The sequence below is a fragment of the Eutrigla gurnardus genome, assembly GCF_963514095.1.
Source record: "Eutrigla gurnardus genome assembly, chromosome: 23".
Classification (NCBI taxonomy): Eukaryota; Metazoa; Chordata; class Actinopteri; order Perciformes; family Triglidae; genus Eutrigla; species Eutrigla gurnardus.
Genome location: NC_139934.1, coordinates 8,645,088 through 8,861,991, shown reverse-complemented (window position 1 = coordinate 8,861,991; position 216,904 = coordinate 8,645,088). Strand labels below are relative to the sequence as shown.

The 216,904-nt window shown below is 43.2% G+C and overlaps 1 protein-coding gene across 6 annotated transcripts; it reads right to left on the bottom strand.

Annotated features, from left to right (window-relative positions):
- Positions 1 to 25,667: 25,667 nt before the first annotated feature.
- LOC311008763 (adhesion G protein-coupled receptor L3) lies at positions 25,668 to 205,063 on the bottom strand. 6 transcript variants are annotated; one of them, XM_084002625.1, is made up of 26 exons: positions 204,591 to 205,061; positions 184,406 to 184,489; positions 154,129 to 154,357; positions 135,188 to 135,401; positions 109,873 to 109,982; positions 98,918 to 98,932; positions 95,606 to 96,406; positions 84,019 to 84,375; positions 81,251 to 81,354; positions 78,038 to 78,223; positions 76,108 to 76,146; positions 68,825 to 69,008; positions 65,014 to 65,136; positions 63,890 to 64,095; positions 61,677 to 61,853; positions 53,410 to 53,619; positions 50,926 to 51,146; positions 44,670 to 44,736; positions 42,989 to 43,080; positions 37,972 to 37,998; positions 36,787 to 36,955; positions 36,562 to 36,687; positions 34,890 to 34,986; positions 30,964 to 31,089; positions 29,635 to 29,652; positions 25,668 to 28,422 (listed from the first exon to the last, which is right to left on the bottom strand). In XM_084002625.1, the coding sequence occupies exons 3-26, from the start codon at positions 154,181 to 154,183 to the stop codon at positions 27,473 to 27,475; spliced, it is 4,674 nt and encodes a 1,557-aa protein (XP_083858751.1). In that variant the 5' UTR covers positions 154,184 to 154,357; positions 184,406 to 184,489; positions 204,591 to 205,061; the 3' UTR covers positions 25,668 to 27,472. The 6 variants fall into 6 exon arrangements, with proteins under 6 accessions (XP_083858751.1, XP_083858752.1, XP_083858753.1 ...); XM_084002626.1 differs by lacking the exon at positions 37,972 to 37,998 and having other exon boundaries at positions 95,606 to 96,416; positions 98,919 to 98,932; positions 204,591 to 204,844; XM_084002627.1 differs by lacking the exons at positions 37,972 to 37,998; positions 98,918 to 98,932 and having other exon boundaries at positions 204,591 to 204,844.
- Positions 205,064 to 216,904: the final 11,841 nt, after the last annotated feature.

Here is a 216,904-nt window from a genome sequence, read left to right as displayed (position 1 = left end):
ACTAATGCTCGCTGTGATCTCCAGGAGTAAAAATATTCCTTGCCACACAAGCTAGTAACAAGCTCCTTTGCAACCCTCGCTGATTTTATTGCTTGCTCAGGGGAACTCAAGTACAGCAAAGTTCACTGACTGACTTATTTATGTGGATGAAAGTTCAATCTGGCACCATTACTTGGTAGACCCTTGTGTGCTCGCATTTCAATCAACTTGGAGAAAAAAAAACAAAATAAGAAAAAAGTATTCACGGATGAATACCCGTGTAAGGATAGTCAATATCCAGGGCTGCTCTCTGCCAACAGGAACATCACAGAGATCTCTGAGAGGCTAGCTTGCGAGCTGGTGTTGATTCTGACCTCACTTTCAACAATTTCTCCCTGCCTGTTGATGAGGTGAGAAATAAACACACAGGTGCTTGTTAACCATGGTCATCCGGACAGCTGATGGACACTGGCCAGAGAATAAACATTCATCAGCACTATAGGGTCACAGCTGGCATTTGGAGGTTTCTTTTTCTTCATTTCCGTGTTATTTCTACCTCTTAGCAGGTTTGAGTTGTTCTGGGGAAAAGAAACCCCGAAAAGTTGAGGAAAACAAATAACAGCCTTCCTCCACAGATGCCGTAGCCTCTCCCTGACTGCCGGCCATGGGTACAATTGTGTTTGTTTTCACTTCAGCCAGCAAAGCCCACACAGAAACACTTTTTTCTTGTTTAAACTTATGTGGTCTATTGTGACATCGCCGTTGTATACACTGCAGCATACACTGTGAGAAAAACAGCACTTTGGAATTTGGACTCACGGGGCCATTCGATTTAAGCAGAAAAACTGTTCAATGACCTTTCTATAAGATTTCACATATATTCCTTGTAGACGTGTTAAAAACAAATATTTTATTGAGTTACAGATTCAACATCTTTTTTAGTCAACCTCTTATTCAATAATCTTAAATAAGATAATCATAAATCATAAGGCTAGGCAGCTTTGTCAAGCCGATATTTAAAAGTATCCCGATAATGGAAATTCACCGTGATCAACTTATTGTTATTGTTTTTTTTATCGTGATCTGTGATAAAAAAATTGAATAACATCCCACCCCTAGCTTCCACCAAGTAGCCGGGAGCTACCAGTTTGTTTTACACTTGTTTTTATTGAAGAATAGCTGCTAACAATTCAGCTCATGGATCGTGTGCAAAGCTCCGCTCGGCGTGAAATACAGGGATCAAAGGAGAGAAACTAGCACACAAGTAAATGACAGCAAAACTCAGTGAAGACTCATACCGATGATGGGCAATGCAATGAGGGGGGGGAAACACTGACTTGAAAAAGCAAGGGCCATTCAAATTGACGTATCCGACAGTCGGTTGTATGTGGACGTTGAATTCTGGCAACAAATTGACGTTGTTGTGTTCCTCCGCTGCCTCATTTGACAGCTGATATTAGATTTATTATGGGAACATTACTGTAAGGTAGATGCATTCAGCAAAGGGGCCTTACCATTTTCCATCTAGGGGTGTCAAATCCAAAATGCTTCCACATTGCTTCTCCGACAGCTCAGTGTCATGATTATCCATTCATCACAGCACGCTGGTTTACTCCATTTTGCATTGATGTAACAAACAGCAATAGCCTAGTTTACTGAGGGAAACAGGGCATGCAGTAGATCAGTAGTAACGGTGCAAATGCTCCACACAGGCCACTGGATTTGAGCATGGAAGTTCATTCACTGTTACACAGGAAAAAAGCTAATAAGTGGACCAGTGACTGTTTTTTGTGTGCATTTTAAATTCTAATCATTACAGAATATTTCCTCCCCCACCACACATTCAAATTGTAGTTCAAATTTTCAGTTATAATTGACATCCCTACAAGCGATAGACACTTGGACTTATTTCAAAGCAAGATTTGTCAGATCCAAATCTCCAGGACTTCAAAGGATATTCCAGTAGTCTGTGGACATGTTGTAAAAGGTTGACGTTAATATTACACAGGCTTTTGGACAGAATCGGTGCACATCGCTTTCCTGTAGCCTCCGGCGTTACATTAACACTCGAGTTTTACATTTTTTATTAGGATGGTAAATTCTCATTGTTACACGTCATCCCTTCAAATGGGAGTGACCATGGCAAATTCCTCATACAATGATTTCATTTGCATACCCTCTATAGCTAACGACTGTGGTGGGAAATGGGGAGGGATTACATCCAACTACTGGCTGACACCTGAAACCAATCAGCTGGTGACCCCACGCCTCCATGCCTCCACCCTCCCCTGGGCCAACAGTGGGTGTTAGGGGCGACACGGAATGCACTGTTATGGAAACGGGCCCTACCAAATTAGAAAAGGTAGAAAATATGATTTTTCTCCTTTGCGCGTGTCAACAGCCCATGAAAAATGGGCTTATAGCCCGCCAGGCCACACCTGCTGCCATGCTGGCACACAGCACCATGGAAAGAATAGTGCCAACACAGCTATTTGCCAGGATATTGATGGGGCCAAAGTCAGCAATGGTATCATCTGCAGTGCTCCATCAGCTTGGCTAGCTGGAGCACTCCCTTGTATTAGTGGAGATTTTCATCTGGCTGAAAGGTTAACTAGACTTTGCAGGGTGCAGTTCTGACACAATCTGAGTGTGATATCAGTAGCTGTGTTGGATGTTGTTGACATCTCACACAGATGTCCTTGATGCCTTCCTTCACAAGTCATGTACTGCATGTTTTAGCATTTTATTATGATTAAGCACATTGCATTTGTTCTCATCACCCTAAATTTAAACAAAATGCTCAGTAACCCTACAGTCTGATCCATTTGATGGATCAAATAGGAAGTTAGGTTTTTCCGAGGATGACTGGCATACAAATTATCGAGGGATGAACCATAGGAAAACTCACTCTGACCCGTGTTGAAGTTTATGTGCCTTCAGCTATGATATTGGTCCAAACCTTTAACCGTTAGATAAAATATGTTTCCCAAATGTAACACATCATGCTGTTTCACAGCCTTCGTTTTCAAAGCAGGGAACAGACAGTCCAACGTTTGCAACAAAGATAAAAGCAGCACTAATGAGAATGTCTGCTTTTTCTTTTTTATCTGTATCCCTCATGGAAATATAAATTATGCTTCACTATGAAAATGCATTCCTGTGTTATCTGTAAACACCTAATTTTCAGTCCCGAAAGCTTAAGCAAACAGGTAATTCAACGAGAAGAGCCACGGTACAAAAACAAGGTTACATTTTCATTGCCATCCAAATGACGAGCAGTCGTCATTGTGAGGTTTCAGAGTTGATGAAAACATTGGACAGGGCACATCAAGCTCTTATTTTTACAGGAGTGAAAACTACATGTGGTTGTTACTCCATGTTCCCATACAAATGACAGTCAAAACATCTAAAACAATATTAAGATGTGCATTCTGTATATTGAATGCATATGTGCTGATATAAAATCTATTTCCATTAATATGCCCAGTTTGACCGTTCCACAACTCATTATCTGAGAGAGTGACACAGATTTTGGCATCACCTAGACTGATGGATGGCCCTAGAAATATTTTACTGTAAGTTTAAGACTCAATCTTTTGGAGAGCAACTGCCCAGTGGCCAATTTCTTTTTTCAAATATGCATAACAAAAAAACGAAGTAAATATGTGAACTGAGGAATATCAAGTGACCGGAGCCCTATATTTGCCCCTGCATGCTCGGTTATATTGACTCTGCACCGGCAAAGTGGATGTTTTGTTGGGTGTAAGCAGATTTTTCCTTGCTTGCAACCTTGCAGTACATTCACTCTTGGTTACAAAAAAGTTGGTAAAGAAATGGACCAATTTATATCACATTTGCAAAAAAAAAAAAGACAAAGATAACTTAAAAAAAAAGTAAAAAGTTTGTTCTAATTTTTAAGAAAGTCTGGCATTGAATTGGGATGGATGATTACTTTAAAATGTGATTAATAACTCAAAATACATTTGCAAAAACTTGCTGGACTGAACTAGCTGCAGGGGATGAACAGATCAAAATACGAAGATCCAACGCTTCATCCAAGCTTTGATGTAAGAAAGGTTATTTAGTTCCTGTAACCTAACACCCCCCCACCACCCACCAAAAAAAAAAACAAGTATTTTGGAGATATCACTTAATGATTAAAAAAGATCTGAATTAAAGATGAAAGCCAAGTTCCTGGCTGCTAATTTGAAAATTCTTGCTGGACATGATGTTCCAATATTGTATTGTGGCTGTGTTAGAAAGTTGTCAGTTTAAATCCATGCAATGCTGTAAATCACATCAATGCAGAAGATCATTCAACATCAACCTCCCTAACACTGTTCTATACATTGGGTTCAAAGGGTTCACATGGGTAGCATTTATTGCATAGCTGTTGTATTGTATTGTATTGCCAACAACAAGAAAGTGCTTGCAACTTATTTCTTTACAAAAAAATGATTGCGTATCGATTACTGCCAACTGAGACACTTAGAGGGAGGCATCTTGTCCCAGATCTCTCTGCAATGTATTTGGAACTCGTTGTGACTCGTGGAGATAACCTTAACCTTTTAAAGTGTTTTCTGGATCGTATATATTTGTGAGGAGGATGAGGTCATTGGACGTTTTGCAATTCAGATCCTTATTTAAAGCACGAATGGTGTTAGGCATGCATTGAAGCGTGAAGAAACTGCTGAAAATGTTTTCACATCAGCACATAAAGGCATATTGGTCTGGGGAGGACATTATTTGCAGTGAATGACCATATGTGGCACCAAAAGCTCTCAAATATTGAAATTATTGCACACTGAGAAATAGAAGTATGGAATTTCAGCCTTCAAACGGTTAGGGAAACATCACAAATCGACTCATTCGCAGTTAAGATCTTCTAGTTTTTTTCATCCATTATGTGAGTGCCTTTGTTCAATATCTAATTATGTTCCCAAAACTGATATAAATAGGAGTGCTAGCTTTGAAGATGGGACGCCATGTTGAGGGGAGAAAAGAAAGGATGTTCTGCTTATCGACAGAAAAATACATTTCATTTTTACCGTAATTCAGTAGAAGTAATCTCAAGTGGACAATTCATAGCACAGCAATTTGATAATATGGAATCTGGATGCGTTTTAGGGCTTATTTTTCTACACTGTACACAACTTTGTAATTGACATTATTTATCGTACTGTAAAGCCTTCAAATTGAATTACTGTTTTAATTTGCTGAGTAGTGTGCTGTGCCCACTGTTTATGGTTCCACGTCAAAGAAAATGGCAGAGCGCGAATGGTAGGCCATGTTCCCAGACTAAGCACTCAGACACAAATGGACATGTATTAATGTTAATTAGTACAACCGTCAAATCAGCCGTTAACCTGCTTCTTATTGCCTTTCAGAAGTGAGGCTCCGAACTCCATGCTCATCATTAACCAAATAATTATGTTTTATTTAGTGGCGTCTAAGAAAATAAAATGTTTTTTATAGAAAAAAAGGTTTATTATACTATAATTTGTTGTATCGGATGTTTACACTGACGAGAAGGTGAAAAATGATGTGTGGAAGACTTTAACGTAGAATCAGTCATGTTAAAGATCGACACTTTCAATACTTTAAAACTATTAATGTGTCAACATCAACAACAAATGTATGGACTTGGGGCTAATTTAACATGCCTACAGCATGTGTGCTAATTTGTAAAATAAAAATATAAAAAATAAACACGATAACAGATGCATTGGATAATTTCTTAATAAGTTCTCTGGTGATAAATAAAATGTATTTCTCTATGCACATCCAATGCATATAAAGCAATATTCTCGTCCCATTCACAAGACCTCAGTGTAATAATCTTTGGCATTTAATTACACTTCATTGTGCACAAGGAAAATAACAACTTAGGAAGCATAAATACTGATTGAATAAATTTAAATTTGTAGTAAAAGAGGGAGTTAATCAGATAATGAGATAATAGTCCGTGATTTGTTTTCACACAGGGCACAGCAGCTCAAGTTGTTGTGGGTTTGACTTCATTGGAGGCTGCTTGAGCTATTAACGTTAGCCTTGTTAAAGGTCACATGATAAAGACCATCAATTATGATTATTTTTTTAACATTCGTTTAATTCCTTACCCCAGAATGAACTTGACTATGTGGCAGACAACAAAAAACATTGTGTTAAACATTCAATTTAAGTCCAGAGCCAAGCGGTTTACAAATCCTTTCATTTCCGAGCCTTTTTGGCAACGTCATCGTTACTTTTGTGTGGTTTATGAAAGATTCATTCCTTCATAAATCTCTGAGATAATAATCCCCACCATTTCCCTTGGAAAGTCACGCCCTACATGCTCACTACAAACAATCAAACCCCCAGTCTGTCAGCCAAGTCATCGTACGTGATATATATAGAATAAAAATAAAGCATGTGATTGTCCTTCGAACTAACATTAATGTCATGTAATTTGTGACATGTCGTTGGGCTGCTGAACAATAATTGTCCACTTGCAGCATTATTGTTTTTAGCAGTGCGGCAATTGTGATGGGTAGAAAAAAAGCCGAATCTATTCTGAACATAATATGCCATGTGTGAACAGACATGGAATCTTTCCATACAGGAGTCCTATGTATGAATGCCAAGAAGAAAAAAAACGGTGATCTCCGATATGCGAACCAAGATTTATTCAGGTCCCACCTATTCTTTACATAATAATGCTGGGATAACAACAACCCCAGATGTTATAAATTGATCTCAGTGTGATGTTGCGGCCTTGAGCTCTAGCTGGGAATACAGGAAATTGACTTGTATCTTTTCATGCTGTATATGCTTGAACAAGAGGTTGCTCTGATACACTTCACCGCATGAGGGGAAAGAGTCGATAAAAGGAGGATAAACTGGCTGTAGGACATTTGCACGAGCAGCATCCATCTCTTATTAAAGACCAACAGTGGGGCAGCATCTGCATGCTTGCCATTTCCCCTACATTTCACAGTACAGTACTTTCCCAGTGACTTCAAAAGGTAAAGATAAGTCATTCCCCGACATGTAAATATATGATATATCTGCAATGCACCACAGCTCTGTACTGCACTCTGCAAAAGAAGAGAAAGCATAACAGCATCTAGAAGAGGGGCTTTCCACTGATTCACTTTGGGGAAAAAACAAAATAACTTTTGCTATAGAACAACATCACTATTCATGTCGGTGGTTGCATAACCAAATGCTAAGCTATAAAATAGCATCGGTTGGTAAACTACCATAAAAGTAGAAAGCAAAAAGGTTATCGCTTTTGTTACGAGACATTTTAAAGACATCTTTCTCGGCATATTGTTTATCTCGTCCATAAACTGTTAGGCTCTGGGTGACAATGGATTTCTAAAAGGTTCGACCTTGGATTCACACCTCAAAGTGCAGACAGATTTGGCAGATCCAAAATTGCTCTCTGTTCAAAGTCTGATTGGCATTTAAAAAACAGTCCATCGATTCGCCAAGGTCGTTTTCCTTCACTGCGATGCATTTCTCCAGGCAGTTATCCCAGCAGGAAGTTGACTTGTGGCTTAGTGTAAGAGCAGGCAGCATGGGATGGATATAACCAACATGTTACAAGCCATGGATGAACTCAAAACAGCAGTAGTGGACAGAGCTGCTAAACACTCATGTTCAAGTAGCTTTTCAAAAAGAAGAAAAAGAAAATCAGGAAGTCCCAGGACGTCACATTATTCCATAAATGCAGTGTGCTGAAACTCTTTAGACACCAATGATGCCCAGCCTGTGTATGTTCAGGAATCCCTGACTGATAATATATCTGCTCTGGCAGTATGGCCTTGGTATACACAGGGGTTTCCAACAATGAGTAATGATGCTGTCCAATCTCCCACAGGATACGGACAGTACTTTATCTAAAAAAGTCTGGAATCTTTTTCTACTCAAGATTCCGGGGTGAAATATAACTGGTTACAACTTGGCATGAGTCATTTTGCAACAGTGTGCACATTACATCATACACAACGTATTTTATTGCACCCGCAAAGATAACAGACACCGAAATGCAGCAAAGTTATAGGTGCCCTGTTGAGTTTCTGACAACTAGGAGTAGCGATGCACTGATCCATCTGCTGCCAATCAGTCTCATAGTTTCCAATTTACACACGGTCATTTGCACACGCCTGCCGCCGCCAAATGATGGTCTATGTTGGCACACACACACACACACACACACACAAACACACACACACACACACACACACACACACACACACACACACACACACACACACACACACACACACACACACAGAATCAGAATCAGCAGGTCAGACACTGAAATCGTCAGGAAATGAAAAGAGCTTCCAAATGTGTCCTCCTGCGCCCGCTGACTACTTACAACAAGGACGCGCCAAACAGAAGAGTTTACCTGGAGTTTGAGTTTACCCAGAATGCTGTGTTCAAGCCCGGACCAAAATGAACCCGTCATCCACATCTCTTCACAGTAAAGCCGCTGGCCTGACAAAAATATTTAGCCCTGCCACTCTCTTGATATTGGATATGTCACCCTCCATTGCCCGTACCATGGACCAATGTCAAACTCATTTTGCCTGTGGTACTTTTCTGTACCATGAACACCACAATAGCTTTTCAGGAGATGATGCGGTTCCATGAGAAGAATCTTAAAAAACTACAGAACCCATGGCTAGCTCACAATCTCTGAAAAGTGGCATGTTAACTTACTGTAATCAAAACAGTAATTGCTTTATATACACACAACTAGACAGCTGACGCATCCTCATTGCTGCGTTGAAGACAAGTGAATGCCTTGAACGACACACAGAGGACCCAGACAAGTCATGTTTAAGTAATGGTTCTGCCTAGACCTCTCCACAGGACTGTGTGCTTGAGTGACATCTCCCTTCATTCCTGTTGAGAATGTTCAACTCAAACCATTTACGTCGTTCTTATATTGAGATTTGGTGAAGTCATGTCCAGCATTGCTTCACCCAGCAACTGAAAACACCAGAAAACAAAAGCTATTTTCATCTTTATACAAATGATCTGTCTCTTAACTATTTAGCAAACAGCGTTGCCCAATCATGCCTTTTTCTGTTTATGTTATTATCCTTTCAGCATTACCAGCGCAAAAAAACATCAAGGCCCCTTTAGCCAAGATGGGAAGATACAGGTACTGACAGGCAGGAGGAGGGGGGGATTATACCGCCAACACTGAAAACGAATTTGGCAAAACAACCTCTGCCTGGCTGCAGCAATACGAGATTTTACCAGAGGAAGGGCACTTTACATGAAATGTCAGGGCAAACATCGACAGGCTGACCGTTGAGGTAATCCATTACTGGGTTCTGATAATGGCGCCACACTGCCATTCATGGAGCATCCAGAATCAGTCTGCGAGTCTCGCTCAACGCCCCTCGGGGGGTTTTAGGGGTGGTGGGATGACTGTGAATGATGCGAGTGATGACTGTGAAGATGAATGACTGTTCGCGGAGCCAAGCCGGAGCCTCGGGGATCGCACTGAGACTTAATACACCGCCTTCAAATATGGCTCGCAAGTCCAGCAGGCTGGATCAACCCATCTGCTTCAGTTATTGTGCCATCAGGTGCAGCATTGTTATGAAGGGATGTGGAAATTGACTGTACTGTTAGAATATCATAGTGTCAATACCTGGTTAAATACAGATATATAAAGGGTTGACATCGCTGTCATAAAACGTTCATAGAGTACCGGTTGGATTATTCATGAAGCCAATGTATTTAACTAAATTAAATAAACTGATAGTGGATTTAAATAAGGTATTCTATAGACTATAGCACCAGAAGTATGATGTCACTTCTCTTATCAGTAATTGTCCATACGGAGCGGAATTTTTTCTCCTAGAGCCGGAATACACTTGTGCCCAAATTAATTAATAAATTACTCAATAAAAAAATCTTATAACATTTTTTTGAGCACAGGTTTGCAGATGGACCCAGACCATCACATGCATACAATCGAAAGGCAGCTAGACTGGTTGCAACACCTGAATCCATGATCTTCCAGTGGATAAACAAGTCAATTTCCTTTCCCACAGAGCTAGATGAGCTGTCAAGATGCTCAAACAGTGATCTACATGCCTGCGCCATAGGAGGGCACACACGCATGCAGGTGCTCCTCCTTCTCCTCTCCTTTTAACAAGCTCCATTCAGTCTGTGGATAATACGTGTGAATATGTTAGCACATCCGAGTGAGCAGGCTGCAAGTGCCTTGACTGACAACAAAGAGGGCCGAGGAAGAGAAGAGTCACGGCAAGAGGAGAACGTGTTCAAGTCGAAATGCAAAGTTGCCCACCACTGTGGTATCCGTCATCAGTATTCTGGGTCATTCTGAGATACTTATTTATTTATTTTATTCTGTCTCTCACTTCCCATTCACGATGGTCTGGGGCTTTTTATGTCACCGCGTGATGGAATGTGCCCATTGTTCTCCCCCCCCCCCCCAGAGATTGAACTCAATGAAATGTCAATTTGAAATAAAATGTGAAAAAAAGCGATTCAAACTCCAACCCAAGCACTTGGGAGGTATGGTGGAGTGGTAGAGGGGTTCCAAGATGTCTTCTGATGCCAAGAAAGAAAGAAAGTGCCATTCATTTATTTGACGTATTATTTTAGAACCTGTATTGTCGGCTGTGGTTTGCTTGCTTTTTCTGTCCTGTGTCCTTTAAATGCACAGCTCAGGAGTAGCACTCCTAATTTGGTTGTATTCCATACAATGATAATAAAGGCTTTCTATTCTATTCTATAAAAACAGCCATCTTGGAAGAAATGGGTTTCATTCCTGCACATTTCCTGCTACGGAAGATTGGACTGACCAGCAACCAATGCATCGTAAAAGTGCCACAGGAAGCTTGGGTGAGGAAGGTTAATGAACCCACCTTTTCCATCATTGCAGTGGGCGTTTTTAATGGGAGGAAAAATTAATTACTTGTGACAAATACATCGGTGCTTGGACTGCCATTTGTGCCAGGCAGCCTGTGAACAAAAACATTTTTCCAGTGCGGTTATATTAGGCATGGACTTGCTTAATCAGGGCCCTATGCAGACAATAGTGTCAACACACATAAAAGACATACATCCAAGGTAACATCTCCAAACTCACAAAATATGACATAACAAATGCTGCATAAGCCCTGAGAATGATGGCAGCCGGTTCCAGAATAAAACACTATACACTCTCTGCCATCGTGCCTGCACTCTCAGCAGCTCAACCATCTTCCATCCCTGGCATCCTTACATCGGGAAAACTGCATCCCCTTTTTTATTTCTTTTTTTTTTTTAATGCAGTATAGCAAGATTGCTCGGAAATTGCAATGAAAGAATTAGCTCCCGTCTCTCCCACAAGCATCGCCATGGAAATAAAATGGCATGTTTTAGTATTCCCGTTAGCTGCATATTGACCCCATTAATCACGCTGCTAAACGCCGTTTCCTTTTCTGGATTGGTCAGTTTGATGAACTGCTCATTGGCTTAATGTGTTGGAGTGCCAGTGTCTGAACCAGAATTATTAAGCTAATAAAGAATATAGAGTTTTTAATAATTAACAACATGCCGGCTTATGATTGCATTCATTGTTCGGAGCAGAAACCTTGGAGACATGACAATGCATATAAATGAAGCATTATCTGTATGGCTAAATACATATAAAACACACAATACATGGAAACGGCTACAAACTATGTGGAGTGCTGCCTGCAAAATCAGGTGAACTGCCTCTACTCGATGAGCAGCCCACTGACTATCAATACACTTGTGCTTCAGCATATGCACAAGGCCCAGCCCACCTTAAATCCTTTGAGCTGGCCGATGAGAAGTGTCCCCGAAGGAGAGCATTAATCCTCACATGCCATTCACGCCTTTGTATAATCCTGGGAGAGAAAAACAGGGAGGGGGGGGGGAGATATGAGCCAAGAAAGATAGGTACAAAAAGGTGAAGAATTTAATGTCGATGTCAAATCCAAATAAAGCAGAGGAGGTAATTCAACACGGCTTTAGACACGGCTGTCATTGAGAGCTCTGAAGTATAGCCACAGCAAGACAATTAAATAGCAATCAATTCCCCCTAATGGTCGCATTTGGTGGAGGAATGACAAATTAGAATCCAATGAAGTTTTACTTATTATAGCTGGATGCCTGCATTTTAATGTCTTTGCGGTGCCACTCTGAACTCACAGACAAATTACCCAGAACATCACAGCAATGAATGAATTATGTATCGCATTATACTGGATGATGGACATCTTCATTTGAAACTTCCACGAGAAAAATGTGAAAACTTTGACAATGGAGACTGAACTCAAGGCCTCAATTCTTGCATTTTATTAGGTTGAAACAAAACATGCCCATCCTGAAATCAATACCAAAACTTCGAGGGAAATCTACCATCAGTGAAAACATTAGAATTTTCAGAGGCAGCAAATGAAAGCAGGTCACACACACACTGGTGCGACTTCATTTTCAGCATCACTGCAGCTTCCACACTTGAGAATAAAACACAAAGATATTGTTTTGGGAATCATCATGCAATACGGTGTGGCATAATTGACTGTAAATGTATTTGGCATTAGTCTTCATGGCTGTATAGAAACTGATCTACCACAAATATATGTGCTGACACTGTAAGAAGACATTATCATATAGAAAATAAAGATTTTTCCTTCTTTAACTCTAGAAGGTATCCATCTACCGGAAGGGATGAAAAGAAAAGTAATATAAATGTGCCTATAATTCCACTGACACCGCATAAAACAAACAATGCATTCAAATATCTGTGCAATTCAATCACTCCACTTACTGTCTGGGTGGCCTGTTGGGAACTGCACTTAATTGACACTCTTTGTGCAGAAATACTACATAAGCAGTGGCATAGATTGCCCTTAAAGCTCTCTTAGTGGGACACGCATAATTATGGGAACACAGACACAGATGCTCTGGGTGTTATGATGGCATCAGAAGGCTCACTTAATTTAATGCAGGCACATCATTTGTCCTATGGGAGCTTTATCCTAATACAGGGGCTTATTGCAGATTTAGTTAGATACTAATTTAAGTCATCAGTCACCTGAAGGACACTGCCAGAATTGCTACTATCTAAAATGGATGGGACATTTATACATTTATACGAGTTGTATATTCAATTTGTTGCAAAAAAATGATGGAGGACATGACTTGCCTGAAAAGAAGATAAAGACTGACATTTTATATTTGGTTATATCATATATAACATTCTGATATAATTTATTATAAAAGGTTTATGCACTTTGTAAACAGTTTCACCCCTCATTATATTACAAAAATGTATTTTAAAAAATAGTCAAGGGCAACTATATTATTTAAAACTGTGGGTATTTTATCTAAGAACAAATTGACATATTGGCTCCTTTAAAAAAGCGGTGCAGGGCATACAGTTGTATTTTCCTCTACCATATGATAACAACTAGAAATCAGCTTTCCATCCAGTAGGTCATGTGTTCTTATTGCTCCCGAGACAAGGCCATTCAGCTCACTCGTGTATGATCTATTTGAAATGGTGCATTGTCAAAGGCTGGGGAGACTTGTCTTGGTTAGCTTCTCCAGAGGAAGAGAATAGCACAAGTGTCCACCAGATCAGATATAAATGAATAGGTGCACTTCTGAATAGAAATAGATCTTGGTAAGCGTTGAGGTCATTACTTTAAGTTACATGGAGGAAAAGGGATTTCGACTGAAGCTCATATCTCAAGAGACGATGTAAGGTCATGGTAAGGGCTTGTATTGTCAGATCATGGATCATATGGTGAAGGAGCAGTAGGAGTAGGAGTCAACCTGTCTGAGAGAAATAATCATGCATCCAACTGGACACATTTTAATAACAAACAGGATGTCTGCCAGGGAAAATAACACAAATATTAGAAACTGGGAGTCTGACACACATTGTGCCATTGTTATTCTTTACTGATTGACAACATATCTACAGCCGGGACCACAGTATGACTTCTACCATAAAACAAGGAAACAAAGAAATCTGTCAAGACCCGATCCCAAAAGTTCACTAGCAAACTTTATTAGTACTGTCAAACGGGATCGGTGTGACAAGACAAGCTTACAAATCACAAAAACAGGGAAGCTGTGAGTGTGAATCAGACAGCTGACAATAAAGGGCATGCTTCAATGCAACGGCCTGAATGAATACTTACAGATACAGGCTGAGGGTGAAATATAGTGCAGCAAAACAACCCCTGAAGCAGCAAAATCCTGAGTTTCTACCCACTCCTAAGGATCTATACTTCAGGATCACAGCATTATATTGCATATTTCATATCACCCCCATCGCTTTAAACAGAGATGCAATGTTACTCATGCTTTAGTTTGAGCAGAGCTTGTTCATGTAATGCAAAATCCATTCAAAGAAACAAAGAACTGCAGTTTTCAAATTTAATTACACAATGTCTACACAGCCAACATAGCAAAATCTGCATGTTCGCAGAGGCAGCAACGCCTTTAGGGCTTTGAATGCATCTACAAAAGGATGAGTTCAGGCACAATAATGAGTGTAGGTCATCTGCGTTTTGGCAGCATTTAGAGAAAACGCACGAGCACTGTGGTTACATGTAGAAAACGTAAGGAAATCGAGCCGAAGCGTGAATATACGCTTCGGCTCACTGTTACATCCATATAACACAAGCCTTTAGCAAAACCTGCATCATTCAATTATCAAAAAGTCTTACTGTATTCAGGCTGGACGCTCGACTAACTAAGCATAGGATAAATAACAAACCCCAACAGAAATCTCTACTATGTCAGAAGACACTGATATTTGTATCTGAACTGTTTAACTGGTAGCACGGTTAAACGGTTAATTATTAATGGTTTATTATTAATGCAAACCATGCTCTGTTTGTATTGGGAAAACAAAGTTGAATGTTAAAATATCAGCATTAACAACATTAGAGCACATTTTTTAGAGCCAACATGTCAACGTAAATGGGCATCAGGCCTGGATACAATTCTAGGTGAAATATTAAGAGAGCATTTCTATTTTTAATTCAGCATTCAAGTCAGGGTTCCCTGAATCATCTCGTCATCTATAAACAACATACAACTGCAACTCCAGTCCCAACAATGAATCACCTTCCTAACAGCTTGCCATTTATGAAAAAAGGTAAAGTCTCCCCATCAAATATAGTATTTTATTCAGAATAACTGCAATTAAATGTGACATTTCTACAAGCAGACCCTCAGTGTAACAATCAACTATATTAAAAGCTGTCTTTTTCTCCCTCTCCATCTGTGTGACAGTTCAATTTCCTGTGCAAAGCTTTCATTTGGAGCATCCTCTCTATAATGTATCTAGAATTTAGATCTTACAAGGTCATCCGAGCATAAAGAAGAAAGGGCAATCGCGCAGATAGTCATCTGCAATGTCATTTCTTATTTTACCAATGTGCCACTGCAAACCCAGAGCAGAACAAAGCTTATCTGTAGGGGATCACTTTCATACCTGTTCTCTTAAAACGACCATTGGTCATTTAGATGTGACAGCTGCTGGCCAGAGCTGAACAAGAGAGATTACAAAAAAACTAAAAGAAAAAAACAATAACTTAAAGGCCAATAATCTCATCCTACTAAAATTCTGTCAGTCCCATTGGACAACCTCCAAAGGTGACAGCAATGAAAACTAAAGAGCAACATGTTTTGCAATGCTTATCCAAAAAAAAGAACAACACAAAAAGAAAGGTTAACAAAAGCAACACATCTAAGACAATAAAGTCTGTAGAGTTCCATCAACCAAATAAGCTGGAAAACACACACACACACACACACACACACACACACACACACACACACACACACACACACACACACACACACACACACACACACACACACACACAGAACTAGTGTTTTATTGATTGAAGAATGTGCTTAAAGTAATTGCCTAAGGTCAATCTAGCCAGATAAACTGTTTTCTTGCTTCATTAAAGGAAACCACAACTTCTCCCTCAGTCATTAAATGTGAGTTATTGACTCCCAGTCCCATGACATTTTGATACAAAAGAAAACTCCAACAGATTTTAGATAAACTGATTGCGTTCCCTGCCCTTTGTGTTGTTATAACTCGCATTTGGTTTTGCCACTGAGGGTCTATAAATGAATTTAGTTCCAAAGAGGATGGATGGATATGACTAACTGGCTTGATATACTGGATGTCCTTTAGCCCTGTATTGATTAGCTGCTTAACAGGTATTTGGTTTCATATTGAGCTCCCATTTTATACATTTCAAAATAAAGAATTAATCATGTGTACCTATAGTACAGTATCAATTACTGGCAACAAGTGAGTGCTATTCATTAAATGAAAATCCATTTGGAGACCCGATACTTGCTTGAGTTCGATCTGCACATCATGTCCACATGGTTCTGGTCAAAGTTACACTACTGTTACAGAGAACTGCAGTTAAATGCAGTTTCATTTGAAGAAAACAGCACAACTGCATTAAGAACAATCAAAAAAGGCATGGTGTTCAATGCCACATTGGATAACCAAACTCAAGGAAGGTTCAAGACTGAGGTTGATTTTCTCATGGGTTACATATATTAAAAGGAAATCAATGGCTGCCCTGTAGTTAAGAGCCCATTAAATAATTAAAACCACATTATATGCCATGACAAATGGTCAGCAATTACATAAAGGACACGTCAGTTGTAGAAAATTGGTTAATACATACCAGGATGTGGCAATCATAGGGACTAGGAGTGGTGCAGGCCTACCAAACAATGATAACATAGGCCAGGGTAATACAATGTCTACATAAATAAAAAAAATCACAGTTGCACATAACAGTATTCCTATATTGTCCAGTTCAAAATTACAGCACAGCAGTCTCAAAATGTATAGCACCACTAACATTGTCGCCTCATCTTGGGATCTCTTGATGTGGATTCATTGCATTATAAATGTGTTTACTTCACATTTACTACTTTTGTCAATGAACTGATACCAATTAGGGGCAGTCGAAGCCTCTCCTCTACACATCGACGCTGTGACAGGATCACAAACCAGGATAAATAAATGTTTTCTTATATGGGCTATCAGAATGTTTAATCAAAAATAATCCAGAAAAAATTAAAGGATATCTACTTTTGTTGACCTAATACAGAATATAGGTAAATACTGGCTTGACAGGTATTTGGAGTAAAACTAAAACCCTTTGATGATTTTGTAATATAGAAACAAATGGGCCAAGGATGCAATTACATACTGTTGAATTGTTTCCGTTTTATTCGGTGTGGCGATTTGAGGGTAAAGTAACCACAATGTGCAACTCCAACTGTCAAAGTTAAACTTTAAACTTTTATTTTGCCTTTAAAAAATACCAAGCCAGAAATAAAATGCTTGCGGAAATATGATGCCAATGTTTCATTTCTGCCAAATAATTTAGTTAAGCCATTAAAATGAATGGAAAAAAAAAATGTCCGGCTATAAACAAACCACAACACAGCTGCAAGAGCGCAAGTATACACAACGAGGATGGCTGATGTTTTGCAGGCTCATTCAGTCACTTGTTTGCCTTTTTGAAAAGAGACATCCACAACATAACAGTATGCAGCGTCTTAGTCAACATGCAAACCAATATGAGCTGGTCAACATAAAGTATATGGGGTACGTTTGCAATACCATCCATTTCGAGAACTAACACAATGCACACAGCAGATCTCCATGATCAAAACTCACAACTCAGCTAATGCTTTGCATCCAACATTTACTGTAACTTAAACATTGGATTCAGCTTTTACAGTCGCAAAGTAGGTCTCAGTATTCCAAGCAAAAGTATTGTGTTCTTGGCAAGGCTTAAAGAATATAACAGCTGTTCTGAAAAAACTACATTTAAGTTTACATAAAAACAAAAACTGGAATACATATGCCAGAGAGCTCCATTTTGGCTGCATATCGAACAAAAATCTGTCTAATGCAAAGTTACATTGTTTTCATGTGAAAGCATGCATCAGTTAAGTGTAGCAGTGCAACCAATGTAAAAAAGTTAGATGGGAACCCTGTTGAATCTGCTGTATTACATTAGTCATCTTATAATCAGGAAACTGTATATAGCCCATAGTTTCAGACTTTAATCAATCAATCAATCAAATTTTATTTGTATAGCACTTTACAATAGCCAGACGGTACCCAAAGTGCTTTACATCAAAGCAAAAATAATACATTAAAACAATACATAAGCATACATAAGTGCCACAGTGCTGCAAGAAAACACAGGAAAAGTGCTACTAGTGCTGCAGGGTGTTTGAGGCCCTCTAAAGTGCATTTAAGTAAAAACAGGCAAAATAAGTATGCCTAAGAGCAGGACTACCCTAGTCACAGTTAAATGCCGATCTAAAAAAGTGTGTCTTCAGCTTTGATTTAAAAAGGCTGAGGTCAGTAACTTTACATAATTTATCTTCATATTTTTACACAAAAATGTAATTTGCACGAAACAAACCAGTCTGGAATTGACAGCGTTGGACTCACTGTTGCTTCAGAGAACTATTGACTGAAATTGAGCCAATGAAGAATGTACAAGGAGAGCCAGGCAATTAGTGATTTGAATGCTTTGTTCGAAGCCTGAAATCAAACGACTTAATCATGGCACAAATCCTCAGGCTCTCACAAACGGTCCTCTAACGTGCAGCATGCAATTGCAGATCCCAAAACACCGGTGAGAGCAGTGGAAACCAGAGCCTGTTTGCCACCTTGAACAATTAAGCCCTGGATGTGACAACGTGATACCACTTATCAAAAATAATATTCTGACATGGATTCAAAAGTCAACTGGTCTGACAGCGGGGTATTCAAGGCTTCTGCGTCAAGAGATTTTCTGCAACCAGAGCCTGCAGTCTCAATAGGATCTCCGCTTCTCCGGCAAATCCAGACTCAACACGGCTGCTCAGCGACCCAATTAGAAAACATGGCACTCTACAACTTCATCATTTACATCTAACTGTGTGCCGCTACGTGCTAGCATCCACGATGCAACCCGTGTTGGTATTAGCATCCAGCCATATCCGGCCCCTGTGATGAAAGCAGATGTGTACACATTAGTGAGCGCATCCCTTTAGGATATCTCATTAAATTGCTGGATCACAGCAGTGTCCAATCAACAGTATCCACAGAGAATCCAGAGGATATTTTTTTATTATTATCTTAGCCAAGGCTCCATGTGGAGCTTATTTTTTTGGATTTTACACTCTAAATGTTTAAGTGCTTGTAGAAACAGGCCGATAACAATGGAAAGCCTCATCTCTGGTCTCAAGAGCATATTCTGAAGGAACGCCGATGAAAATCAAGAAAGGAGAAGAGATTGATGGATCAGTGCGCTCATTAGAACCACACGCTGCAATCCTGTGAACTAACATCAATAAACTGCTGTCTTCTTTCACATTCAACCCAAATTGTAACGGAAGGAAAGCAAAACATCTGCAGTTTGGAACATGTGAAGGGAAAAACACAGCCTGTACATTTGAAGGTTTTAAGATGCTGGTGGTGCATCTGGGACCAGCGAAACTACCCTGCCGTGACACTATCGCCAGAGTCATCTACAATATGCTGATTCTATCATAATAAAGAAAATTGGCTCAATCCCCGAGGAGAGGGGCCCTAATAGGAAATAATTCTGCCCTTGAAACACTCTGGGTCTGGCTTTGATTAGATGATGCTATCTTTGTTTAGACTTGAGCATCTGGGGCAGGACCATGTGTTCATATATTTAATTAAAATACCATTGCCTGCACTGACAAAGGGTACTTATCTCATCAAAGTGTTCACCCTGGATTTTTTTTTTGCTCTTAATTCAAAAGATTATCTTTGTTGATTGGCCATGGAGGTGGGATGGATGGGGGCAATGGTATGGAATCTATTGGCTCGTCAGAACACTGGCTCGTCTGTCGTCCGCCTTGAGTGCAAGCCAGACATCACCACCGTGTGCCATCTGGCTCAGGGACAGAACTATTTTACCTTTATCGCCGTATTTTTATCATTCATCTAGAGGTGTGGGGCAGTAATTACTGTGTCATTATGGTTGTCACAACCTTGCAACAACCGAATTTGTATCACTGAGCGGGCAAATGTGACCTTTGTATGCTTCTACAACAAGCCTCAGTTACTACTGGCTCACTTTAGAGTAAGAGTGGAGACAATACAAACTAAGGGACACAAGGGCCAGATATATATTAGTCATATTTTAAGTGGGTGTGCAACTATCAACTTTTATTAGCAGATTAATTTGCCAATAATAATTTTATCTATGTTTTTTCAACATATTGATCTATCAATTCGTCTTAAAACATATCAGAAAATAGTAGATAATGCCTGTTAAAATGTCAAATGTCATGCATTACAGGATCAAGAGTCTAAAGTCACAAAAAAGCATAACATCCTCACATTTGAGAAGCTGGATGAAACAAATTAATGATCAAAATAGTTGCCGCTTGTTTTGTCACTATACTGGAATTTCAAAATGTAATACAATAATATAAAATATTGATATTCAACACCACTTATGATACCACAGGGGGAAATTGACAATATTGAGTCAACTTGCTGTTGAAGAAAAGACAGAGCAGAAAGCACAGCTGGTACCCGTGTATCAATACTGTGGAGATGGAACCCGTTTCAAATATTAATTATTCATGTTTGGATAAACAATCTTTCTTTTCTTTTTTACTACAAACAGATGGTATTTTTGTTATTGCAGAATGTGCAGCAGGCATTTTCTAAAGTCAGGAAAATATATTCAAATTCTATATACCGAAGTAGCGCAAATTTACAAACATGATAGTTATGTTTTTGATCACAACATAACACATATGATGGAAAATCACTATCTAGCAATCCAGTTTCCAAGGTTATGCTGCAACATCTACACTCCATTCTGGCTGCAAACCAGACAACAGATGAAACGACTTCAGAGCTTTCAGGCCGCTGAGACCAAACCGAGAATTAAGTAACAGGTGAACTACATCATGCCACAGTAGTGGTTATGTATACTGCAGCACACTCCATCCTGTGACCCGCAGTAACACAGGAATTCCCTGGACGGCCATTACCGCATTCCCGGGTAGCATGCTCTTTCTCCTGTGGCCTGTGCACTGAAAATTATCCTTGAAATTAACTCACAGAGGATCCTTGTGAATGTCACGTAACCTGTTTGCCCGTGGCATGAAGGGCCTGTTTGCTTCTCCCAGGTGAGTAAGTGTTGTGATTCTGTCAGACATTAAAAGGGATACGAGGAGTTTTGCTGCTAGTCCCCTCTGTCATAAAACGAGACTGTGATAGGACACGATGAAGTGTATTTATGAGGGCGGTGTTACCATTGTGAGTTTTGGACACATCGCAATACATGAGGGGTGTGCAAAAGAATGTAGGATGACATTCAGCTGATTTATACATAACTAAAAGAAAGTGACTTAATTAAACAAACTTTGAAGTAGTGTTAAAACCTCATTTCAGGCAACACACTAATTTCCAACATTTGTCAACTGCAGTTTATATTTTTATGGTGAGCAGTTGATTTACTAACTCGCGACTGCAAGAAAATTAAGCAGAAAAAATGTCTAAAATGAATAAATCATTTAGCTTGTTGTTTACAGCGAAAAAAACAAAAATATATTCTGTTTTCTTTTTATGACAGTGAACTGAATAACTGTTTTGGACCGCTGGTCGAACAAAACAAGGCCCTTAAAATGTAACTATTTTCCAACATTACAGACCAAAATGAAAAGCAATTATTTTTCAAAATGTATTGTGGTTGCAGCTCCAATGATATTCTAGATTAAAATTTGAAACATTATGTTTCAGTTTCATAGCGGCTTTCTTTATCTGCTTAAGTTTTTGAAGGTTTCCTATGGTGGAATTAAAAAAAAAATTACAGTTAATTTGATTGATCCCCTTGTTTGTTATTGTTGTTTTAAGTGCCTCAGGAGTTTTTTTTTTTAAACGTGGCTGCCAATGCTTAAACGTTTTCAAACTAACCCAACAGGGGTATACTAGTACTTTGTCTCGCTTTACTATAAGAAGCATGAAGCTCACCCTTTTGTGTTTCTAGTCCAGGTACCTTTATCGAGCTCCGCTTGTACTTCTGCATTGTGTCTCTACATTTCCACTTCTGGGACCAGATTGTTCTCTTGACCGTTCGCTAGTCTTTTTTCCAGATAGCTATTTTATAACGTGGCATTGTATTTCCACGTATTTCGTCCGACAGACGAACTTGTTCCAAACAAACAAAAAGTCGCGACATGCTTTCCACTTCGGCTTGCGTCATTTTTCGGGCAGCGTTCAGTGATGTCACTTCTGTTGGCTAAACACGCTTGAAGCTAACCGACTCGTGCAGACAGTTTGACCAACGCGAAAACTAGTTAGCAACATTTAGGCTACAAGCTACCCTAATGCAAACAGTTCTTTTAAGCAAGCAACACAGACTAGATAATATATATTGTGAATATTTCATTTTCTCAAGATTATTGACTCAAAATAATCAAAACATTATTGTCCCTCTATCTAACATTGAGCTATGAAGCAATTCCCTATGTGCCCCTTTCTTTTTCTTTTTTGGTCATAACCAGGAGAAACAGAAATTACAAAACTAAATTGCAAAAATGGTGAATGTGTAATTTGTTGCGCATGAACAAGAAAGCAGGAAACACTAACCATGCCAACACAGTCCTGAGAGGATGTCTTATCAACCAAAACAAATACTAAACCCCTGAAAATGTGTTTTCTCATCTATCGCTCTGGACTCTAACATTAGATATTTATTATTGAAGGAGTAACAATCAATTTTAAAGTTGGGAGAAAAATGCATCTTTAGACCTCTGATACAAGCTCACATGGGGAATAACAGAAACGGATCAAACTACATGTTACGTTTACTTAGAAAAAAAAATAAGTTTTCATCTTTCAAATTCACCTGCATAAGATAACCCTGTCATTTATTGATATTTGTGATAATACTGTTCTGTGACCTTCCTTTTTTTAATCAGGAACATTAAGTTGCAGTACTCACCAAGCTTTAATATCTCAAGTACGACCACAGGCCAAAGTCCTGAACACGTTGGTCCCCAAAGTGGCAAACATTGACAAAATCCTTCCCTCTATCTTAAATCAATGTTATCTTGGCTGGAAAAAAAGGGGGGGCATAGAGGTATTTTCTTTTATGCGTTAAGGTTGTCAAGTTGTCCCAATACACAACGCTGGAGATGACATTGATTCACCTTTCATTTTGGAATTCTGCCAGGCATCCGTCCATTGATTTTTCACTGGAGGGCCAGATATAAAAATTGACCATAACACAACACTGTACACTCATTCACTCACATGTGTGGAATCACATCCTCACACACCATATTTAAAACACACACACACACAGTTTCTTACAAACCACACGTGTAGACAAACAAATGGACACCCGTCCTTATCAGCACAGCCACAGTGTCTCCCCCCTTGTGCTGAACTGTTCCAACAGACCGTCCCTGTGTAACTGGATGAGACGATGGTGGCAAATGAAGGTTCCAAAAATGTTTATCCAAACAAAATTGGGTGATTTTGAATGCTATGTGCCATTGTAATATCTGACATTTCTTTTACACTAGATGAGTTTAATACTCAGTTACATTAAAGATGGAATCATATAAACCAGCCATGGATTAAGAGATGTTAGGATTGAAGATTGGTTAAACTGAATTAGGATGAAGAGAAATCGCCCTTACCTGTCAGCAACAAGGATATCACCCGTCACATGGGTTGTGCTTCCTCTCTGGCTTTAAAGCATTATGCTCTATTGTTTACATATTTAAAGTGTGAATAAAGCTACGTTTATTGAATGTTTGTAAGCCTGTTTTGATACATGTGCACCTATCCAATGCTGATAGGATCAGGCGTCGGTGAAAGTCGATCCACTGTTGGGTAACTTTATTAAACTAAAGAACAATTCAGTACATGTATTTAATTGTTTCACATTTTGTTTTACAAGATTAGGAAAGCAACGTGCAAGCCAGGCCTGAAAAATGATCCCAGTGACTTCAACACGGGGCGGGGGGGCACAATTACAATATTGATTTATTTTTTTCTCTCTCCTTAAATGTGCTCGGCTTTAAGAGCATTGAGCGCATGTCAACGGGTACTTTGTGGCTCGGGAGCGAAGCAGACTTTCAGTCAAAAAGTCTGATGACCTAGAAAACAATATACGCTTCTGCTAGTCAGAAAAAGATCTCACTTGAGTAAACAGCATGAATAAAGGATCCTGCTTAGCATTAAAATATCATACACCGAGTGCACTCCGTGTCTTCTTAAGCACCAATAAACATGTGTATGACATTATAAGTTTGCAAAGCTGCAGCGCTGCTTATTCACTGTGGCATTTTGTGCTGAGCAAGCATGTTCCTTGGCGGCGTCGGGGGCCGGTGTGGCTTATGAGCTTGTGTAACAACTCATTAATAAAGTGGATAAGGGGGCCAGAGTCACATCTTCAGCACATTTTATGAACTCGCCCCAGTTTGCAAATGCCATTCAAAATTATTCAGCGGTGACAACCGGAGCTCTTTCTGTCCACTGAAGTCATATCTCTGAGTGAAGAACCATACTTAAAGGGACAATTCACCTAAAAAAAAAAAGATACATATTGTTTTCCTCTCACCTGTAGAGTGCTATTTATCAGTCTCTCTGGAATATAATGGGACTATACGAAAAGAAAGATAAATAACACTCCAAGTAAGATGGGAAATATGTATCCTTGATTTTTTGGGTGAACTGTCCCTTTAAGCACATGGGCCCAAGCAATATCCAGGCTGTAATAAGAGGAGCGAAACATCTCTGGCAATTTGTCACAGTGACTCAGCCATCAATCACAGTACTGGATCTGTGAAAATGGACTGAATTCTTCTTTTCTTCCTGTAATGCGTTACAACATGATATAGTGCAATACAACAAGGCAAACACTGTAGAGGAGAACAGAAGGCCTGCGACTGCTTATCACACGGTATTAGACCTAATTCATTCATCAGAAAGTCTAGGATATTAGCATACAATACAATAAATGTAATATCACTTAAAGCATATAGTTCAAATCATCTGGACCTCGGATTAAGTGTATGTATTCATTCACATTTTTTTAATTCAGTCATTATCTGTTGGAATACTGTTCATCAATTACATTGTTCATTTATTTTTCACAATGTAATGCCACATTCTCCTGCAGGAAATATCAGGCTCTATAGCTGCTAAATGCTCCATTGTGTTGACTGGCTCGTCACTGACTTCATCAACATGTCATTCAGTGCTGGGCAGGTTGCAAACAGCTAACTGATTTGAGAACGCCAACTGCAGTCAGGTGCTAATTTTTCTTTGAGTGCGTGACTACAACCTCCATTGATGCCTGCATGAATATACAAATGTGTATCAGTGCTGCTTTAATGTCAAATAATTAATTGCTGAAGAATGTCAATTAGGTTGTCTTCATAACCACTTCACGTTTCGGTTGCTACGGCTTGAAACAATAAAACACCGTGACTTATAGGAGAGGGCATACTTACCTCTCTTCATATCGTCCATCACGATGACTTTGCCGTCTCCAGCTCAGCTAATCAAACTCATGTAAGACACACAGTATCTGTAAAGAATTCATTGGTTACACCAGCGATGATATTGAAATATTTATTACAGCTTATGAAATCACTGCTTCTATTGTAAAGCAGACCAGAGCATACAGAGCACATCCACTGTTGCTGGGCCAAAATTTATTTGGCACTAAAATGGACAGAGGGCTAATGAGGGGTATTAACTGATAATTAAAAAAAATGAATTGATCGTTCCATCATCTGGAGGTCCTTCGCCGACGTCCATATAAAAGAGTTCCAAGACCCAGACAAAACTTTTGTCGTAGCTAAGTGATAAATCTTATAGTCAGTAATTTATTTGTTGGCAAACATGTTTCACTGTTACAACAAATATTAGTTATGAGGTCATTCAACTTGGAAACCGTTACAAAAAGGAATAAATAAGAAGGCATGATCATCGCCAATAATAAAAACTTATCTGTGCCACTAAACTTAATCCCGTCTCCCATTTTATTACTGTTTATTTAAACAAATAAATAAATATATTTTCTCCTCGAGGAAGAAAAACAAAAACACTTCCAGTTTTTCTCACTCCAAAAGCTCTTTCTTTAATAAGTAAAACAACCATCTTTTTTTTGTACACGTGCCTAGTGCTCATCAATGTTCAATTTGTTCTCTTTCCGAGAAAGCACAAGCGGATACCAATAGAGATGCAGAATGCACGATGAACCTTTCAGAGGGACGTCGCATGATTAACTTGGACTGGTACTGTCTCCTTGACGATCTGTGAAACAAAGTTCTGCTATCTACACAATAAAAAAGGGAGAAGAAATCAAAGAGAAACAGAAAAATTTGACCCGAAAAAAAAGAAGGATGATAATGTAGCACAAAAATGTCAGCACAGTAAGTGTTTTGTTATGATATTTTTGTGTTATTTTGCTTCTATTCAGATGGTCATTTTTTGGAAAGTGATAAAAGAGGAAAACAAACAAACAGAAAAACAGACTGGTACCAGAAAACCAGAAAGGCCAGCACAACAGAACAAAATTGCTCCTCACCACTACATTTACAGAGACAAAGGGTTTGCCCGGAACAAAAAAAGCATACTACTGTGTGCAGTGCTAGTTATCTGTACAATTACATAGAAATATCTCATAATTATCTTATTAGTTTTTTTCTCCCTCATTTAACAACTGTTATTACAGTAAAATGAAACAAAAAAATAACAGCTATGCTTGAAAGCATACGATCAATAATTCCTTCATGGTAATTGTTCAAAATGTGTGTTTGTGGGTTTTGTTTTGTTGTTGTTTTTTTTTGTCTTTTTTTCATTGAAGGGACACTTCAGCAAACAAAATGTGCTGCAACTCACCAAAGAGGAAGAAAATCTGTCAAAAAGTCAATATAGATACAGAAGTATAATAAAATAGTCCTTTTTTTAAATCTCCCATTTATTCTGGTGAAGTCTTTAGTTTGGACTTGTATAGTTGGGGGGGGAGGGGGGGTGGGCTACGCAGTTCAGTCCAACTGTCAGACTATAGCTCTGAGACCTAAAAATCCTGTGTCCTGTGATTAACTGTCTCTTTTCACACTGAGACAAAACACGCCAAACCACACAGGGTTGGAGGGGGGGAACACAACATCAACAGATTCCCGCAATGTTTAACCAAATAAAGTCACATGTCAGCCTCCAGACCTAGCAATTATTATCCTGTCCGTGGTCAGTCACAGCGAGAGTACAGTCATTCGCTCTGCTTCAGTCTTCGGGACACAGAATAAAAAGAAAGGCTACCACTGCCAACGACTGATGGGACAAGGGGGGGGGACACGGGGGAAGAGGACTACGGTAATAGGAGGGACACTGGAGGAAGTGGGAGGGTGTTGGGGCCTATAGGCTGGTGACCAGGTGCGAGGGCTCCGGCTGGGCCTCTTCTGGAGATAGATCCTCTTTGTTTGGGGGCACGATGAAGCCATCGCTGCTGCCCCGCCCTAGCTGGTAGTAGGAGTGCAGCTGATGGAGGTGGTTGCGCGAGCCCAGGTTGGGCATGCTCTTGTAGTAAACGTCGTCCGAGCTGGCCTCCGGACTCTTGGCGTCCCCGCCGTCCTTGGAACTGTCCGCGGATTCGGCGGACACGTCTGGCAGGCCGGGCAGCATGGGCATGCTGGTGTAGAGGGAGTCTCTCTGGTGGTTGTGGCCGGGTGACGAGCCCTCGTCGTCGGTGTGCTCGTTGGTGAGTAAGGGGAAGAAGCTTTCACTGTTCTCCTGGGGGATCCTCCGTCGAGACGAGGAGGACGTGGTGGCGGAGGAGAAGGGGTGGTGGGGCAGAGGGAGGGGTGGCGGCGCCGACTGGTGGAGGTGATTGTTAAGGGTGTCCACCGCCTGCAGTGACGTAAGCGGTCTTTGAGGCAACAGCGGGGCGTTGGACTCCTCGCGGATTAACTCCAGGCCCAGGCCTTCGTCGTGGTGCGGCCCGAAGGTGCAGTGGTCATCCAGGCTTAACGCCACATTCATGCCCATCCCCACCCCCAAGCCCATCCCGTAGCCACTGTCCTTGCCGCCGTTGCTAACGTTATTGACCAGCTTATTCATAAGGTTCCGGTTCTGCTCGGTTGAGCGCTCGTGGGAATTGTTGAGGTAGGAGGGGATATAATTGGAGGTGAGCTCTTTCAGGATCTTCTTTTCCAGGGTGGTCTCCTTGTGGTTGTAACCCCGATCAATGATCTGGACGCAGTCACTCATGTACTCGGCGCTGGCGATGCTGTAGCTGTTGCCATGGTTACCATTCAGTGGTAGAGTATCCATGACACTTGTATCCCGGGCATTGTTCAGGATTCCCTCTGGAATGACAAACATGGGTTGGGTTGGGGGATAGAGTGGGCGAATGAGAAGGGTGAAATCTGATGGGATGTAATTGCCACAGCTAAATGTCAGCCTTTTCTTTTTTTACAAGCACAAATTACACCCATCAAATACTGTAGCACCTTTATTTTGAAATATGTCCTCACCCCCAAGAGCTCTCAGCAACCCACAAATCTATAAAGTGCACTTTGTGGATATAAAGACTCGACAGTATTTGAATTAGGTGAGAAATAAAGCACAATATTTACATTAAAAGTCTATATCCTGCAAATATAAACATCATACCCACTTACCTCTTCCAAAAATAACATTCTCTAAGACTCCAATTTCACTTTTCATTAGGTTTTTCTATGGCAGTGGTGAATACACTGATATATGTGCAACATGGAACAACACAAAGCTTACACACACACACACAGAATCACAAAGCGTTGCACTGAATACAAGGACAAAAATGATAGCCATGCATTTAACACTCAAAGTGAACACAAACCAGAGCTGGAATTTGGACCCCAGCCATATTGTCCCATATGAGCGTTGCAACGTAATACTGGGAAAAAGTGATTTATTCATGTCTGCTTTATCTGTGTGAACATAACTAGCCCTCTTGCTATACATTAATTAGTAAAAGATATCAGACTTTCTGCTCTCTTTACGTGTAGAAGTCATTTAAAAAAAAAAGTTCATCAGTTTGACCAAGTCTTGGCCATCAGCATCAAAGCAAATGTTGACAATAATCCAAACTACATCAGACAAGGCCATCCAGCTTGTTAAAAGTGTCATGCCCACAAGTTTGACCTCAATTCTGAGACCTTCAAAAAGTGAATTGGCTTGATCAAAGTGAATGCTATTCCTCACGATGCTTAATGCAGACTGTATTGGGACTAGCTTTAGTGTGAGGAAAAAAGCAGCAAATGTCTCATGGTTGTGTTTTTTTGTTTTTTATACATCAAGTAGTGCAAAGAACAATAGTCAGCGGAATCCAGGATGTGATTTAAACTGATTGTTGCAGGTCTATTTAAAAATGGTGAGGGGCCTTTGTCATAAAAGAATGCTATAACTTCCAAAGGAAATTACATTTTGTGATCATTACTCCTTTGTCAGCATCGAATGAAATAAAAGGAAAAAAGAAAAAGTAAAAGCCAAAGTCAATTACATTTGATAAGCAATGTTTAGTTTGACTCCCATACTTGTCTCTCTGTAGGGCTCTTTTTTTTGGGACAGCATGAGGGGAAGGAAAGAAGAAAAGAAAACACAATAAGCATAACAGTGACAGGTAGAAGAGAAATGTGCACATACAGTATGCTGATGACGCGTCAAGAAAATGCTTCTGGAATGCAATCGTTTTATGTCATCATGCAAATATTGCCAACAGACGTAAAGAACCATAACATGTCGATTAACAAATATAGAAGAAAAGACGTTAACTGTATCTTTTTGCAGCAGTAATACATGGCAACAGTACTTGAGTGTCAAATGCACCGGTAAATCTTTTGACAGCATTAGCATTTTCATCCTTCCAGATTCATCTTTTACATCTATGGCAGTGTAAGTGAATTATAGCCCTCTGTCACAAGCTGCGGTGCAGTACTTGTATTCCATACATAAATTACACCCTGATCAAAGCTCTTTGTGAGTTTTTAATGTTAGTTTTACACGAGTTTCGCAGTTTTACAGACTCGCAAACTTACAGCGATCTCATATCGACTGCCGAGAGTTGGAAAGAAATAATAACGGCTCTGCACAAGGAAAAACTGTATTTTAAGAGTCAGACTGATCCTGGATTAAAGTGGATTTCTCGTCTGCTGATCAGAGACAACTTCTAATAGAAAGATCTTTCATATTTTTTCGTATTTTCACCAATACACTGAAATATTGGTAATATTTATTTATTTTCTATGAAATAAAAATCAACTGCATTTTTTCATTTAAATATCCAAACCAATGACATTTTATCGTGAACAACAGTGTTGAATAAATGCTCAAACTATGAACAGAGAGACCGAAGACATGGCACACAAGCTTGACTGACAACATTAGAGCACATTTAAAATAAATGACTGGGGATGTATCCGGCTCCCTACCGGCACACTTTGATCATTTTGACGACGTCTCTGTTGGCCAATGAGGCGTGTCCGAATGTGACTTGTGTAACCGAATTGCGCGGCCTCAGCAGAAGCCATGATACACCCCCAATAAAAAAAAAAACCCACAGCGGAAAAAACATGTGGGATTTTTTTTTGGACAAAGTTTGTTCAATGCTAACACAAAACACGTAGAGCAGCGTTTTTTTTTTTTTTCTTCAAATCAAAGCCCTGTAAAAACATTCAAGGTTGAACACTGGCATTTCAATTTGGTGCAAGTACTTTTAACTCCCCAATCATAAAGTTGCTTCCTGGTCCTGGGCAGGAACAATGATGTGCAACCTCACAGTTTCTCCAGACATGAAAAAAAAAAAAAAAAAAAAAAAAAACACTGCCCTAGCAACAATGTTAAAGAATGAAAAGAAGCTAGCACACCTTGTGTGTTGTACATGCCCAGAGGGTTGTTATAGACTGCCGATTCCCCAAGCAATGTATTATAGGGATTGTTAGTGCCATGAGGACGTAGGAGTGCATTAGGTATAAGATGATTAGCCATAGCCCCTGGAGCAGCCAGAAAGAGACAGAGTGAGACAGGAAAAAAACAAAAAAACAGAAGAGAACAAGAGCGTGGAGACAAAAAAAAAAGAAAAGAAAAGAAAAAGTAGGTGGGCAGATTAATTGAGAGAAAGAGAGAGAACATACATATCAGTTGGGCAGATGCAGCTGAGCAATGACAGCCATTAACATCCAAATGATCACATGATCATTAATGTGAGGGGTTTGCTACATGAAAGTGGCAGAGCTGAACTGACATGGCTAATGGGGCCAATGAAAAGTATGTTAATTGTATTGTTAGGGCCGGCCATTAGTGGAAAGCCTGCTTTTTTTTTTGTTGTTTTTTTGTTCTCCACGTTCAGGCAGCATACTCGTGTTAACATAAATTACAAAGAAGCACCGACGTGGCCAACACAACATTACGTTACATTTCTAGACTCAAACACGACAGGAAACAATAATCGCTCAGGACACTTGTTGGTCTTTGGGGCTGAATTAATGAATAATGCAAATTATTTTTTTTTTACTGAAAGCTTGCTAAACACCTCCCCTGAGCAGAGATTAGAATGATTAGCAATGGTAATGTTAACTAAGAACCTGTCAAGCTCTTGATTTCTCCACAGGATGAAACGGTGTGTATGGGGCCCCTCAGCATTTATGCTGACACAACACATTTTCTAACACACATACATTATTTTTTTGTAACCTTTCAAAGACCAACAAGCATTGAAAAAAGGATTTAACTAGCTAGCTTACCTAGCTTACTAAGTACAGTAGTACAAAGGGGGTGACCTGAAAAGTGAAGCCAATGCAGAAGTGCCTTCTAAATGCCAGTGGCAGCCTATTTCTTTGGTGCAGAAAGAAGTCCGATTGTATAGACGTCTATGATAAAATGACCTTTTTCTCCCTTCATTCATTACTTCAGTAAACGTTTAAGACACGAGTTCAATCGCTAGTTTCAAGGCTGCTTTAATACAGTGTGATGTTCATTTTCTAAACTCAGGTCCCATTTAAAATGGAGTAGACGATAACGACGTCCACTCCTTACATGCAGCCTACGGTGTTATTTCCAAGGACAACATTAATGATTAGTGCGAAGATACCGTTTGAAATATAAAAACACGTGAGGGTATGTTAGAAGAAACAGTCAGATATTACATTTTAATATATGTTTTATTTATTCTCATTCAGCTAATGTTAGCTTAATGAGCTAGTTGGCTACAGCTAATAAAAGATAACAGTGACAGGCGGCATTTCAACCTGCAAACCTTTTGGTTGTGTGGTTTTATCTCATCTCGCTTTATTTATTTAGCCTATTTTAATATGTTTCCACATTCCAATCTCACTCTTTCCAATGTCAAATAATAAGTCACTGCGCTTGTAAAGGGGGCACTTGCATTTCATGTTATTATATCATTAAACTAATGGCATAAAATTGTCTTGAACTGCTAATTATGTTGTTTATATAATATATCACCCGACAAAATGCATTATTGTGACAAGCCGAGGGAAACGTCCTCTCTTTGGCCAAGATGGTCATTACTTCCACCTCGCCTCCTTCACGCAAACACAACAGAGGCTCATTTTCTATTTCTGCCACTTGTCGTCTGATACGTGCTGTCAGGATCTCGCGCCAATGACTCATTTTTTCTCTCACACACAGCAAAGCATCCTTCACCCTGTGATTAGCTTAGAATCTTAATCAATGGTGCAGATTCCTCTCCCAAAGACCTATAAGGGCTTTACGTGCTTCCAGTGTGCGCTATGGCAGAATCGGTAAACATCTTTGATCTGATGTATGATTACGCCGCAATTAGATCTTCTGGCAGAGTGCACGGCTCTTTTCTAATGCTCCCAATCTGTCAATTCAACTGAGAATTACTTGTATATTACCTTGTGAATCTCTCCATTAAAGTCTGTCTTTTTTCTTTTTTTTGCTCTTATAGCATGAATATGTTCTGCATTGGAAGGCTACCCATGATGAAATTTGAAAAATAATTACGGTACTGCCGATTTAGACTCATCTTTCAGCATTAATCAAATTTTGTTTGACTGGATTATAATTCCCTGAATTAATACTTAAGTCTTGGAATTCAGAATGTTGTTTTGATTAAAAAACAAACAAACAAAAAAACTGTAATTTGTTGTTGCAGCTTGCCCTAATTGCAGTGTGTTCTAGAAACACCCGTCCCTTTTTGAGTTCTCCCAACGACAGATCCCCCACTTATTGTGTCTCTCTTTGATAAATTGGACAATTTCCAAAACTGCGCTGATTGTGTGGTGCAATAATCCCGAATGCTGGGATAAAATTGAACATGCAACGCTATCGAGATGATTGCATGACTCTCCGCTCTCGAGAAGAGCGCGGCACGAGTGTCAGCTGCGAGCTGGCTCTCAGGTGCCAAAGGGGGGAGGTGGGGGGGAGCCAGGGTGTAGAGAATCTAAAGGACAAATCGGAAAGAAATATTCACTCCTCAACTCGTAATTCCCTAAATCACAGCACAGGAGCAGCTATGGGTAAGTGAATCTATTTGCATTTTATTCCTTATGACACCAGATGATGGCGGAACACACTTCCCAACAGGGTTGTCTCCATCAAATGGTATAAAAACGCATTATGAATTCCTAGCTTAGCCTTTTGCATCCACGGCCTTTGCTCCAAAACCCAAACTTCAGCCCCAAGTCCCGCCCCAATTTAGCCTCTCCACAATGGATGAAGGCTGTGTCTGTTGATGGCGTTAAGCGGAGTGTCTAATTGTTGAGGTCTTGACACTTCCTCCCCGTGTCGAACATTAATCCATCATTGTAACTATGCATTAGTGTCGATGAAAGCGTGGCGCCCAGAGCGAATTTAGAGAGCAAGCAGTGTGGAACTGGAGCCCTCCATCAAGAGATGCAGCGAGTGGGGAGAGTGTTAGGGACGGATGCCAGCCAGGCCCGTGTTTGCCACTTGATGTCAGATGTAGTCTGGTATCTATTTTCTGTAAAACCGGAGACACTTTGAAGTTAACTCTATCTACTACACTGCTGTCAAATGCATTATGGTAATCTACTTTTTATTAATGTGTTTCTGGGAGGGAATTCCGCTGAATTGATTTTTAAGGTTGTTTTTCCGGCACTTTTCTTGAGAGGAAGCCAAGTTTCACTGTCGAGGCCTTTGTAGTCAGACAGGGGAGAAACATAAAGACCCTTGTCAAATAGCCCCCAAACTAGAATTTTCATAAACAATTTGATTTGATTACATTCATTCAATCGTGTGTTTTATTGTTTGGATTAAATTAAATTAAATCCTTTTTTTTTTTTGTAGACGGCTGAAACGGTTTGTTGACACTTCAAAATAAAAGACGGCATAAACAATTTTCTGAAGCAGTATCGCACCAAAGGAGGATATTATCCTTCCAATCTCTGCCGTGTTTTCACAATCACATTCCCTTTCATTCAGGCAGAACGCTTGGCGAACGCAGCCAGCTGTTTGAGTAGTTAGATGGCACTTCTGTTGCATTTCATTTATCATATTTAGGAAATTAGCTTAATATTTGGCGATAATTAACATTTTTTTTTTTACTTGGAATTTTAATCACTTGGAGTATCTGAGGCAAATTATTGTGAAATGACTGATTTACCTTGATTTGTCAAGGGGAAAAAAAGGGATTTGATACTCTAAAGTCTTCTTGTCCCATCAAATGGAAAGAAACTTACCTACAATTTCAGAAAAATAGGGGAGTTTTTGAATATCTTTCATTGGTGATGAAGTCTGAGGCGAAGGAAAGTGTATTGAGGAGACATTCAAACAGATATCCAAATACCTCTGTTGAGTGATGCGGAGCTGTTGATGTCACCGGTCATAAAAGAAGACTCCGACTGTTTTCTGACTGTATCATTCCACATCCGACGGATGCGGCTCTGCAGAGACAAACAACACGTCAGGATATCCACTCCCAAATTCTACTGCTAACTTCATTTCAACACAGTAAATGCTGCGATAGGAAGCCACAAAAGAAGAAAATGCTTTTAAATCTAGTTTTTTTTTGAAGACAGGAGACATGTCAGCTGTGGGGATATGTAACCTCCAATTTAATATGAGCCCTAGGGCTGGGATAGGTGAAGTCAATAATAAAGTCATCAGTCAAGCACTCCCAATCAGTCTCTCAGGTTACAAACGCTCAATCCTGGTTAATTATGATACAGTCCCATGGGCTGCTGCACAAGATAAGGATCTGTCCCACCCACGGAGCCGACGACTTTCTGTCCCGAGCCAGAGGGGCTTGGCAGAGGATTTCAGACGGATACATAACAGATGTCACGTGTGATGAAATGCTTTCCTTCAGATTTCCGCTTCATCACCATCAGCTAAATTGGGAGCCGATCTCACACCTCCTGGAATCCTCCATTTGAGATCCGACATCCCAGACCGTGATCATGTGTTTACTCATAAACGTGTAATTATCGTATCATCAAGGATGTGGGGGGAGAAAAAAAAAAAAAAAAAAGCCCACGCAGATGCGTTATCAATACTTCCTATCAACCCCCACAGCTGACGGGAACATATCCTGACACAGATGATGTCATTATCATATCGCAGGTCTTGTTGTACCCGGAGACACAGATGGGGAAGTGACATTTCCCACTACTTACTTGTTTTTTTGTTGTTTTTCTTTTTTTTTAAGGATGAAACTTGGACCATTCACAGCCAGCGGGGTTCGAATGTACTTTGCTGATTACAGATTCATTTCGAAGCCTTCGGAAGTAAGCAATAAACAAGCACGTCTGTCTGAGTGTTTCCATTCCTGTCTCGCTCGCGTGAAAGCGCCCGAGCGCGAGGTTAGAGCCATCTCGTCAAAGCGCTGTGTATAATTAAACGCTTTGATCCGCGTGCTTGTACCGTGTGGTTGCCACTGCGCCTTTGACTCGGAGGACTATTTATATAACCGATCACTGGAAGGAAATCACAGTTTTCGGGAATATGGATGTGATGTTCAATTACAGTGCGTCGTGGCAATTCATCCTAAACTTTGTGTCAATGTGGGAGGAATCCATTAATGATTCACTTTGCAAGGGAAGGGTGGGGGGGGGGGGGGGGGGGGGGCACATATTTTGGCAGAGTAAGTCAATGAGCATGAAACAAATTCCCCACAAGGCTGGAGTCAATACTTTAGTCAGCGTCGCTGTACCAACGTGCAGCCTGCTCCGGTGAAAATGAATTGCCGCTTGACTTCATGTCCTTAGAAAATGTTTAGCTCAACCAGCAGTACATTTCCCTGCTATTACTTCCAAACAAGGACACATGTGTACGCCCTTGCAATCTATCACGCATACCTCCACAGTCACCTTTAAAACATTTCCTCATTGCTTCTTACTAACGTAGCAGGTTGTGGTAGGGCGACGTGCAGTACGCGGGGATGCGAAATACATCTTGTTTATTGGCCGTGAACATGGGCTGAGTTGGTTTCGCCCTGCGTGTTCAGCATGAAAAATCACCTGTGATCCCGTAGAGTAACGTCCCGGAGCGCGGGAGGCGGTGCCTTTTCCAGAGCCGATGGAGCTGTCCACACTTTTGCCACTGCAGCAGTGAGTACGCAGGCACTTCCCGTACTCCTTACGCACCTGCGTGAAATTTTAAAAAAAGCAGTTACAGCCCATCCATCCATTCAATTACCTCAATGATCAACTGTTTCCCATGCATGTATTATAAGCATCCCATACCTTCTTCTGCAGCACGCAGTGGAAGATGAATATGAACATTCCCTGCAGGGAGTTAAAGATGGTGAACAGGTAGGCCATGACCACTGTGCTCTCGTTGACGTACATCAGGCCAAAGGCCCAGGTGAGACCCAGCAGACATAGCAAGGCAATGGCCCCAATCACCCATGATCTGGAACAGGAAGAAAAACACGTCTCACCATCTATTTCAAATGCAATATTTTGTGAGAATAAATGGAGGTTAAGAAAAGCCACATCTTCAACTAAGGCATTTATACACATACATTGTAATTATTACAATTTTTTCATCATGAGGTGAAGGTTTTCCTATGAGGGAGAAAAGGCATAAAAATGAAGGGAAAGAAACTGATGAGAAATGACATTGGATTTTCATTTTCTGTTCAGCCCTCGTCTTTACTACCTTTGCCTCTCGGAAATAATGACGCCATTGACGATATGAAAAGCGTCAGATTATCATAAAACTACAGATTTGTACACACGATAACGGAGGTCGCTATAAATGGGTAACAAATACAGGATTTCCATTGGATGAGTACTCACACGAGCGCAGTACATGTTGGTTTCTATCACCTGAGGGTGTTGGATAAGCGTCTTGTAAACTCTTACTCAAGCTGAAAGGATGAACTGAGAGGAATGAGAACATGGAGTCTATTACGAATGATCATCACGCAGGGATGTGGCACTATTTTCTTCACCTGGTCCCTTTTGGTGTTTGGGTATGTATGACGATCTTCCCTTTGACTTGATTAGATCCTTCTACGGTCATCAGAAGGAGGGAGTTATGTTACGTCTGGTATTTCAACAAACTATGTCGACCCTTTTTTTACAGATCGGATGCAGATAACGGGAAAAAACCTGACAACTGACGAATGCGAGCGCAGAATCTACATTACAGTGCTAATATATCTATAGACTGCTGAAAGAAGATCCAGGTGCCATTTAAAACCAATCTCACTTGTCACATCTGCAGACTATGTATGTCTAAGTCAGGCCGCTGTGTGCACACTAATGCGGCCTTCAACATGACTGAGCGCTCCAGAATAAATCACGTTAATGATTCAAAGAGGCACCTAGATGGATTTGGGCGCGGATTCGCTCGTATGGAGGAGTAAATGAAAGATGGCATGATGGGGAAAATAGCACTTCCAATTTTGTCCCGACTCTTACTTGATCTCAGGCTCATAATCCTGATAGCTGAGCGATATGACAAGAACGGGGGAAAAAAAGGACAACAAAAGAAAAACAGGCAGATAAATCAACATCACACAACAAAGAGGATGGGGATCCAAACTGTGTGGCCATAAATACGAATGTACGAATTTGGATGTTAAGAGGGGAAACAATACGACATGAAGGAAGGACTTATTTTGGCACACTAACGCTACATTCACATCAACACATCAAGGCCAGACATTCATTCTGGGAAGGGGATTGTTAGTGATTTACAGGTGATAACCGTAATTATCCTGCTTCGTTAAAGTATGCAGCTCCCCTCATAAATGCTGGCAGACCTTCGCATTTAAGCCTTTATAAATGGGCCAGGTGTGCAGCAAAAAATAAATGATTTATGAATTCACCAGGGCAACCATTAAACATAATTTTCCCAGGGCTGTCTTAATGACCTGATGGGAGAGGTACTTCATCAAGGCGACTGCCCCCGGAATGGACACCGAAACACAAGCGGTGGGCACGGAAAGAACTAAATATTGTCCTCTAACTGGTGGCAGTTTTGTTCGGAGGATGGTTTATGATCCAGACACGGGAGGTCAGGAGAAATGCATCCGAGAGGACAGGATATGAAGAGGCTGCGGCTCAAATCGCGCATGGGCTTATCTTTCGTCTGGAGTTATCAGATAGAAAATATGGGGATGAATATGAGAGCTACAGAGAAGGAGCCTTGAGGCAAAACTTCAGAGACTGCGTAACAGTCACTGAAAAGCATAACAGCTCACTTACAAACGAAGAAGCCTTTCCCTGTCAGGACTCTTGCATAGCTGAAAGCTACTAATACAACGGTTAAAAAGACATCTCGGTTCATATTTTACCATCATTAAGCTCAAAATGGTTTGTTAGGTGTAACATCCGGCAAGGCAAATCTAATTATTTGGGATAATTCTAGCTAAATGTGTTTTTTAATCGAGTTTTAGAAAGTTGAATGCAGCATCCAAGCAATATAAGTAGATCAACTTTGCCTGTCGATTCGTCTGAATGGTTGTTTCATCTCTGAGGGTTGCAGCACTTCTTGGCTTTCAAGCCCAAAAAGAGAGAAAATTGTACTAATTGTTGAGGAAGAAACTCCAAAAATGAGTAATTTTAAGCAGAGACCTCCTTCAGACTGTGGCGTCAAATTACCACCAATTTCCTTCAAAATGACTTAATTTGCAGAGGTGCCATTCATTGCAATGTCACAGATCATTTATGCATGAGATTGCAATTGGTCAATTCAACCCGTTTTAAATGTGTATGAAGTCATTTTATGGGCTTTCTCCGGGGGGAGAAGAGGGAATGCTGTGATCAACCTAACAGGCTGTTAATTATTCAACCAAAGGTATGCTTAAAATGCAAATGACCTGAACGTGTTTAAGACATCAATAGGGCAACGTTTTTTTGATGTTGGCACAGAGGTTTCGGATGTTTGAAATCATCCTCGTTAGACTATTTCATTTGAAGCTTCTTATCTGCACAGGGAGGAAGCGATGACAGTCAAAAGGCACGCCCTTCTCCAAAAACCCCACGTACGGTCCATCATCTTCTAAATATGCGGTTTCAGGAAGCATGTTTCGGATCTAAATCACAACAGTGCAAAAGTCATGTTGTAATCCATGAATCAGAGGCAGCCGCTGTCTCCATTATGGGGTGAGGAGGGGAAAACACATCAAACACAATATCACATCTATTCTACATCCTCGACTGAGAAATGCTGCATCTTACCAGTGCCATTCTACAATAACACATCCATCATAATAACGGTAGCTAAAATGGAAGAGGAAAATGGGAAAGAAAAAAAGAAAAATCAATGGGAGATGAAAAACAGAAAGACGTTAAAGATAAACACAGCCTAAGATAAAAAGGCAGGATGTGAGTGCTAATCAAAAGAAGAGAAAGAGGGGAGGGAGGAAGAGATGAAACATTCATATTAAAACAAGGCAGCATGATGAAATCTGAACAGAAAATGTGACATCAAAACCATAAAGAGGAGTCAAATGGCAGAGAGATAACAGAAAAGAAGACACACCTCATTAAACGCAGCTAAATTAGCTTAATTTACCCGCGGTATCATCATCATCAAAACCAGTTCACCTTGATGACTCAGAGGAAAGTTCATAGGGAAAGTAAGACCGCCGCACCAAATTGGTCTCGAAATGTTATTTTAATCCATGTTAAGTGAAATGCTTATTTCTTGCATCACACTCACCTATAACTACTTGTTTATGACGAAACAGAAGCGCCAGTTAAAGGCTATGATGGGATGTGTTCGGCTGAGCAGGAATGCTACAAAAAGAAGGGCTCCTGAGTGTGCAGTCGTGTGTTGAGAAATGGGCCTGGAATTAAACGCCGCTGTGGACGAATGAGGGCTGACGTGCGTTTTTCATCTGAAACGCAAACTTTTTTTGGGAATCGGCGCTTCTCGGGGGTCAAGGGGGGGTCACAATATGGGTGTCGTAAATCACGAGGACTCCAGCAGATATTCTTTCTGCAGAAAAAGCTACGCAATGCATCAAGCGAGGAAGGGTTGATGAAATCCACCTGCTGTTCTGGTCCAGTCATGGTCTGGATCTGTGTGAAAGGGAAGCTAGAGAGCCAATCAAGGGGCTGCAGGTGGTCCGCCTTTACTCCGGCCCGCGTTTGAGCCACGGCTCAAGTGTGTGGCTCATAGATGTTGGCGATCTGGGCCCGGACTGTGTCACATGTGTCTGAGGATCTGTCGCGTTGGATTCCAATACCAGATTAGAATCCACGCTGTGAGCTGAGTGCTAACGGTGCTTCCAACGGCGCTTGTATTTCAACATTTAAAAAGGCGGCCACCAACACCGAAAAACACAGAGATAATTTCACAGTCAAGTCTTGATGGCTGTGTGTCAACACTCTAAGCAGCTGCTTCAAAATCCTCCAGCAGAAACCCAATTTCTATTCTTTCACTGCTACAAAGTGCATATGACTGATCTATATTTTCTTTGTTACACACCTGAATCAGACAGAAACAAAACACGCGGTCTGTTATTTCACAACATCTCGAGAAATCCTTTGGATCACCTTATTATTAACATTGTAGGAAAGTAAAAGACCTTATTTAGGCAGAAACCAGACCAGGAATTGGCGAGATTGGCTATTCCAAAGTGTTTTTTGGGTAAAGTTCTGAGTAACTTCAACAGAAATATAAATCAGCTTTTTATCAAAATGACGGATGGGTCATATATCAGCGAGTTACTGTGCGAAAATTCATTTCTAGCCAAGCAATATTCTGTGGTGCAACCGCTGTTAATTCAGTAACGCAGCAACCTTTTTTTTTTCCACGGTTGCCCTTCTGCTCCATGTTATCTTGAGGTCACTGTGGGGTCATGCTTTGGTCCAGCACTTTAAAAAAAAAAAAAAACATGGCTTCACTCAGCAGCTTCCTGCTGTGAATTCGTGATGGAAAAACAAAGTCCGGCCTGACATGGTGCCAGCTTAAGCATGCTATATCATGCCCTCAGAAGATTGTTTTTATGTGTGTATCACTGTGCTGAGAGCAGCAGGGCAGACAGGGCCACTGTGCTGCTGAGACACAAACAGCGGTGTGATGCCACAGAAACCCCCCCCCCACAAAAAAACAGCCAGGCCATAAAGGAGACTAATGTGTTCGGAGTGCCTCAAAAACAGCCAAAACAGTGCAGGGATCCTTATCCATCATAGCAAACGGGCGGCAAAACAACTTGACACCATCTGTAGGACGAGGTCGCCCTGACAACAGGTAGCCGGAGCCAACGTCAACGACCGCAAATGCTGTGTCATCCTACAGGGCAACTTTTAAAAACTCTTTATTCACACGGAGCCAAACTTCTGGGTTTAACCAGTCGATCGTTTAAACTCTGGAGTTTCATTTAAAGATGGAAGGGCATCGTGCTTTAATCTGCACAAAACAATATCTTTATAGTAACAGCGGATCACATTATTTGAGTGAAATAAATGACAAAAATGCAGAATCCTCGCCTATGAATACTATATGTAAATATGTGTATGTGCAACTGTATGCATGGACTATGGCCCCCTTGTTTCAGGAATACAGCTGCCAATCAAGCTCTTCTGCAATATGATTGGTTGAAGACTTGAAGTGACTTTCCTGTTGTCTTTGGGAATTAGTTGAGCAGCAAAACACATTCAAATGACACACAAACAACCAACATTGTTTCGTAATATATACGCTAAACCATACAAACCACTCACGTGCCTTTTTTTCATTTTAAACAGACTCACGATTCCAGATGTTTTGCCTCCAGTGAATTTTATTCACTAGCTGAAACTTAACTTAGTCAAACTGAAATAAATTCCAGCCGTACGCTAAATGTATAGCAAGGTATTGAAACTTTTACGAGCAAACCTGAAAGTTTGAATCGGAGTCGTGTAATCGTCATCGTCCCTCAAGCTTTCATATTATCTGGAAGCAGCCAGGCGTAGGCAGATAAACAGACTCAAACACGCACATGCACAATATGAATATTCATCGGTGGCATGTTGACACCGAGATAACACCAGGTCAGGTCTGTCAGATTGTCTCTTGGCCTTTTCCCGTGCAGACAACAGTGTTCTTCAGATAATGATGGAGACGCAAATTTAAACCCTGCCTGACACGACCTTTCAGAATAAGAGCGCGAGGGAGGGGGGGTGGGGGGCTTACCTTGGGTCGGGCGTTCAAAAAACCGTAAGTGCTTTGAATGAGGTTTCAAAATATCAAAGGGGAGGCGAGGAACAGACGCCGGCTTGCATACAGAGTAAAACGTTGCTCGCTAAACTGGAGGAAACGGAAGGAGAAGTTGGCCGGAGCCGAGTCGTCGTCGCTACAAAGCGGCTGTGTGCGTTTTTTGGCGAACGCGAGAGCTCGACACACTCGCGCTGAAACATTCTTTCATCTGTAACAAAACGCAGCATACGGAGTGCTATTTCTGGACGGCTTTAATGGATAGCTGGGTGATGTGAGTGCTCTTACTTGATGTTGTCCAGGCAACCGGAGTCTGGTTTCAAGATGGCCGTGTGATGGAACATCTTGTAGAGAGCGATGCCCAGGAAGATCACATTGAGCTGAGGGAGAGAGAGAGGCGGAGAGAGAATGTTTCCTCGTTTCAGTTCCATTCATTTTAAATCAGAGCTTTGTAGCACAGAGCTGGAACGCCGCAGCCAGTACTTGCTTTCCCACTTTACCAAACAGAGCACAAAATCCTATGAAAACCTCGATGGTGGTACAACAGACTAAACAGAGAACGGGGGGGGAAACAAGACAGCTGCATACTTGCATGAGGGAGCCTTTTCATCTGACTTATTCACACTTGTCTCACACTTCGAGACAACCACAGGGAATAACTGCCACCGCTGAAAAGAGTTCCTTTTCTTCAACAGTTTCTACATCGAGAAACACTTTCTATGACGCACGTGTCTATGGTGCCTTTGTGATGCATTTTAAACATACCTGACAGACTCTCTTATTTTTTAACCTAAGTTTCCCCAGACACATTGTTATTATGCTTTATATAAACATAACTTATCTCATTATTTTCTTTCTCTGCGAGTCACTGATCACAAAAATTAGATAATTAGGTCGCAGCATGGGGGTCTCGATTAACTTAGCAATTAGAGCGCTTTCAATTACATTACTGCTGTTTACAGTTGAGTATAAAAGTAGAAATATATGCCGTTTTTAACCGCTGAAAGTGCATGTTTGCCCCCAAAAAAACCTCCCCAAATTCCCAGCGGCACACTTGGATCCGAGCTCTTGCCTTCTTTCCGACGTTGCTATTCTTGTTTGTTAAATCTAAGACAGAAAGGAGTGAGTCATGGAGCATACAGAGATGCATTGTGGATGCTTGCGCCGCATGCATAATGCATGTTTGGACTCAGCATCCAGCTGGGCAGTCAGAGTTGTGTTAAGAGGAGCAAGGGATAATAATGTTGTCACATTTGTAGTTGTTGGGGATATTTATTATATATTGATTTACCGATACCCGGTATTTATTATGATGGCTGACTGGTGTCTTGGAACGTCAGGAGCACATCTCTTGTGGCACGGCAATATTTACAGCTTGACATTTGCTTAAATACTTAGAAGAACATCACTCTGACGGCAGATTTAAAGCAGATGGATCAATAAATGAGATATTTCACGAGGAAAATTGGGTCTGTCCTCGTAGGGAGACACAGAATGAGTGTGTGTGCGTGTGTCCTCCTTGTATAATTCTTGTGTGTTTGCACCTCGAGCTGTCTGTGTGCCTCGGAGGAGGAGATGGGAAAAGGTAGCGAGGAGTTGAAACAGGAAGAAAATCAATCATAATCGCAGTGCGGATTATTCCAACACTGCACAAACTGAGCAGAGTTCACTCTTTTTTTTTTTTATTCTTCCACCCCCCCGCCAAAAAAAACCCGTCTCAGCCAGTGAGTGCAGCAGGGTGACAAACTGCAATATATTTTTCCACAGCCCTCATTCGTTTTCCTGGACGGCTATGTGCCCGGCGGTGGCATGTATGCTCAACAGGGCAGAGAAGAGAGAGAGGACAGGAAGTAGGAAAGGGGATTCTCAGCGGACCATTTAAGCGATGACCCGCAGGCTAAGTAGGGTTAATGAGCAGAAGGGGGGTGGGAATGGGTGTGTGTGTGTGTGTGGGGGGGGACACGCTTACCATAATTATCAAGGTTGCCGGTCCTATGAAACTCCAAATGAAGTAGGTGTCCAGGCGAAGCCAGCAACTGCAATGAAAGAGAGAAGATCGGAGGATATGGAGTGAGAGGGAGGAGTGAGAGATTTGAGGTTATAGCTTTATGCTCCTGCTCAGAGGATATACATCAAGTAGGAGGCTGAAGTGACACGGAGGAATAGGCACTTCAAAACATAGATTGCCACAAGGGGGTTGAAGAATATGGCCATCGGGATGAATCTGGAAGAAAAGGGGGGCTTTGAGTGTCAACGGCGGCTTTAATGATGGGCTTTCATAGCCAAACAGGTGTACTATCAAAGTCAAAGGAAAAAAAGACTTTGGTTTTTCGATTCTGTATCAATTTGTTCCGCACACGCAGGATATTAACATTACAGATGATAATTTATGGACGATTCAATTAGTGCTCAATTGAATCCTGTAGCTGTATCACTCCAAAGGAATTGGATTGACCTTGACCCCGGCCACACTCCTTAAGCACTCAACAAAGTGTCTTTCATGTTCACGTTAACTGCGACGCCTGCTCTCGGACCGCCGTGATTATGTCGAGCATTAAATAACACGCTCCCCTGACCTCACGCTTCATATCAAAATAGTACACATTTTTTTCCTTCCCTAGGTGAAACCAGAAGGGGCCAGTGGAAGGTGGCAGTGTTGCTTTGAAATGGCAAAAAAGAAGGGGAAAAAAACTGATTCATGACCTGTGGTTGAATTATTAATCTTTTAATCTCCGCTGCTGCGGCAGAAAGACGCCTCCATTTTTGGCCACTGGAAAATTACAGTTCTTACAGTCGTGTTGTCATTCAGGCTGACACAAAGGGGGAATTGAAGTGGCAAGGAGCTCTAATTCAATAGCATTTTAAGCGTATGTTTGGGGCACTTAGGGGAACACAGCAAATAAAAAAAAAATAAAAATGTATGTCTCAGAATATGGCAAACAAAATGGGATTTTTCTGATAAAAGGTTGTGTCTGTTCCTCCCACAAGCCGATTCTGATAGCGTAAGATCTATTATATGAGAAAACACTGTATTTACAGCAATACAGTCACTTTTTTTGTCACCAAAGAACTTGCATACAAACTAACGAATACTGTACAATAACTGAAAATAGACGGGCCCTTTGTTTTCCTTGGTCTTGATATGTCTCCCCCTCACTGATATCAATGCATGAAAGGAGGCAACAGGGCAAAACATATGGATGCATAAAGAAAGAAAAGAAGAAGAGATGCACAACAGCCACAGAACTCTGGCAGCTCATGAAAGCGCTCGCTCTCGGTGTCGCGGTTCAAAAATTATGCTGAAGGTTCTATTGTTCGTTTTTTGCCTTCTTCTTCAGATCATACAGAGATTTAAAGACGTGGTGGGCGGCGGGAGCTGCGGGCTGTGATTTTTATTTATTTTTTCCCCCTCCACCTCCCCTTCAACACTTGGTTTCATGGTTTGGCTTTTAGAGCACATCTAGTTTCATCTCCCCTCCTGGTTTGATAGTGAACTATTCCATAAGTATCCATACCAATAAAAAGAAAAACAGAAATGTGTGCCAGTCAAAACACAAGCCACACTCATGCCAATGATATTCTGGCACTCTGCAGTGATGTGAGACAGGCTGTCCTATGAGCCACGGCAGCGTAATGTGCAAAGACACTGAGATAGTCATTTCATTGGCGTGACAGTGAGCTGATGACCAAGTGAGTTAGTGAAATAATTGAGCCGAGGAGAAATTGAGCCGAGATCATCACTGGCAGACTTGTGGTCTTGTCTGAAGTCCTGAAGCCTTAAAATAAAGTCAAGATTAAATGAGAAATGTCTGAAATGAAAGACGACATAGAACTATGGTATCTAGAAACTGTCTATAACACTGCCCTGAATTTATCTACGGTTTTATTATTTCTCAACAATATATTTGAAGTGATTTTAATATGTGCGGACAAGCAAAATATAATATAAATGAAAACGGCACACTGTAGTCAAACCGACAACCCGTGTGGTCTTGAAATAACAGCTAAAAACCAGATTAGTGAAGCATAAAGGTCATTCCATCTCTGGAGTTTACAGGTGGTTTGATGTATTGCTTTCATTAAACCGGATGGATTACCAACCAGGCACCTTCCGTGAGGGTGAAGTGCCTTGCTCAAGGACACATTTATAGTGAGCACTCAGAGTAATTGAATGGAAGGTCCTACTTTACTTCCCCGGGTTTTGGAGAACACGATTCGATCAAAGGCTTTGAACAGTTGACTTCATAAGCCGGCAGACCTTTCAGGCAAAAAATAAAAAATCTGATCACGACAGCCACTTGTTGGGGATATCTGTGCTCAGAAAGTGAGCTCATCCGTGATAGTGTGGCTACGGGACCACGTGCCCTCCCCAACCTTTTGCTATTCACCACGTATCACGCCTCGTCCTTCCCCCTCATCATTCAATGGCAGCGTATAATTGTTCCACCGGTGGCAGGCTTTAATTATTCACGTGATGCCATGGCGATGGCAGCTATCACCTCATCCATCACCAAGAACTATGGTACCAGTTGCAGTGTGTGTGTGTGTGTGCGCCTGTGTGTGTACCACATATGATAAACATCTTGGAAGCAAACTGCTGATGCTGGTCTTCATTATTTTCAGATGGGTCTGAGATTAACGGAGAGGGATGGGGGGCGATGCTCTGCTTGGCATTACGCTGCTTTATGGACCACTTTGTGTTTCGGGGGAAAGGGCTTATGTAGCTTCTGTGGGGAATACAAAAAAAAGGCGGTCTCTGTCGCGGCCCATCTTTTGGTTAATCTCCTGTCTCCTGCTCTCTCTTTCACTCTCCATCTCCCTATTCAGACTCACTCCTCTAAATCTCTCCGTGCCCGCGCCGTATAGCGTGCATCCTAAAACGCAGAGCACATTAATCGCCGATGACCTGGCAATGCTTCATCCTGAAGATGGCAATTTTTCAGTGTCAATTCAGCAGTAGGGGGCAGCTTGAGTGACCGTCCGGCTTTATTAAAAGTTGACGATGAGCAATGGAGAATTGAGCGTCATCTGCCAACTCTCTAAAGCCCCTCAAAGCAACACAAACAGGGATGACAACCTTCATGGTAGGTTAACAAGAATGAAACCGAGTCGTGGTGTTTTAACTTGCCCCAGGTTTGTTTGCTTCTTCACGTTTGTTGCAGGACAGAAGGAGGGAAAATCCACGCCCAAACTTTCATGGTATGTGACCAGCTGGAATTTGGGGGCGTTTGGCTCTCAGATAGGGACGTGAGGAGGGAGGCAAAATGGCGCAGAGGGTTTTTACGTTGCTCACATGCTGTAGTTTGATTACACAACAACTTGGTGTAATCTTCCGTTTGTTCAATGTGGACACCAGTCATGTATTAATGACATCATGGGGATAGTAAGCTGCAGTGCAAGGGGATTAAATCACCCAGTTAAAAGAGGGAATATAACGGCACGCTTGAAGAGCTGATGTCATGTATATTAATATGATATATTTTATTGTACCCCGTAGCGAATATTGTCTCAGAAAAGGTGTCCAAGGTTTGTAATATGTGTCACGCATATTAAGAAATCAGCTAGAGACAAAGTACAGAAGGGACGGGGATCACAAATATAGCACCAGAGCCTGAGGGGGAGCCATTATTGTTAAGGGAATGTGTTGTTTGATCATAAGTGTACAATCAGGGCGGATTTATTATGATATCAGGGAAACGCTATTGTGTCGCTATCACACTGATGAATGTTTATGGTCCAAAACTTCCACGATCCGACAGTTATGAATAGAAACCCACATGTTGGCGACAAATATTATAATGGGAGGGGACAATCACTACATTATGGATGCTTTACTGGATTAATAGCAACAGGCAGTTTAATCTAGCCATGATGAAGTAATGACTAAAGCATAAAAAAGCTTTTTTTTGTTTACATATATGTCAATCAGGGTGCCTGACATTAGATATTGTAGGAATCCATCCATATCCATATCCTGTGTAGTTGGAGAAAACACAGAAATGAGGTTCAGGGAGTTGAATTATCTCTGTGACTCAGCTGGAACGTTCATGTCCTGACACGTTTAATTCTCCCAAAGAGATGAGTACAATACCTATCTGCTCAGGTTAGTAAGCAGATGAAGAGAATTAATAGGAGACACGCCTCAGACAGAGTTGGCCCAACAGCTGAGACAGGCTCAGGTACCGAGAACAAAATGGACATTTATTGACCCGCATGCATATATTACGGAATTCTATTCAAAAAGCGTGTAAGTCGAATGGTAATCATGACACTAATGCAATTAAGCCATCTCTCTCTGGACTGAATCTGCCTCATCTTAACGGTGAAGCGGCGGCACAAAGACATCTCGATTGAAGAGATAATAGAAGCAATTAAAGAATTCCCCAATAATAAAGCACCTGGCGCTGACAGGTTCTTTATAGGATTCTTCAAGCGTTCCTCAGAGGAACTCTCTCCGCTGCTGATGCGAATGCTTAAACATGCTGCATCGAGTGCGTCCAACCGCTTCCTAATGCAAATAGTTCATTCGCTTTTTTGAAAAAGGGCCAGAATGAGCTCATCTTACGGGCCGGACGTCACGGCTCAAGAAAGGAACAAAGTCGATGAGCAAAATTCCAGCCAACTGTTTGAAAGTTTATATCTGGATCAAGTAGGCTTTATTCCCAGAAGACATATTCATTTCAACCTAAGCTTATTTAATAAGCCAAACAATATAGACACAGATGATATGAGCATATATGAGACAGGATGTTGTATCAATCACAAATCATATCTCCCATCAGCTCCTACCATATCATGGCACGATGCATGCAACAACCCAGCTGTTAAACCAGGCTGGCTCCTTAATGCAAGTGTACTTGAACCAGAATAGCTCAACTCTGAACTCTGTGCCCTTTAAGATTGCCAAGGAAAGGTTTAATTACCCGGGGGCGAGTGTTATCAGAAAACCTCAACTGTTACTTGAGGAGAACCGGAAATGAAAAATACTCTCCCTTCGTCACTAGTTGAGACAATGGTGGTTCTACCATGCTTTTTAGAGATCTATCATATACCATACTTGATTATAACCCCCCTGTATTTGGCACTGTGCTTATAGGAGGGAAACATCTGTGTAAAACTAAGAATGAGGCTCTTCGGTCTCCCAGATTGTAGATGTTACCACTGGGCTTCACATTCAAACACTCTTTTCTGGATTAGTTGTAATCTCGGCGAGGGCACGGAGGATAAAACCCCTGGCTTGGCTTTCCGTAGCGAGCTGTCTGTTGCAGCATTGTTAAGACAAAACAAATCTGTATGTGGAGGGAACTTTCTGGTACACAGCTCTTTAAAAATATGGAAAGAGATTAAAAAAAAAAAAAAAAAAACATAATTGGAAGCTGCAAAAAATATACACAGAGAGCCCCAATCTCTGACAAGCATGCTTTTAAAGCATCCAGTGCAGACCCTGTGTTTGCTCACTGGAAAGATAAAGGATGTGTTTGAAAGACAAGGCACTTTATGTCCGTGTTTCTGTCGGCCAATCATAAAAGTTTGCATTGCAACTTGACAAAAAGCCAATTGGATGTTTCCATTGGATTACATTGTAAAAAGTGAAAGTAAACACAATGTAACAATGGAGCAGGAAGCCTCACACACTTTCCTGGACTGCTCCATTAGAGTTTTACTCTAAACCATGAAACAATGGGAGCCTGACAGCCTTATGGCCATTCTGGGGTCTAAAAGCTCTGCTAGTGAGTGGAGGAGTGTGTGTCTAGGTACTGCACTGGCTAGAAAACATATTAGTGATGATGCAAAGTTGAGATGTGGCTGAGAGAGCTGGGCCCCATTTGGAAGATTACATTCAAGAATGCAGGCAGGAGGCGAGGGTTTGATAAAGGCACGGCGGCTAGTGTTGAAATATATAGGAGGTCTGAGAGAGGGGGAAGGTGTGGGATGAATGATCGATAATAATTACTTTTTAATAGTGGTGGCTGAATATATGTGCGACTAATTGTTTTATATTTTGCTCTCTTTTTTATTGTTTCCAAACATACGTCTTGCTTTTTAACTACCTCTCCCCTTGATGTTCGTAAGATCTGCAAAACCATTTTTTATTGTGCATTCTTTTGTATGGCTATAAAGAAAAATGGAAAATAAGGCTGCTACAAATCCACAAATATTTTGTATTTTCATATCATCTTTTGCGTATTACACGCGTAAACACTCCCGGTCTCCTGTGTACTCACACTCGGTCGGTGCCGTAGCTGCGGTAGTCCACTGCGGCGGAAACGGCCACGATGAGCGCAGGCACCCCGTAGCCCACCAGGTAGAAGTAGCGGCGGCGCGAGTGCTCGCTCTCGAACACCTCCACCAGCATGATGTAGAGCTGCACGCCCTCCAGGAACATCCACGTGAACGCCGCCAGGAAGAAGAAGTGGAGCAGCGCGGCGAAGACGGCGCAGGCGATCTGAGAAAGGGGGGGAGGCAGATGTGAGTATTCAGAGTTCAAAAAAACGATTCTAATCAGTTTTTTGCTAGAGGGCATGATATATCTATATGTATAACCGAGCTGACCTCGGCTTGTTTGTGTCTTCCCAACAATTAGCATTGCGAAAGCGCCGTTTCGCTGAAGTGATCGGATGTTCGCCTGCGGTGATTGGCAGGAGGACGCTGCAGCTACTGAGCCCGTGCGGTCTTGTTTGCTGTGGCTGGCACGGATGGAAGAGCGGAATAAAGAAGCAAAGTCAACAGTCCAAGAGCCAATTGGAGCCTTGCGGCGTTTCCAAACAGCGGGCCAGGTGCGAGCACATAACGCCGTCACACGCCTCCCGGAGCTTCTAGAGATGCGCCTGCTACCCACACACTTCCTGACAACATACAGTGCTTACGTGGATTGATCTAATTATGGGCACAGTTGAACATAACTGGCATATTTTGTCACCGAAATGGATGCAATTAAATAACTAAAAGGTTGAGTGGACATTAATTGCAGTCCAGGAGAGTGATCTTAGAGGCGGGCGGTGAATCACACCCATAAAATGTTATGGAAGGGAAAAAAAAGGTGTCGGACCAAAGCATTATCTTTACAGGGGAGTCGCTTTGCGGCTACACCACGGCCTGGTGATATCTGAAAACATAGATGGGATCTGATTTCGTTCCCTGGGAATTCAATTTGAATCTTTTAATCCACCTGCACTTATAACACAGGTGTAGTTTGAGGTAAGCTTTGGGATAATATGCTGAAAACCAAATCAAATTAAACCGAAAAGATAAATACAATAATTCAAAAGACTGAGAGCTTTATTCCAGTGTCTGACCTAATTATAGATTCACAGATACAGAGATCATCTCTGCTCAGACAATCTACTCCAGCACAGCTGACTGCGTCCTCATTAGCAAGCAAAAAAAAATGGCGCGATTGTGAGAATCCGTAGGTGGAGTAAAGCCCTCCTCCGTCCCGTTTACATGTAATGACTCCACGTTCGTCGGCGGCACACCGAGCGTTGAGCACACACACGCGCTCCAAGAGGACTGTGCATGCCTCCACCTGCTACCACAGCTGAGCTCTTACAGGAGAGGTTATTATACTCGAAGGCGGTTTAGTGTATTGAACGGCTTAATCCAGATTAATCTGAAGTGTTTACAAATTGGAAAAACTGCACCGGGAGGTGGTTCGGGGGAGCGAACGCGTGAATCTGTGTCTGCGAGTAAAGCAGAAGAGTGATCTAGGTATGAGGATGTAACAGGGAGCTGGCAGGTGTGCATTGTGACGGAGTATGGGAGAGCCATTTCAAGTATGTTTGCAGGGACCGAGGAGGAGCGCTTGTTGAATAAAAAAAACATCCACTTCTTTCCTTCCGGTGTTTCGTCTTGGTGAGACGGGAAGAATGAAAAGAGTTCAGGGCAGCTGGAACCTTGGGGGAAGGACCACACACAGCAGGACACCAAAGGTTACGTTCCTCTCAAAAAAAAACAAACCCAATGCTTGGCTGTTAAATCTGGAGAAGAAAAGATGGTGAACGCTCCTCAGTGAAGGTTAATACAAAGCTTTCAGGGAGCCTTTCTTGCAGCCCAGAGGGGCTACGGATTTGTGGAACAACAAAAAAAACAAACCAATTTGGACATTTTCCGTGCGTGTCTTCATGTATTTATGTATTTACTTTTCACATTTTAATACCCCCTCACTGACCAGATTTTCAGAATATTGCTACCTGAGTGTCTCCATGGACACCAAGCAATGAAGACATCACATCCACGTCGGCCGAATGTTTTTAGTTTGTGTATGCATCGCTATATTTTTGGCACCTTCAAACAGATCGGATCACCTCATGAAATGAGTCAACATTCGAGACAGATTCATGTGGTTGAACCATCATTGCCTTAATGAATAGCTTGGGGGGGGGAAACTCTTATTCAAATTCTTGGCAAGAGTAAAATGAGAAGCTTGAGATGAATATTACACACTGTGTGCAGCTGGAGCTAGCAGCCAGTTAGCTTACCTTAGCGTAAAGAGTGTATGTGAGAGGGATACATTAGCGTGTTGCAGAGACAATTCTGGGAGACACAGTCGAGACACTTTGCAGGTATGTCGATGGGATCAGAATGAAGGTCAGAGTTCCCATCTTGCCCCGGTTTGACATTTAATCCAATTGCAAGATCGTCTCTAGTTTGATCATCATCTCCTTAAATCATTGAATTCTGAAGTAAGTATCAATCAGCGGCAGTCTCACCGGCTGGTCGCCCCGGTTGATCCCCACCAGGAACAGGGACTCGGCGATGAACAGGCTGATGCAGAGGTTCTTGTGGATGGTGTTGCGATCGCTCTGGAGGCCGCGGAAGAAGCAGAAGGTGAAGAGGCTGATGAGCAGGCAGACCAGCGACAGGAGGATGCCCACCCAAGTGATGACGTCCAGGAGCATGTCGTGAACCGGGTCCGTGTTCTGGAAGAGGTGGCACGAGAGGAAGTGTTATTGTATTTTGTCGAAACAAATTATTAGAATTATTATTAGAAATCAACTCCAATAATGAAAAGCTGCCGTAAAAAATTGCATTACTGTTCTGTCCCTGCAACACTTTTTTTTTTCTTGCCCGGAGTGTAAAGTGCGTCCTTTCAAGCTTCCAATAAACCACCACAGAGTGAGCCACAGGTGGCGGATATGAATCATGAATTAGTCAGAGTGAATCAATCTAAAATGCCCTCCTATTGCTTCATGTTGGTCAGGCAACAAAGTGTAACAAAGTGAGCAGTCCAAAGGGCAGCAGGTGTCTAAGACCAGCACAACAGGAATACAATCAAACCACAACAACGGTCAATAACGTTCGCTGTTGCCTTTTTCATGATTTTTCTATCCTCTCAAATAGTCATTTGCCACCGCAGCCAGTTTGGGGCTCTAAAAAGCCTTTTGCCGACTGTAAATTTGTGGCTTTACGGGAGAGATAAGGATCAACGGTGATTCTAGCACAGCCATGAAAGAGAATTTACATCAGTCCATAAAAAAGCCAAGTGCACATGGGGACACTTGGACAGAAGTGGGCAACACACAGTAAAAAGAGTGGAATCTGGAGGATGCATTTGTGGCCTTGAAAACAATGAAAACAAATACATTAGAAGCAATATTCTGCTGAGAACCTGCCGAGGGTAAAAAACCGGAACGAAGAAAAATTGGAGCTTAATTAGGAATCTTTAATAGGTGGCATCTTGTCACCCATTACACGGAAACGTTGAGGAGTAGCACAACTAATGTGCTGAAATAGAGATTACTGTTTAATTTGGGAAAAAATAACACTTTTTAATTAGAACAGGTAGCTAAACCTAATGCATAAATGGTTGAATTCCCTATAAGTAAGATGTGGAAACAGTTGGAACCGCTAAAATGAGTTGCTGATTGCTAATATAATGGTTATGGTTATAATAAAAGAGTTATTGATACATGGATGACGTATCCAGCTACTGGTTTTCCAAGTGGCTGTAGTTGAAATGCAAATATTGACAGTAAATTGTATAAAAAATATAGCAATAACTACTAATTTAACAATATCCAGTTTAAAATGAAAAGAACCCGTTTGGATGACGACAGGTGGTGTTGATAACGGAGTGCTGGATTCATCCGACACGCCTGCGGGGGATCTGAATCTACCATTCACAGCTGGTATTAGGGGACCGCGCTGTCATCTGACAATTTTGCACGATGCTACCACTAGGGAAAGGGAAGACCTGCCGAGGCAGACACGGAAACGCGACACGGGCGTTAAACAAGTGTCTTCTACGTGTAAAAACGTGGGGATTGGGCATCAGCGAGATAATTACTTCATGCAAGTGCTTTGGTCAGTTTTTAAGGCTTCCTAATTTCCCAAAGGGATCGTCGTCTTTTTCATCCTGCTGGGCTTTGATTTAAAAAAGGGAAAGGGGAAAAAAGAAAGTGGGGCGTGGAGGTGGAATTATTATTTATTTAAATCTGCCAACACGATTCCTGCTGGGACTCAAGTACTATCTGGGTAGAACTTTAGAATTTGGACATGATGATCATGTCTGAATGCTAATGAAGATCCAACAGGTGTTATGTAGCATATAGTTAAAGGAAGACAGCTGATAAGCATTGACAGGCAGTTAAAAAAAATAGCAGAGATGAAAGCTAAGCTGAACTCATTATCACAGACTGACACAACATATTAGCTTCCAGACTTCCAGAGTTCAGTTTGTCTTTCTGATACCAAAGATATGTACGCGGTCTCGGCCTGCAGGGAATGATGTACGACTCCGGGCTGTATAGCGTCGGACGAACCCAAGGAAAAATATTTGCTTACGTTGAGGAATAACGCAGCAAAAGCATACGATACGTCTGATATGTCTCTCAAACAAGCGCCTCTTTAAATCATATTTCGAACACAGTCAGCAGTTTTTTTTCAGCTGGGGCAAGGAGAGACACACTATCAACATCCACGGGTGTTTTTTTTCTTTCTTTCTTTTCTTTCTCCCCCCAAGTTCAAGTGAGAGTGAGAAAACTTGGAGGTATTACACAAAAGCCTTGTTTAGTGGCGGCCGAGCTAACGCTAGCAGAGAGCGGGAACAGATGCTGATCATTAAGGGTCTCTGGTACAATAACAGCCGCAGTGCTCCTTGAGTCTGGGGAGAGCGCTCTTTTGATTTTCCTGCCTGATGAGCCGTTTGTATACGTTGGAGGGGTGGGGGGCTGGCAAGAAGTTATATAGAGCAGGCATCTGTGGTGTGTGTGTGTGTCACTCTGTATGAAATCAAGGCTGATTCCAGCCCCCTTTTTTTTAACCGGGGTCTACAGTATAATATGTCAAAAAGTCACAATGGAGTACTCCGCTCAGTGGGTGGCAACAGATGTCAATGTTTGCGCTCGCATGCTCCGTAGGTGTGTGGTTCACGTGACACATGAGTCTGTTTTCAGTCCACTGCATCACAAAGGTATTGATGTGGTGGGTGGTACGAGCTGCAGCGCATTGTGAGGGGACCCTGAGGTCTCCCGGGCCAGCGAGCTGTGCTGGGGCTCCATCCATCACAATCTCACATTCAATTGGAGAGGAGGGAGGGGTATCTACACCTGGGTGATGGATTTACTGAGGTATGATTTCTTTGTTCTGGGAGGTGTATGATGGCCCGCCACAATGTCTCCGCTGGAAAGTTTCCTTTTCGTGGCGGCTCTACCAAACCCCTCACACCGACGGGCCCAAATGATGGGAATCAGTCTAGGAGTCTGTGAAGTGGGCCGCCGTAATTTGCTCCGAAATTCACTCGCGTTGCAAGGGCGGTCGAGTCATACAGCATCCGCGTTACTTAGCGGGGCGAAGCACATTTGTGCACATTCGATTTGTCTTCCAATCTTTCTCTCCTCCATTTTTCTCGGATTTCTTAAACACACGTATTTTTCCACTTCAGACGGATGCCCGAGGAGATTGGCTTTGCCCCCGATCTGCTCGCACGTAGCACAAAAATCAGGTTCCCGGGCACTCGAGAAGTCTGACAAGGAGGAGCAGACGCTTTTTTTTTTTACGTCCAGCCCGAGCCATCTGAACCTCACGTCACATATCGAGCACCTAATTACCATAACATCCTGTGTCGAAGAGTCAGAATCTCTTGAACTGCTTCTGTGGCAACGCAGAAAGAGGGCAAAGCGGTGAAGAGAGCAGAGCGTCGATCCTTTATACCCCAAAGAAGTGCTCTCAGCATGGGGCCATGAAGCCAATCCAATTAAAATGCATAAATCTCGCTATACGCCCCCAGAGCCGAGCTTTGACTCATGAAATACGGTCAGGCAGGGCAGACGGTTGCGCCGAGGGGTAGTGGCCCCACTGCAGGGAGTCATGTGACAAGTTCACCTACGGTATGACCAAGGATTTATGATCTGCGCGAGGATGAAGAACAGTGGCAGAGAGGGCATATGAATCAGGGGTCCTGGCAAATTCGTCACATTTAAAAGGGCTGGGGGAGAGATTCCAGCTCGCTCGGCGGGAAGTTGACATTCTGCACATGCGGCTAATGTCACACTGTGTTCTAAGCTACAATAACCATGATGAAAAGCCCGAACACGCCTTTCGGTTGCTATGGCAGTTAGCGGCGGTCTCCGTCTTCTCGAAATGTGCCTTAAACAGAGACGGAATTATCCCGAACCCATCTCTAGCCGTGAAATACACGACTAACCTTGACTGTCCTTCCACATCATAGTTACTGTCTGATGGTGCCAGCGTGGAGATGCTCTATAGAGACAGTGATGAATGTTGCCCAAATATCGCCCTCTCCATCATCCGGCGGGATGCGCCGTTGATTTACACTTCCTGGTCTGTCGGGAATAGTGCCACTTACCAGTAGCTCTATGCCTCCCTGGGGGCTACCTCCGCATGCACATCTACTACGTAAATAATGGCCTGGAGGTGGAACCACAGCAGGTCTATATTTCTTCTGTCGGGGCTTATGCTCAAGCCCACATTTAAAACATTTGTTTTAATCTCAATGCCCAGTAGCTGGCTCCACAAAAAGGGTGGACCTAAATTCAAAGCAAAGTAGAGCCTCAGAAGCGCGACCGGGCTTGAACCATTAGGGAATCCTGAAACGTATGCCGAGCGCAATAAAAAAGAAACATAGTGGTCTTTGGCGGCGTGCTTTCACGGCGCTCATCGAGCTACTGCATCTGCCGGAGCAAAGACGGAGTGACCCAGAAACAAAGAGGGGCGATCTGTGCTGACATCGCCACTTCCACGCAACACGGAGGTCAAATGATTTCATTTGAAACCATTCGAGTCCAACACCGCCTTTCAATGCACAGTCAAGTGGAGCGATTTTATTTTTATTTATTTATTCCGTATTCAATACATGTGAAGCATCCTCCTCAATCGCCACAAATGTGTCACGGCTCAGGAACAGGACATCTCGAGGTAAGAATAATGAGCGTTCTCACAGCAAAGTCACATTCAAGTACACCCACTTCCACACGGCTCGCTCCAGAAACCCCCCGTTTTGCAAACATCCTGTAAAGATTCCATGAAGAGAGGTTATAATCTCTGGCATGCAGCTTGCCGTCTGCGAGTAGAGTTAGGATTTGTTTACGTGGCCGACGGCGGTGGAGCAGTCAAAGTCATCGGCTCTCTGGCTAGGAAGCTCAAAACGAGCAAACAAAGGGGGCTCGAGGTATGACACAGGCGGCACTCCACGCCCTTGTGGTCACCTGTTACCCCCCCCTGTATCTGACAGATAGCATCTGAGTGGGCGTGCTTCTGTGAAGTGGTTTAGATATTCCACTTTAATGAGTTCTTGTGCAACTTCAGGACTTTGCATTAGAAAGCACCGAGGCTCTAAACATCCACGGTTACTCAAATATCTACATCATGTGCATTAGAACTTATTCTGAGGAACTAATTGACTTCAAACATAATTAATCCCGATGAGACACACTCTGTAGTTTCTCCACTGCTGAGGCTGTCTAATAATCTCATACACAGTGCATTCTAGTTCAAGGGTGTCTTTATGAATATGAATGAGTGGGCAAAGTTTTCACCTTGCCCACACTCAGTCTGGCTTTAGCTTGATTACAAGGCAGTTATTGTGAAGTATATTCATACACATAGTTCTATAATTAAAGTTTAGTCAGTTAGACCTTGGATAACTTAAAGTATATGGATTGTGGAACATGTCAGGTCAGATTATCTATAAGTGATGCATTTAATCATTATTTTCAGACACTTTGAGAAAGTCAACATCTACAAATCAACTTTTCCACAAAGTCTGAAAGATATAAAAGCCACATTTCTATATTCGGCTCGCTAAACGGTTTAAATCCAGGAGCCCAAAACCAATGCGGCAACTTCTAATCACTGTCAAGGGCAAAACGACACCGGTCACAGCGCCACATGCACACTTCTAATTCAGCGTGAGGTGTGTGGCGCTCTTGAATGCAATCTTAACCCGGTGCTAAAAATGTAACGGTGCGAGCGTGACGCAGACGGCGGCTTATTAAACCGAACATAAAGACCCCCGAATAGAACACTATCATTACTCTCATCTATCTGCATCCATCGGCCAACACGACAAGATGAAAGATGACGGCGATACTGTAGCGAGCATCTGTCCTCTAAAGGAATATTGTAATTACAGCTTGCCTATCTTTTCCCCCCCCCCCTCCCTTTCTGAGATGCCACTGAGAAATAAACAAGGTTAGAATATAATCTGTTGCTCTGAGGGTAATGAGTAATAACAATGCAGAGATCAGCGGTGGTATGTTCTGTTGCCATGGATACAAAAACAGATAGTCTCTTCAATTTATGAAATTTATTTTTCTGCCTCTCACTTTCCCTACGTTCACTGTGTTCTCAGCTTTAACACTGTGACAGTTTGGCAAATAAAAAGCCTCCGAATCTCCCATTCAGCGGCACCTTCCAACAAGCGGCCTTTTATAACATCCAAGTGGAAAAGATAAAGACTAAAAAAATAAAAAATTGTTGTCACTCAGAACTGGGGTGTAACTCCTGTCCACTTTCCTCCCATGAATGCAGTGCCACAAGCAGGCTAGGCTTTCCAAAAATGTTAGGGATAGGCTTGACTGAAAGCCCTCCTTTTATTGCTTCCTCTCTCTTTTTTTTTTTTTTTGTTGCCGCTCTGCTTTCATGGCGTGAAGGATCCCATTCTTCGCGGCTCCCTCTCTATTCCAGACTCGGCTTCGGCCCTGCAGAGAGCTTAGCGGGTCCAAAAGTCACGCTGCTGAGTGACAAACAGTGGCTCTCTCCGGCGAAAAAAAGTAAAAACCACAGCGCCCCGGACCTCCCTGAAGTCATGTGTGCAGCATGCTGAATTCTTGGTGTGTGTGATTGTTTGAGGTGAAGAAAGGTCTAGTGGTTTCATGGACAACAGCCAACTGGGACGGCCCTCAAAGTGTGTCCCCACCCCCCCTAGTGATTCAGAAGAGAGGCTCCGGAGAGCCAGATACCATACCAGATACCGAGAGCGACTCTGCTTTCTCAGCAGCGAGCTTCTCAGACTTCCTGCGACAGAAATAATTAAGCCGTCTGTCAGCTTCTTCCCTGACCAGCGATTCTCCTTCTCCTTCCTTTTCTTTGTCCAAATTGCTCAATTTTTATTTTATTTCCAACACCCTCTTTACCCATCTCCTCTGCTTTTGTGATTTTTTTTCCCACCCCACACGCATCTCGCAGTCAAATTACAATTCTTTTCTTTGAACTTCCATTAGCACCTCCCAATGAATTGCTCTCCAGCACTGCGCATCACACTTCCTGTTCTCGTTTCACTTCTGCAGCTACCCTGAAGGAAAAAACTAAACTGGTGCACGGAGAAGAATCCTGCAATATGGGGATGCAGTGCAAATGTTTTCTTTTCCCCCTCCTCCTTTCTGTCTTTACATTAATACATTAACAAAACAAACACATTCACGCACAAATAAAAAGGAGCAGATGGAAAAGGCTGAGAGTTTTGTTTTAATCCCTTAATAAACATATTTAAGTTTGGCTCTAAGCTGTTTTAAGTTTTTATTTTATATTTAACCAGCTCTGTCCCATTGAGATCAACGTTCTGTTTCACAAGGGGGACCTGACCAAGAATTGCAGCAATAAAGAGTTTCGACAATTAACATATAAACATGTAGAATTGAGCGATATTAAAATGATCAGATAGAAAGTTTGCACTCCGACAACCTGGACTTCTTATTCAGGGTTCTATCTGACTTCAGGAACGACTAAACTCAACAGACTTCATTATTTCCATAAAAATAAACATCGTAAAACTATAGATTCTTCAACAAAAAGCCAATTTACTGCAGAAGAAGATAGATACCACGAAATCTTCTCACCTAAAGTAAGGAAGCAATTCCTTTAAGATTTACTTTCAAAGTCAATTTGTGTCAGGGATTAGATGTTTGCTATGATATAAGCTTTGTACATTGCTAAGCATAAAGCGAGACATGGTGAGATATTGTTGGATTAGGACAAACTATCCCAACAACACGTCGCCACACAAAGACTGGCAGTAACAGAACAGGCATCTCTCTAAAGTACATATTCACAATGCCTGTTCTGATGGACTTTCAAAAAGGTTTAAAAGGCCAAAACAAAATGGGTTTCAAACTAAACGCCCCACACATTCACGTATTCGGGCTGCTTCACACGGCGGACTTTCAAGACTGCGATCAATACAGACGTTCCCCCGGCAGGGCCGCTGGTTAAAGCTATATGAATAGGGGGCTGCGTTTTGGCACTTTAAATGTTAGTCTACAAAGTGCTGTGAAGGTCAGAAAACACTTAATTTATTTTAACCCTCTGAAATATAAAACATATATTGACAAACAGTGCTCTACACTGCCTGAGCCTTACTTTTCTTGTCAACCAATCATCTTGGAATGGACTGGCTGGGTCAGCCATAATAGATCAATGCATTTTCATTTTCGCCCAGCGGCGCTCGGTAAATTGCACATATTTTGAAGATGAAAAAGTCCGTCGGGAAGCAAGTAAAAAGTAAAAAGAGCTGGCTTGCCTTGACGTCCACGTGGGCCATGAGGACGGCGAAATTGGTGAGATGGGTACAGGAGCATGTGGTGTGGGTCCTGTTGGTGCCGAGCAGGCGGCAGTCCTGCGTGGACCAGAAACCGGTCATGGCTCTCTTGGAGTAGCTCCAGAAGGAGCAGTTGGGGTTGAAGTTCTCCTCCGATTGCTGTGAGAGGAAAAACATATTGGAATTAACACAGAATGTCCGAATCACGTCCAAAACATCCCCCCCCACAGCTCCGTCTCCATTCTAAAAGTGGATACCAGTTGTTAATACTGTCATACAGCATCAAGCAGCCCCATGCCTGTGTTTCATTGTCTCTTTTTGACCTTTCTCTTTAACTTCCGCCGCGTAAAAGTGGACTGCCCCACTGTTTAATGGCCGCCGCCGCCGTCTGTGCCGCGGCGACGGCCCTAACGACGAGCACGCCTCCCCGCTATCTCCGCCTGCCGTTTAATAGAAGTCACCCACGACCACCGAGGCTGAGTCACACACGAGCGCAACAAAACAACGGCTGATAAATAGCTACATCAACCGCCCTTTTTTCCCCGTCTCGAGCCCAATTTCTTTCGCAGCTTTTCGGGGGGAAACAAAAAGGAGAGCACAATCGCTTCCCTTTGTGACTCACAGCTTCCAAGGTTAAACGTGTCTGCTGTCCGCGAGGAGCTGTGGTTTTTATTCCATTGTTTCACATCTCGCTGTAGGGTGATTAGTCTAATAAGGTTTATCCTCTCTGAATGTAAATTTGCCGCTGACTGAGTTTACCCTTCACACATCCAACGCACGCGTGTAAAATATGCCACGGCAAGGAGATAGGATGACCCTCCGTCCCATTAATGGATTTAATTGGTCCCATTAAGTGGTACGGCAAGGAGGCAAAAACAATAACTAGAGGACACATCGTCGTCCCGGAAGGCCGGTGATCCAAAACTTAAGCCCCAAAAATCAGGAACACCCCTTTGGTGGTTAAGGTCAAAGTTGAAGTCGACTTAACATAAATCCTGATACCTTTTAATCTGTCTTTAAGCATAAAATATAGACTAAGTCATCTATTGAATCCTTTCACCTCGGGCTACAATTATCACAACAATTTGATTTTGATTCTTAAAGCCGAATATAAACCAAGCTGTATTAATACCACAATAGTGCACAGCAAATAAAAGGTGTTATTTCTCCCCACAGAAAGGAAGAAGGAAATGTTCTCGCCTCCAGACGAATCGGAGCATTCTTCTCACAACACCTTCCGACTGGTTTAGCGGTTTACCAGAGAATAGGGAGCTCTCGAGTCGATGCACCGGAGCAAGCGCTGTGTGCTAAAGGCCAATATCGCATCCAATGGAGTTTAATTAACCGCGCACGTTTGTAATCATTATTACTTTATGATTAATTGTACAGCCCTTGGTGTACACAGACTGCACTCTATATGTAAATGTCTGTATGCTGATGTCACTTTCAGGGGATGAAATGACGATTCGAGTGGACGCTAGCGGAAGAAGCTTCAGTGCTGAAAAGACACTTTTTTTTTTCCAAAAGGGCAGTGTTTTATTGAAACGACTTGATCCGAGCAAGAAAAGGGTATGAAAGCTCCGGTGGCCCGACATTAGACCAACACTTAAATGACTGAATCTACAGTCCAAATTACAAATTACACTTAAGGCAGGTGAGTCACAGCACATAACGGCGCTGACATCGCCCCCTGACATTTTCCCACCATTTAATTCTGACATTCATAAGCTATCGTCCTTTTTACGCTCTCTCCATCCCCCTGTCGTATTTCTTCCCGCCGTTGTTGTTCCCTTCCGGGTTTCCTCCTACATGAGACCCGCCGCTATTCTCTTACGGTCCCCGATCGTCGCTGAGGGCTCCGTTGGAGACAAAAGGGATATTTCGAGGGCAGCAGAGTGTGGCAAAGATAATGGAGTCAAGAGGGAGAAGCCGCAACTCCCCGCGATGACTAAGCAGCCTCCAGTGAGGCTCAATATGACATGATATTTGTTCGAGAGCTCAAGCTGCTATTTGTTCAAACTAATAAAACAACGGTGATGCATCCTAAGCATCACCTTATACTTCACAATGTTTCATACCTCCCTCCACTTCATAGCGACTTCATTTTCTGGGTTTGAGATGGGATTTCCACATTAAGTTGTTTGGAAACATTGTGTGGAAAGGAGGGAAACAAATAGAAACAAAAAGCAAATTACCTGGAGATGTCTGATGGTAAAAATGACGGGGTCAGACAGGTAGACTTTGTTGGAGTCCTTGTTGATGGCGGCCGTGATCACCGGCGAGTTGACGATGACGGAGTAATTGGTCGCCATGGCTTCGCTGCCCAGCTTCATGCTGGCGTTCTCCGTCGAGAGGTAGACCCCGATGTGTTTGTACAGGACGAACGCTATCCGGATCTCACCTGCAACAAGACGGTAGTGGAGACCTGAGCAAAGGATCTATAAGACCATATATACCACCAATAAGCTAGCTATATGGCTTATTAAGCTTTGTGGACACAAGAATCAGAAACTATGGGGGAAAAAAGAGCGAAAATAGCTCCAAGAGGAAAGGAGAAAAATGGAAATATTTCCAACATCATCATCATCAACGGTTATTTTAATTCAGCTTTCAAAAAATGTGGTTACCACTCGTGTATTGCCGCTTGACAAAGGCGAGCATTTTTCTTGTTAATAATGCCTTCCACGCGTTCCTCTCTTTCCCCCCCCCCCGCTGCCTCAATATTCGGCACCGATATGAGAAAAAGTTCCCCCCCTGCTGCGGCGGAGATCACTCACTCGGATGAAAAGAAAACAATTTGGGTGCTGCAGCACTGGATGACAGGGGGAAACATCCGCCACCCTGCTATAATGATCAGCCCGGCCGCGGCTGGACGTGGGCTTCGTCATCCAGCTGAGAGGCTCTCGGCGCAGCTTGATTCTCACTTGCATGGGCTGATAATAAAGTCTACTTGCGGTATTGCTCCTGCAAATAGTTATGTATTGTATCTTACTGTGTTTAGAGGCGGTGATTGAATGCACCGGTTCTACAGCCGGGTCCTGTTTGAAGGCTTAGAACGACCTCAGTGCTTTATATGGAGCCCCACACAAGATTTGGGAGGCAAATTGAAAGTTATTCACATCCATGTGTAGGAAAATTCAGAGAAAAGCACTGCAGCCCCGAAGCAATGTCACAACTTTTTAAATTACAGGAGGATATACAGATTAGTACGGTATTTCTGTTATAGCTATGTCAAAGAAACACAGTCCACAAACTGCATGATTATACTTCACGGCAACAACAGGGGGCCGATAAAAAGCAGATTGAAAAGGTAACTCACCGTTTCTCCCGTGCTGCTTCAGCGTGTTGGCCGACAGGTGGATGGAGTTGCCATGCCCTCCGGTTTGTGGAAACTTCAGATCGGGCAAGTTCCCCTCCGTGCTCATCCTCGCCACCTCCAGCTCTGCACAAATCCAAGCAGGGGCAGCCGTTAGTGATCGATACTTTAGATTTTTTTTGTTTTTTTACGATACACAATAGACATAAAAAGCGCTACGGACTATAAATCGCACAGTGCACAATATTGCAGCTGAGACTTTAAGGGTATTATCGCACATTATGGGCAATATGGTTGCACATACACTGATCGTCAACCATTCTCTTTAGTTTGTGGATGCTTGCAAGTCATAAAGAAAAGGTTTCCATTTTTCCTCCAGCATCACATGAACAAGACATCACCATTTTACATTACAGTCAACAGAAGCTCATGCTGGTACTTGAAGCAGGATCACAACAAAGGTGTGAAACTAACCCAACAATAAAACCATTCATAGACGTGATCACGCCTTGGACCTGACCTCCATGTGGCTTATTTGTTATCACTGCGATGAGGTAAAGATCTAACAACTACAGCAGAGAGCCATCTCCAATGAGCAGTAAATGCAACACGTCCTTTCTTGATTCATGCAGCTTTGAAGACATGCCTCCCTCTCAGCTCTTTGTGTTGCAGAAGAGGTTTCGCTATAGGCCTCTTATCTACAGCACCGTCAAGTGTTTAGGTGTTTGTTTCCTTGTAAGGTTGTCTTTGGCCTTTGAATAAAAACAAATTAAAAACATATCTTCATTTCAAGGAATGTTTTTTTCTCTCAAGAGGAGCGGCGAGAGCAAGAGATACAAGGAGATAAAGACCAGCTCGGGAAGATGAGCTCGCTTCTGCGGAAGCTCAACAGCTGTTGTGTCTGAAGCCAGTTCCTAATTTATGGTTCAAAGACTCCGGCGTCATCCAGCAGAGGGAAATGAGCCGCTGATAGGAGCTGAAATAAAAAAAACCTTATTCCATCAGAGCTACTAGGGTGTGATGCACTTCAGTTTAATAAAGCAGTCCAGAGTCGAACAGAAGCTGCACACATGTCAAATTAAAAACAATAATAAAGGCAATAGGAGGAAATTAAACTAATATTGTATCAGTCTTTGCAGGCAAACATTGTGCAAAACTGATTCATGTTGAAATGCGATGCAAAAAAAAAGACTTTTAAAACGTTTTTTTAAATTGTTGACGCAGTAAATATGCAGCTGGTTAGCTTGCAAAGAGGGAAAAACTACAATATGGCTCAGTCAAAAATATAATATCCACCTATCAGCACCAACAAAACTCCACTTAAATCCCTAACTGTAAAACATATTGGGATATTCCAGTGGATTATCTTTAGGAACTGTATAACCTTCTGACTGAAATGTATTGGAGTGTGTTTTTCCCCCACAAAGGTGATGTCATGACAGTGCAAACATTTCACGGTCACCGACGCTGCTCTCGCTTCTGCGATGCCACTCCTGCATTCTGGCCCAACTCCCACCGGCTGTCACTTCAGTATCGTAGTATCCGAAAGACAACTCCATCAAGTGTGAGGAAGAGAAAACTTCCTTCAGCCGCTGATCTCGTGTCCGTGGACGACGACACCTCTGTCTTTGAAGAAGGTCAGTGCCCACGGAAAACTACAAAGAGTCCACATTTAATCCTGCCTTTGTGTCCGCCCTCGTACCGAGGCTTCCCATACTTTCTCTTAAAAATAACCCTTTGTGTTAACATTCTCTTGTGCTTTGGCGGAGGCCAGGGGGTTTTTGGTGATACATTCCTATTCAACTTAGCTAAGACAATACCCCAGATAGCGCACCATTCCCTGGATTCCAAGCCTGCCTTTGGAATAAAGAAAGCATTTTTCTTCCCCCTCTCCAACTCTCTTTTCCCCCCGCGCGGTTGTGTAAAAGAGCTTACGACGGGGCTTTAGGGAATTCCTTTGATGCCGTAGTCGCCGTCGGACCCAAAGGCTACACCTTCAAAGCCCGTCTAAATAACACGCTAATCGGCAGAAATCTGCTCATAAGATTAGCGTGCCCGAGAGTGAAGCGCACGCTCCCGCGCAGACAAAGCCTCCGACGAGCACATGTAAACACAAACACAGACACAATGGCTGAGGAAACATCCTCCTTCTTTGAAAGTGAAGAGAGAGAGAAATCTCATTATGAGCTTGAACCTAAAATTGGAGCGCTGTTGGAAGATTCACTTTGAGCTACGGCGCACCTGCGTACGCGAAACCCTTCACTTTGGGCGTAATTCATCGTGAGAGATCGATAATTAGCTGCTGAGGTGATTACTGATGTTTTAAATGGAGCCCCCCCCCCCCTCCCTCCCGTCCTCATTTAACTACCCTGCATGGTGTGAGGGATTGTGGGAGCCAACTGGCTGGGAAAAGAAATAAGCCGAGCAAACAGAGAGATAAGGCCTAGTAAACATGTCACCAGCACATAATTAACCAGACTGCCACTACGCGTTATAAAATCTCACTCCAGTTGAGCAGGCGTCGTCTCATTCCCCTCTACAAACGAGCCCAGAATCTCCTTAATACCCCCATGAATTGTGTGCCAGATACAATAAAATCATTTCATTAATTCTCCTTACGCCCGCTTCCTTTTAAGTCGCTAGACCTATATTTTTAGGTTGCCATGGCAGCAGGAACTTCTTCTCCCCTCTTCTGAGGAGGAGAGGGGGCGATACAACATTATATTATTTTATTTCTTAACTCCCCTCGTCCCCACTCGCCACCGTCTGCAAAAAAAAAAAAGGTTATTTCATTCAATTTCATTTTGTAAATGTATAAATGGATTTCCATATAAACTGCCGATTCCATAAATTTTGCTTTTCAGCAAGTGATGAAAAAAAAGCAACAGATGGGACAATATTGATGACAGTTCTCTGTGCTCACTTGGTAGTGTGGACTGAATAATGAGATCCCTGATCTGTAAAACAAGTGGCTAATTCCAGCTAATAATTTACATGAATACATGTACAAACATTTGAGATAATTGTCAATTTACAGCCGTAAGACGTAAGCCGCCCTGCTAAATGTAACCTCCCGCGAGGGGAGGGAGAACTAATCCGGTGACCTTCACTACTTGTTCCGCTGCCAATATGAGAGGACCCCGGATCAATAGCAGTACGGTGAACTTGGTAACCTTCGCCACAAGAACCAGGATGTAATGCTTCAACATGAGGAAGACCAAACCAAACACCCTGCTCTTTAAACCTTAAAGCTTCCAATTTTCTAAATATCATAATTGACAATGCTGAGCCAATAATCTGTTTCTCAGCAGCTTGAGGAGAAATTCATTTAATTCTGTCCAAGATGGTTCACTCGTGCAGACAAAGCCAAATAAAAGGGTAATTTGCTTGCTGGCATAGAGTTTGAATTTATTTATGAACTAAAAGAAATCCAGATATCTTAAGTCCCCCTTTTCCACCAAATGACTTACAGAATTTGATCCATTCTGTCCAACAGTATTTTAGAAGTATAGAAGAGCCGTTCCATGAGATGATGTCATGCTATGTGTGTGTGTGCAAGGAGCCGGAGGAAGTCTTTAACGCATGCTTTCAACTGGCTTCGCCAACAGCTTGAAAAACCTTTTTGCCGTAATTGCCCAGTTAAGAACATCCACAGGAATCAATGGGAACGCCACTTTGGAACACGGTTCCAGCTTTTCATAATGCATGGGAAACAATTCCATGCACGTTACTGGTCTATGCCTTAAAAATGAGTCTGGAGGGGGAAACCAGCAAATCTTTCTGCACACGTGTTTTCCAGCAAATGACAACTCACGGATGTTGTCGGTGTTCTCCTGCACGATGTCCGTCTTCAGCAGGTTATCGGCCAGGACGAAGGCTCCTTGCTCCACGGTGTCCAGCAGCGTGGTGGCGGCCCTCAGCTGCTCGCCGGTGCTCAGCTCCCTCCACGCCGCCTGGGCCTGCGGCTGCAGTAAGTTGTTGACCGTCTCCACCATGGCCTGAGGGGGGGGCAAATCATCGATTTAGTGCAAAGAAGCTAAGCCGGCCTGGGACTGCTGTTCCTTAGACATGGTGATTTGGTAAACGGCGTGAGTGAGGGGAGATAAATGGCGGTTCAGGGCTGGGAAACAAATCACACAAGCATGTGGGGATCGTGCAAAGGAAGAGGCATGGAGTGCTTTTTTTCAACTTTTTCTACTGTGCCGTTTCATAACTCCAAATCCTTTACAAGATGTGGACTGTAACTAGCACCTGTAATGACATTAGATATGTCGTTAAATTGCTTTTGTTGCTGCGTCCTACAAGAAAAATTAATCATGTAAATGAATCAGAACCAGCGCTTACAAGACCAGGGGCCAGTTTTTACAAGACCTGAGGCTACAGCCTTTAATTGCCGTGATTAATGTCCTTCCATGCAGACAATCCCAACACACAAAAGCAGCGCTGAGGCATGGATGGTCATGGTATGTGCTGGTAGCGACTGTTCAGCCCGACAAACCACCTGCATATAAACAGCATCACGCAGCGGTTATGCCTTCTTTCATCTCCTCACGACGATGATGAAGCAAAGGAAGCGAGGAAGAAACGGGAACATTCTCCAGACACGATGAAAAATTAAGAGCCATTAAAGATTTAAAAATGCCAATGGCATGATATATGAATGGAATGCTAATTGGTCAAGCAAATTCATTTATTGGCAGCGCCGCTACAGTGAAGAGCAGTAGGAGTTCTTTCCAAGCCATTACAGCACAGAATTAATAGACACTTTGATATAGACTGTCTATGAAGCCCATGTCTACAATGCATCATAAACATATATATTATAATCTGATTATAAAGCACCTTCTAACTTCATAATAAAATGCATAATTCATAACTTGATTTTGCAAGGATGATACTGCATTTATAAAGTACTATATTTACTTATAATCAAAGTGATTATAATACATTATGAATATATTTTAATGTATGATTTATACTACATTATCAGGCCAGTGTTATTTATTGTTATGACACTATTAAGTATAATTTCAGTGTTAAAAACTGATTTTTTAATGCATTATAGACTATCATAGAGGGAATGTCCTACAGCGATGCTGATAGTTACATTCAGAGGAAATCTTATATTTAAAAAAAAAAAAAAAAAATGTTTTGACTTTTGATTCTCCATTTGCACTTCTTCAAAAGCCGGTTAAGTTGTGACATCCTGAAGGTAGAAGCTATGATGTGCGCTCAAAACAGGGGGGTTGTCACGCCAACAGAGAGCGCCTCTGAACTTCGCTCAGATCCCCCCTTTTTGATCAACGGATTATGAAAGGGAATAAGAGTTTTAGTATGACTGGAAAACAGCATGCGGATAAAGCCAAAGGCGATAAGAGAAATCATGTGCTCGAGTGTATCAAATGAATTCTTGATCAAGAGATAGAAAGAAAGAAAAAAAGAAAACCTTACTTTTTAACCGGCTAGTCGCTAGGCAGAAGTGCGACGCCGGCGTATTACCGCATCATGTCACACTCTTGTGTTTGTTTCACATCACTGTGATAGCGAGAGGAGACGGAGGGCTGATTGTATTCAACTCACTGGCACTGGATGAGAATTTCAAACAGCACCAGCTGGCTTTTCCTCATTCAAAACATACCCCGCTCACATTAAGCAGCCCACACACACACACACACAACCGCACACACACACACACACTGTGAGAGACTGACGCAAGAGTGAACACACACCTCTGCACCTGCTAGTACACAAACACAGAAGACAAACTCCCAGGCACACACACACACACACACACACACACACACACACACACACACACACACACACACACACACACACACACACACACACACACACACACACACACACACACACACCTTTCCTGTAATTATTCATTATCTGCAGCCAATCTCCATCATACCTTTTGACATTCAGCTAGAAGCAGAGGTTGATTCGCTCTCAATTAAGGAGCTCTTTTTCTTCAGGCACTGACATCTTTTTTCCCCCTCCCCTCTGCCTTTGTTTGAACACTGCAAGGTTTTTTTTTTAGCACTTCTTTAAACACTGAAATAATGGTTTCAGGAGAGGGATTGATGGACTTGCAGATGAGGACGTCTACTCCCCCCCCCCCCCATGCAGAGGAGATGCAAAGAAAAGAACAAGGTGGATTAACAGCATCACCCAGAAGATGGAGGGACGGGTCAGATAGATGACGAGGAGGAAATATATGATGGATAATTGATAAACAAGAGCAGGGTATACAGTATGTATCAAACATTCATATTGTAAATGTCAATGTTCTTTCAGCGTGTATATCCAACAAAAGCAATAAAGCTGAATACCAAATCACCGCAACGCATTCATTACGGTTATTAATATGCGTACAGCATGCTGAATCCCCCTCCTTCAAACCGGAGGATTAAATCATGACTTACAGTACTCACTCAGAGGCAATCACCTAAAGTTGAGCATGCAGACATGATGCTACTGATACTCTGCACATCTAACTGACCCATTTCTGTGCTTTTTTCCTGCAAAACGGTCAATTTAGACACATAAAATAACTTCACATCAGTTATTACTTTGTGTCCCTGATGTTCCCCCAAAAAAGCGATATTTTGGGAAATCCTCTTATTTGCTTTATTGCAGATAGTTAGGGGGGAAGCCTGGTTGAAAACCACCAATTCTCCCAAAACGAGAAAGAGCATCATCTGTTAATTAAAATCATGTTTTGAAGGTTCTTTTATTTTAAAAGCCAATACTTTTTACATTCCGGTGTTATTTTTAAATCCTCACCATGGCTCTAAAGCCAAGCACCTGCATATTTACACCAACATAAAGCCATCTGTAGATTTTTTGGCTCTCAAATATGAATATACAGCCAGCTGCCGGTGAGCTTGTGCACCCAAGCGTCACATCACTGCCATCGATGCAGGTGAAGAGTGGAGATGGTGGCTCGCTGCTACTTTACTGCCATTAGGACACCGCCACTCCGTCTGTCACAGTTCTCCTGCAGGAAGCTCCCCTACATCACATCCCGCAACGACATTCCGATTCCTGGTAAACGTGAGGAAATACTGAACGTGAACCGGAAGTTCACCGCCGGAATGTTCCACTTGGAACAGGGGCGATGACTGGCCGTGAAAAGCTGCAGTGCACAGGCCGTTTGTACGGATGCAGACGAGAGGAAGGGAGCGGCGGCGGACATTAGCGTGCGCCTGGCGGGCGTCCAAGTCGAGGCGGTGGTGTGTGTGTGCTTCTATCTGTGTGCTGATTGATGAAATGAACCCGGGGTCTGGGAAATTGATTCTGGCTGAGGCTGATCTCCCGTCTCTTCCCTTCCTGGCGAGCTCGCTGCATGGAGTCCCCCCTCCTCCTCCTCCCTCCATCACCCGTTGGTTCCTCTTACTTGTTTTCTCTCACTGACGTTGAAGGCTGATCTCAATACGGGGGCGGTCCGTCCTCTATCCGACGACATGTCTCTTGGCACAGGTAAAGCATCATTCCTGTATTTCCTTTGCCTGTTTCATTTGACCAGCTAGTCAAATCCACTGTCTTCTGTGAACATCTTCCTGTTTTAATATTTCATGAGACCTTCTCTCTCTTGTAAGTGGGAGGTTGTGTCTCTATATGTGAGTGACTGAGGTGCTTTGTCTACCTCTACTATTGTACGAGTCCCAAACAGCTTTATTTATTTATCGATGGCAGAGTTTCGCTGGTTTCAATTCTCCTTCAATACAAGGTAAATTATCTTCCTGTTTAGAGTGAAATAACTTCAGGGTCCAAAATGCAAGATACCAATTATTTACCAATTCTTTCCAGTTGCTACTATTTATGTATTATCTTGTTCAATGTAAAGATAACTTCACATTTCCGACACATATTCCACCTGAACATTTTAGCTTCTAAACTGAAACATTGTTTCATCTCCCAAATGTTTTAATTTGGATGGATTTGCAACAAAGCTCCCCTTGTGTTGGCTTTTAATTTGAAACGTGCAGGAAGTGTTGAGTTTCATTACCGTAACTTATCAACGCTCAGAAAAAAAAAAGGCTCCGTCGAAGCAAAAGGGAACTAATTAATCGATGTGAACAGTTGGCTGTTTTTTAAACGAATGGGGCCATGTCCCTGTTGTCATGGAGATGGAAATAGTGCTGTGAAAATCAACAGGAAAAGTTAATTTACCATGAGAGGTAATGAGCGCAGGTAATTCCACCCTGGCTCAAAGCGTTTACCCGTTATGTGAGCTTCAGGAATATACAGTACGTATGAATATATATGTTAAATACAAACCAAACAATCTTCTGAAGATGATGTCAAATATGACATAAAGAAATCCTTCCTCTCTCTCCACTATGAGCAGAAACAGCTTGCAGATTATTCAGGCAGAACTCTGCAGGTCTCGCTTTATGAGGATGTGGTTATCTCCATCTTTTTAACAAATGGACTAGCAGGGAAATTGTATCATCTTATTGCATTGCTGAACGAGGAGCCTCCCTCCGTTTCGCCTGCTCTAAGGTCATCCAGCGCTGTGACACTCCCCCCCCCTAGTCATCTGTGCATGCAGAGGTGTCATTTTAATGGGCGGTCAGAGGTTAATATCCTCCCTGTATCCTTAAAATTCACACTCACTTAGCTCCTGCGAAAGAGCGAACGCATGACTCACTGGAAGTCCCGCGTGTTCAAAACGACGCAAATGCCAAAAGGAAGACGCGTTTCAAAGCGTGCTCGACTCCAGCGACAACGTGGAGGAGATAATCACGGTAATTGGCCCATAATGTCACTACCTATAAACAAGCCGCCGTTAGCAGAACCTAAAGGCGACGGAGGCTATGATTTCATCATGTTTGTTGAGAATCGAAGGGAACAACAGAGAAAGGTTCCTGCGGGGGGGAGAGGGAGTTGATCACGATGTGCTTTGTAGCTCAAGGCCAAATCCTGTTGGGTGGAATTTAATTAGCTATGACGCTTTCTTATGAACAATCAAGGAAGGAGTCGTGATCAATGATTGTTTCATCTGCACGGGATCAACAGCGGTGGAATTGCACACGCAACTGAAACGTAGCTGTTTGTATTGAAATCCCCTGATGACCCTAACGAGATGAGACCTCAGCACCGGGTGAATTCAACGCCATCACCTCTCCGTGTTTACCGTGTAAACAAGATGTAAGCCTACAGTCACGTTGGGAATCTTCATCTCACTTAGACGTCCTCCTCCACCACAAACACACCTGCACTCACACAATCGGCCCTTTTTCCCCCCCAAAGTGCTGTGGAAGTGTGCTGTTGGGGGGGCGGCGGAGGCAGGTGCGACTCTCATTTGCTTTGTATTCCTCTGCTAATCCCATTTATGTCAACCACCGGGGCCCGTTGGAGAAAACATTGCCCAATTTCCCTAATCAATGAAAGTCCCTCAAAGGCTGGCAGCGCGTGCAGTCGATGCCTGTGTTTACCTAAGGCCACAGATGTTGCTCCATTATTCCGGTTAGTCAAGTGAAAGGAGGAGGAGGAGGTGCGCATACGGCGATGTACAATACATCCAACTATGAACCACAAGATGCAGGCGCAGAAGCATACAGATGCTTGTAATTTCATATCGATTTGTAGGGCTTTTTCTTCGTAGCGTGGCTTTAGAAAACTGAAGTATTGGTCTGCCAGTCCACTTTAATCCAGACTTAAATATCACAGCAACTATTGGAGTGCCATGACATTTTAACAGACATTCATGGTAGAATGAAGCCCAATGATGATGTTTTTTTTCGTGTGAAATCGCACCTCAGGATTAACTGTAATAACTTTTAGTGCCAATTCCAGTGCATTGGATTTGCTGAATACTTATAAGTATTTTAGCACGTCCACACTCTTCCTCTTATTTATTTTGATTTCCCTGCCATTAGTTATAGTTTGTTTTTACTGCCATACATATTCCATTAAATGACCAATTTTTGGTTGGTGAGACTCAATACTTTGCAAATTCCTCGAGCACATTTTCCTACTGAAGGCGTACATATTTTAAAATGTTTTTTTTTTTTTAGAAGGGCCTAGTCATTTCTGTTGTAGTTGTCAGGAAAAATAGCCCACAGAAATAACTAGTGGAATTGATAGAAACTATTTTGCATGCTGCACTAAAGAGTATATGGCACTGAAGGAACCGAGGGAAACTTAAGTGCTCATGTTTGTTATAATGAAGTAATACATCAGCCAGTGTGCATATATATATAAAATATATACATATTGAGGACACCAGCAGTCTTATCCCATATCATCTCACACTCACGAACCCATCCGCACGCCACATGCACACACTCCGACACGCCTCAGAGGAAAACGCATGTTGCTTGAACACGGACGCTGCGGAGCATGCAACAACATCTGCCTCTAAACGCGCAGCTTTATTGGAGCCGTGTGTACGGCGGACAGGGATGTCAACTCGTCCCAGAAGTTCTCCCGTCAGGATGGAAAATGATTCCGATGACCGTTAAAATGTCACCCCGGGGGATAACAAAAATCACTCAGTAGCCCAGGAAATAGCTGTCGGAAGCGAGAGACACCCCCCCTCCCCTAAATTTAGGACACACATGCATTATGCATCAGGGGGAATCATAACATGTCATGACTTTGGCTGACTTCATACTTAGAAGTTGAGTTGCTGGTATAATGAGGTCACTTCTTTTGGCTCTTAAGCATTTCATGAAGCGTAGGGGTGTGTTCCATCCCTTAGAGTCTTATTTTGACTGATGCTATCCACTTATGTGGGTTATTTCACCGGGAAGCGGCGCTGATGTCATGGTTTAAGATCATTTTCTAAAAAAAAAAAAATGATTTAGAGAGAAACCCACAATGGATAGATTCCACTTAAATGTAGAAATTCTCAGCCTCATGCTCAGGCAAACAGTAAGCAGAATATCACATCAATACCAACATGCATGCAGGGGGCAAAGATGATTCATGCAATGGTGACACTGATGTGGGTTAAGTGTACTCGTTGCCACTTATCTCCATGTCAAACTCCAAACGATATGGTGAAAATGAAAATGCACAATTGGCACAATGAGGGAATGGATAGGAGGTGAGGGGGGGGGAACGTGGTCCAAATACCTGAACATAAAAACGGCAAGACCGCTCTCTTTTCTGCAGCTGCAACCCAAAGGAAATGCAAAAGTTAGCAGAAGGTCAACAACTCAGACAATACCACTTGAATACATTTCCTCCGCTCACTTCGAGAGCGGCGAGACAAGGATAACAAAAGCATTGTAGTCAATCACTTCCATTAACTGTGTGCAAAGTAGTTTACACAGTACATCAATGATGCACTTCCATAGGAAAACATCACGACTCGTGTGTTAATTAGCACTTAAAGGAGACACGCTGGTATCTCGGGGAAAACGCCCGACACTCTTCAATGGGATTTCAAGGTTACTTTATTTAACAAATGCATGTGAGAATTCAGGAAAGCCTTTTTATTTTTTGAACCTCTGCCCAGGATTGGACGAAAGTTAGCGCCGACAACAATTTAGCGTACCTGAGAAATGACAGGAAGCTCGGAGGATCACTATTAGCGCCGCTTGGAGAACGGAGAAGTTTAATTGAGTTCTGACACGAGCCAGGTAGCCAACAGAGCTACTCTGTGGCTTAACGGGCACCGGGTGAAATCCCATGCAGATTAGCTCCAAAGAGTACCATTCCCCCCCCATAAGGGAGCCTCTTGCTCTACATCACAGCCCACTCTCCTGGAAACGCTCCCGTCCACGCCGGTAGCCAGCTAGCCTTTGATCATGCAAACGCCACTGATCTCACAGTTTGCCAACTCAATCCTTTTTCATTGTCTACTGGCAGAGAGCATTGTGCTTCGCTATCAGAAAAAAAAAAGAAGAAAATCTTTAATTCGCTTAGCTCTTTGCAGATTGTGTCAAAATGATTGAACTGGGGAGGTAAACATCAGCCGCTGCCAGAGCGGAGGGGAAGAGGGGCTGTGAGCTCTCACTGGTGAAGGAAGTCGAAACTGAAACGCAAGAATGTGCATCGGATGATAGAGAATTGTAAATCATAAGAACGTCCATGAACTTCTAAATCGTCATGGCTTTAAAAGCGATTTTTCTTTCTTTGCGCCATTTTCTTCCTCTTTACAAGAGAAGCTAAAGACTTCGGCAGCAATCTCGACCGCAGCGGTAGCCTCTCTATCTTGAATGTGCTTTATGGGAAACCATTTTTTTTTCTCTTTCAAGAGCTATTATAAACTGTAGTTGCCCCTCAATGTGGATTTTCCCATCACGATCCCTTCCGAGGCCTTTTGGGCATCTTTACTGCCGCCCCTCTCCATTGGAGAAAACCGGCACTAAAATCTCAATGGGGACATCTGTGTCTGTTGCAGCAATGAAATAAAAAAATGTCCCAAAAAAGTGATCCGAGAACAGGTGTTCATGTTCCTCGACAAGCGATCCAGCAAATTAACGACTGACATTTTGAAATCACCACTGTTTGCTTTTTCTGGTGGCTGCTCGGCAGACGGTGGATGTTTTTGGAGCTCTGCTGTGCGTCGGGCAGTAAATGCATAAGATTCAGGTTCAGGAAAAATGAAAACTCTGAACTCTCACAGCTTAGATCCATCCTAATGATTACCTCGAGCCGGTCCCATTAATACAAATCAAGCGGTGTGAGGTCGGCGCTTTTGACGAGCATGACTTCAGGATAACATCTTTTAAACTACATCAAAGTGGAATGGATAGCGTAATGCATTCGCGTGAGATACACTGAAATTAAAGGTGGGCTTTAAGATTCGCTGGACCACAGGAAAATGGTGGATGTAATTGTATCTGACAGCAATACGCCCAACAGCAGATCATTAAAAGAATACCCACTGTTTAGGTTTGACTGGATTGAAGGTTTGTGGTAGGTAGGCCTCCATTATGAGACATTCAGAAAGGTTTTACAGTCAGATTGGCACTTTTGAGTAAAAAGCTGGAGAGTGGATGACCAAACCGGATGCAAACGTGAACAGAGGATAATAGGCTATTTCTTCTTTCCGTACCTTGTTGAGGCTCCGTGCAGCGCTATCTTTTCCGCCTGGCGTGAGGTTCCTCAGCTGCACGTCGAGGAGGTCCACCAGCTGAACCATGGCCTTCACTGTGAACGTGATGTCTCCTGCCTGGAGATTACGCTTCGTCTGCTCCGCCAACTCCCTGGCAATGACGGCAGCTGTCTCTCCAGCTTTTAGCTGTAAAAAAAAGAAAAAAGTCAAAAAGAAAAAAATCCAAACTAGCCCTTTAACGCTATTTTTCTACCGAGGTCTTTTGTTCAAGCTACGCAGCAGAAAACCACAGAAAAACATGACAAATTGCACCATACAAATGTGAACCCCCGGCAGTTTAGCCTATACATTTTCCCCAAACGACGCTATACAGCACGCAATTAATGTGGCGAGACGGTTCTCAGCTGGGTGTACACACTGGGGCCAATATTGTATCCGTTAGCAATTATGAAATCAACTATTAAGGGAATTCCCCCCCTGATCCTTACACTTTTCTCAAACTAATGGGAAGAGCTGCGGCGTGGGGCTCGTTGTGTGTACGTTGCACTCGGAGGCCACGGCCTCTGGGATATTCACACTTCAAGAGAAACATATCAATGATCAGCATTTTGTTTTTGATGTCGTAATACTTAAAGTGAGCAGTACTTCCAAGGCCAAGAAGCGCGTGTTTAACTTAGTTTGCACATTACGTAAAAAAGACAAATGAAAATACGGATTTTGGGGGATTTGGGGGAGGTTTACACTCCATCTTCATTACCTGAGATAACTTTCTGTTGTCTTAGCCGCATGCATCATGTAGCGTTGCTCCCAATAGAAGGGGAAATGCCCCACGCTACTTTTTCCACAGGAGAAACTTTCTGTTATCTAACTCGCGAGCTACGGAGGCATCTGTTTATTGGCTAATGAGGATCACCGCAAACCCTGAAAGGTTTGCTCGCAAACTTCATCTCGCTTTTTTAAAATTAGAATGTAGATTTCAACCACGCTCTCGCTACCTAATGGTGTGATCAGGTGCCCCTCGGTGTCAACCATTTCCTACTCTTAATTTGTCTCTACGTGCCAGACGAGTAAATAAATAGGCTCTAACAACTTAGGAAAGTAACAGCTAATTATTTTCAGTGCAATGCCATATTTTCAAATAATCCGCGAAATAGACTTGAAAGCAAATGAGACTCACGGTACCTAAACCTTACATATAGTCTGAACATTAAATAACTTAAATGAGCGGCCTTCTGGATGACATACAGAGCGCCCTATTGGTCTGATGTCGGCTTTCAAAGGTCAGTTCCCTTCAAGGTTTTACTAATAGTCGAGGTGCGGTGAGATCTCCCATCGACGCCGTCTATAACGCCCACGCTGATGTCCTGCGGCATCACCTGCCGTCATCGCCCGTGAGTTTATGCGTCAAGCCAATTATGTGTCTCAAATTGGACTTCACAGAGAGGTGTATGCAGGGGGAGAACGTGTCTTTGGAAGATGTTTTTCCTCATCTCCCTCCCTTCTCTTGTCTCTTAATGAGGGGAGCCGGGGATGCAGGGTAAATAGCTCCGTTTCTTTTTCTCGCTCTCTCTCTCTTTCAGCTCATCTGATGTCATTCTTGTCTTTTCATCCTCCGCATTCTCCCTCTCTAATTCCGCCGACGGAACCATCTGGTAATGAGCGGTGCCACATACAGGACAATGGCTCCGGATATAAAATAACGACGTGCCAGATGAGCGTTCCAGATCTCCAGACGCATAGATCTTCATTAAAAGGTTGTCCTGTCTTCACACCGCTGAAGTGTGACTTTAAACAAATAAATAAAGAACAGCTGTAAACACTTGTACTACTCCACTGTCACTTCCCTCTGTGGACTTTAAAAGGCAACATTCTGCATTTCAATCACACGGCTACCGTTGAATCCGCGCAATAACACGGCAAAAGAGCCTCTTTAGCAAATTCAGAAAGAGAGTGCTCTCGTTAATTTCTCCAAACAGCAGCCAGTAATGGAGCTTTACTGCGCCGCTGAAACGGCGCCTCGGCGTACCGAAATGCACCTGATCATTTTTCTCCCTTTCTATTTCGCTCCCCAACAGCCATTCTCCATCCAAATCTGCAAACCGCAGTTTGTTTAATGGGCCGAGCTTTGTGCCTTTGAGTAGATCATAAGTGTTATAACGGGCACGCCTCAGGGCCCTGTGAGTTTAAGGGGGGGAACATTGCCTGTAATTCATAACCTGGAACCCTGATCCCCACTCAGAGTAGCCTCCTCCTCCTCTTCCCATTTGATTCCACCGCACATTTAAACATGCAAAGCTTTATACGAGGCTTTGCATAATAACTCGCCTGTAGAGGAAGAGATACAAATCGTTAGTGCTTCCGAAGTACGGAATGCAAATAGCTACCGATTCGTGTCGGGGGACAGAAAGTGGCCTGGATTAGCCGTTAGCCACGGCCGACCATTAGATTACGGTGCAGTGGTACTGGTTTCCATTCAACCACCCACGCTAAACCCACACACACACGCGAGCATAACCCTTCTATTAAGTGAACCCTCCGGCTAATCCGCGACATTAACTCACTAGTTAGGAAGAGGCAAAGAACAAAAGAGAAGATACACACAAAGTGAAGCAATATATAGAGCGATGATTTGCATTGGGAGTTGTGGTAAATGCTACTCAGAACAGGCTGAAAGGGCACAGTTCTGTTCTAGTGAACAGATGTACACATTGAAATAACAGTTCAGGGCCAAACCCTTCAAGACATATTGTTATTGTTGTATTGTATGTAAGACGGTGTATTAGGGCCACTGTAGGTGGGAGAGAAGGGGCAATAGACCTTGTTAGGTCCTTTGGATGGCTGGATATGCCGATGTTATATTTATATTGGCAAATTTGCCACTTTACACCGGATGTTTGCCATTGCTATGACAACAAGTGAAAGCTACTGTTAGCATCTTAGCCCAACCACCTGATCAACAAACACCCACAAGATGATAATTTAGCCCATACAAATAAAACCAACAATAACCATCAACAGGCGTCGCCCTTAACGAGGCACACTGTGATGTGAAAAATAATAATAATAATAGAAATATAGATATAAAATAGAAAAATAAATGCTTACATTCATGGGAAGTTAGCTAGCATCAATGCCGGTTGTTAGCATCGTAATAAACTCTTTGCCACTTTCTTTCCAAACAAACCAAATGTATTATATCATGCCGCTTGGTACCTTCTGGCTGATGAGATTGACCCAAGGGGAGGTGCAGTTGCTGAAATCGGGTCCCTGTGGGTCCCAGTACCCCTCCGGACCAACGCACATGTATGAGGCCACGCCTAGGGAGAGAAGACACATGGTGGCTTAGTGCGATGAATAACATCACATTCATTATGTCATTAGATGCAACCATGCCAATAAAGACAGTAGGGATGGGACCATAGAAGATTCCATCACACTAGTGACTTGAAAAAACTGTCTAGGTCATAAAAATAGAATCTTTCACTTCAAAATGTTGTTCACTAAAACAATTTGTGAGAAAATACAAATATCTATTTCTTAAAAAAATAAATAAATAAAGAGATGGATTTTAGTAAATTAGTGGACTAATATTGTAGTTATTTTGGTGTATAATTATTGCATTATCCCATGCCTAAAAGAAAGAGAAGCAACAGGGACACGTGTACGGTAACATATCTTTGTGTTTCCAAGAGATCTCCTAGGAGACAATCAAGCTGGCCCACGTTTTCTCATCCTTCTTATTCTTTTTACCCCATTAGAGTGATGGACTACACAATGTGCTCAGTCTCGTCAACTAAAGCCCAATTCTTCGGCGTCTCGAGCACTTTTCTTATTTGCAAACCTTGTCGAAATGAAACGGCGACGTCCCAAAGAACCACAATTCTTAAGTGATTAAATTAATGGATGTAGCAAAATGTAATTGGATGGTTTTATCTTATAGTGACTGAAATGAAGTTGCTTCACTTGAGGCCAGCCGAGCTCGCCCAGACAGCGTCTCTGTTAAATCATTAAAAGTCAGACAGTGTCCGTGTGTGACAGTTCAACTCCGGCATGAGCAAAAAGTACACCAAATTAGGTGCCAATTAAGTTCGCCGCGGCTGAATTCATCAAGAAAGGTCAGCTGAGTTGGTCGGAGGAAACGGTCTCAGGTGACAGATATGTGGTTTGTGAGTATTTAGCGCAAATACACTCCAGATATCCAGCAAAATTAAAAATTTACAATCATATGCTCAGGCTCTCTTACTGTGTTGTATGTTTCCACCTTATTAATAATAATGTATAAATTAAAAACGCTTAATTAAGAGACAGTTTTTGTGGGTCATATTGCAATTATTTGCGATTATTTCGATGTTTTCAAAGACAAAATGTCTTTGACTTGCTCTTCCACGTCCCTCAAATAACTTGCATCTGTATTTTCACAGCTGACATCAGCTGACATCTAATTGCCCTTGCTTTTACTCCGATGGAGGGCGTGTTGGCGGGTGAGACGACCGGCATTAACAGATATAAATTTTGATTGACATATAATTCCCTTCTACCGGTCCACCTTGGACAGCCTTATGTGTGATGGTTTTATATGATACGGGACTCCTCCTATAGCGAGAGGCAGGAGAAATGGAGCGCGAGAGAGGGGAAGGGGTGAGAAAGAGAGAGATTGAGGGGAGTCGGACGGGTGCAGGGGGGAGACGGCGGATGACAGCGAGCGAAGTGAGGTGGATGGAAGGGGGAGCTCGAGGAACTTTCAAAGAGTGGCAGAGGAAGCTCACACAGTCGTGTTCTGCTCGGCGGTGTCGTCTGAAGAGCAATGGCTTTGAAGAATGCGCCGAGAGGAGGTGGGGTATGTGTGCCTCTTATCTTGCCATATGACGGCTGTTAGTGAGGTCTCGACGGGTGCTGGTGTTGCCCATTAATGAAGCCTGTGTGTGTGTGTGTGTGCTGATTGATGATATGAACAGACTTCTTTGGAGCTCGGAGCCAGATTTGAGGGCATCACATCACTCCCCAATCCAGGGGTGACTTGCTCTATAAAACATCATTATAGGGAAGTGTCGAATAATTCCTCAACAAAAGGCACATTTTTCACAATCTGGCATATCTGATTTGCATCAACTCTTCTGCTGGATGGAAAGCGAGCTGTACCCAGCATGCTCAGCGGTCAAAGTGGTCCCTGGCTGCGATCCGGCGATCTGATCCGAGGCCACTCCGGGCAACGCTTGTGATTCCACCAGCAGGTTTCAGAAGCGACTGTCTGCTGCGCTTCGCGAGGGCACATGGCCGATTGAGTTGACTTTTTTTTTTTTAGGAACAATTCAATCATTTGTTAAATGCCCCCCCGATGGGCAAATTCACCGGTGTTTGGCTGGCAGCAGGTGCTTACTTCCCACCGTGACAGCAAGCGATGAGCCAGAGCGAGCCCTGGCATAACAGTTAATACTCCTAATAAATAAGTACTGTAGATTTCAAGAGCTTGCCCTCGATCTTGCACTTTGTCGAGACCTCGGAATGCAACCGTCAACTGTGAAGTCGATTGACTGAAGAGTAGTCAGGAAAAGTACAGACGTACTATTCTAGTTAGACGTAGTAACAGCACTCAGTTGCTGCTTTTACGCCAAAATACTGACAGCAGAAACCCACAACATTACGCTTTCTGGGTTATCCGTCAGTTTACACGCTAATTTACCCTCACGATTCATCTCCCTATTTAAGAACGCAGGGAAAAAAGTCAATGCTCTCATTAAAATATAAACTGCTGCTTGATCAGCACTTATGCAGGTATACGCACTTTTCAGAGGTAAAGCTTTTTAGATCTAAAGCAGCCAACATCGATTTCATCTCGATGCACTCTTGACTTCGCCCTCTCAGTATTGATACAGAGACCGAGTCGGAGCAACATATAGAGAACACAATAGGGGGCAAAAAAAACAGAGATAAGACTTTAAAGACTCCCTTTGAATATTTGGTACCACAAAAATGAGCATTACCTATCGTTCCAGGTGGACAGGGCATCTTGGCCACCACGCCCTGCTTGGTCTTGGGCCAGGAGATGTCCATCATCACCAGGGGATTGCAGTATTCCACCCTGATGTTGGGAAGCTTGGAGGAAGGCGGCGCCCCGTCGCCGTCGGCGTCCGGGAGCAACCCCTCCACCGGCGTCTGGACGGAGGCGGCCGCCGTGGACGTGGTCCGCGGCCACTGGGCCATCGCCGTCGTCGTGGCGGGCGCCTTGGTCGTGCCGGCCCTGGCTGTCGTGGTCGTCACGGTAACGGTGGTCGGCCGAGCGGTGGTCCTCGTCGTCATGGTAGTCGTGTCCATGTACACCATGACGGAGGAGGAGGTTTCTGAGCGAGGGGAGAGAAAGGAAAACGAGAACAAAGTCAAGTGACAGATTCAAGGGAAAATATGGAGTCGGAAAGAACGAAAATTGAGAGTAAATGTCTTTCTCTTTTCCGTCACACTTCATTAGCGTCAGAGGGAACTTTGTTTTGGTGCCGGTAAAAGGAAGAGAGCGTATGCAGGAGGTCTATTCTTCCCTCCTTTCCATTTGTCAGTTTAAGAGGAGATGGTTCAAAGAGGATCAATTGGAACTGGCAGGTGTGACTTGCAATGGGCATGCATGGTGTCTAGTTTTGCCCCCCGCTGGCTGAGCTAACACACACACACACACACACACACACATCCGTGCAGTCTAAAATATGCCATTGAGGAGGGCATATCTCTTCTAGTCAGTAGCTGGGTGTTGGAACCACATGCTATTTCTGGGTCACACGGGACAAACTGAAATACCCATTTCCTGAATGCGAGGCCTTCCTGTGGTTACACACCAGGAGGTGCCTGCTAATGAAGCTGTTTACCTGAGTGTTTGTGGATGAGATATATCATCACACACACCCACACACTGTAGTCACTGGCAGTCCTTCTCCTTCAACTCCCCTTTATATACCCTCCCCTGTGTCACTGATTGGACAAAAGGGTTTATCTACACACTTTTTTATGAATCTGTGGACTTGCTTAAGCCACACAGGGTCAGAGGTCATATTTGTATACCTTATAAATATATCTTTGGAAAGTGGGAAGCAGTCAGGGTTTTTCTTTCTTTCTAAGAAACTATTTATTTAGGAGCATTTCTGTGTTACTCATTTGCATTATATTTTTGCAAGATTTTTCAATATGCAATGCTGACATTTTTATATGTCATGATCTTATTACCGGTTGAAAGAAGGCAGCTTGGTGTGGACAATAAATAAGTGAGGACATTCTCACAGACACATACACAATCTGGGCCTTTGCAAAAAAAAAAAAAAAAAAATGCAATTTTAGGATTTTTTTTTCCTATCCTGCTTAATGCAGAGATACAATCAAAATGACAGAAGTGACAAATGGTCCCAATCTTCGCATGAAAGGGGAGCAAAACAAAATTTAACGAGGGTTGATTTTCAGGGTGACAAGTGTAATGGACAACACGCGTCCTCGAGAGCTAAGATAACAGACATCGCTGCTGCAATCTGGTTCAGCCAGATTCAATATGCAACCGGGCGATTTCTCCGTATGGTGGAATGTGAAAGCAGTGGAATAAGATGGCATAAATTAGTGCCACTATTTGGGGAATCACAGAGGCGCCCGGAGGCTGTAATGACAAAAAAAACAGACCACTATCAGCAGTCAATGTGTTCGACGCTTAACAGCACCGAAAGATAGCCAAGGTTGATTAAATAAGTTGCCACGGCAGCAAGAGTTCCAGGCTGATTGAGTACTTGTTTTCTCTCGTTAATGAAGTACTTTTTTGTGATTTTAAGATCCGCGGGTATCTCGGGCACTCCTGTGGAGGCAGTCCATCACTAACGTGGAACTATAACAAGAATCTGAGAGGCTTCTTTTACTCCACACTCCCTGACAAAGCAGGTCATATCACTTGAAAATGTCTCACTGACGGAGAAATGATAATCTGCAAAGTATACGGCTGTAAATGTTAAGTGGGAAACTTGAAGAAATATGATAATATCATATAATATCGGATGCAAATTGTTGAATAGGCTAGCATTAAAGCAAAGTCGCATTCTCACACAACAACCAGCGTGAGCTGACAGTACCACCCATCGACGGGGCTTCAAAAATAAATAAATAAAAATCACATGAATGCTCAAATAGGTATTTAACATTTCCAGCAGCCACGGAGACATCACCATTTACATCCCCATAACCGCGATTAGACATCATCATCAATCTGCTCGGCGGCAGCCCAGCGGATCCTTTGGCTGCTGCGATGAAAATAAGGGGGTGAAATATCTTCAAGGACACCACCAGCGCATGTATTCGATTATTTATGAAAGAATTTATTTATGCGTCTGTATTTGGGAAGTGATGATAACGGCGTGGCTGTTACGCCAACTCTCGGTGGAGGGAAGTGGCATCAATTTAACGACGATTAGAATCAGCCGCTGGTGCTTAAACCGCATATAGCCAAAAGAGCCCATTAGAGAACCTCATGGAAATCTGATCATGGAAATTCACAGCTCATATTGAGGTCAGTAAAGTTCACCTTGCACAGACTCAGATAAGCTCGTGGCTGAAAAAGATATACAGACTGGTCTGTTAGGGTAAAGAGGATGATTGTGGCGATACAGGAACGTCAAACACAACCTGTTTTATTAAGGCGGTTTGTTTCTTCTGCACAAAACTGCAAACTGATGAAAGTCAGTAAATTGTACGGCGACATGTGATGCAATGAGTCTGATGAAACACAGTAATATCTTTTCATGTTTTGCTAACATAAACCATCACCACCTACTGGACAAACCAGACCAAGTAACAGTGCTTCATTATTATGATATGTCATGTTTTCAGAAAATTAATGTACACAAATGTCATGTCAAATCATACAAAGACAAATATCCAATGACAAGGGAATTATTCAGTTTAAGGATGCTTAAATAATCCTAATAAAAAAGAAATAGCACATCACTTGCTTTAATGCCGGGTAATATGACGGCACGAGGAATCCACCATCACAGCAAGAGGTTAATTCAAAGTCACAAGGAAGCATGTCTGGAATGTAATTCAGACGATCCCGTTGAGCCCAGTGTTGAATTATTTTTCAACGCGCCGCATGATAAATACTCCCACAAAGACACACACGAGAGAGAGAGACGGAGAGCCGCGGTGGAAAAAGGAAGAAAGTGTCCTTGAGAAAACTTGTATATCTTTTCCATGAGATGAGCAAGAAAAAAAGGGGAAAGCCAGCAGCCACAGTCTGCAGGCACCATCGCCTTGGAGACAACACAAGGACATTTTGTTTTGCCAGCTTCCTCCCATTCCTCCAAAGGGATGAAGAGAGGAAAAAAGCAGAAAAAAAAGCTCAAGAGCACCAACGAGGTGAACAAGACTTTGGTATGCTCTGAGGGACTCGTGAGTGACCTTAGAGCAGATTTGAATGTGTGGAGTAGAACTGGATGCTAGTTTCACAAAACAAGTAAACCACAAAGAAGACATGGAAATATGACTCAACCCTTCTCCTGCCCTCACCTAGTACTTAACTACCTATTCGCAGTGTTCTTTAATTGAAATTGTGTCCTAGGATGTGTAGGTATGAGGAGCATAATTCAATAAAATGGTCTCAAACCTCCAGATAATCTATCGTCTGCACATTTAAGATTCCAGCCATCCTCCAAGGTATCACAAAGTTGATTAATAATGAATAATACCAACAGCCAGCTATCAGATATTCATAACTCTTAAGCTAAGAGGCTTAAGGATGTTCCCGCACCTAAACAGGTGACCTTTTTTCCCCCATTCATAAAAAGACGAGAGAACTTCCAGCTTGCTCTCGCCGAAGCACCAACTCGACTCATCCATTACGCGCCACTTCTATTGCAGCAACCCCCCCCCCACCCTTCTCTAAACGCACAGAGTCTGTTTCCACCACACACCGAGCTTTGTGCTTCATTTCAAAGCATTCATTTCAACTAATTAGCCTCTCTCTCTGTATCCCAGGGCTCGTGGCTTTCACAATTAGATAAGCCCGCTCTACGTCGCTACGGGGGGAGAAAAAAAAAACCTGCCACGCTACTATGAAATGAATCCGGTTTATATGACTTGCCATTTCCGCACCGAGAGCGCACTCGTCGGCTCCGAGAAACTTCTGCAGACTTGAGATCAAAAGAGGTCCGAAGGGCTTTCGAGGGTAAAAAAAAAGGAAAAAGAAACCACCATCAGAAAGTAAAGCGACTCTTCCAACCTTGTGTTGAACCCAATTACCTCCTAATTTCAGTATTTGAACCTTTATGCATGGTTACATATTCAGTCGGTACTTTCAGACTGCAGGAAATATTGGACAGTCTTAGTGTGATGTCACCCATTAACTTTCTCCTAGCCTGTTTAAAGCCTCCAAAATGGGATTTCTGGCTGCTGGGACATGTATTTTTTTATTTTTTTTACTAACTGAAGCAGACTTGAAGGCAAAATCCATGATCGCTATTAGTGGAGCTCTCCGAAATATATTACAACCATATTCTTGTTTCATTTGGCTGTTTGATGTGCGATCGCTGCTTCCACCAAATTTACTGTAGTTCCGATATAATTACTTTTTTAAGGTGCAGGCAGCTACAAAAAGAGTGTCATCTTCTAATAATAGTGGACGATACAGTTGGTAACAAATCTGAGAGCAATGTCAAATGGTTTGTCCGAATGTGACCTAAATATTACAGGAAAGCTGTGACAAACGGACTCAAGTCATTCATTTGTTTGTGCGACAATATTTACATCCAAAAAGGGCAGCATCCATTTTTGAACCAGAGCACGCTTCGTAATGGCATAATTCTCTAAGCTCCCAAGCTTATCAATTCCCTCATGTTTATGTTATGCAATTCCAGAGAAATGCTACACGTGTCCTCGTGCGCCGAGGAGAATGGCTGGCAGTGAAATGATAAAAGTCCTGTCATTTAATGGCGCCTTTTGTGGCAGGCCCCGCAAATCCATCAGAGGGTGCAACTGGGATGTGGGTGGTGGGGGGGTGGAAGGATGGTGGTGGTGTGCGGTAAATTATGCAGCCAGACATCCGGTAATGCTCCGATATCATCTGACATGATGAGAACCGTAATTGATGGGAGCTATGCATTGTTTGGCAATTAATTCCTCATTGCGAAGCTCCTCTTCCCGGGACTCGGGAGGGCATCGGCAGAGGTCACGTGGCGGCGCTGGGAGAAGCCAAAGCCCTGGGCTGATAGAAATGCACACATGGTCACGGGGCCCGGAGAGAGGCGCAGTGTTTGAGTCGAATGACAGAGGATGAGTGAGCAAAGCCTGCTTTCATATGTGAGGCACTGTGGGCTGAATTCACAACAGAGATGTGCAGTAAAATTCTAGTTTTTGGTGCATCAACATCCTTTCTAAGCTAAATGTTGGATTCCCTTTTTTTTTTAATTCTAAGAGCCAGAAATGTAGTCCCTACTCTCGAGGCTACGGACAAGGCCAAACATCCGGAAACAAACCATGGGAAAGCAAAGAGAGGAGCACATGAGCAGAGGTTTCAGGCTCATTAAGAGGAAAACGGCAGACTCCTCAAAGGTCTCACCCATTCGCCAAAAACTCTTCAATAGTCTGCAAACCAACAGGAGTGTGGGCCAAATGGAGAGGGGAGAGCCATGTCGGGGAAATCTGGTGATAAAGAGGGTTGGAGATGCTCGGGAGGCTTCCCTTCGCTCGCCAAATAAATATCACTGAGTTGTGTACCACCGAGTCTGTTAAATCTAATGGGGTAACTTTGGAGCTATCAAGAGAAACAGATTAGCACGCACACACACACACACAGTAAAGGGGAGGAAGAGTGGAGAAGATCCGAAGTCGAGTTACACATTTTTTTTAAATCTCTGCCAACTCCCTGTTTAGCCGACACATGCTTAAAAAAAGAAAAAAATGAAATTATGAGGAAACTAGTAATATCAATTTTAACTCTGCACATTGTAAAGAGACAGAAAAACATATGCACCAGTGCCTTATAATCCCCATAAATCCCCAATTTTCACACTTAAAACAAGAGGATTACATCTGTTCTCCCATCTCTGCACACATCGGGGGAGATTGATAGGTTGTTGGCTTTAATTGAGTGATTGCCTGCCGCCCCTTCTCACTACACAGGTGATCGTTGTATGATTTCTGGATCAAGGTAGCGCCGCCAAGGCCCCTGATGGATGGCCAGTAAGCAGGAGGGACATCAGACAAAACCATGTGATAAAAAAACATGGTATATATATATTATATATACCACACGCTGAACTACTTGAAACATGAACTCGCCTGCTTGACAGTTTTGTAAGTAATATGATGAGAATATGCTTTCACATGGTAACAATGATCATAAATATATATATTTTTTTCTTTACAATATATTATAATGTATCCTTACATGAGGAAATATGGCTTGGAAACATTGAAAAAGGCCCTGAAGCACCAACAGAGTGCTCCCTGTCTCCATGGAAATAAATAAATAAAAACAAATCTAAAGCTGCATTACTAACAGAGCCCCATTGTGTCGCAGCATTAAAGGGTTTGCAGGATCGTGCATTTGTGCAGGTGTTTATGTGTGCGTGTGTGTTCGGGGGAAAAGTCATTCGAAATGATAATCCTAAACCTTGCACTCTCCCTCCAAGAAAATTGCCCTCTGCAGGAGGTGCACCAGGCATGTGATAAGTGCGTCGCTCGCAAATAAGCATGTAGCCTACATTCCGAAGCTTTGACATCAAACAGGGCTTCATTGCAGCATGCAAAAGACAGTTTTGTGTGGGAATGGTGACATTTAGTTTGAATTGGGAGGCAAAAATATTTCTTAAAGCTTTGTAATCAAGACAGAAAAGGTCCAGTGGTTATAAATAACTGCAGGGTTTCACTTGAATCGTGTCAAAAAGCAGCATCGCAGGTACTGGAAGGCTAGTGCATAAGCAATGACACCCAAAGGACACCGATTTCTGCCTTTAAGAGCACGCTGAGTCACACTCGGATTATCTCCACCAGACTCTGCCTGTCAGCTTTTGTCCGCTTAGACAATCTTAATCAATTTAGCATGTGTCAGGCACTTCCAAATAGAGCCAAGGCCGGCCTGAGCGTCCAAAACATCGGCTGTTTCGGCATGAAGCTCGGGGCTGGCAGGGCCTGCAGGGCTGGCATCGCGCCCCGGCCAGATGGCAACATGTGGCAAAAAAAATTACAGAAGTGCCAGACGGTGAATGTAGCCGTGACACCGACTGTGGATTCGCTCAAGATGTCATTTCGCTGAAATGTGAGATGAAGGGAAACATCTCAGACACTAAAGTATCAACAGACTAATAGACGCTGATTGCTGTATTCTGTAAATAGTCCTCAACACACTGTGTTTATTCAAATAATCATTGAAAATCTGAACAGATCGACATAAACAGCAAACAGTGGAAGTAGCCATTTGTCTATATGAAGTCTATAAGGTAGAACAAATTGGGACCGAAGCTAAAACACAAGCATGTAGCATTTAAGCTGTTGAAATCCATCAAATTTGAAAACCTGTGAGCGTGCTCCGGTCCTGTGAATTGTGTCCCGAGATCAATTTTGTTATGATATGAGGCTAGAAATAAAAATGGAATTGAAGCAGCAGGGATTGTATTAGTGCTGGAACAGCAGGTGTGTGAGAATGAGGGTGATTTTCTCATGCGACTGCCCTCGTCTTTGCAGCGAGTCCTGAGTGCAGCCGGCGCCTCGTGCTCACTGTGGCAGACAGCTGGGAGGTGATTCTGGTAAAAGCCGAGGGCCAGGAGTCATTTCTTCAGGCAAAGGTAAAATAAGCGGTCCCACATGTCACAGGCTTACGTGTGTGCAAAGGAAATAAATTAATTAATTTAGTCAAAAATACTTTCATCTCTGAGAGGGAGCTGTATTAGGGCCACCGTAGGAAAGAAAAAAAAAAAAAAAAAAATGGAGCCGAGAGAGGGGGACAATGTTCAGAGAAAAAAAGTTGCATATTTGCGAGTTTATAAAGTTGCAAATTTGGGACTTTTTTTCTCGAAAATTTTCAAACTTGTACATGTAGCCGATATAAACAAGTTGCTTGGTTCCGCTAACACCGGATGTTTGACGTTGCTATGACAACAAGTGTAAACTACTGCTAGCATCTTAGCCCAACCGCCCGATCGATAAACAATGAGGCGTCGTCACACGTTGTGATGTATTAATTAGAAAAATAAATGCGTACATTCATTGGAAGCTAGCTAGCATGAATACCGGTTGTTAGCATCGTAAATTTATGTCTTTATAAATAAAATTTGCGACTTTTTCCTCAGTAGGCCTATATTGCCCCCCTCTCTGCGACGTTTTTTTTCTACAGAGGCCCTAATATGCCATCGTAGAACTGGCATTCAGCACTGAGAAATAAAACAATGTCCACACAAAGTGGATGATGGAGACTTGGTTTGACACTGAACAGAGAGATACCGTTTAGAGAATGGATGGATGGTTCGTTGAGTGGTGACATGTAAGAATTTGTTCAGATAATGTGACGTACTGGTTTTGGTGGAACAGTAGCATCATTTTTTTCATAGGGGTGATTGCACGGTCACCAACAATTACTACTCGTTATCTCGACCCCGACTTCAAGCAGCTTTCCTAATCGCCTGTGTTTGCAAGCCTCGGCGTCTCGCTAACAATTTGTCCTCAGTGGACGGGATGATTGAGCAGAACCACACGATGATGGAAGAGGGGACAACATGGTGGATCTGGAGAACTGGGTCATTGGACACAATTCATTTCCACAAATGCCAGAAGACGTAAGCAAAGCTGCTGCAGCCTTGGCAAAACAACTTGCAATATTTCCATCTACTAACAGGACGATGTATTTATTAAATGAGTGGCTATTGAGATTTTCTATGTGCTGCATCTTTCTGTTATGTTTTCAAAAGGATCTCCGCGTTGTCCTTGATATTCCGCATTGAATGTGGTCATATAAAGTGGTTTAACGGTGAGGGAGCTTTTATATCTGCAGGCTAAGAGTCGACTGTGCAACACCGTCTTTTATCACCAATTCAGTGAATTTAATTATCAACGGAGTTGTCATAGAAGCACTTTTGGCAATAGATCAACCGTCCTTGAAGAGCAGCGTGTTTTGGCAAAATGTGGCTCTGACTTCAGCAACTGAGTATTAATTGCAGTGAAATAAGTTTATTCTCATGAATAGTTTTTCAAAATGTTTTTGGAGTGATATAACAAAAAAAATGTTTTTGTATATAAGAGTGAGGGAATACTTTGCTGATATCAGACACATATATACGATATATAGTCCAGATGCCTGCCTACAGCCCTGGAGCAGGTGCTGTGCCTGCGTCCATGTGGTTGGGCATACAGTAGCGGGGCCGATCTGTTGCCCCGACCCTTTCCTCTCCTGCTCTGCTGCCCGTATAACATGCTCCACCGGCAGGGCAGGTCATGCATGCGTGTCGAGGCGGAAATAAGCTTGTGCAAAGCGACACCTTCCCGGGAGTCACTGAGGCTTGATCAGATTTCAAAAGCGACTGTTTGCAGCAAAAAAAAGAATAATATATAGAACAATACAGCCGTCATTGTGTGCTGCCCGAAAGCATTTATCTAATCACTTTGCTGAAGGTCATGCTAATACTTTGTTTTCCAGCTCTCTCTCCTTGTAAAGGAAATGTGCTCCTGTAACCTCCTGTTTCCTGTTTCGCCTCATGGCACATTTAGCCATTCAATCCATTCTCACCGGAGAAGCACGTACGGCTAATGGCTTGAAGATTATGATTCACCAGTAGACACATCTGCGTGTGGCGAGGTGATCTACACCGATGACTGGACCACTTTTGTGGTAACTATCCTCCAATCCCTCAATTAGGCTCCTCGTGAGACGATTGTGTGTAAAATGAGCACAGCTTTAAAAAAAAAAAAAAAAAAGGAGGTCTACATCCTCCATTTCTGTATTCAAGTCTGGGAGTCCATCAAATGAAATGCTTTACGGTCCATTCAATCAGTCTCTCGTTCTTGTCAGTGTGTTTATCTGACATTTATATTTGTTCTTTGACTCCATCCATCCACTTAATGCACCGTTTTATTATCTATATTCATGCGGCAGCCTCTTTGGGTGGGCAGCTTATTCTGCACAACAGCACATGGGAAGTCGTGCATCCGCCCGCTCGTGTGATCAATGTTCATCACAATCAAAACGTGATGGCTAATCATTTAATGCGGAAAGCACATGACACCATTTCGCTCTCCTTAACTATAACAAATTATAGCACGGGTAGCCGTGTATGGCATGGTCGCTGAACGAAGAGAGCTAAAGTGGGATTCAGTGTGTGTGTATATATATATATATAAAAGATTTGGGGGAGAGTAGCAGCCAGTGAAGGGAAATAAATTAAACTGGCAGGTAGAGAAAGCAGAGGTAGGGACTTCACAGTCAAATAGCTTGTGACATTTTTGACTCGAGCTGTTGATGAGATAGCGCAGAGAATTACCACAGTGTGTCAAAACAGCTTCCTTTTTTTCCCCGTTTCATGCTTGGCAACAAGCAACAATTTATTAAAAGAACAATGGAGTGGAGGAATTAGACTTTTTGGAAGTCTAATGTGAGCCGGCGCTTGTTCCTTTGCAGAGGCGACAGCGAGAGTGAGGAAAAGATTTCTCGTGGCAGAAACACATCCCGTGCAGAAACACCCACTATGGCAGACTTCAAGAACAACAATAAATAATATCTCATGTGACTGAATGAGAATAGATAAAGCTCGCCATATGAATGCTCACCGAGGTGTTATACCAGTCATTTCTTTGTATCTGCTGTCTCCAGGGTTCAACTTCACCTCACTACCACTTTGACAGTTAACTACAGAGGTAGCACATCCAACAGCAATTATCACCACTCCGCTGTCTTAAGGTGCTCCATTGTGGCATTTTTTTTTTTTAATAATGTGAAAAAAGCAAGATTTCACCATAAAAGGCAGTTCTTTGCATCCAAGAATATACAACAAACAACATGCATAGAATTCTACTTTAAAGTTTCTTAAAGTAGCACTGCTAAATGTAGTGTTTGAGGGGTTAAAGTACATCAAATGGGTCATTATAGGCAATAGTTTAATTGTTTTGGTAATGTGTCAGGCAAAACTTTTTGGCAATATATAGAATATCTATAAATAATCTAAATAATAATATAAAACTTGTATATATAGTGTCCTTTTTTCATATATGGTTATTTTTGACTTAAGTACTTTTATTGTTTTTATTGTCTCTTTGTAATTATGGTGTGCACTGAACACCAAGGCAAATGCCTTGTATGTGAAAACGTACTTGGCAATAAACTCCTTTCTGATTCTGATCGTTATAATGATCATTATTCATAATATTATTTAATTATTATAACAATTAGGCAAACATTCTTTTTGAAAATATCTTCCCTCAATGGCTCCAAAAGGAAGAAACATGATAGTGATTTGAATTTGAGCCCCGTTGCAGAATTCAGATTATTTTATACTCTCTTCCCCTTAGCTCTAAAACACTGGATTGCACTGATTTGTGTAGAAAATGAGCAATAAAGAAATGAATTGGTCTTACCGAGTCTGTTGTCGAGGGCGCCAAAGTCCAGGGAGTACTTGACCACGTGGTAGTTGTTCCAAACGTACAGCAGGTTGTCCCTGGGATTGTAATCCACTGCGGCGATGTACTGGTAGGAGTTGGGGAAGGGGATGTCCAGGAAGCCGTCTTTACTCAGCTCCGTGTTGTAGATGTAGTCGATCTTATTCCCTGTCGCCTCGTTGTCATCGTCCTCGTACACCGACTTCACCACGTACAAGATCCCACAGATCATGAAGGCGTTGGACGCCGAGCGCTTGTCGTACGCCGTGTCCCAGGTGCCCTCCACCCGCAGCGTGTAAGGGTTCAGCTGGCTGATGACGATCCGCCCGTTGTTCTGCTCCGTGGCGTAAATCACCCACAGGCCGTTCTCGTCAACGGCCAAGTCGATGTCCGACTTCCCTCCCCAGCGGTACGGGGACGTGTCGTGGTAGTTGGCGTTGGCGATGATGGCCTCGCCGCTCTTGATGCGAGTCCGAAGGTCGAACTTGACGATGTTGCGCGTGCGCTCCTTGTTGAAGAAAAGGGCCCCGTCGTAGACCACGAAGCCGGTTCCGTCCACGCGGTGCGGGAGTTTGTACGTCGTTGTCGGCCTCCCGGCGACAAAGTCCTCTTTGGAGGAATACTCGGTCAGCGTGTCGGTGCGGTAGGGCGTCCAGGGCATGTAGTAGATCTTATCGGAGGCCTGGAGGGGGTCTTTGCACCAGGCTCCTGACTGGTGGTCCGATTCAAAGAGGTGCTCGCTCTGGTACACCCTGCGCAGAAGCCCTGGGCACAGGAATACTGAGGAGCCAAAATAGGGGAAAGACAAGTACAGAGTTACATTGGCAGGTATTTTACCTCAATCAGTTCTACAGCAACCGGATGCTGAACTCGATGGCCTCCACTGTGAAGGACCAAGATAACGAGTCACACATTCTGTCATCAGTCTCTCCAATTATGCTCCCAGTTTCTCTTACTTATTGCAGTATTTTTGCACAACATATTTCCAATTCAGTTAGTCTTGAAGCCCGAAGGCAATTAGTCCACGCTATCAGTGAGAGAACTTGTGGGTAGAGGTGAATGGAGTAAGTGAGGGTTATCTCTTCTGACTTAAGAGCAGAAACAAGTCAGAACATGTTAAAACTTACCACAGACTGACTCATCCACCTGAACTTATACACACGTCTCCCTTTACAAAGAAGGCTGATCGGGACATTCATACTTAATTATATAGAATTGCAAGAGAAAAGGAAAAAAAAAAGGCTTCAGTCTTTTCTTCCATTTAAACACCCTTGGGGCAGTTTTCAATAAATAGTGTTAAACAGACAAACAGAGTTAACAGATTTGGATGAATAGCCACGCTGTAATTATTGGCTGAGGCAGCCCCCGAATCAGAAAGAAAACAAAAAGGAGCAAATACAGTTATTACATCATCTATATAATGATTGGCCTGTCCGTTATTTCACCCACATGACATTTTGGAGTCTGCGCCGTGATTTACAACACCGCGGAGTAAACTAATTATATGTGAACTGGTTTCTACTCAAATCTGATGAAGCCAGGCCAAGGCAATGCAGCTGGAGCCAATAGTGGACACTGTTTGCAAAAAAAAAAAAGTCAATTTCAGTTCATTATGGATTATCTTGGACGGAGGCAATTGCAATTTTCTCTATTTTTAAAAAGGTGACATTTTAGTTCCAATGAATTATACAGATTGCATTAAAACAACATTAATCTAGATGTTACAACATAACTCAAGTTGAATAAAAAGGGCAAAAAACAATCTATATGTAGACATGTCATTACTATATTTACAGAAAAAGAGAATTATTCCTTATAATAGCCTTTTGTTTAAAGAAGAAAAAAAAAGACTTGCCAAAGTGTAAGTCTGATAAAAAGGAAACAGTGAAGAATGAATACAGTGCAGTTTTCCCTTTTTTCCACAGGTTTGAGCCCACAGCACATGACACATAAAAACAAAGTGTGTGTCAAGGCTCCTTTCCCTCTAATGGGCCAGGAGCCTGACACAGCGCTGACAGGTTCTCGCCGCAGATCCATCGGGAGGTCAGAGCTGCACCGAGGAGGAGAAGACAGCAGAAACAGAAGCTTCTTTCCCCTTGTAATCTCTTAAGATTAACCACGCCGTCTACCTGCAGGTGAAAAAAATGCGGCGAGGTGCATCCTGTTGACACAGCACCCCTTGGCACTCGTCTCAGCGGCAGCTCCGCTAAATGCTAAGAGGGCCGTTTCTATGGTTGGGGTCGGGGACAAGGTCAGAGTGGGTAAGCTTTGTACTGACGGCACAGCGGCGAAAAATATGCTTTTTAAGGATATGAGCATGGAGGAGTGAATGAAATGGATTAGAGAAGTGATACAAAAGCAATCATGGCTTTCATGGGGAATTTCACACAAACTGTTACCTCAGCGGCGCAGACATCTCTATAACATGTTTTTGAATACCCCCCCCCTTTCATTGCTCATTCCCTTTGCCACAGATTTTCAGTCATTAATTCATGACTACTATGAAACTTCAAATTCATGCCTTAGCTATTAAAGCAGCACTCTTGACTCTTGTTTAATGATTCCGTTTCCGTCTTTGACTTAAAACCAGCTTTAGAGTTTGCGTCTGACAAAAGGAACGCGTGTAGAAACACACCAAACACAACGCTCCTGGGGGACCGGGGGAAGATTTAGTGTACGTTCTGCAGCATCACGCGGTGCTGATAAAGTAAGAATACGACTGCTATGATCCATCTCCAGTATTGACTAGTGAGTCCCTGAAGGTTATAGCCATCATCATGTTAGAGCTATAATCAAAAATGCTGACAGCTTATTGGACAAACTATTGATCACGCCGTATAGCCCTCACCTTCAATATTATGCAGCTGGTAAAGCAGAGCCGGAATAATCTCCACTTATTACAGGGAATAAAAACACCCCAGGGTGATGGGATTTCACTGGAGAGCAGGTCAGCCATGACCTTACCCGTGAAGAATTATCAAATATGTGGCAATGTCAATCTGTGATGCTGTAGATGAACAAGGGGATAGAGGAATATGTGCAATATTCTCCGTTTTTGGATGGTGACCGATTGTGATTTTCGGGTATATTTCCAATACCGTTTCCCTGATAAACTTCCCCATGAATGACATGTTCGACAACGCAAATGAACCATACAATGAGCGCACACCTGCAACATGTCAGAGACCTGCTTCAGCAGCCCGTCACCCAGAGAAATGAATGCAGAAGACAGAAGCCTATGCCCACATGGGAGTGCAACGTGAAAGAGAAAAGTTGTTGGCATTTAGTTACCTTTTTGTTCCACTTCTATTTTTAGGCATGAAGGAAAGAGAGAGAGAGAGAGAGAGAGAAAAAATAACATATTAATGATGTGATAACTGGGGGAAAGTAACAGTCACACAACAGAATAGGGTTAGTGGAATAGACACGTAAAAATGTAATCACAAGCTTGTACGAAGGGAAGAAAATACCGTGTCACACATGTGCCTGTAGGGGAAAAAAGACAGATTAATCAAGTCTTAAATTCTAAGGATTTGATCCAAGAAACCTATTGCCACTTACAAGCAAGTTTAGGGGTTCAAGGTGCAACTGGAAATTGCTTTTAATTCACACTACAAACAGCTGTTTCAAACTGATAATTCGAAATGATGGGATATTAAAATGACCTCATGCGTGCAGGCATGTTTACTCATCAAGCGGACACTAAACAAAACATGTTGTAATGTCCTTTTCACTCTGTTTTGGTCTCTACCAACTCATATGGGGAAGTTTCTCCATAGCTGGTACATGCTACACTATGCTCACCAGCTTTAAAAAGCACAGTATAGACTTCAATGTATATTCACTTTGTCTGGCGGCAAGATAAAGCAGTGAACATCTAAATATAGCATACACATGACGGTGATTTATTGATTTTTTTAGGCGTGCCTTCCTGTCGATGACTAAAATCTGTTTTGCTGCTTCCCACATCCACAACAGGTCATTGCTGGTATTGCTGGTACTGCTGATCCCCACTTCAAGAGACCCCTACTATCCCTCCAAGGGTCCTGTTATTGATTGGTAGTGGCAGTAGTAATGTATCATGACATTTAAAAAACGATACTCAGCCACAACGGAAAAGTAAAAGCTGTTTTCAACAAGTATTCTCAAAGCCTGTTTGAAAAAAAAACTGCAGAGGCTATTATATCGCAACTCTCGACACACTATGTATTGCTTCCTCTTGTGGACAAGCTTTTTATGTCAGTCATGCCATTTTAGTGGTCCTGTTCCTTCCCCTCCAGTAATCCCGCTTCTAATAAGAGAGGATTAACCTCTGTTACCAGGGCTTACAAGAGTCCTCTCCTCCAAATGGAGAGTGCAACAGAGTGAGGTATGGAGGTCAGTGCGTGGGGGCGGCTGCAGCAAAGTTTGAAAGATGGGAAAGTCGTTAGAGGAGAACAATATTAACGCAAGGCGGCGGAGCAGGTGAAAAGCGGAAAGAGGTGGAGCTGTGTCAGGCAGGGGAAAGAGCAAGAAAAAAGGGAGAAGAATGATGGAGAGGAGGGGGGGTTTCAACAAGTCGTCTGTGTTCGTCAGATCATAAAATTGTACACTGGTACGCTGCGGCACCTCATCAACAGCAAACACTCCGGCTGTCATTGGAACGCGATAAGTCCATACAGAGCCCCGGCAACAATGGCTCTGGGCTACGTCTGAATCACCATTACTGGCAACTCAAATTTGCCAATAACCGGGAACTACGCGTGGACCCCATCGATCAAATCAAAGTAAATAGCCAAACGTCGCCCGATCGAAGCCTCTTCTCCTCCCATGAGCGGTGGCCACACAGCGGGGAGGGGGGCCGGGATTTCTGATTGAACGATCGCTTACAGTGGCGTGGGGGGAGAGGAGGGGTAATGATCTATAGAAAAAGGCATTAGCGGCGGGGATGTGAGAAGTGGTATACGACGCAATCGCCGGGGGAGATGGTGTGAGAAGAGAGTAAAGGATCTGGATGAAAACCCCAACAAGGAAACGTGCCACTCCCAGGGCTACCGTACGGTATGCGGCAAGGTCACCCCCCCTCCTCCTCGTATCACTCGAACCAATTTGTTCACGTCAACAGCCACTCATGTTTCACTGCAAATACAATACAGGCCGAGATGTACCTGCGAAAACCGGCCTTCCGTCCACGTTTTTACGACATCGCCGATGCCAGCGGAGCGGCAGGAAAAAGCGGAGTGAGGCGGAGAATTGATTCATTTGAAAGAAGCTTCTTTACTCAGCCCCGCCACCCCCATTGTGACCTTAATGCGATTTTTGGTCACGGCTGTCATTGAGTCACTAAAAAGCACTTAGCTCTCTCATCCTCTCATCCCTTTCTCCCCCCCCTTCCCCTTGTCTCTCTGTCTGGCTCTCTTCACTGAAACTACTAAAAAAATTGCACAGAATCCCAAAATAAGGGGTCCTTTTGGAGGTACCTTCACCTCTAGGAAAGGGTCACGTCCTCTTCAATCACACAAAACAGGCCATTGAGTACCTAATTCATAGGCTCTGCATGATAAATGACCCTACGTCTGCACTCCTGTTCCAAAACGCCTGAGAAAGCCTTGTCCTGCTATTTAAGGACAAAGCATTTAATAGTACATAGTCTTGCATGTCCCCTGGTGTTCTTTCTCCCATACATAATCTGTTTTCATCATGACTAAGGGTAAAATATAAATATATATATATATATATTTTTACCTAGGGTCTGCTCATTTCAACACTTATTAGAGCTACTCGACTGAATTGGGAGACGGTGATGTTAATGATAATCGCACAACCCTCCAACATGCTGCACTTGAAATCAACTTTAAAACACTGAATGAGGTAATGAGCTAATTATTTGGAAAAAAGGGAGACGATGATCATTGAGTAGCCTCGAATCAAATTATTTAAAAGAATGAGATTGAGAAAATTTGGAGGATTTGAGGGGGAAAAAAAAGGCTACGGGAATGGCCGTGATGGGATCTGGGGGCTGCACCCAGGTCAGAGGTTAAAGGTGGAAAGGCACTTAAACTCATGATTGTAAAAAAAAGTAATTGCACCAATCTGATGTAGAAATGCCAAAAAGCTCATCATTCTGCTGTTGGAATGGATTGTTCACAAGGGGAACATAATAAATCAGACAGAAGGGAGAAATATTATTTGAAATAAGAAAAGGAAAATCTAAAATTGTAGAGATCACACGGCGAGCCATTTGCCGTAGTCCTGTTATTGTGCATTCATTACCTAAGAGAGATTTGCCAACAGCCAGCTTCACTCAGTTGCACAACCTGGAAGCAGCCCAGAACAAGCACTCTTATCTTTTGGCCAATGAGGAACAGTTTGGGGTTAAGTGCAAGGCTCTCAGACACTTCAGGTCCACTCATTCAATCATCACAATTTGGATTTTTCTGGATCTAAGAAAAGCCTTTGCCTATAAATGAATAGCTTATTTTATATTTAAATTATCTGATAGTATTCCATTTTATTCTCCCACGTTGCTTGACCAGGTTGGGGGACGGTTCTGGCAACAGGTTCGGGCTAAACAGTTGCTCACTAAACCGTGTGCATGCAGCTTGTAACTGCCTGGCTGCTGTGTGGCTCGCTCTGCCAAACACATAAAGCTGGAAAAGGCAACATGGCCGACGCTGCGGCTCACCTAATTGGTCAAGCTGTCATAAGCAAATTTAATAAACGGAACAAGCGGCTTACATTACGGCTCCCCCGTTAAAATAATAATATATTTTTCATGCTTATAAAAATCAAAACCTGTGAAGAATGTACGTGGACGGTGTGGATTATATAGGGAGACAATGCTGAAGCACTCTGCTGCTCAGCCGTAACAATCAAATTCAATTTAAATCCCGCTGCATGATCATTTGTTCAGATAATGCATCATTTCAAATATCATTTGCACCTGAGAAGTCACTCTGCATACTCATTGTCGTCGACTTTCTGCTTTAAGACGCACGGCCGGCAGCTGACAACGGGGACCCTGAGTGACGGAGAGCCCCGACCCCGTCGCGTGAGCGCCCGGCTGTATGGATTTCCATTTGAATAATTAACGCTTCCCAATTTCACACTAATGGTTGAGAGGTATCAGAATGGTATCATTAGCCGCTAATAGAGATTCATGGTGGAATGGCTGCAATATTTTTTGCAATATCTCCCCCCCCCCCCTACATTCCCTATCTCTCAACTAAGGAGTTGCAGAGTGCAAACCCCTTAACTCCATCCCATCAGCATTTTAATTAATGACACAAATTACGAGGCCTTGAATAGCATGTGCCTAAGGATGGGGGAGGACATGCCAGCTACCATCTCTCTTTCTCTGGATTCTCTCTTCATCTCCCTCGCTTTTTTTCCCCCCTCTCCTATCATTTCCCTCGGTTAGTGCTCATGAGTCTCCGGCACCATCATTACAGGTTCCCTTTGTCAACACCTCTCTTTTTCCTTCTCTATCTCCTCCCTAGTGTCTCCTTTCTGTCTCCATCGCTTGCTCTCTCCCTCCTACCGGGGAGCTGCAATGCTATCTTATAACCTTGACAATGCAGGATGCCGTGCGTGTGTGTGTGTGTGTGTGCTTGTTCTTCCCGTCTGAGTGTGTGTTTGTCTCTCTTTTGAGGGACAGGTGCAAGGACTTGGCGCTCGTCCAACCGGCGACCCACGTGGGACCGACCACCAGAGGAAGAAAGACGAGTGCGGCCGAGGCAAAACAAAATGAAATATATTCATTTTTTTTTTTTTAGTGGAACGTAGCGGCAACTGGAGCAGAAATAACCTAATTGCACCTCCTGAAATATGTCTTGATTTTCAAGGACCTTGAAATTATGAACAGAGGGATGGGGGGGGGTTGTTGGGGGAGAAAGGAGAGAGTATGTTTATTCTGGTGTGTGTGGCAGAACATGTTGGAGCACCCGTGAACAACGAAAGAAAGAAAAAGACGAGAAAAATAGAAAAGAGGAGCTTTGATTAGTGTGGCGATCATTAAAAGGAGAAACCCCCCGAAGAGACCGATCTCTAATTAGTGCTGTATCCTCGACACGTGTGTGTGTGTGTGTGTAGTTTGCTTGTGATATATAAATGGAAGTGTTTGTGAACATTTCCAGAAGCTTGTTCGGTGTGAAAGTGCATTTATTCTAATATGCCGGAGTGTGTGTACGTTTTTGTCCGTCGGTGAAACAGCAGGGATGATCTGTGTGTATGTTGTATTGAGCAAAAGAGCATCTGGTGCAAAACAAGAGGCTGATAGATGACAACGGCTTATTCAGCTATTAGTGGGGGGGGGACTTTCTGCATGTCCAGATTCACCACCATTTATCCACATTGGTAATCACAGCGCAATTATCTCGCCGAGATGTTTTTATTTGTTAATCTAGCCCCGGAAATGATTTAAATATATATGTATTATGAAAATGTAAACATTACGTAATCCATGTTTGTCATTTATTATTATAAAAGTAAACAATTAGGGCTGGAATATAATCAAATATTGTTTGAGCAGTAAGGAATAAGAATATGAACATGTAAATAAATGTTCTAATAATAAACTGGAATTAAAACAAAGTTGGTTTCACTTTACATACATTATATCTGCTGTGTCTTGATACATCTTCCACAAGACCTCAGACTACGAACAGCTACACGCCACATTAGCTCTCTAGCTAATGCCTCCTTCTTATCTGGAGACAAACACACGTCTTTGTCCTTCACCACTGTGGAAAAATGCAGGCTAGATAGCCAATTAGCTATTCAGGTGGAACGTAAGTCCATTAAACTGCTTTCAGCTTGCCCTCGTCGGAAGACGGGTCCGCTTGATGGTGTGGGCTCTATTCTTCAGCATCACGTCACACAACATGCCTTTAACTCCTAAGGTTTTATACATCGTCTCTCTGCATGGTGGCAGCAAATGAGCCTGAACTGTCAATCAAGCCACACTGACAGACGGGAATAGAGCATATCCTATATATTGCCACAGAAAGTTGGTGGGTGGACTGTTGGACTATAAAAAAACGTACAGACAGGGTGTTTCTGCGAAGCCCAGTTGAAAACCAACGTGTTGTGACAAGATCAATCCCCGCAAATTCAGGCCACGACAGCGGCATGAATGTGGCGGCGGGAAATATATGACAGGAAGTCGTAGTCATCAGAGCTGGCTGTGTGGGTTGGGGAGTGGTCAGCTGTCACTGAGTGATGTGATGGCATTACAGCCCCCCCCTCACACACACACATGGGAAGAAGTGGAGCCGCTCGCTCAGGTGGGGAGAAGAAAAAAGAAAGAAGCCGTCTGAACAAGGAGGCTAATGCTCACTGGCATTTCAGCGGGGGGGAGCGAGGAGGGTGTGGCTGCGTGATGTATGTGCTGTCACGGCGACCGACTCCCGCGCTAGGCCTGACGCACGTGGAGCGGAGAGCTCAAGGGCGAGAAGCCACTGAACTTGCACACAATCTGCTTAGTAGATTTTACTGATAGCATCAAATGGAGGTGATCTACTCTTGAAGAAGCTTAAAAATTTGCTGCCAGATTATCCAAGGCAAAGAGAACTGGCCCGGAAGACTGACGATGATGATGTCTGAATACCGAGTGAGGAGGGACTGATTCCTATAAATGATCTAATAGTGGATGTGTGGCAAGACACTAAAACGAGTGACCCTGAGGAGGCGGCGTGACCGATCCGCGGCGTTCGCCCCCCCGGGGCCGATGAAGTCCCATCCCGGTCACACAGGTGGTGTTTACCTTAGGTATGACCGATGCATAATGGGCTCGGTAATCACGCCACAATCTGCCCAAGCTGTATTGTACGTGATAACCATGTGTAGAGCATCAATTTCATAGTTTCACCTGCCAACACAGAAGGACAGAGATTGGTAGCAGGTGCCGAGTAAAACATGCCAAAACAATCTACTCCATTATTCAACGAGCCCCCCATCCTCCCCCCTCCCCCCTCCCGCCCTCGAACTTGTTAGGTGTGTTATTATTAGCAAAATGAATTAAAAAACAATTAGGCAAGGTGGAAATAAAAGAACTCGCCAAATTACATGGCAACTTTTCGACGAGGTGCGAGCTCAGGATTTACGCCGCTCCGTTCCAAATCGGAGAACTGATTGCGTGATTATGTGTCCGGGCGTAGCTTCCGAAGTGTGAGCCATATCTGACAGAGCCGAGCCGAGTCCCACTGTGCGAGACAGGATTCGACATTGTCCTTATTAGCTGCAAACAGTGGGGGGAACTAGTGGCTTATGTATAGCAACAGACTGCCAGCAGGTTTTCTCCCTTTGTTCTCCCTCTCCCTTCTCCTCCGTGTCTTCCACCCCATCCACCACCTCATCTGCCAAGCACATTGAAGTGTCAATTTTGAAAAGTGAACTGAACAAAAGCGTCTCCCTGAAAGGACGTGTCATTATCCTCTGCTGAATTTTTTTTTTTTTTGGGGAGGGCTCACCTGGACCAAATAAATCAGTCAATTTTCCGCGGTAACTACACAGCGAGGTACATTTAACTGCTGCGGGGAGAAGGGAGAAGGACAGGAAAGGTAACGGCAAGCTGTCAACAGCGGAATGAGACTTTTAAAGACAAAGCAGGGGCGATGCAGGTCTGAATGCGCCTTCTTGTGTCTGAGACTTCGCTGGGGACCACGGAGGGGATGTAAAAAGCTTCATTACGGCCGAGGGGAGAACACCGGCTGGCGGAGGAGGGAGACGCGGCCGCGTTGACCTCTGACAACCTCGACCTTTGGGAGGAGTTACATGGAGGAGGAAGATGGAGGAAGGCTTTAACAAGGCACGGAGAGAATAGACTCGCGTCCCGCCGCCGACCCGCGGAGCGTCAAGGTGAGGAGGCAGGGCCGAGGCAGATGTTCACCGCTGGAGCAGTCGTGTTTATGAGTCATCATAAAGGGCCAGCGCATCACTTCTGCCTGAGGGTAGCCTTGCTAATCTGTAAAGTGCATGGGGGAGCATGCACAAACAGCTCTGGTACAACAAAGACCGGGACCTCTGAGAGTGCACCCGGAAATTCACACGACTCCAATCTGACTTACGGGGGTAAACACAAGCAAATACTCAGTTGTAATGGATTAAATATATATCTTTAACCCCCCCATCGTTGTTCAATGTGATGCTATTTCCTCACACACACCTCATACTAAATAATTATTCAGCTCAGATGAAACTATGACACGGCTTTAGTTGGAATTGTTGTAACTGATGGAGCAGATCAAATCGCAAAATTAATAAAATCAATATTGTATCTGCGGCACGCGCCCATCGATTCGGCACACTCCTCCATTATTAACGGCGTCTCTGTTGTACGATCTCGCAGGCTTATAATGACGTGGAGAAGGGAGCGTCAATTCACCCTCAAAGAGAAGAAGCCCCACACGCAGGACGCAGATAAAAGCCGTCGTCGAAGGTGCCAAATAAGGAGGGAACGGAGGGAGAAAATAAAGGGATACAAGGAGGGGGAAGCAGAGTGCTTAAGGGACAAAATGTAAGTGAGAATGAGGGAGGATTGGAAGAAAGAGAGTATTAGGAGTGAGAGGGGGTGCTTGTCAGTGGAATAGAGAGTCGGGACTCCAGCGCTGAAAGAGAGTTGTAGTCATGGTTGGCTGCTTCTCTTATTAGACACTCAAATCCGTCAGGCTGTCTCAGGAACTTGGTGGAGAGAACAGTGTTAAAAGCCCATCCACAATTGAGCTGCCATGTCTCAGACTATAGCCCTTTGGCGATGTGAAAACCTAATTGTTGATCAAATTAACAACCACACCAGTTTAGTTTGAGATCCCCCTCCCCTCCAGATTGCAGGAGGTATCGATTGTCCCAGAGGTTCGTGATTGATTATACAAGACAGGTAGCACAAACTTACGCTGGAAGCAAAAAAAATAAATAAATAAAAGCCTCTAAATGTGGCTCATTCCGGCCAGAAGGATTGTTTCATCTGGGAGGTAAGAAGAGAGTCCACCGGGCTGTCACAGATGAATTGCTTTCACAAGCTGCAATAAAAAACGGGCCTCAAAATCCGTCTCCAGTGAGTGTTTGTGATTACACTTTGCTTCCCCGCTCAATATACAAATAAACGCCTACATGACTTCTGCGTTGCCAGCACATTTTTTTTTATCCAACGATGGTTCTGGATACGATCCATAAGTGGCCCCCGTTTCCCTCCCTGGTGGACACCTAATAGACGGCCCCAATGTTACAAGACCGAAGCTGCCAGAAGCAGTTTTCCAACACTTCAGCTAGACTGTTCCATGTTTCCACTTGGCTTGTGTTAAGGAAGTTGAGTAAATTATTAAAAAAGAAGGTAGGAGGTGAACAGTGTAGACAGCTGAATGGGGATGCTTCGGGTCCCACGGGTGTCATGGAAATGTTATCGGAGAAGTGAGCTATTAAATGTGTCACAGGGGTCAGGATGAGGTGGCATTACAAAGCCAATGGATGGAAGCTTTCTTTACATGGTGTCATAATTTTATAATATATGAATAATATGAACTGAGCGTGTGATTGGGTAGTTTCAGTTTACTTTCATTTTCTTTTCAAAATGTACTTTTACCATTTTAATCCTGTTGAAAATACACATACATTCTTGAGTTATAACAAAAATCGAGACAGCTCATCGTTGAGTCCAGGAGGACATTTGCGCCAAATTTGATGGAATTATCTTCAAGAATTCCTGATATATGACATTAATTATCATAAGATGTATGTACCGATGGACAGACAACCCCAAAATAATGCGTCTGGCCACATTTTTCGCCAACGCAAAAGGCAAAATAATAATGTATCACTCCTATGTCCCCCTCTAGTGGCAGGAGGGTGATAGTGAAGGATGTCGGATAAGTGAGAATACTATGGGTTTCACGGATCCACGGGACGAGCAGGGAAACCAACCTCTTTTACATAATAATGAGATACACCATGTAAACAGGTGTAATGTGTGTTTTTACAGGGAAGTTAAAACAGTGCCACGCTTGGTGACCAATCAGAGCAGATGGAGATGCAAGTCGCTGAGATTTTAACATAAAAAATGTTTCACCGACTGGCTGTGATCCAAAAAAAAAAAAAATGTGCACATAGAAAAGAGTCGGGCATAAAAGAGGAATTCTGCCAGCTCCGGATCACAGGTAGAAATGTTTTTACTTTCTAACATGAAAGATCATCTGTCAGGCAAACGACTGAGGGAGCCATGTAAGGACATCAAATGTTCAAAAAAACGAGGGGTTTGATTCAAATTTGAATTATCAGAGTTATCTTGAACCCAGCAGCTAACCACAGTTAAATGTCAGCGACTGAGTATTTCCACTTTTATATCATTATCTTGGCAGGCGTAATGACTGTGACTTTGATGTTCCATTTGAAAGGTCACTTTAACACAATACCTAAGGTCATATGGCAGTGTCCATGCCGCTTCCTCTGGCCTCACCTGGACTTCCTCTCTGCGTGTCCATCCTGTCGCCCCATGCCGATGCTTCCCTTCCCTGTCCAAATGTTTCCACTCAACTGATGTCCAAACTTTTCTAATTAAATCCTCGTTTTTTCTTCTTCTATACACTCTCTTCAGAGACGCCTCGCTAGTCTGAACATTAACCGGCGTCCACCGAGCTGAACTGAACCGAAAACAACAAGTACGTTTTTTGGATGAAACGGCCTTTCTTGCTGCCGTTCTCCCAGAGACGTGACGTTAATCCTCAAAGATATTAAAGCCGATCGGAAGGCACTGACGAGCAAAATAAAACGTGGCCGACGCCTCCTCTGACGGTCCGCATTAACGGATACGCGGCTCGTTTCCTTCCTTTTTAGCGTGTTGTTGACAACACCGTCCCCACACACGGGCGACAGATTCCTATTGTTCTCAGATCATTTGCCTGTTGTGTCGCATTAAAACTGCATCTACGGCACATACACCTAGGATCCACTCATCTTATCAACCTAATATCCAGCAGAGGATGTAAAGAAATTGACTACGAACGAAAATAACAGAAAATAACAGTGACAGTTAGACTTTAACATTTGATAATCAACAGGATCGCATCATTGTGTCATTTTCCACATTTAGACACTGTCAATAACATTTAATTCACACATACTGCTTTTTTCACTTGTCTTCTTAATCCGTTTCACAGGACTGGATGACACATTGGAGATATTTCTGAACATCAGGAACATGCACGTTGACTGGGTTGTGGATGTGAGCATGGGTGAGCGCATTAGGAGGTGCTTAAGTGTGTGAAAGGATTACATACTGTAAGGTACGCATTCGTATTGGACTTCCAGATATTTGTAGGTCCCCGGGCAGGGGTCAGGAAATACGTCGGGTCCAGCCACAACAGCACACTGGGTCCGGTTATTACATCTGGAAACAGAGGAAAGAGCAACAATAGCAACATCAGACAACCTCGTCCTTGTGATTCGCCACAATATACAGAACAGCACATTAGTCGGGTGTTTAGTGTGTGGTTAATGGAGGCGAACGATGTAATACTGTGGCAGAGATTATGAAGATTATGAAGCTCCACTCTTCACGGGAATTATTCATCCACTCTTTTCCCTTAAATACAGAGTAATAGAAGAGGATTTTAATACTGGATTTGGACTCTTCAAAAAGAGGTGCTCCACCGTTTTAATATTAATAATATCATTTTCACCAGGAAGGCCGGGACGTGGAGGATCCAGTGTTTTTGGAGTCAAACCAGTGACTAAAATCACAGATATTATCTTGACGTTTCCTGCTTTCCTGTTTCTGCTCTTTATATGCACACAGTGTATTTTCAAAATAAACCTCAGATTTATGTTTGTCAGCGTTTACTAAGGCAACAAAACTACCGGAAAAAACAGAGTTAGTCATATAATGGCATACTTTATTCTGAAATGTCTTAACTATTAGGCTGAAAAGGTACTACTTTTTCTATTTTGTATTGAAAAATTGGGATTCAATCTGATGGGTTGAAATGAAGTAGTGAGTTTTTCTTGTACATGTGTTTAAAAAGTAATTATATGGGAGTATATGTTGTATTTTATATCCCTTTTGAAAGTTTGACTGTAATTCTGCTTTTGATGTATGTAATGATGGGGACCCATGACTAACTGATGAACCGCAGATCAGGCCACCCTGATTAAGGCATGATTATATAATATCATTAAGGGAATAAAGCGTGGGATGGAGGAGCCGAGGTGCGCGACATGTTTAATGGCGAGATAGTTCACCCTTCTTTGTAGGTTCAGGAGACAATCTCACAGGTAAATTCATCTTTCTGCTGAGGGGTAGAGTGGGAAGTCGGGGGACCTGAAACCAGGCTCCAAACCATGTACAGGTCACATTGTTATTACTGCATGATGGATGGTAGTGGTGGGAGTGGAGAGGAGGGGGTGTGGGAGGGCAGACACAATCAACTGAGTGCGAAATCAGCTCCAACACGAGACGTAGGTCTTCATTAAAAAACACAATTATGGGGCCTGGTGGTGTTCTCATGTGCCATTTTGTTTTTGGCAGTCATCAATCAAAGCCCCACTTCATATTCACAGGGAGCCTCTTCGCCACACATAATAGCAATACTTATCTCAAGACGTTAAGTCTTAAATGTTCTGACAAGTATTGATCTGTTGCCGCTCTGCATCTGTTTGAAAAATGAAAAACAGGATACGAAGGTCGGGTCTTTGATCACCCATGTGTGTGTGTGTGTGTGTGTGTGTGTGTGTGTGTAGATCTCAGTGAGGGAGAGCTACAGTACATGCGAGATCGCCCGTCCATCAAATCCATACTCATTTACAGGCCGCCATTATCTCGCCATATATAAAAGGTGTTTATTCCCCTGGCAAGGCGGTTCACAGTGTAAGTCTTGTGAAGGTCAAGGCGGGGTCTGACACCGTGATTCATACGCCACAATTAAAGGATTCTCTACACCTTAATTAACATTGATTGGCTGCCGACTAATCAATCGAAACCAGTGAGGGACAAGCAAAGAGGGGCCATCGCGTTCCAAGCCAAAGCCAGTAATGAGATACGGTCTGGCGAGTCTCTCCCACGCGGGCTTCATGGGTTCGTGAACTCCCATCACGCTCTGTCACTCATTCCAGTCAGCTGTCTGCGCCCCCTCCCCACCATGAAGAGTTAATTCCCAGGCAGTAAATGCCAGTCAAATAAATAAGGGGTCAAGCCTATGAAAGTGAGAAACCATTATAGAGGCACCCTTCCTCCTAACAACCATTCCTGGTGCATTCTGGGGGGTGTTGTATCATCAGGTGAGAACACAAGTTAAGATTAAGTGTCACATATAATTAGAAGTGAGATGGATAGAAGAGGTTTGGAGCAGAGACAAACACAGTCTCTCTCGTGATTGGCCAGTCGTGAACTGTTTTTTTTTTGGGGATTCGCTGCCCTCGAAGTTAAGCTATCTGGATTTTTAATCATAGTTTGTAATAACTTCCTCTTGAGGGATTAAACATCATAATGTGTATTTAATGTGGATTGCAAACTTAATCCCAGCCTTAACATCTATCTTGACCCATATTCAAAAATCCCTTTTATCACTGCTGTGCTTTTTTCCTTTTAATTCTTTTGGTTTTTCCCCTCACAAATGCACAAATACTTTCTGATCACGGAGGAATAATTACAATTAAATGTATCAAGTGCAAATCAATGGCGGAGTAGGAGGAGGGGGGGGGATCAATGAGAGGAGAAGCTGCCCACGCCACTTGCCACAACGACTTCACAATTACCAATTAGAGGGATAATCAGGATTTCATCAGACACTCGGCTCCGAAGGAGCCCTTTGAACTAGCGGGGGGAGAGGGAAATGGATTCACTCTGACTGATGTATGCAAATATGGGCATACGTACAGTATAGGAGGAAGAACACAGCAGGGGGTTAGAGGCTACTGCAGTGCTTCTTACTGGAAAGCTCAGGTAATGGTTGAACTGATTATGAGAACCAAAAGAATTCACGCTAACGCTATATTGAAGTTCATCTTCATCTCTCTTTGTTGTGCGTTTGCGTTGTGGGGGATGGGATTTAAGAGACGCCGGATAAATGACACAATATTATCATAACCCCATTTTTAAATGGACAGGTCGGATTATTCTAAGTGGGGTTGGATGAGGTCAGTGGATTAACTACAGTAGATGGCGATGGCGAAATGTATTCATGCTCTCTTGGACAGTGTAGATACATTCACTACCACAACATATTCTACACAGAGTGTACATTTAGACTGTTTTAAATGAGCCTTTAATTTAGGACACTGAAACATCTGTTTCACTGCCCCAGTTCACAGCATTACACCGCTGTGCTCCTCTCCTGTTGCCTACTGTAGTTAATACACTGATAAGTACCTCATATAATCCAAACTACTCCTTTAACATGATTGTTAAGCGTTATCAGAGGAATGGTAACGGATTACATCTGGATACGACCCTCTATCAGAGCTTCAAGACTCTAAAAGAGGACACAAATCTCGCTTTTTCCAATTTGGCCACCAACCATCCCTTTTTTTTTTTTTTTTAAATCCGCATTCTTCCTCCCTTATGGCTTTTTTTTCTCTCCTCCCGTTTTCCCCCCAGTCTGCTGTTTGTTATAACTGGCAGATTAGAGCTCAGACTGCCAGCTGACGAGGGGAGATGTGGCACAAAGCACAAGAACCCTATAAGCGCACTCTGTAATGACTATAATCGCTGGCTGATCCCGCTGCTGCCTCTGATGTAAGTAGGTTGAGTCCCCTCAGTCTGTTGACCACTGACAGGGCAGGGAAAATAAATAAATAAATGAACGGGTGAATAATTGAATCAATGAAAGAAAAGGAGAAAACAGCCAGCTGTCGAAGACAGGGACGGTGCGGCTGCTGTCAAAGCGAGACAGATTCGTCCACATCGGAGGGTAATAAAAGACGAATTGGTCTGCACGACTGTTCCCTATTCAAACTCAAGTGATTTATATCAGGAGGAAAACACCAACCAAGTGGAAGGACAGAAAGCTTTTAAAAGTTAGGGAGGGGAGGAAAATGCGATGCAGAATCTGCTTCCAATACGGCAAATTGCTTTGAGTGGTTTTTTTTCCCATAGAAATCACATCAAAGGCGTCTGCCCGGACTAAGTCGCTTCAGCTCACACACTTGGTGGAGGGGAAGCTTCTCTGTGGACACACACACACACACACACACACACACACACACAGATTTTTGTTCCCGTGTTACAAAGAGACAAAATATCTAAATAGGTAAATTGAGGGACTTGGAGTGTGTGTGCAAAGACAAGTGTTTGTTGGTGTTGTTTGCTGTGTGTGTACACTGCAGTGTGTGTATCTGCTGTGTACACACTTCTGAGAGTTTGTATTTGTAAGAAAGGGAGGGATGGGGGGGGGCGGAGTGACGGACGGTCAATATCCCCATCCCTCTGCTGGGACCCATTACGCTTTACTGATGGTCTTCGCCACCCACGGTCGACTTCATTCATTATCTTTCCTCGCTGCACGCCGCAGCAACCATCTATTCTCATTCCGCCTAGCTCCTGGCAATGCACAAAGAAGGAAAAAAAAAAACAATCTTTAAAACCTCAAGAAAATGTTACAAGGAGAAGGGGAGCGATGGCCTTGAGCACTGTGCATTTAGCGCTGGTGTAAAACCAGGAAGTATTTAAAGTCGATGGTTGAGTCTTGTTTAGTGGAGCCGTTTCCAGCGAGAGGAATTATCAGTCTCTGTGGAAGCCTATTGCTCACAGAAGCTTGCTGCGGAGCGCATGGAGCCGTTATGGGGGGAAAAAAATATATCTTTCATATGTTATTTGGAGTTACTTCAAAGATACCCGAGGCTGGGGATTATCAAGCAAACTGTAACAAGCATGCTAATGTTCTCTAAGTGCTGTTTCTGCTTCTGCTTGGGAGGGTCGGGTTTACGTGATTGAATTCTGTGAAAATACAGCGATTTTATTAAGTCATCGGCTTAAGGACGATTGAAAATGATTGTAAACACAAATATTTTTGTTTCAGAACAAGGTACAACGAGTCCCACCCTATACGTGCACATATGTTTGTTTTCATCCAGCCTTTTCTTGACAGTCTCTCTATATCACCTGTTTGTCCTGGCAGGTCCATACATCACATGGTAAACACACTGTGTTGCTGGCCGCTGAACAGCTCTATCATAGCAGACACGGGTCAAAAGGTCGAGGGCGACTTGGAAACGCACCACATGTTCAAGATTCTCCTTTCTGTTGTGAAGAACTTCTTTATTAAAAAAACATCTTTTTAATAGAGTGTCACATAGATATTCAAACGACGCATACCACCATCTATATACTCGCTGGACGACGATCCATAACGGCACGACTGAATCAGCCCCGACGCATTTTTATTCTAGAGCCGCCACGTTTTTTTTTTTTTTTTCAAAACACACAGCAGGAGCCGCTCAACGCAGATTAAAAAGCAGAAGAGGAAGATGGGGAATGAAATGTATACAACATAAACACAATGGGCGAGTGTGGGCGTGGAGTGCTTTAAGTGCAGCGCTGAAGGGGGCTCACTGTCCTCGAGTACTTCGGTCCACAAAGCACAGCGCAAACATCTGTCGGCAAACGCCCGTACAACAGATCGACGTGAGTTTGCGCGGCGCTCGGGAACCCACGGAAAAAACACATCAAGCTCCCTGACGCTGTTTGTGCAAACACTCTGGGTGACAAAACCTCAGCCATATTCCCCTTTTTTTATTGGATTAACGATGTGGAACTAAGCAGAAATGAATGAGTGCAGAGTGTGCGTTGGGTATAGAGAAGATGGAGTGTTTAAAGTGCATCCAGCTACGTATATGAATGACCTTTATCAGGCTCTATTTGCTACGGAATAAGAGTTTCATTAGTGATGGTCATATATAGGTCAAGATTGATCATCTCACACAAACTACTCCCACTGCTTACATAAATGCAATTTCTTAAAGAAAAAAAAGAGCATCTTGAGCTCATTTTTTCCCTGCTGACAAGCATAATCCCTCTTAGCCATTCGCACAGATTAGTTTCATAAGATTCTTTTTTTTTTTTTATATATATATCGCACAGTTTTCCCTCTCTCTAATATTGTATTTGGAAGATAAGCCGTAGTTCATCCCAATGTAACAAGCTGAGATAAAAACGAGGGGAGAGATGATCAACTACAATACAGACGACTTGAGTATTTAAAAAAAAATTTTCACACTGAGAATTTATGGATGTGGGCGACATATGTTGCAGATGACACCCAGCTGTTCCTCTCTATTCCACCAACCTCCGACACCCACACTGCAACTCGCATCTCGGACTGTCTGGCAGACATCTCCGTCTGGACAACTGCACATCACCTCAAGCTTAACCTGAATAAAACCCAACTCCTCTTCATCCCGGGGAAAGACTGCCCTCGCATGGACCTGTCGGTCACTGTCGAGGGCATCTCGTCAACTGCGAGGAACCTTGGTATGACCAACTATCCTGCACCCCCAACATCACTGCTGTGGCCCGATCCTGCAGATTTGCCCTCTACAATATCTGCAGGATTCGGACTTTCCTCACAAAACTCCTGGTCCAAACACTGGTCATCTCCCGCCTCGACTACTGCAACTCTCTCCCGGCCTCTGCGATTAAACCATTGCAGCACGCCTCGTCTTCAATCTACCCAAATTCTCCCATGTGACCCCCCTCCTCCGTGACCTCCACTGGCTCCCTGTTGCAGCACGCATCCAATTCAAGACGATGGCACTGGCCTTCAGGGCCATCAATGGAACGGCACCCATCTACCTTCAAACACTGGTCAAACCCCACGCCCCGAAGCGAGCACTTTGCTCCTCTACCTCAGCTGGCCGGCTGGTACCACCATCGCTGAAATCAAACAAATGTCGCTCAGCAAAGTCCAGACTCTTCCCTGTTCTGGCGCCTCAGTGGTGGAACGAACTTGAGGTCTTCCGAAAAAGGTTCAAGACTCACCTGGTCAAGCTTCACCCCCCCAAAAAAGAACTTCTATGTTCTTACCTATAGCAGACGAGGACCTAACACTTGTTTCTATTTTTTAATGATATGTTGTGGTTTCTTTCTTTTCAACAAATGTACTTATTGTAAGTCGCTTTGGACAAAAGCTAAATGTAAATGGATTCATCTATGAGGTCCTTTGCTTGGCCACAGTCCAGGAGCTTAAAGTGAAGCTCAGGCTCGGCTTGATAAACACATGCTTTTCCCGTTTCGCCTCGTGTGTTCGGGCGAGTGGGCACTTTACTGAGGTGATGACTAAAACAATATCTGGAACCGAGAAGAGAAACTGGGCTTGCTTGTGCTCACAATGATGGATGAGACAAAACGACGGTCAAAACATTTTCCATCTCTGATTTGTTTTATTGGTACATTTCCCCGCTTACCGAAGCCCACACCAGGAAATAAACCTGCCTCGCGTTTCATTTTTCTTTACAGTTTATTCACATTTTATTGCCACTTAATATGGAAAGGAAATCTATTCAGGTTTTCTTTTTAGCACATCTGAGCTGGTGGTGGTGTATTCATTAATATGTATGCAACACCAAAGACTATAATTATATGGAAACGGTCTGTTCAGACTGTTCAAATTGAAAACCCAGACTTAGGTTTCATTAAACATCGGTGTGTATATCTGTGTTACTTAGAATATTGTACACATTTTGTAGGAAATTACTTTCTTTAATTTACTTATTTTACACGAACATCTGAAATAAACACGAGCTGACCCAAAACGATTACACATAAATCGTATAAAATATTGAAATTGCCTAAATTGATTTTTTTTCACCTCTCGGTTACAAGATCATTTTGTCTTTTGGACCACAGAAAAGGAACAAAACTAAGAGTCTGTTGCACAGAATGTTCTGAACTTTTCTCAGGCAACACATGGATTTGAGTTCAGGCCAGACAAAGGTCATCGCCTCAGGGGAGGCTCCGCGGATCGGCTGCTGTTCTCAGCGAGGTCCAACCCATACTTTCATGAGAGCAGAGACATGTTTACTGACAACACAAAGGCGGATGAGCCGTGGTAAACATTCCGTAAACTGGGGGACTTAAAACAACAGAAACAAAGTGCAAAAGAAAGTTACTCAACACGACTTGCTGTGCTTGGAATTTAACCCATCAATGACGCACTTTTTAGCCTGTTGCAGTTGAATGTCTTAAGGTGTGTTCACACCAAACTCGAAGCGTGAGATGCTAATCCAAACAACGTCAATGCAAAGACGAGAATAGAGGCAAATTGGCTAGGCTAGTTTTTAGCAATAGCATAGCATAGCCCACCTACGATTGTTCTGAAAAGCATTTTAAAAGGTGTTTGCTTGACCCAACAAAGCATGACCTCCAGCTTTTTTTTTTTACAAATTGTCATCATTACGTAGTAATTTCAGCATCCTTTTCTCAATTAAATCACACAAAAATATTCTGGGTTTATAGCGCTGTAGTAAACCAGCAGATGTGTGACTTGCTATTCACAGTGAATACAGCTCAGTGATATTCACAGAGCACCCCTGGGTGACGTTCTGGGACTTTACAACATGCACACAGCAGCAATAGTGGTTATTTCAGCCACGATGGAGGAAACCTAGTCTGTATCTACCCTCCTCTCCGGCGCCTCCAGCCTGAGTGACGCGAGTAAACACACCTGATCCTAAAGCGAGGTGGGAACACACCTTTACACAGGATGTAAGCGGCCGCGAGGTCCTCGGAGAATTCCCGTTTCTATTTGCACTACATTGTGGCGCCGATGCCTGCTACTGAATCTAAAATAAGTCTCAGAAATAAGTTTGAATGGCTGAAAGCAGGACAAACCACTGAGCTCCTGAGTAGATGTTTACTTCACCTTTAGCCCTAACAGCTTGCCCCAAACACTCTGCTAGTGCAAGTGCGGAGAGCTAAAACAGAAAGGAAACTAAATATATTTGGAGCACCGTGAATGTGCATGAAAGTAAGCAAGCTCTTTGTGTGGAGTTTATGGATTCAGCATTGATTATGACCGGCACAAAAAAAAACGTGTCTTTGAATATGAAATTGTGAAATGATGTGTCGTGCTGCTTGTCAGCAGGATAAAATCAGCTTTGTTTTGAGGGATACATGTTAAGAATAAAGCTCATCATCACATAAAAAGACACATGCAATGTCTTTGCAATCATTTGGAATAAGAGTCCTCCTGGAATTGTGAAGGAGATGTAATCCTGCTGCAGGCGGATCAAACTTAGCCTCTTTGAAATACATCCATTTTGGTGCCACAACAGGTATTAGGTGACGCAATTTCTCCCTCCGCCTGAAAGGTCAGTCCGTGATTCTGCACATGCTGTAGCCATCCACCTGGCTGTGCACACCGAAATTCCATTAAAGTATGAATTTGGCACAAGCTGGAGTGTGCTGGGGGAGCTCGACGCTTCCAAATTCAACATTAGGGAGGAAAAAAAAAGAATTACTGATCTAAATACAAAAATAAAATGATCCTGCAAGTGTATTGTTTGTTTTTATACGATAAAAGGTTGGCCTTGTATGCTAATTCATTGAGATTAATTTTAGACTTCATATTGCTGCGGCTCCATTATATACTTTCACGTGCTGGTGCCGTGTTTTTGAAGACAATAGTATGATGAATTCTCTTTGACGTCGATGCTAGACCCTCTTCATAAATGCATTCACATGGGCTGCTTATCTGTCTTTCAAGGCAGCGAGTGCTCTTATGGAGCGCAGACAAGAGAGTCTGAGTTCCAGCTCTAAAGGGCAGAGATAAACTCATCAGAATTATCCTCGGCAGTGTCCTTGGATGTCAGGAGATACGCATCGGGGGAAATGCGCGGCTCGAAATAGAGCAAAGAGCAATGTTTTATTTAAATTTGATAGCGAATTCCAAGTTCTGCAAATATTAGTTTAAATCTTTCTCAGAAATACACACACACACACACACACACACAGTGGAACTTCCATATAAATAATGCATTATTTCTTTGTTTTAGCCTGTGAATCAACCACTCATGTTTATTGAAATTATACATTTTCCATACAGCTAATCAGCATAATCGTCACCGCTGCTTCCACACCGAGGCTTTAATTAGCGAAATGGTCGGGAGGCAGAGTCGTATGTAAATTATGTCATCATACATGCTGAGATGGATGATTTGTATGATGCAGCAGCTTTGACGGCGGTTAATTAAAACGCCAGCACAAGCACTCCTGTCAATATATCCTCTGACTGTTCTGGTGAAACAAGGCAACGGGGATTTCTGCCATGGAGGACTGACAACTCAACATACAATTTGTGACAGTTCATAAGATATAATATGGCTTCCCATGGGGTAGCCGCTTCGCTCGGTTATAATAACTAAGTAACATGTCAATTGTCTTACAGGCTTTCAAATTGTATGGATGGTATTTAATCAAAGCAAAACAACTTCAATAAAGTTCTCACCCTGGAAACGAATATAGAACTGAATGTAATTTATATGCATGGAGTCAGCGGGCATTTTATTTTGAGACATTATTAACCAGTTAAAATTGAAGAAAAATGAAAAATAAAAAGGTATTTCCACTTTCTCCCCAACAATAGCTAATTAAGACGTGTTTTCAAATCTGTTGCTATGAGAACAATGGGCATTGATTGGAATAGGGCTTTCACTCCTACTCCATTTACAGACACCCACACCACCAAAGTGACCTGCAGACACCGACGTCGTTACGCAAGCCTAAAAACATTTTTTCATTATATCTCCATTGTAAACAAACAAATTAATGAAAGCGTAGGGTATGATTTAAATATCTGTCAAAAACAGAAGTGTCCAATCCATGGGTCTGTGTATGTAAATCTCCGCCCACGGGGTCCCTCCAGGTGCCTGAAGGGAGGATTGAAATGTGCAATAACTTCACCAATCGATGTGTTTGGTGGGTGAGGCTTATTCACTGGAGCCTGCCCGTCTAATGATTTACGATTTCCAGGATGAATTTTTCTATTCTTGTCAACAGATGATGCCGCTCCCTATCTTCCTGGTGATGCTTGATTTATCTCCCCAGCAAAGGCCCTTGGGATTTTCAGCCTATAGAGCCATTTTAGGCTAAGCCTCATTCCAGGAGGACTGGCTCTTTTTTTTCTTTTAAACAATAATTTATTGTGCAGGGTGTGGAGTGACATTTCTGATGGGTGTAGCTGTGCACGTGCGTCAGTGGCTAAATTGAAGTCATGTATGTGTGAGCATCTCTGCGGACAGGCCGGCACACAATCATGCATGCAATCAATAAGCCCTTCCTACTGCATAAAAGGAATCCATCCTGAAATATTCCAGTGACAGGCCCCATTGAATTGCTGACCAAGTTTAGCCCTTTGAACCGATCCTGCTGAGATCCGAAGCCCCGTCTCGAGAGAATCTCTGCGAGCGTCAAGAATCCTCGGCTGGCGACCCCCGAGGTGCCGCCGCCGCGCTGGCCTTCAGGCGAAGGGATGTGGGATAAAAACAGAAAGGCAGAAACCCGCTTTGACTTTTTTTGGAAAAAACAGCATTGAGTCCTGTTTGTGACACACAAAAGAGCGGCGTCTGCTGCCGGTTGGAGGCAAAGAAGTCCTTTGGGGAGCTTATGTGGCTGCGTGCACGGCGCGGGGACAACAAAAAGATTCTAATCCGTTCCGTGGACCGCCATTCGATCTCTATTTCAACTAAATCGGAGGAAATGCTGAGGTTCGTCTGAACAAAGAACACAAAACTACTCACAGCAGCACTCAAATAGAATATCAATCCATTCTCTGGATTTCTAATCAACACACAAATCAATACGCATACTGTATCACTGATCCCCTCGCTATCTCTCTCCCCCTCTCACTTTCCCTTCACACACACACACACACACACTAAAGCCTGCCTTTAAGTACAGATTTTTTATTTCCAGTCCCTGTCACCATGGTAACTTCCAATGTCCGACTTGGGCCAGGATGTGCTTCCAGCACTTTCCTTCTTCAAAGCTCTTTTTCAAAGCCTAAAACCGCTTTGCCTCACAAACGGTCCCCCACAGTGCTTAGCGTCTACGAGGGCGTTTAGCTCCTAATTACCTCATACGAAAGAGGGACGAATAGGTGCCTCTAATAACAAACCACTCTATCTTTACAAGCCACAAGGTTAAGCAATAAATAAACCTCTCTTTACGGCTGCTTCTTGTGTCGGTAATCCTTCAAGTAAAACAAACAGAGAGGACGAGCTTGAGCGTGACCTTGCGGGTTTTCAACCAGCCTTTTTTCAAAACTGTACCTTTCAATGCTCACTTCAACCTTTTTACGCATTCAAAATGGCCACCTTTGTTGTCATGGACAAAAGTGTCTTGGCAGAGCCACCCAAGCAACAATCAAATATTCCTGTGTTGACCGATCGATGAGTCCCCCCCCCCCACCCTTGCGACCTTCCTCATTCACATCTCAATAATGAAAGACGAGCAGGGGTTATGAGTAACCTCAGCGTTCGATACAGGAGGGGTCAGGCGTCGATAGCTCGGCAAGGGTCCAGGCTCGCATTGGCATGCAGGAAATCACCGCGGGTCTTAAGGAATTGTCCTGAAGGAAGCATTGTTGGGATTAAAAGCTTGGGCTTGACTGAACTCTCCTGTCTCCTGAGTCAATATGCCCGAGGTACTGTCACTCACAACTTTAGTCTGAGGGGAAAGTAATTTACTGGGTTCAGAAAGGCACAAAGGGCCCTAATTCAGTACAAGATATATCAATTATGCTGATGGGGGCTGCAAATACACCTTAAGTATGTAAACATTTTTACATTTTCAAGATCAAAGGCTGTAAAAAAAAAGCTGCAGTGCATATTTCTGACATTATTTATGTCATTATCCACTATTCTGTCAATTTGTTTTTGATTGAAAAACAATTTGTTGTACTATTGTAATATTTGTGTCTATAACAGAGAAGTTGCCAGTTTGACTTTGAGAATGTACCCGTGGATGCACAGACAACTTCAATACTTCACAAAGCATGAATGACAAAAGAGTGTCTTCATTCTATGATTTCTACACTTATTTTTCTTGACAAAGAATGAATCTTCCTTCGATCTCTCACCACCAACCGAGTCATTGTACAAACGCGATAGTCAATGTTGGGTTTCAACATCGTGTGGGAACATAACAGGCTCTTTACTACTACATCTTCCTCCAGCTTTCATTCAGAAGCCTTACTGGCGACTGCTTGCGATTTATGCACAGCCAGCGTTTGGCAGAGCACGAGTGCGAATAAGGTGAACAAAGAGGGAGCAACAAGTGCAAATACTGATGTAGTTCTGGCCCTTTCCTGCACTCACAGAGGTGACAAGGCGTTCCCTGGATTTCACCCCACGCACTACCAACGTCCCACTAAATCTGTCAAGGGAAGCTGAGACATTTAGCTGCCTTTTAACTTGCATACCAACCTCCCGAGATACCGCCCGAGGAGGAGGAGGGGAGTCGCAATCTGGTGGAAAACAAAGTCTAGAGAGTGTCACCCTGTCTGTCTGTTTCTGCCCGGCTTGTTTCCCCAACTACGGCATGTATTCCGTGTCAACGTCTGTTCGAGGCAGAAGATTTATTGCAAAACACCCCAAAAAAGGTGTTTTTGGAGCGCATTTTGTTGCGCTGTTGTACGGAACATAAAACGTGTTGTCCTCAGCTAATTCCTTCATTTCTTGTATCTTTGCTGGCCTGAGGCCGTCTAACGAAGCAAGACAAGTGGGTAGGCGAGCTAACTTGACTAACAGTCTGTTGTTTTCTAGGTCTGTTACTAAGCTGAACCGAATTTCCCAACAGGAATCGACACTTGTTCCATCCGTTTAACAGTGTAAACTGTGATGTCAAATAAACATCCTTGGAAAAGGCAACCAAGGTGGACAGATAGACATACAGCCACAATATCATCTCAGACATATGAATGAAAATATCATGATGAAAAAAGATAATAAATATGCTTAAATACATAAGAATAAGAGCAACAAATGCCCAGGTTGCAATGGAACCGCATTGTTCAGTATCTGGGAACGGTGGGCGTTAAGTAAATCGGCGACAGCTCCGGCAGCCGAGAAGGAACAACACATCCATCTTTCTATCTCACTGTTTCACCCCCTTCCTTCCACACATTTCCCGTGTATCCTTCTACCACTTTGCTTTGATACAGATAAAGATTGCAGCCGCACTCTCAAATACTTTGACCATTTTGGTCGTGTCATTTTTGAGTGGTTTGGAACCAAAAAATAGATAAAGCGTAGTGAAGGGTCGAGCAAAAAATGCTTCCCTCCAGTACAGACATAGAGAGAAAACAAAGTAGAGTAACTTACTAAGTATTTTGGGGGCTGAAAGTCCATTACTGCAGGTAGCGATCCTTTCTGAGCAACTACATTTACCCCGGTCCAAGTTGTTCACGCAAATGTATTTGCCGTGTTAGTGAACTAAGTAAGCAAGCTTGGATTTTAGAATTGATGCGATGTATTTTGGGGTTTTGCCAAGGCCTATTCTTCTAAAAGTCCAGAGCTCAGCATCACGTTCCTTTCCGCCTACGCTACAGTCATTCAGCCCCCACCTCAATGAGCATGTGCATTTAGGTGCATGTCAGCACCCACAAAAGGCCCTCTTCCTCGCTTTATTCACAGTACTTCTGAATATGTTTCACAGCAAACGGTGAGTGGGCACGGCTACAAGCTACACTCCTTTATGGTACTCTGTGGCAGCTACAAGCACTTTCCTTAAACTCACACCCTAGTAAAGAACAACCACGGTCCAGTGGCTGAGGACGCCATCGATAGAATTAAGGCTCATGAATAAGAATGCAGCGCGGGGGTAAGTGAGAGCTCTCCCACTGTGTAATATCGACACGCTCCCCGGTCAGAAAATAGCCCGCCATAATTAGTTTTCACAAGCAAGTACGGGGCCAGCAGGAGACGGCATTGTAGACACAGATGAAACCCGCACCAGGAACGTGTGCTAGACTGAATATGAGATGGGGGTAGAGTGATGTGGGGGAGGGTGGGAGGCAATTAAAGGGGGGGGGGGGGGGGGGACAGATCTTCCATCAGAGCAGTTCACGGCAGAACCTAGGCACTAGAAACCCACAAGCTTTTATCGTTATTTATGTCATATTTTTTAGTTTCACAATTATAGATCATATCACAAAGACCGGATCAGCATGTGATCAAAAGCTCCAGAACACCTACTAAATGGACCTCGAGGTGAGATTGTTTTGTCAAAAAGCTTGAAATATATTCTCAAATTCAGATAAGGCGTTCCCAAAACTTTAGTTTCTGGAGAACATAAAAACAAGCTCACGGGCCAGATAAGGTTGAGACATGCCGGCTGAGAGGAACGATTTGTTTTGAGAATGGAAACGGTTGCTGCCAAGCACCGCTTTTCAATATCTCTGAAATAAAATGGGGAAAAAAAAAACAGGAAAAAGCTATTATTTTCAGATATTTTTCGAAGAGTGGGCCAACTTGACACTTGGACACTTGTGGGACTGACTCATTTAAGACGTAGCTCTCTGAAGACTTGACCTGAGACTGAAAGGGGACAACAACCAGGACCTTATCGATTCAATTAACAATAAAAACTTAAAGAGGCAGCGACAGACGAGCCTTGCAAAGCCACATCCTTCAAATTTTAATTAATTAGGAAAACACTATTAAAAGCAAATATAAAGACGTATGAGAAACTCCATAGTGACAAAAGGTTAAATCCAGGAAGTGATGTCAAAAACGTCTCTAAATGCCTCAAATGAGGTGGTCGTTGGTAATAAATGGCCAATTAGCCTGATTGTGATAATCCGTCGCTCACTTTAGGGATGCCAAATTAAATAAATCTATTATACTGAACCCTAAACACACTGGAAGTCAATGCACAACCAACAGAAACCCTCCAGATACAAGCTGACTGCTGAATATTTCCACATGGATTACTGGAAATGTATGGAGTTCAAGTGGCAAACTCTATGAATATTCAGCCGCTCGTGCGAGATCAAAGTGAATTATGCAACTGTGCTATGAAACATTGATTACAAGTGTGTCATCAGTTTCTCGTCTTAAAGATTGATACGTTGTGTTTTAGCTTCCTGTTGCGCATTAACTACGCGGGCGCGTCCAGAATCTGAATATCAATCGGAGGGATGACCGTTGTTTGTCATGTTCAAAACGAATATATCTACCAAGAAATCGAGTTTGAGATGTAATTAGATAAAGAGGAAATAGGATTCAAAAACGCTAAGTCCCCCCGTTTGGAACATTCAGTCTAGATCCAAAAGGGAACGGAGGAAGCAGATGAAAGCAGTGACTGCAGGTGAATGAGACCGTGCTAATAAAACAGCTCCTTTGTGGGGCGCTAACCGTGCACAGCCATCAGAGAGTCGCAAAGGAAACGAGGTGAAACCGCTCCTCGTCTCACCCTCTTGATTTCGTCTCACCAACTTGAGAGGGCACGCGGGCTGAATGCAGATGCCACTTTCGGGCCTCACTCGTAAAAAAAATAAAGCACCCGGAGACTTCGGCTACTCATTCATGCCCGGCGTTAGCTCGTTAGGAAAAAGGGGTGACACAACAAAGCCACATAAGAAATCCATCCATCTATCGTCTACCGCTTATCCTGTATTCAGGGTTGCGGGGGGGCTGGAGACGATCCCAGCTATCATTGGGCAAAAGCAGGGTTCACCTGGACAGGTAACCAGTCCATCGCAGGGCTAACATGTAGAGACAGACAACCATGCACACTCACATTCGCACCTACGGATGTCTTTGGACTGTGGGAAGAAGCCGGAGAACCCGGAGAGAACCCACGCTTACACGGGGAGAACATGAAAACTCCACACAGAAGGAACCCGATCCCGATCCTGGAATCAAACCCGGGACCCTCTCGCTGTGAGGCGACACTGCTACCCACTACATCACCATGCAGCCCCACATAAGAAATATTAGGAGAAATAAAAGAAACAGCGAGGAGGGCGACAGAAATGATTCTGCTTGAACTGTAATTGAGAGGACAGGGAAGCGACAGAGAGAGGGGACGACGGCAGGATTAAGAGAGGTAGAATGTGCCTAGAATTGCTGGGCTGAGCAAAGGCTGGAGGCTTTCCCAGTCAAGCACTTTGAGCCATCTATCATTGCAATGGGGCTACACTACCTCATTGCAGCCTAAACTCTCAAAGACGAGTCATTTTCAAGCAATGTTTATCGTCAAACAAAGCCAGATGACGAACGTCGCCCTGCGCACGGACACCAACGAGCGATCACACATTTTAAATATCCATGAGTGATGCTGGGAATCCGGAGTTGTAGAGGAGAACTAGAGAGCTGTGTATTCTTATTGTGGGAGAGAGTCTGATCAACGGCTGCACGGTGCTTAGAAATGACTCATGGCCAAACATCGCTTTCAAAAGACTTAACATAAGAACACAGTCCCGATCAGAGGAAGACACGACTCACCGAGGTTGATTTAGATGCCTTGAATTGCTGGATGCCATAACATAAGAAAGAAAAAACAATCTAATGGATCATTAATGGATATGCACAAACTAAACTCATTTCCATCAGCAGGTTTGGAGAACAGTCACCAAGCCAAACACAGAGATGCAAAAACATAAAGGCAGGTGCCTTTGTGTTTGTAGAGACACTGAAAGTTTCATTCAGCAACACGATAACCCTCAATTACATGCCGACTCTGTGGTAAAACATTACTTAGATGTTTGCCTTTGTTTCAAGTGAGTGATGAATAAGATGGATTCAATTAGACATGGATACTTCAGTGCTGCTGCAACCATAACTAAGACTGAAGCACTTATTTTAAGCTGTACAGAAAATTGCACATAAAAATAGCATTTTAGGAATTAGAAATGCAATGCTAGTTCTGACAATCAAGTTGAAAGGAAGTTGATGAGCCATTCAGCCCCAGGGCACCAAAACACAACAATGGATTAGCTCAAAAGTGGTACTAAAAGGAACATACTTCCCATAAGTGGGTAAAGTACACTGGGCATAAACTCATACGGGTTGTTGCAGATGCTATTATGAAGGAAAGCATCATAGAAAATGTGTTTTGAATATCTATCTATAGTTGCATACTGCAGGGGGAACAAATGGAGCCACCGTTTCAGAGCAAAAGCAAGAGTCATGAAATGTGTATGTTGCCTCGGCCCTACCTGCCAATTAAAAAAAGGAGAAGCAGAAAAATGGAAGAAGGAGGATGAAAGACTATGGAGTGCAGAGAAGGGCAAATATCAGATAGAGGGAAGGGAAAAGGCGAGTCGGCTCCCTGCACTCTGACTAACCACCTGCTCCTGTCTGAATTAGCCCTTTCTTTACTGTTTGCACCCATCCAAGTGAAACTCACTCCCCTCGCTGACGAATGGACTGAGGCCTCCTACTTCCACTTTCTTCAAAACAATATAAAACCCCATGTCTAGTTAGCCACCACCGTGACGGCTATTAATCTGACAGCAAAAGACTGTGTGACCGGACTGGGGCTTCCCGGGGGTAATACGCAGGGTGTCCGGAATCCAAATATTTTTGGACACTCGCAAACTTCTGGCAAAGTGCTCAACTTGTAGGGCCAAACGACGTCTATGGGGCATCAGAATCTAAAAATGGACACCGTTGCAGTCGATTAAAACCACTGGCTTGGTTGGAGTCAATCCACTCCTCTTTTATCTCGATCTCCTAAGAGATACCAATCCAGCTCTGATGGGGAGATAGCCTTACACATACCCTATTTTCCAACCCGGGCTTCCTTTCCCATCTAATCACCCCGGAGTCTCGTATGTATGGCCATGTCTGGAGGCTGACTGGATGGGCTGCAGGCTTGAAATTTACTGCAACTAATTGGCCAAAATTCAATGCGGCAATCTCTTATCAAAGAGGATTGGAGTAAGATCGGAGGCAGGAAGGGGCTGAAAAAAAAAATGAGACAGGATAATGAATGTCAGGTGATGTCATCCAATGCAGGGATAGAGAATAGAGGGAGAAATAAATCTCTTCGATTTAAAAAGTCCTTACAAAAAGAAAGGGCCACGGGGTGAACATGCAGAGATGGAAAGATGGCTTAAATACTGACCATCATCCAAACAACTTTGCAAACGTGTTCATTACAAACATTTGCTTTATAGCGAAAGGAGTTTTTAATCGTCCCTCTCTGTCAGACCCTTTAATAATATCCTTTTGCATATTAATGCGGGCTGCAACACCACCCACCATTCTCTATTTGTTCATACGATTACAACAGGCGGTTGTCCCCCACTGTGCTCATCGGTCATGTTTTTGTTCGGTAATTGTCAGGTGCTCAACACATAATTGTATCATGGAAAAACAGCCTCCGACAAAGAATACGCAAGACAAACCAATGACTCTTGCATTAATAGGGAGAGGCTGGTGTATAAAACGCTTGTTGTCAGGAATTCAGAGAATCTCTGCTGAGTGATTGATGCAAAATATGCACTAATCTAATATTCTGTATGCATCTAGTTTGGGATGACCAGTCGGGATCAAGGCAGAAGTGCTGGTGGATCCTTCAATGTGATTATGTACTTTGGCGCCCAATCTGCCAAACAGGACCTTTAATTTGAGGCAGCACCTGCGTGATATTTACATTTCCGGCATTAATGCATTAATTCATCCGACATCCCATTGTTTGGGGAGTTAAATGTTTATGCAAACCTTGACTTTAAACACGGGAGGCCACTTCTGATAGAGCTGTGGGGGTCATGCATGAGCAATGATGGTATTATGCTCACATCTGCTCAGCATGATAAGCTCTCTCTTAATGTCAATGGGAGCTGTCTATTTGCTTATATTAAAGACGATGTTAAGTATTTAAGGCAACTATGTGAATGTGAATGCGTCTCGGCTTTCTTTGGTGCATCCAGAAGAAAAGACATCATTAAAGCTACAAAAAAAGTAAAGACTATTAAAGGCTTAATTTAGAGCTGCACAACCAAAGGTCTATAGAGATGCTGATTTCTATTTGGGTCAAGCTCCAAAAACACTGTATTCTACATTTCCCATGAAGCAACTTCATAACACCGGATCCCCTCCCCTCCCAATGAACGCTATTCATAATTTCATATCTGATAAAACAGTGCGATATCCTGTCTGCACACTATGATCAAATGGCAACAACAGAAGCAGGACAACGGACATGTGGGAGAGTCTGAAGCAGATGGTCACATTCTCATCCGAGCCGGGCCACCCTCGGAGCCGAGGGCAAGGGAGGATAGGTAGCCATGTGCTTGTGTCTTAAGCGGGTTAAAATTACAACCATCCTGTTTGTGTTTTGCATGTTTGTGTGCCACCACCTCTGAGTCCCGAATTCCAATTTTTTTACTTTGTTACTTCAAGAAGAATGTTTCCTGCTTGATTTAAACAGAAATTCTTAGCTAATAGGATTTGTAATTTGCATAATTCAAATTAAGTGTCTAGTGTGGAGCCTAGCTTCCCCCCCTGGAATTCCATGCTCTAGTATTTTTGGCAAACAGGCAATGTCTGGACCTCATGGTTTTTTTATTTTCTTCCCAGAAACACTGTAACATTCTGCTTGAAATGGGAGCATTTAAATGAAAATGGGCAACAACAACAAAAAAAACACAGGCGATTCTTGAGTTAATCCTACTCTCCTGCTCAGACAAATGCCCCATCAAATCCTTCAACTCTGAAATAAGGTCAGAAGTCAAGGATAATGAGAACTGGAACGTATGGGAAAGATCACGGGCAAAGGAGAAAGGATCCTCCCATCTGCTTTCCCCTTCTTATCCCTCAATCATTCCTGTCCCTCTGTCAGCGCGTGTTTTCATCCGGCGGGAGAGGAGCCATTTGTCTCGGAGTGTGCTGAAGTAAATAATGCCCTGGAAGCATTTATTCTGCACATAAACATCATTAACGGGGAAGGTTGTCAAATGTCAAACTGTCACCAGGCCAGCAGGTTCAAATCACAGGTTGAGCTCATTTTAGTTTTATCGTCCTCCAGAGCCTCATCAAGCTGTGATATCTATTAACCTTCATCATTAGAGTCATCAGCATCGACACAAAATGCTCGTAGACAAAAATATCTATTGTTCTTCTTTGTTCCTTGAAAGGACAGGTGTGATGACACAGCAGTTGGAAGAAAAATTCCACAGAGAGGGGGGAGAAAAAAAATATTACAAAAGACAAGAAAGGAGAGTCTGGACAGATAGGGACGAGTCTGTTCATGTGTGTGTCTGGTGGGTTTGCACCTTTCTGACCTGCCTTTTCTCCTTCAGGGTTCGTGCACAAGCCTGCCACAATGCTATCAGCTGTCCCTTAAGGTGCCTGCTGAGGTCTGCTGAGATATAAGGTGATATATAGCTTTGATATAGCCTGTAATTACTGGCCGTGAAGGCCACACCGCCGAAGGGAGAGGAAAAGGCGTACACACACACACAAAAAAAAGAAGAGGGAGGAGAGAGACACTGGGGCTCTGATGAGAAAAGGGTCACTGTGGTTTGATAGCACAAGTGCCTGGTGCTCTCCTGTGATTTCACACAGTGGGAAATGCTACGAGATCTTCCCCGTGCTTCGGAAAGGGAGGCGGATTCAACAGAAGCCTCAGCTCCCAAACAATAAGCTCCTAAAAATAGCCCACAAGGGAACAGCGATGATTACAAAAAAAAATAACACACAGGCTGCAGTATGTGTACTATGCAAATATGCAACCCCATCCCCGACAAAATTGTGCCGAATTAATCCTCGGTAACACGTTTCAATTACAGCATCATTAGCCTCCGCCTAGCTCTGCCACCTATAGGTGACGTGTTTATCCAGAGGCCGTGGATGCTGCACAGCCGTGATGCGGCTCGGCACAAAGGCAGGGGGGGTGGGATTAATGAAAGAGAGCCATTCATTTCATCCCGTCACAGCATGGTGCGAGACAACCTTTATTTTGTGATGCATTACAGCACTCACAAACCCAGTGGTGTGCTATCACTCCGATACAGGCTGCTATTGACGCTCGCTTAGAAGACCGTAATGGAACCAAACACCTTGCCGGAGTGGCCCAGTATACACCTTTACGAGTGGGCTAAACTGGAAAAAGGTAGCACTTGGGTTTGATAGCTGAATAGCAATGGAGCGCCGTTAGTGACGGGGGGAGAGTGGGGGGGGGGGGGGGGGGTTTGAGCTGACTAAATGTATATTGACAGCTCGCGGGAGCCTGTGACATGGCCGGGCATTTGCCGGTGATGGATGCGAGCCTGGCACGCAGACTAAGCCGGCAGCAGCGTGGCTCATCTTCAGACGGGATGTGAATGCTAACTACCACACTTGCCAGTCACCACGACTTAACTGGTGCCAGCAGGAGAGGCAGGTGGTGCACAGGCTAGGGGCGGGGAAAAAAAGAAAAGAGGGAACCGAGTCCCACAAGAGGAAAATACTATCAGTGCATTCACAGGAATGCTAATTGGATTTGAAAGGTAACGCAACCTGGTTATCGTCGTTAAATGAAGCATTATCAGATTGGACGAGCGGGCAATCTTGTCACCGACGCTGCTGTGCCCCAAGTTCTAAACTATTTAATGTGGGGCCGGCTGTGGCTCGGTGGTCGTTCAATGCCCTCAAGTGTCCTTGAGCAAGGCACTGATCCCCAAGTTGCTCCCTGGGTGCTCACTGCTGCTAAATGCTTCCGATGGGTTGAGTCAAATTTTCCATTTTATGTTTATGACCGTTGCAATAAAGTAAAATAAATTGTTACACCACTAATAAATGACTTTTTTTTAGACTTTTTTGCATTGACTTTTTTGCAGTATACTAAAGTGTGTTACTTAACCAGTGTGAACAGAACACAAAACCTGCGTTGAATGTGCATGTACGTTTCACATTGTCACCACCTTGCTGTGAGAAGGTCGACCCCTACTGTTCCCGAGCACCACAGAGGGCCTTCATATTAAACACCTTTTCTATTTGAAAGACGCCTTGCAGATTGCATCACTCCGGCTAGCCAAACTGTGTCTGCTCTCTGTGTACAGAGGGCGTTAGCGGTTTGGATTTTATCTGACTGATAAATCCATTATCCTATGGTCAATAGGATAATAGAGTCCAGAAATGCCAAGGATATGTTTGGAGACATTGACGCCATTGCAGAGTACCGGAGAGCGTTGACACGTTTTTGCTTTAAACTGGCGTTGCCTTTAATGCTTTAATAACACCATTACATTGTTAGTGTGCCTGTAAACATATTGCGTGATCAATAGAGGGGGAGGAAAGAGACAGGAAAGGCTGAGGCGGCTGTGGAAAATCAAGCTAAAATATTAATGAAAGAGGGTGCTTGCATCACTGTTGATATTGACTCATATTATAAGGTGTACACGCTAGTGAAGCAAAAACACATTTAGGAATTACAAAATCGTGTGCTTACAAGCTACAAATCTGATCAAAGTGTTAGTTGCAAGTTAAAAAGAGAAAGCAACGCTGAAAATGATCCTCCAATGGCAAGATCGGTACATCAGATCTACATCACATTGTCCTCAAACACTCTGCATCTAAAGTCAAACTTTTATAGACCTTTTCTGTTCAGGCTGCTTGTTTTTGTTCCGCTCTTGTTTCTTTTTAACCATAATGAGCTTAGCCGCAGGTGCCTAGCAACGGCCCTGACAGCTCCACAATGAAATAGTCTGGGGTAACGTTCGTTCGCCACCCTAACCTCTGCATGCTAATGCGTAGCTGTGTCGCTGCAGCCACAAATATCATTGAATCCTTTCACCCCACAACACCCACACCTTTCATCCACTTAGCAACTTCCTCTCCGAAGACTAAATGCTCTGGCTCGGAATCTGGTTGTAGGTACCTTTTAGGATCACGGTAACGCCCCCGGTAGCAACGCGACGCCGAAGCGACTTGCTTTTTCCCTGCTGTTAGTTTTGTGTTCTTGACAGTAGCAGGACCCGTTGATTCATTCCTGCAGGGATTTTTTCCGTCTGAGTTGGTGGCTGGAGAACAAGGGAGCCGCAGGGTGCATCAATTATCTGACAACATGTTTCAAACTACCTCTTTTCACCATCAGCTGCTTTTCACAGAGCTGATTATCTGAACTCCATGGTACCAAACTAAAAAGCCAAGAGCAATTGTTTGATAAAGCCCAAAGGTCCATTAGTATTCTCAAAGGGGTCCGTCCAATGTGAAACCAAAGCTTTGGTGGACAAAAAGTGGACAAAAGTTAACAGAGTAGCAATTTAGATAAAGTCCATCCATTCTAAGTGCTGCAATAAGTCAACAAAAGAGCCAAGATGGACTATACATATGTTCACGATGCACCTGCCTTGAGCTCTACATTTTCTTGATTCTAGACTACTTGGTAAAACCCTGAAACTTGTGTATATATTACCTTAATGGTAGCGATTCATTATACTGCAAAACCCAAGCACGGTGAAGCTACGCTGTGTCTGCCCTGATGAATAGGTCTCCAGGTCCCGGGTTTTGTGCACAACGGGGTCATAACTGGAAACAAGCGAACGCGTGGCAGTGAAGTTCATGGAGCCCTTTTTTTAATTTTGAAAAATGACTGATAATGATTTGTGTGAGAAGATGATTGATTGATATCCTTGGATTCTTCAGCCAAGGTACATTACTAACCCACACACCAACCTAAAGATGTTTTTTATATTCATTTCAAAAGCCACTAATGGCTTTTCTATGTAAGAGATAGTCGTTTTCTTTCTTTTTTTTCTCACCTCTGTGACAAATACTGATATTTGTCGCACAGTTCAATTCAATGAGATGTTCAATGTTCTATGTTCTATAATCTGTGCACCACTTTCCCCACAAAGCCATTTCATTTCCATAGTGTCTAAAGTGAGTAAGATCAATAAATACAGTTGTTTCTTGAAGAAGAACATGCCTCGAGGAGAGCCGCATTTAATTCCATTTCAGCAGACCTCAGCTGTGAGTGACAGAATCTCTCATGAACTGAAGATTTGCTTTTTTTTAACAGCTGGAGGCGATTTCTAAAAGAATACAATTTCTAATTTCCTTGTGAAAATGCAAATATTCATATGCTGTGATTCTGAAGGGGACTATATATGAAAAACCTGTGACCTATAGAGGAAATAAATTACTTAACATAAGAGAGCCTCAATTAACCCTTAATGTGAAACACGATGTGTGTATATAAATGGAAATGACGTAAACCAAAGTCAAACTGATTTGTAAATGATTGTGTAAGGAATATAAACTGAAAAAAGAAAAAAAGAGAGATAAAAAGACTTCTTCCCTCAAGACTCTTGGGGTTGTTTTTAATTTAGCATCATCTGTAAATCATTTGTTTACTTCCTGAAATCCTGTTACTTCAGGGAGAATTACAAGAGCAGGTGGTCGTCTGAGGAACCACTCCAAACTTAGACTACATTGAAATGAGAATAAACCTGGACACAACTGCATTTAGATTTATGTGAGAACCGTTTAATCCTGGACTTTCATAATTAATAGTAAGACTCTTTTAGACAACCTGTTAAGGGTTTATGGATCCGCTGATAAAACCATTCTAGGATGTATTTGTGGAAATGGAAACCATGTTTTCAACAAGCAAATCATATATATAACAAACACTGTCCCAGAACAGCATTCGAGGTTCATGCAAGTTCTTACCTTTGCGACATGATCTTGTACGCGTCTGGCAGGTAACACCGCGTGTTCTCCATCTGCGCCGGGTCGGCATCGCAGATCTTGTCATCGGTGCGGCCGTAGTTGGCGCTCTCGATCATGATGACGTCCGTGCCCGGGCAGCGCAGTTCGATGGGGTAGCTCTCACATGACAGCTCCCTCCTCACCACCGCCATGGGGATGGGTGCTCGACTAAAGGCTGCACAGAGGGGAAACAAAAACACGTCTGAGTTATTCACACTCCTTCCTTCTGCACTAGTTAAAGGATTCCTGGAAGCAACTTCATCCTAGAGTTCGGCTGAGTAAAACGACCTGTATATCCCTACAGGAGAACACAAGAAGAGATGGTAGGACCCGTAATCAAAAGGTCTGACATGAGAAGGGGGTTGTCCACCCTGGTCTAGAGAGTGTAGGCGGCCAGGATGCCGGCTGCCTGGAGTGGGAGGATGAGCAATACCACAGGGGCCCTCGATAGGCCAGGAGGTGTGAAAAAAGAGAGCGCAAGATTGACACAGATCACACATAAGGAAATAGACACGGCCGTTGCATTCGGCTGGGAGAAAACAAACATTCATTACACGGGCATTCGGGTGAGAAATTACAGACAGACAGGAACACGGAGACAAAGAAAAACATGTAAATTGTTACAATTTCCTTCCAGGCTAGAAAACTATAAATCACAGCGGCTGCTTCATTCTGTGTCTTTTAAGGTGACATGATGCACTTCATTTAAGCGCGCCCGGGTGGGAGGCGGAGGGTCAAAAGGTGCTTGTTGCCTCGAGCCCAAGCGGAGAGTCTGTTTGGCAAAAAATCTGCGGTTTACAGTCGAAATGGCCAGTAGGGCCGAGCGAGCGAACGTCTGCGAGGTCTCACACTCATGTGCACGACAGACTGGAGGAGTTCTGTGTTTACGGCGGGAATAAAAAACGAGGGGAAATCGTAAACATTGGCCTGAGTGACTGTTGGAGGACCGCGGCGGTTATGGATTTCCTTCCAAACATCCTTTCAGCCGAGCGTCGGAGCTGCGAAGGGCCACAGAACGGACGAGCGCGGACATTCATCAGGGTGGATGAAAAAGGAGCGTTTACCACATGTTAAAACCGGGCGAGGCGATATCACCTGAAATCAATACCGTGATGAATTGTCGCATTTACCACGGTAACGATAAATGAAACAACAACAAAAAATGCTCAAAGTTCTCCGAGACTCTTATATCAGTGTGTGACAAAATACTCTACTTTTTTTAAGCTTCCAACAACACTTCAATGGAATCATCATTTCTCTGAAAAAAGAACAACTAGTCAGCGGACCTCGAGTTTAAAATTATTTTGTTGCACATATTATGGATCTGAAACTATATTTATGGAAAATTGCAACAGCAAATACCCAAGTGATTAACAGCTCTGCCTTTCTTAGTAAAGTGTGAAATGGGTTTTTTTTCCCCTCGGCCATGCAATCGTAGTAAATGACAGGATGGTGATTCAGCTGAAGGTAGAGATTGCTCATGTTTCCCTCTAGAAGCTGTAATAATGATAATTTCCCATAGAGGCTCCATTCCACTTTGTCCAGCACACATTTAAATAGACTTAAAACAGTGAGGTGTAACAGCGTCATCATGAGCATTTTAACAGCCTTTATATGTTGCTTTTCACTTCTTCAAATGTCACGTAAGCACCACTTCTAATGTTTCTGGAAAAGTAAAAGCGAGACCAATACGAGGAATCACAAAGACAGGCGGTGAGGTGAAACAACAAAAGAAGCCCCTCATTATCGTGTCGCTAGTTTTTGTCTCAGAAATCCATCAGACCCCAACACAGTAAAGCGCACTTGCCATGGAAACATCACAAATTGGAATAATTGTATTCACTCCGGTGATAAAAGCCATCAATTATGTGCCTCTTAATGGGGAGACGCCCCCCCCCCCCTGAAAATGACGGGTCTGGACTGAACCAAATGTCTTTGAAACTGATAACAGCATAGAGAAAGAATAACATAAGCTGACTTCTGTAGGTGCATTTAGATGAATGAAAAAAATTGGAATAATTCACTTTGCTTTGTTTATCGATCGTCATGCTTGTGTGCGGTTTGTCTTTCCGGAGAGCTGCCATTCAAAGTGTAGCAAACAAACCCTAACAAAAGCCCTGGATATGATTCCTACCTACATGAAACCTCATACTGTGAATCTTGACTAATTTGATCTCTATAATTTCTCTCTATGTATAATTCTTCTAGGCCTTTGCTACCATGAAAATGCAAAAGGGCTCAATGCATGCCAGCTTCCAAGGCATTACAAAAAAAACATCAGAGAGTAGCGAGCGTGACGCCGTCAACATGGGCACCAGCAATCCCCTAATGTAAGCAACGCGTGCCAGTGGTGTCTCGGATTACCCGCCTAGTCAACAACTGTAGTGTAATTACATTTGTGCCCGGAGGCGATGATTGATAGGGCTCATATTCCTCGGGTGCCGGCGCCAGTATCCTGCCCCACTCTGCACTTATCGCTTTCCACCTGTGCACATCATCGACGGAGCGATCGGAAAAAATCGGTCTTATTGAAAGTCCATTTTCTTATCTCCGGTCTATGTTCTATATTCCCTTTATCTCTCCTGCCCCCTCTCCAGTTAATACTTTAGAGTATTCGTATGCAGAGCGTATCTCTTCTGCAGAGTCTCCCTGGATAATTCCTGAGTGCACTGCAGAATACAGGGGGGAAGTAGTAGTAGTGGTAAAGTGGTAGGGGGTCACGCTGGATACTTCCATTACTTTCAGAGTTTTTAATCATGATGCTTGGAAATGACATCACACAAATGAATCGAAGAAAAAGAAGAAGAAAAAAGAAAAGAAAACGCAATTACTCACCCGAAAGGGCAACAGAAAGGTCAGAGGGAAAAATGGTCATTTGGAAAATGTCGGCCCCCCGCAGAGCTCTTAAAAATCCCTCTGAGGAGGGGGAGGCTTCGTTGTTCTGATTGTGGATTTGATGGTAAGTAAGAGATGTTGCTGCTAAAGTGGAAAGCTTATCCGCGGGTCACTGACACAATATATTTTTTCCTTTTTTTACCGTAAACCACCGGCACCGAAGTGCAGAGTGAGCAACCTAAGAGTGACATTTAAAAGTCATCATTAGTAAGAAAACAGGGGCCTAAGGGGGGGAGTCGCATTTTTCATTTCATCTCCCAAGAAAAACGTGTCACGGAGGAGGAGTTAAGGTCAACCGCCGCACAGCGTTACAACGGGTCGCTCCGAATAAGTCTCCGTCACTCGGATAAACAGATGTCAAGGACATGTGACGGCTCTTCCAACAACACGGTTTTAGATCACTCTCAGGCTTCAGCTGAAGTGCGCGAGCTCACATAATTTCCCAATAAATAATAATGCTCCCTACAATTAAGCAGCTGGAAAGTCTGGCAAAGTGCCGAATATGTTCCCAGTAAAAATGTTTAAGCTATTAATGTGCGAGGATGTAATATTTTAATCTTTAAAAAGGAGGCTCAGCAGCAGATGATACAAAGTGAAAACTTTATGCGTGCGTGCGAGAGGGGGGGGGTTTACATTCAAATGAACTCTGACTTCATTGAATTAATGGAAGATAGATGGAAGAGGGGGAGGAGGAGACGGCAAGGGAGCTGATTCAACAGATCAAATGTCTCTTTTTCGACCGAGAATCACGGGAAGGGTTCGGCCCCCAGAGCTGGTGATTAATTAGCGCATGAATCTCGATGCCGTTATTTGATTAGACCAATGGCAGCTTGTCACACCCACATCCTAGTTTGCAACAAATGACGTTTTCTAGGGAAAAAAAAAAAAAGAGCCATTTGCCAGACTACTTTGAATTGCAACGGAGGTAAAACACTGAGGGAGAAGGGGTGGAAAGTATAGCATTTTCAATAATGCATGAGGGATTATTTATCTTCAAGTGAGAAACAGTTCAGGCAAATTGTTCTCCCAAGTAAATTACGTTTACATATGGCCTTGGGCGAGTGAAATCTCAAAGGGTTTTACGCGGAATGCAAAATTATCCAGGAACTGAACTGTCAAAGAACTCTGCGGATGGAGCATTTAAGAGAACGCCATCAATAAAACAACATTTGTGCTTCATAAGAAGAAGCGGAGCCTCGGAATCAGCGATGTGTTCAGACAACTGCTGGGGAAAAAAATGTGACTAAATAAGCTATTTTATTGAAACATCCGGCGGTTATGATGAATCCATGAGCTGACTGCGATCGGGACAAACTTCTCAAATCGACGGCTTTTTGACACTTTGACCGACGATGCTGCGAAGCGCAATTAGCATAACTCATGATGACAGGAGCCAGATATCCGTTCAACATGCCCCGGATGAAGCAGCCATTTGTTTTGCTTCCACTTGCGCCCGCTGACACACGTTTGAACACGTTAATTGGCAACACACCACGCGGCAAATCCAGCAGAGGGGGAAAGACGGATGGCGTTGTTTTGGGGGGGAGGCAAACGCCAGTTTTCAATCCGTCAGTCAAAACGGCCCATGATGCCTGGAGGGGAATTAGCTGCTCGGTGTTAACAAATGAGCTCGGGAGGGAGGAGCAGATACTGTCATAATAGAATAGCGCACCATGCTGGATCGAACTCGGCGTGTTCAACATTTGATCTGTTTTTTTTTTTCCAGATACCTGATGAAATGGAAAAGATAGCAGTCATTACAGAGTAGCAGCTTCTCCTCTCCTACGGTAACAGTGTATTGACAGACGCCATGAAAGTTAATAACTGTGAAAGTTAATAAATTGGTCGGGAGATGGCGGGAAATCTGCCGAGCGCAGCAGCCTCCTCCTCTCCCCTGTGATATACCTCCGCGGGAACACTAACCTGATGTTTTCGCGGACACACAAGTAACAAACACAAGTACGGTGCCATCGCTCCATAAAGGCTTGATTCACATACTCGGAACACAAGGGGTGAAGTGTCTTTCCATCCAGCGAGCACTTTCATTTAATTAATCACTACTCCAATTCATTAAGTGCATGGCCGTGGCGAGGGGCGGGAAAAAAACGGGAGGCAAGTCTCACATCAAGGTCTTGTGTTCGAAACCACTTTGGTGTGCAAATTACAACATTAGTTTCTCAGGTCAAATCCACTCCAGCTTCAGAGAAATCACAGATCCCATTCAGTTTTGTTCAAGGTTTTTTTTTAATTATTGTTATCATTATTATTGGCTGAATTTGAATTTAAATTAAATTTAAATTGAACTTTTGCTGCAAAAATACTTGCAGCTGCTCATTCTGAACACATTCAGGTTCTCATTTTTCCTTCCATGAATGTAAACACAGCAGAGGTGCCCTGCTTCCTATCAGTGTTTTTTGAAAGACTGCTGTTGCTGTTGCTGATGCCATGGCGGTGGCGGCGGCGGCTCCTGCCAGCGAGCTGGGCTTTGTTCAGCTCCCGTCATGTCTGACATGGTTTGGCTATTTCCTCTCCTTTCACTGCGTTCTCCCTCCTTCCTGTAACCGCCCACGTGTGCAGGCGTTGCTCAAGGGAACATCTCAGCCAAGACTAATGCACCTTGGCCCTCACTTACTGTACGAAATGAACACAATCCCTGTCACACTTACACACACACACACACACGCACACGCACACACAGATCCCAGTGCAGGCATGACTCAACGCGCCCCTATAGAACCACATGCCCTGATTGTAATTGAGGTCAAAGCAAAGAAACAACCGGCTGATTTTTGTCTCGTGCGAGGGGTGGCGAAAGAGGTCTTTTTTCCTCACTTTTCAACCGTGCATCATCACATGGAATTGCTTAACAGCACACCGGAGGGAAGACCTCGGTTAAATTTAGCATTGTGAACCGGGGACTTGCAGCGTAACCTCACTAATCTAAACCTCTCAGGAAACGGAGGTTGTTCAGCGTTCAGACAGGGAACACACCGGAGTGCAGGAGGGGACGAGCAATCAATACAGAAAAAAAAAACACGGGCACACTTTCCTAAAACGACCTGAGGGAGCTACTGTTAAATTGGCGGCACCTCCTTCAGATTTCACAGCTCGATACTTCCTTGTAAAACTTAACACCTCCTTAATCCAAATTTTAAGATACTTTCTATCTTCTATATAAACATTATTATTATTTTTTTGTACCGTGCATATTCACAACTAATACTCTGAAAGGGTCATCACTCTAAATCATAAAGGACCAGGGTGACCTCTTTGTTAATCTGTACATTTTCTGAATCTATATTTAAAATATAGAAATGCCTGCCTAAGTAAAAGTAGCAATACCTCATTTACAATTTTACTTTGCGATGTTATTCTACATTATTACTGATGCATCAACATGTAAGCATCATTTCAATGTTGTAGCTTGTAGAAGTGAGAATAATCTATAACAAAGCATCATATTTGTGGATATTTTCATCTAGAATTAAGTGGAGTAACACTAGAAATGATAATCAAATAGAAATACCCACGTTAAATACAAGTACCTCAAAATTGTGCCAAATGTACTTGTGTTTAGTATTTGATATTTACTTACTCTAATAAGAATTTTGAGACTGCTCAAATTAATAAGTGACTGTTTCCTTGTAACCATGGTGAACAAAATCCTTGACCAAGACCAGCTGAATAACGTTGAAGAATTTTTTGTGCCCACTTTAAAAGAAAAAATCAGATCTTCTTCAGCACACACACACACATCAGCATACCTCTAAATCCCTTTCTTCACGTCAGGAAACACCACTTATGTGAACACTTGATTGCACTTCATTTATCGCCATAGCAACGCACATTATTGTACAAGCTCCATGAGGTCCTTTCACACGAGATACGGCACAAACCGATGAGAGAACCTGAATGCTTTCTCTAGTAATGAATAGGAAACCAGGCAATATCGCTGGCTGAATGGATCCCAGGAGCTATACTCATTATAGCTGGATTAATAGTGCAATAGTGAGCGCAAATAGAGCTGAACTGGCCACCAGGTTACACACCGTCACAAGCAAACCGATAATGACTTTCTGCTTTGGCAGCGTCTGTTGATCTTACTGAGATTACCCCAATAAATCCACAACACATCAATTGTAGATACAAAAAAATAGATTTTTCAACTTGAAACGAGCAGAGAGTCGAGCAAAAATAATTCACATAAAACAGCATATTGGCTGTTGATAAAATCTTGAGGAGAAATTTTAATTTCCATTTCTGGTGAAGGCCACATGATGAATTTAGCCTCGTTTGGAATTTGGGGGTTGTGGGAAGTAAGCATTTTTTTTTTCCATTCAAATACAAAAACAGGAAATTGAAGCTCTCTTTTGTAGCGTCCTTGTTTGCATTCCATCCGATGAAAAGTATCATCTCACAAGGACTGGACTGTATGAATTACTGTGATTTGTTTTCTGTGGCGGTACACGTTTGGAAATGAACCGAAGCCAACCCTCTTGCCCGTACTCCTGCGAGTGGAATCTTCATATCCGTGGGGCAAATAGCATGAATTATTACCAATTACAGCTCAGTGCTGTAATGTTTACTTACATAATGAAGAACAAGAGATTCTTTGAATTTAAAGGGGATTTCATGCATATGGTTTTAAGGTTAACAAAGACATTAGTCGATATTTCTGAAACTATTTGTGCCAGTGGAGCCACATTCATAATCTCAAGCACATATTCAAACATGTATTGGTAACACTAGACTCGGATAATTAGTGTTATTAGCACTATTTTAACAAAAACCATACATAAAAGCCCTGAAAAGTACAATTCAAAAGGTTTTTTTTTAATGAAAAAAGTTGAATATCTATTAGTGAGATGAAGCGGGGAAGCCGTTGGGGGTTGGGTGTGGGGGTCTGCCCTATATACTGTAAGAATCCAAACGGTGGTGCAATCTGATGTGCCAGGCGGCTCCAGCAGATTAAGGTCTGCCTGTTTCTGTACTTACTGGAACTGCTTCCTTTCTTACCTCCCTTGTGGTTGGTTTATTCTTACATGCGTGTTTGCATGTACATCTCCACTGTAATACATTATGCATCGGGTCGGGGGGGTGTCACCCTCGGGCTGTATTGCTATCTGGCGCGCACACCTACGTTCAGGGATGACAATTTTTTTGAATCGGGCCCCCTGCTCGCTCCCTCACACCTCCGCCTCCCAACGCAACAACATCACTGGGAAGGCGTAACACTGATTTAATCTCGTGTCAATTCTCTCCCAGCGTCCCAGCCTCTCCGATGGGACAGCACAAGCCAACTCATAGGGCATTTCAGTGGTCCCATATTGTACAGCCCTGGAAAGTCCCTTTCAGTAGAGTCACAGTGGCTAAAGAGGGAATTGTGCAAGCTTGTAGGAGAGCTAAGTGGTGAGCATTGGCAAAGCGCCACTCGAGTACAGCAAACAAAACAGGAAAGAGGGAAGGCACTGTGTAGGTGACATTATTGTTAAGGTGGAATTGTAAAGAAAGTAAAAGTAACACAGCAAAAGCAAGATAAAAAAAGGTCGTAACAGGAAGATGGTTTAAAAAAAAAAGGGTATTGCAGTTAAATGTGAAAAGAAATTGCTTACCCACCCACAGTGTGGGGAATAATCTCATTCCACATGTATGCAATCAAGGCCGAGCTGCTGAAATTAGCCTGGGTGGCTACGCTACATCTGAGCCACACGGCTGTGATGATCCCCTTTGATCGTATTCCTTGCTGTATTCAACATGACAGGTATCAGACGTGGGGTTAGCGCGCTGCGATAATGAGCGCTGAATATGTATGAAGCAACATGTACGTGGTGCTCATGCATCGCATCATCTGGCCGCCACTCTTAACGTGGCATATTGGAGCCCGACAAAACAGGCCCTAGCTGCGAGAATTAGGAAGGCAAAATGCGATTTTTTTTTACGGCAAAAACATGCCAAACATAGTGTCACACTAGCAGGTGCGGCACTGTAACGTGTGATACAGTAACACAATGAGACAGGCGAGCGCTCAGAAAACAGGCAAATTCTTTGGCAAACCTGTTACCGAGAAGCTTCTGTGGTGGTATAGATTAGTTTAAGACTTCCAAAACGTCAGTATGCTCTCTGAGTATCAGATTAACTTAAAGCTACAGGACACTCTAACCTCAAAATAGGTTGGGGAATGGCATGTGAGTGGGATCATAAATTATCTTATATTTTGAGTCCAGATTTGTGAGATAAGATTGTTTTTGGACTAAATTACCCATGAGGCTTTATGTCATATCAGTGATATCAGTGGTTGCCAACCTCGGCATTGGGAGCCCTCCAAGGGGCTTGTGTTTATTGTTTTGTGGGGTCGTGGGATTATTAACAGGATGAGAAAAGATTAGGATAAGAATATGGATCAGCCATTCAGTGCTCTTCAGGAGCCGCCATTGTTGCTTAGAATTTTCAAAGTTTAAACGTGTGTAGAATTTTTCTCATTTATGACACGGCAAATGCATCAAATGGGTGAAGGGAAATCTAGACCTCTCATCTGAAAGGGTGGCTCCCATGATCTCCACCGTGACCCCCATACAAAACACCCACTATTGTGCTTTCCACGGGGCTGACATGCAGCTGAGAAACATCTGCAGCGGTCCTATCCAAATGGCATGGCATTTTGTTTGATGCCGCTGCTCGCTGTGGAATGACATCGCTCACTTCGCCTCTCCAGTTTCAACCCTTTCCTCGGTCCATCTCGGGGCAGAGAAAGGAGGGCATTATCACAGTGAAAAAGGATCTCCTTGGAACCCCCCTTCCTCCTCCTCCTCCTCCTCCCGCCACCAAATGAGGGGCAGTGATCACGGAGGCAGCATGTGTGTTGCATGCCTTACTATGTGTGTGGAGAGTGGGAGGCAAGAGGGAGTACACCACTGGGGAATGTGCACCTGCAATTTTTCTCATTCGACACAGTTGGTCTTTTGTAGGGTCTCGGGCACAGGGGGATGTCTGTGGAAGTTATGACCCCACCTCCCCCCCCCCCAAAAAAAAGAGTGGTGGGGGAGACATATTCAACAGATGACCAGATAGTTTGGCTGTGGTGACTAATATGTCTCTCATACTATAACAAAACATCTCTGTTATGAAAATTGAATCTAGTCTATGTGGAATTTATGGATCTGCACATTATGATTCAGTCATTTGATCATCTCGGTCGTCGCTGTGCTCTCGGTCTGAGGATCGTTCAGGTTTGAAACAAACTAAAAAATAAATGGGAGCGGTTAAATACACGACACAAACCGTCTTTTGTAAACACATCTGTGTTTACAGGATTCTTGGTTCAACTTTGACCTGCACGGTTTGGCCGACTGCTTGTGTTTTCTTGCCCCATCTGACTTGTTGCTGTGATCTCATAACAGATAGAAACGATCGCAATTACTACAAAAAAATATGACCCGAAGCCGTAATACAATTCTCCTTTATGCCGAGGGTCAAGGGAGTATGTTAAAGGGAGTGTGTTTGGTTGGGTTATCAGCGAGCCGCGGCCCGAACCGAAGACTCCTCCCATGGCTTGACAGCTGCGGTGCGAGACGGAGGCCAAGCAGTGACCCCCGGAGTCTTGATGCAGTACATCTGCACGGGAAGATTTGTGTTGCTATGTGTGGGAAGGCTGCAGAGAAGGCCGCTCGAGGGAGAGAGAGTGTGTTCCTGTAACTGTGTGCGCAGTACATAAAATACATAAAGTGTGTTTTCCGTCCCGTGTACAGCGCGAGGACTGTGTGCTACTTGACCCTGGCGTGCTTCCAAACAAGGGGGCCGCTCTGAAGAGCTACCATTACTCCCGCGCTATCCACTGCCCTCTCTCCTTCCTTTTATTTTAATGAGAGGACAATTAATAAGGAAATGGAAGAGCTTCCCAAAAGAGGCCGGTTCCTCCACAAAGGAAGCCTTCTTTTGTCAATGGCTGTATTGAATTCCCCTACGAGGCCACTGGGCCATATTGCAGGCCGTCTCCGGTATCGGCCCACCTCCCCCACACCACCACCACCACCCCCCGCTCTCTATGCATGCTCCCTCTCTTATCCTCAAGGTCTCATGGGCTAATCTGTGCCACGGTATCATTTGATCCCTCCCACCCCCCCTACCCCTTTGCTCGAAATGCAGACATTACAATACTTCATATTGATTTGCTGAGACAAAATCAACAGTTACTGCGCATGCCCGGTTCATCCAATGACGGAGCGGAGGTAAGGGAGCGAGAGAGAGCACCGTCCTCCCAATAATTGGTTTTCGCTGCGTCTGTGCGGTGAACTTTCGTTTGAGGCTAATGCTATCAGATCCTTAGTATTCTTTGTTTGTGGATGGGACATTAGCATTCACCCGAGCGTGAGTGCTGCATCAGAAAAAGAAAGAGATCAAAAGGAACAATGACTAATTAATCTTTTACTTTTCAATTATTCCCTTTGTTGGTCAAATAAAGGTGGTGTCGCTTCGCCCCGTCCTCCGAGTCTGACTAAGAAAGGCGTCTGTGTTTTCAACAGCGGCTTTTCTAATGCCCCAAAAGAACGGTGACAAGGCCTCACACATCAAACAGCAGAAGACTATAATTAAGATTTAGCAAACAAGCAAATAAAAACGAAATAAATGCATATTTAAGAGAAATCTGAGAAAAATCTTCATTGGCAAGGCTGCTTTCTTGTTCTGTTGAAAGGGGGTTTTTGTGTTTTTCTGGGGTATCTGGGGCAACTGGAAAAGTGCTTTGCTGTTTGCCATATTATGAAACTGAAGCTGAAGTAGGCGGCTTCCCTTTAAACGTCTCAATGTCACTGAACAATGCCAACAACCCAATCAAGCAAGAACATTAAATGTTAATGACAGCGAAATTAAATTGTATCAAAAAGGCGTTGGGGTCACATGACATCCTGTAATCTCAGTGTATCTACAGCAGACACACATTGATACTGAGAGACAGCCCTAACACATAGACCGCCCCGCCCGCTCTCCCACACACACACACAGAAAATCTAGATATCAATGCATGTTATAGCAAAATGCCGTTTATAAAAAGGGAGATTCTAATCTGAATAATTAGCAAATATGCATAAAGTAAGGCCTTGAGGCATGTATTGTAATCTTGTGCTGCTGCAACAACGATTCATCACGTGGGTGGGGGACACTTCGATGCGTGCGCCTCACTCACACTGTCATACCGCCGCCCCACGATCGTGAAAGCCGTACGGCGGGAACGGAAAGCTTATGGGGCCAATCCTACAGAGCCGGCTCATTTGCATATACAGCACTGCGGTGTCGAAAACGTTGCAACCTGTAATCATCCGGCCCGTCTCTCACGGCAACGGCCGTGTCATCAGAATGCAAATGCGTCGGGGGCTTTATTTTACAGGTGAGGACTGAAAAGCGCATCGCATAGATTTCACAGTAGGGGAGGGAAGTGGTAATTAATTTCGTAAATAGAGTACAGCATAGGTCACTGCATTGTCTCACTGTGTGCTTCCTGTTTGCCCTTCCTGCTCCTCACATTCCTCCCACGCCCCAAATTGCAGCCTGACCCCTGCTGTTAGGCAGTGCGAGGAAACCCTGTGGTATCGCACGCCCACCGTTTTTGCCCTGTGAGCTGGTCCGCGGGGTTACTTAGCAATTCCGCTCTCCACTCCGCCAGACACCACAAACACACACAAGCGCGCTCGCCACGCACACGCGCACATTATGCAGCCTAATGTAAACTAACATCCACCGCCACTTGACCTTGCTGTCAATATCTATCCTCATTAAACACCATTCAGCCAGCTGCAAGTCCACTTTAAATGGCATCGTTCAGCGCTCACCAAATTATGCCTACGCGACTGAAAGGGGATCCTAATTCATTTATTTGGAAGACACACACACACACACACACACACACGGGGTCCCAGTACGGACACCTATAAAACATGCAGAGGTATTTAACCCCACCCTGTCATTCTTAATGTTGCTGTCGTCCATTCCTCTTGGGTTGCGAGTTCTGACAGCAATTTGGCAATGTCTACTGGTGCCACGGGCAGCAAAGGCCATTCTTTTATTCCCCAGATCAAGCAGGTATTGATTTTTCACTCATTATAGCAGAGCATAAAAAGAGAAATGATTTCTGCGCGCCATGCCAAATGCCACACAAAATGTTACTCGAGATAACATGGAAGCGAGGAGCCGAAAGGGGAACACAAAGAAAATTGGATTTTGAACCCAGGAAATGTACTTTAAATTCAAATCTATCAATTCTATTCAAATAAGGCCACACGTGCCGCAAAAAAACTCACTAAACGCCGCTACACACAAAAAAAGTGTTCAGAAAGGAGCTATGAAATAAAGTGGCATCCAAATGACAGCTGAGGCCAGCCTTCGGGTAGGTAGAAACTAAGTAGTATTTTTCTTTTTTTTTCATAACTGAAAAGTATTATCTATTTTCAGGAAGCCTTATGTGGCTGATGTGAAAAGAATAATCCATTTCCAGGAAGAAAAGAAAAAGGGATGCAAATAATGAAAAAAAAATCAAAGCATTAAACCCTGGGCATTTTTAAAAAATCTCATCAAAACCATTTTCAAAGTGATCAAATTGTTATGTTAAAAGTAAAGAAAGGGATTTATTGAAAGTCGACGTTTTGCCAGCAATAAATTGCCTTATAATTAGATTAAAAAAGTGGCTCTCAAGTCAGAATTCTCCTTCCGGGCTCAACAGCAACTCATATTTAAAAAAAAAAAAATAATGCACCTGCATTGTCTACTTTAGGATGCACTAAATTATGTTTATCATGATGATATGCCAGCACAGATCAAGTGCAGTGGCCGTGCACCGGGGGGGACATACGAATGTCAACGTGCACAAGCTGCTGTTTTCCCCTCCCGAAGCCTGTTTAGCACCTCCGTGGCCTTGCCTGGACATTTATTGTCCCGGTATGTGCAGTACATTCCAAACTCCAATATGATCAATGTGGGATGCATTTTCAAACCCTCATCCACTGCAATGAAGCACCTCTAACAAGATAAACATACAAACAAGTCTGGGAATAAGAGGTTTTAGCACTTGGTATGGCAATGACTAATAATCTCCAAAAACATATTAGATTAGATTATGTATAGACATTCATGGGCCCCAGAGGATGAATCCTAATGGCGTTGGGGATCCCCTGACTTTCCCTCCCTTTCCCTGAGGAATGACCATGATCACACATACATTTATACACAATAAAACATTTTTGTCCAAGATAATTCTGCAATTCATCTCCTTAGTGATGTATCATTAGCTGTATGAATATGCAAATATAGACTAAGCCAGTCTGCTGCAATAACAAATTTAGGTTTATTATATGATCACCTGGAACCATTATTTGGACCAATCAGGGACCATCTGTGCAGGGTTACGCCTATCCTACCAACTACCAACTGATTCCCAACCAGTTCAAGCGTCAACATTTCTTGGCTCACTTCTAGAACCTTCCACTCATGTGACACCTCAAAGTACAAACACCTCAAACTCCTTCTCTGTGTCGCTTCTCCAGAGAGACACGACGTGCCCCGACTTGACTTTCCCCAAACACATGGTTATCTACTTAATCTAACGTCGCATTCAAATGCATATGTAATTTACCGCTGCGCCGAGGAACCCCATCCGCCGCGACAATACGCCGCCGCAAGTGACTGATCGACACCCGCCCACTTCCCGAAGCCCACTTATTTACCGCGCTTCAAGAGGCATCTCACAGCCACAACAAAACAGTACATGCCTCAGTGGGCTCTACAAAGAACTTTTCTCCCGCTTTGAAATATGAGCACAAATAAATCATTTGTTTAATTAATTAAGCAAATTAGGCAAATCCAGGGGACGCCTTGGCGGATGGAGTCGGTGCCCTGGCACAAGGAGATTAATTAAGTGGATCCGTACGGGAACAGCGATGGCTGACGTCGGCGCTTAATGTCGTTTGTTTGGTTAGCTATATTGGATGTTTGTGCACATTCTGTAGGTGAACGAAAGACAAAAAGGCATGATGGATGTTATATGCCAATTCTTCACTTTTTATCTCTTTTCGGTGAATTGCTTCTTACCCGACGTTTCCCCCCCAGAGCCACACATATACGCTGAACAGATGTGTCGTGGCACACATCTGCCTCGCTGTCTCAGCCATCCCTCATTACGTACCTATCCCCCCATATCTGCTCCCAGGCGGGATGCATGCACTCGTGTCTGACCATGAGAAATACGCGTCAGACTTCACGCTTCCGTCTCTCGGACCGCTCCGTGAGCCGTCATCCATTACAGCCGCCGTGTCTCACACCCCACGGTGGTGGCATTAAGTGGAAATGAATAGAAAAATCCTTTTTTTTTTTTTTCCTGGAGCATTTCACATGCAAAGAAACACATGATTAATGTGCCGCTCGGGCATGGACAGAGTGTTTGGGACATTGATTTCCATTGTTATTCGCTGTAACCAAAACAATGACACGGATGCTGTTTACTTATTTTTCAACCCAGTGACAGCATCTGTGATGGAACTTTTTTTTATTAATCTTGCGAGGCTTTGAAGCTATACTTACACACACACACACACACACACACAGATCACAAGCAAGCCCCATCCACAGGCAGACACGCAAACAAAAGACGCATCTCCCACCCACACACAGCCACAAATCCTCCACCGCTCCTCCAGCTGCATTTTGTCATCGACTTTATCGCGCTTGTCCAGAAATATTGCTAATTTTTACCTCAGACGACGTGTCAAGTGTCAGGCGGTCGCTTACGTGTTGACACGCAAATAAAGACGGGACGCCCGCAAGCTTCTAGCAAAACACCTGTGCTCGTGTGTGCATTTTTAACGCGCTGCGTGTCGGGATGATTACGTGACGCTTGGCATGTGTGCGCGTTTGATTCTATTCATCCGTGCACACGTGTGAGCATGCCTGTGCCTGACAGAATATAGACAAAAGGGATGTAGATCCCAAAGTAGGCCAGCATCCTCTGGAGTACACATTCCCAACCCTCTCAGGGAGAAACACGTACACTGACACCGCGGTGAAGATTCCCAGTAAAGCTTCCCCAGCTGTAGGAGATCGGGAGGCTGGGTGTTAAATGATTGCTTTCTGCGAGTAAAACCCACTTCATCTGGTGTTCAAAACAGGCTTGCATGAGTCGAGCACTAGTTACAGCACCGTGAACCAGCTACTATCACCTCTTCCTATGGGAACGACGAGTGATTGATTGTTGTGATGAGTAACAAAGCTGAGTGATCGATTTAAAGGACTGTGCAGGTGTTTTCTTAACATTTCAGCCCGTTTTTGATAAATCATGCATAATTCTGCTGCATATTTTTCCAAACAGGTCATAGAGCTTTTGAGTTTGATGAATGCCTTTTCCTACTCTTTCAGACCTTACCAACTTCAACTGAAAGCAATGGAAGACTGAGGAGGAAAACACCGTCACTAATTCATAAATCTATGGTATGCTTGGAAAAAGTGAGCTGCACGAATGTGAAGTAAATTAGATTTGTGCTAAATCGTGCAAAAACACAACCATTTATACAAAAATCATTTACAGTATTAAAAACTAAAAACAACAAACTATCAACAGTGCAAGAAAATGCAATATGTGACCAAACTGCTGCAACTCTGAGACAGTAAAAAAAAACAGCGATCATATAATCTTGTCGTTTGGTGCCTATGGTTACGGTTTATGTTTACTGTACAGTCCTTGTACATTTGTTTGTGTGTTGGATCAGAAAACAGCAGAAAACGACCCTCGCCTGAGAGACCACTCTTCTGGGAGTAAAGCGTGCAGCGGCTCCAGGAGACGACCTCTGGAATCAGACCCCCGGCGCTGGGCTTTGCGCTCTCTGCATTAGAGCTAACTGCTAACTGAAGGTCAACATCCGTCTCCCTGAGCGGCTGCACGTTCTACTCCCGGTGACGGGGGTGATTCATTTTCCCGTTTCTGCCATAATCCATAGACAAAATATCAAAATGCACATGTATCACATCTACTTCATTGTCCTCTCATGTTGTGTTATTAAACACAATACATATATAATATCAACCTCTTCACATTCTGATGCTTAAGTTAGATGTTTTACCTGTAATTCACACACGTCGCACCTTTAGATGGAGTTAAACAGAGACACGTTTCAGACACATCTCTCAGACGTCTGCCTTCTTTAAATAACCTCACATCAATCCCCCGCGACACTTTCTAATTGGCCGAGGACGACAGTCCTATAGTTAGTGTTTATCCAGCCAGAGGACCATCGACAAGCTTCTCTTTAATCCCAGGACCAGTTTAGATGTTTATTTTTGTTCCAATATCGATTTGTAGTTAGAAGACAGGGAACACTTCTTAAAAACAAAAAGTACAGCAGATAGTGGAAAGATTCACATGGGCGGGACTAGAGATTTCATTATTTTCATGTCAAGTGACTGCAAATAAAACAATATATAGTTGTGTGTTACTATATCTGTGTACCTCTAATTATATGAAGTACAATAAATAGTACTAGGATGTGATGAGTTCAAATAATATGGGAAATATTAAAAGTAGAACTGACAAGAAATTATTTTAATAACACTCAAAATGGCACAAGGCTTCCAATAGATGTTTAACCACCATTAAACATTTGTAAGGATGTTGGGCACCGATTCCCACCAGACGCTACTTTTCATCCATGCCATTTCAATAGCTGCTGAGTCACCAGCCCTTCTTTTACACAAAAACACGGCAATGTGCAAAGGAGGGGTCTAGTTAGTGTGACCAAACAGTTAGAACTCCCACTCTGTGCATTACTCCGTGACTTAAATCACAACACAGATTGAAGACGAAGAGGAACAATGGAAATGTGCTCAAATCACAGATGGGACTAAGCAGCAGCTATAAACGTTAACTGCCTCCGCACCCACATTGTCAGTTGGAACCAAAGATTCATCCCCTGAGAGAACACTAATGTGGGTGCCATTGCGGCAGAAAAGAAGTTATTAAAAAACAAACAAGAATATGTTGAATTTTAATTTCAGTTCCACTTATAGTCCTTATTTTGGCTGAGGGACCCTAAATCTGCAACCTCTGGTGAGATGCATGACATATTACCGTCCCCTGACCTCTTTCTATTGAGCATGAAGACATGCTAACGATGCTGGAAAGCATGCCGTCATTAGCACTTGATGGTGAAGCTGGTTGCCTCCGCCCCGCGTAGATATCGCAGCACCAAAACAATTCAATTAGCCTCGAAATCGCCCATTAATGGTTCTAAGCTATAGCAAATTAGCATTGCTATGGGCTATTTCCCCTCTCCATACACTCCCTATATCTAAATCCTACTTGATTGGGACCAAGCGCCGCATTCCCGCGCACACATACTTCCACACACACCCGACCACCGCCGCTGATTTCTTTTAATCCGAATTTAAATGGCTTCATTTCGTTTTTGCCTCTGAAACAATTCACAGAAGGCCGAAAGGGAAACGCTTTGCAAAAAAAAACGGCGGTTTCCGTTTACCGCCATGTAGGGAAAAGAGAGTCCTGGCAACTTCATTGTGAGATTTTAATGGGTAAAATGATAAAAATATATTTTGTTGTTTTTTCTCCTGCAATTCCCGCCATACTAAACATCTCCACATTGTCAGCGTGGTGTTAATGATTCTTTAAGTCAGTTCAGTTCAGTGTCAGTGAGATAAGAGAAAGGGGGACGGGGATAAAAATAGAGAGAAGAAAGGGCAAATAAGCAAAGTGTAGAATAAAAAAATTTTCTGAAAGTTTAAGGAGTAAAAAAAAAAACATGCTAATTAGCGAGACTAGACATAGATGCCAAAAACATGACAGACATCAAGTCAAAGGCTTGTATCGCAGTTGGCTGACAGAATCCGACTTAAATAGCAAACAGAGGAAATTCTGCTATTGCTTCAAACCGTGCCAGACACAAAACTGCAAACGTACGTGTCGTCCCCACATCTGCTCCACATAGACACAAACACACAAGTCTCCAACGAGCCAAACTCACCCAGAGCGGCTGGTGCAAAGAGGCTGGCGAGGACTAGCAGGCGTGCGGTCCACATGGCCTCCTCCTCTTACCGCCCGCTGCTGAAAAGTCCAAGTTGAGTTCAGTCGTTTTTTTCGCTGGCGAACGCCCCGTGTCGGGGTTCTTCCTTTATGGCGCGGCTCCCTCCGCTGCGCCGCACTTCCCGCGAGGCCACAAAGTCTCTGCTCTGGTGCCAAACGCCGTCAAAAACCTGTCAAAATGAATAACAAAGAAAAAAACATGTTAGCTCAACAGAAGTATTTAAAACAATGAGTTATTTGTTCGTTTACAGAAAGAACAGATGGATGCACCGCGGCTTCATCATCCTTATGGCACGTGGGTTTTCGAGTTGTCATCCAGTGTTGTTTCGCTAGTTGCTCAACCTCCAATCAGCCGAACTCATACCAGGTGTGATCAACCAAACACCGAGACACCACAGAAATGTATTTCTGCATATTCTGTTGTTGTTTTCTCAATCGCTGTGTTAACTCCCCCCACCGTAGCGGCAAATCACCCCCACAGGGAGACAAGGAGAGGGCGATGGAGCGCACGCTGCTTTGGGCTTTGGCGTATGGATCGGCGCATTCACACATGCTCCCAAACCTTATGTGTATTCTTGCGAGACCTGATGGTAATCGGCGGAGGCGAGGCGGTGAATGCCACCCGGGTCCTTCTCCGAGGAGCACGGAGGAGCTTCGCCACCCGTGAACTCTTGACACCGGATGACGTCATCGCTAAGCTACCGCCGGGTTAACGTACGAGAGCGTATGTCGAACGGGCTTGACGCGGCGTTGGCTTGCCCGTGCCGTGAAATCAACACTCGAGATGTGTCGATATTCACGAAGCGGCGCGTGAAAGTTTGCAACTCCACATCCCGGCATGAATAACGCTGTTAGACGAGGGTGGAAATGAAAATTGTCGTCGATGTTCTGATGAGATTTCAAGGATCATGCTCATCAAAGCCATATCATGATATTAAGGTTAAGTCAGCTTTAATGATTGGATAATCCAAACCCCTCGATTATCCACTATCCACCCTGATCTCTGCTGGAATATAATCTCTGCAATCTCCCCCCCCATCCTCCACACAAGCACATCAGGCATTCCATGCTGCATTTAATATCACAGGGAGTTAATTCCATTGACACCAGAAATGCTGGTTACAAAAGGTTGCAATGTGAGCCCTCCATCAAAAGGACAAGGCACCGGGGAAGCCGACTGACACACACGTCTCAAATTGCACCAACACTAACATTTGATCTACACCGTGATGCTTTTTTATCAGTTTTTTACGTCCGTCCCTGCTTTCTCTGTCACAGTGACATTTCTACATCCCAAAATCCGGCTTTTAATACCCACTGAAAAAAAAGAAATCCTAGTTTAGAGCAATCTGATGCTTTTGGAGCAGATATTAAAGGGTTTAAGAGAAGGGCAGCGAGCCTATTTCGACATAAACAGACCATTTGGGCAATATTAAGAGGTTAAAAGTCGGCGGGCTCATCAGCAAAGTCTTGGCAGAGGCCCATGAACAACTCGCCTGAATGTGTGTGTGTGTGTGTGTGTGTGTGTGTGTGTGTGTGTGTGTGTGTGTGTGTGTGTGTGTGTGTGTGTGTGATGGCAGGTATTTGAGATGTTAAAATAGCTCTGCGAAAGAGTGTATTTGATCAAAGTAATAACCGTGCGAGTAAACAGCATGTTAATAAAATGCTCCGACAGCTGCAGGAGAGCTAAATTAAATATGACATCAAATCAGATGCTGTGACTCCCTTAACACAAAAAAAAGAAGACATTATAGCAGGAATGATCGCATTTAAATACACTGTCCATGCGGCAAATTGGACGTGAAGTTTATCCCGAAGGAGAACTCCTCAATTGATGATACAGAAAAGGAGACACGGGCAAAAACATGTGGAAAATATGCACCTATGGTTTGTTTGTTTGCACCCAAAGAAGCAAAAATAAAGGCAGAGATAGGGGCTGTTTCTATGGCAGGCAATGAGAATCTGTAGCTCCCCGTGTATCAGCATGTGCATGTTTGTGTGTGACTGACTGTACGCCTATTATCTCGCAGCACAACAGATAAAGCAGCGAAGAGTTGCACAGGTGTGACTTAGAAATGATCACATAAACTGGAAAACACTTCACTATCAGAGTCGTTAATTTGCTCTCTCAAAAGAAAAAGGAAAAAAAAAAAGGTGTAGGCTTTAGGTAGGCTACAGGGACTGTTATCAACCGCCAAAAGAACACATCATAAAATACATATTTATGAGGAGGGCTTGGACCCGGTTCAATGCAAAAAAAAAAAAGACGAAGAAGAGTAAAAAAGAAGAGAAAGACAGAGCTATCGTCCGGCATTGCCAGCTCTTCTTGTATTCCAGAAGGAGCCCTATGATACATTATGGTACTGACGTTTCAAGGGTACTCGCTCTGAGGGGGATTTAGAATAACTCCCTTAGATAAGTTGGCCAACATTTAGCAGCTTCTGTTCCCAGCCGCATCAAGGAGACTTCTTCATGACCGACGCGTCGTTTCCTGCGCGTTTCTTTTCTAATCAGCGGCGCTGTTCGTTATTTTAGTAATCGTGCGTGTGCTAAACGGGCCAAGAAGTTGGAACCTGACAGAATTAATTGCCTTTTTCTTTCTGCTTAAAGCACAAAAGTCAGGTGATACTGTAACCGCAATGGTTGATGGGGGTGAAAATATGTTGTCTCACAGCAATTATGGCTTATATAAATGGACAAAAAGGGAGGCAAGGAGTGTTAAGGGAAATAAAACCTGCTGTATTAGCTTGATTTAAGTTGGATCCTAAATCAAGGCTGCATTCAGGGGGCATGGGGTTCAGTGAGACTAAAAATGCCCAAGGATTTTTTCTCACATGTAAATGTAAAGTTAAAATATACATTCATTACTCATGTTTGGTAACGCAAATGACCACAACACTTATCTGTAAAGGTGTTTGGACAAGATTGAGCTTCAACGCTCCAAAAGGAGATGATTTATTACTAAATACCTCCTGCCATCTTGACATTGGTAACGCTCATGTGCTCCTTCCTCCACGGCAGCCATATTGATATGAGATAGCAGGCAAACATGGGTTTAATTATTATTATTATTATTATTATTATTATTAAATTGAATTACGGTTGCGTTCCAATTCGCGCTGCAGAGCCATTTCAAAAAGCCAACGTACACAATATGGATTCTGTCCAACGTGAATGGAACAGAACTATAATTATAATCACAATTATAATGTTTACCCTACTATTTCATGTGAAAATGGCTGCTATGGAAAAGGTATTGGAATAAGGCATGATGTGAGGCTGTGCTTCATCAATGACAACGCCTGCAGCATTTCTCAGTAAAACACATTCTATACAGAAACATGGGAAGAAAATCAGAATATACTGTGTGCTTTGGCATTTGGTGCATTACCAGTCACCACTATAGTGTAATTTCTCTCATGGAAATGTGCTGCGAGCCATTTCCTCCCGTCTATTTTCTATGAGCCCGATCATCCTTCTTGCTGTGAATTGTCTCTGGCTGCCTTTCCTTACTTTCTCCAACTCCCGAGTGCAGGAGAGTCTGCCAGAAGTACAGCATGCCAAGTGTTTTACATGCTTTTTACATACGCTTTTCATATTTAAATAAACAACTATCAGTTTACATATGAGTCACTGTTTCTGTCCGCCGGGATTGCTGAGCAGCATCGCTGTCGGGAGTACTCTTCTTCGGAAAATGATTTGTTCAGACTATATTCATTGGATTGTCAACTATTGTGCATTAATCTACATGCTTTTTTCCCCATTTTCTCATACAATGTACTGGCAGAGCAGGATGGGACAGTGTATTCAAATTTACAAGAAAGTAGATCTTAGTCGTACAGACTGTTGGCAGGATGGGCGATGTGGATAAACTAGATCAGCATGCTAAATGTAATATTATATATCAACTATAATAATGAATCACAAGACAATTAAAATCCTGTGAATTGCCATAAAGCGAGAACAAACAAAACAAGACGCAACAGAAATAAAATAGAAACACAAATTCACACATAATATAACACTGAGAGGGACAGAAATCCCCATCATTACCTACATTATTCTCTCCTGCCTGCTAAGTACGGCTACAACTAATGATTACTTTCAATTTCTCAATAAATCAATTAATTGTTTGGCCTATAAATGTCACAAAATAGTAAAAATGCCTGATTCAATTTCCTAAAGCCCAAGATGTTATCGAACTTCTTATTTTATTGGACCAATAGTCCAAATCTTGAAGTTCTAATCACATAAGACAAGGAATGGCAGCTAATGCTGACATTTGCCGAGCCGGAACATTACTGAAACAATTAACAGTCGTAAAAATGGTTTAAAAAAAAAAAAAAAAGTAATGAGAAATCTTTCCAATGATGGATATGGACTTCTTCATGCGTGGCACGGTTACCTCTGTGGCCCCCACGTCGCCATCAGACTGATGCACTTCGCCACCTCAGGCCATTTCTCCAGCTGTCACTCCCTGACCCCGCGGAAACCGAAGATGATTTTCATTAATTGAGACGCATTACATACAATGCTTCTGCAACAAAGTGGAACTTGATCCTCGGCGCTATCTGATGGGGACATACTAAGTATGATGTTACTAGTCACGCCTGCTTGCAGCCCTCCCACGTAACACTATGTAATGAAGTGGGATCATGTTTCCGGGTTAAATACCATGTCTCGGATTTTCCACTGTTTCATGTCCAGATGCTTATCACAGCAGCGGCGGGGAGGGCTTTGGTAATTTTCATGAGACAGACAGTGTGTTCATGCAAATGAAGTGTCTCATATAAGATGAATATTAATCAAGCGCTCTGTCTGCAAACACTTTTGATTGATGAGCACTCACTCGGAAATCTTAGGAGATGAGCTGAGATGATTAAAATGGAGACGGTCCTTTCCTTCTAGAGTTAAAGATGATTTCTTTTTTTTTTTATCCCCACTTGGTTTGGCTTCAAAACGTGGTTTTAAAATGGAGCGGTCAATGTTGTATTACTTAAAAAAAAAAAAAAAATGCAGCATAAATGTCAAAATCATGCTTTCTAATGCGAGTTGAAAGGTGTGAAAAAGTGAAGGTAAATGGAGAGTGCTCCGTTAAAAAGAAGGCACCATGCGCATCCCTGGAGCTCCGCAACGTGAGCAGCTAGGCATTCACTCATACAATTGGTTTTTCACAGGGGAGCCCAGCACAGCTAGCCAGTGACAGGCAGATAATGGTGCTAACTTTAGCCTGCGCGGTCTCTGAATGGTCCTATATGATAGGCTTGTTGAGTGTGACTGATGGCTTGGGTTAAATAATGGGACCCCCACCCTCCCCCTCCCCCTTCCAGGCACACAAAGGCACCGCTACCCCTCCTGACACACAAAGCACTTCTTAACTACAAGACAACAGAAACACAGCCATTAAAAGGAAATTACTTGCACACACAATAAAAAAAAAAACCTAGATGGAAAAAGGAATATTTAACAGTACACAGGCATTCAATAGGGATGGGTTACGTTCCCACAAGGGGAATAAAAGCACGTAGGCCTAAACAGATGCACGTTCGGGTGAATAAATGCAGATGGATGCATCGGTTAAAGGCAGGGCAAATCTGCCCTGAGTCGCGTCTCCATTATAATGCAAAGCTCCGTTTTCCCGTGTCTTCCTTCTTTTCTATCCTCCCCGTCTTTTTCTCTCAGCATATCTCGCCTAACGCAGCACAAATGGATCCCAAACAAAGGGAGGGAAGAGAGGAAGAGGCGGGGTACTGGGCAGGATAGAAAAGAGAGAGGGATGGACTATCAAAAACTTGGGATGGGAGCGGAGAAGAAGATTGAACGACGGAGATAAGAGGGTGGGAGGACAGCGAGCGAGAAAGGGAGAGCAGTCAGATAAATGGGACAGACGGATGAATAAAAGAAATCAACAGAAAGTAGACGGAGATAAAGATGTGTGTTGGCTGATATTTTTAGTCGTGAATTAATCCATCGCACGGCCTTCACTTCAGCTGCTGTTGCTATAGCGCCGGGGTTTTCAATTAAAATTCAAAGAGGCGCAATTACCAAAATTTCCTCCCAGCAAAGGTCCAACCTCATAATAACTCAATTGCATCCCATAAGCCCAATGCCATGTTAATCAAATAAAATACATAATGTAAGTTTCTTTATCCACAGTGATGGAATTTTCATGTTCTTCTGCTTAATGCTTCTACCCCATTTTGGAAGCCAACATTTTTAGTCTACTACATTTGACAACATTAGATTATTATTACAAAAAATAAATAAATCAACTCATAAATGATTATGTATCGTCATGGATAAAGCTAAAACAGGACAAGACATTCCTCAGAAAACAATAAATTAAATGTGTGAGCAACCTCTCCATTTCTCGACTGCCGGTGGTTTGGATCTTGGCTCGAATGGTTTTGGTGCCATTCTCGCGCCCTTGGTAAGTCATCTGTCAGTGTTCTCTCCAGAAAACTGTCTTATGCGCCGCAAACAATCTCTGCTAACGGGCAAATCGATTCGATTGGCTCAATTGCAGAGGGCTAACCGGATTAGCTGCGCTAAAACAGCGCTCCATGAAGATGATTATTTATTCTCATTAATCACCAGAAATTCTTCACAGGTCTCGACACAACCTTCACTTGAAGCCGGATATAGCGGCTCAGGCGGGCAGGTTACCATGACAACCTTACCTGTTGGCCATAAATCACCTTCCAGGAGCGACTGACACACCGGTGCCAACAAACAATGCAAGTCATTGTGGGGCCAGGCTTGATTTTGGAAGTGAACCAAAAGGCAGCAGCCAAAACTGCATCAAAAAAAAAAAAAATGTCCTTGGACATGAGGAATTAGTCGACAAACACTTGATTTTACTGACTAGTCGATCGTTTGATAGATCTGTAATCTGTAAAACTGACCTTCTCTACAAAGAATCACACAAAACAATATATATTTTGTTTACTGGAGATATGCTCATAACGTCATTCAGCATGAAAATGCAGAAAAAAAAGACAAATCGACTGAAGGAACCTGAGTCGACTTAGATCAGAATGATTGATCAGTAGACCAATCCACTTAGAGGGGGCCGCCCTCTCATATACATAAACAGGCAAACAAGATATGAATAAGTTATAGTATATACATTTAAAACATGGTGACCTTAACGGTAAATACAATGCACCATATTGATTTTTTTTAGTCAGTGGAACCAATATATTGGCAATGTGTAATGCTGGCAAGAGCATTTTTTCAAGACAGAGTTGAGGGTATTGGCAGGGTTATGGGTATGATGGATACGTGGTGAGGACACATGACGTCATCGCCACTCTTTTTTAGCCGTGTCAGCAGCATTGCTCATGGGAGGGTGACGTCTGTCGGTCTGTCTGTCTGTCGCTGGGGCTAGCTAGCTACCGAGGCTGTGGACTGTGTAGGAATATCGTAATGAGCTGATAATTCATTCTGATTGGCTAACAAAATATAGAATGACCATCCCATCTAATGCACAACGGACAACATATGTGGACAGCTGCAGAGCACATGGCACGGCGTATCATGAGCTAAAAGCATGGAAAGAAACACAATACAGGTCTCGCCCTTTCACACATGAAACAAAGCCCAACCACACCATTTTTCTAATTACTGCTATCGTTTTTCAGCACAGCCTGAACTCGACTCGGCTGTGTTTAGAGGGCATCTTCTTAGAAAATGCCTCAATTTATTATTTTATTTTTTTTCCCATTTGTATTTTGACTTTTTTCAGGTCTCTATTCCCCTGCATTTTGTATTCCCTCTAACTGCATTTGCATAATTCTCCAATAGACACTTCATTCCCTGCCAGATTTGAGAAGAGAGAAGAAAAAATCTCTCTCTGACACACACACACACACACATACACACACGGGCAATTGCAGCTCAGCATGTGAATCAGGGGTACAGCAAATACCAATGTCAATAACACTGATCCCAATGGCGCATGCATTTCAATAGCTGATGCTGAGCCAAGTGCACGGAATATAATGAAATCTTAAAACATGAATAGCAAAACATCCCCGGCGAAGCAAACGGGATGCACATTTCTCAACAAGCATTATTATTTGTGTCGCGTATCAAGCCGCATGCACTCAATACAGACTTGATTACAATGTTAATTCTGCCTTCCGTCTGGTTCTGCCCGTCTGTCTGACCACAAATCACTTCGGCGCGTCTAGGTGGCATAATGATTGGAGCATGAGCGTTACCGGCGGCAAGAATACGTTGTAAACGCTCTGGAAATGAGAGGTACGACTGTGTCAAAAAGCAACCGCAGTGGTCACGACCGCAGGGAATTCAAATGGGTTCCACCTGGACTCCATTCACAGCTCAATTAGAGGCAGAGCGGGCGAGGAAGAGGGAAAGGGGGGCTGAACTCAGGTGTGTATCGATCAATGTCCTATAAAAATGTGCAATTCATGCATGCAAATGAAAAAGAGGAAATGAGTGCTATGCATTAACAAAGAGATTGACCGAGGTGAAGGCAGACGCTAAGGAAACCGACGTGGCAATTTATATCAGGCAAGCGTCATTCTTTTCTCATGAGGCTCATTTACTACAGATGAACTGATGCAAAACACAAGTTTTCAAACAGCTTGACGGGTGATGTATGATGCCTAACTAAGTCTCTAGCAGCCAAACTGCTTCAGTATGTTGAGAAAAGGAAGTTTTCTAGTTCAACTTTTTATTAGGAACCAACTGAATGTAATAGTTCCATAATTACACCTTCATTTTTGGACAGAATCTAATCATTCCATACTCTCGATAAGTCTCACTGAGATAAGATTCTAGACATGACATTTGAAATATTTTCCAAAAGCGATCTTGACAGTATAATTTGAGAACACTACAGTGATTCACTGCTAGACAGCCAACACTCAAAGGGCCCTTTTATTTGGCTTAACTGTTGACATTCCCAGTCTGCCTGCGATTGTGTGAAATGCCCCGGCCCCACCAATGTTCCCTGAATGTGCAAATACCAATATGAAAGTGTGAACAAATAATCAATGCAGCGATATATTGTGGCGTCTTTTGTTGCGAGACGTTATTGATTCGCCGGCCTTGAAATGCATTCTTTTGTTAATATATCGTCGTCCAGCATTTTACCTCTGTTGTCTGTGAAACTGAAAACATCAACATAAACCGAAGAAATACAACCTATGAATATATTTTTTTTTCAAAATGACTGCCTTGCATATATTCTCTTGTAAGACATATATTCCTGTAGCTGTACAATCTTAATTTTTACGTGTGAATGAGTCCTGAACTGCACTTAACCTTTGCTCCTAACCTTTTATAGTCAATAATATCATACCAATGGTTTAGTCTACAGTGTGTTGGCCTATTTTCTAAGCTGTGCCCTGAAAACCAGAGGAAACCAGCCTGAGTGTGGGAAGAAACGGACTTGTAATAGTCTTGAAATGTTGCACATCTATGTAAAAAGACTAAAATATAACACTCAAAGGTTGAAAAGGGGGAGGGGGGGCAGCACAAACACTCCAGCCACTCTAGACTTGTTGTTGTGGTCAACAATACTCCATTTCCTTGTTGAATGAGACATTCTTCGTCACAAGGTAAATAATCATCCAAACATAGTTGACTCAAGGGGTCAGGGGTCATTGCTTTGTAGGCTCCTTTTGTGTTGGCTAGCGGCTTTTAGAAAACGCAGACTGAAATGCGAGTGAGCTCGTCTTGGCCCGATCTCAGTGACCCGGCTTTGGAGTGATCGATTAGCGACGCAAGAACAAACTTGTGACTGCCTGATGGAAACGCTCGAAGGCTGACTTTTAAACTCAAAATGGAAAAAGGTCACAAGGAAAGGTGGGGGGGGGGGGTTGTGGATAATACGACAAGGTATTTGGAGAAATCTAAGTAAAACTAGCTTGATTTTTTAACTGTTCGCGCCAACGCACGCAAGACTGCTGTGGAAAAAAAAAATCCAGAGCAACAGCTGCTGGCCCAGCCAAGATCCCTGTGAACCATTTCCGAATCATTATGGCTCAGGTCGCCGCGAGACGCCCTCCTCGATGCCAACACGTCTTCCCCGGGCCCCAACTTATCACAGGATGCTCTGAGATAATCGGCTAAAATTGGGCATTTTGTTTTTCCAAAGCCACGGGGAAGAAGCGCATGCCGAGGAGCGTATGGGAGAAGTGAGCGGGGCTTTCGGGAGGCTGTGAGGGTCCTTCGGCCCCTCACTCAGGCTGGCGTAGAATGGAGTTTGATGAAAGGCTGATTGGTCTGGGCAAACATCCTCATGGGGTTTGTCTCTGGACAAAGAGAGCAATACTCTCCTCTCTTGTTGAGGCAAATGCTCTCAGGTCTGACAAATCATGGCTGGTCTCGAGGTGCCTGGTCTACTGCGAGTTCTAAAACCTGATGAGATGGCTGCTGCCCCTTTGGGCTTCTATCAACCTCCATCTAAATGTCGACTGAATTGCAAGAAAGCCTTTTCTTCTCTTGCTTCATACACCTTTGTCCTCCAACAAATTCACTGTAAGTGAACACAAAAGGAAAAAGTGAGATGTGCACTGCATAAACTAATGGCGTCCTCGTGTGATCGACTCACACTGAGCTATTATGGAGGTTGGGGGGGGAGCCATTTAGGATGTACTGGTTTAATTTCACTAGATGCTGACTAATTCTAATTAAGTCATTATAGACTTACTTTGAAGTACAAATCTGCAAACACAAGGGATATAATGAAGAGAATTTGGGACCACAAAGGGAGAATCACACACTGACGCCGTGTTGATGCTATCGACGGGTTGTTCGCGAGCGTGAGCCGGGAGGCAAATTAGCTGGAGGCTCCATGTGTCAAATCAGAGGATGGACGGAGAGCACCTGCAGTACACGGTGGGAGGGGAGGACAATCTGTGACCTGTGTGCACCTTTGTGGGTTTTTTATGCACACACACACACACACACAATCCGCTGACCTTGCCCTATGTCTTTTGGCTGTGCGGTAGAATGTGTTTGGGTTGGACTCAGCCGGCAACCTTTTCCAAATCTAAAAGCGGAGGTCTCCCGGGGTGACGGTCGGGGGGTTAGTTAGCGAATGTCAAAAGTACAGGAACAGGCTGTAAACCGTGGCTTTTACAGTGCTGGGATCAGTGCTTACACACATGTACGCACACATTGGAGAGCTACAAAGTGGAGCATTGGGAAGGCTGTCAGAGGAAGAATTAAAAAGCCACAATTCCGATTTTGGAATAAAGGGTTTGGGTATTTGGTCCTGGAGCGTCTAACAATTGCGGTATGATTGGACTGGAAAGCATAATAATACGGCTCGCACCCGTATCCTCTGTAGAAGATGGAATACCGTGCGTTTGTTGGCAGCTGGGACACGCTGGGAGAAGACTCTCACACAGCTGCTCGCTCAAAATCTCTCACATCTCCGACACATCTCCCGCACTTGCTTCCCCCTTCTCTCTCCGTTCGCCCTAAAAACACACTTTAATTGACATCGCATAGATCACAACTCGTGACCCAAGTCCAAGTCCTAATTGCACTCCGGTGTAATGTTATTCATCCACTTATGCAACAGCCACCATTCGGCTCCCGCCGCAGAGAGGAATGAAAGCGCGGAAGTCAGTAATTGCTTTTGACTTTCCAGAGTACAGCACCCCCCCCCCAAAATATGTGGGAATTTTCGCAGACCCACTCGGAGCTCAGTCTCTTTAATGAGATCGCCTCCTGTTTATGCCGACGGAGGGACTCGAGACTGTTGCTGATGGCACTGGCCTTTTTCCCAATCAATATTGAGCGTATCAATGCTGGGAGGTCTCTGGAAGCAACCTGCGTTTAATTTGGCCAAAAAGACTGGCCCATAAGATTTTAAAGAGGAGTCATCCAGCTTGGGGTTCTTTTCCCCATGCCAGAGTCATGGATTTTCCAACCCAATTAACAACCTTTTTAGTGTCTTTGCAGTCGGATTAGATGAATGGATACATTTCTCTGCTGTGATCGAGTGGGATGGGATGTTGGTGTGGTATACCAGTTTGGTCCAGACTGATTATATTATGTTATCATGCTCTAAGCAGCGCTATGACTAAGTATCTTTAGACAAAAATGTCCTTGTAAACTCTCGCTCTCTCAGACAAAACTATACTGACTCCATTCCTGGAGAGTCCTGTCATCTCCTTGGCCTCATACTTCCAGTGGGGTGCCCAAAACTCCACTGACGGAGACTTTCCAGCCCTCCATCCTTTCTGTTTTCATTCTCCTCACTTCATTTTTGCATCAATCCAACGCTGGAATGTTATTGAACCTGCACAACGGGCCATCAGGAGTGCGTGGGGGACCACCTTTAACACAAACTCTGAAACTCTATCCTCCCCACTACCCCTTTGCCATCCACCCCACCCTGATTCTCCAATGAAGCCGGCCAAGGAAAAAGCCAATTTTTCATTTTCTTACTTTTATATCATGAGTGCGGGGAGCCCATTTCAGTGCCAGACTCTTTTCTTTTGACAAGGAGCAAAGAAGGGTCTCTGGGACACTCCACGAATCTGGCAAGCAATTCCTGGACCAGTTGGTTGCAGGTCAGTGGGGAGTCTGGATTTGGGGGAGGGGAGGTTTCCACTCTGACAGACGTTCAATACGCACAGCTGATGTCACAGGCTGGCAAGTCTAATAACATCATCTGTGGGAGACAGTGCTGCTGGATTTCATATTTATTACCCAATATGTCCACAGGGAGGGGCGGATATAAGGCAACAGCAGCCAGCAGCACAACGGTCCTGTCATTTCAGAATGGATATAGTTAGTTACAAATTGAGAAATGACAAAAATGCCTCACAACTAGAATAATAATGTCCGTCTCTGATAAAGAAATTACCGAGGACTCCCAGAACGGGGACTGCCTTCCAAAAAGATCTGTTGCCATCTTGAGTGCGAGAGGTTTAATCAAATTTGATGGATACTTCCAAACTGAGATTGAAAAATTAGTAATGAGATCAGTAGACTTGACTCACATCAAATTAAAAATCAAACGGTGTAGCCTTAAACATCAGTAGGCTTATTTGAGTTTAATATAAACTCACTACAAACATTAAAAGGTCATAAAAACATTAATTATTATTGTTTTTATTGTCAAAAAGATCCCATGAGAAGACCAAATCCAACATGTGATCCTACTAAGACATATTCTCTATGCAGCAACAGTCTGATACAGCCTATTCATGTCATAAAAAATGCCAAAAACATACAGCGTGGCACATGATATGTTCATTCAATGAGCACGGGGCATCATGGTTTATTAAAGTGTGTCCCACATTCACCGTCCTGCTGCCAGTATACCGACTGCAGCACCAGATGTGTAATCCACAGCTGAAAATAGTCCCCAACAAAACGCTCCATTTGCTAACAGAACCAAGCTGTTTTAGTAAATCTCTTACCTTTTATTAAACACATTGTAATTATACATTTGTGAGTTATCTTGATTTATGCCTTCAGTAGGAATGAATATGCTGTTAAAGACAAGGTAGGAAAGTATTTAGATAAACAACACATCATCTAAACACTAATAAATGCTCTAATACATTACAATTAATACATTTCTGTGCTTTCTGTCCAAATACTCAACAAGAATCATCATCATAACTAATATCACCTACACTGAGCCATTGCCTCCTTCAGATCAAAAACATGGTACCAGGTTTGAGAGAATCCTGGCTGCTGACCACCTGCATGTAATCATTAACGTAACACCGTTTCCGGATTCCCTGTCTCCACGGCTGATTCCCCTTAATAACCTGGATTCCTGTGTGTATGTATCCACTGGTTCGGCTCTGGCACCTCCTACCACAACATGTCACGGCGGCGTCGGGAGCCTGCATTTTTAACAACCCTATCATTGAGAATCATGCGTTTCATCCTTTCCGACGCATCCCAGCGACTCTGTGAGTCTCTGAGGTGATTGATGATGGCGAACAACGTGGACCGCTGTGCTCCTGTTTTGCTGAAATGTGGAGAGAAAAAACAAAAAAAAAGCCCACGAGCGTGAATTGCAATCATTTCTGCATGAGTCGCCGCGGCCTTATCTGCATATACGCGGCATCTGCTTTGACCTCGCATACTGCCCAGAGCTTAATCAGACATCAGCCAGAACGCATTCCCAGTATGCGCTTCTTTCCCCACTGTAACATTACAAGGATTGCCTGAATCATCATAACGGAAAATAAGGTTCAGAGGCTAATACAATTCTATGATAGTGTGACGATAATTCATCTCGTTACGCATAAAAAAAACAGCACAGTAAAACAGATGTAATGTCAGAGGACGATGTCAAGTGCTGCATACAGTTGACTGTGAGAGTCCACAGTAACACTTGGGTTTATTCGAAAACACGATATTATTTTCACCGACGTGTTGGACAAATTGAGCCAGTGACATTTCTTTTTCTTCTCATACTTTGATGTGGAATGTCTCAGCGTCGCCTTTTAAATACCACATGGCTTTGATTTACTTTTGCCAAGGACAACAGCACACAAGACGTATTCCACAACTTCCCCCCGGCAGACATTCTGTCAAACGCGGAGACCCGTCACCGCCGCGGAAAGGGCACATGTTAAGTGGAGTGACGCAGAGAAATGTCCTCTGCTCGGTCTGACTCGGCACATCATTATTCAGATTGAAGTACACCTCGGCGATTCCAAGCCTGCATCCGTGCGCTAATGCTCGGTGCAAATGGCCCCGATAACTCAGTGCATTTGAGCGATTTTTTTCCCCCCCTCCGTACGAGCTGATGCTGACAGTTTCTTTGACGATCCCTTAAAAAATTCAAATGACTCGCGTGAGATGAGGCGACGTGTCTGAGCCGGGGAATAAGGCGAGCTGACGACGGGTTCGTGTACGAATGTGCACTGTAAGCTTTCATTCAGATTTAGGGGCCTAAAGTGATTATGATTTCATGACAGGTTTTATTAAAAATTTGCTTAACTGTTATGCTGACTGGTTCAGGTATTTCGCACTTCAACTGATGCTGTGTGTGAGTATTATGTAAATATGTCTTGTGGTAAACACCTCATATACTGTAAATATACACACACCTGAGTCAACATAACCACACCCTTCCTCTGAACAGCAACTGTCCAATCACAGCCTTATAGAGCCCGACCGATAAAGGATTTTGAAGGCCGATACCGATACAAATGTTAAAAATCCGATATTCCGATATATCGGCCGATATTTTTTTTTTTCAGGAACGCGTAACAAAACATTAACAGTTATTTATGAGGCTTCAATAAAATAAGATGATAATGCAGTTTAAAAATAAACTTGTTTATTTTATTGTCACAACGGAACATCAAAAGATATTAAAGTTCTGATAAATAAAATGTATAAAAATACAAACTTAAGAAATAAAACTTAAAGTCCTTTGAACAAAAACACAATAACACCAACAACCAAAAGTTACCAGTATTAAAAGACTTGGTAAGCTTCATAAATATACTAAATATACTGCCAACAAGACTGGAGACAAATTCTGTTAAGTTCTATAGGCCTAAGGGTGTTTTGTCCATTTTTATTTTATTTTTAAAATATTCATTTATCGGCCATTATAAATGCCGATAGCGATAGTTTCGGCCTGCTGATATATCAGTCGGGCTCTACAGCCTTAGCAACCGTAACTAGGCACAGCAGGTTCGTCAATTTATAGATTAATAGACGTGTTAAAGCCACGTTCAGTAGAAAGAACTTTCTTTCCAGCCCTTCCAAAACCAAAAAAAAAGCAGTAAAAGATTAAATGGCATGTTTATCTATCCTCAGGTGGAATCATTAACACACAGCTAACGAGCATTCCACGTTACAGTATTGAGCAAGCATTACCGCCAAGGAGCGCGTTATTAATTAACCACATTCGCTGCCGGGGTTCCAGCGTACGAACACTCAGTGTCCTTATCACACTAATAATATTAGGACCAAACACAACTGAAGGGCCATTATGGTTCTTCATTTCCTCGTCTACATGGATCATCGTCCTGCAGAGGAACAATCCGTCCTCTGCAGACACGAGACGTACACTGCAAAGTTAAAGTCGTTAAGACACCAGAGCAGCAGTGATTGGCCCGCAGACTGAAAGTTGGCTCATGTTTCACACTAAATAGCGTGATTGCACGTCTGTGTTGCTTCGGAACGTGTGCGCGACGGGAAACAAGCACACTCCACCCAGTGCAGATGTATTGACGGATAAAGTCTGAGCAATGAGTCGAGCTGGCATATATTTACTAATAAATAAACACAGAAACAGCCTGCAGGTCAAGAAATAAAAGAAGAAGAAAAAAAACAACACAACACTGGCTTTTAAATTTCAATAATACGTCACATTTGAACGATTGAAAATGAAATTATTTAGCGCCTGCAGTCTTTCACAGCGCTCCTTTATTATACTTCTGCAAAGCAATTTATCCGTTATTGCTTTCTAATAGGGCAACATATCCTGGGTCACATCTTCAAACAGCTAGGGGAGAGAGAAAAAAAAATGAAAACGCTGTAGAGTATTAGCAGAGACGAGGCGTCGCAGTTTGTGGGTGTTAAATTGCCTAAATATGCATATAATGTCCCGTTTACAGTGTGACGCTTGCCCTTGCGCTAAACGAATTATAAATACAGCGGACCTCATGCAAGTGAGAAAAATGAAGCGCTTAGCACTAAAATGACTGTAGTTTGAGGGTTCAGAGTGCCATATGGCTACTATGGCACTCCACTTTCGGCATTGTTGTCTGTAAACCGACGGGCAAACGGATGAACTCAAGCTGGAAAAAAAGGAAATATTGGTCAGAAAATCATCCAGAGAAATTGCTTTCGGTATCGGAAAGTTTCTTCAGCAAAAGTTTACCAACATCTCATCCCTGCTCCCTACAGTGTGCCAGGATATATTGCTGATAGTATTGTTTATCTTCAAGTGAAAGTGACTAAGAAATACAGTTGAGTATTCAGCATCCTCCATCACTGTCGCCACACGAGTCCTTATAAGCCGTAATAAATGGTCCGGCTCAAATGTGACAACACAATAGATGGCGCGGAGCAAGTGGGATATTGGACGAGTCCGAATATTATTCTTTGTTAATATGTATGTATTCCAATTCGCACAGCTCTGGAGGTCAGGTTATGAAATGAGGCACATCTGATGTATTTGTCTCGCATGCTGAAGTCTTGGCACAAATCCGAGCTGGGAGCGTCTCGTCGTGGACGAGTAATATATCCCGAGAGTCCCCTCACCAAGTGAAGCACATCGATCTGTTTTCCTTGCAAAAAAAAATAAAAAATATGAGAGATTGGTTAAGAACACTGCTAGTGAGCCATTTCCAAAAATATTTCCGCATCATTGCCCTCAATTTGTCTGTCAAGCGCAGACAAAGTCGCTGTATTGTTCATTCATTCTCCCCAAACGCATCTTGTTGGAGGTCAAAGGGCAAACTCCTGTCAAAAAAAACCTTCTCTGCACAGGAACTTCCTTCCAGTATTTTTTTTTTTTTAGCTTTTCCACAGTGGTTACCATGGTAATAACACACTCTACTGAGTTATTGATTGGTTCCACAGATGCAAACAGCAGGTTTAAATGGAAATGCTAAGTCTGCATGGAGAGGAATGTAATGTGATCTGATGAGCCATGGAAGCCAAGCATATTTAATGTGTCTTTAATTCATTCCTGTGTCTCAACAACATGCAGTACATCTTTTTTTTTAAGCTTACACAAATATAAATGATTCGGGGTTAGATTGTTGCGAGGGTCCAGCCAGCAAGATGGATTAAATGTCATATATGACGAGAAATAATGATCGTTTCAAGATATGGTCTCGCCAAATAAAGCTTATATAACAATTATTTTCAAAAATAGATTCAGAAAGCTTCCTCAAAAAATGTCCGGATAAAGAAAACAATCACACAATCACATTTTTGGAGATTAAAAAATGTATTTGAGTAAGTAGCTTGAAGCAGATTTAGGAATAGAACAGAGCAATGTAGCGTTTTATGTTCCGTTTTATACTCAATCACCAGAGACTGAAAGAACCCGCAGCCAAGCCAAAAAGCATATTATTCAATCTTGCCATTTACCTCCAGCATTCTGGATAATGCTCTCCAGTCCACTAAACTCAGCCTACAGTATTTGGGAATTAGAGGACAAATGCCAATTTTCCGTCTTCATAGGACATCAAACAAAAGAGCCAAAAAAAAAAAAAGACATCGCTTCCCTGATCCGACAACCGATGGATTACAGATTCCAGAGCAGCGGACAATGCAGTGGAACATTTACAACACGGATTAGGGAGCAAGTATGGAAAGTGTGATGTATGGACAAGAGGAGGGGGGGAAGAGGCTCTGGATAAAGGGGAGTTTATTTACATCATCCCACTTCTTCATTAAAGTAAATATAGAGCACTTTCTCTGGGGATGTGGATAACAAAGTCCCTCTTCTTTTTCTCACCGGGCCTCCTCCTGTGAGCACTATGCTGGAAATAACTCCAAGTTCTCAGGTGAGAGCCCTCAGGGACACATCCAGAGGAGGCGCGCCGCATGCTATCGTCCCGGCTCGTCTCCGAATGCTTTATCTGAGAGGCGGACTTTTTTTTTTTTTTCACGGGGCAAGAAGAAGATGCCTTACAAAAGTATCACTTTTCCATTTTTTATACACGGTTGTCGCGTTATCCCAATGGGAGAGCGTAGCGGGCCCGGGAGGAGAGGGGAAATAAATGCATCGGGGCCGGACGCAACAACCCTAATATACTCTCTTAAGTCTGCATTGGTTCAAAGTTTAGTTAAAGATATAAATAAAGTTTTCTCCCTTCCTTGCGGTCGTTTAGTTAAAAGCGGAGGAAAAGTCTGGGGCCGTTTTTCAAAAAATTGATGACGGCTTTGCATAAATTATGCAAACTTTTGTCCTTGTGCCAAACAGTGCATCTACTGAATAATAATTACTAAAGGGACTTAGGGATATGGGTATGCAGAATATGAAACACATGCCAATGTCCCCTGTCATCTGTGGCCAAATCAAGGGAAGGAGACAGGACTGCAGAAAATATGTCGACGCTGGACATCTTCAGATTCCTTTGTCCTCATAGACTTCATGTTTCTGGAGTTCAGCAGCCTGTTTGAACATTTTAAATCACCAGTCTAATCCCTAGCCCGCCATGTAAATTAACAATCCTTTACTTTATTGTCATGTTTAGTGGCTTGGATCGCTGTTGGACATTTACAAGGATTCCATGTATTTTTTTTTATTATTTTTTTATTTTTTGTGCTGGATATACTGCAGCTTAATAACTCAATGAATACGACTGTTAAATGTTCACACAGGGGACGACGGAGTTCGGCTGCATTTTATTAGTGGAAATCTTGGAAATTGTATTTTTCAATAGCCACGAACGGACTGCTGAACCATGAAGTAAACAGTGAAAATAGGTCCGTTTTTTTTTTGTATACGAAATCCAAGGAAACAATTTCTATATCGATGCCGTATGAATAATTAATTACGGTAATAACACTAATGATATAAGACACATGGATGGCTAAAAGGTTCTTCAATCAAACAGAGTGTGAGGACATACTAGAGCTAAATCAAACCGCTGGCAGCGACAAAGCAGCAGAGGGATAATTGTTGGTGATATGCAAATGTAATTACCTTATTTGCTAATCCGGTGTCCCCCCTTTGGCACCGAAAAGGTGTCCGATTGCAGGTGGATGCTATCACTATCCTACCTATAAGCAGAGAGCAGTGAAGTGTGGCGTCCTTAAAGGGACAGCGTCCTTTGTGTGTCGTGTACACTTGGGGGACGGACTGGGAGCTTCGGGCCTCTAACGCCACGTTGCCTTTCAGCAGCATTGTGCAGATTTAACCGTTTGCGACATAAGCGACTGTTTTGTGCTTCGTTTGAAACACTTTGGGCAATCAATTCACCGGGGTGAATTAGTATGCGTGTTTTGTTGCGGAGCATTTTGTTAGTTTCCCTTCGTTTGATTCCGCCGGCGATCCGTTTCATCGTGGAAGAGACGAGTTTGATTGATTTATGGAAATCCATTCGGTGCCTATGACATCTGTCAGGCTGTTATATCAATAGCAATGCTGACAGCAACATCGAACATTCGTCAGACATCACGGATAGATCCCAAAAATAATAAAGTACACAAGAAAGCGCCGCGCATTGGGGCGATTTAATTATGCTTTAAAAAAAAAAAAAGAACTTTCAAGATGTGCATTTGCATTTGTCACTTCTTTGTAATTCTAGACGGGGAATTGTTGTCTTAATTGCCTAAAAAAAGATGTGATGACAAAGTAAAGAGAAACACACACACACACACACACACACATCTGCTTGTCAGTGAGCCTGGTGGAAGCTGTCACATGCCTGGCATGTTCTGTAACTTGGGCAGATGGTACAGCACAATTAGGCCCACCGAATCTCTCAATCAATCCTCCTGTATTCCATAGGAAGAACTCGCTTCACTTAAACCAGCGTCCTCGTCCGCTTTGCATTCCAGTCGTCCGTTTCCATCGTCTCACAGCCGGCAAACTATTTCTGACGCCTTGCTGTTCCTGAAAAGTGCGTCTCCTTCCTTGCAGATATTATTTCCATCGCTTGCCTCATTTTCTGCAAGCTGCGATATCCAAATTATTTTGTCATTCTCTGCACTCACTGTTCTTTTTTTTTAACCATCTTCCCTTGATCCCTTTCACTTTACACAACACTTCCTACGACTCCCCCCACCACTAAGTTTTCTCTACCCTTTTCCGCCTTCTCTCTTGGCTCGTTTAACCACCGGCCTGAATGCGGGGCTGTACTTGAGACAATAGGCGAGCGCAAGTGTTTCATTCACACCCAATTACTGTGAAAGGGATTTTTTCCCGGCCAGAAATTCACCAGAGGAGCACAATGAGAGTGTCACAGAGGAACAAGATATCCCTGGCGTTTCGCGGCCTGTCCCATGTTCCGCAGAACAAAAGAGGGAGAAACGCGATCCAGCGTATTCCGACACTGGCCGGGGACCATTAGCCGGGGCTGGTTAAATAAGGATAGCTCGCTCTGAGGCGCGAAGAGAGAGACGGGGGAAACATCTGCTGCTTGCGGCGGGGCCTCGTTGAGCCCGAGGATTCTGCTTTTGATCAGAGAGCATCTCGGCCACCTTCCTACAAGACCTCGGATGTAACGCCGTCTCACACACAGTGCAAACCAAACAAACAAGCAGAGGTAATATGGAGACTGATGATACATGTATAATGGAATATTCCTTAAAAAAACATGCATCACTGGCTACATTTTCTGGGTTGAGGAAAATAAAAACTAGCACTGCTAGTTTCACTCTCCTGCAAGAAAAAACAATGACATATCCTCGTTTCCAGCGGAAACAAGCCAAACACCTCACTCAACAGCGGGCCAGACGCCACCTTTGGACTGCCAATCCCGCTGTTGTATTTCCCCCACCTGTGACGGGAAGATGATTCACTAGGCCTGCCAGACTGCATCTAGGGACTGTGTGTACTGGGGCGTACTCACTGCCAGCACAGACAAGAGGGTGGGGGGCTGCTGCTGGTGGTGGAGAAACGCACCACCTTCTGCATTGCACTGTGACCTGCAAATGCAGTTGATAAAATAACGTGGCCTGTGAGCAGATGTATCACACTCCACCTACTCAGGGTGGAACAATCCACCAATTTGAATCGAGGCATCGGGCCAAATGATTATGATATGGCAGACGGGAGCAAAACAGGGCCTTGTGCACGGGGAGAATGTTAAAATCGGTGCGTCACCCCCACATGAACGCTGCAGCGGCACCGGATAGCAATATGAGATTATAGGTTAAATTGGATTTGGGTTTTTCTTCTTTTTTTTTTTTTGAAGAGCGTATGTTTCTGTAATATTTGGGGGGCCTGTATTTTTAGCCCCAGATTCTCTGCTCCACCTGTGCTGCATTCCTCTCTCTGAATACACAAACAGCTTCTTCTTTTTGTTTTTGACAATACAAATGAAATACTAGATATAACAGGCAACACACATTTCACCAGGAATTCACAGTCAGGCTCTGCTCAAAACTTCCCAACAGAAAACAACATGAACCACAGGGTGGATTTCTGCAAAAATATATAGTTTATTTTCCCTTACCTGCATTATCTCAAGTCATACTTTTCACAAATCACATTTACACCTTGACTTTATTTCTGTTACACATACACATTTTTGAAATAACTGTGCGACTCCATAAAATGTGGTTAAATGCTTTTTCATGGTCAACCGTAAAACGGCATGAAGCTCTTTCAGACGGCCACTCGATAAATTGATTGATACAATTAACGAAGGGTGCTTATCTATCAGGCAAACCTGTTAGAATCATCAAATAATTATATCACAGCAATCTAATTAACGCGAAGAGTGAAGAGAGTTAAATTGGTTTGCAAATTATTTCATTGGCACGGGGAGGGATTGTATTAATTCTAATCTGTGCTTAATACATTCCAGTGTATCTCTAACTGTATGATACCATAGATCACATGTCGAATAGGAACCCAATTTAACCAGCGAGAGAACACTGCCTCGTGCCATTACATCATTTTAAGTGAGTGAAGAAGAAAAAAAATGGGAGGAAATGAAGAGAAAAATGCTGGTGTGTAATTATAAAGGCCACAGAAGTTCAAAAGTCTTAATGGAATGACTTATGCACAATCCAAATGATTTTTTTTTTCCTCCCCCGCTCCTGCTCCTTGCCATTTCCAGGTGTTCATTATTCTGACCATGGAGAACATCTTGGGGGTCGTGCCATGTTCTAATTCCTAATTAACTGCCCAGAACAGAGATCATGGTCGGCCGTGACCCCCGACTGGCAAACGGGGACAGTCTGAGTCTCGGGGTATTACTCTTGCTCACGCTTGGAACCGCTCGTTCCCAGTAAAGCCCTCCTCCAACAGAGTCACCGTACCGTGTGTCATGGAATCGCAAGAACTGGGTCATGCATTTATTTTATTTTTTTGCAGAAAGACAACCTAAAGCCTTCTGCAAGGCGACGCATTTACAAGACAACTGGAAAACACCTGTGGACTTTGGGGCTTATGGGTTAAAGATCCGGGTCGGATGCTGCATGTTTTGTGTTTGCCACCTATCTGTCAACCAGTTATAAAGGGGGGGGGGGGGGGCAAATACAACAAATGTATAATTCCCGACTTCGGGGCTAATCTGGGCTAAAGCCGCGTACCTATCAGTGGGGTGTTTTTACACCGTCTCTGAGATTAGTCGTGTGTACACTTGCCGAGCGCGTACATATCGGGGGCATTACCGGCATTCGCGGGGAATACAAAAGCGTCGGCGGTGACTAAATGTCTATGTTTGCTTAGGAGAGATCAGGCGTGCCCTCTGTGTTACAACACGGCCCACCTGCAGTCTGGGAAATAGCTTTCTGGGGGGAATTAGAGGATTCTGATGAATGAACAAGACAGACATGAGTAACCCGGACCAATATACTGCTTATCTACGAGCTTATGTTGCACAAAGGAGGCAGATAAGCAAAGACATGCCAGCAGAATGAGGGAATGGGAAAAAAAAGAGTGAAAATGAGGCCGAGGGGGGGTGAAGAAAGCGCACCCAGGTCAAGATCTACAGGCATGCGTTCAGTTGCGACAGAGGCCCGCACGCTTTGAATTGCCGCAGAACAATTAGCCATTGACCAGAGGGAGTGGACGAGCTACATAGCATGGGATCCATGTCATTCTCGGATATTCTATTCCAGAGGCCATGAAAACAAAGCATAAAGTCATTATTAAGGCCTCTACCCGCCTGAACGCAACACTAATCAATGAGAAAGAAGGGCATTGTGGCCATATTATGGTGTGTTGGTCTGCATGTGGACATAGATTAGCTCGTCTATTAGTGATCTATTTGAGGTAGGTGGTCCGGATGGTAGCGGTAAGCATCACATTGCAGCTATTACTTTGTTAATTTGTTTCTAGAATTTCCAATTATTAACTCGCCTGGCTTCAGCTTGTATAATACATGACTATGTAATAGGCTTTCCTAACCACGTTTTGTTTCAGTGAGTCCATTCTGAGTGCACTGCTTGAAATCTGAAGGCCAATTTTCACTATTTCCGGACAATTTATACGCTAAACGATCAACAAATCAAATAAATAAGCAATGTGTGTCGTCCCATTACAACGTCTGGCCAGCAGCAGTCCCACGTTTCTTTTAGGCCGTCGCCGCCGTGTCGTCTTCATTTCAAGCAGCGTCGGAGAGTTTAAACACCGCTTTACACTGGTATTGTTTGGTAAATGAAAATCCTCACATAGAGGAGTCCTGTTTAAGCACTTCACAATAAGCCACACGTGACAAAATTGAACTTCAGTTGCCACTTCAAGTGCCATAATTCCATCCCAAGTGTATATTGTACAATCATCCGCAGCGCCAGGAAACAAATCCCATTGACTTGATTCCTATTTAATTATTCTACTTAAAAAAATCCTTTATGCTCATTCTTTTCTCTGAACCTGAGAAGAAAAAAAAAGGAAATTGCTTTTCCCCATTAAAAAAATAAAATAAAAAATAAGAACTACCTAGAAGAGAATTGCATTCTTCTCAGCTTGTCAGATCCCATTCATGAGGAGCCATCTTCAGCCCGTATTTTATGTAAACCTGAGCCAATGTGGCGCACTGAACAATGGGGGTTTCACGGAGTTAAAATAATAGCCTAAATACACTGTGACAGAGGAGGATGATTCATTTTGGAGACCACATCGCCTGTTCAGGAAAAAGTGTTGACAGAGTAGCAAGAGAAAGCATGAAGTACTTTCCATCTCCGAACAAAACACAACATATTTCTTTGAAAGACAAAGTGTTAAGTTAGGCTACTCTGCGCGCTGTCAATAGCGACGTTCATCATAGGGCCAGCCGGAGTCTATATATTGATTAAACCATAAATCACTTAAACTCTACAAGACATTATTTCTAATTAAAAAGTAAGTCATAAATTGTGGGCTTTATTGCCAAGCCGGGGCTGTAAATAAAATTCAAGGGAGGGAGGTAACAGATCGTAGCCCCCCCCCCGTCCACTGTTTAGAGCCACCGTAAAAAGAAATAAATTAATAAATAAATTAATAAATAAAAGGACAGACGGGTGTGATGGCACCTTTGGGATCCTCACACGCGGAACCGCGGGGGCCGACAGCAGGGAGGTGCTCGGCTTCATCCCCACATAAACAGATGCAAATCAATTATTTCTCAGTTTTTATAAGGCAGCCGCTTCCCCTCGGAAGGGCTAAGGAACAAGAACATGCATATGGAGAACAAATGTGAAAATAACATTTTCATAAACCACTTAGGAATATGTAAAAAAGAAAAAAAAAAAAAAGGAACAGGGGCCCGGTGTACTTGACAATGATGTATAATCAGAAGAGGTCATGAAAGTGTGTGAATGCGCTCCATCACAGGACTGGGCCTGGCTGCTCGGCAGGCAGTGACAACAAGCTCCTATTATCTATCCGTGTCTCCATTTTTACTCGGCTAAACAACAATTTTGCTGCCAAATACGCAGTGGCGGGGCATTATTTAATGATCCCTGTTGATAAAGAGGCTGTTAGCACACCTACACTGAAACCAATGCTGTGACTCCGGAGAGGCACGGAGCGCACTCTCGGTCGTAGCAGAGGACGCTTCACAACTTCCCCCTGACAGCCAGTTGTTGTGTTGGTTATTTTTTTGACATCCCCAGGGGGGGACGTCTGATTTCACAGGTGCTAGCCAAAGGCAGGGAGGAAATGGAGAGAATTGGCGTGAGAAGATGAAGAAAAAGAGATGTCATGGGCTCCGGAGCCTCCACTGCCAACAAAAAGAAAGCATGTGCAATCGTTATTCATCTGTTTCCAGTTCCTCTCCTGGGCTGATTTTGTTTCCCCCTCCATCCTCGCCAGACTTGGCCCTCCGACGGCCGGGGAATCATATTTGGCTAACTGGTAGCCAGACAGGTTCCTCGCCAAAGTGAGGGAAGTGGCCTTGGTGTTGGTGGGAGACAGAAAGGAGAGAATCCCTGTCCAAGAGGGAAATGAGAACTAATGAGGGAGCTAAAAAGGACAAGATGGAGTGATCCTCTATAAAAAGACCAGCAGTAATCTCCTCCTCTCCTCCCGTCCCTCTCCCGTTAATGTCCTGTGAGAGCTTGGCTCCTCCATAAAGCCTGCTTCCTCCGCACATCTAACGGGGCTGATCAGAGCCGCACACCTATCTGCAACCCGAAGCTGGCCGGGGTGCAGCCCGAGTTCAAGGGAGACTCCGTCCAAAAACCAAAGGGGGTGGAAAGCGGTTCACGTTAGTGGGCATCTCTGTGAACGCATTTGAACAGCTTCCACTAAAAAAAAAAATCAGCATGCGACTGCAAAACACTGACTCCAGGATCCACTTACCATATCTCTAACCCAATGCCTCGGAGCTCAAATCACATTGGTGTCTTTCAAATTAGGGAACATTGCTGCTTTGGATTCTTCTGTCATGTCAGATGATATCGGCGTAGCCCCCAGAGGTGCAAGCGCAGCGTTTGAATCTAATCGTCATCAACAGAGCGTCCTGTTCACACGCATTAGCATAAATGGTCACGGCGAGGAGGGGAGGGTAAGAGTTAGACACGGTGGGAGGAGGAGGAGGAGGAGGAGGAGGAGGGGGTTGGCAGAAGATGATGGAGAGAGAGAGAGACCGCTGAGCTGCTCTGTGAGTTCACTGTCAAGGGTGTTGTTTTATTAAGACAGGGAAGTGTCAGGGCAGGTATCAGGAGAGCAGCCGGACACGCGGCGAGACACTTGTACCGGCGTCCCTGTAACCCCTTCTCATACTAGAAATAGCTCCACCCGAATGTACCGTCTTCTCCGTGGCACCCCGTCGTCGGCGGGACTCACCTCTACCCATCAAGACATGCGAGGCGTTCACCTGCGTGGCCCTCGGGGACCGAGGAGGTGGGTCGTGACAGTCAATAACGATGAGGCTGGGTTGTGGGAGAGATTGGGGAAGAGGAATAACTACAGGCGTCGTGCATTTTCCCCCCCAGGGATCTCGATCTCGTTCAACATGTTGGATGAGATGATCCACCATTCTCATACCTGTGTGTTAAATATGAAACTACAGCCTCAAATAGCATGGCTTTTTGGGTTGGGTGTCACAGTGAGGTTGCCAGATAAGGACGAGTACCTTCAAACACAAATTGTCTTGATAACGCTTTTCAATTTTGTTTCATTTGGAGATAGAACGATCCAGGCTAGCCGTTTCCCCCCGTTTCCAGTATGTATGCTAAGCTATGCTAAGTGGCTGTAGCTCCAAATTGCAAAAATTGCATCAATCTTCTCTTCTAACTGCTAGCAAATTTGAAAAAAATTATTGAACCGCTGAACGATTTTACTTAATTTCCTTACAGTTATGTGAATATACCCTCAAAGCACTGTTTATTAATTCTGAGTGAAATACACTTTGCAGGGTTTAAAAAAGCATGGATGAATTCAGAAGCCAAAAAAAAAAAATCTTTTATCATGTTAATGCAGTTCAAGAGAGCAATGAAGAGCCACCGAAGACATGAATATTGTATTGGAAGGAGGAGGAGGGGATGGACACGCACTCAGCAAACACCACATTAAGCAGATGTGCATGCACATTAAATCTACGTATACACATGCCGGCTGACATACACAGGTGAATATATCTCCCACACAAGTCAACAACACCGTCATTAATTTAGGTGACGGATGTCTTAAGTTCACAACAAAACAGTGGTTAAAACACAAATAAATTCATGTTCTTATGGCATGTTATTGTGTGCATCCACCTTAAATTTATCACAGAAGAGGCAAATGTGGAAACAACATTACTCCTTAATGATTTTTTATGACACGCATAAATTCATGGAGTAATTTAGTTTAAAACCAATAATTTAGAAAATTGCTTCATCATTGTTATATAAGAGACATTTTCATGAAGCCGCAGGAGTCCTCGCACACGAACCCGCCTGTCGGGACGAAATGACCACAAACACGTCTGGGCAAATAATCTCTCCAGCTGTTGCCAAGACGACAGCAATTTACACGGAGGGTCAACAAATCTGCCATTATCAACGACGCGCCGCATCAAGCCAGGTGTGCCGCGGAAATAATTCGGCCGTTTAGAGGCTTTCGATGCTCCGTCCCCCTTCTCCTCGAGTTGGGCTGCTCGGTGCTGACCGCATGTTGTTGCCCCGAGTAACTGGACACAACAACAAAGACGCGCAAATTCAACATTTGGGCCAGAAAAGGATTTTACTCCCTTTCCATTCAAATGACCTGCTTTGCATCAGTTGGAGGAGTCCGGGGCGGGAGCACACAAACTGCAGGGCTTTAAGATAACAGAAGCAAAACCTGGCGGCGGCGGCGGCGGCGGCTAATGTGTTCACAGGCCATTATGGTCAAACTAAGTTGAATGGCTGATGCTATGGGCAACCATGTTGGGTATGCAAAGCATTGTGGGAGGTGCAGAGGTTCACACTCTCTAACGAGGCTGAAAACAAGTGTTGAGCAGGTGTCTACACTTCAAACAAGAACCCTCAATAACATCCTTCATATCTTCATTCCTGCCTAACCTTGATCTGCAGATGTTATGGAATATTGTGCCTTCCTTCGCCCAGAAAACATCTCCCTGAAGTAGATCAGACTTAATCCGAAGTGACCGCAAATTAAGCAAAAGAAGGTGCATCAAATGAAGGCTGTAATTCCATGCTGGGGTGCATTAGGATGTATACGTATCAAAGTGAGCCCCCGGCTTTTAATTCTTCTGACATCTTTCAGCACTAATACAGAATCTGATTCCTGAGGAGCACCAGTACACGGCCACGCAGCGGGACATCTGGAGGAGAGCAGCGGGTTGCAGGATGAGTCGCTGCAAAGCGTTTACACACAGAACGGAGAACCAAGGCCGAGATGTCTGCACCAGATTCACGCTACATATCTAAAAAACAAAACAAAAAGAGAAAAAGCAGACGCCAGCACTTTGTAACCCGCTGCTCTCAATGTTATTCAAATGGCAGCGGAAATCTATTTTCACCTTGCAACTCATGAGACTCTCATGTCAGCAACATCTACTGTGCTGTGTTTCGTGTGCTAGCGAGCAGGGAAATGCATTCTAAAAATGGGATTATCCTGGATTCAGCTCAAACGTAGTTCCCAATCATCCTCCTCTGATAAATAAATCTCCCATCCCATCATATGAAGAATATGAGCGCCTTAGGCTTCATCAAAAGAGGTGATAGGACACCCCTCACCCCCTTTTTACGCGCTGATCTGGTTGAATACAATCCGTAAATTAACTTTAACATGGGCTGGAGAAGCAATGTAAACATCACATGCACCAAAAAACATCAGGACGTTGTTAGAGGAGAGGAGAGGAGGCTGTATTGAGTTAGATGAAGGGAAAACGGGTTAGATAGATGAAGCAGGGTCTGTTTGTGTCTGTGTTTGTGTGTGTGTGTGTGTGTGTGTGTGTGTGTGTGTGTGTGTGTGTGTGAGAGAGATTGAGGGGGGTTGACGGCAGGCACACCTATCATCCACAATGCCCACCAGTAAACGCTGGAGGGCAAACAATCTCCCTAATTGAATTCAATCCAGCCTCATCGCAGGAGGCATCGAGGCTAGTGGCTCCATTCAGTGGAAGGGCTGGTGTGTGTGTGTGTGTGTGTGTGTGTGTGCATACTGTATGTATGGGGATGTGGAGGAGAGGGCTTCATCTGGCATGACAAGGGAGCAAGGAAAGGGGAAAAAACACAAGAAGAAGCAGCGAGCAAAAACGTAAAGCTCAGGTTATGGTTACCGGTAGTTACGAGGTTGGGGGGGGGAGAAGGCAGCTGTGCTTTTGCATGATTACACTGAAAACATCATTTGCATCAGGGAATGAAATCCAAACACGCTCGGCAGACACGTATGGTTACCGACCCAAAAAATAAGAACAAAAAAAAAAAGCCCTCGGCGCTGGCGGCAGAAATTAAAGGCTTACCAGTGATGTCCCACAGATTTGCATATGAAGATGAGCACCTATCGTGAGTCATTTTCATAAACGTCCTATCGCACACAAAGGGCAAACCCAATTGGCCCACACGACTGCTCTTCATTACCGGTGCAGGATTTTGGGTGGGCGTATTTAACCTGCGTAGTCATGACACGTGATGAGACATTTACAGCTCGGTCGGGTGGCGTCAGGAGTGGTGATAAAATGGCACAGTACCTTGGTGTGACAGAGTGTGGTTCTCGAGTGTTCTCCTCACAAAGCCTGTATCTCACATCCCAGATAGTAAAAGCATCTTCTGTCCTAGAGGGGAAACAGACAGAGGAAGCAGGTTAGGAGACTCTCACGTCAGTAAAAACACGGAGCGTTCTTACAAAATAGGTGACGTGGGAGATATTTCAGCCCAGGAGGAACTTTTAATATCTGCCAACCTGATTTTAAGTCATATTTAATAGGCCTGTGCACAGCCATGACATACTTTGACGAACAAAAACTTTTTCAACGCCAGCAGTGTTGGCCGGCCCGGTCGCATCGCAGCAAAACTCTGTATTCGGGTCTCTGCTGGGGTTGACCGTTATTAAGTGGCATCTTCATAAATTTTTCACATGTCTGGTTCCCCGCAGTGGTGATAGAGGCGGATTGCCGGCTGTATGGAGTGCTATTCAGGTCACATCAGCTTTTAATGGCTGATTTATTAGCGACCAACAGGGGCTGGGTGATGGGCTGCAGGACAAAGAGCCTGTTTTAAACTGCATTAACACTCTGCAGTAAATATCCCATGCAACATTAGCATTTTGATGACTGCCTCCCCCCAGTCACCTTTTGTTGCTGCCTCGCCGTCCCGCGCACACATTTCCCTTCTCCCGCTCCCTGCCTCTTAGCCTTTCTATCAATCCATCTTTTGCATGTTCCCACTTTCCTCTCTTTCAGGCGTCCACTTGAACGCACGTCTCGCTCGCCATCCTCCATATACACCCTCGCCGCTCCGACACCAGTGTGCACAGGTGAAGTGGTTACGTTTAATTACGGCTGAATTAATGAGCCACGCGAACGCTTTTCACAGAGGTGCGTTCAAACTGTATTCAGTGAAATTGAAAAGCACGTTTCTTCTTCACCTTCGGTGACATAAAAAGAGGAGAAACACCTCTCTCTTTCATTATTGTGATGCAAACGATCCTAACATGTTTTTTTAAAAATAGATCTCACCTGCAAACATACAAGCGATGAGCACCAAAGCTCTTGTTATTGAGGTGTCTATAGCAGAAGTACTGAATTAATCAGAAGTGTTTACTGTGCATATTAAGTAGACGATGAATTTGAGGGGGATTGAAACACATCTTGCTGTCACACGTCAACTTATTTTTTAATAGCACTGGAGCATGATTTAAAAATGATCTTCTACGTCCATAAAAAGTCACAGAGAAGTGAAAAAGACTCTTTTCGGAGCTGTCATCAGTTTTGTCTATTTCTGTTTGGTTTCCATTTTATTTCAAATTGTGCAGAGATGCGACAAAAAAGGACAAAATACATCTCAATTACATCGGCAAATTCCCAACGATCGAGGCCGAACGATCCTGGCTTGGGAACGAGTGCTGAGGCCGCGCTGCATCAAATCTGCTGTTCATTATGTTTGATCAAATATGAGAGTTTTGGCGGCAAAAGCAGATGCCATAGGTCGATTCGGATGAACCCGCCGGAGCTGGTTCGGTCAACAGAGCATCTGCCAGTCAGTTAACGGGGCCTGGAAGTGTTTGGAAAGCAACGCCATCGCACCAGATTGCCACGATCCCAACCACAAACTGTGGCACACAAAGAGAGACAAGAGTTCGCAGACAATAGAAAAATAAACTATTTATCCACATTCTGGACGGTTTAATGGACTGTCTGGCAGCTCACACTCGATCCTCTTCTTATCCAAAAACTAATTTACAGTAATAACAGCGATCTGCATTTTTGAAACATTATTTACCTCACCGACGTTCAGCGATCTTCCTCACTGAGCGGCGACACTCTCAGAGCCCGATTCAAACCTGCTCTAATAATCATCTGTGTTTAAGTTCCAGCAGCAGACGAGAACCAAAGTGTCCAACTCCTCTTCAAAGGAAAGAAGAAATGTACACCAGGCAGTTCCAGGCACTCAAGGCAATCTGGTACCATTACTACTAGGATGCACATTCCAAAAATATGCAGGCCTATTGAAGTGCTGGGCATGGATAACCCATCCTGACACCGGGAGAGATAGCTGCTTATTAATGCCAGGTTGCTTGTTAATGAAAGCATAACTGCAGATTTACTCAGGAATGTGAGGAGTTTTCACCGCCGCAACACAATATAGCTGCCATTAATGGTTTGGGGGAGAAAAAAATACTTAATTGGAATTTTGCTGAGCCATATTGCAATTAGGGCTGTAGCAGTATGAGATATCACGGTATTATTATTATCATCATTATCATCATCATCAGTTACAATGACCCTAAAAGGTATATTATGTAGTCACAATGCTGTGAGCACAGATGTGGTCGAGCGAGATAGGGAGAGAATGAAGAGAGGGAGCGGCGTCTTTGGAATCGGCTTATTTTTCCGATACTTCTACTACTACTTCTATTTATACTGTAGGTACATGAAAGTGCAGCCAGTCTACTGTCTGTACATCAACTCAGACACTTTTTTGACAAACCCTCAATACAGTTGTCATTACTTTCAACAAATGTACCTCGAGGCCAGTGTTTATGGTATACATGATTACATAAGATACGAGTGCATCAAGCGTAATCACAAACGTCTCTTGTCTGAACGTGAAAATCAGATAACATAATGAGTTTTGAATCAAGGCACTTGAGGAAATGTCAAATAAGAAGTAAAATTGCCACGTATGTACGAAAAATATAACACTTTTTTTAATTAAAAACATCCATTTAAACAAAGTGTTTCTGTTCCACGTCATGCTACTGTTATTCTAAGTACTTATCGGGTTCTCACGGTGAAAGGACTGTTTTTCTAAATTACAAAGTGATGAAACGCAGGCTGACTCTCCTACTTTCACTGCCAGGACCTTGCACCCAAATTTGATTTCACACCCCAAACGTGATTCATTGTGGTGCAGTGTGCTGGCTGTCAGTGTGGAGTGTGGGCGGGCCGTATTTCTGTTGAGTGAAACAATGCTTTTTCATGCTATGAAAGATGTGGAGTTTCATCATCCTTTAGAACATTCCAACTAGAGAAAATATTGAAAAACTATCACGGTTTAATAACAACCGTATCTTGGATTATGAGTGTATTCCTTTTTTCCACGATTTTACAGATGACTAGCGTTCCCTTCAAAGCATACAAATTAATAAGATGATCCCCCAGTTTTACAAAGGCTGATGACGGCAAGCTGTTTGACTTCAAAGATTTTCAGGCCACTGCTGACGTGGTTTTATTCAACTACTTAAATGAATATATAAAACCCTTACATGCGAGTACAGTTCGTCTCATCAGAACGAGCTTACACATCTGAAGAAGAGCATACAAAATAAGCTTTTTTTTTCTTCTTACACGTTAAAAAAAAATTAAGGCACAAGCCTCGGGGCTACAAAGTACGACTTGAACAAAAATGAGAAAGAAAAAGTTGCCGTTTTCTTATTCATTCAAATTAAACGCTTAATGTAGCCGATTTTCACATTAAAAGGAGGGTTAAATGGCAACAAGAAAGGCAACAGAACTGCATGGCTAAATACGACGCTTACAAGACAATTTCAAGGTGTTCCTGTTAAATTGAATGAATTTGACCAAGTGAAGAGAAACAGGGCAAGGCTAGGATACTCTTCCTGCCTCAAGGCGAAAAGTTGCATGGTGTAATTGTAGGGCATTCTGGATATACATTAGCGGCTACCAGCTTATCGTTGCGTGTCGGAAAATAACTGCCATCAAAAGACAAAAGGACGTATGAGAAAGACGCATGCGGCCGCTGTATGACTGATCCAAGTCGACAGCCTGGGGTGTGTCTCTATAAAAGCATTTACTGAGGCGCAGCACCCGGGCCCTGCCGAAAGCTCATCAAAGAGTGGCTTATTTTATCAGCCGAGTGGAAAATGTGCTGAGAAAGTGAGGGAGAGCCAATAGTGAGGAAGTCAGCGAGAGTAACGAAGCCATTGTGCTCATCGCTGACCCAAACACCCGCGTTACAGTAGTCGCGGCCGCTCACAACAAAAGCTCTAATCGGCGGAGCGGGGCTCTAAATTAAATGACCCTGTGGTGGTGACACTGTAACTGACAAGCCGGCCATCGCGCGCCGAGGCCAAGGGCAGAGGAGATACGGCTAATGAAGAGAAAATGTATTGAAACGGTGGCATCCTTTACAAGTAGAGTCGGCCTTTGGGTAACCTACATTCTCATGCGTGAAGTGCATACTGTTGCTGCTTATTCCACCGCATTATGTAGACTTTCAAAAGAGACGCGCTCAGATGAAGCGGCCTCGTGAAGATTATGTTTGCAGGTAAACTGCCTTTGTGGCAGTATAACCTATATATGTGCAAACGTGAGCAAACGTATCTATTACGCCTCATGGAGGAAGTCTATCTTTAAGCGTTTAAATCTACGATGAAAAGGCGAAAGGCAAAGGCGAGGAAAAACATTTGTGAAAATTTCACAAAATTAGATTGCTGTCATCAGTTAAGTCATCACAGCCAGTCAGGGCCCTGCTCATTGGGAGGGGAGGGGAAAGCTTACCAACCGGAGTCAATGGGCAGCATTTATAATGCATGGGCAGCGTCCCTGCCCCCAAGGGTCACATTAAATTCAGGGAAGCAGATAACAATTGACTGAGGTTGCTGGCAACTGCAGGACCATAATGTACACTTACATGTCTCCCTTCTCATTCTTTAGTCTTGCTCTAATTTTCCGCCGCTTCATTTTCCTGTGATGCTTTCTGTCTCATTTTTTCCTCATCTTTGTTCTCCTCCGTCATCATCTCCACGTTTTCCCTTAGTGCTCATTTCTCTCTGACATTTTGTGTTGGCGTATCGATGAGAAGAGGTGACGAGGGAGATACGACAGAGAACAGAGACGACCATAAACACAGGCCTTAATTAAAAAGGCATGTAGGTTAATATGCACTGTATTTGTCTTTATGTATTTATGTTTCTTACATACAAGAGATAGATGTGATGAACAGCCTCCAGAATAATTCAGCTCAAGTTGTATGCAACACCCAAGCGTCGCATTTGTATTCATTGGCGCATGCAAGCTTATGTGTGAATATTTATGTAAATATCATGATTTTTTGTCCCCGGGCCCAAGATTGCTTCTTAAGCCAAAACAGGAGGGTCCGCTATCACATGATCGCACCTGAAAATCCCAGCTCGGAGCCGGTTCTTAAAAAGCTTTAACGTCTATGGCGCCCCGGTGCTACACGCATGAAATGTATCGTCAGAAAAAAAGCTGTCAAAATGCCGTACATTCACATGGAAATGTCCCCCTCTGCCGAGGCTAGGGATCTGTTTACCTAAGCGGGGGAATATCATTATGATAATCACGCTTGTCTTTATTTGGAATACATACATATTCCCTCCACGATGACCAACCTTGCAGCAGAACATAAAAGTCAATAGAGGGGAAAATTGTATGGGTGACACTAGTGGGACTTGACACCGTAGGTCCTTGACGAGGGTGCACGTTGTGTGCATTTGCAATCAGCCATTTAGCATTTTTCTGTGATGGTAACACCCAGCGAAGAGGCACATTTGTTCTGTGGAGGGTTACCGGGCAAGGCCATGGAGACGAGCTCAGAGAGACGGAGAGGATGCACTCGAGATCAGTGTTGCAAGACATCAAAAAAGAGGATTACCTTCAATGGATCATAAGTTAGAGAGCGCTCTCAACCAGCGCCATGCAACAAAAGGTATTCTTTCTATAGTGTTTCTGGACTGATTTAAAGGGCCAGTGTGAAAGGAAAAATTATTACAAAAATGTATTTGTGTATTATCAGCTGAAACTAAGAATTGTTGGGGGTTTGATGCCAATACGACTGCCAATAATCATTGAGCCGTAATCCAGAAGATAGTTTTGATAAAAAAAATGTTTTTACATTAGCCAGACTATTTCCTCCCCACTGTCCAAATGTTATCCTTTTACTTTCTATCATAGTAATGTGGAAAAAGAAAAAAACACAATCAAATGATTAAGAAGTAATAAAAAAAAATATCCTTAGCATTGGTAGTTTTAATGGTTATTATAATTCCCTTTCTCATATCTATTCTAACAGTTTTTACACGTTTCTCACCAAATATTATTATAATTGAATACACATTGAATACATCATTATAATTGAATACACCTTGATTACTTTATGATTTCCATTTACACAATACTCATTTTTACTGAATAGAGCATGAAAGCAGCGTGATGTAACTGAATGGAACCTATGTATGTTAGCCGTTAGTACAATGTGTTCACAATGTAGCATCATTAAGTACTGCTTGGCGACTAGAAAGAAAATAGCAGCTAAAATGATTAATCAACTATAGAAATCGTTTTAGCAGAAATGTAACACACATATGTGCTATATGGAAGCAAAAGGACACCACGTCCCACAAAGGCTCCCCTCAAAAACAGAAAACCTGCAACTGATTGAAGCAGTGGATCGAGTTACAGGTAGTTTACTCCTGAATCCCGTTTCCATGTGTAAGAGTGTGCACCCCGACCAACCTTCTGCGCCCTTGCCCTCCCCACCCTGACAAATATGGAACTTGACCCTTTCTGAATGCTGGAGCTGACCTGCACACCGAGTACAACCTTGGCATTGACGAGGGGAGGGAGGTGTGTTTCCAATAAAGTCAAGGCTTTGAGCGTGTGTGTGTGCTGAAGAGTTTATGCAAAATTCAATTGTGTATGTCGCTGTGCATATGTGTCGGTGTCTTAACAGGAGGTCTGCATAAGCACACGTGTTTATTTGTTCACATATGACTGCTTTTAGAGGTGCGTGTGTGTGTGTGTATGTATGGGTGTGCAAGGGTTCAATAACCATGTGTGCAGCAGGGGGGCTCTGGAGTGTCTCAGCACCCAAGGCGCCAAGGACATGGCTTGACAGGTGTGTGTGGAGGACCTAGTGGTCTGCAGAGCAGCGGCAGGCGGCAGCACAATGTGCCCATTCAGGCTTGGAAGGAGACAAGCGAGATATCGCAGGACCCCTGTGAAGAAGGGAGGGGGGTCCGTCAGCTGGGGGCATGTCAACCTATCATTGTGGCTACAAAGAAAGACATAACTGTAACTGCATCAACACAGTAATGGGCTGCGTGACCCCACGCTGGGGAGCCGTCTGCTGGTATGTGACAGATTTAGGTTGTCTTTGCTCGAGACAGATTCTGCTTAGATAACTTTGACGACGAAGGCTGAAAAAGCTAAGAAAAAGTCATGTGAACTACAGGTCTGAGTAGGTGAAACGCTGAGAAGAGCAACAGCGTTGACATTATATAGGTCAAGAGTGGAAACGCATGAATGAATGATTATGGACAATACAATAGAGCAGTGTGTTTTTGTGAAGGTGAAAGTCATTTCCATCATCGGTTATTCAGCAATGAATTCAAAAAGTTCAACAACAAACCGGTTTGACTCATTACAAATTGGTGTCAATTAAAATTCACAAGGATGAGCTAAGTGACCATTTAGAGGGTAACCTTATTATTATCTCACACACACACACACACACACACACACACACAGTTTCAGCTAGACCATAACAACTAACGCGGCAAATCACTGCGATACACAAGCCAATGGCAGGATGTGACAGAAATGGCCACTGTCCGGAAGAATTACATGGCTGTGTGGTCCGTGCGTCCTTAACGCATATCTGACAAGAGCTTTTAAAACACACACGATGCCACCGGCACTGCTATCCATGCAGAAAATTGGACAGCCATCCTTCAGCTCCGACATAAATCTGTGGGGTAGCAACACGCATCGGAGAGCAATATAGTAGAGAATGAGTCTCCGCTGACACCAAAAAGTAATTGAATAGAGGATGAATATAGAAAGGGGTGGGATGAGAGTTGAAGGAAAACACGGCATACGAATGCGATGCTCTGTGAGAGAATATGTTCGGGAAATATGCAGAGGAAGGACACCTGGGCTCAAAAAGGAATAGGCAACAAATTACTGCAGGAAAAAAAAAAAAGTGATTTATCTTGTTGCCCTTGGTGAGAAACCTTGGTGGTTGTTCGCTAACCCTAAACCCATACACGCCTTTTCTATGAGAATTCCTCCGCTATATCCAGTTCCACAACATCTGCGAGATAACCTTAACCTACATAGGTTGTTGCCACGTACTACACACCAGAGGTCTCTGCAGCAGCGACCTCTGAGCCCTAAGGCTATCTGCCCACTAAATCAAATTTGTAGAGTCATATTAAACACGTAGCCCCGAGGAGAGTAAAAGCTCAGCAGAGAACGATAGGCATCTTTTCTCCCGCTGAAAGCCTGCGCTGCATTATTCCGAGCTAGTGGCTGATGTGAGAGCATGTGGCAATCGCCTGCTTCAATGTTACGATATAGGTTGTGAGGGAAAAAAGCGTATTCTTCTTGGGCACGGCGAGAGATAACGGCCATGTCCCTCATCAGGTCGCCTGCAATGAGCAAATGTGACTGAAGTGAGTGGAGAAACTGTGGCTGGCCTCGCAATGTCAGGCAGAAAAAGGTGGCTGGAATAATAAGAAAGGGCTGCATTGGAAAGAGAGAGATATTTTATGGTGTTGTGCATTTGCTTGCAGTGCAGCATAAGGTATGGATAACCTTTTGCTGCAGTCTGAAAGTCCCCCAAAAGCCACCTCCAACGTCAGAACGTCCCCGGAAATGTCACCTGAACGGCTATGCAAAGGGGGAGGGGAGGCGTGGGAGAAGAAACCAGGAACAATTATAATGGTGAGTGTGCTGTGGTTACCAGTGCTCAATGCTCAACTGAAAGGCGAGCTGCATACTAATGGCAACATGGAGCTGGGAAGCAAGTACAAGAAGAGCAGATTCATCACTGCGACGGTCTAATTAATCCCAGTATCCTAGGAATTCTGTCTATGAAGACGAATCCACACCTCATCATTTACAACACTCCTATAAAGCTAGGCGGGGTCATCGGTATGCACTGGTTTCCATACCGTCAGCTTGGTGAAACGGCTCGGGAATTTCATTCTCCTGAGCAGTTCGGGCGATCCCTCTGACCTGCTTTTTACCCATTAAGGTTTGGCATGTTGTTTTTGTTAGGTCATCTAGGAATCAGGTCGAAGGGAGTCATGTTTCATTCTTTAACTGGGCATAATTCAGTCCAGCCACCCCAGTGGAGGTAACAGTATATTGGAGCATCAAATGGCAAACCCTTTCACAAGTCTCAGAAACTATATATGGTGACAGTCGGTATATTTTCTGGTTTCTGTTACTCGGGTCGCGTATAGGTCGGGAGCCAGATTTTAGAGTGAGTGATCGGAGGGTCGTGAGATTGGTGCGGCATATTTTGCATGCCATTAAAATTGTATATGGGTAATGGGTACCAAAACAAACTGCCGGCGCATGGTAACAGACACAAGGAGACAGATGGCTGCCGGAGTGGGGTTTCTTGTGCGTGACGAATCGGCGCATCTGCTGGTGTGACTGTGCAAAGCACGCGGTCAGGGGAAGTTCTCGAGAAAAACAGCAGGAAGAGCCATCAAAAAAAAAACAAGCAAACAAGAGCTGCAATCGGTTTCCAAAGTAACCAATCTTTATATAGTCCGGAGGCATCTGCAGTAGCAGAGACGGGCAGGAATCCTGCGGGGACCGGAGGGCAGTCGAGGTGGCGGTCACTCTCCTGATACCCAGGTGAGGTGACATTCTGCAGAAATGACAGGCCTAAGATTCCTGCAAACAAAACGTAAAATGGGCACGAACCCTTAGGGGGAAGTTCTTGAAAGGCAACAAGCCTTGCTACACGTTGTCATCCAAGTTATGGAGATCCCCACCAAAGGTTGGCCAAAGTTTGTCAGATGTCAAAAGAGATCACAGAAGCCATCAAAACTCTTGCAAGGTAAAGTGCTCGTGTGGCCTCTTTCCACATTGGCCTCGGTTCCTTTTCAATCCATAATTAGATTAGAAGGATGGTTTGATGTACATGCTCTCATTGTATTAAAAAGAAAATCGGAGGGGGGGGAAAAGGGACGTGCATGGAGCACCCCCCCCCCCCTTGTTTTCCTGCAGTGCAGCGATAGAGAAGGTTACAATTGTCTCTCCCTCTCCCCGGAGAGTCCACAGATGCAGAGAAAAATCGATGCACAAAAAGCACTTCATTTCTGCTCAGTTTCATCCTTTATTGCCAGTATAATTACAAGTGGCTTCGACGGACTTTCCTATCCAAATCCCCCCCATCAGCTGGAGGTGGGCTGCTCAAAGTCAAGAGGGGGAAAAAGGTTTATCTTGGGACTGCTATGACATCACATATAAGCAGGACTTGTTTTCATTGTTTGCAAGATCGGGGCAATTCACTCGGAGAGTGTGCACTTAGATACTGTACAGTATTGATGTGATGCCCCCCAAAATACACTGGGATAGTGACTGCAGCAACTGGCAAAGAAACCAAATCAAAGCCTCTTAAATCCTCTTTTATAAGAGTCGTTTACTTTCCATTTCTACCAAAGCAACACAAAGACCATAAATCATTTTGAACACACTTTTCCAGAAAACCTGCATTGATGAGCCGAGAGACAAAAATTAGCAAATGACCTGTGTGTCACGGCTGCATCCAAGCCGCTGGACCAATTATTTCTGCTCTGCTGCAGTTGCAACGGCCTCTCCAGCTGTGTTTGACACAAAGCTGGCTTAGGGAGGCTTACTACTGACCAAAAACATAAACAAGATTACAGGAGCCTAACCTTTCACAGCGCTCACCAGTGACAACAGAAACCCTCGCTAAATGGAGTTTTGGTCTGGAGTCGTCAAAAGTGGCGCGGTGACTTTCTACGCCTTTCGACACCTCTTTGGGAGACTGAACTGGAAGTGGAACAGAGAAACAAAGCAATCGTTGTTGTCTATACCAATCAATAATGGGCTGTTCATTAGTAGAGACTGTATAGCGCGCAGAAATTAACAGGAAAGAAGACATCGATGCTTCAGGAAACCGTATCGGCATGGGTGGAATGGAACTGGATTATAGATGACTGTTTAACTGCAGCATTCCACTGATGACTTCCAAGGCAATAACTACACCTACCGTATTAATCATTATGGGCAAGAATTCCATAAAGGTTGGACTACAGTTGACCCGAGAGCTCGCTGTCTGGCGGCGCGCTGCAGGTTCATATTTGCCACGTGGAACTAGCATGTTAACTGCGGTAAGCCATTTCTCTGCGGCAGTCTTCCAGCTACATTTATTATGTATGAGAGAGTAAAATGGGTCCATGAGAAGATTATAAAAGCTTAACATTTTTGATGAGATTAATCTAGCTATCAATCTTTGCGTGGATACAGAAGTGAACCAATTATAACGAGGCAGTCGATGAGCAAATAACATTCATGTCTCTGGATGTTCACGGGCTGCTTAAAAGCACGTTGTTTGGAAGGAGAATGAGTCCCTGCAGCATCCACCGCAGGAAAATATATATATTTATCATGTCAAGTGCACTAGCAAGGTGCAGAAGCACGGTGCTATCGACGCAGCATCGCTGTGGAGAACAGGATGGGAGTGGATGTCAGTTGTCCTGACATCTCAACTCCCCCTGTCTGTCATTCCGTCTTCCCAATGATGTATGGATGTTATACGGCACCGCTCACCCAGGAGAACCAGTCAATACTACCATGTCGAGGAATGCTATAGCGAGACAAAGGGAGACTATGACCCTTGTTTTGGAACGACAACACTCCATGAGGGTGGAGGGGAATAGGAACAGTGCTGAAAAAGGAGGGGGTGGGTGTTTTTTTTTTTATTCAATATCACATAGTCAGCAGCTCTGCCGTGGCATTTGAATGACTAAACACGGCAAGAATCTCTTCATAGAGAGCTCTATTATAGATCCATCTGTGACTAGAAGTTCTGGTTTATTTACAACACATCAGCAGCTGTCAGGAAGAGAAAAATAATAGGAGTGGACTTGTTGCCATGGTTGTCCCTGCTATTCACACAGTCCATCCCCTTTACCAAGACAGAGCTTAATGTAAAGTATTAAAATAGAATTTGATTTGAAAGTTAAGATATCTAAATTGCAAGAGGGCAGTTTAGCCCCTACTATTGTAATGCTACCTGATCCTAGTTTCTGTTTTGACACGGTTTTCGACTCTAAGGCTCCACTTCCTGCCAGCGCCTCAAGGTTATCCATTAACGGGAGGGAGGTCTCCGAACAACAGCAAGAAAAGCTCCATCCAGCCCTTGAACCGCGGCGATGTCCCCGCGTAGGCAGACGAGAGGAAGAGGCCCCCCGTTTGCTAGCTCCTCGCCCAGGGGCCTCTGTTCCTGCCTTCACGCACGCCGGCGCCGTTATCTGCTGCTTATTACTTGGCTGAATAAGCCGGAGCTGGGGCTCACGGGGCTCGCTTCTGACATAATGACTGATTACAGTCTTGTGGCTACCCTCTAAGAAATCCCACAGTTGCCACCGTTGCGGCTCGGCTTCACAGGCGAGACCAATGTTACGAGCGGCTCGGGGTACCTGGTCTGTTCCCGGTGACAGCGTAACTGCTACCCAGTCCTCCAGCTGTCATGACTGACAGGTACGCTGGCGGACACCTGGGTCATCAACCTCCTTGTCATCAGGTGCCTTGTTAACGGCTGCTTTTTCTAACTAATAGGCTGAAATGGGAACATGAGATATTGCCAAATTGCTAGAAATGTGACTTAATAAAAAGCCATGTATTTTAATTCACCCTCGAATAGCAAGGAGCACACTTGCCACTTCTCCCTGCAGGAATGCGATACGTACTAATGCTTGCAGACATTAAGCCCATTAGGAAAAATATGTTGCGTGCACCGTCCGTAATGTCTTATGAAGAAGACGGCACGCAGCTCTACCTATGAATGTGGTGCACAGACGCCGGCGTGACAGCGGTACCGAAACAACACAAGGCTCCGTCAACAGCGAGCGCTTCCAAAACCCGAGAAGCCATTCTGTCAGCACTTTTCAAACGCCAGCTTTCAGGCAGTCAATTAAGTTCAAGGTGAGACAAAAATGTGTTGTCATTTAAATGGTTTTGCTCCACTGGGGCGTCGCATCAATTCAGTCATCTTCATTCCAGAGGTGACAAAGGGCTGGCAGCGAAGTTTATATTTGCCAGTGGATACACATTTCTGCTGTCATTATACCAACCAGAGATGAAGCAGGTGTACAAAGCGCCCCAGATGTAAAATGCACTGTTACCCTGTGAGCAGAAGCTCATAAAGACTTGAGGGGCCTGCTGGCTGAGGCACACAAACACACACACACACACTCCTAAATCCAATCCTATGCTATCGATTAGGAAAATCAATTTGGTCTAAGTCACAAGCACAGAGGGAGATGCTGAAATGCTGCAATACGTTTTGAAGTCACAAGTCGAATGAGACTCTGATTCACCCTGGTTTAGTGCATGACAAATAGGCCTTCTCTTAATTAAGAAAAAGAGTAAATGACCCCACATAAATCCTTCATCGCGGAGCCACCCTTCCTGTATGAAAATACTTTAATCATCCGCCCGGAAAAATGCTACTACTCTCTGTAAATGTGATCCAGTATGAATAAGGAAACGGTATTTCCATTTAAAGGGTTCAGCAGGATATTGAAATCAACATTTCTGCAAGGCATTCATGTTTTGTGTTCCATTACAAGCTCTTCTAAAGTGGAAAGTTGAATGTATGACAGAATAAAAAAAAAAAACACTGTAATGGATTTTTATCCAAAACACAATAGCATAGTCGCACAATGAAACATTTCAGTGTCCCTGCATGTTTCGAAGATGTCAATCGACCGAGGAACATGGGTGGATTACGGGGGGGAACGATAAAACGACGATAAAGAGACCCAAAACAACTAGAAGGAGATAACAGAGTAAAAAAACACCTGTAAGGAGACAAATGGACCACAAAGGCATGATACTATGCTTATATATTCAGTATCGATACCTGGTCTAATCAACCCGATTTGATTACTTTACAGTCCAAATCTGCACCTGATATTTGCAGATACAGCACCCTGCGAACAAGGAAGCTATCTTCATTTCTCTTCGTCGGCCAATTAGTGGTCAGATCAGCAGGTCCCAATGGCTTCGGGAGGCGTAAATACTAACCGTCATTTCCATTCATTTGTATGCGGCTGCAGGTGCACCACCTTATTATGTATTCAAGCCCAAACCTGCCTCGCAAACAGGCCATAAATTAACTTCTTTTAGAGCGTCGGCCTCAGAGAAGCATTGCATCTCTGTTTGAATCCTCTTCACTGGTGCAAAGTTCATGAGGGGGGAGAAAAAAAAACACAAGAAAAAACATTCGGAAAACAACGGAAAGCGATCAATATTGTTGCAAAAAAAACTTGGCGTCATACTGTAAAATGCACATAGACAAATGTATCAGATTTAACAGCGTAGTAAAGAGGTTGATGTACTGCGGTTCCGTCAGGCTTTGTCAGTTTGATAGCTTTTGGGTACCTTTTAACTCCACCAACAGGGTCGTAAGAGTGGCTCGGATTGCTTTAAATGCTAAGTTGACATTTTTGGTTCCATATCTGTACTCGGGCCGAGAACGTCTCCTCTTCACTCATAAACATTCATTTTCCTTGGGCAAGTTCGATCTTAGTGGGGCGAGGGTTAACAGTGTTATACAACGCTGCTCTTTCGGAATACAGATACGCTAAGAGCGCCGGTGCTGATTTCATCGAGTAAGGGGGGCGACGGATTCTCATCGGCGTACTTATCACTGGTCAGACGTACTGCAGTGGCCCCTTATCTGCGAGCGGCATTCTCAGAAGTATCGCCGCTGCAATACAGAGATCTCATCTCCGTCTCCATTCAGAAAATGAATGCATAGCTGCGTCTGCACGAGCTAGTTAATGCGTGGTGCTCGTGTTCCCCCGGCATGTCGCCTTTGTATCTCAGCCCGCAGAAGTTGCAGAGTGTTAAAATGCGACTACTAAGTGTTTCGACCCCCCCCGGGGACAACTTAACTAGTGTCAAATTAAGGGTGGGGTAGGGGTGAGGGGGTAGAATAATAAAAAAAAAATAAAGCACACTGGTCACGGTAACGTCTGCACTTGAGCCCGACAATGTAACAGCCTCGGAGGCCTTTTTATTAATTCCGAATGCAAAAAGAAGTGTGAGTTGAATTGAAAACACAGTGGAGGCTGAGTGCGTTCTGTGAACGCAACGGTACAAAATGGCAGTTGATTTCAGGGTTTAGCAAAGATGGTATCTCCTACTTCTACGCGGTGGCCCTCAGGCAGGAAGTGATATAATACCTCATGCCTTTATCTTTATTTTTTTTTCTTCAGATCCGCGATTTGTTCCAATATTGTTAGTGGCAAGATAAGAGACATCTTGCTTTCACAGCCCACAAATTGTTTGTCCAACACAAAGAAACATGCGTGAAGATGAAGATCTTGTCATCAAATGAAGAATATTATATGTTATATAAAGCTGCTACCGGAGAGGGATACAATCCCCTGCAAACCCTCATCGATGCACCTTTCTCTGGAATTCATTTGAGGTGAACTGGTGGAAACGAATAAAGGCGATGAACAGGAAGTGTTGATTTCTCTCTTTTTCTGGGCCGATAGATATAGCTGCCTCACACCGTGTTTTTCAGACTCTCAGATATCAGGTAGCGTTTGTACTTTCCATTTCATAGATCTTCAAAGACCCTCTTATTTTCCAAGGGGTGCGATAAACACACACACACAAAAACATTGATGCCACACAGTCAAACCCTTCCACTGAAATGCTATTGGCCTTATATACATAATATTCATTAATATGTTACAATAAATGCTGGATACCAAATATGTATTTAAAAAACGTGTGTTTGTGTTATGGACTATTTTCTTTGACTATTACGCGAAAAATACCTGCAAACATTGGGTTCACTCTTCAGAGAGCGACACACAATAAAGCCACTAAATGTCTGTCTGTTCTTTCCATCAAGCACCAGCCAGAGTCTCCATTTAAACTGTAACCATTTCCTGCAGAGAGGGTTTGTGAACTCTTGTGTCAAAACCTTTTTCGCCGTGCTCTTTATGAGGCAGGACAGCTACAGCGTCGAGAGGCGTAGACCTCGGAGGACCTTTCCTCGGCCATGTGCTTTCTTTTTTTATTTTCAGCATTTGCCTTTCTTCTTTTGTGACATTCCTGCCGGAGAAAGGGCCCCATCAGGCCAACCTGTCTCCCTCCTAACAGCATGATAACTCTGGTCTTTTGGACCTTGGAAAAACCAAGGGCCTCACCCTAGCAGCGGGTGAGATTTGGCTCACAGGAATGTTAATACATGTACAGTAGGTGACAAGGCATGTATTCTTTGCCAAAAGTTTAAAAAGAATATCTATGAATTATGTGAAAAGCATATAAGCTGTTTTTAATCAACATGGCTACCTTGTCTATGGGCTTAGACTGGAGATAGTCACCCATTATTTAAAAATCACAGGGGACAAATCTGCAAGAAAACACAAGGCATAATCTCCCTGCTCTGAAGATGTTTCTGTGATGCGTAACATGTCAGCATCCAGCGAGGGGATAAACAATCATTCAACTGCAAAACACCCTTTTTTTTTTAATTCATCTGTGCGAGACAGACTTCTTACTTCTTATGCGTTCCTTATTTTCTAACTTGTCAAGGATGTCATGCAGCGATGCCTCGGTTAGAAAAAGAATTAAGCTTTGGAGAATGGCGGTGTCGCATGCAGGGAGATTTTACATCAACATTTCCATGTAAAGGATCTGTGAATCCTGCAAACCAGTGACATAATGTGCCATTCTGCCCTGAAAAAAAAAATGGTGTGTGTGTGTTTGCATATATAACTTTCAGATAATCCCTGTTGTTAATGACAACGGTGGCCGTTAGGTGAACTGTAGTCAGCAAGGTGACATTACATTACAATCTCATATAATGCTCTCCCTCACATTGTCTCTGAGCACATTGTTCCATTAAAAGCAGACATCAGGGTTTCCACTGACCTGCAGCGTGAATACGGTGAAATATGACCTGCAAGTCTGCCAAATACATCCACGGCATCACGTCAGCACAGAAAACTATAAACACAGCTGCAACTACTGGTTACTTTCTTGACAATCTATTAATCATTTAGTCTGTGAATGTCAGAAAATAGTGAACAGGCCCTCCAAAAACGACAAATATTCATGTTATTTGAGAGGCTGGCAGCGATTTAAGTGGTATCCAGGCCATTTTCTGTCAAATGACTGATCAGTTCATCAAATCATTGTTCAACGCCACAGAAAATACATGCCATCGCATTTACATTTATGGCATTTAGCAGAGGCTTTTGTCCAAAGCGACTTACAATGAGTACATTTGTCGAAAGAAAGAAACCGGCAACATATCATTGCCGATAAAGTAAGAGCGAAAAAGTAGAAACAAGTGTTAGGTCCTCGTCTGAGTAAAGTAGTACTGCCATTGCACTTGGCAGAATAAAAAGACCCTACATTACCGTAAGTGATCGGTTGCCATGGAGACCATCAACTTCGCTGGGATTGTAACCAATTTCCCTCCAACCAAAATGTCAACCCTCGCTGCTAAAGACGGGTTTTAAAGCCTTTGTAATCACCTAGAAATCATTTCCCTCATTAATGCCAAGCCTTCAATCCTGAGAGAAAAATATGAACATCTGAAAAAGTATGCGCGGTACGACCTTGAGCGTTACATTCGATGTACAGTGGCATGCCAGATCACTACAGACAAAGCAGTTAGAGCGACATAAAAAAGGTATTCAGTCATTCAGTGATTCTGATATACTGCTTTTTCAGACCAGGGTCGATTAGTATTTGGGCATAGTCGGACAGTGAAGGTGTCTTTATGGTTTAGGTTTGCTGAGCCAAGCGAAAAAAGGTGCCATTCAAATCATTTCGTTTTGTTCAAATGCTTCCCTTTGTAGGGAACGGTTATCCAATTGGATACAGCAGTGAAGGCCCTTGCTGTATATAAGCCATGAGGCTGTACCCCACATGAAGCTGAGACAGAAACTGAAAAGCCCAATGTCTCCACTCATACCCAATGGCAATTTTGATCTTCGCAATTGTGTCCAAAAAAAACGAGCAGAACTGCAGAATGAAAGAGTTTCACTTGCTGAAAAACTACACTACATCGACGGGGTGGATCAAATTGAGTGGGATCACTTCGAAGGAACAATATAAATGACCAAATGAAGAAAAAGCAAAACAAAAAGAACCCTTATTGGTGTAACCCAATACAACAGGGAGAGTTATGTGCCCGCATAAAGTGTTGGACTTAGGCCGTAAAAGACGTACGGTAGCATGAGTCACTATACAAACACTCAGAAGTCCTCTTAAGATTCATACAGCAAAGTGTTTTTATGGTTGAGGGATTCAACCACTTCTACAAACGAATAACAAATATCTATTTCAGGTTCTGAGAGAAACATTTACTGCCTTGAATGGCAGGAGGAGGTACGGTGAAAACACTCAAATACAGTGGATCTGTGTGTACTCTGCCAGTTCCCATTTCATTTCCACCACCTACCCCCCGATCTCAATGCCTCCCCTTTACCCGAGATGACCAATCCAATCGATGCGTAGCACAGCATCTCCTCACAAAGGAGACGGCAGCATAACAACAGCCTGGAGTAAAGGCGAGGGACAATTATTCTATTTTCATACGCCGCTGTCCCATCAGGTATCACACCAGATGCTAAGTTCAACTGCTGTTATATTTAATGGAACCTTGATTATATTCCACCAGGAGCAGCATTTAGCTGAAGTTAAGAAGAAAAAAAAGGGATGAGATGCACTGAAAACAAAGTGTGTGGGTTAACATAAGCGTTTAGTCAGAAAGCATCAAAGCTCCCCTTGAGTTCCAGTCAAGATTTTTACTGCTGGTGGAGGAAACAGTGTGTGTGTGTGTGTGTGTGTGTGTGTGTGTGTGTGTGTGTGTGTGTGTGTGTGTGTGTGTGTGTGTGTGTGTGTGTGTCATCTGCTTGAGGGCACTTCTACCAATGCAGATTATATGACAGATGGTCCTGCAGTCCAGGACATAATGAATGTAATTGTCAAATAAGGAAACAACCAGCAATAATGTTGAACTGAAATGGAGGGGACGTTAATCCCAAACAGACAAATCCTCGGTCAGAAAAAAAAAAAAACGCAGGTGACATTTCACCTTCCGAGTTCACGGCACGTTACATTTTTTTCCCCAGATAGAATTCAGCAAAGATGGAGCCGTGTTCTAAACATCGATTCAGAGACGGGGAGGGTCGTGTTTCAGCGATGAGGAAGCTTCCGATGTGATTCAAAGTGATCGGCTTAGTTACCTTTTCCACTTTGATTTTGATGTTGAACGACAGTGTGCTGTCCTCACATCAAAGCATGCGGTACAGTGCCCCCCCACCCCCCCACCCACCAACCAACCAACCCTGCACTCCTCTCAGACACAGGGCAGCATGTCTTCTTCAGCAGGGGCATCCATTCATTCACTATTCCCTCTTTTCACCGGTGCATTAAATAATCATGTGTGCAGTATTGAAAAAAAAACAATAGTAACACTTTCAAATGGGGAGGGGTAGAATGGATTTGAGAATTCTACATAATTCTTTCTCCATTATCTATAAGCAACCTCTTATACAAAGTGCAGATGCTGGATCCACTGCATCCATCCTCACACTCCAGCATGTTCTCAACAACAAACGCAGGCCTGCATTCGTACATTTCTTCAGTTTTTTTTTTTTTTTTCTGGATGAAAGACACACAATTCGTGCTTTACTGTCAGCTACTGTCTTCGCCTCAGGGGCCAAACACACACGGGAGTCACATTCAATTTAAAGTGGGGGGAAAAAAATAGATGCTGTACACAATTAAACTGCATGACTTAATAAAACAAACAAAAAAAAAAAAACTTCATCCGTAGGTATGCATCCAAATATTCTAAGCACATTGGGGGGGGAAAAAGCATCCCCGGATACATTGGACCACAAACCAAGCCTCTAACAGGAGGATTCATTACCCAACAGGAAATTTAAATTTTCATATTGGCTATCAATACGTTGCGATCGACGCTGATTACACCTGAACGCATCAATAGCCCGGTTTAAGTAATTAAAGAGTGGAGTGCATGCCAACACTGACATTACAGAGCACATCAACGCCGCTGCGGGGATTCACTCGTTGGGCATTATTATCGCCGCGAGCTGAATCTGCGGAGGATCCGTGGATGTGCGCACAAAACACGGGGGGGGGGGCATGCAATTCGGCGGCGGAAAGTCGCACTTACCGCGGATTCAGAAATGACCGGTGAAAGGGGGGGTCGGGGATAGATCACGTCCTTCCATTCAAAGTATTAGCCATCATTTCTCTCGCAACTGTCTCTGAGGCGTCCGTAACGCGCTGCGTTGTGCGAGGACTGGATGGGAAAAGGGGGTCGCGGAGGACGACGAATCCAAAATAGTTGCGTCCGGCCGGCCGCTCCGGTTCAATATCCCCCCCGTGAAAGCCGCCTCGGTAGGAGCGTGTGCCGCGCGTCCGGAATCCGAGTACCCGGTGATGTCGCGCTGTTGGGGAGGGGGGGGTTTGGGGGGAGAAACGGGCAGCTTCCTCGGCGTTGTATCCACGGTCCCTTACATCCCTTTATGGCACAAGGCGTCCCTTTTCGGTGCGGGAGGGCTACATCACGTCCCGTAAAGCTGAAAGGCAAAACGCCAGCAGTCCTCTGCGCTCACGCACACAAACACGCGCAAAAAAAAAGAGTATCCAAAAGAATTTGAGAGCGACAGAGAGCGAGAGAGAGAGAGAGAGAGAGAGAGAGGGAGAGAGAGAGGATATTTTGAAGAAGAAAAAAACACAAAAAAAGAAGAAGCTCCGCAGGAGGAGAGGAGGAGGAGGAGGGGTGGATAATCTAAGTTGTTTGTGTCCAAAAAAAAAACTGAGCTCTCTGCGACTATGACAAACCAATTGCGCGCACTGGCTGGGAGTAATTCTGTATGGAGACCGAGGGCTCGGAGAGCCAGTGAAAGGTGAGAGGAAAAAACTCGGATGTGGATTGCCGCTCTCGCCGTATACTCGGGCTCCACCTAGCAGCAAACGCGAGATGACATGCTCTCCAAATCCTTACCTACCTCCACTGTGTATATAGATCCTGGCTGAAGCTGGCACGACACCTTTTGTTAGATTACATTCCGGGCTTCATGGCTGCAATATTGATGCATCTCTCTCTCTCTGAAAAGATCCAACGCCTCCATCCAATGCCACTAGTATAAAAAAAGACTGCCCATCATCAGTTCAGCAAAGGAAGAGTCCATTTGGTTGAATGACAAATCATAAGACACTGTGACACACTGGCGGGAACTGGTTACTCCATTTATGAACTGCATTCTCCGACTGTATTGATTGTAGAAAGTGTTTTCCCCTCAAAGAAGAGCTTGTGCTGTATTTTCTTGCTGCAAAACCGACCAATTAAGCTGGAGGCTGTCGAAGCTCCATCTTCTTCTTCTGCCACTACTGTGATTCCAGCTGTTTCCTTCCACTGTATACTATCACGAGTTAAAAAAAACTGGAAAACCACGAAGAAATGCATCCGATGACCTTTGAACGCTGGCCCAGCTGCACTCCCCCCCCCAACCTCTCAATCATCCTATAGCCAATTAATCACTATAATAATCCTAATTACAATCAAACAATAACAAGCAATCATCCAATCACTCACCCCGGCGCTCCACTAATGAGCCCGTGCAAACACAGACCTGGTAAAGCACATTTGGAGCACTTGTTTCCTGTCTCGGTGAAACCTTGAACTCCTCCATGAAAAATAACTGGCTGCCTGCGTTTGAAAAGATGCAGCGTTATCTCTCCCCGGCACTGCTTTCCACGCACCGCCGATGCAAATGGATTTTCTTCAGGAAAAGAAAAAAAAAAAAAGCACTGACCAAGCACTGCCATTACACTTGCATAAACCAGGTAGCTTCAAAGCGACACCTTAATATACCGCTGCCATCTCGACCACATCAAATATACAAGAAGTAGAAAAATAACAGACTCCACATTCGCATACATGAATGCTGGAGATGCAGATGCCTACGGACTAATAGGATACCAGTCAGATTCAGAAAGATCCTTTTTATCTTCTGAATAAAACACTCTGTGTGATAACATTAGAAAAAGGTTTGCACGTCCTCCATTAAAATGGAAAAGCATTTCAAAAACATGGAAATGAGGGTAAGTTAGCTACCATATCTTGTATTACTGCAGAAAAAAGACAGAAAACCATGAAAGCAATAGTCCCTGAACTGCATGAATACCCCCGTTTCCTTTTCCTAAAAAAAAAAAGAAAAAGAAAAAATGTGAGCGAAAGAAATCAAAACAAAATTGTGAGTGAAGAATCAACGGTATTTCCATTCGATACTTGTATTGGGAACTGTCATTCAAAGTTGTAAAATAAAGAGAAAGCTGCCAGAGAGTTAAATGACAATGAATAAGTAATTATGAGAAAATATGTCAGATGCTTATAAAATACCCCCATTAGCATTAAAAACATTGTTTATTCCATTATTGCAACTCTATCATTTACAGTAAGTGGATCCACACACAGATTTGTCCCTTACTTTAAGCTGGAAGAGATTTCTCCTTGCTAAGTTTAAACCAACCGTCCTCAAGACAGAGATACCATTACTGCTGTCAGATAAAAAGCTTTCAATTTAAATCCAGTATTCTTCCAGGAATAAAAAAAAAAAAAGTTCATTTACACATGCTTCTTCTACACTGAAAAATTAGAATGGGTTCAATTTTGGATTTTTGTTTACTTAACCAAATTCTACACCCACACAACACCTTCATTATGATACAAACACCTGATTAAAATTCATATTCTAAACAGGAAAAAAAAAAACCCAGAAGGTTTGAAATCTGTTTCTTAGCAGTATTGCTTATTCAGGGAGCAGAGCAATAAAACGCTTTCCATGAGTTGGACCCTGGGCTGATTTACAACTTAAAAGCTGCTATAATCAATATTTTATATTAAGAGCTGATCACTGTTTTGGTCCACTCTCACAGCTCTCATCAGCATATTTTTTCAACAGCAGCAGGCAGCAGTTTTTAGGGGGGGAAAGTACTGTGCTCAAGCTGCCCGGCAACAACCAGTCGACGAGCAGAGTTGCCAACTAGATACCTAGAGACCTGAATGAGACCAATTATAAACCCTGGATATTGTCATAGTCAAAGTGATCAAAGGTGTGATTAAAGGGCATGCAAACAGTTGTGTATCCGGGTCCGGCTCAACTAGGTGTTGCCTAGTTCTTGTTTATTCTTGTAGTTGTATTTGTAAGTGTGCCACGAGCTAACCACTAAACAGTGTTAATGATCCAAAAATGTCAAAACTCCAACGACAAACTCACTTCAATATCTCTTTCCTTGTAAACACAAACATTTCAGTTTTACGGCAATATGTGTAATCGTGTGCGTGACATGCTAATGCTACGTTCCCCAGCTGCCAACAACGGATTTGCTAAATACAGAGAGTTAAGCACCTGAGACAGTCATAATTAAACACCATAAAGTGATGCACGGCATCATAAAACCTCTGTACGGCTACTCACCGTGCTGTTGTAAGAAACGCCTGCCAAATGTAAAGCTGTTCAGCAAAATTAAGGCTTATGGGGACAGTTGTTGTGCAAAGTGAATCCAATAATGCCGAAGCCATTTCCCCTGTTTATCCAAGCTAGCATGCCTGGGAATTATCACGTTCCACAGTGCTGACACTTACATATGCTGCGATGCATAATGTGCTTCGACGACGAGACGCCGTACTTCTTCTTGGGGAACCGTGCAGATGTGCATTAAGCTCCAGAAATACTAATATGAGAACATGGACAAAAGTGTATCATATTAAACAATCCGAGTCTTGTTGAGAAGCAGAACTACGGGGTTAAAGGTTAGGAAAAGACATAACCAGGTCGTGGTCAGATTAAATCGGCGTCCCCTGCCACAAACAGCCGAATAACGATCTTTCTGCTCGAATCACAGCCGTTCATGACCCAACAATACACTTTGATCCCCCGTCTCAGAGGCTCTCTAACATCAACCACTACCTTTATTCCTGACAGACGAGTCCTAATTCACACTGCCACTCCAAATCCATGTCAGGTAAACCTCCACGTGTGCTGTTTTAGGCAGGAAGACAAATGACAAATTCTGTTTTTAACATGAGGGCAGCCTCAAAAAGCACAAAAACTAAATAGTAACAAAGTGCTCGACATGCAGGATGTTGGATAGACTAACAAAAACATGTTGTAGGTCAGTGGAGGTCTGATGAAGGTCCTCAGCCTGAAATGTCACGCCTTTGTTTTTTGAATAAACGTACCGAGTCGCGACTGTCTAGACATTGACACAGGTGAGTCAAGGCTTTCCCCCATCAAAGCAGAGTGCAAGATTAAAGGAGGGTTCGGGTTTTTTTGGTCTCACCGTGTGTTCGTTGTGCGAGCGGTTGGTCCCTCTAACGGTCACTCCTCCGCATCCTGGCCGCATCTACACAGTAAGAAAAAAAAATCCACAGTCATCATTTCACAAAAGGCCAAAAAGTGCATTCTGAAGTTCGGCCAAAAGGTGATATGAAGCTAAGCCAGCCATACTGAGTGGGTGTCTTTAAAAGTTGTCGTCTTTTGAGGTGAGAAATTCCCTCTGTGTGTTTCCTGGGACGCCGTTTCCTTTCTGAGCTACATATAGTTAGCTGTATTACTGCTACAAAACCAGTAGCTTTGAATCTATACTCCAGCCTTCCAGGACAAAGATACCGATTTCATATTGATCGGCCTAATACACAAAAAAATTGCTTCATGGCCAGTATGAAGAGGAAGTATTACAGCAACCCATCTCTCAGCATTCATTCAGCATGTAAGAATTCTTCTACTTTTATTTTTATTACATCAAACATGATATTTTTGAGATCTGCAAGGTCAAATTTAGTAGAATTAGGGATTTATTTATACAACGTCTTGCATTATTAAACCTATTTCTTAACATGGTGATTAGTGGGTTGGATTTAACTTCAGTGCGTGCACATGGCCACCCACAGTCAGTGGGCAAGGCATGCCGGCCTACATACAGCTGCGGTAAACTTCACCAGGCATCACCTACGTTTCTTTCGCCCACTGTGGCCTGAATGCTTCAACAAGGGAAAATTCAAATGTTTAGCAAAAATAGTTTTTTCCTCCGATGTCAAATCAATGCCCCACATTTATGAAAGAAATACAGCAAAAGCATTTTTTATTTTTTTTTTTTATTCAGCAGATTTCAGAATCGGTTGACTTACAGTTAATTGAAATGGCTCAAAACGAGAAGTTTGGAAGGGCAACAGGCTGATTGTGATTGATTGCATTCGTGTGTGTGTGTGTGTGTGTGTGTGTGTCCATGTCAGTATTAGCCTCTTCTCGGATCAAGGTAAAAGACTAAGACATATTGGAGCCAGCCCTCATCAATCAATTTTTTTCAAGTAATTTAAATTGACAACAATTTCCGTATTGGAATATCAGCTGCTGTCCACTCCTGATTAATTTGTGTCCTAATGAATAGCAGGATAATGATTTTGACACAAACTAGAATAAAATTAGTGTATTCAATGTGGCGAAATTAAAAGCAGGATCGATGACTTTCTTCACGTCTGTGTGTGTGTGTGTGTGTGTGTGTGTGTGTGTGTGTGTGTGGGAAGTGAGAGTGTGTAGGAGCGAGAATAGATGCACACACCTACTGTCGTGTAGGAAGAGGTTGCGTATGTATGTGGAAATAAAAGATATAAGAGCGCTTACTCTCTCTGCGTGTTTTTAAAGTAAAGTGAAGTGTTTTTTAATGAACTTTTTCAAAGACTTAAGTGGCTGAAGCTTTGTGTTATGTTTAGTTGCACATCAAACGACTTGGTTGCGGTTAACATCCTATCATAATTGTCAATCAAAGGAAATACAGAGGTCACGTCAACAAGATTTCAGTCCGTGTTTAAAGGTGATATATGTTTAAATACCATAAGAATACAAGTTCTTGTAAAAGTGACATACTCCTACAGTGTATCTGTGTGTTCCTTGAGATTTGCTGCGTTCAAACTCCCACATGACTGAAAAATCCCTGCAGCAAAAAAAAAAAAAAAAAACGTACAGAGAAGTAACAAAAGCAAAGAGTTTTGTGTTTTAAAAAAAATCATTTTCCATTGCAGTCCCTTCTGGGTTTTTTTTTTGCTCAACATTGCAAAATGTACACACTTGTCAAGCTCCAGCTAACGTTAGCCAATTAGTCAGGAGGTGCAACTATGACTTGACCCCGAAAAAATTCGAACAAAAGGTTTGTCAGTGGATTAGTATCAGATGTACTTATAAACATACTAAAAGTTTACCAAAGTGTGATACTGAGAAAGGCCCCATTCTCAAAATGTCCACCGCTAGGTCCTTAAAATGACCATTACTCCTTTGTATTCCTCCTAGACCAGGAATACTGGTATCTGATACATGTTTTAGCCATTTAATATTCCAAATAGCATATGTGCATGATACATAAGTGATTACAAGTACAATTATTTATTAAAGTGAATGTTTACAAGCATATTTATGTGAAAAATAAGTACAATTTCCCCGAAGTAACTGCATATTTCTCCTTTCTCGTATCGTTTTGCCTTGTATTGGTGATTTCTGTGGTTCAAAACTATCTTTTGATTCCAACAAAGAATAAATTAATTAGAACTGTGTGGTACTGTAAAATTAGTCAAAACAGGGCTGCCACGTGAAGGCTCAGTACCGCTAACCCCATCCATCCATCCATCCATCCATCCATCCATCCATCGTCTACCGCTTATCCTGTATTCAGGGTTGCGGCGGGGCTGGAGCCGATCCCAGCTATCATTGGGTGAAGGCAGGGTACATCCTGGACAGGACACCAGTCTATCAAGGGGCCGACATGTAGAGACAGACGACCATTCACACTCACATTCACACCTACGGGACATTTAGAGTGATCAATCAACCTATCCCCATCATGCATGTCTTTGGACTGTGGGAGGAAGCCAGAGAACCCGGGGAGAACCCACGTCACACTCTTCGTCCCATAGAGGTGGATTATTGTGATTCTCATAATTCTCAAGTTGGCATGGTCTACAAGCAGGCATACATGGTAGTTCATATGTCCATAAGCATGGGCGTAGCGGACGTGGGGTACGTATCTGTGCCCTCCGTCCCCCGCACTTTTTACAGGCATTACAACCCTTCAATTCATTTTAATACGTGGAAACAAGTTTTTCCGAGCCGCCTTCGAACGCACCATGAGCAGGCAGAGCCGGGCGGCAAACACCGCTGTTGTGTTGTGATCTCAATCACACAGACATTGATTCAGATCTTGTTCACCATATTCAGCAAACCAGCAGGCAAGAGGCAAAAAACCTTACTGTTTTTCCAAACAAACCATGTAAGTTGAGTATTTCTGTTGCATGTAGATGTTTAGCTCAATGATGTCTAATTAATACATGTCAATATAGGCCTATCAAGTTGAGCTAGATAACAACTATTAGTTATGTTGAATCACTTGCTAGGTGCGGCGGTAGTAACTAGTTACATTTACTTGAGTAACTTTTTGGATACATTGTACTCTTGAGAGTTGTTTTACTGCAAAATACGTTTTACTTTTACTTGAGCAATATTATTCTAAAGTAACAACACTCTTACTTGACTACAATTTTTGGCTACTCTACCACCTAGAAATATACCCACTCCTCCTTAATTTCTGCACAGAACTTGTGCTCACTATTGTTTTGCACATATTTTTTTAATCTTTATATAATAGAAAGAGCAGCTTCAGGGAGGAGAACGTGGACCAGAGGCCAGCGAGAATGATCATGCAGGGTCACAGGTGAGAAGAGAATATAACTAGCTGAGAAAAAATAAAGATAGCATAAAAGTGACTTTGCGATTAATTTCCACAGCTATGTCACCACTACAATTCTTAATTCTATTTATAAATTTTGCTTCCCACATTTATTAAATGGCTACTTACCCAGTAGATGTTAGAGAGTCATTCTGTGTCAACTCAGCTTTAGATTTTAGATTTTGACTTTAGATTTTGATAGTATATAATTCTAAAGAACTAAAGTCGGCCCCCTGGTGCTGTGCTGTTTGTAGTTATGTGGTTCTTTAGCCACTAAGGAGAGGTGCAATTGAATGCAAGAGGATGATAAATCACTCAATAGACCTCAGAACAATTTGTCCCCCTCACTTCTGAAATGATGGCTACGCCCCTGTCCATAAGGTTGTACTGCAAAGAGGCAAGTGAATCGTTACTCTTTCCGCCAAACGAAACTGCCATGGCCTTGGACCCATGGACCTCTATGACATCCCTTGCTTGATGTTGGAGCAGAAACACATTTGCACAGGACTGGATGGTTGAGTCCCAAATGCATCCACCTAGCTCCCGCGAAAAATAAAGCTCTTGTCAAATTTGGGGCATTGGTTAAATGTTGAGTATTTAGATAATGCAGCACATGTATTGAGCTGATAAGGAAGTGCAATACATTGATCACATGTTGATCAAAACTGTGTGAGATTGGATCCCCTCAGATTAGTCTGCACAGTTAACATCACCTTTACACTCTAACATCATGTCAATGTTGTGCTAACAACATGTTCTAGTGCCCCTAAGTGGCCAAAACACGTCAACAACAGGCCCTTTCTCACAGCCGTCACTTTGCCTTGTCGTCGTTAGAAAAGCACGGGTGTTACTAATAACACCAACAATGGCTCTGGTGCGTTCAAGTGCTCCGGCGTGAGTCCCAAGCCCGAATAAAAAGCAGCCACATTCAATTCTATTCTATTCATTATATTATTTACACCTGTGCTTTTCCTCCCGTCAAAAGTGTATTCTGTGAGAAAGACCACCTCTGCATTTTAACAAGCTTAGTTGGCATCACAAGGAGCCAGAAACTGGAGGTCCACTCAAGGAAACGTAGTTAGTTTGCAAAAAAATAAATAAATAAAAAGCTTCTGCATTGCGTTTCCTTTAAAATATTACGCGAGAAAGCAGTAGAAGTTTTGAAGCATGTTTAACTTTCTAGCGTTAACACAACAAACGCACTTACTGCTTTCTGTCGCGGTTCTCTGGCGTAGTGACGTCAGACCAGCGTTTCCGGCCGTAGCCCGCCGCACTGCACGCTGTTCGGCTGTAAATTCTAGCGGAACGTTAGCGCTAACCCCGCTGCTGGAGCTTCGCTTTAATATGCCTCACAGAACGCCATCAGCACTTAAAAACTACAAATCCCAGGAGGTGGAGCTTCCACCACCTTGGTGACTGCGCACAGGAGTGCATACCGCCAATGATTAGAAATGGCTTGTTTTTTACGCGCCTGTCAATTATCAAATCATGCGTGGTCTGTTTTTTTTTAATAATTGATATCTTCAGATTATAATTGATTGATATTGATTGATAATAGGTAGGTTAATTGATTCATATAATTGGCCCCTAGGTATGAATGTGAGTGTGAAGACTGGTCCAGACTGATAGGAGAGATGTCCATACACTTAGATCTACATAGTGTTTACTTGAGTTTAAACTTCCCCTCAAGGAAAGCTGAATACATTTATAATCTGTAGATATAAAATAATGTAATCTAAGATAAATATATGTAACTTTCTAACTCTGTGATACTCTGCTAGGGCCGATTCCACTTCCAACAACCATGTTTGCCTGGGTAAAAAAAAGCAATTTTGAGAAACAGGTTACAAATCTATTTTGTTTACATTTGCAGCTCACTGAATATGTTTTGTTGCAGGCGGATAAGAAAAGGAAAAAAGACTTTGAGGAGCCAGAATGTGTCTTCAAAACAGCAGTAAAAGTAGTTAAATGACCCGCATATCCAATTTATCTTCGACAAAAACAGACGCTATTGCCCTGTGACTCAAATGTTATCGTCAAAGCACTTCCACATGTATAGACGACGATTGGATGAGAGGCAACCGCCTGCTGTATTATCTAAACTAACAAAGTGTGACCTTTTCTTCCTTTGCAGTGACCGACGCCTGCATTAAAAGTATGCGTGGACATTTCATTCATCAGATTTTTTTCCCCACCTGAAAGCTGTTATTATTTATCCTCAATGCTGCTCACTTGCCACCTGTTGTGACTCAGGGTGCATTCAAAAGCTCTCGGATTCGTGGGACATTCGGAGCCCGAAGGCCCTAATTTCATCTGTCAGAGTTATACTGAGGTCAGACAACAGCTCTAAAAGCGCTTTCAAGTGATACAGGTTGTAATTTCCCCTGAATGTGATGTTACAGAAACTTGAAAAGAAGATGGGGGACAATAAATTGCTCGTAATAAGCTGCTGTGCCAGGTTGGCAATCAGCGACCTATAGCGGGGGCAATCACACGGCTGCCAACTCTCACACATTGACGGCAATTATCCCCAATCACATTTACTCACACCGCACTTCTATTTATTGCAAATTGAGGGTCTGAAATGAAAATATGCATTCATAACACAAAATTGTATTGCCTCACTTTTGCTGATCAATGTTTCTTTTATGTATTTTATCATGTTAGTTTGTCTTGAGGTGAGGAGACATCTTCCATTTCATATAGGGCTCTTTTTTAAGACTTTCCGTTTGCTGTCCTGGTCCTACGTCATACTTGTTGCATGCTATGTTTTAGACTATTCAGGGTTGCATCAGGGCTAAACACCACAGAAAACAGAAGGTTAAGTAGTTATTAGAATGTGTACAATTGATTTTATTTTCATGTCTGGATTGGCATGACATTTGGTGTGTCACATGTGTGCTCCCGAGACCTAGAAGCTGATTTTTGATGACCTTTCTTCCCACAACTTTTTTTTGTTGTTGCCAACATAACTTCTCAAAGTCTCCAAAACCTCCTCAAGTGGACACCAGATTGGCAGTAAATTTTCATCCGCAGATTCAAATTCCCAACAGGAGCAGACCTATTGATTGGTTTTGACCCATGTGACCCAGAGTCCACAACACTATCAGGCCAAACTTTCAATGTTCTTTCCTGTGACCCAGAAGACCAGACACAAAGGTCCGAGTAAAAAAGAAACAACAACAAAAAAAATACCACTGCAGCCCCCCAGCTGTAGCCGCGGTGAAATATCATTAATCATTTACATATTATTCTCAACATCATCTCATTCTTGCAAGCCTTCATCTTTTGGGATGTTACACTTCTAAAGGCGATTCTGAATATTGATGGATTTATTGGCAATAAATCAAGACAGGCAGACAATGCCAGCTTTCACTCTACCAATACAATCACTGGGTTTGTGATGCCTTCAGGGCACATCTCCACGACTTCACCTCGCCAGTATCTAATAAAGCTTCTAAAAAAAGTGAGCTCCTTTAAAGAAAACATACAAGCGGTGATGTCATTCTCACGGCAGCGGCACTTGTCAGGTTATTGCTAAATCATTGTGACCTTGATCAATCTCTTCCGCTATGTATCACCAAACTGAATCGCTAACACGCAATTTGCTACCAGCTAAGCGCATGTGAACACGGCCGGCACACAGAAAATGTCCATCTATATAGGCCGTTTGTTTTTGACCCGTCAAACACAGGTGTTTCTAATAGCATTAATCATGACAGCGTGCCGGTTTGCGTGCGCTATACTTTTCTTAATGGGGTTGTGCCTTCGCTAATGCTATTAGTCATGGACAGCATCTCACATCGACCCCCACATAACGGGTTAATTGGTGCGTTTTTTGGACAAAGAAAAAACAGCAATTAACCTCTCCGACTTCAGCTTTTACGCCGACGATTCGGCCCATTTAAAAAGGGTTAATGAAATGAAACCATACGAATGTGCAACAACAAAAAAAACCCCTACTGGAATAAAGATTTGAATCCAGCTGCCCACACATTTGATGGCAGTCTCAAACAATGACTATTGCTGAGGGCTCGTGATAGGCAGGTATAAAAATACAAAATGCTGAAGCTGCCTCGCACTGAGCTGAGCTGGTGGTTTTTTTTCTCCTCTTCATCTCTTTCTTGTTTCAATCTCTTGTCTATTTCACCATTTGGCTGAGTCAGAACTCCCACATAACAGTGGCTTATTGTCAAAGAAAGAGGGGAGTTATAGGGAGGATAAGAGGAAGGCAGAAGTAAAGATATAAATGGTGAAGGGATTTAGTCACTATCAGCTCTCTGAAAGTAGCTTGAATCCCTTTTTTCCCTTGTTGAAATTACTTCTTACATCGCGACCTTGCTCCTTCCAGCTCTGCTCTGGGGTGTTGATCCTTAAAAACAAAAAGTTTTAAAGTTGAGGTCAAAGGGCAGATCTACAGCTTGGTCTCACCAACCAACACTGAAAAAATCATTCTTTTTTTATTTTACGATGAAGGGAAAACAATACCAAAGAATTATCAGAGCATTGCTTTTTCTTTGCTGCAAGATCTGAGTCACGAGTTAACAGGCAACAGCTTCAGTAGGCATCTGATACATTTCATTTTGAGTAACAGCTCATATCAAATTTGATAAGCATGGCGCATTGCAGCCTGAAATAGAGTGAGTAAGCCTGTAAACAGGACACAGACTGGATTTATCATCATGCCGTGTCCTTTTCCAAGGT

Excerpts from the sequence above, each read along its gene's own strand:
- LOC311008763 (XM_084002625.1), bottom strand. The coding sequence starts at position 154,183 with ATGTGGACCGCACGCCTGCTAGTCCTCGCCAGCCTCTTTGCACCAGCC. Across the intron at positions 61,854-63,889 it reads TTACCATCAGACATCTCCAG|CAATCGGAGGAGAACTTCAA; the intron begins GTAATTTGCTTT and ends TTCCTCTCACAG. Across the intron at positions 53,620-61,676 it reads TGGCCCACGTGGACGTCAAG|AACACGGACCCGGTTCACGA; the intron begins GCAAGCCAGCTC and ends CACCTCTTCCAG.